General features: G+C 38.5%; 5 protein-coding genes, 1 non-coding gene and 2 pseudogenes across 10 annotated transcripts; 7 read left to right on the top strand and 1 right to left on the bottom strand.

The window, feature by feature from the left end:
* The first annotated feature begins 19,141 nt into the window (after positions 1-19,141).
* On the top strand, positions 19,142-26,228 carry LOC143638583 (protein N-terminal asparagine amidohydrolase-like; annotated as a pseudogene).
* A 38,062-nt stretch (positions 26,229-64,290) lies between these two features.
* Positions 64,291-80,376, top strand: LOC143638584 (nuclear RNA export factor 2-like). The gene is given in 22 exon segments (XM_077106462.1): positions 64,291-64,327; positions 69,403-69,583; positions 69,860-69,992; positions 71,083-71,166; positions 71,277-71,381; positions 71,488-71,568; positions 71,698-71,767; positions 71,969-72,057; positions 72,178-72,285; positions 72,456-72,565; positions 74,041-74,077; positions 74,458-74,526; positions 74,607-74,662; positions 74,802-74,909; positions 75,011-75,069; positions 75,184-75,299; positions 75,419-75,461; positions 76,301-76,373; positions 76,875-77,060; positions 80,134-80,156; positions 80,159-80,193; positions 80,326-80,376. Coding segments are annotated over 22 exon segments (1,854 nt in total).
* On the top strand, positions 77,453-77,526 carry Trnav-cac (transfer RNA valine (anticodon CAC)). The gene has a single exon. It is a non-coding gene; the product is annotated as a tRNA-Val (tRNA).
* A 13,313-nt stretch (positions 80,377-93,689) lies between the features above and the next one.
* Positions 93,690-95,646, top strand: Armcx5 (armadillo repeat containing X-linked 5). The gene has a single exon (XM_077107423.1). It carries the CDS (start codon positions 93,737-93,739, stop codon positions 95,438-95,440), a length of 1,704 nt encoding a protein of 567 aa, XP_076963538.1. The 5' UTR covers positions 93,690-93,736; the 3' UTR covers positions 95,441-95,646.
* A 1,562-nt stretch (positions 95,647-97,208) lies between these two features.
* Positions 97,209-237,740, top strand: Gprasp3 (G protein-coupled receptor associated sorting protein family member 3). Of its 5 annotated transcripts, XM_077107425.1 has the most exons (7): positions 205,754-205,777; positions 206,062-206,122; positions 210,285-210,384; positions 211,720-211,790; positions 232,481-232,575; positions 233,371-233,449; positions 233,994-237,740. In XM_077107425.1, exon 7 carries the CDS (start codon positions 234,290-234,292, stop codon positions 235,922-235,924), a length of 1,635 nt encoding a protein of 544 aa, XP_076963540.1. In that variant the 5' UTR covers positions 205,754-205,777; positions 206,062-206,122; positions 210,285-210,384; positions 211,720-211,790; positions 232,481-232,575; positions 233,371-233,449; positions 233,994-234,289; the 3' UTR covers positions 235,925-237,740. The 5 variants fall into 5 exon arrangements, with proteins under 5 accessions (XP_076963543.1, XP_076963542.1, XP_076963541.1 ...); XM_077107427.1 differs by lacking the exons at positions 205,754-205,777; positions 206,062-206,122 and adding an exon at positions 205,288-205,362; XM_077107426.1 differs by lacking the exon at positions 206,062-206,122 and having other exon boundaries at positions 205,706-205,777.
* On the top strand, positions 132,300-137,007 carry Gprasp1 (G protein-coupled receptor associated sorting protein 1). Its single transcript, XM_077107421.1, has one exon. It carries the CDS (start codon positions 132,568-132,570, stop codon positions 136,756-136,758), a length of 4,191 nt encoding a protein of 1,396 aa, XP_076963536.1. The 5' UTR covers positions 132,300-132,567; the 3' UTR covers positions 136,759-137,007.
* Gprasp2 (G protein-coupled receptor associated sorting protein 2) lies at positions 206,183-209,268 on the top strand. The gene has a single exon (XM_077107422.1). It carries the CDS (start codon positions 206,390-206,392, stop codon positions 208,916-208,918), a length of 2,529 nt encoding a protein of 842 aa, XP_076963537.1. The 5' UTR covers positions 206,183-206,389; the 3' UTR covers positions 208,919-209,268.
* LOC143638585 (glyceraldehyde-3-phosphate dehydrogenase pseudogene) lies at positions 227,908-231,123 on the bottom strand (annotated as a pseudogene).
* Positions 237,741-238,178: the final 438 nt, after the last annotated feature.

Below are 238,178 nucleotides of genomic sequence, written 5' to 3' on the forward strand. Positions count from 1 at the left end.
CTGTCCTCTGCCCTGCTCTTCTGCCTTGTTATTCTGCCTCATCTCAAGTCCAAAGCAATTTAGTCAGTCAACCATGTACTGAAACCTGAGAAACTGTGAGCCAAACAAAATCTTACCTCCTCTAAGTTGCTCTTCTCTTGTATTTGGATCATGGCAATGAAAAGTTGACTAACACACTGTAATATCTTAGAGCAAGGTGGAGGACTGAAAGATTGAGTGGAAGAAGGGAGACTTCCTCAAAGATCATGGTGGCAGAGAAATGTTGTGGGTATGTATAATGTACTCCTTGACAGACAGAAGTTGCTATTGGTAGAGGGATATATTGGAAAAGAATTCACTGTGGGAGATATAGGTCATGGACTTGAAACAGAAACCTAAAAGCCTAGAATTTTATTTGGCTCATAGTTCTGGAGGCTGGAATGTTCAATACCAAAGAGTTGCATCTGTTTAAGGTTTTCTTGCTTTGTCACACCATGGCTGGAGGACTAGCAAGCTTGAGCAAGACAGAGAGAGAAAAGATGGGCTGAACTCATCCTTTTTATCAGAATTCCTCTCCAAAGATAACTAAGTGATAACAACATGAATCCATTCATGAGGAGAGAGCCCTAGTAACCTAAAAACCTCTTAAATATATTACCTATTAAAACGGTTACACTGGCAATTAAATTTCAACTTGAGTTTTAGAAGGGACATTTCAACAATAGCAACTGCTATTGCTGAATCCCATAAGTTTTGGTGTGTTGTATTTGTTTTATTTATCACAAATTATTTTCCAATATTCTTTGTAGTTGTCTTTGACCCATTTATTTCTTTTTTAAATTTATTTTAGTTGTAGTTGGACACAATATCTTTATTTTACTTATTTGGTTTTATGTGGTGCTGAGGATCAAACCCAGGGCCTCACTCACCCATGCTAGGGGAGCGCTGTACCTCTGAGCCACAACTCCAACCCCTGACCCATTTATTTCTAAATGTGTGTTATTTCATTTTCAATTGTTTACATTTTTCCAGTTTTCCTTTCCTAATTTCTAATTTCATTCCTTTGGTCTAGAGAAGTTACTTTGTATACTTTCAATCTTTTACAATTTATTTAGTTTATTTTATTGTGTAACATATGATCTGACCTAAAACATTTGTCATGTATACTTAAGAATATGAATCTGACATTGTTGGGTAAAGTGTATGTCTATTAGGTTTAGTTGGTTCATACTTTTGTTCATGCCTTCTATTTGATGAATCTAGCTCTTAGCTTAAAACCTCTGTGATTTTTCAGGCAACTGTAAAAGTTTTGCCTCTCAGGCCTCATGGGAGAAAGCTGCCCCTCTGATAGCAGCCTTGGTTCACCCCAGTGAATTACAGTTTCTGAAGGTAGTTGCAGTCAAGGACTCAGACTCACCTATTAGGCCATACTCTTATGCATATCCACATTCCTAGGCCAGTCACTTTTATTCAGATGCTACTTTATTTGAGCTTCTGACATAGGCCTTCATCAGGCACTTCTGCCATGACCTCTTTATGGAGAAGGAAAGGATATTCTTAGACATCGTTCCCCACTCTGATTCAGTACTCAGTACTTTTCCACTCCTAGCCTTTTCACCTGTATTACTACTCCATAAAATTGCAAAAACCTTTTGTTCCAGGTTCCATTGGCTATAAGATGATCCTCATGTCTGTACTGACCCACAACTGATGGGTTTTTTTCCCTTATTTTTTGAACCAGGGATTGAAGCGAAGGGTGCTGAGCCATATCCCCAGTTCTTTTTATGTTTTATTTAGAGACAGAGTCTTACTAAGTTGCTTAAGCCCTCACTAAATTGCTGAGGATGGCTTTAAACTTGCAATCCTCCTGCCTCAGCCTTCAGAGCTACTGGGATTACAGGAGTATGCCACTCCACCTGGCACAGATAGTGTTTTGTGGGGAAAAATGAAACAGATGAAGCTTCTTGCTTAAATTATCACAATGAGTGATTAAAGGATTGATTGTTACTTTCATTTAGACTTGTCAAAACAGCTACTCTGATGGATGGTTGCTTAGTTCTTCTGAGCTAGCTGAGCTCCTGAAAATTTAATGCAGCAAGCAGAGTAGTTGGTTGAGCACAATTAAGAAGGTGCAAAAAGGTTGAAAATCCTATGGGTCTCTTTGCCAATGGGGGCTAGTGGAGTCCATGGAGCATTCCCAAAGAGTGCTAGCAGATCCTTTATTAGAGTTTCAAGGTCCCATGGAACAATTTGTTAATGGGTCTTGGTAAATGCTAGAAGATCCCACAGAACACTTTGCCAGCCACATTAGTATGTCTTGGAAAGTGCTAGCAGAAGCCACGAGACATTCTTTGGAGGTTGATGGCTGTTATGGTTTAGATATGAGGTCCCCCAAAAGCTCATGTGTTAGACAATGTAAGAAAGTTTGGAAGTAAAATAATTGAGTTATGAAAACTGTAACCTAATCAGTGCTTTAATCCCTATCAGATTAATGGTACCTGAAGGCAGGCAGGGTGTGCCTGAAGGAAATGGGTCATTGGGAGTGTGCCTTCAGGGTATATATTTTGTCTCTGGTGAGTGAAGTCTTTCTCTGCTTTCTGGTATCCTATCCTGAACTGCTTTTCTCCACCACACCTTTCTGCTCTGATGTTCTACCTCATATCAGGCAGAGAGCTATGGAGTAAACAGCCATCTGTGGACTGAGACCTCTGAAACCATGAGCCAAATAAACGTTTCCCCCTCTAAATTGTTCTTGTCGGGTCTTTGATTACATTGATGAAAAAAACTGAATAAAACACTGGTGGATTGTTTATACAAGATTTTGGCTTTGCAGAGAGAGACCATTGCTTTCACTTCCAATTTTTTTGCTGAATTCATTCAGTGGATCAAATTTTACATCCAACAGAGTGATTTTAAGAAAGGTCCTTGGCTACTGTTTACTGTGCCCCTTCATTGGGTTCATAAAATCATCAGAAACCCCCTTAGCTGTGTTGCACCCATTGACTAATATTAGCTCTTAGCAGGTCTTTGGCATCAATGGAAAGCTCACAAAGTATGAAGTTATTGAGATTTGTGTGTTTAAAGAAAAACAAGGTAGAGTCCCTTGGGATCAGTTTGCATACTTATCTAAAGAGACTTAGAAACTTGTTAAATTTGCCTTTGTGATAAAGGAGGTAATCTTGTTAAATTTAGTGAGGGCAATTGATACCTTGTATGGTGGGTGCATTACCTCAGAACCTCTGTTCCAGAGTGCCTTAACAGTAGCTACTTTGCCTAAGAGAGAGAAAAAGGGGGGGTGGAGATTAAAAATTACAAACACCCAATAGCCTTCCTTCCTCAGCTGGGTGCTCCAACAGATTTGGCTTGCCTATGTCGGGTACCCTGTCACAGAATAACATATCTGAACATAATCAAAGAGGCCTGAGTGGCCCCAAGAAGAACCATGGTCATCCCTTGGGTCGGTCTATAATGAAGGAGTATGAATAGTACATGATAGAATTTTTATCCACACTCAGATTTCCAGGTTCACTAGTGCCACTATTACTGGTTATCAAGCTCAATTAAAACTTTTGATAAGGTCAGATCAATCAGTTTGTGACACAACCCAAAACTTAATTGACAAATTCCTAAGTACAGAAAAAGCCAGTACTGTCCAAGACATAAAAATAAATAAATAAATAAACAGGTGCCGTCTCCTGGACAGTTTGTGCAAGTGCCTTTCTAAATATTTTTCTGTGTCTGGTTAAAAGGTCTTAAAAGAGATTGAGGGGACATCCACCAAGAAATTATTGGCAGGGGTTATAAAACATGGAGCTCAATAGGTGGCCATAAAATTATTTAGACAGTGGTGGCTCTTATAACTATTATATATGTTATTCCCTCAATCTTTGACAATGGCCTCCAAATCCACACATACCCTGGGATTCTAGCCAATGGGTAACTACAATAACTTTAGCAAATCAATCTTGTTTCTATACCCTTATGTATGAAATGAAGATTAACTTAGAAATTCATTAAACTCTGTTAATTTTTCCAGTTCTATATCTATTTATATGTATAATTATCAGGATTAAATTTACAAGAATACAAGAAAATAATCTAGGCACAAGAGCACATGCACACGCAAATGTTTATTACATAAGTTCCTATGTTTACATTAATATAAAAAAGGAAACTGATCTCTAATTGCAGTTTCTGATATTTAAAATAATTACATGGGATTCCACCTCTTGGGTCCCCTTCTTCCTCCGGGAGAAGTCTTTTCTGCTGTCCTTTAATAAACTTCTAATTTCTACTCTGACCTTGCCTCGGCGTGCTTCTTTGGTGTTATTCTTCAACATTGGGGAAGCGAGGACTCGTCACCGGCCAACAGCAGTAACATATTGGAGGTCCCAGACCGAGATTCTACACCTACACCGAGGTAAGCGCCTCTCCACGCACCCCATGTCTGTCTGGGGTGCATCTTTCTCTTTCTTTCTGGAGGGTAAGGTGGGCACCCGACGGCTACTTAAACGCAATTAGTGCAGCTGCCACTCTTCAAGACTCGGGTGAGAGGTTTCCTGGCCTAGGCAGCTCTCAATCACCTGTTCAATACAGAGCAGGCATGTTGGGTTCTGTCAAAGCCACTTCCAACTTTTCTGTCTGGGCCCAGAGAGCAATTGGCATGAGTACACAGTGTCCCAAATCCCGGTCTGCCTCGGATGTGTGGAGGTGGAGGAAGGAGTTTGGAACAACTGTGGAAATCCGGTCTGGGCTACACTCAGACATATTCCTAAGGTTCCTTTCTCTTGAGCTCCCTCCCGACAGCCCTCAGGGGTATCTAGGGTGATCGGTAGATGAATGACACTGAGGGAAAGCCCCAGTTACATTTGCCTCCGTATGGGCTATGCAACACTCCCAACCTCTCATCCATTCCTCCTGGATGCTCCCCTTCCTTCGCAGGTCCGAAATGTTAGCAATTCAGGTTGTAGGACTGAAAAAGGCATGGAATAACTAGTAAAATCTGCCCAGGTTCCCAAAGGTGCATAGGTAACTTTCACTAGTCTGTTTTACCGCCCCAATATTTAAAATGAGCTGTATTCTTTAAGCTGCTAGAGGGGCATTTTTAGAATCAACTCCTCCTGTAATTTGCTACCTTACAATCAGTAGATATCCCTTAACCCTTAGGCGATTCCTTTAGTCTACAGAGCAAAGACAACAAAAGAGTGCATGATTCTCTTTTGCAATGGGTTTTTAGTGGCCGGGAGGATAAGCAGTAATGCCCTTAAGTCTGAATCCTCCCAGGGTCTCTAGCACAGGGCAAACTGAGACCCTAGCACTTTGCTAAAGGGGACCAGAAACCCCTTGGCAAAGCAAGGTGAGAGACGGGTTTTCTGGACCGTTTAGGAAGCTCAAGCTTAGGGAGATGTCCCTAATGAGAACAGTTTTCTCCAGCGCGGCGCCTGAGTCCTATTTTCTTCTCACTCAGATGGGAGCTTCTCTCTCTCCAATATGCCAGGTGCACCACTAGCCTGCGTATTGAAAAATTGGGATAGATTTGAACCTCAGACGCTCAAGAAAAAGTGCCTCATTTTCTTGGCCTGGCCTCAATACAAACTCTCTGATGGAGAAACCTGGCCACCAGAGGGAAATATCAATTTTAATACAATTTTACAGTTTGATAAAATTTACAAAAAGGAAGGGAAATGGTGTGAGGTGCCATATGTTCAGATTTTCTTTGCTCTAAGGGAAAATCCTAAATTATGCCAACAGTGTAAAGTAGACTTACCTATGATATCTGCCATGAAAAAAAAACATTGGGGACTCACTGAGGAAATAATCAGGAGGACCCACAAAATCTCCATCTGCTGGCCTCCCTGCATCTGCCCCAACAGGCAAACCAAATATATTACCTCTACAGGAGAATTTGGGCCGATCAAAGTACATACCCCCTTCCCTCTTCAAGACCTAAGGCAGATAAAAACTGACTCTACTGAAAAGTTAGGAGATATGCCAGATTGCCTGGAATTGGATCTAACCAAAGGAGCTAATCCTGTAAGTAAAAGGGGAGACTGAGGGACTCCCAGCAGCTGCCAAAGCCATTTCGCTTTGGGAAAATTCCTCATTTCTTCCCTGCACTGTAAGGATTATTCCACCTCTGTCTACTTAAAAAAAAAAAAAAAGAAAAGAAAAAGAAGGGACACTGAATGCAGTAAAGTTGTCACACTGAGACCCTTGATTTTACACCTATAGTTGCCACTATGTGAGAACATCTGGACCACTCATGGGGAAATCTATGGTGTCACTGATGTAGAAGTCATAATTAAATGAGAGTTAAAAACCTGGAGAGATTTTTTTCTTATCTGGTCTATTTTAAAGGTTATTATAGATTGTTTTTTGGGGATAATCTAGGCTAAATGTGTATCTAAAAGATGATTTTTTTATTGTAACAATCTGGTATCTAAATGAGTTTGAAACATTGCATAATCTTGCAGTTAAAAGTTGGGTTTAGATAATTGTTTAGTTTGCAATTTCAGATAATTCATGCCAGAGAACTTAAATACTTAGGATAGAAAATTAAAAGAACTCTACTTCCAAGTTGGCAAGTAACTCCCAATCATTTAGTTTTATTTTTTTCATCAATTTTTGAACTGGGTAGCCTGAGAAGATTTCACTAGGTATACCAGTGCATTAACTTGGGCAAGGATAGTAAATTATGATTTGATATCTGTTCCCCTCAGTGTGTAGGATTTAGGAAAGGAAAGTGTTGGATTGGAACGCTGGTCTGGCTTATTGAAATGACATTGAATAGCAACAGTCTTGGGAATTTTTAAAGCTTAATTTTGGATATACATGGTAGTGTGTGGTTCTCTTTTAAAATTTTTTCAGGTGATTTAATGTAACTTAATACTACTTTAGGAACTTCAGAACAAAGAAAGTGGCTTAATGATCCTGAAGAAATTTCTTCTGTGGTAGCTTTTATATTATTAAGATCCTATTTTCAGTTTTGTGTGAGCAAGTTTTTCTAGTGTAGGAAGATATAAAGATATGAAATTTTGTGAATTATATCTTAAACTTGTATCATAATTTTCAACATCCAAACCTGAAATTTGTGACTTATGGTTAAAATGCCTTAGGCATGAGGTTTCTGCTCAGAATTCCAGTTTTCCCAGTTCCTTCCAGACCTCAGCCAGGACTTAAATTGAAATGCAAATAGAAGAAGCCTGCAGCTCAGTAGGAGACAGATCTGAGGCCCAAGGGAAAAAAAAAAGAGTAAAAGTGTCTTTTTACCGGAACTCAAGCTAGACCAAACCAAAGAGTAAATTGTATGGCATTTACTAATTACTGGCCAGTCAATTTTTTTCTAGAACTTTTGCTTTTTTCTTAGATTCTGTTTTTTTTTTTTTTTTTTTTTTTTTTGAGCTCATGATTTTGATCCTACAGAGAAGTTAATGTTTTTCTGATAAGTTCTATTTTTGATCAACTGGAGTTTTTTTTTTTAAATATTGCAATGAGATTTCACCTGAGAAAGCTACAAGGCCTTTACTATTGTGTTATGTGTTGTATGTCGGTATGTCTGTATGTGTGTATGTCCATACATCATGCAGTGATATGACAATTGATAGATATATAAGGGGCGCTCATGAAAAATAAAAAAAATGGATACAAATATCTTTGATTCACATGATTCAAATAGTTCAATTTAAATAAGGTAAACAGACAAAAGTAAAGACGTCTTTAAAATTAAGCTTATAAGTTTTTCTAGGTGTTCAAAAATAAACCTAATAAAATGTTGATGTCTATGAAATAATCTGCCTAAATTTAAAAATTTACAAGTATTGTTTCAAAACGTGAACAGAAGGAGGTTAACAGATGAAAAAGAGAAACTAAAAGGTTCTAGGTATGGATTTAATAGAGGGAAAATGTGTTTCTGGATAAGAGTCTATATGATTAAGTAATTAAGAGGGTTTAAGTAAGTGATATAAAGAAGGTTTGTGTAAGTTGGTTATAAGTGTAAGTTTTTGAGCAAGTAATCTTAAAGAAATTAAACAGCTGGTTAAACAAGTGCTGTTGTTTTAGAGAATTGTGCCATGTTATTTCTTTAAAAAGCTAAACTTGGTTAATATAAAAACATCGATGTAATTGTGGTGCTATTAATGTGTTCATATCTTCCAGGTATACAAGTCTGTAAGGTAGAAGCTTTAGAAAGAGCATTATATCAAGCTGGTGTTCTAAAGTTGTATGGTAATTTTAGGCTTAAAAGAAAAACATGTTGGAGATTTATTTATATCATTTGTGTGGACTTGTTATCAATAAGTTATGTAAAGTTCTATGTTACTTTTTACACTGAGATACAATTTAAATGTATTTTTAAGTTAATGAGAGCCTAATCTATGTAAAGGTTTTATTGCAAAACACAAACGTACTTTGCTACTTTTCTACAAAAGATTAAAAGCTTTCAGCTTTTCTTTAATTCATGTTTTAGGTGTGATATTATGTTGTGTTAGCTAATATTCATGTGAACTTGAGCAACAATTTATGTAGGCTTTGTAAAATGATGTCTAAAAAAGCAAAGATCAGCTTCAGAACTATAGTACTTAAGATTTATGAAGAGCCCCACCTTATAAGGCTCTATGTCCCATCTCACTACATTTGAAAGTGACTATGAAAAAAGTAGGCCAGATTTCAGTACATTTAAAGTTGTGTCCAAAAGTTGGGTTTTGTGAAGATTACTAGGATCTCAAACAGGGGATTATAATGTATAACTCCACCAAAATTCAAGGTAGCTATTATATGAACTAAATGTTTTTATTCTTGTTGTAGTTTTCTTATAAATGGTCTAAAGATTGCCTGTTAATGTTTTGCAGAGGCACTGATTTAAGAACACACAACCTGGGTTAATTTAAGATAAGGAGTTTTCACCTAAAGGATAGAGATAGACATTAAAGCCCAGTACTCTTAATATAAGGCTGTTGAAACTTATTTGCTGGATGTTTAAGATTAAGTTTTAAAATTAAAGTTAAATTAAAAGGGCCAAGAAAACCAATATTTGGCTCTTGCCCTCTTAGTCAGTGTGAATCCAGGGAACAGGGAACTTCTCCAAAGAGCTTTGCAACTCTGGGCCACATAACCTCCCTATCAGGGAGATTAATGAGACCGCTGGAGGACAGAAAGCCAATCAGTGTATTTGCTATGAAGAGGAGTGTCATCAAAGAAGGAAGATATCCCTGATGCTTCCAAGGGAAGCCACATGGTCAAGCAAGACCTGGACCCATTCTAGCACAAATGGCACTAGCAGCGCAAATGACACTAGCCGAACTGAGAAGCTGCTGTAAAGTTCCCCCAGGACTCCCAGGGAAACTCAGCTGACTGTTAACAATAGATAGAAACAATAATCAGTTTGACTCGCTTCATCTTAAACACTTAGCAAAGACAGTCACAACCAAAACACAGCTGTTCCTGGACATTTTAAATGATAATAATAGTTAAATGCAACTTCCAAAAATAAGTAAACTGGAGGGCTGCAAAAGAGATTCTCAGACAAAAATGCCTGATAACTATTAAAAGGAATTGCCAGAGCAGTTTTTACTTTGAGGCCTTCAGATATTCCTAACCTACACAGGTAGGCTTAGTGTTTACTAGTATGGTTATCCAGCCCTAAGTAACAAAATTAAAGATTTCTCTATTAGACACAGAGGTCATACTAATAAAAGGATTTTGCAAGATCAGATAACATTAAATTATTAAACTGTATCTTAAGGAAAAGGACATCTGTAACCCTACAAGTTAAATGTTGGGTTTACATTCCTGACGATTCTGGCAATGTGACAAATATCCTTAAATATTTATATGCTCAGATAGAAGCCATGTCCTCAGCAACTTTGTCATGGAAACAATATCTTAGCTCCTGGTTCTCTGTTACTTCCTGGTGGAAAACATTGTTAGTCTTTGCCTTTGTCATCATATTCATTGGCATATTCCTGTGCTGTGACATTTATTGCTGCATCAATCTGGTTCTGTAAGGGTCCAGCGAAGCGTCGGAGGAAGAGACCACCAAGAGACTGACTTTATGCAACTGGCAGAAGGGGATTTATTGAGGATCCAATTCAGCGTGCTGAGGCTCCAGGCAGGCTCGCTCAAGAAGGGAGAGCAGCCCAGAGCCCAGAGCAGAGGTCAAGCAGTGGTTAAGTACACTTTTTGGGGAGGGTGGGGGCTTTGCATACATCAGAACAAATCATCATGAGGCAAAATTGAACAACAACTCCGAGACATGATTAGTACATTCATTGGCGGGAACAGATTGGGCAGGGCTGATTGGTCACTCCTAAGTGGGGTACACATTCAAACTGATTGGTTTTAGGGCCTAAATGCCTATGTGACAAGCTACACAGGGTCCCAAGTTACTAGACAACCAGGGGAGTCAGTGAGAATATTTACTGGGCAATTCGGGTATTGTCCTAACAGCTACAGGTATTTCAAGTTTTGGGGATAGCAGGGGAACTTAACAATACTTGGTCTTTTACTTTTTAACCCAAGCCTCGAAGCTTTACAATGCCCGGTCTTTTACACTTTAACTCAGGCTTTGCGGCTTAGAAACAGTTTAGAAATTTTACCCTTACAATTCCAGTACTAATGAATTCTTGTTTCTCTTATAGACCACCCATCATTCACATGGCCTTCCAGCCTATTACTTCTCAATCGGACTTTTATCATGGACCACTCGATAGACCCGATTTTTAAAGAGGACTCCAAACTGCTTGCCCCACACCATCCCTTTTCAGCCTGAAGAAGCCAGAAGGATCTTCGCCCCCTTTCCTTATAGCAGTAAGGAGTTCCCCAAATTAGAGGGGGGAATGAAGCCAGATTTAAAATTAGGTAGTCAGTGTAGTTAAGTAAATCGGGTCTAACCGAGTGAAATCTAAAATGGAGGCCATGCTGAGAATGATTCTGGGAAATGCAGGACAACTCATGGAATGTTAATGAAGTCCCAGAAAGGCCCTAGGCCAAAGTCCACCCCAAAGAAATGTTAATGGAGCCCAGGAAACAGCCCCAACAGATTTGGAGATAGCCCATCCCAAGAAGTGATAATGAAGTCCTTCCTGCCCAGATTACCTGTGTCCCACCCCTCCGGCCTTTCAACCTACATTCCATCACCAAAACTATAAAAAGGGGAGACAATGGCACTTCCACGGATTCCACCTCTTGGGTCCCCTTCTTCCTCTGGGAGAAGTCTTTTCTGCTGTCCTTTAATAAACTTCTAATTTCTACTCTGAAAAAAAAAATAAAATAAAATAATTACATAGCTTCAGTTAATTTCATGTTGTAGGTCTTAAATCCCAATGGATCACTTTAAGCTAAGTGTTTTTCTTTAAATATGCATATATTATATCTTGATTTATCTGCTCTTAGGAAAAAAATGCTAATCTAATAAACAACATCCATTATTTTTTAAAATCTAAATTGGGTGTTGACACAATGTTTTTTTTACAAAGATATAATATCACCTTTTACTCCCTGAATTAGTAATTCTTATTCTTTAATTGCCTGATTATGAAATTTGTTTGTTTTGCAGTTCAGTAATACAGTCAAGCTCAACACTTGTTGATAACTGGAAGTTTCGTTTTCTTTGATCCTTTTTAAAATTTTTTTATTTGGCAATACTGAGCATTAAACCCAGGGCCTTCACAAACTAGGCAAGCACTCTACCACTGAATCCCCAGCCCTTTTCCATTTTAAACACAGGAACTCACTGAGTTGCCAGGCTGATCTCAAACTTGTTATCATCCCACCTCAGTCTCCTATCACTATGCCTGGCTTTCTTCAATGATGGTACATGAAAATATAACATCACTAACAGCTCATGGTCACTCTACCCTTTATCAAAACCAAGGATTTACTGCCCAATAAGTTTCAGGATCAAAGAGCAAAAGATTAAATGGCCAATTAAGTGCTCGATTAGTAAGACTAGTAATTCCTGGGTCCTGGAAGGAGAGCAGGATATTGCTGGGATACCTGATTTGTTTGCATTACAACATGTTAGTAGTGTTAAGAAGGCACAGAGTTTTGCTAAGAAAAGTGTCACATCTGTGCTGCCAATGGTTCTTGACTATTAAACCTAGGATAATGATAAGCCATTTCTATAGGGTATTTTGCCAACTAGGATTGATGGAAAAAACATCACTAAACATCAGAGTGTAATCTCCCTTGGAATAATATTCAACTTTGTATCTTGCTTACTTCTTAAGGTTTTGATTTAAAACTGATGAAAACTTCTAATTTTATATATGGTTTTGTTATTATGGACCAAAACAACCATCTTGAGATTCTGACACTTACTCCTGTGGTAGCTTACCACCTGCTGTTCTGAATGTAAGGCCTGAGGTTTGAGATTTCCAGTGTCTGGACATCAGGCTCATTTTCTTCCTTCATAGAAACTAATCTTCCTCACCACCAATTACTCCAACCTGTGGAAAAAGAAGCATTGAGGTCAACTGGAAGAGCTGCAAGGACTGAGGCTGTCATATACAATATGTGCACTCCCTAGTATGTGGTGGACTGGGAAGACCCACATTACATCCCCAGAACTTGGAGATGAATTGAATCGTGTACACAAACACACACTGCTCTTAGAGGTAGTCTCTTTCTATTCCCATTCATTAGGTCTGAGTGAAATTTAGTCAAAAGCTCATATTCAAGAACTGTGCACCAAAATGCTGAACCTGAAGGGTAAATAAGCCTAAGGGTTCAGGTGCTATGAGTTACTAAGAGGACCTTCATGTTAGTGTAGTCCATTTTATAACAGAACACCTGAGACTGGGAACTTGATAAAGAAAAAAGTTTTATTTTTGGTTCAAACTTCTGGAGGCTGGGAAGTCCAAAATTGGGTAGTCACATCTAATGAGGACCTCATGCTGCTTCAACTCATGGCAGAAAGCATAAGAGAAGTGGAAGTATGCAGAAAAGAGCAAATATGAGGTATAACTTTGATTTGTATCAGATAGCTCTCCCAATAACTAAACCAGTCCTGAGTGAGAAATTACTCAAATGAAAGGCATTAATCCAATTAATGAGGGCTGTGTCCACATTACCCAAACATCTCTGAGTTCACCTCCCAACATTGCTGCATTGAGGAATTAAGTATATTGTGCATAAAACTTTGGGGACCACATTGAAACCATAGCAAATACCACCTCATTCTTCCCTCTCCTCCTATCTTGACAGGTGAAGATGGAAGGGAGGCAGAGAAAAGACTGACATAGGATTCCACAATGAAAAATAAAGGAGTTCCTGGGAAGGCTTGGTGTCCTCACTTGGGGTTCAAAGCTGTCTCCACCACATACTGATCAGGGTGACTTAGTCTCTCCCCACTTCTAACCTGACCCTTTATTCCCCAATATACAGAAACAACACTGTTGATCCATGAAATAATGAAGGTCCATATACAGGGAAGGATAAGCTTCTGCCTTAGAAGCTAGACCTGGCAGGCCTAGTCCCTTTATGATTTAAATGAACCACCTTAGTTCAAAGGTGATTAGGGAAGAACTATTCCTTTCAGATAGGGACTTGCCTTTTCCAGTTACACCAAGATGATCTTGGGCTGCTCCCCAGCTCTCACCCCACCCCACTCCACCCTGCTTCCACCTTCTCCAAGCCTTTGCTCCTGCCCAATGATCTGTCACATGCTTCTTTTATTTCCAGCCTTGGCCCAGCATATAAAGCCAATTCCCCACAAAACAAAAACATTTTTTTTCATTTTTATAACTACTTATGTATGTGCTTGAGAATGTTTCTGTGCTTTATGTGTCCATCATTAGCTACCATGATATTCAAAATTAACTATTCAAGCACTTGAAAATAAATAATTTACAGGTCAGGCACAGTAGCGCACACCTGTAATCCCAGCAACTCAGGAGGCTAAGGCAGCCTCAGTAACTTAGTGAGGCCTTAAGCAACTCAGCAAGAACCTGTCTTTAAATATAAAAAAGAGCTGGGGATGTGGCTCACTGATTAAGTGCCCCTGGATTCAATCCCCAGTACCAAAAGAAAGAAAGTATGGTCTCTCCAGCTGCCTGCGCTGATGAGATGAACTGGGTTCAAAAGAGCTGGCTGCAACATTAAACTAAGAAAACAAGGAAGAAATCACGCATCACATGGACATGAGTTTCTCAGGTCAAGGGTGGAACTGCTATGTGAATTTAAGGGTCATCTGGGAAAGAGTGTGCACACGGCATCTCTTCATTTTATAGGGAGACACACAAAGGAGCTTCAATGGAATGTTCTTCACCAAATAAGTTAGGGGATATTATTTCAAAAGGTGGGTTGTCCAATCCCATTGGGTAATACCCAAGTCTGGGGCTAAAGCAAACTTCTTTGTCAAGTGAAGGTGGAGGCCTTGATTTGCACAGCATGTGGTGTGCAATGCCAGACCAAATACCTCCCTTACTCAAAGCTGAGAAAGGATGCTCAGCCCATGATCATGACAGCCTCCCACAGTATGGAACTTACATTTTTTCTACTGAATGGCATCTAGCAATATTTTAGAATACTTTATGATTGAAAAAAGCAAGTTAAAAGTGCTGGGGTTGTAGGTCAGTGGTAGAGTGCGTGCCTAGCACTTGTGAGGAACTGGGTTCGATCCTCAGCATCACATAAAAGTAAATTTTAAAGAAAGGTATTATGTCCATCTACAACCTAAAAAATATTTATGTAAGTTAAATAAATTTTAAGGGGTTTTCTGTTTGTTTGTTTTGCATTGTTGGGAATCCGGGGGCTTTGTGCAAACTAAGCAAGTGCTCTACCACTACACTACATCACCAACCTAGCTTGGAGAGAGAGAGAAGATAACGCTTGTGAATTCTGGCATCCCCTGAAATGTTCCTCCACACAAGGTGGAGGCAGAGTTGTAAGACATGCTCACTAAGAATTCAGATTTTCACTTTAAGATGGTCCTAAGTTCACTTGAAAAGAAGAAAAAGAAAACCTTTATGAAGTAGTTGGGTGTTCAGAATGTGAATATATTTTTTTCTGAGAGATACCTAAACTTAATTTTCATGTCATTTATTCAGACAACAGTGAAATTTTAAAGTTTCTGACACAAAATAAAAATAATCATACCTTAAAAAACTAATACCCCTGTGGAGATGACATTGGGGTAAAAATCAATTCTCCTCCTAGTAAGTTATATGTTACTCACATGGATGCTCACTAGAAAAGCCACTATGATGAAGAAGGCAATTATTAGCAAGGAAGAGACAATGTTTATTACCTAAACAGAGACTAAAATATCTGTTCCAGAGCAAGCAGATTGCCTCCTGAACATGAGACTCCAGACAACATACTAGATGTGGCCTATATGCATGGACTATCACTATTACCATGTGTCAAAACAGCATGATAAAGCTGTCCTGCCTACCAGATCCTGCCAAGGCTAAAACCACTATTCAAAACTACTTTCAGATTCCATGAACCAATGGGCCAGGATGTTCCCAGCAGGTAGATACCAGTATATCTCTTACCCTATCTAGAAGTTTTCACTAGATCCTGACTGCAATTTACATTTTTCCCCAAGTTTAGCTTAGTCATTCCTGACAGTGTTTTACTGATTCACTTCCTACAAGATCACATTTGGTTTATGCTCAGTTTTCCTGAGCATATCACATCTGATAACAATCCCAAATTTGTAGCCCAGGCCACACATCAGTGTGCTCAATCATGGAGCACACAATGGACTCTCTCTGCACTGTATTACTTTAAATCCACAGAGATGAGAATTTTGATGGACAATTAAGAACAGGTTTAAGTAGCTGATATGAGGAAACAATATAACCCCAGACCAGACTGCATATATTTGACAAGCATCCTAGTGTCTAAGCGCAGCATTTCTCCAAAATGGTACTCATTTGTGTTATCATATGTTTGATCATGGTGTCTGTTCCTTTCCTTTTATTATACATCCTTCTTTTACAGTTATTGACATTGTCTGTGGGAAACCCTTAAAGTCCTTCTACCTCTATCACCCCTCTCCCAAAGACTCAAAAAGATGAAAGATTAAAATAGCTATTAAGGCGCTGGGGATGTGGCTCAAGCGGTGGCGCGCTCGCCTGTCATGCGTGCGGCCCGGGTTCGATCCTCAGCACCACATACAAACAAAGATGTTGTGTCCGTCGATAACTAAAAAATAAATATTAAAATTCTCTCTCTCTCCCCCTCTCTCACTCTCTCTTTAAAAAAAAAATAGCTATTAAATAGTAAGAGATGGAAAGTTATGTGAACCCATTTATAATTTTTTAAAAGTTTAAGATGTATGAACATTTCTTAAACATGTTATGGTTTTCAGGTTACATTATATGAATACATTTTTTACAAAAGTGTTTTGTCCTTGTATGTACAACTTTCCAGAGAAAATATGTGGATGAAAATAGGATATTGAAAAACAATGCCTGAGGGTCTTAGTTTTAGGCTTATTTTGTAAACCTATGTGTTTTCAAAGATTTGAGGCATCTTATTTTTTTAAATATTTTATTAGTTAGACACAATACCTTCATTTTATTCCTTTATTTTTATGTGGTGCTGAGGATCAAACATAGGGCCCTGCATGTGCAAGGCGAGCGCTCCACCACTGACCACAACCCCAGCCTTCTGATGGCTTCTCATCTATGCTCTTCGTCTCAGAAGTTAGTGGTAGCTGATATTCCCTTAAGCTTGTTTTTAAACTTCCCATTGGTGTACAAAGTCCAGATGAAAAATAATGTCAATAATCTCAATGTAAAGGTTTATTTTTATTTTTTTAAATTTTGATTTATTATATATGGCAACAGAATGCATTACAATTCATTGTACACATATAGAGCAAAATTTTTCATATCTTTGGTTGTACACAAAGTAGAGTCACATCTTTCGTGTCTTCATACATGTACTTTCAATGCAAAGTTTTGATTACTAAATGAGAGTCAATCTACAGCATCAGAAAAATAATAGCATCTAGAGAGGCATGGGAGAAGGAGAAAATTAATGATCCCTTTTGATTTTGTTTTTTCAACACTGCTTATTTTTTTTATAAAGAATTGTGTTCCCCTCCTCCTGGAAAATGAAACTAAAACCTCTCAGTGCTGTCTGTGATTCTATGATCAGACTGTTAAGCCTAAGACCATGCTATGAAAGACAGATGTCCTCTATGCTCAAAAAGATGATCAATTGATGTTGTGGACAAACTTAACTTTTTAAAATATGATTGCCTCAGATGGTCCCCATAAAACCAAGGACTAAACTGAACTATTTGGACTGGATTGGGAACCCTAGAGCATCTGGAGCCTCACTGTATACTAACTACATTGTGGGCCCTGTTAATCTGACCAACTGATTAATCTACATCCTGCTTGAGATGTCCTACCATTATAAACTCTTTGGCTCCAAGAGGACTATGTATACCCCAAACACATAACACAAACAAAAATGAGAACAGTTATTAACATATAAAACATCCCTATATATTTAACAAGTTTAAAATTTATTCTTGACAGTACTTATTCCTAGAAAAATACCCAAACTGAGAATGGGTGAATAAATTGGCTTAAAATGAATTCTTAAACTTTAATTAAACACCTTAGGAAGAAAAACAAAATAGGAAATATTTTCACTGAAAAGAGTTTCCACTTCAAATATCTATGATAATAAAATTAGAAATATTGATAAAACATGGTAATTAAAATTACAGAACTAAATCTGCCCCCTCCCCTAAGAAAGGATATAAGGACTAAGAATGGAACTAACAGGCAATGGACGAGTTACCATCACAAGCGGTTTGCTTTCCAGGGCTTTTTCTTGTCAGGTCATCAATAATAGGTATTTCTACTGCTAATAAAGTTTCTATTCTATTTAAAAGTTGTTTTTGTAAAAAGAAAATACAATATTTTGATAAAGCCCACTGAAGAGAGAATGGACGTGTTCTGAGCAGTCATGCCAATAAATGAAGATACAAACACTCAACATGAAATAGTGTTAGGGTTTGGATCTTAAATGACCCCAAAAGCCTATATGCTACAGGATTGGTCATCATCCTTTGGAACTGTTGAAAGAATCTTTAGGAAGTGGGGCCTAGTGGAAGCATGTTTGGTCATTGATGGTGTGCCCTTGAGAGGCATATTGTGAATCTCCTGTTTCTCTGTTTGCCTCCTGGCTACCATGAAGTAAGAAGATTTGCTCCAAGGTAAGATCCCTGTCATAATGTTTGGCCTTGCCCCAAGCCCAAAAACATTAGAGCTAATCTACCATGGACTGAAACTATGGAAACCATGAGCCAAAATAAATCTTTATTCCTTATAATTTGATTATCTCAGATATTTTTGTCATAGTGATGCAAAGGTGACTAACACAATATCAGTCTAATCCAGTATTATATTGAAAGAATAACCTGAAAGGATGAATCAGGATTCACTTAGGAATACAAGACGGCTCATGTAGAGGAAAATAAAAATATGATCACTTTAATTGCATCAAAAGAAAAAGAAAATCTTGAGTTAATTTCAGTAGATGTTTCAGATCCCTTTGCTAACATATGATGAGTTGAATATTGTTCTTTCACTCAAACTATCATCATTAAAATCTGAATTCAGGATGAATTACCACCTTCATCAGAGCTATTTATAATTATTATCAAATTTTAGAAAAACTTTATAAAAATATTTGGAAAACTAGTTGTTACATAAGACAACCAAGAAAACCTACCACAAAATTAACTGTAAGAAAGCCTCCAGGGTGATGCCCATGATTGGTTTGTATATCTGCAACAAAACTTTTGGAAACCAAGTGGTCTTTTCAGAGCCATGAACATTTTTCAAGAAAGAGTTGTTGACATGTTTGGAAAACAAATAGTATTTCTCCAAGTCATTTAATTTCTATATTGCTAACAGTTGCTACTTATAATGCCATGTTTGTCAATATGCCATACAAGACTGTTACCAAATTTATTACAGCATAATTGTCTCCTACATTTTGTATTATGTTGAAGGCATTTTAACATACTGAATCCATTGGAATGGTTTTAGTCTTTTGACCATTTTATATTTGTAAATTAAGAAAGCAAATAGAGGCCAGGTGAGAGGCAATGGCCTAAGGGGCAGGGACAGCAGCAGCACCTGGGCTTGTGAGGCAGCCATCTCCTTTATGCCTGCTGCTGGTAGATGGGATGCGAGTGAGCCTGCTGCAGTCCACCAGGGAGCCAACCTGCCTCTGGAGGCTCCATCTCCATTCTGGATTCTAATGATGCCACCCACTGGTCCTGAGGCATACAGGTAGGTAATGGGGCTACTTGCCTGACACATTGTGATGGAACTGACACCAAAGCCGAGGTCCCCTTGATCAAGAACTCCAGAAAAACCTTTTCCAACCACACTCAAAGGCTCAAGTGGAAGGCTGGAAGTACACTTCATGGGAGGCTTCAGTGATGACAGGCAGTTGTCACAAAAACTTACCAACTTCTTAATAAATTTGATAAACAAGATGACCTAGTTATATTATATGTGACAAAATTAAATGACCAGGGACAGCAGCGGAGCATTGGCTCCACCATGGAATGCTGCCCGAGCACTCTTCATGATTAAAACACTCAGGGATCACTCCAGGGGGACTGGGCTAACTGGGCTGCACAAAATAACCACACAAGAGACAGAAATACCATTTTCTTTGGGGTTGCTGTGACGGCTCCTCTGACCTTAAGGGGAGGGAGACAGGGAGAGAGGGGGAGAGAGGGAGGAAGAGGGAGAGGGAGAGGGAGAGAGAGGGAGAGAGAGAGAGGGAGAGGGAGAGAGGGAGGGAGAGAGGGAGAGAGGGAAAGAGAGAGACCATGCTGACCACTTTTATTGAGGAGAAGCTATTCAAATGAGGCAAGGGGTCAGGTTTCAGGGGGCTGAGTCTAGCTTCATGAAGTCTGCTGTCAGCAGGTTGACTGACATCTAGGTGGGCCACAACCAAGGGCACAGTAAGATAAGGTGTTTCCATGGAACATTCTATCCCAAACAGGGCAAGGGGTAATATTACAAAGAAACAGGTGAGCATAGCTCCACCCATGGGGCTGTAGTGAGAAACTGATGTGACTCCGTTTTTGAGAATCCAGCCACTACCTCAGAGCAAAGCCTGAACAAGGAAGGGGGAGTGACCCTTGTCCTTGGAAAAATCCACAGAGCACTCCTAAGCACATACCCACCCTGCTGAGTTGTTTGTCTACAAATAACAGGAGAGATCTGTGGTGCCAGGTGTCCCTAACTCAGTTAGACTAGGTGAGGACCCATAGCAACCCCCTAGAAACCACTAATCAGCATGAGACAGGGAAAATACTTGGGATGCCAGATGACCCCCCAGTAGTTTATTGTGGTTGATAACATGTTGGGAAACCATGTAGTTTAGCATGTACCTCCCTCGTGGCCTAAACCAATCAGTTCAAAGGAATCCCCCTCTTGTACTAACCAATCACCTCTACCCAACTTGTTCCCGCTAGTGAATCTACTAATCAATGTTAAGAGTTGTTTGATTTTCCCGCGGTACAAAATGATTTGCTGTGTGATGTTGTGACGCATAGAGTATCCCCCAAAACCTATAAAATCTCACTGAACAAAGGACCGGGACTCACTCCCTGGGACCACTGCGTAGGAAAGTGTTGTGAGTCCAGGCTTGAGCTTGCAATAAAGACTCTTGTGTGATTGCATGGGATTAGGCTCCTGGAGGTCTATTGGGGTCCCATGAATCTGGCATTACAGTAGGAAGACACACCCATCCAGGAGACACTTACCCTAGAACCCAAGAAGGGCGGGGCATCTAGCAGCATCTGCTACCTGAAACCTCAATCACCCAGCTGGGGAGTGTGACTCAGTTACTTGCAAGGTTGGTCTCCCAAGTATTCCCCCTTTCTTAATATATAAAAAAGTAACTGGGAAATTATCTTTCAGTCACTGGATTCTTGGTCCGAGGTTATCATGATCTGCTATTGAAACACAAAAGGAATTACTAGAAAACATATCATTTTTATAACACAATTAAATTGGAAGATCCAGGTTATTATTATTACTTCACCAAACACTCATCAGAAGATTCTTAATCTTTTCCCAATTTTATTGGGAGGCATTGCGTTTGGCCATAGTAACAGACATTCTCATTGGCATGGCATTTAAACCTTTCCATAAACCATAGAGCAAAGGACTCATTCACATTATTTATTACATCATCTTTCAGAGCATTATAATCTAGTTCTCATCCTTCCATCAGCACTTATCTGACCATGAAGGATCTTGGAAGTAATTTAAGTCAAACATTAAGAAAATCCATACATTGTAAGTTTTAAGGCATAGCCACAAAGGCTGTAATTGAATAAAAAATGAATAATATTTAAAGTAGTCACTTCAGGGATTATGAGACCAGCAGTTTGCCTAGATAGGTCTGGTTAATTGACATACACCTGTTTTAAAGCCTGAATATTAACTTCAGCATATTATAGCTCTGAAATATTAGCTGGCAATAACTAATAATACAATAAGTTGTATTCTTACAGGCTACAGGATATTTATAATCTTTTTTCTTAATTCTCACATTTAAGGAGTTAATTAGGTCTATCAGTAATGTAAATACTCTTAGAAAAATCTATTTTAATAATCTTTCCAACAATTGTCCAGATATAGTCTTAATCACTAAAGACCAACATAATTGGCTGGTTTAGGTTTCTCATATGCTGTCTTTTTCTCAAAAGATACTTGCAGACAGCCAGTTTACCATAGACTTAACATATAGGTATAACTGACCATTATAATCAGTACAATTAATCTAGTTTTATATGTGGACTTTCCAGTCCACACTGAAAGACACATTAAAGGTGGATCTGGGAAATGGCTCCATACAAGTCTTTTCATAATCTTTACTTACCTGTCAAGCTCGTGAAGTTGCATGGTTGTAAACTCTGTAGCTGGAAATGTACCTTCCTGAGCCAGGTTTCTCCTTCATTATCATGATGACTGATTCAAACTCTCCTTTGAAATCTAATTTAATTTACTGAATCGTGTTCAGTAACATTAAGGCTCTCAATATTACAATTTAAGAAAAAAATTTAAAAATATTTTGTAAGATCTAGTGTGTGTCTCTGGGGTCCTGTATTCCCCCTTTTCTTTATTTAATAAAATTGAGTAAAGGTTTTGCATAAGCCATAATATAATCAGTTTAAGTTATATATAATAGTCCAAGTATTTAAATGATAAGAATAGATTTACCTTTTATTGATTATTATAATTTCCCAATATAGACCAGTTGATCCATCCTAACAATTTAGCAAGAATTCTCAATCTTTTTTGTTTTGTTTTGTTTTGATAGAAGGTCTCAAAATCTCTCTGTATTTTAGAATATTACCCTTTAAATAGGTATCTCTTAATTGTCTTTAAAAAATATGATCAAGGTTATTTCCCAGTGTAGGGAGCAGTATATAAATCTTACCATATTTTTTATAGATAATAGGTCCAGCCAGAGAACTTATATAATATCAATGAATTTTTAAAGTTTATAAACTTTATTGTTCAAAATTAACATACAATTTTAATTTAGAGAAGTTCAGTCTTAATGAAATGTTTTTCCAAATCTTATAATTATCCAACAAACAAAATATGTAAGAATCAACAGTGTCTTTAAATCAATCAAATTAGTCTCTAAGGAGAATTGTCAAAATTGGGATCTAAGTTAGCAGTTTAATATACTCAGTGTTTAATTAAGGAGGTAAATTTATTTACCAAAATTTTTGTCTTAAATAGTAAGAATCATTAGGCAATAAAGACCTTTTTAAGGAAATAAACTTAACATTTTAATATTGACAAAAATCTTAGCTCACATCAGCATAGTAAAATTGGGAAAATAGCCTGAAATATCCTTGAATTAATCAGTTAAAATTTTTATAGTTAGCCCAGTACATATAGATCTCTTTTTAAAACTGTTTTAACTTTTTATATAATCTGTTTAGATGATGATATAAAGATCTTTTTTAGGAAAATATTTTTATCATTAAAATCTAGAATATAAATACCTTGTTTTACCCAAAGATGATTTCTTTTTTCTCTTTAGGACCTCCAATGTGTGTTTCCTCTCTGTTGAAGCATCTTTTTCTTTTAGATTTTTTCCTGGTTATACTTTGGAACAATTTCTTAAAGGCTTAGAATCTAAACAAATTAGTGTACTTTGATAAGAAATATCAATGAAAATATAAAGTCCTTAGATATTTTTGTAGACAGAATTATATTTGTTCATCATCTTATAAAAGTTTGTACAATAACTTGAGAATTAGAAATTACTTGAAGATTGTATTTTTTTCTTAAAAGTAAATTTATAGAAAAATACATTTATCTCAAATAAGTGTAACTAAAAGGCAGAGTATCAGATAAATGTACGTATAAAACATATAAATTATGGGTTTTCTGTTGAAGAAAAACAATTAGACAAATATATATTAACTAAACAATTAGACATATATGCTAATTATTTTATGGATTAACAACTATAGGTTATCTAAACACCTAGAAAAATATATATTAAGAATAAAGGCATAACTTATAAATGTATTAACTTTATGTAAACACGTGGTTCTCAAAATATTTGGATCCATTTCAATTTATTTTTAACTAGGAGTGCACTCTTATATGTGATGTCACTTGATGTAACTGAAATAAGATCCTTATGTATACATATTTATTTTTTGTAATTATAATGTCAGGAATGAGAATAAGGAATTTTTTGTCCATCATAGGAACATTTTCGGCTTTTGTTCCTGTGGTGAGCAAATGCATCCCCATAACCTCCAAAATTAAAAGTTAAATACAAAGAAGCATGTCTAGTATCTCTCATCAATAGAACATTATTTAGTAACACAATTATAGAGAAAAGTCAGGTTATTTAACTCAAAATTAACTTAAATTTAGGGCTGCAACATAGAAACCTGTGGAATGAGATTTTGCCTGAAAAAGATATCTTTCGTTAGCATTTACAGGTGAGCTTTCTTAAAAATGCAAGCTCTGAGTAGCTCCGGCAGCTTCGGCAGGTCTGAAACAGGAAGTACAGGTTAGCAGCTGGAAAGAGGGACCAGAAGTCCTGTGTGCTGTGGAGGACTCAATGGGAAGCCCGGGAAAATGAGGGAGGCGGAACCAGGAAGCCGGCTCCTGAGGACAGGCATCATGGTTACCATGGTGACGCAAACAATATGGAGTCTGTGGCCCATTGTCCACAGCCGATTGCATTTTGTTTGGTTTTTGTTTGCATTCCCCCTGCCTGGCCAAGATCCTATGGCGGGTAGCAGCTTGCCTTGTTTCTGCGACCTGCAGTTGTAGGTTGTAGCTTGTGTTCTCCTGTATACTTTTCCTTGTAGCACGTGCGTGGGTGCTTTAAAAGTGAGTTTTAGCGACAGACGCCAGTGTTACCATTAGATCTTAAGGCAGTCTGCGTTCTACATTTAGGTCAGGTCAAAAAGTTAAAAGGGTTAAAAGCACTGCTGGCCTCGCATCTAGTTACGGACCCCAGAGGGAGCCCTCACCATGCATGTACTGTACTCCCAGTCTGAAATTTTTCTGATTCCTTCTAGCAAATTCCTATCAAAATAATTCAGAAATTCTATCTCATAGAATTTAGCATTTTATTCTTAGTTGTAAATCATAGATTATCATATTCATCCAATATTTTATTTTATTCTAAACTTAAAAATTTTTTTTGGTACTGGGGATTGAACCCAGGGGCATTTAACCACTGAGTTACATCCCCAGGCCTTTTTATTTTTTATTTTGAGATAGGGTCTCACTAAATTGCTGATGTTGGCCTTGAATTTATAATCCTCCTGCCTCAGCCTCCCAAGTGTCAGGATTTATAGGCGTGTGTGTCAGGTCAGAGGTGGTGACTTAGAACAAAGCAGCCTATGTGGGAAAGAAACATCAATCAGGCGCTGACAGGAACGCCTGTCAATCAGCGGGATCTCCTGACTAATGCCTGTCAATCAGCAGAACCCCTTGGCCAATCCTGGAGTTCAGGCAGCTCCCCTGACCAACTCCAGCTGGACAAGGGACCCTAAAAATCCCTTTTCCTGTCCCAAACACTTCCCTTCCTGCCATGAGCCCCATAAAATCCCAGTCCTGTCAAGCTCCCATGTGATTTCTCCTCAGACCCTTCTCCTGTCCATTCTGTTGGTCTGATCCAGTTCCGCCCAGAGTGATATCCCAAATAAAGCCTCCTTGGGCATTCTTTTTAAATCTGCCTCCTTTGGTCGCTGCCCACCTTGCCTGATCTCACAGGTACCTGTCATCAATCCAAGATTTTAAAGAGCTTTTTCAATATTTTTACAGGTGTTTTTATACCTTCTGTGTGGAGAAATAATAAAAATAATTCTTTAATGAAAAATTAAAATGAAGTTATTGTTTAAGCACACAGAGATTACATCATATTTTTTGTATTTTAACATTAAGTTCCTCAGTTGCACACCATTTGCAAACAGCTACAATTAAAACAAGAGAATCAAGGGATGTGGTTTTGCCTCTGGAGTAGAAATCAGCAGATAAAACCTTGTCCTTCTGTTACCAAATGCAATTTAAGAGCTTTCCAGAGAAATAGGAAACGCCACCCAAAGATCTGAGAAATGTGAGTGATGCAAATGAGAAGTGAGTGCAGATACTAATAATGATGTGTTGGTCAGCTAAATTCAAAGGCAGACCAAAGAGAAGCATTGAATTTTACTGTTTCATAAATTTTAGCTCTTTGGAAAAAATTCTTCTTGTTTGACATCAAGTCATATTTATGCAGACATTTGAATAAAGCTTATCTATTCATGAATATTAAAAAAGAATTAAATGACTGGGAAGAAAATGAAAACCACTTTCCTATAATTTGTGGCATTGCTGTCAATGCAGAGATAAACAGATCCACGTTTCAAGATAGAGGCCCCAGAAGGAGCTGCCCAAGCTTTAGCTGGGGGCCATATGATTAGCATTTATGATTCAAAGACAGTGCAAGGTCAGATAGGCCCAAATTCTTGGATTCCATTTCAACATGTGGATTTCTGGTTGCAGCAAGATGATAAGCACTTTCTACTTCCCCTTTGGCCAGCCCTCCCACTCCCCTACCCCACCACTTTGTTCAACATATCAGTTCTACCTTGATGTTTTTAAAGAAATACACCTCTCCAATGAATATGCTGTTTCCTAGAAATAAATCTCTCTTCTACAAGAAAAATAAAAATTGGCTTATGGGAAAAGCTCTCTCCTCCAGGATGCTAAATGTATATATAACTAAACAAAGTTACTTTTTGGCATGACAAAGATCATCAGTGGGGTTTGAAAAGAAGAAAAATTTGGAAGGTATATCCATTGAGTCTTAAGTCTTCTTCCTTCATTAGTGTTTCTCAAATTACTTTCAAAATAAAATCTTATTTTGACAAAGGCAAAAAAAAGGGAAGCAAACAAATAGAAGCATCAGTAAAACAAAACATTAAAATTCACCATACCTGGGTTGTAGATAAAGATTGCAAGTGCACGAATGGTTTAAACAGATGAAGTCTGAAGAAAGAAGAAAAATGGTCTGGATATAGTGTTGCATGCTCCCTCATTGTTGAGAGCCACAGCCGAAGGGGCCCCAGCAAACTTTCAGACTGCCAGCTGATGATTGGCTCACAGCGGCCCCAGCAACATCTAGCTGATTGGCTCCTCTGCGGTGATGCTCATTGGGCTGTTTCCCTGCCCTTTCAGGCCACGGAGCTGCTCATTGGGGGACTTTTTTGGCTCCACCCACACGACCCAGCCAATCCGCCACAAGAGAGGAGGATTGGGGGAGTTGGAGAGGCTGATGGTTTGGGGAGAGGCTTGTGGGAAGCCGGTGGTGGCAGTTGGGCTCTGAGGGTTTTTCCTGAAGAGCTGTTTTGTTTGGCATGTGTGGGTCTAAAAATAAAGTTCCTTTCTTTTGACAAGTGGCTCCTTTATTGTGCCCAGACTGCCGGCACCTCATGTCTATAATCCCAGTAGTTTGGAAGGCTGAGCAGGTGGATAGTGAAGTTCAAAAGCAACCTGAACAACTTAGCAAGGCCTTGTGCAACTCAGGAAGACCTGTTTCTAAATAAAATATAAAAAGAGGTTGGGGATGTGCTTCAATAGCTAAACCCCGACCCTTACTACCTGCATTAGGCCCACATTAGGACCTGATGGGCTCTAATCCCTTAGCCTGCCCCATAAAAGTCCCAGAACTCAAGCCTGTGTTGCCTCTCTCCAACTATGGAGAGATGTGCCTTTATTTGTCAGCTCTGAAAAATAAACCCTCACATGTATCTCTGCCTGGTCTCCCTCTTTCATTTCTCACTTGCCCATTTCCGGGTTCCTCACTTTCCTTCCAGATAGGAAAAGGAAAGATAGTGAAATGAATCTGAAAACTCTCGTGTGTGTGTGTGTGTGTGTGTGTGTGTGTGTTAATCTCACCATCTTGTACATCCACAAGAATGGGGTCCTAATTAGAATAAGATATATTCCATGCTTGTGTAATTATATCAAAATGGATTCTACTGTCATGTATAACTAAAAATAATAGAACAGTTACAAAAGAATTAAGAAAATTATTTTCAAACTCCTTGGACTCTGAAATTACTACTTTAATTCATTTATAATTACATGATTCTATTTTTTTCCAGGTTATCAATCTTTTTAATTCAAATCTTCATGACCTGCAACTACCCCTCATGGAAAGTGGGAATGTCCAATGAGAGCAATCCTACCCAACTCAGCACTGGCTCAAGTCAATGAAATTCTCATAGCCCCTGAGCCACAGACATGAGCCCAAATCATGGGAAGGTGATCTGGATGGAACAAATAGGAGTACACTGTTGGATATTACGGAAATTGGTATGTTTGCCTGTTGTTTATTTACCTGGTGGTTTCTTAATCAATCATTTAAGAATATGAATCCAGAGCTTTATGTATATGCTCATTTCCTGCCTTTTACATCATATTAAGAGAAAGATAGTGGCCAATTAAGAGAACTAAGGACAATTCCTCCATTCTTTCATCTTCAGGTTGGTTTTTGTTGCTTTAAGCATGTTTGTTTGACAAAAGAAAACCTACTTCATTAGTTTGGAATGATGGAAATACTTCCCCCAGCACACTAGCCAAGATAAAATTGAAATTGGTCTCAATTCTTAACCTATCATAACACTCTTCTTCTTTAGCCAGAATAATGAATGTGGACAGAGGGAGCAAAGCAAAGGAAGCTTGAAAAGTGGTTAACTGCTTTTAGCGACTTCCGGCCGTTCCCAGGGTGACTCTGTGGTGGATGGAACACTGGACACCACAACCAAAAGGCAAGATCTTTCTACTGCTCTAGTAAAACCTAAATTGAGTTCCATCTTTTTTCCCCGGGTGGCAGAGGGCCCCATGTGTCGACCTGCTTTTAGCCCAGCAGCTCTTTCCAGAAGTTACTCAGAGACGAGACGGGAAGTCCCACCCCCTCTCTAAAAGAAGGAAAACGGGAAGCCCAAAGAGTCAATATAAAGGAGATGCGGTTTGGGCTCACGATGAGTGTCTTGGGTGGAGGATTGCCCGGATTCCTAGCGGAGCAGGCTCTTCCCGGGCGGATCCTGCCTCCTTCTTGCCCCATCCCTCCGCCTTGAGGGCGGCCCCGGAAACTCCAGGAGGACTGGGAGCCCCTGAGCTGCCTCGCAGACTCCGGCCGAATTAAAGGCTCCCGACTTGGCGACATGACGCGTTCTGCGGCACCCGGGGGCAGCGGAACTGGGTACGCAGCCGTGGGCCTCAAGCCGAGTGCCAGTGCTGGCTGGGCGGCTGCGGTGGGGTGAGAACTACAGCTAGGAGGAGGCGTCCTATTCCGGGCTCCAGTAGCCATATCCCCGCCACGTTCAAGCCCGTGGACCTCAAGTCTATGCCAAGATCGCGTATCTAGTAAAAATGGAGCTCAACTCCAGCAGGATCACGAGTTTGAGGCCAGCCTGGGCAACACTGTTGCAAGATCATGTCTCAAAAAATGATGATAATAAATTGATAAATGCCATATACTGAGCAACTACTATGAGCTAGGGACCATGCTAAGTGGTTTACATATATTACCATTTTGCTACCAACAGCCCTACGACAAGGATGTTCTCATTCTTCCTGTATGGCCAAGAAAACTAAGGCTCAGACCTTTGCCCCAGAATATTTAACTGGTAAGATCTGGAATCTGGATTTTAATTGGAAGCCATTTAATAGGTTTGTAGCTTTTCACCATTGGTTCCCAAGTTTGCTGCACTTTAGAATCACCTTAGGAATAATCCGAATGACAAAGTCATATCTGAAGCCAGTAAATTAATAAGTTGTGTTAGCTTTGCATCCTGTTGGGTGGCGGAGCAGTCGCATACAGCATCTTCAGCTGTCAACGATACTTTTGGAAGTGATCCCAGAGCCTCATGTAGCCTAAGGTCTTAGCCTACTTAGCAAGTGAAGGAAAGAAGATCCTCCCTGATTTAGATGTGGAGGAGAGTTTGAGAAGTCCTATGTTGTGCTATGACTTCAGGCAGGAATGTAAACTAGAATCCCCTCTTCCCAGACCAACTGTAGGGAATTATACTGATAACAGGAGTAGGGAATGAAGATCTCAAGAGTTCTTTCTCCAGGTAACTCATTTTGAGATTATTTTTCACTGTTCTTACCTGTCTCCAGCTAAAAATCTCACAGGAGACCCATCTCAGCAGGAAAAATGAGCAACTGAACCATTTCAGAAGAACTTTTAAGTTTGTGATCAATGATGTGTTTTCCCTAATTAGAAAAAATGATGCAAGAAGAAGGTTAGATTTAATTGCCTTCTAAAAAAAATCATTCATACTCAGTTGGAATTCAGGGAACAGTTTCTGACCTCATTTCTTTTAGTGTTATAATTTTTCATTTAAAAATATTTTCAAGCTTAGAATAAAGTTGAAAGAAAGCTACAAACAATTCCCCAGTTTCCTGCATCCAGACTCTATAATTATCCACATTTTGCTCTCTTTGTTTTATGGTTTGATGCATTTTTTAGTGAATCAATCAAAAGTACATTGCAAATGTTATTCCATTTTACTCCTAAATGTGTCAGTGCACATGTTTAAAGAATATGGATAGTCTCTTAGCCACAAAACAATTATCAAAATCATGAAAATAATTATATACTATTTTTACACTTGATCTTAGCCAAAAGGCTGAGAAGTAACATGGAAAATAACAATATACTATTTTATGTAATAATCTGTTACATTTGTGTCATTGTGACCAAAATACCAAGGAGAACAACTTAGAGGAGAGAATGTTTGGGTGGCTCATGGTTTCAGAAGTCTTGAGTCCATAGGTGGCTGACTGCATTGCCTGGGCCCAAAGTGAGGCAGAACATCATGGCATAAGGGCAAGGTAGAGGAGCACTGCTTCTCTCATGGCAGCCAGGAAGTAGAGAAGGGGGGCAAAGGGGCATCAGAGAAGATTAACCCTTCCAGGGCACACCCCCAGTACTCACCTCCTTCAGCCCCATCTACCCACAGTTACCACCCAGTCAGTCCATTTGAATGAGAATTAACTGATTATGTTACAGCTCTCATAATCTCATCACTTGACCTCCAAACATCCAGGCAATTAAAAGCTTTTGGGGAACACCTCATATCCAAACCATAGTAAGATCGTATTCAGATTTTATACTCATTTTTACCTTGTTCTATATTTTTACATAAATTAAAGCAAATATTGGACATCTGATGTCTACAAGAGATGTTTGTTAAATAAAGATGTATTGATGTAAAAAAAAAAAAAGAAAAGAGGTTAATTACTCTAGTTCATATTCCCAGACACATGGTGATCATAATACTGATTTTCCCTATTGTCCCTGCAAAATTCTTCATAAAATCCCTCTCAAACTCATCCCAATTTACAATGCCATACTTTCCAGGATAATCACATCAAACAGCAAGTAGTAGGTATGTATGATAGCTCTCAGATTATGTTAAGTGGGCAGATAGATGAATAAATAAATGAATCAGATTTTTGAACTAGGTGGCAAGAGCCGTGGTTTAGGGCTCATCTTGGTTATGGATTCACTGTGGTGTGGCAGCTATCCCAGGAGCAGTGCAATCACCCTGCAAGGGAGCATGGAGATTATGGCAGAGTTCTTCTCATTTGTCATCAACAGTATTCTGTACCAATGTGGCATATATCCCTCTGAAACCTTCACTCCAGTGCAGAAGTATGGACTCACCTTGATTCTAACTATGGATCCTGAACTCATAAAGTACCTCAACAGTGTGATGGAACAGTTGAAAGTGTCTGCCAGGAACTTTAAAATGGCACAGAGGACTAATATTCTGCATCTATTGGACAGTGCTGGTCTGCAGTATGGGCCGAGAAAGCAACATATTTAACCAGTACCCCAAGTGATTCTGATGCAGGTACTTAAACAGCTGTTTGAAAAAAAAATAGGCTGTGATAGATATTTCAGTGTGCAGGGTAAGAATTTGAGAGAGGGGACTGAACGGGTGCCAAAGTGGTTGATAAGAAGGGATACATCTGAGCAGGATGCTTTGAAACAGAAACTGTGTGGGAATTCTGTGTTTGGTATTGGGGTCTGCAAACTTCATGATTGTGACATGCTTGGTGACTAGGAAGTTTCTGTGCAAAGACACAGAATACCTGGCTGCTAGGTAATACCTGGCAACTAGGAAACTCCTGTGCCAAAACACAGGATGCCTGGCTGCCATAGCATTGTCCTTCACAAGTGTCCCCTGCTTCCTAGACCTGGGATGCCCAGCCTCCTCCCTCTGAGGTAATAAGAGAACTATGCAGGCACTATCTGGTCTCCATGGTGATGCCCCTGGAGAATGGGGGCCCCATGTTCGTTCTAACCTGGACCTTATCTCAGTTAGCTAGCACTTAGGGTTAAAGAAATACTAATTAGAATATAGTCATGGTAACAGGAGGTACATGTTCTTTGAGTTAATAAACTCCCAGGCAGGGAGGAACGGATACTTCACTTCTGCACTTCACCACTTCACTTCTTTCTGCTCCTCCTGTCTGTCTGCTTGCACTTTCTGTGTCTGTTCATTTGTGCACCTTCTCACAGGTATTCCTCCAAAGGTGTTCCTTTATAAAACTGAGCTGAAGGCAGGTGAGGTGGCGGAGGAACAAAGAGGTCACTGGACAGAGTGGTGGCAGTCCACACTGTGGTAGAAAAGCTGCCCAAATTCAGTTTGTTCTTGTGCTTCACCATGATAACACTTAAGGTGAAGAAGCTTTGAGGGACTTGGGTTTGGCCTTGACCTCATCCTAGCTAAAGGGTGCACACTTTTCAGAATGTTTCTGAAAAGCTGCTTTTTGGTTTGGTGAGTTTACTTTCTTCTCCATGCAACACAGTCATCTTAAGGTATTTTATGAAGGCCATTTGGGTAGGGAAAAGTGTAGGTTATGCTTCTTTTCTGAGGAAAACCAGAGCAAATAGGTAAACACTCATAATAGATTACTGGAAAAATAGAAACAGCCCCATATTGCATATTGTGGTGTTAAAAGATCTTCAAAATTTTTTTACTGAAAAAAATTTTAAAGCTAGAAATGTTGGATTTTTATACTCAAAGTAACTTCATTAATGACTGAAATAGTCGTACTGATGAGGAAATGGAGGTCCATAGCAGTTATATAGTCAGTTTAAGATTAACAGTCTAGTTAGTGGAAGATTCAGTTGAGCATCTAGGTTTCTTGACCTAGATGTATCTATTTGAAAACATACTGAGAAATACTTTTATTTCTGTAAGGTTTTTTATGAAACAAAGAGCTTATTTTAGGCTAAGGATTTCTACCCTCAGTACCCTCTACATACAGTGTGGAGAAGAGAACATTTACAAACCAAGTTTATGCAGACACACAAGTCCCTGCAGCCGCCAGAAGGGGGCAATGTGCACACGACATCATGCTATCAGCCTTCAGAACTGGGAACCTGCTCCAGGGCAATTTACAATGGGAGGGTTCCTGTTTCCAAGGTGCTTCTGTTGAGTGGAAGGCTGAGGATGCAGGTTGAGTCTTGATGCATTGCATTGTCCTTTAAACACACATGCACACAGACTGAGAATTACAGAAATGGGTTATATATTCTTACTAACATTTAATTTGCATGTTAATTGTTTTTATGTGAAAACAAAACATTTTAGGTGATTAGATGGACTGGGGTGTGTTCCCATTAAATACTGGGAGATTTGTTTTAAGCCAACCTCTTGAAACAAAGGAGTTTATTCTAAATCTCATGAAACAGTGGGAGATATTTGTCTTTATGATAATTTAATAGGACTTTCATCTACCAGATTTTGAGAAAAGGTCTTTTTGCATATAAGGAATTTAATTATGTCAGTTTGGTGAATTGCTTTGTAAAAAAAATTGTCATAAAGAGAATAAATGAATGAATATATATTAAATAGGAGACTGATATCCTGTTAACCCATGAGACCATCATTGGCAGGGGGTCGACGGCCAGCATCTCAATTGGGGGTTCTTTTTCCCCACCTAAAACTTAAAATCTCAAATAATTAGTGAATCACAAAACACAAATACTTAGAAATATATTTACAAAAGGCAAAGCCCCTGATAGATCTAGTCCACATGGGTTCTGGAATAGACAATGAAAAAATGGCTCCCGTTTTATTTAAGTGGGTACATCAAAGGCAGGGATAAGGTTTCAAGGCTGGAGCCTTGCTTCATGATGTCTTGCAGTCAGCAGGTTGATTGACATATTGGCAGGTCACACCCATCTCAGAAGCTGTGTGGGCCACAGCAGAGTGGGATAGAGATTCACATTGTCCCTGGGCAATTAACAGGAGGAAATGTCTACTGATCATTCCCAGACATCAGATGTCTCTATCCATGGATGGTCCTGACACATTAACATGACTGATTTGTATAACTCTTCTCCCAATCTCTCTCATATATAGATCATCTCTCATACTGTACTTTTCCATGTCCACAAAACTGTAACACCCAGTGTTAAGTCCATAATAATGGAAGCCTATGTTTCCCCCCATTTCCTTCTTTTTTAATACATTTTATTTTTATTGGTGCTGAGGATCAAACCCAGTGCTTCACAAATGCTAGGCAAGTGCTCTACCACTGAGCTACAACCCCAACCCCCCCTTTCCTTTTTATCTCAGTGACTCCTCCTAATAATACTTTGTGAGATAGACTCTTTTGAGCCTCATTGTTTTAAATGAAGCAGCAAACAAGACACAGAGAAACTAAGTAACCTATCCAAAGATGATATAGCTAGCTAAATAGAAAATCAGGGATTCAAATCCAGTTTGATCTGAATCCAGAGCTCAAACACTGATCCTCTGCCATCCTCTTGCTCATATTGTGGTGATGGCACCTTTAAGGCATGGATAGTCAAGGCAGTCTGGTGTGGACACCAAATTATAATGAGTCCTTTCATAGCTTGATCTTCTCCCTGAAGATCAGATCATAGGTATAAAAACAAAAGCACCAAGTCAGACTTTTGGCAGATACACAATGGCCCTAATTCTTGTGCTACCACAGGAGAAGTTTATTCAAGCAATAGTTAGCAAGTTCAACACTTCCTATGTTCATATCTGTATTGCAACAGCTATCCCAATCTTATGTGAAGCCATTCCATGTTCTATAATTGTGTTCAATATCTGTTACGAATTGGAGGGGGAAAGGTAGGAAGCAGGGAGTGGGGAAAGACTTCTGATCAGGAGTAAAATTCCCTTACTTGATGATCCACATTTGGTTCTCTACACCTAAACATTGCTTTAGAGACTTGTTCTAACACATAAAATACCCAGTTTTACATCAGATATGTTGATGATACTATCAATCAATGATCTTGTGTCATGTGGAGGGCAAGGCTCAGGCCCAGGAAGCAAGATTCAGAAATCCAGCTGTGAAAGAAGATGCGAGGAACTGTGGGAATATTGGTCACCCTTTATTCAAAGGTGGCAATACCCCTTAGCCAGCCCCCTAAGCCATTTCCATATGACTTTTTATAAACAGGTCAAACAAAGAAGGCACACTACCAACAGGTTTACATAAGTAAGCACATGCTTTAAGAAAATGTTTATGACTTTGAGTACATATGCTGAATCAGAGTGTTTCTTACTTTGACTAAACAATGCCTATAACATAGCAGATTCATGGCCTTGGTCACACACTAAAAGTATAACAAAGGGGCTGGGGTTGTAGCTCAGTGATAGAGCGCTTGCCTAGCATGTGTGAGGCACCAGGTTCGATTCTCAGCACCACATATAAACAAATAAAAGTCCATCAATAACTAATAAAAATATTTTTTAAAAAGTATATAGCTCACTGGAGGCCTTTGCAAGAAAGCCTAACTATAGCCATTTTAGGCCTGCTCCAATATTTTGTCTCTAATATATTATATATGTGTATATATAATATATTGTCTCTGACTGCAGTTATCTTTAAAGGGAATATCAGAACTCTTAACCTGGCTCTTTAGAAATGTTTGCTTGTGATTTGACATGATTGAGGACACTTAAATATTCAGTATAAAAGTACTTAATTATCATTATTACTCAAACTAATAATTTCTTGAATATCAGAAATATACATGACACCTATTAACCAGAATTTACCCTATCTCTGACCTTGCTGAATTTTTTGCATTCTCTTTCCTTACCATTCTCAGTAAGTTGATATTCTTTAAAACATGTATTACTGCTGGGTGTGGTGACTCAACATGTGTTATCCCAGCAACTCAGGAGGCTGAAGCAGGAGGATCACAAATTCAAATCCAGAGAGGCCCTATCTCAAAATAAAATATAAAAAGGTTGGGGATGTGGCTCCATGGTCAAATACGACTGATTAAATCCCCAATACCAAAAAAAAAAAAAATATGTACTGCTATAATACTAAGAAGAAACACTCTTAATGGATCAGCAACTGTCCCAGGGACTGTATGAAGATCTTTAAAGGGAATATCTCAGTTGCCTTTCATAATGTCCCTGTGGAGAAAATGATCACTTTGTGGATTAAAAAACTGAACTACAAAAGATTGTCACTTTCCCAAGATCATTCAGGTAGGTAATTTTGGAAGCAATAGTCAAATATATTTAAGCCCATTTAAGAGACCAGGGCAAGATACTCCTATTAGGTATAAATGTTCATTAGTTAAATCTAAAGTATTTAAATTCTAGTGTGCATTTATTAAATGCACATGCCTTTGCCATTTTATAATGATTTTAATTCATGATAGTAAATGAGACATTTTTATCTTTTGCATGAGCTTTTACTCATGCAAAAAGTTTTTTATTAACTTCCAGTATATTATTTCTTTCTGACAATTTATCGTTTTCTAATCTTGGTAACTAAGGCCAGTTACTTCCATGTACATGGATGGGATAAATGTTTTGAACTATTGCACAAGTAATTCATCTACTTGCAAAAGAATGTAACAATTTAACCTATGGAAGTTGCTATGGATTACAATGGTAGACTACTGTTTTGGTTTAGATGTTAGGTGTCCCCCAAAAGCTCATGTGTGAAACAATGCAAGTAAGTTAGAGATGAAACAAAAGTTAGAGATGAGAGTTTTAACCTAATATATGCACTAATTCCCTGATAAGGATTAACTGGATGTTAACTGTAGGCAGGCAGGGTGTGGCTGGAGGAGGGAGGTCCTTGCGGGTGTGTCTTTGGTGTATGTATTTTGTTCTTGTTGAGCAGAGCCAGCCTTCCTCCCACCTCCCTCCCCTGCCCCTTTCCTTCTTGGTGCCATATTACCCGCTGCTTTCTTCTACCACAGGCTTCCACTATGATGGTCTGCCTCCCTTTCATCCCAGAGCACTGGAGTTAGCCATCTGTGGACTGAGACCTCTGAAACCATCAGCCCCCAAATCAAGTTTTCCTTTCATTGTTACTGGCAGGCCTTTTGGTTACAGCAGTGAAAAAACTGACTAAAACAACTACAAAAACAGAGGAAATTGTGCATGGGCACAATCTAAGCAGGGGCTGAAGGAAGGAGTCTCTGGATTCCAATAACTTGTCTAATGCCATCTCTAAGGTCATAGAAAACTGTATAATTGTATATAAACTGCCATTTGTGCAACATGATGGCTACTGAAGAAGGGTATATTAAGTTCAAGCCATTGAGATAGCTAAGTGCCAATAAAAAGCCTTTATATCCATGACCAGCTCTCTTTAGCAAAACTTACTTCAGGTGGGAAATTGGATGCTCTGAAGCAGGTAGAAAAGTTCAGGGCTTGATTCAGAAGACAAAAATTACATCATTTCTCTTCGTCCTCAACGTAAAGCAAAAATACCAAAATAATATTTGTATTATTTTTGCCCATGTGGTAATAATAATAGCAACAATAATAATATAGCCTCTTGTCTCCCCCACATCTATCTCTGCCTCCACTAATTTTCTAGCAATTATTTGTACCATTAAAATTCAGGTTCAGGCCAGGCATGGTGGTGCACACCTGTAATCCCAGCAGCTCAGGAGGCTAAGGCAGGAGGATCACAAGTTCAAAGCCAGCCTCAGCAACAGTGAGAAGCTAAGCAACTCAATGAGACTCTGTCTCTAAAATACAAAATAGGGCTGGGGATATGTGTGGATCAGTGGTCGAGTGCTCCTGAGTTCAATTCCCAGTATCAAAAACAAACAAAAAAAATTCAGGTCCAGACCCTATGAAAATAAATTGAAATTCTGAAACCCAGCTGAGTAAAAGCCTGTGATGTTGTTAAAATATGTGCAATATACATTTCCCTCCTGTGCCTTTCTTAATAGTGTGCCTTTACTTTTATTAAATTTTAATTTCTTTTACAAATTTCCTATCTGTAACAAGGGAACTCTGCCCATGGATCATCATAGGTCAGTGCACCTTGAAGAAGCAAGAGCATGTTATAGAATAAGGATCCACACAGATCCACACATTATCCCAATATGTGGTTCTCCTTTCCAATCCACTTTTCTAAGACACTTGACACACTTTCTTCACTTATATGCATTCTTTCCTTATCTCTTCTGCAGGGTTTCTGTTCTCGTGACTAAAAGGCTCAGGGGTCACTCCAGATAAACTGGACTAACTGGGCTGTGCAAAATAACCACACAAGAGATACAAGTACCTTTTTCTTTGGGGTCGCTGTGAAGGTTCCTCTGACTTTAAGGGTCCAAAGGAAGAGAGAGAGAGAGAGAGAGAGAGAGAGAGAGAGCGCACACGTGCTGACCCCTTTTACTGAGGAGAAGTTATTCAAATGAAGCAAGGGGTCAGGTTTCAGGGGGCTGAGTCTATTTTCATGATGTCCACTGTCAGCAGGTTGACTGACATCTGGGTAGGCCACACCCAAGGGCACAGTAAGAGAAGGGGACACACACAAGGCACTTTCATGGAAGATTCTATCCTAAACAGGGCAAGGGGTTATATTACAAAGGAACAGGTGAGCATAGCTTCACCCATGGGGCTGTAGGAAGACAAGCCTGGGCAGGAAGACACAAGTCACTCTAACCCTAGAAGATCGGGGCAGTCTAGCAGCATGGGTGCCTGACGCCACATTGTCCAGCAGTGGAGTTAACTTAGTCACCACGTGCAAGGTTGGTCTCCCACACCCTTCTATGCAATTGTAATTCCCTGGAGGACAAGAACTGTCTCCTGCTCATCTACCTAAATTCTCTACTCATACCCTTAGATATAATATACTCTTGAAAAACACCTATTGAATTGAATAAATGATTTTATCCTTTCCCAAGAGTCTATCCTAGATTGTTATTAAAACCCAGTCCTGAAGACAGTTTCAGTGATGAACCATTTATCGAAATTAGTTTTTCACTTGAATGTGCATCAGAATCACCTGAAAAACATGTTAAAACACGGATTCTTGGTCTCTTCCCTGGTTTCTCATTCATTAGGTCTGGAGTAGGGTCTGAGAATTTGTATTTCTAACAAATTCCCAAGTGATGTTTATGCTGCCATGTCAGAACTACACTTGTAAATAAAACAAGTTATCTAAGGTAAAAAGTCTTTTAGACTAATAAAGATATGAATACTAATTTTTAAGAAAGAAGCATTCTACATGAGACCCAGAATTCAGATGCTGGAAACAAAAGATTGTCACACATAATAAATGGAGAGAAATCATAATATATATGCATTTATTTTCCAAGACTGACCTGAGGATATCCCTCTAGCTTCACTGAACCTGAATCTCTGGAGGCAATCACAGGAATATAGACTAATCACTAAGGATGATCCGGATGTTTGTGGCTCAAGAACCACACTTTAGGAAGTCCTCCTGGATATATTCACACATAATCATCCCACACCTGAGTGATGTCCTGTATATCATTCTAAGTTACCTATTTTACATAGTGAGCAGTAACTTCTCTTGTGTGACTTCAAAAATATCTATCTTCTTCTCTGAGCCTGTTTCTTCACTTCCAAAATGCAGCTCCTCCATGTTCAAATTCTACTTTAGGTCCTGTCATCAACTTAACTGTTTTTTTTTTCTCCATAAGGGTAACTGTTCAAAGGTTTTAGTGCAGTCAGTTTTGCAATTAATAAATGGATTCATGGTGCTAAATCTCAATTTCTACTTATAGTGGGTTTATGGAAAAAATCTCTCCCTGGTTGGAAATGCAGACAAACCCAGTAAATAGGAGACCCATGTTGTATATTTAAGAAGTACAGGACAAATTATTCCATATGAACAATTATTTTTCCCATCTTATTTCTATATTAGCATTCAGTTAGCAACTACATGTCTTTCCCCTCCTTCCATACCTCTCATCTGCTCCCCACTCAGTTTAGCCCTTACATTTCCCAGGGTGGAGTCAATACTTGAATGAAAAGAATGGCTGCCAGATGCAATTAAATATTGGGAGTTATTGCCCATCCTCAGCTCACCTGACAACATTTATGCTTTCCTCTAGGCCCTTTGAAATTGGATTAATCTTGAGCTGTAGAAGTGTGTAAATATAGAGACTGCTAAATTTTTCATAGATGTATATCATCATTACAAAATTTGCAAATGACAACACTGAAAGGATAGTAAATGTGTTGGACAAGAGTGAGGATCCACAGATGTTGATAATGAACAAAGTTGAGCATATCTACAATGGGGATGGTTCTCTATCCAGGTGACTTGGGTCCAAAGGACCTGAGAAGTATCATCTGGAGAAGATTTGGAGGTATGAGTGCAACTACACAACAGCTGGCTTCAAATATTAGAGGGTAATTAACTATGCTGTGCAGGCCTCCAGCTCACAGTCCTAGGATAGAAGCTACAGAGGAACTGCCGCAGTCTGGCTGGGCACAATTCAGGAGCCACTTGGTCCTTGTTCGTTTTTTGATAATGGAGTACCCTCTATGGTGGTTTGAGAACGGCATTCATTAGCCCAATGTCTCCCTCTACGGCATCGTGGGCAAATACCCGGTATTCTACTCCTTTGATACCTAGTTTTGTTAAACCCTCCTCCTATGGGGCAATTCCTTCTAAAATGTCCTGTTTGTTCACAATTGTAGCATGTTCTTGGCCTGGAATCTAAAGCCTGTTTTACTGCAGCTGCCACAATTTGCCCTTGTTCATTAATGTCTCTGGCATCTAAAGCCTGTTTTACTGCAGCTGCCACAATTTGCCCTTGTTCATTAATGTCTCTGGCATCTAAAGCCTGTTTTACTACAGCTGCCATGACTTGCTCTTGTTCATTAATGTCTCTACATAATTTAATATATGTGTTTAAATCTTCATGTTTCCATGGTCTAATGATATCTCTGCACCAACGATTCGCTTGGTCATAAGCCAGTTGTTTTATTAATGGCATTGCTTGTTCTGTATTCCCAAAAACTCTGGTAGCTGTTTGAATAAGCCTATCTACAAATTCAGCATAAGATTCATTAGTTCCTTGTATTACCTTAGACCTTGTAAACCTCCATGTCCTTGTAAAGTCTTCCATGCCTTAACTGCATCTACAGCAATTTGTAAATATACACCAGGATCATATGCAACTTGTTGCTGCTGATCCTCATAAGGTCCCTTTCCTAACAACATATCTAGATTTCTCTGAGGATAACCAGCTGCTGCATTTCGCCTAGCCGTCTCCTTGCAAAATTCCTCATTGGCAACCTTCCATAACAGGTATTGTCCTCCATTTAGCACAGCTTTACACATATTAGCCCAATCTGCTGGCGTCATGTTCAAGTTGGTAATGGATTCGACCAAGCTTACAGTGAAGGGTGCTTGAGGACCATAGGTTGTTACAGCCTCTTTTAGCTGCTTCACTGTTTTGAAATTTAAAGTATGGTAAATTCGCTGCCCTCCTACCTCAAATACAGGGCATGTTAATACTTGAGATCCTGTCTCAGGATCTGAACTATCCACTGCGGGGGTTGGGGGCCTCTCAGCATATGGAGATGGCCTTGTCAGTTGGACACTTATGTCCTCTGGTGATAGAAAGGTGTTAGTAGCAGTCTCCTGTAGAGGTGGTGCTGTTGGTTGGACACTTAAGCCCTCTGGTGATAGAAAGGTTTTAGTAGCAGTCTCCTTTTGTAACTTTCCCCCTGATGGCTTTTTCTGCTCTAAACTTTCTTTCTCTGTCTGATTAGCTCGAAAGACCTTCTCTTTTACTTGAACCTTTTCCTCTTTCTGACTAACTTGAGAGACCTCCTCATTTACCTGAATCAATATGTCTTCTCCTTCCTCTACCTTTGTCTGAATTGAAGGTTTTGGACTAAGAAAACCAGATACCAACGCCCACAATGCCAATGTGCCAGCTGGCAGAGTTCCTGGGCTGTTCTTTTCTATTCTTTTTAAATCTTCACCATGATGGTTCCATTGTGATATATTTAATAACTCCTCCTTAAAAAGCCATGGGCTACATTTTTGCATTGTATCAACGTATGCCCTGACTGTTCTTGATTTTACTGAGATTCCTTCTTCCTCTAACAATTTACTTAACACTCTTTCAGTTTGTTTTTTACTAGTTTCTGATCCCGTATTTCTACTATAATACAACCCAACAAGATGACGCCAAACAAAACCGAGACAGAATGAAATAAAAATGGAACAACAAAAATTCATTATAGCCTTTCTATCCTCCTTACATGTGCATCCGTCCTTTCTCCCTATCTGTTCCTCAGACGTAAATAGTTTTTCCTCAGAAGTGAGCGGTTTTTCTTCCGTCTCACTCATCTCCAGGGACAGGCAACTTAAAACAAAAGTGAAGCAAAACAAAAGAGGAATCTTAAAATGGCTCCCCATCCTCTCACCCTGCCCTCAGGGTCGAGCAGTTTACTTACCCTCAGTGGCTCCCCATGCGAGCCACCAAATGCCACAGTCTGGCTGGGCACAATTCAGGAGCCACTTGTCAAAAGAAACTAATTTTATTTTTAGAACCACACAAGATAAACAAAACAGCTCCTCAGGAAAAAACCCTCAGAGCCCAACTGCCACCACCGGCTTCCCACAAGTCACACACCCCAACAACCTCTTCCTCCCCCAATCCTCCTGCTCTTGAGGCCGATTGGCTGGGTCACATGGGCGGAGCCAAAAAAGTCCCCCAATGAGCAGCTCCGTGGTCTGAAAGGGCAGGGAAACAGCCCAATGAGCATCACCACAGAGGAGCCAATCAGCTAGATGTTGCTAGATGTTGCTGGGGCCGCTGTGAGCCAATCATCAGCTGGCAGTCTGAAAGTTTGCTGGAGCCCCTTCGGCTGTGGCTCTCAACAAGGAACAGCTTTGGGCACAGTATAAGCAAACTATATCTGCAGAGAACTAAATGAATACTGAACAATTGTTTCAAGCAGGAGATAAGGTATTGGTGACCAGCATGGTTAGTTACAAGGTTCAGTAAGGTTGGCTCTGGCTACACTAAACCCTGATTTGTGTCACCTCATGGCACTTGATCAAAGTTGACCCACCTATTTTGCTTGTGGAAGTTTATGCTACATTAGAACAAATAGCTTCTGCTTTCCATAATCCCAGGGACAATGTAAGGATGTGACCTCTTAGAAAGGGAGGAATAAAATACTTGAGATTTCAAATGAGTACAAAGAGCATAATTCTTATTTTGTAGGAAAAAAGTCTAGGTTAATAGGTCTGTAGTCTGGGTGTTCATACACCCAAATCCTAACGCTTCAAATTGATGGGATTATAGATAATTCATTGCCTTTTATAAATTTAAAGTGAGAACAGTACTATTTAAGGGCAGAGATTGAGACATGCCCATTTATATGTATCCCTTATTGTATTAGTCAGCTTGGACTGCCATAGCAAAATACTACAGACTGAGTAGCTGAAATGAGAAACTTATTTTTCATGGTTCTGAATGCTAGAAATCCCAGATGAAGGTTCAGTAGGGGAAGGTTCTGGTAAGGGGACTCTGCACAGAGGAAAGTATTTCTCGTGTGAATAATCTACTAAAATAGTCTTCTCTCATCCATTTTGTTTGACTGAAAATGTACCTTTGTATACTTTTGAAGTGTACATAGAAGGCCACCAAGAATGAACCACAGAAATTTTGAGATGACTATATTCATTATCTTTTTGTTACATTAGAAATGAGAATAAACTGAGAAGCTGCAAAAGCACACAGCATCATGAAGATTATGAAGTTCAGAAGTTACAGAATCATTATAGCAGTTAAATGTAGTTTTCCCTGTAGAGGATCCTAGAACTACACACAGTAGTCATCAATGGTGAGATTATTGACATCAGCTGCCATCTAGACTTTGTACACAATGGGAAGTTTAAAAACAAGCTTTAGGCAACATTGGCTACCACTGACCTCTTAGCCAAAGAGTGTAGGTAAGAAGCCATCAGAAGGTGCCCCAGATCTCTGAAAACACATAGGTTTACAAAAATAAGCCTAAAATGAAGACCCTGAGGCAATGTTGAAGTTTGCTCTTGGTTGGCAATCTCCATTTTAGGGTGTTTGAACACATTCTCTCTCCTGCTAAGATTAAGTTCAGGTGCCTTAAAAAAAAAAAAAAACTCTCTGCTAATTCAATGAAGACTTCATATAAACTTCAAATTTAGAATACCGAATCATTAAATATCTATCCTCACAGTGGGAGGCTGCATATATAGTCACGTGTGCATATTCTTCGTCAGAAAAATTATTAAAACCTATATTAACTGTGCTTTTACTTCTATTTTATAAACAGGTTTACATTGCCATTTTCCAACAGATTATTTTAGGACTGAGAAGCAAGTTAAAAATTTTCTTTAGATTTATCTATTCTTATATAATTAGGAAGTTATACCTTTTCAGATAATTTTGGCTAACTTTGGTATACTGAAATAAAGATGACATGACAAAAAAATAAGTATTCCTCAGCTTTTAAAAATACACTTGAAGTTTCTCCAGAAGGATATAATTCAAGAGAGCAAAATTGATCCCTTGAATTTGGAAGCCTTGAATGCACCCAAGCTCCAAATTTGTTCTCCCACCTTGTTATCAGGTAGAGAAGACCAAAACCACAATTTGCATAGTTCTTAAGGTATAATGGTCAAATTGTTGGAGCAGAAAAGCATCTAATAAGCAAAAGTGGACAAAATTAAGATTGATTTTTAGTCTGAAGTTCATTATTCCAAGATTGGTTGTAATGTAGTTTTAGTAATTTTCTAATAAGAAACTAGTTTATTCTCCCATTACTACCAGGGCTAATCATGTGAGAACCACTTATACAAACCAAGTAAGACAACTATTTAATATTTTAAACTGTCACATTAAATATAATAATTCTCTAATTATTGTTCACGTTGTGGCAAAATTCACTAAAAGACAGGTATATTTACTGAACCTATCAACTTTCACCATCACTTGTCCCCATATGGGGGATTTCTACCCCCTGACTTACTTTCCTTCAAAGGGAGTATTTTAGATAGCTTTTCTCACTGCTGTGACATAACAACTATAGAGGAAAAATAGTTTATTTGAGGGCTCACGGTTTCAGAAGTCTATTCATAGACAGCAGACCCCATTCATCAGGGCTCAAGGTGAGACTGAACATCAAGGCAGAGAGAAGCAGCTCACATGATGATCAGAAAGCAGAGAAAGAAATACCAGCCACCAGATACAAATATATATCCCAAAGCCACACCCTAATGCCCCACCTCCTCCAGCCATACCCCACCTGCCTCCAGTTACCACTCAGTTAATCCAATGAGGGATTAATTCACTGATTAGTTTAAGGCTCTCACAATCTAATCATTTCCTCTCAGAACCCTCTGGCATTGTCTCACATGTGAGCTTTTGGGGAATCCCCTCACATTCAAACCATAACAGGTAGAGTAATTTTTTCATCAGTATTAGTTTTCTTCAGTTCTGATCTCACAAGTCTGTCTTATCACACATCTTGGCTAAAAAAAAAAAAAAAAAAACTGAAAAAATATATAACTGCCAGAGCTATTATTACAATAAGGGATCACAGCTACAAATTCTCACATTTAATAGTAATATTAATTTTACCTGCTGATTTTTAACAGAAAAATAGCAACCAAACCTTAGAAAGGTCATGTTTTTATTAAAATACTTTCAATTTTACATCATTTGCCCATTACTAGTAGACAGTAAATGACAGGGAATGAAGATGTAATAAAAAACAAGATTCTCTACAAATGCAGAGCCAATGTGTATGAACTCTTAAAATCACAGCAAAGGTAAAATGAAGGTGATAGAAGCACATGAGCAGATGAGGTTAAAACACTAAAAAACATTTAGATTTGAGTAATTAATGATTTTGAAACAGAAGATTGCATTTTTAGAGCATCTTCACTTTCTTCTGTTCAATTAATGTTTTCAGCATTTGGCAGGGACAAGGGGGATGGAAAGTATCACACAAAAGAGGATGGCATAGGACCATTGTACAAATTTGTTTCCATTTCATATGTCCAAATACAGTAGATTAAGATGTTACAGTAAGAAAGGGAAGGGTTTATCCTATTCATAACTAATTACATACCTCAGAATTGCTTCTGACACTGGTTTGTAAATGCTGTGAAAAGAAACAGCTATTATGGGTTAAACCAAATAGAGTTGAATCTTACTTCACCATGTTTTTTCAGTGCAAAGGGAGAGGTGAGGAGATGAGGCTTAGTGGTGCATGGCAGTAGACTTTATGAAATGCCTGATGCTCTCTGAACATCATGATTTATCCAGGATAGATAATAGGAGACTACACAAACCCAAAGAGAGCTTTCCTATGTGTGCCTAACCCCACCCTGGTATAGTAAGACTTGTCTAGTGCTCAGAGTAGAATGTGAGGTTCCCAAGCAGCCAGAAGTCTCTCTATCTCCCTTGAGGGTGCTTTCCTCCACTTCTTTCTCTTCTAATAAACTTTGCTATACTATTACCAAGTCTCATGCCTTGCTTTAAATCCTCTCATGGGAAGACACAAGAGCCAAGGACACAATGCAAACTCTGGTAAGAGTTTATCTCAGGTATGATCTTTTCTCTGTTTTAAGTAAATCGGTGCCTAGAAAAACTTGCTCCTGAAAGACTCCAAGGAATGTGATGATGAAAGAAATGTCTGCAGTCTTTAAGTTGGGATCAAAGTAAAGCAACCATGATTTTAAAGTAAAATAGTATACTCATAAAACATCTGAAGAAATCTATCTGCACAATTGGTTTGTGACCTATCCTGTATATTCCCACTGTAGCCCTATAATTCTTCTAGCCTGCTGACCCTCGGAAATGAGTGACTAATAAATGTCCAAACTCTTTTTTGTGAGTCTTCTTCCAAGTTTTACCTTTGATTGGTAAACAGTACGCTGGAGCATGTGCAGCCCTGGGATTAAACAAAAGAAAATATTTTTTTAATGAAAAAAGTAAACAAATTGTTTGAAAACATTAGAATGAAGAACAAAGAATAAAATTTTAAAAATATATAAATAAAAATAATAAAAGGGTAAAAAAAGAAAGTATAGAATAAAAATATCCAATTAAAAATAAAAAAGGAGGGCTGGGGATGTGGCTCAAGCGGTAATGCACTTGCCTGGCATGTGCGGGACGCTGGGTTCAATCCTCAGCAGCACATAAAAATAAAATAAAGATGTTGTGTCCACCGGAAACTGAAAAATAAATACTAAAAAAATTTCTCTCTCTCTCTCTCTCTCTCTCTCTCTCTCTCTCTCTCTCAAAATAAATAAATAAATAATTAAAAAGGAGAAAATGCATATCATTAAAAATAAAAATAAATAAAATGATTCCATCTGGCTGAGGTGCTCAGAATACAAGTGAAGGGAGATGGTCATGGGCTCTGCTAATCTAAGATTCTCTGGGTCGTCTCAGGCTGTGCACCTCTGAGGCAGGAAGTGGGCTAGGAGTTGTTGAGCCCCCAGTTTTCAAGTTGTGATAAACATCAGGTGTAAGTGGTGGCTACAGCTAATTGAAATTCCTCTCTACTGGAAGGAATGGCACAGAATGCAGGCCACTCCAGGCATATAGTCTCTATACCTTCTTTTCTCAAATTCTTTTTTTATTGATTTTTTAGATCTCTCTCTCTCTCTCTCTCTCTCTCTCTCTCTCTCTCTCTCTCTCTCTCCTTCCTTCCTTCCTTCCTTCCTTCCTTCCTTCTTCACCAGGGATTGAACGCAGAGGCACTTACCCACTGAGCCACATCCCCAGCCCTTTTTATATTTTCCTTAGAAACACGGTCTCACTGATTTGCTTAGGGTCTAAGTTTCTGAGGCTGGCTTTGAACTTGCTATCCTTCTGCCTCAGCCTCTGTAGCTGCTGGGATTAGTGGCATGTGCCAATGCACTCATCCCTCTAGAACTTCTTATCTGTGTATCCTGGCACACCCCTAAGCTGTATACCTGGTGCCCACTGTGGTCCTGAAGCCTCTGAGTTTGGGTCACTATTGAATCACAAAAATGTTTGCTGGGAGATGTATAGTGGAACCCCATGACCCCTCAACGAAACCATATGACTGATCTTGTCCTGTTGTAGGGACAAACAAGGCAAGGCACCGAAGATAGCAGGAAACAGTTTTATTTGGCTGCAGCCAGGTTCAGAGGGTAATCAATCAATCCTCTGAACCCCGAGTTCAGGGAGTTTCAGTGGTTTATACCCAGCATGTAAGGGGAGGGGCTCAGAAGTTCACAGTCTGCAGAAGTTCACTTAAAAGCAGCTTTTTCTTTCACTGTTCTGGGCAAGTTAACTCTTCAAGGACAACACCTGAGAAGGGGAGAGCTTCTTCTCCCCTTTCTTTCCTCCCCCTGCCAGCTGTTACCATGGGCCCATTTGTAACTTATCTTAAAAATATAGACATCTCTGTGAAGCTCAGCTCAAGGCCAGAGGCCTTGTTTGCACATTTCTTCAAAGTACTATACTGATACGTTTGTGAAAGACTAGTAAGGGGATGTCCAGCACCTGGAGTGCTCGTATCTTCTCGGCCAGTGGCCAACTAAACAGGGTGACACGAAAATAGGAAGTTTATCTACACTGGACTCTTTTGCTGACAGTCCTAAAATTAGCCATGGTGAAGAGGGCTTTTCTGTGGAGAAAGGGGGTGCCACTTCAATTCTCCCCTTTACTGATGCTCCCCATAATTTAATCCTTTAAATTTAAGAGCATCATTACCATTATCTTGGCTTAAAGTTTTATACAATGTCAAAACCTTAGTTGTTGCCATCCTTTTAGCAGCAGCTTCTATAGTGGACCCAATAGTTTTAATGCACAGTGGAGCCAAACATGGGAGCAATGAACAGGTTGACAGCGGAATACCCATTACACTAGTTAAGCTTTTAAATCTACCAAGAGTTGAAAACCATTTCCCAAAAGCATGTTTGGGACCCAAACTTTAATGCCCTTCTAGGTATGAATGAGCACATGTGCTAGTTCTCTTGTGTTGTTGGCTATATCCTTAACTGCTTGCCTATTGTCATCCATTTGGATGCAATAATCTGAGCTGTTGAACTCTCCATATATTTCTTTTTCCTTAGCCAGTAGGTAATCTCATGCCAAGCAGTTTTGATAGTTAGCCACTTGCATCTGATCTGTTGTGTGGCTAGGATGTCAAATGCTGTGGCAGTCTTATTAATAATAATTTCTAGTATAGTTTGTAAGTGAATAATTCTGTTTAACATGTAAATAGGAGTTCTATAATTTCAACTGCCATTTTGTCCCCAGATAGCGAGATCAAAGTGGCAATAATCCTCTGGGATGGCCAGTTAACTTCACCCCAAGATTGGTGACCTCCTAAATCAAGTTTCTTTCCAATGGACCTCTTTTTCCTTTCCAAACAGTTATCCATCTATAACATTCCTCTGGTGGGACAGGTTCTAAATATATGTTTTACCACCTCTTTTTTTTTTTTTTAGAGAGAGAGAATTTTTTAATATTTTTTTTTTAGTTTTCGGCAGACACAACATCTTTGTATGTGGTGCTGAGGACTGAACCCGGGCCGCACGCATGACAGGCGAGCGCGCTACCGCTTGAGCCACATCCCCAGCCCTTTTACAACCTCTTAGTTATAGTGGATTGTCTTGACACATGGTTCACATGATCTCCATGGTTGGAATAGGAGTAGGGCAGAACCTCTTAAGGTTATCAAAGGAAACCAAACTAAATAATAGGCTAACATTTTGGTTAGCATAGGTTAAACAGCATAAATTAACAAAGCCAAACTAATAACACCAAACAAATCATAGAAAACTTATATAAGCAAGATAAAAAAAATATATAAGTGAAATTTTGTTACCCAGAGTCCAGTCAGTTAGGAGTTACTGTTATCAAACCAGTAGCTAAAACCAGAGAACTGTGTATATACCTAGAAGCAAGGGGTGGTGATGCATTACTGTATAAGAACTATCTCAGAGGTTGAAAGAGTTTATTAATCCTGGTGGGAAGTTTATCTTTCACCATGTATTGATCAGTTAGTCCCTCCTGTGTGGCTGAAACAGGGCCGTAGTCTCCTCAAGCTTTGGCCGTGCGTAGACTAGTCAGCTTCCGGAGTGACTGGAGCAGGGTTGTTGTCCTTCTGATCCTCAAGCTTCTCCCGTGCTCCTTTTTCTTCGGGATGGTCAGCTTCAAGGGCGTAGCAGCATCTGGAGAGCACTCCCAGTCTGCAGCTGCAGGTGTGAGTCTGGTGTAGTGAATCCAGGGACCTATCTCTGCAAACTTTACTGCAGTTGGGGTGGATAAAATAACATTGAAAGGGCCCCTCCAAAACAGTTTAGAGGCTGAATATTTCATTCTTTGACCCAGACTCAATCTCCAGGCTTGAAGGAGTGTGCACCTGGGTCAAATTCACTGACAATCTTTCTCTAACCCATTGGTGGAGAACCTGTAAAGTTTTCCCTAAGACCTGAAGCTGTCGACTCAGGGTTAATTTTCCTATCTTTCTTAAGTCTCCCTGTAGTCCCCTAATAAGAGGGGTGGGGCTCCTATATATAATCTCAAAAGAAAAGAATCCAGTCCTCCTAGTGGGAATGGATCTAATCCACAACAATGTGATAGGGAGAAGTTTAACACAATGTAAGTCTCCTGACACAGCTTACCCAATTGAGCCTTAAATTCCTGTTCATCCTTTGACTTTACCAGAACTCTGCAGCCTATAGGCAGAACGTAACTTTCATCTGATATTTAAACTCTTGGTTAGTAATCATATCACTTCTGCCCCAAAGCTGGCCTATTGTCTGAGCCAATAATTATTGGGACAACTTAGCCTTTTCAGTGCTGGTGGGAAAGGCTTCCACCCAGTCAGAGTATGAACTCACAAAAAACAAAAGTTATTTATAGCCCCGTGAGCATGGTAGTTCAGTGAAGTTTACTTTCAGGTCTTCAAAAAGTGCTCCTCCTATAGTTTGGATTCCTGGTGAAAGCTTTGGCCCCTAACAAGAATTTTTGTGAGCACAAACCTCATATTGTTTGCAGATCATCCAGGTCATGTTTGTGATCTGGGGGTCATAGAAATGTTGACTCAGAATTGTCTCAAGTGCTGTATGTCCAACATATTTTCATGAAACTGTTTGATAAAGGCTGGGGCTAGAAACTCCAGGATGGCTATTCCAGCCATCAGAAAATGTCCACCATCCACCTGGCTGAAAATGTTCTTGTTCAGTCTTAAATCACTTACTTTCATGTTGGGAGTGTGTTGGCTCCCATTTTTTAGCTAGTCGGCCAGGCAGAAGGGCAGCATTTAAACCTGGGACTGGATTTTCTTCCCGTTTCTCGCAGACAGCTAACCTGGCCTTTCTGTCAGCTCTCCGGTTACCCTGAGAAACCACAGTGTTTCCCTTTCGATGACCTTGGCAATATATAATCACAACTTTCCTGGGAGCCCACAGTGCATTTAAAAGTTCAAGAATTCCTTGCCCATACATCATGCCTTTTTTTTTTCTCCTGAGTTAATGAGCCCCTTTTCCTTACATAAGGCCCTATGAACATGAAGGTAGCAAACACATATTTTGAGTCTGTAAATATCCACACAGACTCCTGCTATCAACTGAGGTGCTTGAATCAAAGCAATAAGTTTTACTTTTGTGCTGAAATTCCCTGAGGCAGACATTCTGCCTCGACAGTAGAGTCCAGAGTGACCATTTCATATCCAGCAAAACATACCTCATCTTTTACAAAACTGCTTCCATCTGTGAAGTACTCTGCATCAGCATCCTCCAGAGGCTGGTCTATTAGGTCTGGTCTGCTGGAGAACACTTCATCCATGACCTCAACACATTTGTGATAAGGTTTTCCAGGTCCAATGGGCAGCAAAGTTGCTGGATTTAGAGTTCTGACAACCCCAGTGTGGATATGTGGGTTTTCACATAACATGCCCTGATATTTGACCAATTTTTCATTAGTCAACCAATAGTGTCCTTTATATTTTAACAATGTCAAAATTGAATGAGGAACTCTGACTACCAGTTCTTGTCCCATGGCCAGTTTATCAGCTTCGGATACCAGAAGAGCTGTGACTGCAAGGGCTCAAAATAAAGGTGGCCAGCTCTGGGCTATAGAGTCCAGCTGTTTGGACAAATAGGCCACTGGATGGTGCCATGTCCTCAGTATCTGAGTCAAAAGTCCCACAGTTACTCCAGACAGATCATGGACATACTGAAAGAAAGGATTTGTGAGGTCAGGGAGCCATAATCCAGGTGCACAGGTGAGTGCTTATTTAATGTCCTCAAAGGCCTTTTGCTTAGTTGACCCCCATATAAGAGGATCCCATTTTCCCCCCTTTGTGGCTTCATAGAGGGCTTTTGTTATAACTGAAAGTTGGGGATCCATACATGTCTGAACCTAGTAGCCCCCAAGAATTCTCTAGTCTGATGGCAGGTTGAAGGGACTGGAATTGAGCAGAGCTCCTGTTTCTTTTGAGGCCCAGTTGCTATTGTCTGTTCTGTTGTCGAGTCAGATGGTAACCAAAGTATTGGACCTTTTTCTTGGTAGATATGGGCTTTTAAGTCAGAGTCCAGTGCTGTCCCAAGGATGGTGTACTCAAGCCCCTGGGAGGAACTCATTTAGGGAAGGGAGATGTACATAGAGCGTCTGGCGCTTTAAAATGCAGGAATTTTTTTTGTTATCTCCCAGTGCAGGATCTTGGTTGCTAGGATTCGCCAACTCTTAAATCTTAGCAGAGGCTGATGACCTGGGACATAATTTGTGTAAAAGGCATCTATGTGGGCCGCCTGCCAAGGTTGGAGGGCAGCGGTGTGGTTCCGTGCAAGTCCCAGTGTGGCAGCCACATTGTGTCCATCTAGGTGTTGCTCTTTGCATGGTTTTCTCCTCTTGTCAGGTGGGAGCCTGCTGTAATTGTCTATAGTAGCTGCCCCGCTTGTGTTTTGTTCAGTATGCCTGGGTGCATGGGGCTCTGTGGCCCTTCCTGCTGGTGGCTCACAGCATGTGGCTTGGAGCCAGGTTGGCATGTCCTTTTGGAGTGAGCACCCTATGGTTCACTATCAGCTGTTAACATGAACATATTCCTGGTTCATTTGGGGGCTTGCAGCAGCTGAGACCTCCTGAGGTGCTGGGTCCCGTGCATCAGATACAGTTTGTATGTCTATTGGACCCCTGCCATATTCATCAATCACAGACTTCTGAGCAAGTGGGAAGAAACTGAAAGGAGGGGCTGAGGCCAAAACATTCATTTCTTTTCTGTTCAAGTCTTAGCTTTTGAGCATAGCAGTGGGTACTTGTCTGCCAGGGCCATTGGTGGCTTCCCCTTTTGTCTGGCCATGCTTTTTTTTCCTTATAAACATTTGGACCATTGTCTTTGTACTAGTGAGACCCCCCTTTGAGTGAACTCCGGGTTTGTAAGGAGATCATCCTCCTCTTTATCTTCCTGGTCTGCCTGTCTTTGAGTCTCTGGCATACTTCTCAGTAAAGCCCTCTAGGATTGTAATTTTTGTCAAATGGCTCTCTGAGCCTGTCCCACAAAGGCTGCATTGATCACCTGTTGCTCGTGCCTATGCATTTCTTGACTGACAACTTGCACTGTGGCTGCAATGTTTGTATGGTGCCCCCCCCCCCCGCCCTGGCGCCTTTGGGCAGGGAGAGGGGCGGCAGCGACGATGGCCTGGACATTTAGCTCTGAGTCAGTTGGGCACATCTCTTTTGATTATTGCTGCCAGTTTCATAGGGCAGAGAGGCCTTAGGCAGATGTGGGGCTGAGAGAAATATTCAGAGGGAGACGCTGGAGCAACAGGGGGCTTGCTCTGTTTGTCTGCAGATGTGCTCAGCTTAGGCTGGGGCTCAGGGCTGGCTCCGATTCCCTCTAACTCTTGGGCACAGTGTTTTGTTCTCTCTTTTTTTATATTCTTTTAGACTTTCTCTGAGGGCTTCTTGACGTCTCTTTATCTTTAGCCCTTCTTCTTTGTTGGGGCCCCATCCCTAGGTCTGGATAATGGGCTGCATCAGATCAGTCATGGCCCAGGGTTTCTCCATGTAGGAGGGAGTACGGTTTTTCCAACTTATGAGCTCAATGGTGGTGAAAGGCTGGCACACAAAACTGCCTTGTCTCCCTCAGACATTTCCCTCTGGTCAACATGGGTATGTCCTTTAGTCCCTTGCAGGGGCATCTGGAGAGTTTTCATCTGGGTTGTGGCTCTGGTCTCGGGACAAATCTCCCACCTTCATCTTTGGAGGTGAAAGAGTCTTTGGTCCTAGGAAGCCTTTGGCTTTGAGGCCATCACAGAGGAAAGAATAGCCAGTATTGGGGGCCATCATTTGTTGCCTCTGAGGACAAGGGGGCTGAGGGGACAGTCTGCTGTCTCAGTGGTCTTGGCAAAATTGGTCTTGGGTCCTCTTCTGGCTCATGGGGAAAACTGTTTCCTTTTCTGACTTTCCTAGTCAGGTTTTCTGTTTAGCTGCTTTCCTCTGGGTCTTAGAGACCACTATGCTCCTGGCTAACCTCAGCTTGGACTGTCCATCTAGACAGGCTCTCAACCAAGGGGGCTGTTTTTGTATTATCTCTTGTCAGCCATCAATATATGAGAATTGGTTCAGGGTTCCAACAACAATCAAAAGGACCTCAGCAATGACTCTCTCATCTAAAGATCCTTCTGGTGGCCAGCCCACATCTTGGGTGAGCCACTCTAATTCACAGAGTATGCAACCTTTGTGGAGTGAGTCTCACCCACAGTTACCAGGAAAACCTTCCTAAAGGTTTCTCACACACATTTCAGAAGGCTCAGTTTCCTTAGTGTGCCTCCCATATTCCACCCTGCATGGGTGTCGCACACTTAGAACAAAACACATTTAGGACAAGACTCGCTTCGTCCTTCTCCAGCCACTCCCCTCGTGGGGACTTAGGGCCCTCTTAGCCTTGCGGGTCAGCATCAACCTCTGACCTGGAGCTTTCACCTAGACGTTGGTTGGTGAAATTCTGCCATAGACTGTATGAGGTGCCATGGAACCTCGGATCAGGACTCTGCACTCGCTTCGGCCCTCGGGTTGGGTTGGAACCCTTCCCTTTGCCCGTCTCATTCACACACTTTCACACAGACATGGCCAGGACAGAATTTCTATACCACCCAAATTCCAACAATTCCAAACCAAACAGAAAAGGGAGTCACGGTTTCCCCTCTGCTCGCTGACCCCGAACAGAGACTACTCGGGCGACTCCCGGGTCTGTTTCAGCTCCAACCACTTTGGAGGGTACTCGGGACCCAACAGAGGGCGATCAAGCCTCTCTTCCACCGCTTAGGCCTCCAAGGGGAAGTCAGGTGGGTTACAAAACCAAATGGACCCAGGTCCTACCTGTTCAGATGGGCGGTGCTCCAAAACCCTAATTCTGGTTCCTGCTGCCTGTGGGTTCTGTTGTGCTCCGGGGTGGCAGCTCCAGGGCGCTGGGTGAGTCGATCCTCCTTCAGGCCAAGAGTGGCCTGGGCGCCAAGGGGACCGCTGTCCCCCATCGCCCCAGAAGCCGGTCCCGGAGACAGGAGAGGCAGAATAGCATTCCTTATCTCTTCTGTCCCATCTGGGTCACCAAAAATGTTGTAGGGACAAAGGAGGAAAGGCACCAAAGATAGCAGGAAACAGTTTTATTTGGCTGCAGCCAGGTTCAGAGGGTACAGCTGAACCCTGAGTTCAGGGAGTTTCAGTGTTTTATACCCAGTATGTAAGGGGAGGGGCTCAGAAGTTCACAGTCTACAGAAGTTCACATAATAGCAGCTTTTTCTTTCACTGTTCTGGGCAAGTTAACTCTTCAAGGACAACACCTGAGAAGGGGAGAGATTCTTCTCCCCTTTCTTTCCTCCCCCTGCCAGCTGTTACCATGGGCCCATTTGTAACTTATCTTAAAAATATAGACATCTCTGTGAAGCTCAGCTCAAGGCCAGAGGCCTTGTTTGCACATTTCTTCAAAGTACTATACTGGATACGTTTGTGAAAAACTAGTAAGGGGGTGCCCAGCACCTGGAGTGCTGGTATCTTCTCGGCCAGTGGCCAAGTAAACAGGGTGACACGAAAATAGGAAGTTTACCTACACTGGACTCTTTTGCTGACAGTCCTAAAATTAGCCATGGTGAAGAGGGCTTTTCTGTGGAGAAAGGGGGTGCCACTTCAGTCCCACTCTTAGAGTAAGGGTTTAACAATCTGCCTATTTCAGAGTGGTGTCCTCTGCTCCTCTCCACCTCAATACACTCCACACAGGCAGAGCAGCAGAGTGTCCATGTTGTCCCAGAGATGGAAATATGCTGAGATTTCTGACCTCTAATGCAGTATAGACTCAGGACCTTTTTCAAGATACTTCCTGGCTATAGCACTCTGAGAGTTTGCTGGAGATGCAGTGAACTTCTTTAAAGCTAGCCTTCTGTGTGAACTCTGGGTCTCTTATTCATTTAGGCTGTATGTCTGTGAGGTGTAGGCTTCTGTGCCAAGAGAGCTTGCTGAGAATCTTTCTCCCTTACCCTTATCCCCTCAGAGGGGAGAAGCCCTCCCCTCCATCTGTGGTATGGAGTCATTCTATTTCTCTTACTATGTTTATATGCTTAATTTTACCAGATCTTTTCCCTGCTACTGAATTCCAGTGCTCACCCATGGCCACTCACCTCCACATGCAGCTATACACTTTTCTTTAGTTCTGTCCCATAGTGGATGAAATGAGTGTTGAATGCTTCTGTTCTGCCATTTTGCCTCCTTCATTTAGGCATTTTAAAAGCTTTAAATATTTGAGAGTTTTCTGAGACTCTTCTATTTTATCTAAACTGATGCATTGAGTAAGGAGACTACTTCCCTCTTTCCATAGCTCTGTTTTGGGGTTATTCTGAAGGAACAAATTCCTTTCTCAGGAAAATTATGTAGATATTCCTGATTTGGAATTGCAGAAGCAGCAGCAAATTAGTCAACACTAAAGTTTCAAATGATAAGAAGCAGAGACACACAGAGTAAAATGATTTATCTAAGTTAATAATAGATGTTATTTCTAATATGATCTCCTATCTCTAGTAATCCTGCTCGATTCATTGAGCACCTACTGTATGACAACACTGTGCTAGTGGATGACATTTTTATATGGTTATATATTTATCCTTAATCTTTATGATTTTGCCAATTACCAACTACAAATACTGTGAGAAACACATTTATGGTAGGACACCTAAAGAAATGTAATAAATTTTGTGATTCCATATGTAATGATTCCAGGCAAATGTCTTACCACACTCTTATGCATTTTCAGATTAAATGTGACAAAGTAAAACAACACAGTCGCCAAATTCCGTGTCAATCATGTACTGGTTATTAGCTTTGCCAATTAATTTTAACTCTCTGTACTTGAAGAAGACTAATATATTTTTAGAAATATTTAATACATAACATGTACTGTGATCAGGGCATGTGGAGGATGCTATAAGAACACAGAGGAAGGAAATCTAGCAAGGCTGGGAGATGTTAGAGAAATAATACTTGACCTTCTGCTCTTAAAAGTTTAATATTCAGGCTCAGTGGAATAATTTAAGTCATGGAAGAAGAACCCTCATTAAAAATAAAAGTTCCTTTCTTCATAATCAACCATTTTTATTCCAGTGTAAGACTACTGGAGTTACCTAAAAGTATCACCATTAGAATGATTTCTCTTGATGAAAGCCTCTACAAGACCTCAGTAAAATTTACAAATATTTCTAGGGAGTGGAGTACATGTTCAGAAACTATGTCTTCCGTCTGTCTTCTCTCCCTTAGTACCATCCACAAAGATCAGATATTTGGGAAAATAAATGATAACAAAAGAGCTGTAGGGAAGAGGATTAGGAGAGGATTAGTGAAAGGGCTTATCCCCAGCTAAGCAGGCAATGTCAAGAGATGTACTTCTTTAAATAAGGGAAGTTGCCCTGGAGACATGTAATGGGGGTTGATGGAGCAAAGCCCCCCCCCCCAAAAAAAAAACACTTTTAAAAATTTGTTTTTTCTACATTTACAGGAGAGTAGAGAGTATTTTGACATATTATGCATACAAAGAATAAGTATAACTTGTTCCAGTTAGGATCCCATTCTTGTGGTTGTAGATGGTGTCGAGTTACACTGGTAATGTATTCATATATGATCACAGGAAAGTTGTGTCTGATTCATTCCACTGTCCTTCCTATTCCCATCCCTTCATTCCCCCTTGTCTAATTTACTGAATTTCTAATCTACCCCTCCCTTGTTGTGGGTTAACATCCACATATCACAGAGAACATTCTGTCTTTGAAAAACCCACTATGCTTATCTAATTGTTTCCAAAGAGCCAGCTTAGTTCCTAAGTTATTCTTGAAATAATAAAGACAAACATTGGGGATAGTGTCCATATAAGACACTTGACAGCTAAAAACCCGAGACTATAAAGAAGAATGTTCCTCTATAGCATCAGAATGCGTAAGTCATATTTTAAAATGAAATGAGAGATGGTATGATTGTAAAGATGGAAAAGTCATCTGACAAACATTTTATATTCTTTTCAATGTCTAAACCCAGGGCTTGAATGAAAGTTAGAATATAAGTAAAATGAAGAGAAACTTTTGGAAGGAAGTATCTAACTAACTCCAAAGCTGTGATTTTTCAAAACCATGAGTCACAATAGCTTATTTGTCTTGAAATGCAATTGGGATTTATTAAAACAAATGAGGTATGGTAAGACATGCAAATGCAGAAACTACCATCATGAAATAAAGGTTTTCCTCATGGTTCCCTAGAAATAAGGGAATATGTCATGCACCAGGATTAGGAAGGAGTGAGAGGAAAGTATAGGCACAAGTCTTTATTGTGGCTTCCACAGGAAAAGGCAAGGAATGATAAGCAAGCTTAAATTTGGCTAGATTGTTATGTAGTAACAAATAGATTGAGTTGGAAGGGAAAACAAAACAAAAAAAAAAAAAACAGGCTCAGGTGCTGGGGTTGTGGCTCAGTGGTACAGTGCTCACTTAGGACGGGCAAGGCCCTGGGTTCGATCCTCAGCACCACATAAAAACAAATAAAATAATGGTATTGTGTCCAATTACAGCTAAAAAATAAATATTAAAAAAAGAGTTTTAAAAAAAAACACACCAGTAATCCCAATGGTTAGGGATGCTGAGGCAGGAGGATTGGGAGTTCAAAGCTAGCCTCAGCAACTTAGTAAGGCTCTAAGTAACTTAGCAAGACTCTATCTCTAAATAAAATATAAAAAGGACTGGTAATGTGGCTCAGTGGTTGAATACCCCTGTGTTCAATCCCTGATACCAAACAAACAAATTAAACAGAATTCTGAGCCTCTACATTTTTCCCTTCCAGGAACTTGTAGCACAGAATGTGGGGTTGGGTCCTTTGTCCCATAAATTTGAAGAATAAAATCACAAGGGTGTGAGCAAAGTAACGGTATTTATTAAAGTCATACAAAGAAAGCAGAGGTCCCAAAAAGGGAGGGATCCCAAGAGAGGGATACTGAAGAGTGGCTATTGTCTGGGAGTTTATATAGATCTATAGGTTTAAGGAAGTCAGCCGCCTGCTCAATCCTGGATAAGGCATTCAGTGTATTCATGCAGCCTTGAGTCCAATCAAATATCAATCAGGCACTTTTGCTTCTTTAGAGAGGCATTGGACCTCAGTCACATAGGTCTTGATTTTAAAACAGCCTTTTTGTAAATTTCTTAGCAAATATATGCAGGTGTTGTTTGTGCTCTACTGCCAGGAAGTTACCCATGGGCCATCTCCCTATCTTCTCAGCCTTATCTCTTCCTCATTTGTGAGAAATAGAAACTCTGGTGGTCCATTTTCAGAATATCCAATCTTAACTGGATCCAATTTATAGTCCTTCTTTTTTGCCTGCCTTAATTCAAAATTAGCCAGTCTCATGTGGATATTTCTCTTCTCACTCAAGGGTTGGATGTCCTCTCTCAGAGGACACAGATGCAGTATAGGACTGCGTCCAGAGGGTACAAAACACCAGAAGATGCACTAGAGTTAAGGCCCCCTCTCTCACTCCCTCTTAGCAAAACCTTCAAGTCTGACTTTCAGAGATACAATTCTGTCTTTGACCACAAGAGAGCATCCTCCTTTTTTTTAATATTTATTTTTTAGGTGTAGATGGACACAACAAAATACCTTTATTTTTATGTGGCACTGAGGATCGAACCCGGGCCCCGCCCGTGCTAGGTGAGCTCTCTACTGCTGAGCCACAATCCCATCCCCAAGAGAGCATCCTTCTATATACATTTTTTTCTCCCTCTTTTAGTCCAGTGCCCTACCAAACTCAATTTCCTTTATACATTGCAGATAAGTCCCAATCATGACCTTTTGGGGATAGGCTGGATTTATTTCCTGCCACATGACTATTTAAAACCTTTCTGTAATTTTACATTTAAGTAAACCCTATATATTGTAGGGAGAGTTTATTAAAGGTATGCATAGTGGGGACATGCCCATTCAATAGACACCTCAGTTCCAATGTTTGCGTCTCCATGTAACATTTTAATTGCTCGAAGATAAACTCCTAAACCTCCCTTGGCCTTGGCAATTTTAGGGAGGAGAAGAGCAGCTGGGGGTTCTGAGGACAGTTTCTTTGTGTTCCACAAAGGAACATAATGTAATTTAGCCAACACAGAGCCTGGCACACAGACTCCCAGGAGTTTGTAGCAAGAACTTGAGTTCAGATCTCACAATTGTAGCTAATCTCCTTTGTAGGGATGGCTCAGTTGCAGAAGGCTCCCTGTGTACTAGGCTGGTTGTAAACTCTGGGGGCAGTAAAAACAGGAAGTTAAGTCTCTTTTGACCCCCACTGCTCTCTTCTTTATGCCCTTGGAGAAGTAATTTCCTGTAAGGACTCCATCTTGTTTGCATGGACCAAATGAAGTAAGTTTGTGGCCTGTCACTTTCATCACCAGCCCTCCTTGATCACTAGACACCCAACCCTAGACCACAGAGATTTCCCTCACTGGAGTGCTGTGATATAGTGGTGACAGGTCACTCTCTTCTGGACACCATGGGTGAGTTGGTAGCATGAGGTTTTGGCTTTAGATCCCCACAAGGCAAGAGGAATTCTTTCTGTTCCCCAACCGAACCCACAGTATACCCAGCAAATTGGGAACCCAGTGACAAAGGTCCAGACTATTTTTCACCCCCTTGAAGATATATACATAGTGGGCCCTGACACATCTATGCTGGATCCACATGGAAAACCTCTCTTTCCAGTGGCTATGGCCATGGCAGATCTGAGATATCCTCCTCATTTAACAAGAAGGTTTGAGTCATTTAGACCTCTGAGGTCCATTATTTGGTAAAGAGGAGTATCACCTGGGGTGGGGGTATTGAAAATTAACATTTCTAGGATTTGTACTAGTAGTGGAGGAGGGGTAGTGATCATACCAAGTGTCCCTGAATTATCATAGCAACCATACAGAGTAAATTCTGTTTCCCCTCTAGGTTTCCAGAAGCTTGCTTGATGGCCCAAAAGATAGTGTATTCTGGAATGTTGCATGTATTTCCATGCAGTGCTTTGTCAAGTAAATTTTGTTACTGAGGTTATTTAAATCTTTACCTGACTAGGTTTTGTTGTTGTTGTTGTTGTTGTTGTTTATGTTACTCAAAGAGGTGTGTTAAATTTCCCACTGAGAGGATGAATTTGTCCATTTCTCCATTTCTGTTTTTAACATATATATTTTCTCCATATACTTCTATCAATTTTTTTGTATATTTTGGCTCTGTGGCAAAAGGCACATACACATTTGTTTTACTAGCACCTTCATGTTGAATCGAACTTTTTATCAATATGAAATATCCCTTCTTTTCTCTTGTACTGTTTTCACTTAAAATATATATTATTTCTCTTGTTAATGAATTAACAGTTATACCAGCTTCCACTTGGTCCGTGGTTTAATTGTATATCTTTTGCCATCTATTTTTTCTGAATTTTCTATATCATTATATTTTATATGTGTCCCTTTTAGGAAACATTTTGATTGAATTAACTTTTTAAAAAAATCTAGTCATGGGCTGGGGATGTGGCTCAAGCAGAAGCTTGCTCACCTGGCATGCGCGGGGGTGCTGGGTTCGATCCTGAGCACCACATTAAAAAAAATAAAAATAAAAATAAAGATGTGTGTCCATCGAAAACTAAAAAATAAATATTAAAAAAAATTCTCTCTCTCTCTCTCTTTAAAAAAAATCTAGTCATGATCTCTGCCTGCGTGTGTGTGTGTGTGTGTGTGTGTGTTGCTGGGTGTGAAACCCAGAGCCTTGTGTTACTGGGTGTGAAACCCAAGGACTTGTGCTACACCCCCAGCCCATGATCTTTACTTTTTAATTTTAAGTCTTCATTCCATTTACATGTGATTCCAGATATAATTTGGATTAAATATACCATCTTTCTATATACTTTACATTTGTTTTCTTATTCTAATTTCTCCTTTATTTTGTAATACTTACCATTATTTTAAAATTATTCCATTTTGCCTTAGTAGTGAAACTTTCTTGTTATTTTTATAGTATTTAGACTTCAGATTATAGTGTGCATTTCTGCCTTATCATATTCTAATGTAATTAGTTCTTTTACATTTCCTTGCATAACACATGCTTTCCAGATTTATAATGTCCCGATTTATTATTGTGCATTTTAATTATTTTTACCTATATATTTAAATTATTCCAAGAAATTTATCTAGATTATTCAGTTGGTGCTCATTTAGATTTTCCTATATATTTACTAGTGTCATTATTCTTCATTCTTTCTTACAGTTACCTGCTTCTATCTAGGATCATACTTCATTGATTTAAGGATGCTACAGAAAGCTTGGTCCTTGTCCCCAATGCCAATCCAGTAATTAGGACACAGTTTTGAAGAACAAGAAAAAAGAAGTTTTATTGTTTTTCTAGTGGAGAAGCCCAGGGGACCCTTGTCCCAAAAGTTGTGGTTCTCTGTATCAGGGAGAGCACGGGACTTTTAAAGACTTGATTCAAAGATTCATTCCACATGTTCTGTCCACAGTTGTAATGACTTGTTAATCTGGGAGACAGTCATTTCAGAGATCTTCTGATAACATTTTCAAAGTCTGAATAACTTTGTTCCTGTGGTGGATGTGTGCTCAAGGACAGATAACTCTGCCTAGGATGGAGAAGAAAGATAATCCTGTTTCTCCAGATTTTAGGAGGGGAAGAGATTAGGGAGGAGCAGGGAGAGAGGAAGAGAAAGAAACATGTCTGTTTTTAAAAATCAATTGCAGAGGCAGAGAAGCAAGGATTATATTCAAGCATAAAGTGTACCACTGTCACAAGGGTATCTTTTTAGTTTTGAATTGGCGACAAATTTGCCTAGGTTTGTTTGCATTAAAATGTCTAACTTATGTTTTTGAAAGACAAGTTTTTGTAGACATAAAATTCTAACTGTGCAGTTATTTTACTTGAGCACTATGGATCTATACTTTCATTTTCTTCAAGGTACCATTATTTCTATTTTAAAATTAGGTGTTAGTCTTTCTCTCTCTGTTTCTTCTTCAATTATTTCCTCTTTTTGGGTTTCAACAGCTTTACTATGATGATCCTAGTTTAGGTTTTCCTCATACCCAATATGCTTGACAATATGTATTGCTTTGTACATCTGTAACTTGACATCTTTTGATTCTTGTTAAATTTTTCTCAAATACTCTCTTTTTAAATATTTTTAATTATAGGTGAATACAATACCTTTATTTTGTTTTTTTGTGGTGTTGAGGATCCAACCCAGTGCCTCACATGTGCCAGACTAGTGCTCTACCACTGAACCACAACCCCAGCCCCTCAAATACTCCCTTTCTGCACTATTCTCTCTCCTTTCTTCCAGGAAACATAAAATGTTTGATTTATTTACCGAATCTCCTTTAATTTGATCCCATATTGCTCTGTTCTTCATCATTTCATCTCTTTATACTTCATTCTGGATATTTTCTTCAGTCCCTTTTGAAATTCCAATTCTCTCTTCAAACATGTCTGTTATGGCATATTGCTAGTCATATAATTGTTAATTTAAGTTATTGAATTTTTTAGTTCTAGTGATTCTGCAGATTGATCATATTTTGCAATTCTTCGCTGAATTTTAAAATCTTTTATATTGTTGAAAACTATGTCATTATTTGAATTATCTCAATTTTGTGGTTTTTATTGTCATTCTAATTTCATTCATGCCATCTTATCTCCTTTTTCACAATTTTCTCAGGAAACTACAATTAATTAATTGTAGATTTATTTATTTCAGTCCTAGAATGAATGTGTCTCCCTCCAGAGAAGAAATTTGTTTTTCTGGTAAATCTCCTAAAGTGCAACAAAAAGCCTGAACCCGGTGGACCCGCCCCGCCCTTGCCGCAACCTCCGCCTCTGCTGGCGCCACTGGGAGTTGGGAGGTGGGGTTGGAGGCTGGGGGCTGGGGGTTGGTGGGGGTGGGATACGGATCTTAGCCTCGCAACCAGCCAGCAAGAAATGCCGCGGTCCCTGGAAGCCTGCGTCCCAGGCCCACGTGAGTGGCGCTGCACTAGACCTAGTTTGCAGCGCCTTTGCTTCTGTGGCTACCGGAGCTCAGAGGGCGGGTGGATGGGGCAGTCGCTGAGACTGAAAATTTAAGAAAAACAAAACAACACATAACCCCCTCCAAAAAAAATCTTGACTGCTGAGGAGGTTGAACATTTTTCTTTTAACAGTCTGTGTTGTTTTCTTAAATCCCTTAATGTATTTGTAATTATAATGTACTAATTGTAATAAAAATTGAAGAGAGCGTAAAGTAGAACAAGCAGATGGGGGAGGGAAGAAGAGCAGGAAATGAAAGGTGTTGGGAAATGAGATTGATCAGTTATGTGCATGTACCAATACAGCATTCTGAATCCCAGTATTATGTCTAATTTTAATACACCCATAAGAATATTGAAAAAAATCACTTTAATCCCACTGGTGATTGAGATGATTAATCAGGATTTCTATCCCTTGAAGGGCTAGTTTGTTCTCAATTTACGTTTGAGACATAGCTCTTGAAGGTCCCTATTTTAGCCAGAGTGGCTTGCCAGGGTCTTTTCTCTGGGACAGGTCTACCTTCATATTTTATGCTCTTAGTCCCATGACTCTGTGGAAATCTGGCATGAATTCATAACATTTCAGCACCCTACATGCCTCCTTAGGAATCATTAACTGCTGCTAGCAAAAAACAGCCTCAATTCAATTGTTGAGATTAACTTTGAGATTAACTTGGATTAACTTTGCCTTATTTTTTTTCTATTTTTTATTGATGCATTATAATTATGCATTATAGTGGGATTCATTGTTGTATATTTGTACATGCACACAATACAACAGTATAATTTGGTCAGTTTTGTTCCCCAGAACCTCTCCTTTACCTGCGCCATTCCCTCCCCTTGTAAATAACTTTTTATTTTAAATGATTTTCCACACTTTTCTAGTTGTTTTTCCTTGGACATTTGATCCAACTTAGCTAGTCTTTTGTTGCTGGAAGCAAAACTACATTTATTTTTTTCAAATGCTTAGTTTGGTATAGTCCTTTATTATCTTATGTTTTATATTCTTCATTGTGTCTTCTATTGTTTAGGAGCCGGAGAACAGGTGTAATAAACCTTCTATGGAATTTTCCAGATGGACATATTGTCTAGCATAGATTTAGTACCACAGATATTTCTTTCTCATTTTATTATATTGCCATTTCTCATTCTCATTTATGCCCCTGTCCTTGACTCTTTGCCTGTTGTTTACGAGACACTCATCTCTTCCAGTCTTCAACCATTCTCTGAGATTTCAGCCACCTGGTTAACAATTGATCCTAGTTACCCAGCTAACAATAGATAATGAGTCCTCTTCACACTACTGTCCTCCAGACTTACAAAACCATAAAAACATTGCCTGTGTGTGTGTGTGTGTGTGTGTGTGTGTGTGCATATATATATATATATATATGCACACACACACACACATACATATGTATGTGTATTCAGTAGAGACAAAGTTTTTCAAAAAGATAAATTTGAAAAATGATGATTGTTTCAAGTTATATGAACTTTTAAAATGTTAGTACACAGATGAAGATATAGGCTCATTCACTCACTATTGATTATCACATAAAGAAGTATGATATATAGTTTTAAATGTCATAAAATAGTCTCAATGTAAAGCATGTTTTGATTTAAGTAATACAGTTACAGAAGTATTGCATGAATGTGAACATGTGCAGAGAATGTGTGTATAATCCTGTGCTTAGTAGCATTGCTTATAATAACAAAAACTTGGAAAGATTTGTTAAACTTTGAAATTTTATTAGTTAATTTGATAATAACTTGATATTATTATTATTATTATTATTATTATTATTATTAGGTTCTAGAAAGTGAGCCCTGGGGTGCTTAACCACTTAGTCATATCCCCAGCCCTTTTTTTGTTGTTGTTGAAACAGGGTATTGCTAAGTTGCTTAGGGACTCCCTAAATTGCTGAGGCTGGCTTTGAATTTGTGATCCTCCTGACTCAGCCTCCCAAGCTGCTGGGATTACAGGCATGTACAACTGCACCTGGCTAAAATTTTAACTAAAATAATAATCTAGGAGCTGAGTTTGTGGCTCAATGGTAGAGCACTTACCTAGCACGTGTGAAGCACTAGGTTTGATCCCCAGCACTACATAAAAAAATAATAAAAATAAACAAAATAAAGTTATTGTGTCCATCTACAACTAAAAATATATTTTTTTAAATAACCTAACATATATTAATGTCAGAAATTGTTATTTAGACATTTAAAAAAATATGAAAAAATATATTTTGGATTAATATTTATCCTTTTCTGAGATTCCCAGTTAGTGATAGTCAACCCTCAGTTCTTGCTCTGGTAAACAAGTGATCTTAGCTTTAGTTTCCACGGTATCTTTAAAGGAAAAGCATAATAATTGATAAAACTCAATTAAATATTATTTCTGAACATGCAATATATAAAAATATGAAATGAAACAAGTTATAGATATTTTACCATATGATTTCATTTTGAAAATGTCTGTATATATGCATAATGTATCCAATAGCATGCAAGAATACAACACTAAATATGTTCACATATCATCCTCTGTCTCAATTTATTTGTTAAAATGGAGTCATTTTCATGCATTTGATTCTGTGCATCACCATGATGATGATACCTAAATTGCTGCTGAAGCTTAGTATCATGAAGATTTAATGTTTTGGGAAAGAATACTTGATAGATTATGCCCTATATTACAAACCACATGATGTTTGGTTATTTCCTATTTTCTGATGTGGTTTACCTGCTATTGTTATCTATTATATAGATCTTTTAATTAATTAGCAGTTTTTAAATGATCATAGTAAAATTCTACCTTGTTTTTTTATGTATTAGCTGAAATGTTCTTATAAAGAGAAACCCTCATCAACATTTTGTGTATCTTTATATTAACTTTTATAGGAAAGAGAATAAATATTTGATTCTTCTCTGTTTTCAAATTTTCATAAGAATAAGTTGTTTTCTTTGTATTCTACAGATGTCTCCACTAAGGTTCTTTTTTGTTATTGTTTTGGGATATCCTTATATATTACTAGCTTTGCAATGTATTGATGGGTTTTTAACCCCTGTAACAGGATTCTGAGCCAAAGAATGATAAAATTTGCCTTGTGCTTTTAAAAAAAATCATTCTGCTGATTTGTAGAATATAGATGGTAAGAGAGCAGGTGTTAAATTAAGAGTACCATTTAGAAAGCTGTCTAATCTAGGAGATAGATGGTGGTGGTAGCAATGGAGGAGGTGAGAAGTGGCTAGACTCTGGGTATATTCTGAAGTTAGAACTAAGAGAATTTCCTAATCAGTTGGAGATAGAGTTTGAGAGAAAGAGTACTCCAGGCCACATCCACATTTTTAGAATTTATTTATTTTTATTTGTTCTACTTAACTGTACATGACCACATCCACATTTTTAGTCTGAGCAAGTGGAATGTATAGATCAAATGTTCTACCCACATTTAATTTCACTTCCAGTGCCTTCCCTACACAGGGAAATTCCAAAGGTTGTGAATAACAGGACTTTTTTTTTTTACTGCAGGTCAATGAACTATTACTCATAAGTGTGTCCTGAGACAACAACCAGTAATTAATGTATACTATATATAAAATACAAACCTAGAGAACGTTCAATTTAGAGATCAAAAGGAAGCTGGTTTCTGAAATTCCAATTGTGTTAAACCCTATCTCCAGAAAAACCACTATTATTACCACTACTGGTACATTGTTTCAGTTGAATGTGACAAAAATAAAATGCCCTTAGTGAATATACCCCTGGGAGACAGAATTGGTGCTATCTTTTTGTAGATAAAAATTGAACTTCTGGATCTTACCACATGGTGAAGTGCATATTTTGGCAAAGAGTGTGCATATTATAAAGGAACTTTCTAGGATGGATACAGTCAGGAATACAATCAAAACACTTTACAGGTATATCTGAAGCTGAAATATCAGATAAAGTAGTCTTTGTAATTAAATTTTAAAAATAGTAGAGACAAAGAAAATGTTTTATAATAGTAAGAGGTTTAGTCCCCCAGGAAGACATAAGAATCCTACGTGTGTATACACTTGGTATGATTTGGAGAAGGGTCCTCCAAAGGCCCGTGTGTTTTTAAAGGCTTAGTTCCTAGCCAGTGACACTATTGGGAAGTGATGGAACCTTTAAGAGGTGAAGCTTACTGGGAGAAAGTCAGGACTAGGTCATGCCCTTGAAAAGCAGGACCCTGGCTCCTTCCTATTTCTTTCTTTGCTTCCTGGCTGTCATGAGATGGGAAGCTCCTCCTTATGTGCTTGCTCATGATGTACTGTGTCACCATAGACCCAAAGAAACAGGGTCAAGTGATCATGGACTGATACCTCTGAAAGTATGAGCCAAAATAAAACTTTCTTCCTTAAAACTTGATTTCTCTCAGATATTTTGTTACAGTAATGCAAAGCTGACTAATAATACACAATTCCATACAACAGAGCCTCAAAGTAAATGAGACAAAAACTGACGGAGCTGAAAGGAGAAATAATAGTTGGGACATTTAACATCCCACTCTCAGAAATTGATAGAAATTGCTAGACATAAAATCTATAAGGATATAGACAATCTGAATAATATAATTAATCTGATAACCAGGTCTACATGAAACAAGAGATTATCTATGAGGTTTTAGTCATGTTGTTAGATTACAGAAACATCAGAGAAGGCAAGATTTGGATGCCTTCCTGGTGTAGATGTTCATTTCAACCTGTGAATTCTTATACTTCAGTTCTTTATAAGTACTGCTTCACATTTTATGAGGTTTAGCATTAATTTCTTCCTCTTCCAAGATATCTCCCCTGAATGTACTACCAGTGAGAAAAGGGTCTCATGTCTGGACAGACAGAGGAGTTTTTTTGGTTGTTGTTGTTGCGGGGAGGGTTGTATGATTTGGTCCTTGGAGCAGGCTGACATTTTGCTTGCCCTACCACACTGTTAACCATTAATGTAGTGTATCGTAAGTGGACCATTTATGTGTCTTTAGACTTGTGTTTTTGTTCCCAATTTCAGAAAAAAATGATGAAAGCTCTCTGCAAGAAAAAGATAAAGGTGATAATTCTTTCCAAGGGAATTCTGACAAGGAAAGCGTACATTATGAAGATGATAAAAATGAGCTTCCATCATCAAACCTCAAGAAGGATGATGGAAACAGCCAGATGGTGGATGTCCATGAGGACCCTGAAGTAAGACAGTAAGTTACCAGACAACCCGTTTTAAATTTAGCAATCCATAGGACTGTGCAACTCTTTCATTCTCTGTTATCTTGTTCTTCTCTCACTGAAAAAGTGAAGAGTGACAAAAGTAGAATATAGAGCAGTCATAATGATAGGTCATGTAATCAGTGAGTTGAGACTGTGAAGAAGACTTTGTAGCATTTCTATCCATTTAAAATTTCAATCTTGTTTTTCTTTTTTAAAATTGCATTTCTGTACATTTATGGATACCTTCTTCTGTCCATTTCCCCCAGTGACTCCTCTACCTTCCAAGTCAACAATGGGAATATAAAATGGGATAAGGAATGCCAAGATAAAATTCCTTCAGAAAAAGAAATGAAAAAGAGCACACAGGATGAAGCTGTGGGGAGAAGGTTCAAGATCACAGTGAGTGTCCTGATAATATGTAGGTAAGGTGCAGGAGAGGTAGGTCAGAGGGAATTGGGTTGATATCATCTAAGGACAGGTCCAGAAAATGAATTAAAAGGGAACGTTGTCTAAAGGGAAAGGTGGACTACTGCCAAGAATATGGAACAGATTCCCACTGGATGCCTTGCTTTGGCTCAAGCTGCATGTAGGATTATGAGTCTCTGAAATCTTTGTTAGATGGTCAGGAAGGATATTCAATATGTAAAATCTCCTGGAATCTTATAAATTAAGGCCATTTAGAACAGCTAAATTTTGTTATTTCGAAGATCAATTTGCAATACAGAGAAAGGACAATTAAGAAATCCATGTATTGACCCAAAACAAAAAGAAAGAAAACCAAAAAGTGTATCATGTCAGTTGTCCCCACATTAAAAGTCTTTTGCGGGGAGGTACTAGGGATTGAATCCAGAAGTGCTTTACTACTGAGCTATATCCCCAGTCCTTTTTTTACTTTTAAATTTAAGACAAGTTCTCACTAAGTTGCTTAGGACCTCACTAAGTTCCTGAGGCTGGTCTCAATTTTGTGATCCTCCTACCTCAGCCTCCTGAGCTGCTAGGATTATAAGAATGTGGTACCATGTCTAGTTAGAACTTTTTTTTTTTTGGGTACCAGGAACTGAACCCAGGGGCACTTAGCCACTGAGCCACATCCCCAGTCTTTTTTATTTTTTAAAATAATTTTTTAGTTGTTGATAAACCTTTATTTAATTTATTGATTTATATGTGGTGCTGACAATCAAACCCAGTGCCTCACACATGCTTGGCAAGCACTTTACCACTGAGCTACAACCCCAGACCCCTTTTTATTTTTTTTATTTTGAGACAGGGTCTCACTATGTTGCTTATAGCCTTGTTAAATTACTAAGGCTGGCTTCAAACCTGTGATCCTCCTGCCACAGCCTCCTGAGCCACTGGGATTACCGGTTTGTGCCACCATGCCTGACCTAGCTAGAACTCTGGAGAAGGACACAGTAAAATATTTGATTGTGTATGATAGCTGCCTTTAATTCCATGTTGTCTTTGTTTCATCCCTTCTTTTTACCTTTAGATTCCTTATGGGATGAAGTATAATAAGACTTGGCTAATGAATTCAATCCTGAGCCATTGCTGTGTCCCCTTTACACCAATTGATGTAAGAGAAGATGGTGAAGCCAGCTGATGGGCACAGGGGAGGGGAAGAGGTCTGCCTCAGCAAGGATCATTGGCATCTGACATTATTGCTTCTGCCTCCATTCCCTGTAGTTCCACTATATCAAAAATCGGGCCCAATTCTTTGTCCAGGATGCTAGTACTGCCTCTGCATTGAAAGACATCAACTGCAAAATTTGTGATGAGGAAAATCAAAAGGTATGGGTTGAGATCATTCCTTAGTTTTGTTGGGATTGGGGAGGGGAATGGACAGGAGCTGGTTATCTTTGGACCCTGGTGCTTACCCTGCCTCTTCTTCCCATAGATATCGATCTTTGTCAATCCCTGTACTGAACCGAATACCTTGCAGAATAAATTCACTCCTGAAAAAATGGAGAAGCTAATGGTAATATAGACCTAAGACACATTGTTTGAAAAGTTTCCTGGCCCACATTTCAACCTCCACCCAGTGATATCCCTGTCACAACCACCCCCCACAGCCTCAAAGCCCCTTTCTCCATCTCTGTCTCTGCAGCTGACGATGAACAAACGATATGATGTCTCACAGCAAGCCCTTGATCTCCAGAAGCTCCGCTTTGACCCAGGTATGACTGACAACAGTATTCCCAGGGCAGGTGAGAGCAGAGGGGTCTGCCTGGTAGGGAGACATAGAAATGGAAAATTGGGGAGGGGGTTCTTGCTACTGCTGCTCCACACAGACCCCTCTGAGCTTTCTGATCCCCTTCTCCTGGCTTCCTGAAGACTCATTTTTTGTTTGTTTGTTTGTTTGTTTTGTCTTCCTGAAGACTTGATGGAACATGACATTGACATGATCCTAAACCGAAGACAGTGTATGTTGGCTACCCTGCAGATCATTGAAAGGAATTTCCCTGAGGTGAGATCTTAGGCCCAGGGCTGGTATTTTGGTAGAAGGGTGGAAGGGATGTTGTGAAGGGTAGATTTATATTCCCCACTCTCAATAGTAATCATTACACTAACCATTCCTTCCCAAAAGCTGTTGTCCTTGAACTTGTGTAACAACAAACTATACTGGCTGGATGGCCTGTCTGACATTGTAGAGAAAGCCCCCCATGTCAGGATCCTGAACCTCTCCAAAAATGAGGTGAGAAGAGAGCAAGATGAAATTTGGGTTGAGGGTGGCTGGTAGTGCACAGCAAGATGTTGGCAAGAGGTAGACAAAAGCACCTGCGAGTGGAGGTATCTGGGTGCAGGTTCCCAGGTGTCCCTCTCTCCCTGGGTCTCCTTAACCGGTTCCCTCCCCATCTTTCTCAGCTGAGGACCTCCAAGGAGTTGGAGAAGCTGAAAGGGATGGAGCTGGAAGAGCTGTGGCTAGAAGGGAACCCTCTGTGCAGTGACTTCCCAGACCAGTCTGCTTATGTAAGGTAGATAATGCCTGGTAACACCTGTCACCCTTCCTGGGGACCTTTGCCTCCTGGGAGCCTGAGCTCCCCCTGAAGTCCACCTCTGCAGGAGGATGCAACCTTGGCCCTCTGGAAGGATCACAGGCCACGCCCTCTCCTCTGTCTGTGTCCCTCAGCTGTGCCCACAGGTCTGCTTTCCTTCTTGCGACCTGCTCCCCTTTTTCAGCTGGACTGGGGTGTGTTTCCCGCCCCTCTGCACTGGCCTCCTCCAGCAAGCCCTCCGAAGATGGGGCTGGGCTTCCCTCCCCGTCCTATGAGTGGCCCTTCTTCTCATGTTCCAAAAAGGCCCCCCTTCCTATCCCAGGCTGACAAGGAGAGATTTCACGCCCCGTGCTGAGGGCCCGGGCCCTGGGTGGCTACCATCTCAACATCTGTTCCTCTAGGCCATTGGTGGAAACTGTTTCCTCCTTGGGGAGAAACTTGGGTTCCCTGAGTCAAGGAGCCAGAGGTGGGCCACTGCCAGCGAGCAGAGGCCTTCCCAAGACAGGAGGGGAAGGCAGAGAGCAAAGGAGGGGCAGGAGGAGGAGGAGGCGGGAGCACAGGCCGCTCAGGGGCACTGCTGCTCCCTCCCCCACTCCACATCCCACATCCAACCTGGTCCCTCAGAGCAGCCCTGGGTAGACCAAGTCAAGATGCTTCCTTGGGCAAGACACTGGCTCAGACAGGCACAGGTACTCAGGGACCACCATGAGGGAACCTGGTGCTCATTAGAGGGGACCACAGACCCTCTGTCACATGCTGAGCTGGTGCCTGATTCCTCACTACTGGTGCTGGGAATGACACCTCCCCTGGGGGCAGCTCCTTTTCCCATACCTGGCCCCCTCTGGGCCCACAGAGGAGACAGAGGCTGAACCTGCATCCTGTGGGCCCCAGCCCAGCAGGTACATGTTTGCATTCCTGCCTGGGGCCGCAGGGCCAGCCAGGGGCAGGTGAAGGAATGGGCTGCAGTAGGGCAGCTGGTTTCTTCTCACTTCCACCTTGACCTCCAGCACCAGGGGGCAGCATCTTCCCCTTCCCTTTGCTTTGCTTCCTCTTTTCCCATCTCTCCATCCCCTACCTTCACTCCCTTTCTGTGGCCATACCCCTGCCTTCCCCTGCCTGCCTCGCTCACCAAACCCCCACCCCACCCAGCATCCTATCCTGGGAGGCGAGAGTATGATCTGGTCTTGGTGTGGCCAGGCCATGCCCCACGGAAGGCTGGACACCCGGCACAGTAGCAGAGCCCTGGTCTCCCACCCCATTCCCTGCTCCCTTCAGAGCCTTCCATGGGGGGACCTGGAAGAAGGTAAGGGAGGCAGGGTGGGCCCTGGAGGAGGGGGTCAGGCCAGTGTAGATGGGAGGTACCTAGGGGGAAGGAGAGGGAGGAGAGCAAGAGGGAGAGAGTGTGCACAACCCTCCACTGTCACCTCACTTCATTAGATTTTTCATTTGCACAGTGCTGTCCAGGATTGTTTCCCCAATTTGTTACGCCTGGTAAGTACGCACTTCCGGTCTTGTCTCCTTACTCACATACCTGACCTCCCCGCTGGCCCCAGGCCTTGTGGGCCTTGCCTAGATTACATGTGCACCAGACCCTCATCTTTCTTAAAGGGCATGGATTCTCCATGGCATGGACATTTTCCCTAGGGAGAACACACGTGCACACACCCATACACACCCACTCACAGGGTGCGTATACTGGTAGAGATTTCCAAGAGCTCATGATGCAGACACCAAGTGTGATCTCACCCATGGATTTTCCAGGGCCTATTTATTTTATACGTGGCCTCTGGCCCCTTGGGCCTGTTCAACTCCTTGCTCTTGCAGTGCCACCACCCTGAGCTGCACTGCTGACTTCCTCTTCCCTTCTCAAGGATGGCCAGGAGTTACCAGAATCAATTGGAATTGACAATGAAACACCTGAAATAATAAAACCTTGTAAGGTGAGGGGGGATCATCAGTATTTGAGGTATTGCAAGGGAGGTTTTGTCAATCATGTAGTTTCAAGGTGTCTTCATTTCAGGAAAGCTATAAAGGATGTGATAATCTGAAGAATCTAGTATTGCAATTCCTGCTTCAGTAAGTTCTCCTGGGATCTTGAGGACAGGGAGGGCTGGCACAGTTTGGGTTAACTTAGCACAGGTCTGCTCACAGGATTTAGAGGTATCATTTGGGGGCGGGGCCCCAGAGATATCCTGTCCCCTTTGCTTCTCCACAGGTATTACCTTATTTATGACTATGGAGATCGACAGGGTCTCCTTGATGCTTACCATGATGAAGCCTGCTTCTCCCTGACCATTCCCTTCAACCCTGAAGACCCAGACCCGTGAGTATCACAATTCAGACTCTGGCCTGGGACTATGTAGCTCTCTCCTGGAAATACCTGCACTGGCTAGACCACCACCTTCCGTTCCTCTTTTTCTTTAGGAATAGCTTGGAAGAGTATTTCAAGGATAATAGAAATATAAAGAAGCACAAAGACCCCTGTAAGTTTGTGATAAGAGAAGCTTGGCATGAGAAATATGATGTAAAGGACTCAATAATAAGCCACAGGGGCAACAATTTGTCAGTCCCCATCTTTGCTTTTCTTCCCCATACAGTTCTGCGGATGCAGCTGCTAAAGCACACAAAATGTGACATTGTGAACTGCCTCAGTGTATTGCCCAAAACTCAGCATGATTTTAACTCCTATGTGATAGACCTATGTGTCCAGACAGTGAGTACCCATTTCTTTCCTCAGGCAGCCATAGTTAGTAAGTTTCTGAAGTTTCTCAACATAGGTAGTAAATTTCTGAAGGATCATGAAAGACCTAGATTTTTATTCCTCCATTTCAGGAAATGATGCTCTGTTTTTCTGTCAATGGGTTGTTCAAGGAAGGTGAGTATCTGTAGATGCCCCTTACCAGAGTGCTCATGACTCCCTTCTTCTTGCTGAGTTCCCTCCCAGTATTCTCTGAGCCCACATCCTTTTCCTTCTTCTCCTTTTTCTTCCTTTCATATTTTCCCCACTGCTACTGGGGATCAGACCAAGAGCATCACACATGCTAAGCAAGTGCTTTACCACTGAGCTATATCCCTAGCCTCTTTCCTTCCTTTCTTTTCCCTACATGTATGACTCCCTTTTTGTTCTCCCGCACTATTTTTCTCTCGCAAGTGATTGATCTGATCTACATCCATGTCTGCACAACTCAGGCATTAGGAACACAGGCTGTGGAGTTTGATGGCTCTCATTCCAGGTCCTTAATGTGTTAAATCTGGCCTGATACTTAACACCTCAGTTTCCTCACTTGAATAATGGGGGGGGGGGCGCTAGGGCTGTAATTCAGTGGCAGATCACTTGCCTAGCACTTGTGAGGCACTGGGTTTGATTCTTAGCACCACATAAAAATAAACAAACAAAATCTACAACTTCAAAATTTAAAAAAAAGAAAAATGGGGTAATAATATTCATCTCTTGGGCAGCTGTGAAAAATGAATCAAGTGAGCTTATGTTTGTCAAGGAACCCACATTAGGGGGTCTTTTCACTGGGAGCTGATTCATTTCTACTGTGGCTGCCTCAAACCCTGAAATTCCCTCCTAATTCCCAGTAAAATTTGTTGGAGTTTGGTTTCCTTCAGGGTGCACATGAGTATCAGGCAAGACCCTTACTGGGGAACACTGTATGTAAACATGAATATGCAGGTCTAAGGGGGCATCATTGTTTATTGCCATTGAAGTAGAAGGAAAGTCTCGGGGTTCTGTTCGTGCCTTCACCCGGACCTTCATCTTAACTTCTGGCAGCAATTCCAGGTAAGCACAATGTTGTGGATGGCAGTGGTAACACCATCCAAGCTTCCATTCAGTAGTGTGATTAGTATTGTCTTGTGGTCTTCTCAACACTGGGGAAAGCCAACAGATAGATTCAAGGAGAAGTCTAGAATAGTGGTTAAGAGCATGGAATCTAAAGTCAGAATAGATTCTCATTTATCCTAACACTTATTAATTAGCTGTGTGACTTTTGTCAAATAATAAGACTTTTCTGTAACTAGTTGACTTCCTCTGTAAATGGGGAAGAGTGCCCTCTTTTAAATAAAGGGAGTTAAATCTGTAATGTAATGAAGGTAGTAGACAATCTCTCAAAAGGTAGGTTCTGTAGCATGGGTTAAGGGTACCAGTCAAGAGAGCTAAGAGGTAGGCAGTGTAGGGGTTTGAAAGGAATCTGGTTGCTGAGTAGCAATGGAAACAGCATCACCATTGGGAGTGTGGGGTTGTCCATTTGTCTGATTATTTGAGAATTCACCTTTCCTTTAGTCTGTGCATCGTGAATGATGAGATGATTGTGAGGAATGCCAGCCCCAAAGAGACCCAGAGCGCCTTCTCCATCCCCATGCTTACACCCTCCTCCAACTATGTGCCTGACCTCTACCAGGAGCAGCAGGGAATAGCACAGCCTTTCTCCATCAAGTCTGAGATGCAGAGCCTTGAGCGCTCTCAGAAGTGAGTGCTGAGAGTCTCTGGGGATAGACTTGAGTTGGAAGAAGTGGGAATTTAATAATGGAAATTTTCAACTAATTTGTAAAAATAACACTTGTATATTTTACTTCCAAAATGGGCTCATGAGAAAATATATATTAATGTTATTGTGATAATGTAAGTAATTTTAAAACAATGCAATGTTTAAATCAGATAGCATGATCTCATATGTATCAAATTCTAAGGAAACCACCAAAAACTTAAAATTAGTATGTTAGGTCAGCACTGTTTCAGGGCACTCAATCAATATACAGAAATCAACCATATCACCATATACTAGCAATGAACAATCAGAAAATAAAATAAATTTAAAAATTCCATTTCCAATAGCATCAAAATGTAACATATTTAGGGGCTGGGGATATAGCTCAGTTGGTAGAGTGCTTGCCTCACATGTACAAGGCCCTGGGTTCAATCCCCAGTATCACAAAAAAGTAACATATTTAGGCTGGGTTTGGGGGCACATGCCTATAATCCTAGCAGCTTGGGAGGCTGAGTCAGGAGGATAGTGAGTTTAAGACCAGCCTCAGCAAATTAGTGAGGCCTTGTCTCAAAATAAAAAGGGCTGAAGATGTGTCTCTCAGTGGTTAAGCTTCTCTGGGTTCAAAAAAAAGTAAGATATTTAGGAACATATTCATCAAAAAGTATAAATATAAAGCATACACTCCAAACTCAATAAAGCATTGTAGAAATGAATTACAGATTTAAATAAATGGATGTACATCCCATGGTCCTGGATTGGAAGACTAAATATTGTTTAGATGGCAGTCACTTTCCAAATTTATTTTGCAGATTCAGTGTAAATGCAATCTATATCAAAATTTTAGCTTCCTTCATTGTAGACATTTACAAATTGATCCTAAAATTCCCAAGAAAATACAGTTAACTTGGAAAAGAAAAATAATCTTGAAAGAGAAGAACAGAATTGGAGGACTCACTAAAATGTGGCTGTAAACTTATAGTAAACAATTTGTACTGGATAGTATAGGCCTTACAATAGACATGTATATGAATAGAATAAAATAAGAGTTCAAATTTTAAAAAAAACAACAACTTTTATGGTCAGTTGCATTTCAATCAGAGTGTGAAAATAGCCTTTTTAAAAACTGGTACAGGAACAACTGGATATCCACTTACAGATGAATTTATACTTTACTCTCATGCCATAAAAAAGCAAATTAAAAATGGGTCAAAACCCTAAAAGTTGGGCTGGGGATGTGGCTCAAGTGGTAGCGCCCTTGCCTAGCATGCATTAGGCACTGGGTTCGATTCTCAGCACCACATAAAAATAAATTAAAGATGTTGTGTCCACCTAAAACTGAAAAATAAATATTTAAAAAACCCTAAAAGTTAAATCCAAAACATTAACATTTTTAGATGAAAACATAGGAGTAAATTTTTGTGACATTGACTTAGACAATGGTATCTGACACATGACAGCAAAAGTGCAAGAAAAAAGGAAAAATTTAGTGGAGTTCATCAGAATTTCTAACTTTTTTTGCATTAAAGGACACTATAAAGTGAAAAGGCAATCAGAAATAAGAGAAAATATTTATATACTTTGTGTCTGATAAAGGACATATCCAGAATCCATAAAAAAACTCTTCAGCCAGTCGCAGTGGCACACACCTGTAATCCTAGTGGCTTGGGAGGCTGAGGCAGGAAGATCATAAGTTCAAAGCCAGCCTCAGCAACAGTGAGGCACTGAAGCAACTCAGTGAGACCCTGTCTCTAAATAAAATAGAAAATATGGCTGTGGGTGTGGCTCAGTGTTTGAAAGCCTCTGAGTTCAATCACTGGTACCACCGCCAAAAAAACTCTTCAACAATAAAAAGACATGTACCCCAATAATTTGGCCAAGTAACTAAATAGACATTTTTCAAAAAAAAAAAAAAAAGACACACAAATATACAAAAAGTACTTGGAAAGATACTAAGCATTATTAGTCACCTGGGAAAAGCAAATCAGAAAGTGAGATACCACTTATTTCACACCACAATGAATGTGATTTTTTAAAATGGAAATAACAAGTGTTGGCAAACATATGGATTAATCAGAACCGTCCTACATGGCTAGTGAGAATGGAAAATGGTGCAATCATTGTGGGTTGGCAGTTCCTCACAATGTTAAACATGAGGTTACCATGTAAATGAGCAATTCTACCAAGACAGATAAACACATAGGTTCACATGAAAACTTGTACACAAATGTTCATAGCAACATTATTGATAATAGCCCCAAAATGGAAACAACCAAAGTGTTCATCAGTTTATGAATGGATAAATTAATGTGAGATATACACATACACATCCATATATATGCACATATATGTACATTATTAAGCAATAAAATAGTATAAAATTGTGATACACTCTATAACATGGTGTAGAATAAAATTGTGATACACTCTATAATATGAACCTTGAAAATATTATGCTTAAGCAAAATAGTCAGTTATAAAAGACTACATATATCATTATCAGTCCATTCATGAAAAATCCCCAAATGAACAACAAATCCATAAGGACACAAAGCAGAATAAGGTTTCCCAGGCCTGGGGACAGGTAGAACTGGGGAGTTACTGCTAACAGATAAGGAGTTGTGTTTGGTTTTGCTAAGATGGTGAAACAGTTTTGGCATTGGATAATTGTGATGGTTGTACAATCTTGTGAATATACTAGAAAACCACTGAATCATACACCTTAAGATGGCAAATGCTATAATATGTGCCATACGGATTTGGAAGTGACTGGAACATTTTTATTTTTGAATTTCAGTGTCTTATTTTCTTGAGCATCTTTGATATCATTATATATTAATATAATTTATTCTTCTAAACACTCCTGATTTTCTGCTTTGAATTCTGGTGAGCATGAATGTTAGTCACAGATATTTTAGTTTTCATAAGGTCATTATTCATCATTACAATGGTACTCATTCTGGCTCATGTATCCTAGCATAAGAGTGGCATTAAGAGGTGGCATTTTGTAGCCAGTGTGCATGTCCTGTGATGTCATGGAGATCACCTGTTTTTCAGGTGCCTTGAAGACAAGGAGGAGAACTAACCAGAGTTGGTCAGGTCTTCACTGTGTTCCAGGTGAGGTATGGGAATCAAGGGATGAAAAATGGACTCTGAACCTTTGGAAAGGTGGTGGCCTGGGGATGGGGATGGGGATGCAACTCAGGGCACCTGATTCTTCTAAAAGCCTAACTCCTTCATTCCTTCTAGGTCAAGAATCCAGAGGAGGCCTCAAACAGATGCCCTGAAAGGAGCCCTTGAATGTCATTTTCCTTTTAATCCACATTATTGTGTCTCTCTTACTAACTTACGACCATGCCCATGGCTGAGGTTGACAGTCTTGCTGTTCAAGAAGCCAAAGTTAACTTGTAGGTCACGTAATACAACCATCCAAAAAGCCAGTTGTTATGATTATTTTTCACCACTGAAGATGTCTGTTTATTATCATAATAAAGAGTGAAATTGCATGTTGCATTTATGTGTCCTGGGTTGCTCTTCCCCCGCCCTAGCCATGAGCCAAGGGAGTCAGGACTGAAAGGCCATGTGTACCACCATACACCACCAAGTTCATCCCTGGGAAGCCAGGTATTTTGTGAATAAAGCCTCATGAGAAAGGACACATACTACTTTAGTAATTCACTTTTGGAGACATTAGGGGCTCTATGAGATGTTTTTTGAGGAGGCCTACAGAAGCAGGCATATGCACTGGTACAACGGGTGCTTCTCAAGGATGTCTCTTGGCTATTAGGGGCTGCAGAAAGAAAGGATTAAGGGAAAGAAGGAAGAAAGGTAGGTAGGTGAGGGCTTACATATTTTACTTCTCATTCCTAGTCATTTGAGCATTTTCATAGATCATACCATGCTCAACTGTGATTTGTGCACGGGTGAATGGGAAACGGGCCTTTCCACAGCTCTCCCTGCACTTCCATCTGTCTTCCTGCCCCTTCCCCTTCCTGATGGTACCCTAGAAGGAGCCTCCTGTCAGCACCTGCAGGGAGAGGGAGAGTCTCAAAGAGCTGACAGCAGATGTTCAGTGTCCATGATCTTGAGTGGCTTCAGCCACCTATGGTCACTTCCAAATTACAACATCATTGTGGTCAGTTCTGTGGGACTATCCTAATGACTGACTGACAGAAGTTCCAAATTCCATGCAAGTGTTGAACAGGCTTTCTGCATGCTACATTCTCCATGCTTCTGGAATGCTTGTACTTCAGAAAACAGTCATAATTTTGGGTGCTGTAACCTGTAACTGTAATCCCAGAGACTAGGAAAACTGAGTCAGGAGGATAGTGAGTTCAAAGCCAGCCTCAGCAACAGTGAGACACTAAGCAACTCAGTGAGACCCTGTCTAAATAAAATACAAAATAGGGCTGGGGATGTGGCTCAGTGGCCCACAAGTGCCCCTGAATTCGATCCTTGGAACCAAAAAAAAAAAAAAAAGGAAAACAGGCATAATTTTTGAAATTAAAATAATAGCAGTACAAAAATTTTTAAGTTACAATCCTATAAATGACACAGGTGAGGTACCACCAGGTGGCAATAATTGCCTGCATTTCTTGAGTGTTTGGCATAAATAATTTCCTACCACTTTCCACTTCAATTCTTAATGTCTGCTTACATTAGGGAGCCAGATATTGAAGTGTGGATTTCTGAAAAATAGGTACTGAGGCAACAGTTGGCATTACATAAAGAATAATGACAACTGTTCTTCCAAATAGGACCCCAGTGGTCAGAACCAAGCTCCTGTAACTCACTAAGCCTTGGCCTTCTCACATTGGGAGAGATTACACCACACATTTCTTGGCCTCATAGGGAGGAATAGAGATGGTCTCACATGGAATTGAACAATCACAGTTTCTGGCTCAACTCAGGCTCTCTCAATTGCCTGGGTTCCCTAGTAGGCAGGGACCATGGAAACCATGGCATGGCCCTTCAACTTCCTCTACACCATCAGGCTTTTACATCCTCAACCTCCTTCCCTAGCCAGATCAGAAAACATGGTTTCCTTCCACTCACTCACTTGCCTATTCCCATAGCTACCTTTGGGCCCATGCTACCAGGCAAGCAAATGCTAACCCTGAGATGCCCATCATTTGCATTTGTGTGTGTACAAACACACTTCTCTGTATGCAGATTTTCCTATTTCTCCATGTGTTCACAAACACTTGTTACCCCCCTCCCTTTTCTTTTTGTTGTTCTTTTTACTTTTTTGGAGTTGTGGACACCAGGAATTGAACTCAGGGGCACTCAACCACTGATCCATATCCCTAACCCTATTTTGTGTTTCATTTAGAGACAAGGTCTCACTGAGTTGCTTAGCTTCTCACTGTTGCTGATGCTGGCTTTGATCTCACTATCCTCCTGCCTCACCCTCTCCAGCTGCTGGGATAACAGACATTTGCCACTGCCCCAGAATGTTGGTCTTTTTCTTTTTGAGAGAGTTTTTATATACTCACAGAGACCCTTATCAGATACATGATTTTCAAACATTACTCCTACTCTGTAGGTAGTCTTTTCACTTAATTCATCCTCTCCTGAACAGTTTCCTGTTTTGATGAAGTCCAATTAATGCATTTTTCCTTTGCTTCCTCATGTTTTTGGTGATCTGTACATATTATATACATATATTAAAATATCACACTAGACCTCAGAAATATGTATAGTTATTATAGGTTAATCAAAATATTTAAAAGGTTTTTTGGGAAAGGGTACTAGGGATTGTACTCAGGGACACTCAGCCACTGATCCACATCCTCAGCCCTATTTTGTATTTTATTTAGAGACAGGGTCTCACTGACTTGTTAGTGCCTTGATGTTGCCGAGACTGGCTTTGAACCCATGATACTCCTGTCTCAGTCTCCCAAGCCACTGGGATTACAGGTGTGAAAAATATTTAAAAGTTTAAGGAGGTGGAAATACTACCTACTGTGATGTAACCATACCACGTTTTATATTGTATACATTTATCAAATTATCACCCTGTACTTCATAAAAATGCACAATTGAAATAATAATAAAGATGTTTATTGTCACATCCAAATTTCTCTGTTTTCTCCCAAGAGTTTTGTCGTTTTAGCTCTTATAGTTTGGTCTTTGATTCATGTTCAGTTAATTTGCTGTGTGGAACGGATCCAAATTCACTCTTTTGCATGTGGTTATCCAGTTTTCCCAGCCCCATTTATGGAAGACACTTTTGTTTGTTCTATTGTAAATTTTGGGGAGAGACTTATTTGCCTTTTTCCTCATGTTTTCAGAGGTCTTAGACTTGTGCATCTGTTGAGATGGATTCCTCTTGTTCTTTTATGAAGAGATTCTTTTGTGAGTGGTCCTGTGTTTTAGCTTCAATACATAGGATAAGTGTAATACAAGTGTTAATTTCAACCTCCAATGTCTCTTTGAAAGGAGAGAGTGCTACAAGTAACAGTAGTAGTTTAAAAGGGATTGGACTCAAGGGCACCATGTATTAACCATGTATTAATGAATATTGTAAATGTAATTACTAACAATCTCTACAACTCTAGAAATCCAAGTGTAACAGGAGTGAGGTCTAATATGATATAGGTTTAAAGGGTGACAAATTATTAACTGAATACAATATTGAATTTGAAGGTGGGATAAAAAATAAACAAAAGGAAAAGAGAAAAGGAGAGGAAAGAAAAGGAAAAAGGGAAAGAAGAAAGCAGGGGAGGGGGAGGAGACAGGTTCAAATGGGAAAAGTGAGTGCAGAAAATCAGGTGGTATGAAATAGTTGTACATTACAGAGACTAGTTATTGGTTAATATAAATCAATGTACTAATTATCATTTGGCAGTTCAGATAATTGTTGCAGAAGTTTTCTTGAAATAGTCTTTTGAATCTGCTGTTTCAATTTTTTGAAACTGCCTTCAAAATTTAAAATGCCTTTGATTTCATCTCTGATCCAAATAAGCCAAACTTGTTAAATGAGTCTATATGCAGAATTCAACCCCTTCTTTGCCTGGCCATCACTTTTTTTTCTTTTTTTTTTTTTTTTTTTGGTACCAGGAATTGAACCCAGGGGCACTTAGCCACTAGGCACTCCCAGCCCCATTTTGTATTTTGTTAAAGACAAGTCTCATTGAGTTGCTTAGGGCCTTGCTAAGTTGCTGAGGCTGGCTTTGAACTTGCAGTTCTCCTGCTTCAGCTTCCTGAGCCTCTTGGATTATAGGCATGTGCTACCACATCTGGCTCTGGTCACCACAGTGCATGGGTGTAAATAGGTTTTCACTTTCAAAATGGCATTATTGTGTCCTGAGGTGAGAGTATGAGTCTGTCAGGACAACTGAACAGCTCCTTCACCTGATTCCTCTGTAGACCTATCTGGCTTGAATTGCTCCTCTCACTCAGAATCCCTGTTCCTGTAATATGTTTGGGTGGGTTGGCTTGAGACTTTCCCTATGATCTTCCTTAGATCCAGATCCTCACCCCTGTCAGCCATACTCTATCTCGCAGATCAGTCTACAATTTCCAAGGCAAGTGACCTTTGTTTTTATCCACTTCAAAGCCTCAATAGGGTCAAAATATCTCTTTTATATTCAGAGTGGGGCTAGGTTTGGGCACCAAACATCAATTCAAAAGTATAACTTATGTGCCTTATTTGGTTTCAAATAAGCATACCCCAGTGAGACAGCTACATCAATGTTTATAGCAGCTCAATTCATAATAACTAAGTTATGGAGTCAACCTAGGTGCCCTTCAACAGATGAATGAATAAAAAAAGTGAGATATATATATATATATATATATATATATATATATATATATATATATATTAGAGTTTACTTAGCCATTAAGAAGAATGACTTTATTAAGTTTGCCAGTAAATGGATAGATCTGGAGACTATCATGCTAAGTGAAATAAGCCAGTCCCCAAAAGCCAAAGGTCAAATTTTTTTACTAATAAGTGGAAGCTAACACACAATAAGGGGAAGGGAAGGACAGAAAAGAGAAATTCAGTAGATTAGACAAAGAGGAATGAAGGGAAGGGAGGGGGCATAGTAAAAAGAAATACAATAGAATGAATCTAACATAATTTTCCTATGCACATATATGAATACACCACAGTGAATCCCACCATTATGTATATCCACAAGAATGGGGCTCAGAGGAATTCACAGTGCTGCAGCAGCTCTGCAAGAATAAGTTATATTCTATGTTTGTATAATTATATGAAAATGGATTCTACTGTTATATATAACTAAAAAGAACCAGTAAAAATAAATAAAAATTTAAAAAATTTAAAAGCTATCATACAAAGTACCAGACCAAAAGAAAAAGAGAAATAAAGAAACAAACATAAATCCAGCCAGTTAGCCAGGAGAAAAAAATGTGATTTCTGGAAAACAGTGGTAAGCTCTAGGAGTTCCAAGCTTGCTTAATACATCCCTTCAAGCTATTGTAGGTGCTTCCCCAGCTCTATCACCTCTGTTAGAGCTATTCTGGTATCTTAGTTGGGGCTTATCAGTTCCGTCTCCAGCCAGGGACTCACAGGCTTTCTCCCAGCTAAGTACAGCCCAGATTTTTTGAGTTTATGACCTGCTCCAGTTGCGGATATGATGGGCATCTGTTTTTCTTTCTTTCTTCTTCTTTTTTTAAGCTCAGTGAGGAAGTGACTTTCTTCTTGATGAAAAAATTCTTCCCCTCCCCCACTGAGCCACCACACACCCAACACTGCCTTGGTCTCTTCCCTCTATTAATTCTTTTTATGTTCCAAGAACTACCCTGCTTTTTCCTCTGTTTTCCTACTGCAGTTTGCTATTGCAGAAATGCTGATTTAATTTATTCTTTCAGAGTTGCTGCAGCACTGTGAATTCCTCTGAGCCACCATATTTCTTTTCATTTGACTAAATTTTTGAGTATAAAATTGTGTGGGTTTGTGGGCGTGTGCATGTTTTGTGTATGCACGTGTGCACAGGAACTTTATGCACTTCATGGCTGCCCTCTTGTGGCTTTTCCCTTGTTGTTTAAATCCTTGTACTCATAAGTCCAGGTCCATATAAATGAAGGTGGAATTTTTTTACAGGAAAGTTCATACTTGGACCCCATTCCCTGGTAGTTTTCATTTCCAGAATGTTGATATCAAAACCTCCAATGGAAGAAGAGTAGCCCTACTCAACTATGACAGATTTTTCTGGGACAACTGGCAATACCTGACAGAGGATATCTGTAGTATATAGATTAACTCAAAAATAAAGGGGAGGATTCTTCAGCTTCTTCCATTCATCTTGGATCCTATTGTAATAACAAGGCATAAACTTAAACAAAATATTTTCTTTTGCCTCTTCCAACACTCTACTTAATGACCCAAACATATTATGGGTAATTCCATATTTTCTGTCTAATCATAATGGTCCACAATTCCACAAGTTTTAGGATTATTAAAATCCTTAATGAATGATTTTATCAGAAACTTCTCAGGAGAAGGTGTGAAGGACATCTTAATGTTTTCTTCATATTCTCCCTATGTGTATGTTCTGCTTTCTGAAAGAAATACTATCAGAATCTTGGGTCTCTATTAATTAAACTGATCACATTGTCCACCCTATGCCAGAGAGAGATCACAGATATACTTTGATCACTTTGCTCTCATTTTCTGGAGATATGACTAATGAACTTCCTGTGGGTCTTTTGTAGATTCAAAGCATGATGGTGCTTTCTGGTCCTTGATTCTCTTGTCAAAGCAGGACTTTGCTGAAACCTTTCTTATCCCTTTTGTTCCTTAGTCTTGTGTGTATATTGACAGCTCTGTGGGCATTGGAATGATTTTTCCCAATAAGTGTCCTTTGGTAGAGACTTCAGCTCACAGTCTCTCTCTGGCTTTCTTTGATTACCTGGTAGGCTTTCTATTTTATACCCCTACTTATACTCCAGGATGGTCCATATAAACTGAAGCCTGGTGCCTTCTCACAGATTTTGTATCAGTCTGATGTCACTTTTTCTTATATGACTTTTATTACACAAGAAAGTATGACAATTTGCTGGGCATAGTAGTGTACGCCTGTAATCCCAGTGACTTGGGAGGCTGAGGTGGGAGAATCATGAGTTCAAATCCAGCCTCAGCAACTTAGCAAGGCTCTAGGCAACTTAGTGTGACCCTGTTTCAAAATAATAATAATAATAATAATAATAATAATAATAATAATAATAAAAGGCTGGGGATGTGGCTTAGTGGTTAAGTGCCTCAGGGTTCAATTCCTGGCTTAAAAAAAGAAAAGAGCTGAATCATTTTGACAACAGGATCATTCCTACAGTTACATATGAATAACTGTTTTACTGCTCTCTGCTTTCATTAATGGAAAGGTGAAAATCTGGGAACTCTCCCAAAATAATAATAAGAAATTTAAAGGGTATTTCCCATAATTTTTATTTTCACTGGCTACCATTTCTTATTAAATGTCTTATGAGTGTCAGAAGAAATAATTCACATCACACTTCTGTATTTATCAGTCTCCTGAACAAAAAGCAAAATTATCTTTAATAGAAATAGCACTAGCAAGTTTAATGGTGAACTTTCCTAGTAAACTAGATTGTGAATATTTTAAGAGAAATGAGATGTTAAGGGACTCTCAGAAACCTGTCCTTCACATCTGGAACCCTCCATTAATTAAAGCCATCTACTTTAATTAATGCAGTTTCAGAATTGGAAGTATCCCTAAACCAACAAAAGGATCTCTCTCATTATCTTCTACTAACATGATGGCCCAGCTTAGAGTTGAGAAATGTAGGGCTTATAAGTTGGAACATTTCTAAGAACAATGGTATAAATGTTTTATACCCTCTGATTCTAAGGCTTATTTTAATTAACATTTATTTTTGAATATTTAATATAAAAATGAGGTTCAAAATTCAAATATATAACATTTCATTCATTTAAAGAAACTCTTCAAGTCACCTTCTCATTTTTATCTGCTTTCCAATAGGTCACACTCAAAACAGATGTCATGTTACCAGTTATTTGTTGATATTAACAGATACTCTACATACTATAAATAAACATATACATATATGTAATAATATATTTTAAGCAAGTGGTAGCATACTATAACTTTATCATGCACTTTGCTCATCTTGCTTTCTTCATTTAAAAATGTATTTTGGAGTTCATTCTTTATCATTATATAATAGAGCTGCTCTGTGTTTGCATGTCTGTTACTGGGGATTGAACCAATGGGTTCAGTTATATCCCCAGATCTTTTTTTTTTCTTTTTATTTTGGGACATGGTCTTGCTAAGTTGTCCAGGCTGGCTTTGAACATGTATTCCTCTTGATTCAGTCTCCTGACTCCCTGGGACTACAGGCAAACGCTATGATGACTAGATGCTCTTTTTCATAGCAGTATAATATACCATTGAATGGAGTTACACCATCATTTATTTAATCAGGCCCCATTGATGAAAAGTTACCCATTTTTTTGCAATGATTTACCATTACAAACAAATCTGCAATAAATATTCTTGCAGACACAGTAGTTTTCAATGTGCAAATATTATTTTACAATAGATTCTTAAGATTCAATTACTGGTCAATGGCTATATGTATTTGTATCTTGATAAATAACCTTCATGGAGGGTATACCGTTTTTATGTTCCATCTAGCAATGTGTGAGAGTGCATTTTCCAACCCCTTATTCAATACAGTTTGTTATCAAACATTTTGTTCTTTGCCAATCTGGTAGATGAGAAATAATATATGATGGTAATTATGATTTGTATTTGTTATTATCAATACAATTAAATTTTTATCACATATTTTTAAAACATTGGTGTATCTTTTGTGAACAGTCTGTACATATACTTTTCTATCTTTTCCATTGGATTGTTGGTCATTGTTTTTATTTATGAAATTATTGGGATTTGCTATATATTAAGGAGCTTAGCAAGGCATCATGGCAAATGAAAAATTTTTTACCACTATTCTTGAATCTAAATTACACATATCTCCCCAAAGATTCATTACAACCTAAGATATTAAGATATCCCAAGCTTCTTTCCAAAACAGTTGAAAAATTTTTGCTCCCTTCCTCCACTGAAAAGCCACAAAGAGAGCATTTCCTGTGTGGCAGATTCTGGGCTAAGTCCTGGGGTTACAGAAATCAAAAACAAAGACATACCTATAGAATCGTATTGATCTGCAAGCAGCAGAAGGTACTGTGGAATTCTCATGACTCAGTGATGTTTCACATCTTTCAACCATTGACCACTTTGTCTACTATGTGCTGAGGATACAACAGTGAAACAGACTGACGAAGAGGCCCTTCATTCATTGAACTTAGTCTAGTTCAAACTCCACATCACTCGGGAGAGTCCAAATTTTATACATTCAGGGAAAGGAGCATATGCATTCATTAGGCAGGATGCAGGGCTGAGAGAAAAAGGAAGAGATAGGAACAGCTGAAATCTGCCTTGAGAAAGTACATGGGTAGTGGTCTTCTTCTGACAGAACAGTGGGCAAGAAGCCTCTCTCCAGTTCCCTCAAAAACAGAAGTACCTTCTTCCCTTTCACATCTCTAGGAAGCAGTGGAAGAAACACATGAGGGAGTCACTCTAGAGCCAGTGGGGCTGTCTGACTTGAAATTGCCTTTCCTCTCCCTGTCTCCTGCCCTGATACCCTCATCCCAATAGACTCTGGGGCAAGAAATATGGTGTGTCAGGCCTAGAAAGGTCCCACAAAGTCAGGAAGGAGTTGGTTCAAGGTTACAAAAATATTATGGTATTAATCCTCTTCCATAAGAATGTAGTTGTTTTTCCCATTCCCAAGTTCAGGCCCCCACATATTTTGGTGAGAATATCATAGGAATGGGACACACCTACACAGAAGTATACTTTGGTATTAATGTGTTTTTAAGATTAATTTTCTCTTTTCTGGCAAAGTTAAACCTGTAGTCTTAGTTTCCTAATGTGTAACAAAAATGTGTTTGCTGTAATCTAAACCATGTGGTTAAAATGTACCATTTTGAGCCCCCCCCAATATCTCTCTCTCTGTCCTCAGTTTTCCAATCATAATGTCTATAGTGTAGTAAGAGATCCAATCATAATCATAGCCCTTCCCCCTGCCCTCCCCAATTTTAAATTAGTCAATTGCATAGATTGTAACCCCCAACTACTCCTAGCAGAGCAAGGGGCAATGCTGCCTTAGGGATTAAAAACTTGGGTAGACTTCTGGTTCAGTGTGCTTGCTTGCCAGACTTTTTTGGTAGTACACCCTTCTGCAGAGGTAAAATTTGCCTTGAGGAGTAACTTAGGAGTATGTGTCTGATTTCTTGAGGCACTGTAATATATCTAACAATCTTCCATGCCTAAGTTCAGGCCCCTATATATTTAGGTGAGGAGACTATCAAGGGAATAGGACACACTCACATAGAAGTATATTTTGATATTTATGTTCTCTCTGATTGCCTCTGGTTTCCCTATATGTTTATCCCACGTTATCTAAGACTATTTCAATACAAGAAATATGTTGGACAATAAAGGCTAAAGACTCAGGCAAGAGGTATAGGAAAAAAACCAAGAGGAGGGATATTGATCTGTGATGTCAGGAGAGAGAAGCTTTTCCAGACACCCCACTACGATCCCACACGTTTCGTGTAGAAAATTAAGCGCTTGAAGGAGAGGCCAAGAGGGCTTTTCCTATAGAGGGAACCCAAAATGTGGAACAAATAAGAATTGATACTTTCATCTCAGTTTGGAGCCTTATACTCCGCCCCATCCCGCCCGCTTTTATGAAAATACCTATAGTCCCTCCTCTGACCCGCCCATTTGGACGGGGTTTTGGAGAGGTGAGTTTGTAAACACTAAAACCATTTGATATCCGTCCGCCTCAGCAGGCCACAGCTGATTTCCTGACACCACAACCCGGAACCCATATGCATTTCAGTTTGGACAATGTGTGTGTGTGTGTGTGTGTGTGTGTGTGTGCGCGCGCGCGCGCGCGCTATTTCCTCTAGGTCCCAATCCGGTTTTTGGGAATTCCAGTATGCGCTAGAAATAGTCACAGTGGGGTGGGCGGGGCGACAGTGGGTTGACACACGGAAAGCAGCGCTAGGAAATGCTTGGTATCACTCCGCTTCTCTAAGCCGGATCCCCTTAAACTACACCCTAGCTCCTCCCTTTGCCGATTTCAGTAATGGGGACGTGGCAGAACCTATTCTGCGGAGGGAAAGGTGAATGCTAATTAGTCGCTACCTCCGGGTTCCTGAGGAGCCCTGGGAACAGGAAAAAGAAGAGAATACCAGAAAGTTATAGTAGTTTGCCAGTCACCGCCCTTTATCTGGTAAAGCAAGTATCTCGTCATAAGTCCCAGATGCCAAGTCAACCCCCAAACACAGTCGCCGCCATTGTTTCGGGTATTTGCCTGTCTGACTGTCCGTCCCTCCTTCTGTGTGGCACGGCACCGCTTGAAACAACGAAATAAGAAAATTGCCTCTGATCCAAGGAGCAGGTCAGTGATAAGGCTAGCATCGCTTGGGGGAGTGAACATGGGTATCGGAGATGAGTGCGGAATACGTGACCTGGCCTTGGGAGGAGGGCAGTGAGAGGCTTAGAGGGACTAGAGTAAAATAAGATGGTCAGTTTTTTGCTAAGTTTCTAAACTCACCCTAATTTCGAATATATTTGGGAAGGGAAAGTGGTGTAGTCGCGGCTTCTAGCAGGGGAAACAAGTATGTAAGAGAAAGGGGCTGCTACTATTGGTGGGGAGAGTTTTCTAAGGACTCCTGAGAGGGAGAGAACTTATAAATGTGTGATAATAAAAGTCTTGTGTTGAAGAGCGGTTCATATCCTGTTTGCTTGACTGATCATTAATACACACTATTCATTAGTTTTTTGGGTGTGTATTATGCATTTATCTGTGTAGATCTGTTGTTAAGCTTGCAGTACTCCACATTTGTGTAAATATCTGCAGGGGGCAGCAGACCTCAGGATAGGGGAGAAGAAGAAGAAAATTGGCCTGGCTTCTTTAGAGTGGGCATTGCTTGAGGGTGCTAGACGACCAAGACTAGAGTAGGTAGGGATCTAGCATAACCTCCAGCTCTCCTATCTGCCAGCTTTCAAGATATGTCCTGCCCCACAACCATTATATTGCAGAAAATGATAGGCTTTGGGGGAGAGGAAGGAAATGTAAGAACTTACATAAGAAATGTGAAAATTATATTTTCCATTGTTTTCCAAGTTTCCATGGTTGTTTTGGTATTTCATTCCTACTAACACCACTAATACCTTGCAGGAATGTTTGAGTTGCCTCTGCATGGAAATTGTCAGATTTTGAGAATGGAGCAGAGGAACTTGGAGATGTGGGAGTGGGGGAAAAATGAGACAGAAAATGTTTGCCAAACAGGTACCTGTGTCCAAAAAGCATATATGCCCTAGGTGCTGAAGTACTGGTCTCTACCAAAGACTCAGTGTTCTTGGTCTCCTGTGCTCAATTTATTTGTCTCTGTGTTTGTGGATCTCTGTGGGTAAATATGTTCCTAGGTCTGTTTAACTAAAGTTTTTGTGAAGGTTTTAAAATTAACCCAACATGAAGCTAGGAAATATTGAAGAAAATCGACCTGTATCTTTTAAGGTTGGTATGAGGTTACAGGGATAGGAATGACTGAGGCTAGAGAATCCCATCTATTTTTTATCAGTTTATCAATGACTCCTGTCTGCTCTCCTTCTTTCAGCCTAGTTGAAATTATTTGTATACTTTGGATTTACAGAATGCAAAGGCTTGTCCTGTTCTCATGCTTCATATTGTAATCCAGTTCTAAGCTAGGCAACTTCCAGAGCTATCATGGGAAAGGGAAAATGTGGGCAATAGGGAGGAGGGGGAACAGCTCTGAAGCAGGAAATGGTGGAAGAAAACATGAGACAGAGTGTATCTAGAAAGACAAGACTAAGGGCCAGAGACCAAGGTCTGTCTACCAAGAGGTCAGTTTCCATCTCCTCCTGTTTGTCTATTTGTTTTTAGGTTGCCTGTAGGTATGCTGTAGGTTAATCACCATTGGAAGCAAGCAATTGAAGTGAAAAATTATTCCTGAAGAGTGAGATTGTATGAGTGTGGGGACTGCTTGGGTATTTGTAGTACAGGGTAGTGGAGCTCTTTCTCCAGCAGGGGTCAAGATCCAGCATAAGCATCCCTTAGCCTATCTCACTCCCATCCAGGTTCCCTGCCCTCCATACTCTTGTTTGTTACCTGGAAAGGATATTGGTAGCACTTGGAGGTACAGGGAGAGGGTGAAATGACATTTATCTACTTTTCCCACACATCACTGGATTTCCATACTTTCATATCTCTGTGTTCTAATCAGCGTGAGGAGAAAAACTGGAAGAGACTTAAAGCCCCATTTCCTTCCTCCACTCCTAGGTCCAACTTCAATGGCAGATCTGGTGTCCTTGGAGTGGCTGAAGACCACCACCCTCTACAGGGATGCTCCCAGGCCCAGCCATCCTTCCTTACCTTGAGTGAGCTTCCTCAGCATGTTTATATCATTGGCAGAACCTATAGTTGGAAAGGGGACTGAGTGACTACTGGACTTTGTATGAAAACACCAACTTGGGACAGACCTTCAGTCAAGGCTGAGACAGGGGTCCGGTGGGGTCTTTAAAGAGTTTTGCCTTTAACTTGGATGATGATTGGCTCACGGGCTAGAGCAAGAGATAGAGAAGAGGCTGAGGATAGCCTGAAAGCTCAAATCAGTGGCCCTGACAATGCTAGAATGAAGACTCAGCCTAAGGCAGTGGTTGAGGCAGAACCAAAATCAGAATTAGTAATCCAGGCCAAAGCTGGTGATGGAGCAATAGCCAGGACACAAGCAGTGACCTACACTGAGCCTGTGGCTGTGACAAGGGAAGAAAGCAAAACAAAAGATATGACTAATACTAGTCTCACAGCTGAGACTAAGGCAGAACTCCTGGCAGAGCCTGGTATAGTGCCTCAAACCAAGTCAAAGGCCACCCCTGTTTCTAGGGTTAGTTTGGTAACTAAATCTGAGGTAAAGGATTGTGCAGGCAGTGAGGCAAACATCAAGTCTTCTGCCAAGGCTGATGATAAGGCCAATATTGGGTCTAGGCCTGAGATAAAGGAAGAGACCAGCAATAAGTCCAGGACTGGGAACAAAGCTGATATTGGGATCAAGTTCACTGATGAGGATGAAGAAAATGTCTGCTCCTGGTTCTGGAATGGAGAAGAGCCTAGTGTAGGATCTTGGTTCTGGCCTAAAGAAGAGACCCCTCCTCAAGTTTATAAACCCCCACCTAAGATACAGGAAGAGCCCAAGCCCACATACAGCCCCAAACTTACTACAAAACAAAAAGCAAAAGCCTGGTTAAGGGCCAGGTATATTGTCCTAGTCCCAGTTGAGGGAGGGGAACCAACATTGCCTCCAGAAGGCAACTGGACCTTGGTTGCAACCTTGATTGAAACTCCTCTGGGGATTCGGCCTCTGACCAAGATTCCACCTTATAATGGGCCTTACTTCCAGACCTTAGCTGAGATCAAAAAACAGATAAGGCAGAGGGAAAAATATGGGCCTAATCCAAAGGCCTGCCGTTGCAAATCACGTACCTTTAGTTTAGAGCCTAAAGAATTTGATAAACTTGTTGACCTACTTAAGTTAACTAAGGATCCTTTCATTCATGAAATAGCTACTATGGTAATGGGTATCAGTCCTGCTTACCCATTTACTCAAGATATAATTCATGATGTTGGTATTACTGTTATGATTGAAAACTTGGTCAATAATCCTAATGTTAAAGAACACCCTAAAGCTTTAAATATGGTAAGTGAAAGCTCTGAGTCTTCTGAAGAACCAAAAATGGAAGAATCATATATACATCAAATTTGTAAGGACATAATCTGTTATCCTTTGAATTCCCCTGTGCAACTGGCTGGACTGAAATTATTGGTGCAATTGAGTGTGAAATTTGAGAATCACCACATGATTGCCAGTTATATTCTAGAGTTCCTCACATTATTGAACAAAGGAAGTGTCAAAACCAAGTTTTATGCTTTAAAAGTGTTTTTGTGCTTGTCTAAAAATCAAGCCAATACAAGAGAACTGATAAGTGCCGAAGTACTATCATCACTGGTTGCGCTCTTTAACAAGAATGAGTCAAAGGCCAATGTTCTTTGTATCATTGAAATATTTGAGAATATAAATTTCCAATTCAAAAAAAGGGCAAAGCTGTTTACTAAGGAAAAGTTCACTAAATCTGAACTTATTTCCATATTCCAGGAAGCAAAAGGGTTTGGTCAGAAACTCCAAGACTTAGCAGAGCACAGTGATCCTGAGGTGAGAGATAAAGTTATACGATTAATACTCAAACTCTGAATAGTCATATGTTTTCACAAAGCCTTGAACATATTTTTTTTTGCTTTTGGAATATGAAACCAATACATATTATAATTATAAATTCAATACTTATATTCTCCGTGTTGATTGTTGCAGTTTTAAGGATACCAGCTAATCTTGCAGGCTTGAATATTTGCTTATTTTTATTGTGCTATAAAATATAAATTGAGGTATTTTTAGTATTTCTGCAACATGACCTGATAATGATCATATTCATCCTGAATAAGCTATAATCTGTTCATTGACAAAAGTGTATCCTTTTGAAATTTCATTTACATGTTGTTAATAAAGTTGCATGCTAAACTGGTAAAAACATTGTCCTAGTTCTTCAGTTGAAATGTAGTCAGAGGGATAAAGCACAAACAACAAAAAGATGGTGAAGAGATGGTGTCTGTGTCAGTTTATCTGTAGAGGGTGCACAAAGAAAAAAAAGTTCACTGGCAGATCCTTTAGTGCCAACATGTTCAAGGAGTAGAATCACTCCAGAAGCAAGGGGACAGGACTGTACTACTACCTGTCTAGTTTCTGGCTGACAGTGCACCAAGAAATGAAGCTGAAGCCCTATCCAGGCAGCCCTAAGGAAGCAGAAGAGGACAGACTGAGGAGAAAGGGAACACAGATTATTTCATTCCATTGAATCCCAGATCTTGTGCTTGGACTTTGGTATAGGATATCTATCAAGACACCATGATGCTTTTTAACCCCCTTGAGTATTCATGGTTCTCACCCCCATTCAGAAAAACCATGGGTGACTATGTAGGACGTGTGGTTCTGAAGGGATCCAACCCTACTGTGTTCTCATCAGCATTCTCCCCATTCAGGGGTACTAGATTTATTGTTTCCTCTGAGGTTCCCTCCCCCTGATACCCTGGACCTAAGAGGAGGGTTTGGGGTCCACCTATAGAAACTGCTTCATAATCAGTCTCATCTGTCTTACCTTGGTGACTATTAACTCATCGTTGGTTTTGTTTTATGGACATGCTTTGGAATTGGTAATTTGTTCCTATTCTTGATGGCAGATCCTTGTTTGTGCTGATGCTTCTTGAAGGACAATTATATGTATGACACAACCATGGGATACCAAAATCCCTTAGGAGTGTATATTTTGTAAGAAATTAATTCCCTAATTTCACTGTTCTCTTTGCACAGTTTACAGAGTTGAAGCCATATTGTCTATATCACCTCAACCTCTCCTGTTTATTTTTAACAAAAGCTAGGTTCTGGGCAGGGGTTTGTGGTATAGAATGACAGTATAGTTTGGGATTGGGATCACTTCCTCCTCTCCTGTTCCTCCCAAATTCATATGCTGTTATGATTCTCTTTAAAATTACTGCCTAGCAGTGGGAATAGTAGACAGTAGGGTCTGAATAGAAATGCTGGTATTTCTGTTGACCTTCCTCTCTCTGATTTTGGGGGAATGCCTAAACTGAAAATGTCAACATGGAATATACCATTGGTTTAACATCTATCCCTAGTTTAATTTCTATTATGGTCAGGTGTGACTCTTATCTTTCATACATGTAAGAGTTATAAATGAAGAACAATTGGCCATACCTTTATATTGAGGGGCAAAAGCAGAGTAGGTTTTGTGCATTGTGCAGCTTCAATTTAGATGATTTTTGAAGTTCTTTATAACTTGTTCTTTAATCCGCAGAGCTCCCCTAGCCTATAATACCAGCTGTGGTGGGCACTGCTTTCAGTATTGGAGATCTTCACAATACAAATGGACCAGACTCTTTGGAAATATTCTGTGTCTCAAGTGCCCTGTGAAGCACACACTTAATCAGTTGATGGCTATGGAATTTTCCAATATCAGCTAAAGAGAAGGGTGAGTGTGAGATGTATATATATTTGTGTCAAAGCAAAAAGTTGATGGTCTCCCCTTGGGTGGGAATTATGAGAAGTAGAATCATCACGCAAATTGTTCCTGAGGTATCATCTGTTGATGTACACTTAGGTTATTTCCACCTTTTGCCTATTATGAATAATGCTGCAATGAACATAAAATACAAGTATCTGTTGAAGTCCCTAATTTCAATTATTTTGAGTATATACCTAGAAGTGGAATTGCTGGGATCTATAATTATGTGTTTGGCTTTTTGAAGAATTGCCACCTTTTTGAAGAATGGCGACTCTGTTTTACACCACCATCATTTTACATCATAAATTGTTATGATTTATCTACACCCTTTTTGATGTTTGTTATTTTCTATTAATTTTTTTAAATTTATTTTTTAACTTGATACTTAGAAATATAAAAAATTTTACATATTGGGACTGGGGTTATGGCTCAGTGGTAGCATGTGTGAGGCACAGGGTTCAGTTCTCAGTACCACATATACAATAAATGAATAAAATAAAGGTCCATCAACAACTTAAAAAATATTTAAAAATTCACATATTAATGAATAACATAGTCTTTTAATACATGTATAGATTTTATGGTGCTCAAGTCAGATTAAACATATCCATCTCCTCAAATACTTACCATTTCTAATATAGTTTGCAAAAATTTTCTCCCATTCTGAAGGCTGCCTCTTTACTCTGTTGACTCTTTCCTTTGCTGTGAAGAAGCTTTTTAGTTTGTTGTAATACCATTTGTCAGTTTTTGCTTTTATTTCTTGTGCTTTTGGGGCGCTTGCTCATTCCAGTGTTTTGCAGTGTTTCTTCTGTGTTTTCTTCTAGTCGTTTCATGGTTTAAGGTCTTATATTTATGTCTTTAATCTATTTTGAGTTGAGTTTTGTAACTGGTAAGAAATTATCCTGTATGTGAATATCCAATTTTCTCAGCACCATTTATTAGAAAACTGTCCTTTTCCCAGTACTTGTTATTAGCACCTTTGCTGAAATCAGTTGGTTATAGATACATGGATTTACTTCTAGGGTCTGTATTCTTTTCCATCGATGTATGCATCTAACTTTATGCCAACACCATGCTGTTGTGATTACTACAGCTTTGTAGTATGTTTTGAAGTCAGGTACTATAGTGCCTCCTGCTCTTTTTTTTTTTGTTCAAGATGGCTTTGGCTATTTGGTATTTTTGGAGAAGGATTTACATATAAATTTTAGGATTTTTCTAGTTTTGCAAAGGATGTTAATGCTATTTTGATAAAGCTTGCATTGGATCTGTAAATTGCTTTGGGTTGTGTGGACATTTTAATGATATAGAGTCTTCCAATTTATGAACATAGGAGGTCTTTCCACATCTTTTGTTCTCTTCAGTTTTTTTTATCAGTGTTTTATAATTCTCATTTTAGAGATCTTTCATCTCTTAATTTAAATTTCTTCCTAGGTATTTTATTTTGTGTGTGTGGCTGTAGGAAATAAGATTGTTTCCTTGATTTCTATTTCAAATGATTTACTATTGGCTTATAGCAATGCTATTGACTTTCATGTGTTGATTTTGTATCTTACAACTTTGCTGTAGGATTAGGGTTGGAGTTAGGGTTAGGGTTAGGGTTGGGGTCGGGGTCGGGGTCAGGGTTAGGGTTTAGGGTTAGTTCTAATAGATTTTGGTGGACTTTTGGATTTTCCATATATATGATTGTCATCTGCAAACACTGACAATTTGACAACTTCTTTTCCAATTTGAATATCCTTTCTTCCTTTCTGTGGCCTGATTACTGTGGCTAGGACTTATAGTATTGTGTTGAGTACAAGTGTTGAAAGTGGGCATCCTTGTCTTGCTCCAGAGAAAAGAGAAAGCTTTCAGTTTTTCCACAATTAGTATAATGTTGTTGCCTTATTATAAATGACCTTTATTATATGTTTCTATACCTAGTTTGTTCAGTGTTCCTATTGTGAAGGGATATTGAATTTTATCAGATGCCTTTTCTGAATCTATTGAGAGGATTGTATAGTTTATTTTCCTTAATTTTGTCAGTGCAGTATATCTGTTTACTAATTTGCATATATTGAAACAAATTTGCATCCTTGGGATGAATCCTCTAGATCATGGTGAATAATAATCCTTTTAATGTGCTGTTGAATTCAGTTTGCCAGTATTTGAGGATTTTTGCATCTATGTTAATCAAGGATATTGGTCTGTAATTTTCTTTTTTGTTGTTGTGTCCTTAGCTGTTTTTGATGTTAGGGTAATGCTGGTCTCATAGAACATGTTTGGAAGAATTTGTTCTACTTTTATTTTTTGAAATAACCTAAAGTAAATTGGCATTACATTTGAAAGGTTCTTGCTTAGCATCTGTATGGTCATCTTGAGAACTGCCATTTTAAGAAAAATTTTTGCTGTCCCTCCCAAGGGTCTTTCTGAGAAAGGCTCACCACTCCCTCATACCAACCCACTCTTAACCACTGCATTTGGACCTACCTGGCTCTAATCCCTGAGCCTACCTCATAAAAGTCCCGAACTCCAAGCCTGTTTTGCTTCTCTTGGTCTCTGGAGAGATGTGCCTTTATTTGTCAGCTCTGACAAATAAACTCTCATGTATCTCTATGGTGTCCATCTTTCATTTCTCGCTCGCCTGTCTCCTGATTGCTCACTTTCCTTTCAATATCTTCTTTACATATTTGATAAAATTCAAAAGTGAAGTCATCTGGTCCTGGACTTTTCTTTGATGGGAGGCTTTTTATTACTGATTTATTCTCAGTAATTGTTATTGGTGTGTTCATGTTTTCTCTTTCTTCATGATACATTCTTGGAAAATTGTATGTCTAAGAGTCTGTCCATTTCTTCTGTTAGCATATTGTTGTTCATAATAATCTCTAATAATAATTTATATTTCTGTGATATTAGATATAATGTCAGCCTTTTCATGTTTGGTTTATTTTTGAGTGTTTTCTCTCTTCTTCTTAGTCTAGTTAAAGGTTTTTCTATTTTATCTTTTCAAATAACCAGCTTTTATTTTGTTGATCTTCTGTATTATTCTTTGTGGGAGGTGTAGCACTGGGGATTGAACCCAGGGGTGCTCTGTCACTGAGCTACATCACCAGCGCTTTTTATTTTTATTTTGAGACAGGTTGACATTGAGCTTGCTATCCTGCTTCATACCTGGAAAATCTTTTTTGTTTTTTATGTTTTTGTTTCTTTTATTTGTGCTCTGACATTTATAATTTCTCTTCTTCTAATTTTAGGTTTGGTTTGTTCTTGTTTTTCTAGTTTCTTGAGATGCAGCAATAGATTATTTAAATCTTTTTGCTTCCTTATTGCACATCTTTCTGCTTTTATTTAGGCATTGATTGTATAAACTTCCTTCTTGCTACAGCTTTTGCTGTATTCCATAGGTTTTGATATGTTGTGCATCCATTTTAATGTTTCTAGAAATATTTTTAATTTCCTTCTTGATTTGTTGGTTGTTCAAAATTGAGTTGTTTGGGCTGGGGATGTGGCTCAAGCGGTAGTGCGCTCGCCTGGCATGCGTGTGGCCCGGGTTCGATCCTCAGCACCACATACAAAACAAAGATGTTGTGTCCGCCAAATACTAAAAAATAAATATTAAAATTATCTTTCCCTCTCTCTCACTCTCTCTTTAAAAAATTGAGTTGTTTAATTTCCATGTATTTGTATAGTTTCCCCAAATTTTCTTTTTATTGATTTCTAGTTTTATTGCATTGTCATCAGAAAAGGTAATATGATTTCAGTTTAAAAATTTTGTTTAGACTTGGTTTTCTTTTTCCTTTTGAGGTGGTAGGGACTGAAATGAGGGCTTTGCACATGCTAGATAAGCACTTTACCACTGTGCTGCACTCCCAGCCCTTTAAGACTTATATTGTGGCCTATCATATAGTCTATCATGAAGAGTGTTCCAAGTATTGATGAAAAAAATATATATTCAGAAACCATTCAATAAAACGTTTGGTAGATGTCTATTAGGTCTATTTGGTGTAGGGTAAAGTTTAATTCTGTGGTTTCTTTGTTGGCTTTCTGTATGGATTGCTGAAAGTGGGGTGTTAAAAATCTACAACTATTGCCGAACTGGTGTCTGTCTTTCTCTCCCTTTAGCTTTTTTTTTTTTTTTTTTTGGTGGGGAGGTATACTGGGGATTGAACTCAGGGGCACTTGACCTCTGAGCCACATCTCCAGACTTTTTATTTAGAGACAGGGTCTCATTGAGGTGCCTCACTTTTGCTGAGGCTGTCTTTGAACTTCCGATCCTCCTGCCTCAGCCTCCTGAGAAGCTTGGATTACAGGCATGCACCACAGTGCCTGGCTTCTCTTTAGCTTTATTAACACTTGGTTTATATATTTGGGTGTTCCAATATTGGGTATATGCATATTTAGAATTGTTATTTCCTCTTGCTGAATTGATCCCTTTATATAATGATCTTTCTTCTTTCTTTTTACTGCTTTTGATTTAAAAGTCCAGTAAAGTCTTTTTTGAACCTTATACCATTATGGCCATTCTTGCTTTCTTTTGTCTTTCATTTGCATAGAGTATTGTATTCCATTCCTTCACTTTTAGTCCATGCAATTACTCAGAGCTACGAGATTCTTGTAAGTGATATATATTGGTCTTGGCTTTTTTTAAATCCATCCAGTCACTCTGTGTCTTTTAAAATATATATTTAGTTGTAGTTGGACACAATACCTTTATTTTATTTATTTGTTTTTATCTGGTGCTCAGGATCGACCCCAGGCCTCGCATATACTAGGCAAGCGCTCTACTGCTGAACCACAACCCCAGTCCCCACTCTGTGCCTTTTAATTGGAGAATTTAATCAGCTTACATTCGAGGTAATTATTGAGAGGTAATGTGTTACTACAGCCATTTTGTAACTTGTTTTCTATTTTTATTGTGGTTCCTTTTTTGCTTCTTTCCGGTGTTCCTTTGTTGATAAGTAACTTTTTATGAAATAGGTTTTGATTCCTTATTCATAACTTTTGGTCTGTCTGTTTTAGATTTTTGCTTTATATGTACCAGGGAACTTACAAAAATCACCTTTTATTCATAAAAAGCTATTTTGAAATGATAACAACTTAACATGACCATAAGGATAAGAACAGAAACAAAAATACAGGAGAAAATGCACTCATAAAAAAACTACACTTGTATTCCTTTCAGCCACCCACATTTTGAACTTTTGCTGTCCCATTTTATACCTTTCTATGTTGCCTATCTCTAAAATATTAATGTATTTGTTACTAATTTTAGTTGTATTTTTAGTCTTGACTTTACTAAATCATTGTTATGATTTAGTATTCTGAATTGTATAATTACTCTTATCCAGTGAGTTTTATACCTTCCCTTCTTTTCTTCTTATTTATTAATGTCTCTTTCATTCAGTTTGAAGAACTTCCTTTGAATTTCTTGTAAAACTGGTCAGTGGAAATATATTCTCATTTTTTGTTTGGAAATATCTTTCTCTCTCTTTCATTTCAGAATTTTCTGAATGATATCTTTGCTGGGTACAATATTTTTGATTGACAGTTTCTTCTTTCTTTCAGTACTATAAAAATCTATTGCTACCCTCTCCTGGTGCATATGATTTCCAATGAGAAATTTGCTGGAAGTTGAATTGGGATAGCCCTATGTGTTATTTGTTTTTCTCTACAGCCTTAAGAATTCTTTATATTTAACTTTTGAGAGCTTGATTTCAAGATGTCTTGAGGTACACTTGACTGAGTTAAATCTGGATGATGACCTTTGACCTTCTTGTATCTGCATATTTGTAGTCTGCATAAGGTTTGGGAAGTTTTCTGTTACTATTTCCTTAAATAAGCTTTTTACTTCCACCTCTGTCATTCTCAAACTTTCTGGAACCCAAATAGCCCAAATATCTGCTCTTTTAATAGTGTCCCAAAGTTCCTGCAAGCTTTCTTAATTCATCTTCATTTTTTATCTCCAATTGTGTATTCAAATAGCCTGTTTGTGTTTATTCATTCTTTCTTCTGTTTGATCTGTCCTGCTATTGATTATTGATGCCTTCTATCACATTTTTAATATATTAAATGTATTTTTCAGCTCAAGAATTTCTATTTAATAGTGTTTAATTGCTTCCATCACTTTGTTGAATTTCTATATTAGAGTATTGAAATGTTTGTGTTTTTAAGCTCATCAAGTTGCCTTAAAATAGCTGTTTTAAATTCAAATACTATATTTGAGAGTTTTCCTAAACTGATTAGTTTCTGGCACCTTATTTTGAGTATTAGTTGAGTTCATAGTTTCCTGAAAGCCCCGATGATTGTTGATATGTGACGTCATCTTGGTATTAATGGAATAGTGATTTATTTCTGTCTTCCTAATCTGACTTCCTTTATGCCTACTTGTTTTAACAGATTTTTTTTTTTTCTTGTAGTACAGGAGGTTGAATCCAGGGGTGCTCTATCACTTAGTATACAAATCCCTTTTTATTTTTTATTTTGAGACAGGGTCTTACTAAGTTGCCCAGGCTGGCCTCAAACCTGCTATCCTTCTGCCTCAACCTCCCAAGTCACTGAAATTAACAGGTGTGTACCACCATGCCTGGCCTTTCCAGAGATTCCAATCAAGCTGCATATTTTCTCTGAACCTGCAGTCACTTCTGTTTCAGCACTAGATGGCGCCCAGTTCACAGGTTTGGCAGTAATCTGCAATTCTTGTGTTGTCTCTCTTTAAGTATTAGGGGGATGATCCAAACCCAGAGTTGTCCCACATACACTGTGGTATGTTTTTCAGAGTGAATTAGGAAAGTACCTAGAAAGACTAGTTTGTCTACACACTCCTTTCTCTGTGGCTGGGATAGGCCCAGATGCCTTGTCCACAGTTATTGTTCTGTGGTCAGGTACTGTGGAATTCTGCCCAGCTCTGGGCAAAGTTACTATTGATGGACCAGCCCTAGATTCCTAGGTAAGAATTGTGGCCACTGATGCTGCCAAGCTGTATCATATTCTGAACCCACAGCTTTCCAGGAGCAGCACAATACTGGAGTAGGACCAAGGTCTATATTGCTATGTAGTGCCTATTTGGTAATGTGGACTTGTGGCCCAAGACTGCTGCAGCCGGACCAGGTGATGCTAGAGCAGGGCCGCGTGTCTTTTCCTGGCACCAAAGCTCTTCCAGGGGCTTCATATACAGGTGTACCTAGGGCTATTACAATCTGCCTAGTGTTAAGTTTCACCAGCCCAGCACTAAGTTCCAGGATGAAGTCTTACACTCACTAGTTGTCCTTCTCCCACCAAAAGAGGTCTTGCACCATACTTGCTGCCTGAATTGAGGTAGTTGTGATGAAGGCAGTCCCTTCGCTACTTGGGTTGATGCTATTCTGGGTCATGTCTGTGTTTCACACCTGCAGGGAGACTGCATAGTCTGAGAGGTGTATCTAGACCTATAGCTGGTGGTAATGCAAGCTAAATCACAAGTCCATCCCACTGGATTACAGGTATCTTCCTGGTGCTGGAACAGTTCCATATCCCCATCTGAGAACAGTAGCCTGGTGATCATTGTGCTGCCCCAAACTGGGGATGAGTGGTGGAGACAGTCCTTTGGCTGTGAGGGCTGATGCTAAGGTGGGTTACACCTGAGTCTCATGGTCACAGGATCCTTGGCGTAGTCCTGAGAGAAGGACAGATTTGCCTCAGGCCCATTCGAAGGCTGGAAATGGTGCAGGCTGAAATTGAAGTCTCTCTTGCCAGTGTCTGGTCTCTGCCTGATTCTTGAACAAGTCTACATACAGCTCTATCTGTGAGCTCTGTTCTAATTATAGGACCTTCTGTTTCTACTGGGTGCTGGTCTTACTGTGGTGGATCTCTCACTGAGTTCCAAGACATAGCCCTGTGCTAGCTTTTGTTGCCTGTTTCCCTGTGGGTTAAGTTTAGCTTCCCTGTTTGTTTCCCAAGAGTAAAGGAAGGGTAGTAGAGGTAGTCAGTTGCTTGGAGCTTGTGGCTTGGTCTTGTGGCTCAGTCTGCAGGTATTGGATTGGGATTGGTAGTGGTTGTGGGGCATTACCCAGCACTGGGTTTCACCATGGTGGGGCTAGTACAGGGTTTCAAGCCTAAGGCTGGACTTAATTCTTTCTCTGTCCCTGAAGTAGGAGGCATCTCTCTTCAAGTTGGGCTGCCTAGAATTGGGGGAGGAATGAAGTGAACATCTTTTTCTTTATGCTTTCTTCATTGTGTCTTTTCAGTTTGTTGTGCTAAAAGCAGGCCCTTTGGTCTCTCATCTGATTTCCTTAGCTTTTATGAACGTAGTTTTGTGTGTGAATAGGTATTCAACTTGGTGTGCCTGTGGGTAGAAGATCACTGGAGAATTTTATTCAGTAACCATATTGCTCTGCCTCCATCCATTAATTTAATTTAATTTTTTAGTAAGGGGGATTGAACCCAGGGGCGCTTAACCACTGACCTATATTCCCAGATCTTTTTATTTTTTTATTTTGAGATAGCATCTTGCTAAATTGCTTAGGGCCTCACTAAATTGCTGAGGCTGGCTTTGAACTTGTGATCCTCCTGCCTCAGCCTCCCAAGATGCTGGTATTTTAAGTATGTGCCACCATGCCTGGCAATTCCCTCCATTAATAGCTATTTTTTGATAGCCATCCTATTAAATGTAGGATGGCATCACATTGTGATTTCAATTTGCATTTTCCTAATGATTAATGATGTTGAGCAACTTTTCCTGTGCTTTTATTCATTGTTTGCTTATCTTCTTTGTGGTAATGTTATTGAAGTTCTTTGTCCATTTTTAATTCTTTTTGTTATTGTTGTTACATTGTAGGAGTATATATTCTTTATATATTCTGGATACAAGCCCCTTAACAGCTATATGATTTCCAAATATTTTTCTTTTCTTATGTAGTTTTTCATTTAAAAAATGTTCTTTAATGCACAAAAGCTTTTAATTTTAATTTAATTTTAGTTCAATTTATCTGTTTTTTTTTCCTTTTGTTGCTGGTGGTTTGGTTTTCAGATCTAAGGAATGGTGAATTCAAGGTCATGACAATTTACTGTGGTTTCTTCTAAGAGTTTCATCGTTTTATGTTTAGGTTGTTGATCCATATTGAGATAATTTTTTTTAATGTGGTGTGATGAACAGGTCTGATTTCTGCCTTTGGCCTGTGGAAATCCAGTTTTCCCAACACTAATTATTGAAGAGTCTTCTCTTTCTCCTTTGAATGAGGTGGACCCTCTTGTCAAAATCAGTGGACCATGGACATTTACATTTGTTTCTGCATCTCAGTTCTATTCCATCTGCCTCAATGTCTGTCCTTATTCCAGTACTGCATGTTTTTGTTCACTGTAGCTTTGCAGTAACCTTTGAAATTATGAAGTGTAAGTGTTCTAACTTTTTTCCTCTGTTTTAAGATTGTTTTTATTATTAGGAATCCCTTCCCCAAAATTTTAGGATGAGCTTTTCCATTTAATTAAAAAGTAATTGAGATTTGGATAGAGATTGCATTGAATCTATAGATTTTTTTGGTGGTATTGCTATCTATAATTTTAAGATTCCAATCTATGAACACAGAATGCTTTTTCATTTATTAGGACTTAAATTCATTTTTGTTTTGTTTTTAATTGTGTTTTAAAAATTAGTGCATTAGGGCCTGGGATTGTGGCTCAGTGGTAGAGCGCTCGCCTAGCACAGGTGGTACCCGGGTTCAATCCTCAGCACCACATAAAAATAAAGGCATTGTGTTGTGTCCATCTGCACCAATGAATGAATGAATGAATAAGTAAATAAATAAATAAATAAAATTAGTGCATTGTACTTATACATAAAAGTAGAATTCATTGTGATATGTTCATAAATTCATATGACATAGTTTGGTTAATTTTGTTCTGCAGTTCCTCACCTTTCCCAGCCCTCCTCATTCCTTCTTCTTCTCATTCCCCTTCCTATTCTCCATCATTCTTCCATCTATTTTCATGAGATCCCCCTCCTTTTAAATTTTTTTTTTGTGTGTGTGGTGCTGAGGATTGAACCTAGATCCTTGTATGTGCAAGGCAAGCATTCTACCATCTGAGCTATTTCTCCAGACCTAATATTCTTTATTTCACTGGAGCTTCCGCATATAAGAGTAAACATTTTGATCCTTGACTTTCTGAGTCTGGTTTATTTCACTAAGCGTGATTTCCAGTTCCATTCATTTACCAGCAAATGATGTAATTTCACTTTTCATGGCTGAGATAAACTCCAAACACATTATGTGTGTGTTTGTGTGTGCACACATCTTATTTTCTTCATGCATTCATCTATTAAGGGACACCTGCGTGATTCCATAACTTGGCTATTGTGAATTCTGCTGCTATAAACATTGGTATGCATGTACCACTATATGCTTATTTTAGTTATTTTGGATAAATACCAAGGAGTGGGATATCTGAGTCATATGGTAGGTCCATTCCTGGGTTTTTAATTTCCTCTAATAGTACTTTACAGTTTTAGATGTATAATAATTTACCTACTTGGTTAAATTTATTCCTAGGTATTTAATTATTTTGTATACTATTATAAATGGGACTGCTTTCTCACTTTCCTTTTTCAGATTGTTCATTGCTGGCATATAGAAGCATAGTTGATATTTATGAATTGATCTTTTAATTTGCAACTTTACTGAATTAACTCTAGTAGTTTTTTGTGGATTCTTTGGGAATTTTTATATGTAGGATTATGTCATATACTAATAGAAATACTTTTCCTTCTTCCTTTCCTATTTGAATACCTCTTTTATTTCTTTTTCATGTCTAATCATTTTGGCTAGAACTGATAGTACAATAGTTTTAAAAAACAGTGGTAAAAATGAGCATGCTTAGCATGATAGTCCCCAGATCCATCCATTTACCAGCAAATGTCATAAAGTAATTTTTCTTTGTGTCTGAGTAATACTCCAGTGTGTGTGTGTGTGTGTGTATGTGTGTGTGTGTGTCACATTTTCTTTATACATTCATCTTGAAGGGCACCTGAGTTGGCTCCATAGCTTGGCTGTTCTGTAAACATTATGTGGCTGTGTCATTGTAGTATGCTGATTTTAAATCTTTTGGATATATACTGAGGAGTGGGATAGCTGGGTCAAATGGTGGTTCCATTTCAACATTTTCTGGGGAATCTCTGTACTGCCTTCCACAAGAAATTACTTTAAAAAATAACTGTAGGCTGGGTGTGGTAGTGAACATCTGTAATCCCAGCAGCTCTGGAGGCTGAGGCAGAAGGATTGCAAGTTCAAAGCCAGCCTCAGCAACTTAGTGAGGCCTTAAGCAACTCATCGAGACCCTGTCTCTAAGTAAAATACAAAAAGGGCTGGGGCTGGGGCTCAGTGGTTAAGTGCCCCTGAGTTCAGTCCCCATACCAAAAAAAACAAAAACAAAACAGCAAAAAAAAAAAAAAAAAAAACAACCCCAAAAAACTATAGGTAAATGGCAGAAAGATCAATAGAAGGAAGGGAACAGGGTTGGGGATGGAGGGAAGGTGAAGGAGAGGTACTGGGATCTAAATTAGAATAAGATATAATACCATACTTGTATAATTATATCAAAATGTATTCTACTGTCATGTATAACTAAAAAGAACTAATAAAAATACCAAGCATGCTTGTCTTATTCTGTATCTTCCAGTGAAATTTTAGTCTTTTATGAATATGATGTTAGTTGTGGGTTTTTAAAATAAATGTTCTATCAGATTAGGGAAGTTTCTTTCTGTGCCTAATTTTATGAATGGTTTTTATCATGAAAAGGTATCTTATCCAGTGCCATTTTTGCATCAATGGAGATGACCAAATGGAGTTTTTTCCTTTTTTAATGAAAGTGTGTCTTTCTTTTCTACTGTTAGAACAGAGTACCACAGGCTGGATAAATTTTAAGCAATAGAAGTTTATTTGGATCATGGTTCTACAGGCTGTAGCCAAGTCCAGTATGGGAGAGGGGTGAGAGCCTTTTTGCATTATAACATGGTGGAAGGGCAAGTGAGCCTGAGCCACACAAAGAGACAGCAATGAGGGGGTTGAACTTACAATAGACCCACTCTCTAGTAACTAATCCACTCTCATGATTACAACATTAATCTATTAACAAAGGCATATCTCTTATCACCTAATAACCTCTTAAAGGTCTTGCTTCTTAGTGTCATGAAGAGTTGGAGGGGACATTCAAACTATAGCAAAGTGGGGCTTTAGAATTCTGACGCTGACCACTGGTTATTTCTGGGATAAATTCAACATGGTCATAGTAAGCTCTCTTTACTCACAGAAAAGAATTAGATCAGAAATATGAATTAACCCTTAAAGAAGGAAAATCAGTGGTTAAGCAGCAAAATATTAATTAGCAAATTTTGCAGCCTGAAAATATGTGTAAAGAGAAAAGCATTTTGTCTTTGCCTGAACTTGATATTGAAAATTCCTGATATACAAAGAAAATTTAAGAATTCTTTTAGTACTACTAACAAATTTGATAGTTTACTATCATCAATTTTGAGTTGCAAGATAACTTAATCTTTTAATTGTTTTAAGTATATTGAGGCATTATTCAGATAATTATTTTATTAATGGTCAACATAATAAATGATGATTTAAAATTCTAGTAAATGATGTAATTCACCAGTAATGTAATTAAACAATATCATCATCATCATCATCATCATCATCATCATCATCATCATCATTTTTTTTTTCGTACTGATGATTGAACCCAAAATTGCTTTACCACTGATCTACATCTCCAGCCCTTTTTATTTTATTTTATTTTTAATTTTGAGACAGGATCTCACTAATTTGCTTAGGGCCTCACTAAGTAGCTCAGTCTGGCCTTGAACTTGCAATCCTCCTGCCTTAGCCTTCTGAATCACTAGGATTATAGGTATGCATGACTGCACCTAATCTAAACTTTTTTTAAAGAGAGAGAGAGAGAGAGAGAGAGAGAGAATATCTTTTTTGTAGACGGACACAATGCAATGTCATTATTTTTATCTGGTGCTGAGAATCGAACCCGGGTCGCATCCTTGCTAGGCGAGCGCTCTACCTCTGAGCCACAATCCCAGCCCTAAACTTTTCTTAAAGAAATTAAAAACCTATAAAATTTTAAGTAACCTATTATCTTGGTAATGTTAAGAACAATGTAGCTCTCTGGTAAAGCACTTGCCTAGCATGTATGAGACCCTGTGTTCAATTCCCCCATACCACAAAATTTTTAAAAAATGAAGGGAAAATATCATATTTATATTATGGGATAACTCTTTAGTAAAATGGAATCTGATATGTTGTTTTCTAAAATATACTTAACACATATTTAAAAAATGTTTTATGTGGAGATGTAGTTCAGTGGTAGAACACTTGCTGAGCACACGCAAAGCCCTATTCAATCCCCAGTACTGCAATATATATATAAAATATATATCTAGTATCTAGAATATTTAAGTAACTTACACTTAATAAAAAGATGAACAATACAGTTGAAAACTAGGCAAAGAACTGTAGCAGTTATTTCTCTTAAGAAGATACACATATAGTCAAAAAGAATATGAAGTTGTTAAACATCATTAGTCTTTAGGGAAATGAAATGAAAACCACAGTGAGACCACTTCACACTAGAGAAATTTGTACACTTCTAGTGAGGATGAGAAATGGTACAATGAATGTGCAAACAATTTGAATTTCTCCAATGTACAATTTTCATTTACTTCTCACTTCTTATTGTTTATCTTTTTTAGTTGTAGTTGGGCACAATACCTTTTATTTAATTTATTTATTTTTATGTGGTGCTGAGGATTGAACCCAGGGCCTCGCACGTGCTAGGCAAGTGCTTTACTGCTGAGCCACAACCCCAGCCCTAGTTTTATTCTTACTGATTACTCTACGGATTATAATAATACCTTAATTATATAGCACTCAAGTTTGAATTAATACCAGTTTAGTTGCAATGGTTATATAGGACTCTACTCTTTTATAGATAAATCCTTTTCTTCATGCTGTTATATAAATTCAATTTTTTTTCTTTTTCCTTTTTTATGGGGGGTTGGTACCACAGATTGAACTCAGAGGCACTCAAACCCTGAGCCACATCCCCTGCCCTATTTGGTATTTTATTTAGAGACAGGATCTCACTGAGTTGTTTAGCACCTCACTTTTGCTGAGGCTAGCTTTGACCTCATGATCCTCTTGTCTCAGCCTCCAGAGCTGCTGGGATTACAGGCGTGAGCCACCGTGCCTGGCTTATAAATTCAATCTTTATATACTGCACGTCATTAACAAGATTTAGAATTATACTTTTAGGCATTTGGCTTTTCAGACATACAGGGAAAACGTAGGAGTAACAAACCAAAGAAAGAATAATACTTACTTTTACACTTCAGTTATGTGCAGCATAATACTGTTTTAGTCAAAGACTGCCTATTTATACAACAGTGACCTGATTTTGTGACATCATAACCATCTTAGTTTGTGTATACTCTATGATATTTGCATAGTGATGATGAAGTCACCTAATGATGCCTTTTTCAGAACTTATCCCTGTCATTAAACAATCCATGACTATACTTCTTCCCCACTTCTATGCCCCTGCACAAAGTTTCATATGTTACTAAAATTTTGTATTATTGTGGTATATTTATTTTTTTATATTTATTTTTTAGTTGTAGTTGGACACAACACCTTTATTTCACTTGTTTATTTTTGTATGTGGTGCTGAGGATCGAACCCAGGGTCTCGCACATGTAAGGCGAGCACTTTACTGCTGAGCCACAACCCCATCCCTATTATGGTATATTTCTTAAAATTGGTAAGTGAGTATTGATACATTGATATTAATTAAAGTCCCTAGTGTAATTTGGGATTTGTCCTTTGTGTTGTACATTAAATGTGCCACTTTAAACTAATTTAACTATACATTTCAATGATGTTAAGTATATTCACATTACTGTACAAATATTATCACTATCTCCAGAACTTTTTGTTATCCCCAATTGAAACTCTGTTTATTTGAAAAAATAACCCCCCTTACCTTCTTCCCTCATTTACTGGAAGCACTATTCTACTTTCTATTTCTCTGAATTTGAATGCTCTAGGTACTTCATGTAAGTGGAAGCATACAATATTTTCCATTTTGTGTCTTGTTTGTTTCTGTATACCATAATGTTTTCATGGTTCATACTTCTAGTGTGTTAGTTTTAAGGCCAAATAATATGGCATTATGTGTACCACATTTTCTTTATCCATTCCTCTCTGGGATGGACATTTTGGTTTCCAACTTTTGGCAATTGTGAATAATGCTACTAATAACATTGATTGTATAAATATGTCTTTGAGTTTCTGCTTTCATAGTAGAAACTCAAAGAGATATTTATACAATTTTGGGTATACTTAGAATTTATATAATTTTAGATATTTATACAATTTTGGGTATACTTAGAAGTGGAATCACAACATCATATGGTATTTCCTTGTATAATTTAGAAAGCATCATACTATTTTCCATAACAGCTGCACTGTTTTACATTCTGATCAGTAATGCAGAAGTCTTCCAATTTCTTCACATCCTTACTAGTACTTTTCTTCTTATTTTCTGTGTTGTTGGTAATTGTTCTAGCCAGCTTTTTCACCCCTGTGACTAAAGGACACAAGCAGCACAACTGTAGAGGAGGAAAGGTTTATTTAGAGGCTCACAGTTTTAGAGGTCTCAGTCCATAAATGGCTGGCTCCATTCTTCAGGCTTAAGGAGAGGCAGGACATCGTGGGCAAAGAGAAGCAGTTTACATGATGATCAGAAATCAGAGAGAGAGAGAGAGAGAGAGAGAGAGAGAGAGAGATTGATTCTACTAGCCAGATTTAAATATATATTCCAAAGCATGCCTCCCAATGACCCACCTCCTCCAGCTACACTCCACCTACCTCCAATTACCAGTTAGTTAACCCCTCAGGGATTAATTCACTAATTAGGTCAAGGCTATAGCCCAATAATTTCTCCTCCATACCTTCTTGTATAGTCTCACACATGAGCTTTTGGGCAATACCTCACATCCAAACCATAACACTAATTGTCATCCTGAGGGATACAAAGTGGTATCTTATGGTGATTTTAATTTGTTTTTCCCTATTGGTTAGTGATGCCAAGCAACTTTCCCTGTGCTTATTGGCCATTTGCCTATCTTCTTTAGAAAAATATTCAAGTCTTTTATTACCCTTTTTAAAAATATTTTTTTAATTGTACATGGACACAATACCTTTATTTTTTATTTATTTATCTTTATGTGGTGCAAGCACTCGACCACTGAGCCACAAACACAGCTCCTCCTTTACCCCTTTTAAAACAGGGTCTTTGTTTTTGAGTTTTAGTTATTTATACATTGTTGATATTTGTCCCTTATTATATATTTTATTTATAGATAATTTCTCCCATTCTGTGCATTGCCTTTTCACTCTCTTGATAGTGTGATTTGATACAAGATGCACAAGAGTTTTAAACTTTGACAAAATCCAATTTATCTATTTTTTTTCTTATGATTCTGGTGTTTTTGGTGTCACTTCCCAGGAATCATTGCCAAATCTAAAATGTCATGAAGTTTTTCCTAATGTTTTCTTCACAGAACTTTAGAGCTTTAGTTCTTAAGTCTTCTATTTTGAGTTAATTTTTGTTTGTGGTATAAAGTAAGGGTACAAGTTTACTTGTTTTACAAAACATGTTGATATCCAGTTTTCCCAGCAACATTTTTTGAAAGGACTGTCCTTCCCCCATTAAATGATCTTGATATCCTTTTCAAAAATCATTTGAACATGTATTCATGTGTTTATTTCTGGGCTCTGCATTTTATTCCATTGTTTTATGTACCTGCCTTCATGCCAGTACTATTCTGTTTAGATGACTGTAGTTATGTAGTTAACTTTGAAATTAGAAAATGTTGATCAAAAAAAAAAAAAAAAAAAGAAAGAAAATGTCAATCCTTTTTTTGTTTTTCTTTTACAAGATTGTTTTGCTTGTTTCGGGTTCTTTGAGATTTCATATGAATTTTAGGATAGATTTTTTTCTATTTCCTCAAAAGGAAAACAACATTGAGATTTGTTTAATAATTTTTTAAAATTTATTTATTTTTATGTGATGCTAAGGATCAAACCTGGTGTCTCACACATGCTAGGCAAATGTTCCATCACTGAGCCACAGCCCCAGTTCCAACCTTGGGATTTTGATATGGATTATACTGAATTTTTTAGATTGCTTTGGATGGTATTGACATCTTAACATTATTAAGTCTTCCAGTGAAAAATCACAGTACATTTTTCCATTCAATTATGTCCTTAATTTTTTTCAGCAGTGCTTTCTAGTTTTCAGTGTATAAGTATTTTGCTTCCTTAATTAAATATATTCATAAGTGTTTGATGCTATTGTAATGGGTTTTGTACATATATAATCATGTCATTGGCAAACATAGATGATTTTATTTCTCTTATTCCAGTTTAGATTCCTTTTATATCTTTTCCTCTACTAATAGCTGTTCAAAGGACTTAAAATACCATGTTGAATAGAAATGGAGAAAGTCATCACCCTTGTCCTTCTTTTAGTCTTTCATCATTGAATATGATGTTCACTGTGGGCTTTTCACCTGTATTTTTGTTTGTTTGGTTGTTTGTTTTTGTACCCAGGATTTAACCAGGGCGCTTAACCATTGAGCAACATTCCCAGCCCTTTTTTATGTTTTATTTAGAGACAGGGTCTTGATGAGTTGCTTAGGGCCTCTCTAATTTGCTAAGGCTGGCTTTGAACTTGCGAGCCTCCTGCCTCTGCCCCAGCTTCATATGTGTTCTTTATCATGTTGAGAATGTTTTCTTCTATTCCAAGTTTGTTGAGATTATTTTTTTTTTCATGAAAGGCTGTTCAGTTTTAAAAGGCTGTTTCTATATAAATGTGAATTGAGATGATATATTTTTGTGCCTTCATTCTATTAATATTATGTTTGATTTTTGCATTTTGAATCACAGTTACATTCCAGGAATCAATCCCACTTGGCCATGGAGTATAATTTTTTTCAGTAGATAGAACCTAGGACCTTGTACACCAAGGAAAATGCTCTACAACTCAGCTCCATCCTCAGCCAGAGTATGATTTTTTATACCTCTGAATTTGATTTTCTAGTATTTTGTAAGGATTTTATATTAGTATTCATAAGGAATATTGGTCTATAGTTTTCTTGTAGTGTGTAATTCTGTTTCTTGTAGTGTGTAATTCTGTCTTTTGTACCAGTTAATATTGATCTTATGAAATGAGTTAGCAAGTGTTCCCACCTCTTCCAGTTTTTGAGGAATTTGAGAAGGAATACTGTACAAATTCTCTAAATGAAATCCTTAATTAACCAGTGAAAACATCTGGTCCACTGCTTTTCTTTTCTTTTTTCTTTTTCTTTTTTTTTAGTCATAGATGAACACAATACCTTTATTTTATTTTATGTGGTGCTGAGGATTGAACCCAGTGCCTCACATGTGCTAGGCAAGTGCTATACCACTGACCCACAAACCCAGCCCTGTTTTTCTTTCTTAAGAGATTGTTGGTTACTGATTTGATACCTTTTCTAGGTATAGGTTATTCAGATTTTCTATTACCTTATTTTTTAGGTTTGGTTGGATGTGTGTTTCTAGGAATGTGTCCATTTCATCTAGGTTTTCCAATTTGTTGGCATGCATTAGCTCACCAGACTCTCATATCTATGAAAGTGGTAATGCTTGTAATTTCATTTATGATTTCATTATTTTTTATCACTGTGGCTATTGATTAACCATTTTAAAAAAATCTTTCACAAATCTAAATGTTCACTGATTTTTTTTCCTATTATTTTTTTACTCTCTATTAATCTCCACCGTAATGTTTATCTTCTTACTTTTGCTAGCTCTGGGTAAGTTCTTTATTCTTTTTATGATTCTTCAAGGTGTATGGCTGATTGTTGACTGGAAATATTTTTTAAGTCTAATGTTTTATCTTTTCCAATTTCATTGAATCATTCTAATTTTTATTATTTTGTTCTGCTCAATTTGGATTTAATAGGCTCCTCTTTTTATAGTTTTCCAAGGTGGAATTTTAGGTTACTGATGTTAGATTTTTGTTTTCTAATATACACTTTGAACTCTTAAAAAAATCCTGTTACACACTGCTTTGTTTACATCCCACAAAATTTGGTAAGCTGTATGTTTTATTTTGGTGTATTTCAAAATATATATTTTAAATTTCTCTTAAAAGTTCTTCTTTGGACCATTTGTTATTTAGAGTATGCTGTTTAACTTCCTCATATTTTTGGATTTTCCAGCTTTATTTATTTATTTTTTAAATTTTTGTTAGTTATTGATGGACCTTTACTCATTTATTTGTTTATATGTGGTGCTGAGAATCGAACCCAGTACCTCACACATGCTAAGCAAGCACTGTACCACTGAGCCACAAACCCAGCCCCTAGCTTTATTTTATTGTTTGTTTGTTTGCTTAATTTCATTGTGTTCTGAAAGCAGACATTGCATCATTTCTGTTCTTTTATATGTGTTAAGATATGGTTCATGGACCAGAATATGATCCATCTTGGTATGTGTTCTGTGGGAGGCTGAGGATAATGTATATCCTGATGTTTTTAGATAAACTATTATATTGAAATCAATTATATAATGTTGATTATTGCTGGTGTTCAGTATAACTATTTTATTAGTGACTTTTGCCCACTGGATTTGTCAATTACTAATATTATGGTATTGGAATCTGTATCATAGAGTCCTATATTTTTTCTTGCAGTCCTATTATGTCATATCTTCTTTGAGATTTGACTTATTCATCATTATAAATTTTCCATCTTTGTCTACAATAATTTTTCTTGCTGTGAAGTCTGCTTTGCCTGAAAATAATATAGCCACTCCAATTTTCTTTTATTAGTAAAGTATTAGCATGATATAGCTCTACCACTGACCTACATCGCCTATTTTTCCTCACTTTTGAAGAATCATTTTCCTGGATACAAGTTTTCATGTTGGTATTGGTATGTTTTTCCCTTTAACACTTTAAATGCAATCTTCTCGATTGCATGGTTTCTGAAGAGAAGTCTAGTATAATTCTTAAATTTGTTCCACTATGAGTACGTATTCCTCTGTACGTTTCTCACTGTCCTAAAAATCCTCTGAACTAGGCCTACTTATTCTTCCCTTCCTCTTGTTCGAATGGTCATTTAAAAAAGGATAAAGCAAGTGTTTTATCTTTATGAAAGATAAACAAGTATTGGTGAGGATATGGAGAAAAGGCAACCCTTGTACACTCTTGGTGGGAATGTAAATTAGTATAGCCATTATAGAAATCAGTGTGGAGGTTCCTCAATAAATTAAAGTAGAACTATAGTATAAATCAGCAATCCAACTGCTTAATATAGATAGGCCAAAGAAATTGAACAGTATGACATCTGCACTCCCATATTCATTGTAGTGTCCATCAACTTATGAATGGATAGAGAAAATATGTGTATATGTATGTGTGTATGTATATATATATGTGTGTGTATATATATAATGAATGTGTATATATGTGTGTGTGTGTGTGTGTGTGTGTGTGTATATATATATATATATATATATATATATATATATCATTTATATATAATAGAATGCTATTCAGCATTTTTTTTTTTGGTACTAGGAATTGAACTCAGGGGCACTCAACCACTGAGCCACATCCCCAGCCCTCTTTTTGTATTTTATTTAGAGACGGTCTCCTGAGTTGCTTAGTACCTTGCTGTTACTGAGGCTGGCTTTGAACTCACGATCCTCCTACCTTAGTCTCCCAAGCCACTGGGATTATAGGCATTCACTGCTATGCCTGGTTGCTATTCACCTTTTTAAAATAAAGAAATCCTGTGATTTAAGATAACATGCACGAACCTAAAGGACATTATGTTAAGTGAAATAAGCCAAGCACAGAAAGACAAATACTGAATGATGTTACATATATATAGAATCTAATGAAGTTGTATTTGTAGAAGTAGAGAGTAGAATGATGGTTACCAGTGGCTCTGGAAGTGTAGAGGAATATGTTGGTCAAAGGTTATAGAATTTCAGTTAGGAGGAATAAGTTTAAGAGATCAATTGTAAATCATGGTGACAATAGTTAACAATTTATTATTATATTGTGTACTTGAAAAGTGCTAAGACAATGAATTTTAAGTGTTCTGACCACAAAAAAATGATAAGTATTTGAGATAATTCTTCAGTGTATGCATATTTCAGCACACAATGTTGTGCATGATAAATATGATACAATTTTTATCAATTAAAAAGAAGAAAATCAAAACATTTGCATCTAAAGTGAACCTAGAATGAACTGAACTTACAGTGAAAGAAAATCTCTCTCTTTTCATTTGTCCCCCATTTTAATTGAATTACATACAGAATCAATAAATTTAGGGAAGAGTGGGAAGGCAGCTATGAAAAAATTGAAATAAAAAAATTTTAAAAAGCTGGGCGAGGTGGTGCATGCCTGTAATCCCAGCAGCTTGGGAGGTTGAGGCAGGAGGATCACGAGTTCAAAACCAGCCTCAGTAAAAAGGCGAGGTGCTAAGCAACTTAGAAAGACCCTGTCTCTAAATAAAATAGAAAATAGGGCTGGAGATGTAGTAGCGGAGTGCCCCTGAGTGCAATCCATGGTACAAAAAAAAAAAAAAAATTAAAAAAGAAAACATTAATTAAGTGAGACACTTTTACCTTCATCAGGAGAAAATATTAGTTCCTACAAAATAATTAATATAAAGACTTTTTAAAGAAATGCTGCATAGTTTGTTTGGTCATATATAAAAGCTTTTAAAATCAGAATACATTTTCCAGACTTTAAAATATTGTGTAAACTTATATGACTTACATAATCAGCAAAGAAAGATATGCCTGGATTCCAGAGATCTTTATATAGTCAACAAATTGAACAATTTGTTATGTGCCAAGCATTGTTGTTTCTAGGTTCTAGGAATATAGCATAGAGTAAAGGGAAGTATTATATACTCATGGAGCTTATATTTTAGGGTAAAAGACAATAATTAAATATATAGATATGTAATATTAATTAGATAAAAATAAAACAGGGTGTAAAAAGAGAGTATTGGGAGGGGGATACTATTTTATTCTTCCATGCCCATTATTTATTAATTTTTATTGGTGCATTATAAGTATACATAAGTTTGGGATTCATTGTGACATATTATTACATGCAAATGACATATTTGGTCATTTTCATTCTCTGATACCACCTCTTTCCTTCCCATCCTCTCTCCCCCAATCCTGTTCCCCTGCTCTACTGGTATCCCTTCTATTTTCATGAGATCCCTTTTCTTTCTTTTTTATTTTCTCTCAACCTTCCACATATGAGAGAAAGCACAACTTTTGACTTTCTGAGTCTGGTTTATTTCACTTAATATAATGCTCTCCAGTTCCATACATTTTCCTACAAATGACATAATTTTGTTCTTTTAGGGCTGAATAAAACTCCATTTGTATACATGCCACATTTTATTTATCCATTCATTTGTTGATAGACAGCAAGCCTCATTCTATAGCTTTGCTATTGTGAATTGTGCTGCTATAAACACGGGTATGCATTTATTGCTATAGTATATAGATTTAATTCATTTGGATAAATAACTAGGAGTTGTATCGCTGGGTCATATGGTGGTTCCATGCCTAGTCTTTTGAGCAACCACCATACTGATTTCTGTAGTAATTTACAATATCACCAACAGTGCATAAGTGTTCCTTTTCCCCTGCATCCTTGCCAGCATTTATTGTTATTTGTATTCATAATGTTTGCCATTCTGACTGGAGTGAGATAAAATCTCAGTGTAGTTTTGGTTTGCATTCCCTGAATACTAAAGATGTTGAATATTTTTTTTCGCATATTTTCTGGCCATTTGTATTTCTTCTTTATTTCATTAGCTCATTTATAGATTGGGTTAGTTGTTTTTTTTTTTGGTGTTAAGATTTTTGGGTTCTTTATATATTCTGGATATTAGCACTACATAAGACAAATGGTTGGCAAAGATTTTCTCGGTTTTTAGAATCTCTTTGTGCTTTTATTTCATTTGCGGTACAGAAACTTTTTAATTTGATTCCATCCCACTTACTGATTCTTGGTTTTATTTCCTGAATTTTAGGTATCCCATTGAGGAAGTTATTGCCTATGCATATATGTTGGAGTGTTTCCTTTATGTTTTCTTCTAGCTGTTCTAATTCCTAGGTCTTTAATTCATTTTGAGGTGAGGATTTAGTTTTATTCTTCTACATATGGATGTCCAGTTTTCCCAGCACCTTTTGTTAAACAGGCTGTCTTTTGGGCTAGGTTTTTAGTTCAGTGGTAGAGTGCTTAAGTAGCACATGTGAGATACTGGGTTTGATCCTTGGCAATGCATAAAACCAAACAAATAAAATAAAGCTTAAATTCTTTTTTTAAAAGGCTGTCTTTCCTCTAACATATACTTTTTGTGCCTTTATGAAGGATCATCAGACTATATCTGTTTGGGTTTGTCTCTCTGTCTTCTGTCCTATTCCATTGGTCTATGTGTCTGTTTTTGTTCCAATACCAAGGTGTTTTTGTTAAAATAGCTGTTTGTAACTTAAAATTGTGTATTGTGATGCCTCTCCTATTGCTCTTTTTGCTTAGAATTATTTTGGCTATGTGGGATTTGTATTCTTCCATGTGAATTTTAGGACTGTTTTTCTAGTTCTTTGAAGAATGTCATTGATATCTTGATTGGGATTGCATTGATCTGTAGATCACTTTTGGTAATAGGGCCATTTTAACTATTAATTATGTTTTTCTATAAACATGGGACGTTTTCCCATCTTCTAGTGTCTTTAATTTCTTTCTCCAGTGATTTCCCAATTTCTTTTTTAGTGAATTCATTAATGGCATATAGAAAAGAGATTGTTTTTATATTGCTTTTGTATCTTGCTACTTTGCTGGCTTTGTTTATTAATTCTAGAAGTCTTATAGTAGAGATTTTTGGATTTTGGGGGGGATGGGTACTGGAGATGGAAGCCAGGGGCACTTTACTACCCAGTACATCCCCACTTCTTTTTATTTTTGAGACAGCATCTCAGTAAATCTATGAGGTTCTCACTAAGTTGCTGAGTCCAACCTCAAACTTGTGATCCTCCTGCCTCATCCTTCGAAGTTGCTGGGATTACAGGTATGCACCACTACCCTTGGTGTTTTTTTTTTTTTAATTTTTTAAAGTATTGTGTTCAACTACAATTTTTTTTAATATTTATTTTTTTAGTTGTAGATGGACACAACACAATGCCTTTATTTTAATGTGGTGCTGACGATGGAACCCGGGTCCCGCCCGTGCTAGGCGAGCGCTCTACCGCTGAGCCACAATCCTAGCCCCCTCCCCCTTGGTGGTTATTGAATCTTCTAAATAGCATCATATCATCTGCAAACAGTGAAACTTTGACTTCTTCCTTTCCTATTCACATTTCTTTTATTTTTTTCTCTTGCCTAATTCTTTTGAATAACATTTCACTCCTACATTGATTAGGAGTGGTGAGTGGACATCTTTGTGTTGTTCCTTGTTTCGGAGGGTATGTTTTCAGTTTTTCCCCAATCAGTAGGATATTGCCTTTGTGTTAAGAGCGACAGCCAATTAATATGATGCATGGCATTTTTGATTGAAAGGTGATGCCAGCTAGCCATTGAGATGATATGATTATGTTAAAAATTACATTCATATGGATATCGGACTCCTGCTGTTCACCTTGGCCTGCTGCGGGACTCCTGAAGAGTTCCCATTGGTTGGGAAAGTGCAGTAGGAGGGAATTCCGGGGGAGGAACTTGCTCTGGGGTTCCAGGAGGAGACCAGGAGAACGCTTTGTGTGTGGACCTGCAATCTTCCCAGGCGCTTATGGGGTATTGGCGGCTATTTCAAAAATAAAGTTTGTTCCTGCTTGAGTGGCTCGTGATCTTGTGCCCAGCCAGACTGTGGCACCTTTGGGTGTGTTGTATATAGGCTTTATGATAGTGAGGGTATGTTCCTTCTATCCATAGTTTCTTCAGTGATTTTATCATGAATGGTTGATGAATTTTGTTGAAGGCTTTTTATGCCTCTGATGACATGACCATTTGATTTTTGTCCTTAATTCCATTTAAGTTGTGAATTATATTTTTTGATTTGTGCATATTGGAACATCCTTGGATCCCTGGAATGAAACCAGTTTGATCATGATGTACAAAATTCTTAATGTGTTGAGTATGATTTACTAATATTTTATTAAGGATTTTTGCATCTAAGTTCATCAAGGATATTGGTCTGTAGTTTTTTTTTTTCTTTTATGTTTCTTTATCTGGTTTTGGTGTAAAGGTGACACTGGCTTCACAGAATGAATTTGGAAGTGTTTAAAAGTGGTAAATACTGTTTCAGATGGGATAGCCAGAGAACTTCTCTCTAAGCACATAACAGAATAATATGAGGGAGCAAACTATGAACCTTTGTGATGGAGAAATATTCTAGCTTTGGAAACGGCAAGTGAAGAGGTCCTAGGGTAGGACTTGCTGTTCAAGAAAAAGCAAGGAGGTCTGTGTGGCTGAAATGGAGAAAGCAAAGTGGAGATGAGCATAGCTGATTGTAGAGCAATAGCCAGAGGCCACATCATGTAAGATACTGTAGGGCATGGAAGAGATTTAATTTATTCTCTTTCTTATAGAAAGTCAGTAGAGGGGTTTGACAAAGGGAGCAGGTTATGTGATATATATTTTTAAAGGGTGATCCTGGCTACCATTTAGAAAATGGACTCTAGAGAAATAGCAATGGAATTGGGATGATTAAGCTTTGGAAATCATGGTATTATGCAGCTTTGGAGTATATTTTGGATGCAGAGCAAATGGATGTTGTGGATGGATTGCATATAAAGTAAGAAATAGAGGAGTCAATGATAATTCTAAAGCTGGGCATTTCCCTTTGTATAATCCAGTGAATGAAGAAGTTACTTACTGAGATAGGTGAGGACTGAGAGAGACAGGTTTTAGAAGTACAGGAACTCAGTTCAGGATATGTTGAGTTTGGGGTGCTTTTAGACATTTGTATATAGATGGAAAGTAGATAGTTGGATATATGTCTGGAATTTTTGAGAGAGGTCTAAATTAGATAGAAATTTGGGGATCATCAAGATATAGATGGTGTTTAAAGCCATAAGAATAGATGAGATAACTAAGGAATATAAATATTGTGAGTAGTAAAGGAACAAGTCCAAAGACTGATATTTGGAGCATTTCAGTGTTGAAATACAAGAGATAAGAATAAATTAGCAAAAAGCAAAAACAGAGAAAGCTAAGAGAGTATAATCAAGTATAACCAGTAAGGCAGGAGAAAACCCAGGAGAGTATAGTGTCTTGTAAGCTAGGTCAAGAAGATATTTCAAAGAAGGATTGATCAACTCTGTCTAAAAATTCTGATAGGTAAGGTAATCCGATATCCTTAGATAGGATATTATACATACATGGAGTATAGTTTATTTAGTTAGGATCCTGTTCTTCTGATTGTACATGATGTGGAATGTCACAGGTTTTGTGTTTAGATATGAACATAGGAAAGTTATATCTGATTCATTCTGTCTTTACTATTCCCATTCCCCTACCCCCTTCATTTCCCTTTGTATAATCCAGTGAACTTCTCTTTTTCCCTCTCCTTCCCTTATTATGTGTTAGCATCCACATACCAGAGAAAACATTCAGCCTTTGGATTTTTTGAGATTGGCTTATTTCACTTAGCATGATAGTCTCCAGCTCCATTCATTTACCAGCAAATGCCATAATTTCATTTTTTAAATTTTATTTTTAATTGATTTTTAAAAAATAAATGACAGTGGAATGCATTATAATTCTTATTACACATATACAGCACAATTTTTCGTATCTCTGGTTGTATATAAAGTATGTTGACACCAATTCATTTCTTCATACATGTACTTTGGATAATGATGTCCATTACATTCTACCATCCTTGTTAATCCCCTGCCCCCTCTCTTTCCCTCCCACCCCTCTTCCCTATATAGAATACATCTATTCCTCCCATGCTCCCCCTCCCTACCCCACTATGAGTTAGCCTCCTTGTATCAGAGAAAACATTCGGCATTTGTTTTTTGGGGATTGGCTAACTTCACTTAGCATTATCTTCTCCAATGCTATCCATTTACCTGCAAATGCCATCATTTTATTTTCTTTTATTGCTGAGTAAAATTCCATTGTGTATATTTATGCCACATTTTTTTATCCATTCATCCACTGAAGGGCATCTAGGCTGGCTCCACAGTTTAGCCATTGTGAATTGTGCTGCTATAAACATTGATGTGGCTGTGTCCTTGTAGTATGCTGATTTTAAGTCCTTTGGGTATAGACCGAGGAGAGGGACATCTGGGTCAAATGGTGGTTCCATTCCCAGATTTCCAAGGAATCTCCATACTGCTTTCCATATTGGCTGTACCAATTTGCAGTACCACCAGCAATGCATGAGTGTACCTTTTCTCCCACATCCTTGCCAACACTTATTGTTGTTTGTCTTCATAATAGCTGCCATTCTGACTGGAGTGAGATGATATCTTCGAGTAGTTTTGATTTGCATTTCTCTCATTGCTAGAGATGATGAACATTTTTTCATATATTTGTCGATTGATTGTATATCCTCTTCTGAGAAGTGTCTGTTCGGGTCTTTGGCCCATTTGTTGATTGGGTTATTATTTTTTTTTTGGTGTTTAGCTTTTTGAGTTCTTTATATACCCTAGAGATTAGTGCTCTATCTGATGTGTGAGGGGTAAAAATTTGCTCCCAGGATTAGGTTCTCTGTTCACCTCACAGATTGTTTCTTTTGCTGAGAAGAAACTTTTTTAGTTTCATTACATCTCATTTATTGATTATTGGTTTTAATTATGTGCTATAGGAGTCTTATTAAGGAAGTTGGGGCCTAATCCCACATGAAGATTAGGGCCTACTTTTTCTTCTGTTATACGCAGGGTCTCTGGTTAATTCCTAGGTCCTTGATCCACTTTGAGTTGAGTTTTGTGCATGGTGAGAGAGAGGGGTTTAATTTCATATTGTGACATATGGATTTCCAGTTTTCTTCTTTAAGGCTGAGTAATATTCCATTGTGTGTATATATACCATATTTTCTTTGTCAGTTCATCTGTTCCACCGTTTAGCTATTGTGAATTGAGCTGCTATAAACATTGATGTGGCTGTATCACTGTAGTATGCTGATTTTAAAGGCTTTATGTATAAACCAAGGAGTGGGATAACTGGATCAAATGGTGGTTCCATTCCAGGATTTCTGAGGTATCTCCATACTGCTTTCCATAGTGGTTGTCCCAGTTCATAGTTCCATCTGCAGTGTATGAGTGAACTTTTTTCCTCACATCCTTATCAACATTTATTGTTATTTGTATTCTTGGTAATTACCGTTCTGACTGAAGTAAGATAGAATCTCAGTATAGTTTTAATTTGCATTTCTGAAATGCAAATTAGAAAAGACCAATCATAAAATTTATTTGGAAAAGTAGATATTGAACTTTTTTCATATATTTTTGGCCTCCTTAAAATTCTTGGTCAGATAATGCTAATATCATTTCCATTCACATCCCATTGAGTGCATACAATCACCATTTATTGAAAATCCTGTCCTTTTACTACATGTGATGCAGAAACAACAGTACATCCACATACAAAAGGATAAAGTTGTCACAAAAAAAAAAAAATAGTACCGGGAAACATCATCAACTTGCTTAAGGACATTAAAAAATCCTACAACTAAAATCTTTCCCATTAAGTGTTGCTGGCTGGATGCAGGCTATGATGAGGTTCTGTTATGAAAAGTTAGGAAGTGATGGATTTGGTAATAAATAACACCAACAAACCAGGCATGGTGGCACATGTCTGTAATCCCAGTTGCTTGGGAGCCTAAGGCAGGAGAATTGCAAGTTCAAGGCCAGACTCAGCAACTTAGTGAGGCCCTACACAACTTAAGGGACCCTGCCTCAAAATAAAAAGTAAAAAGGGGTGGGGATGTATCTCAGTGTTAAAAGTGCCCCTGGGTTAAAAACCCAGTCCCAAGGCAAAAAAAAGTAATGTTGATTTCTTATTATTATTTTCAAAATTTGAAAGTAATTTGACATTCCACTAATTTCAAATCTTTTCTAGCATTGTGGAAATCCAGAGTTCTTCTCCCTGCAAAGCTCCTCTGCCCAGCTCCTATAGTTCTAAAAATCCTCAACAAATATTTCTGATGTATGGAATTTTACTGGTTTTCCCATGATTTTTCCAATTGCTGATGCCATTGTAAGCATTATTGCCAGAGATTTAAGCCCCTCCAAGTGTTTCATCTTGTGTTCCCCACCAACACTTATACACAGACTGATATTATCAGAGCTGAGCGGTAGTCATAACTTTAAAGTCATTTTGCGGGAGGACAATGTCCTCTCTTTAAGTTACTCTTTATTATTGGGATGTGCACACTGGAGTGTTACAGAGTTTATTTGGAAACAGTTCTTTCTGGGATTACTTATAAATCAGCCTTTACTATGACAGATTTGCACAACAGGCTTGTGTTGGAAATGGCAAAAATAGGATTCCTAATTCCAGTGCTGTCATTACAATAGCTATACTTCCATAATGAATATGCACTGTTCATGGGCTAAGGTCATTATGCCAAACTCTTTTCCTCAGGATGAATTCTCTTGACATACATCTCTTGATAGAATATGAACATATTTTACATTAAGGCCTCTCCACCAGTTATGAAAGTGTAACCTGTCTCAAGTAGTAGATACAGGCTAAGATATTTCCCAGAGCATTTCCAGCCTGCACTAAAAGTAGATATGGATGAGGACCCTTTTCACCAGTTAGTTCGCAAGACCCACTCCAGCTCAGGTGGTCCTGACTACAGAGGATGTTAATTCTTATGTACAGTGTGTTAGCTTTCCATTACTATAATAAAATAAATGAGAAATTCAACTTACAAAGAGAATAGATTTATTTTGTTTTGCAATTTTGGAGGTTTCAGGCCATGATCAATTGGCCCCATTACTTTTGGGCCTGTAATAAGGCAGCACATCTTGATGAGGAATGTATGGCAAAGTAAAACTGCTCACCTCATAGCCACATAGCAAAAATAAGGAAGGGGAAGAAAGACATGGATCTTTGGGACACATTCAAGGTATAAACTAAAACATACAGCTCCTGAAATTCAGGTGGATGAGAAGAGATACATTCCAAAAATATACAGGGTTTGGCTCAAACTAGGCTAGAAGAGAGATCCCAGAAGGAAAATTTGTCAGAGGCACAATGACAGTCAGTAGAGAGGCCAGTTAAGCCAAATGAACCAAAACAGGTCTATGAGCATGGTGATTGAAAGAGACAAAATGTCATTCATATGAACTGTACAGACAAGGGATATGCTAGCAAGCAAATTCATGAGTAGACATGGGAGGAGGAGTGACAGTAGGGGGAGAATATTGGATAAAGTATGGTAAGTGACCACAGCTGCCTCTGAATCCCAGGATTAATGCTTGTGGGTTGTTTGTGGAATTTAGAGTTCAGGGGCAAGTCAGTGTTACACAGATGCTAGGGGAGGCACTAGGGAGTAGAATGATAGCAATTGCAATCTGTTGGATGATAGTCCACTTTTGGAAGAAGTAAATAGTGCTTAGTTATCAGGATATAGGTAAGCATATTTAATCTTTTATTTGCCCTCTCAGATCTAATAATCTGATCAATGCAAATAAAGTACTAAAACACATAAAATGTTTAAATGGGGGCTTTTCTCAGTTCAATAAATATTAACCAAAGACCAAGTTTTCTAAAGGAAGTGACAGCAAATTATCCAACAGATATTTCAGAGTTTCATACAGGTAAACCTGTCAGCTTTTGTAGAACTGCTCCTCTCTCAGTAAACACTTTGGTATACAGATACTAGTACCTCCAAAATTATGACAGAAGTATAATGTGGGTATAATTGTAGACAAACTTATGAAACAGAATGAAGGGAATTGGATGTCATAGTGGTGAGAGCTGAGACAAAAAATAAATACTCCCAGCACTGAAGGAAAGTAAAGACAGATAAAGGGAGTGGACTGCTTTAAGATTGTAAGTATTTTTGTTTCCTACCACTGCTATAACAAATTACTACAAACTGGGTACCTTAAAATGACACAAATTTATTATCATTTGGTCATAGATGTCGTAAATCCAAATAAGATCTCATTACACTAAAACCAAGCTGTAGTAAGAGCTGATTTCCATGTGCAGTTTCTAGGGGAGAATCTATTTGTCTTTTCCAGCTTCAGGAGAGAGCCTGCATTCCTAGGCTCCTGGCTGCCTTCCATCTTGCAAGCCAACAGTGTCCTCTCTAGTCTTTCTCATGCTGCTTGCCTTGGACACTGACTCTTCTGCCTCCCCCTGCCCCATGTAAAAATCATTGGACTACTTTTGCCAGGATAATCCAGCATATTTTATAAATTCAACCTATTAGCCATCTTAATTCCATCTGGTAACATAATATGTTTACATGTTCTGTAGAATAAGGTGTAGGCATCTTTCCAGAGCCATTATTCTGTCAAACACAAAGAGGAGGCATTTCAATCAGTTTTAACTTGGACAGCCATAACAGCACCACATATATGCTTAACCCCCTTGCTCTGTCCAATAGTGCAAGAAGGGAAAAGAGAGGCTCAGGAATAGAGGAAGCATGTGGGAGTAAAAGGAGAGGATTCAGAAACAGCCGGGTTTATCATGAGGAAGTGATAGTGCAGTGGGTCCTTCCCCTGAGAATGACTGCTCAATCTAGGTAGGTGGTTATGGGTAAGATCCAAGCTAGTTGGAATCACCACATTTCTACAGTGCCAAATATCATAAAGGTTTGGACATGTCTGGCAAGCGAAGACATCAAACAGAACAGTGTGCAGGGATCCAGGTCAGGTTCTACCTGGTGCCTGACACTTTGCAGTGGGACACCAGGGGGAGGAGTGTATGGCCCCCTGGGGGTCCTGGCAGAGCAAGGACCTGCCTTGGACAGCTGTGGGGATAACCCAAGCGAGGTCCAAATGAATTCCCATTTGGAGTGAAATACTACTAGTGTGGCATAAAGAATGTTGACATAGAGCAGCAATAGGTGTCTTAGGGCAAAGGGTGTAGGTCAACATTCCTTTGAAAGGGACGCAGTGGTAAGGTCTTTAAAGGGAGCCCCCACCTCAGTTCCATAAGCAACAGGAATGCCTTCCTCCCTTTCATGGCTCCAAGAAGCTGTGAAGGAAAAACATGGAGGAAGAGCCATCCTAGAGGCCCCTAGTCATTCTGTAGTGAAGTCACCTGTCCGTCCCCCCCCCCCAAACCCGCAGTCTGCAGTTGTGACACCCCCTCCCATTAGTGTCTAGGAAGGAGGGGGAGTGGAAGGAGGGGGGCAGGCACTGCGCAGTCTGGGGTGCAGGCACACCAAAGAGAGTTTTGGTATCCATCCGCTGCTCCCGCCCGCGCAGCGCTTCCCGACCTCCAGATACCGCTTCCCGCAGCCCCCAGCCGCCCGCCCTCTCGCCAGTCCCACCAGGAGTAGGTGCGCGGGAGACTGGGTGGTGGTCTGCACGCTAGGGTGCGCGGGGTCTTACAGAGGCTGCTGGTGCTAAGCCGCCCCTCAGACCCGGGCTCGCGCTGGCCCCGCCCACCTCTGGGTCGGAACTACGGTGGGCCTGGGAGGGGGCGTCGAGCCCTTTCGCGCCATATCCCTCCGCCCCCCTTCCCGACACCCTCGAGGCGAGCGGTTCTTGCCGCATCCTGCGCAGCCCCTGCCCAGTTTGGTGCAGAGGCGTGGGGGCGGGACGCCACTTAGCAATTCTGCTAGCACAGAATGCGGTGGGAGTCCCAGTGAGGAGCTGCCAGAGGACAGGACAGAGGAGGAGAGGACGGGAGAGGAGGGGGATCCCGATGTCCTGGGCTCTGAACCTGTGAAGGCAAGTAGGGCGCGCAGGGGGCGTGGGGTGGTCTTCCACTGTGGCCGGCTGACAGCTTGCCCCCCGCCTCCAGACGTTGGCATCCAGGTGAGGAGACAGCGAGCTGGCGGCAGCTGCTCCCTGAGAGGGGTGTGTGGAGCTTGGGGATCCCTGGTGAGGAAGTGGCGGTGACAGGTTGGGTCAGGGGGCAGGGTGACCAGAGAGCCTCTGGCAGAGCTTCCAGAGGCCAACTGCGCCATCTGCTTTTCTGCCTACGTTCCTGGCGCCCGCGCTGCCTTCCACAGTGTTTTTGCCCGGTGAGAGCCCTGGGGGAGGCTGTGAGGGAGAAGTGGTGGCGCTGGAGGTGAGGATGCCTCAGCGGCGGCGGCAGCGGCGGGGGTGGGGGGTGGGCAGGGGGAATGGGGCTTCCTGGAGGCCACAGTGGGTTTGCCACTCCAGCCGATTCCGGAAAGGGGCCTGTTGGACCCCGCGTCCCGGGTGCTGTCCCTTCCCACAGGCTCCTGCTTGATGTCAAAATCTCCCGTGTGTGCGGTAGGTCTGGTGTGTTCTGACAGGCCAGAGTGCGCATCTGTAGAGGCGAGGCTTGAGGAAAAAGAGGAGCAGGAAAATGGCCTGGATTTCTGGAGGTGTGTGCGGATGGGGGGTGGGCACTGGGCACTGAGTGGACACCTGAATGGGAGTGGGGCGACTGTGACCAGACCTGGCCAGGCATTTAGTAGCATCTCCTCATCTCCTAACAAGTGTCCAGGCTCTTCCCCTACTTTCTCCCTCCCTCTCCCAAATCGGGGTCCTGAAAAGATGGACTTTGCCTGGGTGGGAGTACTGGGGGGGGCGTGAGGGAGTCATAAGTAGCACTTACTCCATCACCTGCTTTCTAGAATGTGCGGTGCCCTTCCCCCATTTTATGCTGCGCAGGGCAAGGGGAAATGGCGCACCTAGTGGTGAGTCCTCAGAATTGGAGAAGGGAGTATTGGGAAGAGGATGACGTCAAGAGAAGGTGGTGTTACCTCTGGAGCCCTGCAACAGGGCCTAAATAAAACAAGAGTATTCTACCAGCAGGACCCTAAATGTGGAAAGATAGTTAATTTGGAGACTCCTATCCTAGGTGTCGGTCTGATCACCAAGCTCAGCTGCTGCCGTTTTTTTTTTCCTGACTCTCCTAACTTTTCATCTGTTTGTTCATAGGCCTGCTTTAAGGCTGTTCAATTCTGCAAGAAAGGAAAAGAGGAGGAGGAGGAGACTGGCTCAAATCTCTGGAGGTTGGTGAGAGGGTGGGGTGGGAGGCAGCTACTGAGGAAGAGCATGGTAGGTGGCTTTGGGCTTTGCTCCAAGTGGGTGCAAGACCGTGTTTACTTCTCTCTGCTAGACTTGCACACTGCCATAGCATCCTTTGTTTCTTCTGGCCAGAGATATTAGGAATGTTGAGGTAGGTGTAGATTGGGCCCTGATGGATGATCCAAGAGCTGGGACCAGGAGTCAGGGAACTTTAGACAGATAGGACCCTTAAACTGAAAGAGAGCTGTTTGTTTTGGGCCAGGGTGTATCATATCTGTTGAGCACTCAGACTCCATTCTCTCCTGTATGTTTGTCTGTAGGACCCCCTGCAGTTGGCTGTGGGGCATAACACCACTTGAGCAAAGAAAGGAGAGGGAAATTGCACCACATCAGTGAAGGTTGGTATGGGCGTGGGTTCACTTTTGGGTGGGGTAGTGGAGACCAACCACTACTGGTGGGGTCCAGGAGTGATTAGGATCTGGTGAGAGGCTTTTCTGCCTCTCTATGGATAACACACTTTCCATCTCACCCATACTTATTTTGCAGCAGGCAAGAGAAACATATTTTCTTATACCTGAGCTGTCCCATTTATCATTCAATACTAGTCTCTCTGTGTAAGTCTCTGCATGAGGTGACACAGTTGGATGAGACTCAATCCCCCATTTCGTTCTCTCTCCCTAGATCCACCTCCAGTGGCAGCTCTGGTGGTGCTGGAGTTGCTGCTGACCACCACCCTCAACAGGTCCGCACCCACCCAGGAATCATCCATCCTCCCCCAGCTTGGTTGTGCCTCTTCTCCACTGTATCTATATTATTGACTAAGACTTTGCTTGGGTCAGAACCTGTTTGACTGCTAGATTGGCAGTTTACTTTAATTTTTGTTCCAGTGTTATAGCCTAAATTGCTGAAAGATCTTAGTGTGAAGATACCATTCTTTGACAGATCTGTGCCTAAGGCTGAGACTTGGATAGTATATAACTGTACTTTGTCTAACTTTTACCATGACTGGGGCAGAGATTGAGCCTGGTACCCAGGCTATGCCTGAAAAGAAGTCTGGGGAAGATGTTTTAGGCATGGCTGAGATAGAGAATGAAGTTCCTTTGGTGGTCCGACCCAAGGTTAGGATACCTGCCCAGATGATGACTGGAGCAAGGCCAAAAACAAAGACCAAGCTCATGCCTGGAGCAAGGTCCAAAATGGAATCCAGTATAGCAGTTGGGCTACATACTAAGGGTAAAACTAAGGTAAACCTTGGGTCAAGATTCAAAGATGATGTTAAAGCCTGGATCCAGAAACCATTTGGGGCTGAGCCCATGTCAAAGACAGATGGAATGTCCCAAAACAATGCCAAAGACTCCCCATTTGTCAGTACTGATTCTGGGTTGGTTACTAAAACTAAGTGCCTGTCTGTGGGTAGAGAACTGGATTATATGGACATTGACAACTTTCCTAGAAAGAAGACTCATTCTCAAGTGGGATTCCAGTCTTCATTTGGGTTAGAAGAGGTAACCAATATTGGGTCCTGGTGCTCTCCAGGTCCTATATCCAAACAAGAGGCCTCTCAGAATTCCAATTTTAAATGGGTAGACAGATCTATGAATTCCTGGTTCTGCAGTGGAGATGAAGTCAATACCAAATTTCATCCTAGGAACAGGATGAAAGCCAGTACCAGGTCCAGGCACATGGCCAAACAAGAGGTAGATATCATGTCTAGGCGCAAAAACAAGCAGGAGTTTTATATTGTGTCTAGTTCTGGTTCTGAGGATGAGTCTGTTAAGACCTCCTGGTTCTGGGACAAAGAAAAGACTAATTCTTGGTACAGGTACAGGTCCAGGGAGGAGACCAATGCCAGGTCCTGGTTCAGGTCTAAGAAAGAATTCTATGTTGAATCCAGTTCTGGGTCTGATTGTGAAAATAATATGAAGACCTTGTTCTGGGCTGGAGAAGAGGCCAAATCCAGGTCCAAACACAGAGCTAGGAATGAGGCCAGTAAGAGGGTCAGGCACAATGCTAGGCGAGAACCTAGCATCAACATCATGTCTGCATCTTTAGATGTAATAAAAAAAGAGTCTTGGTTCTGGAATGAAGAAAAGGATAATTCATTTTTAAGGTCCAAAACCAAGAAAGAGTCCAGGGCCAGAGCACTGGCAAAGGGAGAAGCCAAAACCAAGGCCAGAGCCAGGGCCAAGCGAGAAGCCATGTCAGAGGAGGAGGTCTTCATTGGAACCTGGTTTTGGGATACAGATGAGCCCAGTATGATGGATGGGGCCAGTGTCAAATCCAGTCCACAAGTGGAGGATGAGTCTATTTTTGGGACTTGGTTCTGGACTAATGAAGACACTAATGTGGAGACTGAGGCCAGCTGTAAATCCAGACCTAGGGTTGAGGAGGAGCTTGCTGGTAATTCCTATTTTGAGGCTGGGGAAAAAAAGACCAGTATGGAAATTGAGGCAGAGGCCATCTCTGAATCTGTACTAGCAGCTAATGATGAAGAGGCCATTGTTGGTTCCTGGTTTTGGGCTAGTGAAGAAGCTAAACTGGAACCTGAGGAAGAGACAATTTTTGGGCCTTGGTTCTGGGGTATTGATGAGCCCAGGGTGGAATCTGGTGTTGGCATGAGCTCTGAGTCCAGGCCAACATCTGGGGAAGAAGTCATTGATCCCTGGTTCTGGGCTGGAGAAGTCAACATAGAAGCTGGGGTTGGAGAAGAGACCAGGTCAGAATCAGAAGAAGAGGCAGTATTTGTGTCCTGGTTTTGGTCTGAAAACCAGACCCATATGGATTCTGGGGCTGAAGCTAGTTGTGATATTATGCCAGCGACTAAAGAGGAGGAAGACGAGGATGAGCCTATATTTGGTTCCTGGTTCTGGGCTGGAATAGATGCTTGTGTGGAGGCTGAAGTCAACAGCAAGTCTATGCTGGAGGATGAGGATGAAGCCGTTATATCATCTTGGTTTGGGGCCAGAGAAGAGGCCAGTGTGAAGTATGGGGCTGGTGGCAGATACAAATTTATGGCAGAAGCAGAGGATACTGATAATAAGTCTTGCTTCTGGGCAGAAGAAGAACCCTGTGTGTATCCTTCCAACAGAGGAAGTTGGAAGTCTAGACCTGAGGAGGAGCAGGACACTGTTGATTCATGGTTCTGGTCTAGAAAATATTCAAGACCAGAAGCCGGTATAGGGTCCTGGTTGTGGGCTGCAGGAGAGGGCAGTATAGATCATGAGACTGGAGAAGAGTCCAAGTTACTTACTGAAGAGGAGACCACGATCAAGTCCTGGTTCTGGAAAGAAGAAGAAGCCATTATAGATGCTACCGACAGAAAGGAGTTCAGTTCAGTAGCTGAGGAGGAAGATATTATTGGTTCTTGGTTCTGGGCTGGGGAAGAGGATAGGCTTGAGGCACCAGCTGAGGCACGAGAAGAGAACAGGCTAGCACTTGAGGATGAACCTATGGTTGGGTCCTGGTTTTGGGCCAAGGAAGAGGCCATTAGAGAAGCTGAACTTTGTGGCAAATACAGTTCCAACACTAATGAAGAGGAAGTCATTGTTGGGTCCTGGTTCTGGGAAGAGACGGCAGTGGAGACAGGGGACATCCTGTTACAGGAGTCCAAGCCTGAGGAGGAAATCAGTGTTAGGTCCTGTTTCTGGACTGAAGAAGCCATTGTAGAGACTGGGTCTCAGGCAGTAGAAGAAATGAGTTCGAAGACTGAAGAGGAGACCATTTTTGGGTCCTGGTTCTGGGCTGGAAAAGAATTCAATAGAGAATCAGGAATATGCTATGTGCCTAAGCCAGAGGATGATGAAGAGATGATTGTTGAGTCTTGGTTCTGGGCTGGAGACAAGGCTATTAAGGAAACTGGAACTGTGACCTCCTGTGAGTTCATGCCAGAAAATGAGGAAGGGGCACTTTTTGGGTCTTGTCCTGAATCTAAAGAGGAGGTGAATAATAGTACTGGCGATGAAACCAACTACGAGTCTGGGACATTAGCTGATGAAGATGAGGACATAGTGGGGTCCTGGTTCTGGGCAGGAGATGAGGCCCAATTTGAATCAAATCCAACCCCTGTGTTCAGGGCCATTTGCAAGCCTAGGTATTCCATTGAGCAGGAACCTGATCCTTCACGCAGACCCCAGACCTGGGAAGAGGTCACTGTTCAGTTTAAGCCTGGTCCATGGTCTAGGATTGGCTTTTCATCCTTAAGCCCCTCTAGATTTCCAAAAGAAGCAGCATCTCTATTCTTTGAAATGTTTGGGGGAAAGCCAAAGCATGTGGAACTTAGCCCAGAAGGGGAAGAGCAGGAATCTTTACATCAGCCTGAACCTGAATTCCCATTTCAGTATGATCCCTCCTACCGGTCTGTGCGGGAAATTCGAGAGCATCTTAGGGCCAGGGAGAGTGCAGAGCCTGAGAATTGGTCCTGCAGCTGTATACAGTGTGAGCTTAGAATTGGTTCTGAAGAGTTTGAAGAACTTCTTTTATTAATGGACAAAATTCGAGATCCTTTTATTCATGAAATATCTAAAATTGCAATGGGTATGAGAAGTGCTTCTCAATTTACCCGTGATTTCATTCGGGATTCAGGCATTGTCTCACTTATTGAAACCTTACTCAATTATCCATCCTCCCGAGTTAGGACAAGGTTTTTGGAAAACATGATTCACATGGCTCCGCCTTATCCAAATCTAAACATGATTCAGACATATGTATGTCAAGTGTGTGAGGAAACTCTTTCTTATGGTATAGATTCCCTTGAGCAGCTGTCTGGATTAAGGATGATTGAACATCTCACTATTACTACTGACTATCATGAACTGGTTGCCAATTATATGCCTGGGTTTCTTTGCTTACTAGCTACAGGCAATACTGCAACAAGGTTTCATATTTTGAAAATACTACTGAATTTGTCTGAAAATCTTGTCATGACAAAAGACCTACTTAGTGCTGGAACAATGTCAGAATTTATGGGTATCTTTAACAGGGAAGAGACAAATGACAATATTCAAATTGTTCTTGAAATGTTTGAGAATATCAGTAACAATATCAAGAAAGATGCAGTGTTTGCTGATGATGATATCAATCTTGATCCACTTATTTCTGCATTCCACGAAGCTGAGAAATTTGCTAAAGAATTAGAAAGGAAAATAAACCATCAAAATGACGCTGAAGCTGATCAAGAAAAATCATATGAATAATCACTTGCCTCTGATTGTCCTTATGTTCCTGAATTATGATCCTTGGGTAATGTTTTCCTTTTCACAGTTGGTTCTGTGTTGTAGTGTACATCTTTAACTTTACCCAACCCTGTGTGTAATCTGGAACATTTTTCTCATGCCAAATGAATATTAAAACTGAAAACACATTTGTTGATATTTGTCTTGTTGAGATTGTGATATTTAGTATTTGAGCTTATAATGAACTGAGCCATCATAAATAAGCTACTCTTCTGATCATTGTTCTAATATATAGATATCTATTAGAGTCTTGTTTGTGTTTCAATAAAGTTCTGTGTAAAAGTTAGCAGAAATCATCCTTTCACTTGAACTTAAAATAGAGATGAAAAGATGACACATTACTATCCATGTACAGGTAATTAATGTATGAATGATATGCTCATTGTAAAAGCTTTTTCTCAGCTTGAATCCCAAAGGCTTGCTTCAGAGAAAAGAAGCCACTTAAGTTGGACCCTAAAGTGTAGCAAAGAGGTTGGTGACATGAGGAAAAACATGGAGTTAGAAAAATTTCCTGTGGAAGTGAGGTATCTATCTGCCTGGATTGGGTCGGAGGAGTATATTGAGGAATTATAGAGGATGAGATAAATTTTAAAGAGCTGAGAAGTTGGATTTTTCTCCTCAAAGAACATCTTTTTCTTCAGTGCTATCTAAGGGTAAAATATAGCCAGGAAAGCACACAGATCTAATTCAGTCAGGAAGATGATTCAGTCATGATGGCGCCAATGGCGAATGTTAAGGCAATATCATATAGCTATTAAAAGTGATGATGTAGCCTGATGTGGTGGTGCACAACCTATAATCCCAGTGACTGAGGAGGCTGAGGCAGGGGGTTGCAAGTTTGAGGCCAGCCTCAGCAATTTAGCAAGACTGTCTCAAAATATAGAAGGACTGGTGATGTAGCTCAGTGGTAAAGCATCCCTGGGTTCACTTCTCAGTACCAAAACAAAAAAAAGTTTTGATGTATATAGACTTTTAAATGAACTAAGAGAAAACCTGATACTTTCCATAATTTGTAGAAGAGGTGTGTTATACTTGGAAAGAGTGATCTCATTTAAAAAAATAGATATAAATGGACTAAATTTAGGCAAGATTTTATTACTTGATAACGGAAAATTCTACAATGATTCCAGACATATCAAAGGAATAGAAAAGAATGAGAGACTATAATTTCAGAACTGGCTTGCCAAATAAAAATTCAAAATTATCATAAGGGAATAAATTATAAAGTTATCAGTTTCTTAGCTTATTCCACAATGATTTTTACATTCAAAATCAAGAAGTTTGTAACATGTTCAGACAGCAACAAGAATCAGTGATAAATTTGATTGGAGAGAAGGTCCAAGGATGAGGAGAGTTATACAAAATGTTTTCTTTCATGAAAAGAACTAGACAGTAAGCCTGTTAGTTTTTCTTAGGGCACAAGATGCTTTTTCCACCTGACTATAGTATATGAAGGTTAATAGAAGTAGCACAAAGTGCCAGTTTAGCATCCCTTTGCAAATCACAAATATTAACAGAAGTCATCCTGGTAGTGGAAATCGGAGTCTGAATGCTTCACCAATCACAATTTTTCAAAACAGGTTGGTCATGGTTGCACACACCTGTGATCCCAGCAACTTGGGAGACAGGAGGACTGCAAGTTCCAGGCCAGCCTCAGTAACTTAGTGAGGCCCTAAGCAATTTAGTGAGTCTTCCTCTCTCACCTACTTCCCGTACATGTGTGTGCATGTGTGTGTGTGTGTATGTGTGTATGATTTTTCAAAAGAGATTGTGTGTATGTGTGAGAGAGACAGGGGAAGAGAAGGAGAGTGCTTTCATTTGTTGCCCAAACAACACAAAACACTAAAATTCAGTCCATCTCCCAAATCCTCCTGCAATACTTCTCACTGGCTGAATGCTGCTACAGAAGAAAGGCCCAAGCCTAGAGCCAGAAGCTGGTTCCTAATCCACCCTTCCTTCTAGTTCTCTATCTTTTCCAGGGTTAGGAGCTTTCTATCAAGTAGAGCAACCCCAGAGTCAGAAGATTCTGATGTTCAAGCTGCAGGGTTGCTGCAGCTGAGCTCACTGAGTGGTCATGTGTGGCAGACAGTAGGTCATGTGACCAGGCTGCTGCTTGAGCAGGCAGACAGGCATGTTTACTTGCATGAAGAAGGGACTGGAAGGACATACCATTTTCAATTGAGACAGGTGGGACAACTGGTGGAATGTTTGGGTGGATAGGCAGATGTCTGCATGTTGCATTAGTTTGAAAATTTAGTTTCTCATGCAACCAGAAACAATCCCTTAACCAACTACAAGCATCTTAGTCAGGTCTGTCTTTTGTCCAGGAGCTCAAGAAGTGGGGAGTCATCCTGCAGGAAGCATCCGTGAGAGAAGCCGCAGTTGCTATTGGAGGTGGGTGCAAGGCCAGGGAATGGCATTCTTGGGAGGTGGTGACTGAGACTAGATTCCAGTCTTTGAAATGCCTCCAGCCCTCCCACTTCTTTCTACCTCTGAAAACCGTCTTCCTCTACCTGTAGCTCCCCACTCAACATTGCATGACTGTGTTTCTGTGTATGAATGGGGGAGTTATGAATGGAACCCAGAGAGAAGAAACAGTGACGTGACAATTCATGAAGAGCCAGCTCAAAACTGGGAGAGGGAGTACAATAAGAGGGAACACATCTGCCTTTTGCTGTAGAGTTCCAGCTTGCTGGAGGTGCAAGAGAAGAATCAACTTTAATCTGCACCAGGGTGGGAGGGGCAGACACAGCCTCAAGGGAAGGCAACTTATATACTTTGGGTTCTCCACATAGATTTCTTTCTTTCTTTTAATGTGGTGTTGGGGATCGAACCCAGGGCTTTGTGCATGTGAGGCAAGCACTCTACCAACTGGGCTATATCCCCAGCCCTCTCCACATAGATTTCTCATTGAGGTACTGCAAGCTCTCACTTCCCAAGATGATTTCTGGACAGCAGCATCCCAGGAGTCTTCCTTAGATGTCAGGTTTTAAAAAGGCCCAGTCCCACCATACCATCAACAGCTCTCTCAACTGATGACACAGGGTTACTGCTTCATTAGATGCTCCCTGTCCCTAAAGCCCTGGGTCTCAGAAGAGAGTCTTTCTGGAAACCACCTATAGAAACTACTTTGTGGCCAGGAATGATGGTGCATGGCTATAATCCTGGCAGCTCAGGAGGTTGAAAAAAGAGGATGACAAGTTCAAGGTCAGCTTCAGCAGCTTAGCCAGACCCTGTCTCAAAATTTAAAAAAAAATTCAAAGGGGGCCTCAGTAGTTAAGAACTCCTGAGTTAAATTCCTAGTACAAAAAAGAAAGAAAAGGGAAAAAAAACTACTTTGTGAATTGTCTCACAGATTTACCTCTGTAGACCTTTTGCTGTCTTCCTTGCTTTTGTTTTATTGCCAATGCTTTAGACTTACTGATTTGCACTTATTTTGGTGGCATCCTCTTGGTGCTAATCCTTTTTTGTCATACCTCAGCTCTACAAGACAGCCACAGGTGCAAGAGAAGAATCAACTTAGCCAGACCCTGTCTCAAAATAAAAATTCCAAAGTCCTTTAGAAAAATAGACTTACAAAAAATAAATTCTTCCAGGGCTGGGGTTGTGGCTCAGTGGTAGAGCGCTTGCCTACCATGCATGAGGCACTGGGTTCAAACCTTACCACCACATAAAAATAAAATATAGTGTCCAACTAAAAAAAATAAATATTTACAAATAAATAAAAAATAAATTCTTCCAATATCATGAAACTCTCTATATTTTTGTGCATTTTATGGTTTTGAAGTTTTAAGTTTATTGATATTTTTCTGTTTTCTATTTCATTGATTTCTGCTCTTCTATGTATTTATTTTCTTCTGTTTACCTGGTTACTGAATTATTCTGTGAGACCTTTCTTCTTTTCTAAGATAGGCATTTTAGTACTGTAAATTTCCCTCTACTATTGTTTTAGATACATCCTCAAATTTTGCTGTGTTGTGTTTTCATTTATCTTTAATTGAAATCACTCCCACATTTCTCTTTTGGTTTCTCCTTTGATCCAAGAGTTATTTAGAAGTAAGCTGTGTAGTTCCTATGTATTGGGATTTTTTCTGATTATTGATTTCCTATTTAGTTCCATTGTGATCAGATAACATGCTTTATATGACTTGAATTCTTTAAATTAATTGAGACTTCACTTATAGCCCAGAATATGGTTTATCTTAGTAAATATTTCATGTATACTTGAAGAGAACATGCATTCTTCTGTTGTAGATTGTTCTACAATTATCAATTATGTTCAGTTGGTTCATAATGTTTTTATGTCTTCTATTATATATCTCTATGTATTTTGGCTCAACTTGTTTTAGAAAGAAGAGTGCAGAAATCTCTGACTATAATTGTGGATATGTCTATCTACAGTTGTGAATATACCTTTCTCATTGGAGTTGTATCAGAATATTTTGTTACTGCTTTTTAATATACCTCATTCAAATTACCATATTTTTCATTCTTCATCATGAATGAAATTGGTATACAATTTTGTGGTTTTATACTGTAGTTTCTCATCTCTTTTTGTTATGTTAGCTTCATTAATTGATTTTGGGTAGCTTTTGTTATGTTTCTAGTGTAAAGAACAGTTTTGATAAGAGAAGTTGACTATATCTTTTTTGTGTGTGTGTGGTGCTGGAGATTGAACCCAGGGCTTTGTGCATGTGAGGCAAACACTCTACCAACTGAGCTATATCCCCAGCCCAGGAAGTTGTCTATATCTTAAAGATACCCTTGAGTTTATCTCTAAAAAATTTTGTACATGATGGCTTTTAGAATAACTCCTACATTACATAACCCTTTACAAATAAAAATTGACTTTTCACAGACATTATCTGTCACAGCTTATTTATATAGTTCCTTGTTCTTTCTCATTTTTCCTTGCACTCCACTGGTCAACCCTAGTTTCACATAATCTCTGCCTGTCCAAGCCTGTCCATCTGTTAGTCAGGTTTCTACCACTGTGATAAAATATCTGAGGTAAACACCTATAAAATGGTATATATTTGTTTTGGCTCATAGTTTCAGGGATTTCAATCCATGGTGACCTGGTCCCATTGCTTTTGGGCCTGTGCCATGATAGTGTGCATCATGGTGGGGAATTCATGGTAGAGCAAAACTTCTCACCTCATGGTATCCAGGAAGCAAAAAGAAGAGGCCATAATCCCAATATTCCCTTCAAGGTGATACCCCTAATCACTTAACTTCCTTCCACTAGGCCCACCTTCTAAAGGTTCTACCACCTTCCAATAGTGCTACAGGCTGGCATCAAGATTATAATGCATAAACCTTTGTGGTACTTCACATCCAAACTATCACACTATCCTTCCATATTTTCTGGAAGTCCATCTACCCTCTTCATGGTGATACTCCTGATCCTTCTTATCAACTTTGTGAACTCTAACTTCTTTTGAGCCCACCTCTTAATCTGTGATTGTATATTTTTACTCCAGTGATGACTTGTTCTATTTGATTAGACAGGCATTCAGATGTCTTTGTGTTCTACCCTAACATTCCTGATCCTTTCTTCTCTTTGATCTTCATGTATCCTTGGTTTAGGTGTTCAGTGCTGATCCAGGTCAGTGGTCATGCCTACTCAAGAATCAAGGAAGAAATTCTTCCTTTGGGATAATGCTATAAGATGTATAGTTTGTCTTAGAAAGTGACAATGATCTTGTGTAAGTGTATGTTCTTTGTATATATTATTAATTTTAAATTATTTACTCATGGAATTAGATAATGTGATATTGCATTTTTATTTTTATATTGTTGATGGGATTAATGTATTTTTAAGTGTTTATCATAAGTCAAATTTTCTTTGTAAGTTTGTTTCTATTTGCCTTTTAGATATTCTTGGTTTAGAGGTTGTTCAAAGTTCAAGAAAACCTCTTGGATTTCTGTGCATGCAGAAGCCTATAAATAATCTAAAAGTTTTTTGAAAGATGAATAATTTGGAAGTTGGGCAGAAATTCAAAATTTTTATCAATCCATGGCTATTAAAACAGTAGAACTTATTCAGGATTCAGAAAAAGATAAACAAAATACAAATAGAAACAGCATATGTGGAGATTTATATTAGGGTGAGAATTCATGGAGAAAAGTGAAATATTCAGTGTACCAACCATCTTCAATACTACCCATAGGCTTACTGATTGACTAGCAGGAGTTATGGGACTTGATATATAGTTCTAGTCACAGATGTGATTTATTAAGAGTGAAGGAATACAAAGCCAAATTAGTAAAGGGAAAAATGCATCAAGACCAGAAGAAACTAGGCTTAAGTTTCCAAAATTCCTTTTCCAGTGTGGAGTCCCACAAGATAGATTTAATTCTTCCAACAGGGAGTTGTAACATGTCTGAAATGTTGTCTGTGAAGGAACCTCATTAGATAATTAATGACCTTTGTTGTGGTACTGGGGATGGAACCCAGGGCCTTTGCATATGCTAGGCAAGTACTCTACCACTTAGGTACATACTCATTCAATGCCCAAGATTTTTACTGGGAACTTTTTACATAGGTGTCTTCTGCCTAGCACGTACCCAAATTCCAGAATCCCAAAAAGAAAGAAGTCATTTAGCATACAGTTTGCACAGAAAGTTTAGGCTAAGTGATCCATTCTAATCAGTTCTAAGAATGGTGAGAATTCTCCCTTAATCTGAGTTCCTAGATTTCAGCTAAGGGCTAGTCTGGCAAGCAGGACTTTCAGAGGAGAGCAGTCTCAGGCCTACTATGTTAACTCTTTTTTGCACATTCAGTTAATTGTGTTGGAATATTTAGCTAATCATTTAAGAAAACAAGTTAGATCCCATTACACACTAACAAATTCCAGGAAGAGTAGATGTCTTAATAAATGTTTTAATATGTGGGAGAAGAGAAACAAATACTAATTTCTAGGGCTTGTGGCATGTAGAGGAAGCAAATGGATACATTCCACATGATAGAAATATCATATTAAATATTTCCTCCTCCAAAATTTCTCATATCATCTTTGTAATATATAGCATCATCTTCACATGTGTTTCTGAGACAACTGCTCTGTGGTGTTATAAAAACACCATTTGTTTATTACATTTTTTAATAAGCATCTGGTTTCTCTGAGATTTTACATCAATAACTTGTATGCATGGTTGAATACTTCAGTTTATCATTTCATCTTATCTTTAATATCCTATCCATCAGATTTATTGATGGTGGGGGACATCGATATTCTCATATCAGCCTGTATATGAGAAGTATGTGTTTGTGTTGCCAGGTGTGCTGGGTGTTCTTGAAGTCTTCCCTGATACTAACCAATACTTTGATGGCTTTAAAAAAGTACACCACATCTGGCTTTCAACCATATTAGTTCAGAATCACTGTTTCTTTATAACAGTAAAACAAGATCCACCTATATGGTGAAAGTTCAAGTATAACAAGATCTCAAGAATTAGAAAATCCAGAAAATTAGTTTATTAATTTATTAGAAGAAATAATAACATCAAAAGAATTAAAATTAAAATAGTGTCCAGTTGATCTTTTATTGTATACAGACCCAGAAGAAATTAAAATTAGAAAGCCAAGTAATTAATTTGGATTGACATATAAATACTTTGTATATTAATTTATACATTATTTTTGAAGTTATTTTTAAATGAAAGTAGCAGTCATCCCATGTACATTATGATACAAGCTTCTTGTGTCATAGTGGACTGATAATGAACAGTTTGCCACTTACAGGAAAAGAGTCCATGTATTCACTTTGAGAGGGAGCATTGCTTTATGGGATATTTGGAAAAAAATATGAACCCTTCACAGGAAAGCAAATAATTCCATTTAGAAATCTACCAGCTCCAAAAGAGAAAGAAAAAAGAAAGGAAATACACCAGGTGTGATGATAGTCCCAATTCATTAGAGAGGAGTCATAAAAGTATACAGACTCATTTCAGAAACAGTAAAAAAGTAACATTTTGAAATAGAAGAGAGTGGGACAAAATAGTCCAGAAATTTTGTGGCAACAAGATAATTCTTTATAGGAAATAAACTCAGAATTCTGCCCAAATCATACACCTAGTAAAATCAAATGGGATGAACTTTTAAAAAATTCTTTTTCCCTTTGTTACAAAAGAAATTCACATTTTTATAAAAAAGTTATTAGCATGCTCAAGTTCTTCCTACATATGACAACAAAAGGGAAAATATAAGAGACTAAGTGATTTGGTGGCATAAAAATGTCTGTGTATAACAATAAGTATGATAAATTGTTAATATACATCTTATAAAATAGCTTTCTAAATCAATCAAAACCTATATGTCGAAAAATTTTAAAGTGGTTTCCAAGGCCATGTTACGGTTTGGATGTAAGATGTCCCCCATAAACTCACGTGTAAGATAATGCAAGAAGGTTCAGAGAAGAAATGATTGGGTTATTAAGAGTCTTAACCCAATCAGTGAATTAATCCCCTGATAGGGATTAACTGAATGGTAATGTTGAACATTTTTTCATATATTTGTTGATTAATTGTATATCTTCTGAGAAGTGTCTGTATAGTTCCTTAGCCCATTTGTTGATTAGTTTTTTTTTTTTTTTTGGTGTTAAGTTTTTGAGTTCTCTATATATCCTGGAAATTAGTGCTCTATCTGATGTTTGTGTAAGAAAGATGTTCTCCTGCTCTGTGGGTTCTCTCTTCATTATTGATTGTTTCCTTTGCTGAGGAGAAGCTTTTTAGTTTGAATCCATCCCATTAGTTGATTCTTGATTTTATTTCTTACACTATGTGTGTCTGGTTAATCCAACTTGATGAAGATTTGGGCCTACTTTTTCTTGTATTAGGTGCAGGGTCTCTGGTTTCCTAAGTCCTTGATCTACTTTGAGCTGAGTTTTGTGCATGGTGAGAGATAGTGGTTTAATTGCATTTTGCTACATATGGATTTCCAGTTTCCCCAGCACCATTTGTTGAAGAGGTTATCTTTTCTCCAATGTATGTTTTTGGTGCCTTTGTCTAGTATGAGCTAACTGTATTTATGTGGGTTTGTCTCTGTGTCTTATATTCTGTACCATTGATCTACATGTCTATTTTGGTGCCAATACCATGCCATTTTTGTTATTATAGCACTTTAGTATGGTTTAAGGTCTGGTATTGTGGTGCCTCCTGCTTCACTCTTCTTGCTAAGGATTGCTTTGGCTATTCTGGGTGTCTTATTTTTCCAAATGAACTTCATGATTGATTTTTCTATTTCTAAGAGGAATGTTGTTGGGATTTTAATTGGAGTTGCATTTAATCTGTAAAACATTTTTGATAGGATGGCCAGCTTGACAATATTAATTCTTTGTTTGCTTTAGTTGCCTGTATTTTGGGGGTCAAGAAATTGAATTGCCAAAGCCAATGACAGAGATTTTTTTCTTATGCTTCTAGGAGTTTCATTCAGCTTTTAAGTTTTTAACCCATTTTGAGTTGATTTTTGTGTATGGTATATGACATGAGTCCAAACTAATTCTTTTTCATGTGAATTTCTAGTTTTCCCAGCAGTACTTACTGAAGAGAAATCTTTTTCCCTTTATATATTATTGGTATCTTTTCCAACATTGGTTAACCAAATATGCTTGGGCTGATTTATCGACTCTCTATTCTGTCCCATTGGTCTTTGTACCTATTTTTGTGTCAGTACAATATTTATAGTTTATTTTAGCTTTCTTGTGTATCTTGAAGTTAGATAGTGTGATGCCTCTGGCTTTTTTTCCACCTTGATTGCTTTGGCTATTTGGAGTCTTCTGTGGTTCCACAGGAAATTTAGGATTGTTTTTTTTCCATTCATATGAAAAATGCCAATGGGATTTTTATGGGGATTGTTTTGAATCTAAATTATCACTTTGTTAATAAGGGCATTTTAACAGTATTCATTCTCCCCACTCATGAACATGAGATATTTTATAATTTATTGTGCCATCTTCAGTTCTGTAATACATCATAGTTTTCAGTGTACAGATCTTTCATTTCCTTGGTTAAATTTATTCCTAAATATATATTTTCTTTTGATACTATTGCAAATGTTATTATATCAGTTTCTTTTTAGGCTAGGTAATTGTTAGTATATAGATATGCAAATGATTTTTATATTGACTTTTGTATCATGCAACAGTACTGAATTCATTTACTGGTTCTGAGAGTACTTTGGTGGAATTTTTTTTACTTTTTATATAAGATAATGTCATCAGCAATCAGAGATAAACTCACTATTTTTTTTTCAAATGTAGAGCCCTGTATATTTTGTTTAATTTCTGTTGCTAGGATTTCTAGTACTATGCTGAGTAGAGGTGGTAAACATGGATATCCTTGACTTGTTACAGATGTTAGAATGTTGAAACATCTTTGTGTCTTTGAGATAAATCCCATCATGGTTAGATGTTTCAACATATGCAAATCAATAACTATTTATAAAATCAACACAATGGTAAAAATCATATGATTATATAAAAAGCATTTTAGTAAAATTCAACATCCCTTCCTCATTAAAGCTCTGACTAATTAGGCATAGAAGAAATGTACTTTAACATAGTAAATGGTATATATGACAAACCCATAGCCAACATTTATATTTAATGGGGAAAATCTGAAATCTTTTCCCCTCAAATGTGAGACAACACAAGGACATTCTCACTTACTGCTTTCATTCAATAGAGCACTAAAAGTTTTAGCCAGAGCAATTGGTCACGAGAAAGAAATCAAAGTCATACTAGGAAGTTGAATTATCCTGTTTGCAGATGATATGATTCTATATGTAGAAAAAACTGAAGAGTCCACCCAAAAGGCTATTTGAACTGATAAATGAATTCAGTGAAGTTGCTGAATAGAAAATCAACAAATAATAATCAATGATAGTATTATTATAAACCAATGATGAACCTGCTAAGAAAGAAATATCCGGTTTTCCCAGCATCATTTGTTAAAAAAGCTGTCTTCTCCGATATATGTTTTTGGCAACTTTGTTGAGTATCAGGTGACTGTATCTATATGAGTTTGTCTCTGTGGTTTCTATGGCTTCTGTTTTATTCCATTGATCTTCATGTCCGTTTTGATGTCCATACCATGCTGGTTTTGTTACTATAACTCTGTACTATAAGATCAGTTTTGTAGTGCCTCCAGCCTTGCTTTTCTTACTCAGTATTGCTTTGGCTATCCTTATTCTGTGAAGAATGTCATTGGTTTTTTGATGGGGATCACATTGAATCTGTATATCACTTTTGATGATATGGTCATTTTGATAATATTAGTTCTGCCTATCCAAGAACATGGGCAGTCTTTCCATCCTCTGTGATCTTCAATTTTTCTTCAATGTTCTTTAGTTTGCATTGTAGCAATCTTTCACTTCCATGCTTAGAATTACTTTCAAATATTTTATTTTTGAAGTTATTGTGATGAATTTTTAAATTATTTCTTATTGCCCGATTCCCTGTTGGATTATGGTAAAGCTATTGATGTTAATGTAGATTGTATATCTTGCTACTTTGCTGAATTTGTTTATCAGCTCTAGAAGTTTTTTGGTGGGTTTTTTGGGGGGTCTTCTACATATAGGATTATGTCATCAGCAAACAGATAATTTGAGTTCTTTTTTTTCCTGTTTATATTCCTTTAATTTCCTTCTTTTGCTTAATTGCTCTGGCTAGGGTTTAAAGAACTATATTGACTGGGAGTGGTGAGAGTGAACATCCTCATCTTATCCTCATTTTAGAGGAAATTCTTTCCTCTAAATGGAAATTCTTCACTCAACATGACGTTAATTTTATGTTTGTTAGATATAGCCTTTATAATGTTAATGCACATTCCTTCTATCCCTAGATTGTTCAGCATTTTTAGCATGTATAGTTGCTGGATTTTGTTAAAGGCTTTTTTGTAACTATTAAGATGATAATGTGAGTTTTGTACTTGATGCTATTTACATGCAGGATTACATTTATTGATTTGTATATGTTGAACCAACCTTATCTCTCTGGGGTAAAACCAAATTGATAGTGGTATAAAATTGGTTTTTTTGCTGCTGTAACTAAAAGACCTAACCAACACAACTATAGAGGAGGAAAGGTTTATTGAGGGCTCATGGTTTCAGAGATCTTGGTCCATAGAAGGCTAGCTGCATTCCTTGGGGCTCCAGGTGAGGCTGAACATCATGGAGGGAGAGTGTGGTGGAAGGAAGCAGCTCACATCATGGTGATGAGGAAGCAGACAGAGAGAGACTCTACTTGCCAGATACAAATATATACCCCCAAACCATGCTCACAACTAACCACTTCCTTCAGCCACACCCCACCTCTCTCCAATCACCACTCAGTTAATCCTATCAGGGACTAATTAACTGATTAGGTTAAGGCTGTAACCCCATGATTTCTCCTCTAAACCTCTTCCATTGTCTCACATGTGAGCTTTTGGGGGACACCACATCTAAACCATAACAGCAATCTTCTAATGTGGTTTTGAATGCAGATTGCTAATATTTTTTAATGATTTTTGCATTATCAGGGATATTGGTCTGTAATTTTCTTTCTTTGTTATATCTTTCTAGTTTTGGTATCAGGGTGACTGGCTTGATAGAATAAATTTGGAATTGTTTTTTTCCTTTCTATTTCATGGAATAATTTGAGGAAGTTTGGCATTAGTTCTTTTTTACAGGTCTAGTTGAACTCAGGTGAGAATCCATATGGTCCTGGGTTTCTCTTTGTTGGCAGGCTTTTAATTACTGTTTCAATGTCATTACTTGATATTGGTCTGTTTAGGCTTTCTGTATATTCATGGTTCAATCTGGGCAGAATATTTGTGTCTAGAAATTTGTCAATGTCTTCTAGATTTTCCAGTTTGTTGTAATATAAATTTTCAAAATAATTTTTTTTTTTGGTGCTGGAGATTGAACTCAGGGGTCATTGAGCCACATCCCTAGCCATATTTTGTATTTTATTTAGAGACAGGGTCTCACTGAGTTGCTTAGTGCCTCAGAGTTGCTGAGGCTGGCTTTGACCTCATGATTCTCCTATCTCAGTCTCCCAAGCCTCTGGAATTACAGGTGTGCATCACTGTACCTGGCTTAAAATAATTTCTAATGATCCTCTGGATTTCAGAAATGTCAGTAGTGGTATCTATTTTTTCATTCTAATTTTGTTGATTTGGATCTTCTGTATCTTACATTCTGTTAATCTAGTTAAGGATTTAAAAATCCTGTTTTACGGGGTAAAAATGGGAGTTCATAACCCACTTGAATCAAAATGTGAAATATGATATATCAAGAACTATGTAATGTTTTGAACAACCAACAATAAAAATAAAAAATAAATAAAAATCCTGTTTTATCTTTTCAAAAAACCAAATCTCTTTTTTTTGTTAAGTTAATCCTTTGTATTGATTTTTTTTCTTGACTTCATTAATTTTGTGTCTGATCTTAATTCTTTCCTGCCTTATACTGATTTTGGAATTAGATTGTTCTTGCTTTTCTAGGGCCTTTAGGTGTCACTTTGCATTATTTATTTGGAATCATTTTTTTTTAAATATAGACAATCAATGCTATAAACTTTCCTCTTAGTACAGTGGTAGAGCGCTTGCCTAGCATGTGTGAGGCACTGGGTTTGATCGTCAGCACCACATAAAAATAAATAAAAATAAATGTCCATCAACAACTAAAAAAAAATTTTAAAAAAAAAGCCTTCGTACTATCCTAGAGATTGTGATATATTGTATCTCTCTTCTCATTTGTTTCTAAGATTTTTTTATTTCTTTCCTGATTTCTTCTGTGACTCATTCCTCATTCAAAAGCATTCAATCTCCATATGTTACTCTTTTCTGTTTTTATTTTGTTATTAACTTCTAATTTGATTTATTTATGACCTGATAGGATGCAAGAAATCATCTCTTTTTTAAAAATTTGCTGAGACTTGCTCTTTGTCCTAAAGTATGACCTATTTTAGGGAAGGTTCCACATGCAACTTAGAAGACGGTGAATTCAGTTATCAGTGGATGGACTATTCTATAATGTCCATTAGGTATATTTGATTAATAATATATATATATTTTGGTACTGGGATTGAACCCAGGGGTACTTAACCACTGAGCTATATCTCCAGCCATTTTTATATTTTATTTATAGACAGGGTCTCACTAACTTTCTCAGGGCCTTACTACATTGCTGAGGCTGGCTCTGAATTCCTGATCCTCCTGAGCTATTGGGATTACAGGTGTGTGTCACCATGTCCAGCCGATTGACAGTATTTTTTAGTTCTGAAGGGTCATTACTTAGTTTTTGTCTGGTTGGGATCTATCTATTGGTGAAAGAGGTGTGATGATATCACCCAGTATTATTTTATTGAGGTCTAATTGAGTTTTATATTGAGAAGGTTTTGTTTTATGTACATAGGTTCACTGATGTTTAGGGTATAAATATTTACAATCATTATTTCTTGTTGTCAAATGATTTCCTTAACCAAAATGAAGTGACTTTTTTTTTTGCCTGTTCTGATTAATTTTGGCTTTACATCTACTTTGTTTGATAACAAAGTCATTACTCCTGCTTGCTTTCTGTCTCAGTTTGCTTGGTATATTTTTTCCTATTCTTTCATCCTCAGCCTGTGGATGTCTTTGTCTGTAAGGTGAGTCTTTTGTAAACAATATATGCTTGTTCCACTCTGCCAAGCTATATCTTTTCACTGGATAGTTTAAACCATTTACATTCAGTGTTATTATACAGCTGATTTTGTATTTTCTTCCATTTTGATTTATTTCTAATGTTTAATTGAGACTTGATTCACCTTTAATTATTTTTTCATGAAATTCATTTATAAGCTGGCTCTGATGTTTATTTTTCATTTCTTTTCCGTGTATCATTTGAGTGTATTTTGTAGTAGTGGCTTAATAGTTATGAATTCTTTGACATTTTGCTTATCATGAAAGGTTTTTATTCCATTTTTAATTCTGAAGGGTAGCTTTGCTGGAAATAACAATCTTGGTTGGCATGTGTTACTTTCAGGTCTTGGCATATGCTATTCTAAACTCTTCTAGATTTTAGAGTCTGGGTTGAGAAATCAGTAGAAAGTACAATTTGTTTAACTCTAAATGTGACCTGTAATTTTTCTCTTGGGACTTTTAAAATTTTATCCCCATTCTGTATATCAGACATTTTAATTGTAATGGTCTTGGAGAGGCTTTTTTTAAAAAATCTTGTCTATTTGGGGTTCTAAATGCCTCTTGTATTTGGATTTCTATCTCATTCCTAAAGTTTGGACATTTTTCTGATATTATTTCATTGAAAAGATTGTGCACACCATTAGTTTGTAACTCAGTACCTTCTTCTACACCAATGACTCTTATATTTGGTCTCTTAATATTATCCCAGATTTATTGAATATTCTAATCTTGGTCTCTTCACATCTTTTCTTTATTGTCAGCTTTATTTTCAAGATTATATACTTTGTCTTCAAGGTGTGAAAATCTGCCTTCTACGTGGAACTAATCTATTGGTGATTCTTTCAACTGAATTTTAACTTTGATTTTTTTGAGTCTTTCATTTCCAGGATTTCTGTTTGGTTCTTTTTCAGAATTTGTCTTTATTGAAATCTCCTTTTACTTCCTGTATTTTCTGTCTTAGTCCATTCCTTACATCTTCTTTTAGATAATTGAACATTTTTACTATAATGTTCTATAATGTACTATAAGAACTTCCTAAGTTCTTTATCTGATATTTCCTCCACTTTAGTTTCTGTGGGAGCTCTTGTTGAAGTCTTTCAGGCTATTTGAAATGGCTTATTCCCTTGTTTTTTATATTGTTTGTATTTCTACCCATCTGATTACCTCTTTTACCTTTATGCAAGGGATTCTTTAGTGAGTATCTTTCTCCAAAGTGGCTCAGGCTGGGCAATTATTTAAGTATTGCTACTCCCACTCAATGAGTATCCACTGCTATGCCTAGTGTCCAGCCTCACTTTGAGAGAAGATAGTAAACATTATTAACTGCAATCACTTCAGAGCAAAGCTATGTACTAATAAACCATAGAGGAAAATGTTCTCCACAATTCTTCTAATCCAAGCATGAATAATATTCTTGAATAGGTTGAAAAATAGTTGTTAAAGATAATAAAATTGCTATTAGATTATTTATAGGTTGAATGGAGAAAAAGAAAAATGAGCAGACAAAGAAATAAAGAGAAAATAAAAACAATACGAACTATAATTTAAAAAAGGAAAAGTGTGTGTGTGGGGGGGACAGTTGAGACAGGAGCAGGTAATGCAAGAGGGAAAAGAGAGGCAAGTGTAAACCTAAGCTTAAAAAAGCAAAGATAAGGAAGAAAAGGTGAGAATGATCCCTGGTCCAACCAAAGCTGTGTGCCACCATATCCCCATGTTCAGTGCCTGCATCCCGCTGCCATTTCCCATGCCCAAGAGAAAGGCTGAAGCATATGCTAAAGGAGATAAAGCCAAGGTGAAGGACAAACCACAGAGAAGATCCCAAGGTTGTCTGATGAACCCACCCCTGCAAAGGAGGGAGAGAAGGTACCCAAACTGATCAGGCATAGAAAGCTGAAGTGCTGGAGATACTAAGTAAAGTATGTGCATTTTTTATATCTGTGGACTTCTTGTGACTGTACAGTTTGAATACTATTTTTATCACGTTTTATAAAAATGCAGAAATTTTTTACTTTGTTTTACTTTTTTTAAAGCTATGTTGTTAGCACACAGAACACTTCATTTTTTTGGGGGGCGGGCCATAGGTCACTGGTAGAATGTCTCCAAAGCTGGATTGCTGTGGGAGAAATCACCTTTCACTGCTAGTTTTGAAAGACTTCCTCTTGGCTCCCAGGAGGAGGGATTCCCTAATGATGGCACACGTAGCCACCTTGGCACAAATGCCTTGTGGTATGAGAAAATTCAAATTTATCTTTATTTCCTCCTCTCCCTCTCTACCATTGGCATAGGCTTAACTCCCCTAAACTCAGACCTGTTAGGACCTGACTTCCAACAATTGGTTTTATCAGTATGTCAGGCAATCTAGACTTTCCCATGACATCATTGAGAAAAGCAAAAGTTCCTTTTCTAGAATGTGGATCTTCAGATTAATAATACTGACATTTTCATTTCATTTCCTGAAGTCAGGACCCACCCAAGAAAGTTGTTAAACAGCATGCTAAATGTGAAATGTCAATCCTCACCCTAAATTTCCCCTATTCAGAGCATCAAATGAAGATTTTATTGGATTTTATAGTGGCTTTATGATTTTGGTAGTCCATCCAAGAAGGGAGCTTGAAAGTTGTTGTATACTATTAATGATTGTCTGCCCATGTCCTGTCTGAAATTCCATGATTGTTTATGAAAATTATCTTTAATAAATCTGGGTAGAGTTTGGCTTAGAAAAAAAAGCAAAGATAAAAAGAATGATTCTAGTTAATGCTTTAAAACATGAGAAGAAATGCAATCAATTGGGTTGAGGACTACAATACTGAATAATAAAGGAACATCTATCAATTCAATACAGAAAGAGTAATATTTAAAATTCAAGTTGAAATTAGAGCTATTTATGATATTCCCTGACAAGCTATTTGAGTTGGGGAGAGTTCTTGTTGAGTCTTCCTGATTTGGATTTCATCAGGATTTGGGACTTAGAAGATGCCTACTATTTCTTGGCTTTACCTCTAATTTTCCCTGGGGGTGGAGGTAGTGATCATAACAGCTTGACTGTGATACAATTCTAGGAGGCTCCCTTCTGTTCTTTGTTTTCCAGGTACCTGATAGTTTTCTGATTGGTCAGAGGAGAAGTCCTTAGTTGTCATCTGTTATTTAGTAGCTCTGTCATTACTTATAAGGGGGTGCAGTCTTATATGACTTCCTGAAGAAAACCTCTGTGTATACAGTGCTGTTGGATCCTATGTGGGCTCACCAGTGTGTATTTTAGAATGTACATAGTATGTTGATCTAAGTTTGAAGTATTGTGGTTCAACACTTCCAGTAATGTGGTGCTGGGTGGCTGGTAGGAGGTATAGAACTGCTGCCCCCTGGAGTGTGAAGATCACACGTTAATGGGCTTGTGCCTTGGCACACTGGGCTGGGCTGGTGTCTGTGGGATGTCCCTCTGTAAGCCTCTTTGTGTGGTGTGTCATATTGAGTATGAGTGAAATTCTCTGCTGGCTGCTTGGGTGGTATTCTCAAGAAATGTCTTCTGTGGGTCTGTGTGTCAGAGAGAAGTGAATTAACTGGCAACTCTGTGTCTCAGCTGTGGACCCTCTGAGAGGTGCTGGGAAACAAGAACTACTTCCCTGATTGATAATGTTTTCTCACCATCCAATGCTTGTTAGATAGCCCAGAGGCTCATGTCTGTATATTTAGAGGGTGCTATATCTGCTGACTGGCTATGTTCCGTGTGAGGGCAGAGAGTGCAGGGTTCAAAGCTTTTCTGGCTTCCATGGAATGTAGAGCATCTACAGCCTCTGCTGCAACTTGTAGTGGCCCTATCTAACCACTTGGTGGCTCTTGGAGACTGTGGAGCCTGTGAATGCAGGCTCTCTGTGGGAAGTCTGGCACTAAAATTCTACCCTGGCTGCAACAGCTCACCAGGGTTTTACCCCATTCCCATGACAGGGTATGGCATCCACTTCCTCACCTTCACCTGAGTTCCTGTGGCCTGCAGCTGTGAATCATTGAGCACCTCTCCCCCTCTGCTCTGGTGCTTGTTTGTAACAGCCATGTCTAACCTCTTGGTGGCTGGCTGCAGGTTATCTGTGGCACAGAAGCCTCCATCTGGCTAATACAGCTCACCGGGGTTTTACTTTTAAACACAATAGAGGTAGGGAATCAGGGGTAGGTGTCATTTGGTTTGTCTTCACCTGAACTCCTGTGGTGGCTGTGGGGAATGATGGACTGAAGCTAGCACTCCCCAGGAGTGACTCTTGGGTCAGCTTCACCCCACTTACCTTGTATGAGGTAAAGGGGAAGAGGTTCTGATAATTTATAGCTAATAGCCATCCTTCTATAAGTTCCTTCTAGATCAATTATAAAGTCAACCCTATTTAGAAGTATTCCCTCTGCTTTTTTTAATCTCTTAGTCATAGATGGACACAATATCTTTACTTTGCTTATTTTTATGTGGTTCTGAGGTTCAAACCCAGTGCCCTACATGTGCAAAGTAGGTCCTCTGCCACTGAGCCACAACCCCAGCCCCTCTCTCTGGTTTTATTTGTCACTATCAGTAGGGAGTAGTGATATTGATTTAATTTCTTCTAGGGAGGCTGGTTAGCTATTCACTCTATAAAATGGCTGCCCTGCCTGGCATACTTTTCTGTCAATAATTTGAGCTTGGACTGGGGTTGTGGCTCAGTGGTAGAGCGCTTGCCTTGCACACATGAGGCACTGGGTTCAATGCTCACCACCACATAAAATACATAAGTAAAACAAAAATATTGTGTTCATGTTCAACTAAAAAGACAATTTAAAAAAAACAATTTTAATTGTACAATCTCCTTTACTGTCTTTGCTGCTCCTGTCTCATTTTAACTTGATCTGCTTTCCTATCCAGCTTTTAAAGAAGTAGACCTTATGGGCTTTTCCTCTCTTTGTAGGCCTTCCCCCAGATCACACCCTGATTAGGGTTTGGGATCATAGAATTCTTTCCTTACTTTCTGCTCTCTTAACCAAATTCCAAGTGCTGCCTATCCTAGCTGTCCATTATTGAGTGTTAGAGTGTTTACTCTGTATCCACTTATTGGGTCAGCTGTTCTTTCCCTGCTTTGTTTCTGGGTTGTGGAAGAGTTGAGGGTTGCTGCCCAGATCCCCTCTGCCATCTTCCTATCTTCAGATGTTACTCAGTTATTTTTTTTTCCATTTGATTTACTGAGTTGTTCAGTTCTAAGATTTTTTTGTTTGGTTCTTTTTCATATCTATATCCCTTTGCTAAATCCCTTATTCATATCTTGAATTGTTTTCCAAATCTTATCATACTTATTTTCTTGAATCTTATTGTGTTTCCTTAGAAGTAATCTTTTGAGTTCTTCACACTTCATTGGTATTCTTTTCTTTGGGGTCTATTGCTGGAGAGTTATTGCTTTCCTTTGCAATTGTCATGTTACTTTGTTTTTTCATACTTCTTTTGTCCCTACATTGATATTTGCACATCTTGTGGATCAGTTGTCTCTACTTGTATATGGTGGCTTTCATAGTAAGTGGTTTTCTGCTGAAGATAAGTCTTAGGGTATTGTTTTGATAGGTTACCTTAGTTTTCATTAAAATTTGGATCTGGGCCACCAGGGTTGACCTCCTTCTGTAGTCTGCTGTTCTGGTACTTGTATTCTTGATAATTGTCATTCTTATAAGAGTGAGATGGAATCCCAGTGTAGTTTTAATTTGCATTTCTCTAATTGCTAGAGAAGTTGAACATTTTTTCATATATTTTTTGACCACTCATGTTTCTTCTTCTAAGTGCCTGTTCAGTTCCTTTGCCCATTTATTGATTGGGTCATTTGTGTTTTTGGTGTTAGGTTTTGTGAGTTCTTTGTATGTCTTGGAGATTAATGCTCTATCTAAGGTGCAGGTGGCAAAGATTTTTTCCCGATTCTGTAGGCTCTCTCTTCATGTTTTTGATTGTTTCCTTTGCTGTAAAAAAGCTTTTTAGTTTTATACTGTCCCATTTATTGATTCTTGATTTTACTTCTTGTAATTTAGATCCTTGTTGTGGATGTGGTTCCTAAGCCAACTGATGGAGAGTAGGTCCAGGGTCTCTGGTCTAATGCCTAAGCCCTTGGTCCACTTAGAGTTGAATTTTGTGCAGGGTGAGAGATGGGACTTTAATTTCATTCTGCTGCATATGGATTTCCAGTTTTTCCAGCACCATTTGTTGAAGAGGCTATCTTTTCTCCAATGAATGTTTATGGCACTTTTGTCTAATATTAGGTAACTGTATTTATGTGGGTTTGTCTCTGTGTCTTCTATTCTGTTTCCTTCATCTTCATGTCTGTTTTAGTGCCAAAACCTTACCGTATTTGTTACTGTATCTCTGTAGTATAATTTATGGTCTGATATTGTGATGCCTCCTTCATCAATTTTTTCACAAAGGATTGCTTTGTCTATTTGGGGCCTCTTATTTTTCCAAATGAATTTCATGATTGTTTTTTCTCTTTCTATTAAGAATGTCATCAGAAGTTTGATAGGAATTGCATTAAATCTGTATAGCACATTTGGTAGTATGGCCATTTTCACAATATTAATTTTGCATATCGAAGAACATGGGAGGCATTTCCATTTTCTAAGGTCTTTTTGATTTCTTTCTTTAGTGCTCTGTGGTTTTCATTGTAGAATACTTTCACCTCTTTTGTTAGATTGATTCCCCAGTACTACACCTTCAGTTGCAGTAGCATACATCCAAGGACACCAGCAGGGTCTGGAAGTCCAATACCAAGGTGAGGTACAGACAGTCTATACAAGTACTATAGGAATATAGGGTAGAAACTGTAATATCTCAGATCTGCACTGCAAGAAAGGAAGACACATAGACAACATGAAAAAACAAGGGAAGAAAGTGCCCCAAATAAACCAGGATACTATAATAACAGAACGCATGGACAGTGAAGTTGATGAAATGTCAGAGAAAGAGTTCAGAGGTTCATAATTAAAATGATCTGTGAATTAAAGAATGACATAAATGAGCAACTACAGGAAAAAATTGAACAATCCAACAAATAGCTAAGAGAGCAAATACAGGTAGCAAAAGATTACTTCAAAAAAGAGATAGAGACTGAAAAAAAAACAGTAAAAAATCCTTGAAATGAAGGATACAATAAACCAAATAAAAACTCAATAGAAAGCATAACCAACAGACTAGATCTCTTGGAAGAAAGAACATCAGATAATGAAGACAAAGTATACAATCTGGAAAATAAAGTTGATCACACAGTGAAGAAAGTAAGAAACCATGAACAGAATATCCAAGAATTTGGTCAAAAGACCAAATCTAAGAGTTATTGGGATAGAGGAAGGCACAGAGTTTTAAACCAAAGGAATACACAACCTCTTCAATTAGACAATATCAGAAAATTTCCGAAGCATGAAGAACAAATTGGAAAACCAAATACAAGAGGCTTACAGAACACCAAATGTACAAAATTACAACAGATCTACACCAAGGCACATTATAATGAAAATGCCTAGCATACAGAATAAGAATAGAATCTTAAAAGCTGCAAAAGAGAGGAATCAGATCACATATAGGGGGAGACCAATTCGTATCTCAGCAGATTTTTCAACCCAGACCCTCAAAACCAAGAAATTGTGGAACAACATATACCAAGCTCTGAAAGACAATGGATGCCAACCAAGAATCTTATATCCAGCAAATCTAAGCTTCAGATTTGATGAAAAAATAAAAATCTTCCATGATAAACAAAAGTTAAAAGAATTTGCAACTGGAAAGCCAGTAGTAGAGAACATCCTCAGCAAAATATTCCAAGAAGTGGAAACGAAAAACAATGATGAACATCAGCAGAGGGAGGTATTACACTAAAGGAAAATCTAATCAGAGGAGAAACCAAGTCATGTCAAATACAAAAATAAAATGGCTGGGAATACAAATCATGTCTCAATAATAACCCTGAATGTTAATGGCCTAAAATCACCAATCAAAAGACATAGACTAGCAGATTGGATAAAAAAGACCCAATAATATGCTGCCTCTAAGAGACTCATCTCATAGGAAAAGACAACCACAGACTGAAGGTGAAGTGTTGGGAAAAATCATACCACTCACATGAACAGTGGAAGCAAGCAGTGGTTTCCATCCTCATATCATATAAAGTAGACTTCAAGCTGAAGTCAATCAAAAAGGATAAAGTAGGACACTACATACTGCTCAAGAGAAGGCAAAATTAATATTGTCAAAATGGCCATACTGCCAAATGTTCTATATAGATTTAATGCAATTCCTATCAAAATTGATAAAAATAGAATAGAATAAAAAAGCAGACCAAAATAGACTGAATAAATGATAATGATGGGATGATAACTCTGTGACAGAAGATGTGATGTTCAAAACTGGCATTTGGCAAGTGATATCAGGGGAATATGGTACAATAGGAAGTGTCAGGAATACATCTGTCCACTTAGACTGCTATAAACTACAGTGACTGTTTTGGATCTGTGGATTTATTTAAACTCTCAGCTTCTAAAGGAAATCCTGGCTTATAAATTGTGGTTGTTATCAGTCAATTTCAGCCCTCGGTGTAGTAGGAGCTACTCATCCCCCACCCATAAACCCATGGTAGTGTGGGAAAAGCAACCTGTGTTTCCAACATGACTTGATTGAGTCAGGGTGGAAGTCAAGGACATTGTCCTCCAAATACCAGGGGTGGTAATAGTTGCTTCTGATCACAGAGGTGTAGGCTCTGAAGCTGATGACCCTTGTTCAATCCCCAGCAACTTTAGAAACTTTTAAGGAATTTAATGCTGTCACATATTTTTTGACATTAAAAACAAATACATACATAAGGTAATTTATTTATTTAATTTTTTTGTTTCATGTTCTATTTTATTTTCTTTTTTAATTTTTTTTCATTTTTTATTGGTTGTTCAAAACATTACATAGCTCTTGACATATCGTATTTCATACTTTAGATTCAAGTGGGTTATGAACTCCCATTTTTACCCCGTATACAGATTGCAGAATCACATCGGTTACACATCCACATTTTTACATAATGCCATATTAGTAACTGTTGTATTCTGCTACCTTTCCTATCCTCTACTATCCCCCTCCTCTCCCCTCCCATCTTCTCTCTCTATCCCATCTGCTGTAATTTAATTCTCTCCCTTGGTTTTTTTTTTTTTTTTACCTTTCCCCTCACAACCTCTTATATGTAATTTTGTATAACAATGAGGGTCACCTTCCATTTCCATGCAATTTCACTTTTCTCTCCCTTTCCCTCCCACCTCATGTCTCTGTTTAATGTTAATCTTTTTCTCTTCCTCTTCCTCCCTGCTCTGTTCTTAGTTGCTCTCATTATATCAAAGAAGACATTTGGCATTTGTTTTTTAGGGATTGGCTAGGTTCACTTAGCATAATCTGCTCTAATGCCATCCATTTCCCTGCAAATTCCATGATTTTGTCATTTTTTAGTGCTGTGTAATACTCCATTGTGTGTAAATGCCACATTTTTTTTTTTATCCATTCATCTATTGAAGGGCATCTCGGTTGGTTCCACAGTCTAGCTATTGTGAATTGTGCTGCTATGAACATCGATGTGGTAGTATCCCTGTAGTACGCTCTTTTAAGGTCTTCAGGGAATAGTCCAAGAAGGGCAATAGCTGGGTCAAATGGTGGTTCCATTCCCAGCTTTCCCAGGAATCTCCATACTGCTTTCCAAATTGGCCGCACCAATTTGCAGTCCCACCAGTAATGTACAAGAGTACCCCTTTCCCCACATCCTCGCCAGCACTTGTTGTTTGACTTCATAATGGCTGCCAATCTTACTGGAGTGAGATGGTATCTTAGGGTGGTTTTGATTTGCATTTCTCTGGCTGCTAGAGATGGTGAGCATTTTTTCATGTACTTGTTGATTGATTGTATGTCCTCCTCTGAGAAGTGTCTGTTCAGGTCTTTGGCCCATTTGTTGATTGGGTTATTTGTTATCTTATTGTTTAATTTTTTGAGTTCTTTGTATACTCTGGATATTAGGGCTCTATCTGAAGTGTGAGGAGTAAAGATTTGTTCCCAGGATGTAGGCTCCCTATTTACCTCTCTTATTGTTTCTCTTGCTGAGAAAAAATTTTTTAGTTTGAGTAAGTCCCATTTGTTGATTCTAGTTATTAACTCTTGTGCTATGGGCGTCCTATTAAGGAATTTGGAGCCCGACCCCACAGTATGTAGATCGGAGCCAATTTTTTCTTCTATCAGGCGCAGAGTCTCTGATTTGATATCAAGCTCTTTGATCCATTTTTAGTTAACTTTTGTGCATGGCGAGAGAAAGGGATTCAGTTTCATTTTGTTGCATATGGATTTCCAGTTTTCCCAACACCATTTGTTGAAGATGCTATCCTTCCTCCATTTCATGCTTTTAGCCCCTTTATCAAATATAAGAAAGTTGTAGTTTTACACAAGGTAATTTAGAAAAGCATTGTGCATGTGTAGAATGAGAATGAGGCTCAAAAAAGACCCTAGAAGACTTTAAAAGACCTTTCATCTAATGCCAGTTTCTGGTACAGAGACATGCTCTAATAACAAGAAAAATGGCAAAGTTTTAGAGAAAGAGAAATATAATGTGATTTCCAGAGTTTTCACACTATAAGATTCAGATGTTCACTTTCAACAATCAAAAGACATACAAAGAAACAGAAAAGTATATCCCATTAAAAGAAACAAATTGACAGAAAACATTCCTGAGGAAGCACAAATGTCAAAGTTAATAGACAAAGATGTTAAAACAATGTTCTTAAATATGTTCATAAAGCTAAAGGAATACACATATTAAGACAGAAAAATGTTGTACTTACAAAATGGTCACAACAATAAAAACAGAGATGAAAGATATGATAAGTGAAAAATACAGTAGAGAGGTCCAAAAGCATTTTTGATCAAGCAGAAGATTCAGAGAAATGAAGACCTACTGAAAATATTGACTCTGAAGAACAGAAAGGGGAAAAATGAAGAATAGTGAACAGAGCCTAAAAAACCTGTGTAACACCATCAAATAGATCAACAGAACAACTTTTGGAAACCTTAGAAGGTATATTAATCAGGGTTATTTAGAATAAGAGAACCAACAGGAGATATATATATATATATATATATATATATATATATATATATATATATATATATATATATACACACACATACATATGATTATAAAAAGGGGAATTTTTTAGATTGACTTACAGGATTAAAAGATATATAATGCCACAATGGTCATTGGCATGCTGGAAAGCTGGAGGAACCTGTAGTTGCTCAGCCCAAGAGACTGGAGATTCAGAAGATGGAGGACCAGTGATGCAGTCCCAATTCAAGACTGAAGGCCTGGAAACTCCATGGAGAATTGCAAGTCAGAGTCCATTTTGGAAGAGTGAAGGAATTTGAGTCCAGTGTCCTAAGGCAATCAAAGCAGCAATCCAAACACCTGCTCAAGAAGAATAAAGCTTGCATCTGCATTGAATTCCTACCTCTTCTACCTTTTTGTTCCATTCAGGCCCCCAACCTATTGGACTGTGCAGATCACCCTTCAGTGGGTCTCCCCCTCAGTTTGCTTTCCCACATGCCAATAATTCCTGGAAATATCTTCATCTGTACACTCAGAATCCTCTTACTTTTAGGAATCTCTTAATACAATCAAGCTGACAACTCAGATTAACCATCACAGAAGAAGAAAAAGAAAAAGATCCAAAAGATTATTTAAATAAAAATGGCTAAAACTTCCCACATTTGATAAAACATGAATGTAAAAATGTAGGAATCTCAATGAAATCCAAACTCAAATATTAAGATCTGTGTTAGTCAAATTATTGAAAGACAAATAGAAAATCTTATAAGCAGAGAGAAGTGACTCATACAGTGGATCTTCAAGATTATCAGCCAATTTCTTATCAGAAATGTGGAGGCCAGAATGCATTGGGCTTAAAAAATCAAAATGGTGAAAGAAAAAACTGGCAACTGAGAATTCTATGCCCAGCAAAACCATTTTTTCAAAATCTGGGGAGGAATTAAGACAATCCCAAATGAGCAAAAACTGAAGGTGTTTATTTTCACTTTAAATGCCATACAAGAGGTCTGGGGTTGTGGTTCAGTGATAGAGCACTCACCTAGCAAGTGCGAGGCCCTGGGTTTGATCCTCAGCACCACATAACAATAGATAAAAGTATTGTGTCAAACTACAACTAAAAAATAAATATTAAAAAATGCATATTAGGGCTGGGGATGTGGCTCAAGCGGTAGCGCGCTCGCCTGGCATGCGTGGGGCCCGGGTTTGATCCTCAGCACCACATACAAACAAAGATGTTGTGTCCGCCAATAACTAAAAAATAAATGTTGAACTTTCTCTCTCTCTCTCTCTCTCTCTCTCTCTCTCTCTCTCTCTCTCTCTCTCTCCCTCTCTCTCTCTCTCAAAAAAAAGTTTGTTAAAAAAATGCATATTAAATGCCATGCAAGAAATGATAAAAGAAATCATGTAGATTAAATTGAAAATAAAATACAGAGTAATTTCAAGCTGTGTGAGGAAATGAAGATCTCTAATAAAAGTAAATACATGGGTAATAACTATTGGAATTTTATATTGTAATTCCATTTTTAATTTTTTACAAGATTAAATAACATGCATAAAAGGCAACTATTAATGTATGTTTTAGAGCATAGAATGTATAGATAAAATAAGTTGCAATAATAACAGAAAATACAACTAACTAAAGATAAAAAGTTTTAGAAATGGAGTAATGTCAGCAAGATAGCAGACAAGGAAGCTCAAGGACCTCCTCCTATCACAGACTGACTTATCAATAATAGTTCTGCTAAACTCTAGAGAATAATTAATAAGAAAGAGTAACCAGACCAATTCAAAAAAACAAGAAAGAATTTCAGCAAAAAGAATGAAAAACCATGCTCTTTTGTATGCCTTTCTGTGAACCTCTCCCTACACAGCATACCATAACACAATTAAGAAGAACCCTACCATGAGACACTCTGCTTTTGAAAACAAGAGTGTACAGTGTGTCCACAATTCTGTCTTGTTCAGGAGATGTCTGAGAGACTGTTTTTTCTCTCACCTGACTTGAAGAACTGATAAGACAGAAAGCAAAATTAAGAAGCTGCTGAAAAAAGGCATGCTATAGTTGTAGTTTTGCAGGGAGACACAAGGGGGAGCAAAAGATCAGAAAAGGTTTGGGAGGACTTAGAGCATCTAATCAGATATTGGTGAAGGTCTTCCCTTCACAAAGCCAGAACTAAAACTGGGAGTGGTGATTGCTTTTCAAATAAATGCCGAACTCCAAGAAAAATATTACAAGGCATGTGGTGAATGGAAACATAGCCTAATCAAATGTACAAAATAAAACTTAAGTAACCAACCATTAAAAAAGTAGATATATGCACTGTCGTAAAGATATTTAATGAGCTACAAGAGAACACAGACAAGTAAACTAAATAAGAAAAATAAGGCATGAACAAAATGACAATATCAGCAAGGAAATAGATTATATATAAAAAATAACCAAACAAATTCTGGAGCTGATAATAGAATACTTAAACTGAAGAATTCACTACAGTAATTCAATAGGTGGTTTGAGCAGGCAGAAGGAGGAATCTGCAAACTTTTAGACAGTCATTTGATATGTCAGAGAGGCAAACAAATAGAAAATGAAAGATGAAGAGAGAATCATTAGGGACTTATGGGACACTATCAAGTAAACTGATATATGCATTATGGATATCTTAGAGGAGAGAGAAAGAAAGGGACAGAGTGCTTATTTGATGACATAATAGCTGAAAGTTTCCCAAATCTGAGGAAAGAAATTTATGTACAAATTCAATAAGTTTAAAATCATCAACTGGTATAAATTTAAAGAGAACCACAGTGAGACATAATAAAATTATAAAATCAAAGAAAAGAAGAGAATCTTAAAGCCAAAAGAGAAAAGTGGCTTGCCACATACAAGGGAGCTGTCATAAGATTATTGGTGGATTTCTCAGCATAAACTTTGTATGTCAGAAAGGGGTGGAATGATATATTCAAAGTGCTGGAAACAAAACATTCTCAACCAAGAATACTGTATCTATCAAAATTGTCCTTTGAAAATGAAAAGAAATTAGCTTTGCCCAGATAAATCTGAGTTCATTACCACTGGATCCTCTATTATAAGTAATGCTAATGAGAATTTTTCAAGTTGAAATGAAAGAATGATAGATTGCAATAAAGCCATAAAAATAAAATGTTACCCAGTAAAGGTAAATACATGGACAAATATACTAATCTGTATTATTGCAATTTTGGTACTAGAGTTTAAATAACAAAAAAATTCAAAACTATAGATCTTTGTTAATGAATATACAGTATGTCAATGTGTAGTTTGTGACATAGATAAAGTAGGGAAGATGGAGCTATAAGGAAGTAGAATTTTTGTATATAATACAATAATACAGTGGTTGAAAAGAAGTTAACAGTTTAAATTAAAATGTTACAAGTTTAAGGTATGTATGTAATTACAATGTAACCACAAAGAACACATCTGTACATAAAAGGAAATGAGAAGGAACCCACACCACATTCCAGGAAAACACAAAGAATAGCAATAAGAGAAAAGGAGGGAAAATCTAAAAGCATTCATAAAACAGATAATTAGCAATAGTAAGTCCTTCCTTATCAATATTTACTTTAAATGTCATTGTATTAAACTTCCAATCAAAAGACATAGAATTGGCTGGATGGATAAAATTGTAGAATTCAGTAAGACACTTTCTACAAGATAATCACTTTAGACCAAAGTTACAAATAGGCTAAAAGTGAAAGAATGGTAAAAATATCTCATGCACATATTAACTAAAAGATAACAGGGCTGTTCCTACTAACATCAGATAAAATATATTGTAAGTTAAGAACTGTTATAAGAAACAAAAAGGTAATTATATAATGAAAAAAGGGTCAATTCACCAAGTATATAAAAAATTTAAATACACACCAAAGAGCTCCTAACTATGTTTTACAAAAATTTAAAGACATGAAAGGAGAAACAGTTATACAATTATAGTAAAAGTCTTCAGTATCCCACTTTCAATCACTTGTGAGCAACCAAACAGAAGATCAATAAGGGAATAGAAGAAGTGTGCAACTCTATAAATAGACATATATGGAACATTCACTCAGCAGTAGAATGATACACATACTTCTCATATGCACATGGAATATTCTCTGGGATTCACCTAATGCTATGGATAAAATAAATTAACAAATTTAAGAAGATTGAAGTTATATAAAATACATTTTTGACCACACTGTATTGAAACTAGAAAATGCCTAGAAGGAAATTGAAAAACTAAAAGCGTTCATGACAGAAGAAGGAAAGTGAAAAATTTTCAGACATATTGAAATTTAATAACACATTATTAAATAACTGAAGGATTAAAGAGAAGTACCAGGAGTAGTCAGAAAATACTTGATAAAAATGAAAACAGATTATATCAAGTCTTTTTTTCCCCTTTCTCCTCACTTCCTCTTGTATGTAATTTTGTATAACCATGAGGGTCTCCTTCCATTTCCATGCAATTTCCCTTCTCTTTCCTTTTCCCTCCCACCTCTCACCCCTATTTAATGTTAATCTTCTTCTCATGGTCTTCCTCCAAACTCTGTTCTTAGTTACTCTCCTTATATCAAAGCAAACATTTGACATTTGTTTTTTAGGGATTGGCTAGCTTCACTTAGCATAATCTGTTCTAATGCCATCCATTTCCCTGCGAATTCTATGATTTTGTCATTTTTTAATGCAGAGTAATACTCCATTGTGTATAAATGCCACATTTTTTTTATCCATTCTCCTATTGAAGGGCATCTAGGTTGGTTCCACAGTCTTGCTATTGTGAATTGTGCTGCTATGAACATCGATGTAGCAGTGTCCCTGTAGCATGCTCTTTTTAGGTCTTTAGGGAATAGACCGAGAAGGGGAATAGCTGGGTCAAATGGTGGTTCCATTCCCAGCTTTCCAAGAAATCTCCATAGTGCTTTCCAAATTGGCCGCACCAATTTGCAGTCCCACCAGCAATGTACAAGTGTACCCTTTTCCCCACATCCTCGCCAGCACTTGTTGTTGTTTGACTTCATAATGGCTGCCAATCTTACTGGAGTGAGATGGTATCTTAGGGTGGTTTTGATTTGCATTTCTCTGACTGCTAGAGATGGTGAGCATTTTTTCATGTACTTGTTGATTGATTGTATGTCCTCCTCTGAGAAGTGTCTGTTCAGGTCCTTGGCCCATTTGTTGATTGGGTTATTCATTTTCTTATTGTTTAATTTTTTGAGTTCTTTGTATACTCTGGATATTAGGGCTCTATCTGAAGTGTGAGGAGTAAAGATTTGTTCCCAGGATGTAGGCTCCCTATTTACCTCTCTTATTGTTTCTCTTGCTGAGAAAAAACTTTTTAGTTTGAGTAAGTCCCATTTGTTGATTCTAGTTATTAACTCTTGTGCTATGGGCGTCCTATTAAGGAATTTGGAGCCCGACCCCACAGTATGTAGATCAGAGCCAATTTTTTCTTCTATCAGGCGCAGAGTCTCTGATTTGATATCAAGCTTTTTGATCCATTTTTAGTTAACTTTTGTGCATGGCGAGAGAAAGGGATTCAGTTTCATTTTGTTGCATATGGATTTCCAGTTTTCCCAGCACCATTTGTTGAAGATGCTATCCTTCCTCCATTTCATGCTTTTAGCCCCTTTATCAAATATAAGATAGTTGTAGTTTTGTGGATTGGTTTCTGTGTCCTCTATTCTGTACCATTGGTCCACCCGCCTGTTTTGGTACCAGTACCATGCTGTTTTTGTTACTATTGCTCTGTAGTACAGTTTGAGGTCTGGTATCGCTATACCGCCTGATTCACACTTCCTGTTTAGAGTTGTTTTTGCTATTCTGGGTCTTTTATTTTTCCATATGAATTTCATAATTGCTTTAACTATTTCTACAAGAAATGCCGTTGGGATTTTGATTGGCATTGCATTAAACCTATAGAGAACTTTTGGTAATATCGCCATTTTGATGATGTTAGTTCTGCCTATCCATGAACAGGGTATACTTTTCCATCTTCTAAGATCTTCTTCTATTTCTCTCTTTAGGGTTCTGTAGTTTTCATTGTATAAGTCTTTCACCTCTTTTGTTAGGTTGATTCCCAAGTATTTTATTTTTTTTTGAGGATATTGTGAATGGAGTGGTTGTCCTCATTTCCATTTCAGAGGATTTGTTGCTGATATACAGGAATGCCTTTGATTTATGCATGTTGATTTTATATCCTGCCACTTTGCTGAATTCATTTATTAGCTCTAATAGTTTCTTTGTAGACCCTTTTGGGTCTGCTAGGTATAGAATCATGTCATCTGCAAATAGTGATAATTTAAGTTCTTCTTTTCCTATTTTTATGCCTTTAATTTCTTTCGTCTAATTGATCTGGCCAGTGTTTCGAGAACTATGTTGAACAGAAGTGGTGAGAAAGGTCATCCCTGTCTTGTTCCAGATTTTAGAGGGAATGCCTTCAATTTTTCTCCATTCAGAATGATGCTAGCCTGAGGCTTGGCATAGATTGCTTTTACAATATTGAGGTATGTTCCTGTTATCCCTAGTTTTTCTAGAGTTTTGAACATAAAGGGATGCTGTACTTTGTCGAATGCTTTTTCTGCATCTATCGAGATGATCATATGGTTCTTATTTTTAAGTCTATTGATGTGGTGAATAACATTTATTGATTTCCGTATATTGAACCAGCCTTGCATCCCAGGGATAAATCCTACCTGATCATGGTGCACAATTTTTTGATATGTTTTTGTATCCGATTCACCAGAATTTTATTGAGGATTTTTGCATCTAGGTTCATTAGAGATATTGGTCTGTAGTTATCTTTCTTTGAAGTGTCTTTGTCTGGTTTAGGAATCAGGGTGATGTTGGCCTCGTAGAATGAATTTGGAAGTTCTCCCTCTTTTTCTATTTCCTGAAATAGCTTGAAAAGTATTGGTATTAGTTCCTCTTTAAAGGTTTTGAAAAACTCTGCTGTATACCCATCCGGTCCTGGGCTTTTCTTAGTTGGTAGTCTTTTGATGGTTTCTTCTATTTTCTCAATTGATATTGGTCTGTTTAGGTTGTCTATATCCTCCTGACTCAATCTGGGCAGATCATATGACTTAAGAAATTTATCGATGCCTTCACTATCTTCTATTTTATTGGAGTATAAGGATTCAAAATAATTTCTGATTATCTTCTGTATTTCTGAAGTGTCTGTTGTGATATTGCCTTTTTCATCCCATATGCTAGTAATTTGAGTTCTCTCTCCTCTTCGTTAGCATGGCTAAGGGTCTGTCGATTTTATTTATTTTTTCAAAGAACCAACTTTTAGTTTTGTCAATTTTTTCATTTGTTTCGATTTCATTAATTTCAGCTCTGATTTTAATTATTTCTTGCCTTCTACTTCTTTTGCTGTTGTTTTGCTCTTCTTTTTCTAGGATTTTGAGATGAAGTATGAGATCATTTATTTGTTGTTTTTTTCTTTTTTTAAGGAATGAACTCCAAGCAATGAATTTTCCTCTTAGAACTGCTTTCAATATGTCCCATAGATTATGATATGTTGTGTCTGTGTTTTCATTTATCTCTAAGAATTTTTTAATTTCCTCCTTGATGTCTTCTATAATCCATTGATCATTCAGTAACCTATTGTTCATTCTCCAAGTGATGCACGATTTTTCCTTCCTTCTTTTATCGTTGATTTTCAGTTTCATTCCATTATGATCAGATAAGATGCATGGTATTATCTCTACTCCTTTATATTGTCTAAGAATTGCCCTGTGACATAATATATGATCTATTTTTGAGAAGGATCCATGTGCTGCTGAGAAAAAAGTGTAACTGCTTGATCTTGGGTGGTATATTCTATATATGTCAATTAAGTCTAGGTTATTAATTGTGCTATTGAGTTCTATAGTTTCCTTATTCAGCTTTTGTTTGGAAGATCTGTCCAGTGGTGAGAGAGGTGTGTTGAAGTCTCCCATGATTATTGTATGGTGGTCTATTAGACTCTTGAACTTGAGAAGAGTTTGTTTGATGAACATAGCTGCACCATTGTTTGGAGCATATATATTTATGATTGTTATGTCTTGTTGGTGTATGGTTCCCTTGAGCAGTATTTAGTGTCCCTCTTTATCCCTTTTGATTAACTTTGGCTTGAAATCTATTTTATTTGATATGAGTATGGACACTCCTGCTTGTTTCCGAAGTCCATATGAGTGATATGATTTTTCCCAACCTTTCACCTTCAGTCTATGTATGTCTTTTCCTATCAAATGCGTCTCCTGTAGGCAGCATATTGTTGGGTCTTGTTTTGTGATCCATTCTACTAGCCTGTGTCTCTTAATTGGTGAGTTTAAGCCATTAACATTTAGGGTTATTATTGAGATATGGGTTGTTCTTCCAGCCATATTTGTTTATTTATGTTACTAAACATGGTTTGTTTTCCTCTTTGATTATTTTCCCCCATTTACTGTACTACCTCCCGCTGTTGGTTTTCATTGTTATTTTCCATTTCCTCTTCCTGTAATGTTTCGCCGAGGATTTTTTGGAGAGTTGGTTTTCTAGCTGCAAATTCTTTTAACTTTTGTTTATCGTGGAAGGTTTTAATTTCATCTTCCATCTTGAAGCTTAATTTCGATGGATACACAATTCTTGGTTGGAACCCATTTTCTTTCAGTGTTTGAAATATTATTCCAGGATCTTCTAGCTTTCAGAGTCTGTGTTGAAAGATCAGCTGTTATCCTGATTGGTTTACTCCTAAATGTAATCTGCTTCCTTTCTCTTGTAGCTTTTAAAATTCTCTTCTTATTCTGTATGCTGGGCATCTTCATTATAATGTGTCTAGGTGTGGATCTCTTATGATTTTGCACATTCGGCATCCTGTAGGCTTCTAGGATTTGGGATTCTGTCTCATTCTTCAAGTCTGGGAAGTTTTCTCATATTATTTCATTGAATAGATTGCTCATTCCTTTGGTTTGGACCTCTCTACCTTTTTGTATCCCAATGACTCTTAAGTTTGGTCTCTTTATGTTATCCCATATTTCTTGGGTGTTCTGCTCATGGTTTCTTAACAGTCTTGCTGAACTGCCTATGTTCTTTTCAAGTTGAAATACTTTGTCTTCATTGTCTGATGTTCTATCTTCTAAGTGTTCTACTCTGCTGGTAGTATTCTCAATTGAGTTTTTAAGTTGGTTTATTGCCTCCTGCATTTGTAGGATTTCTGTTTGTTTGTTTTTTATAACCTCTATCTCCCTGTATAATTGATCTTTTGCTTCTTGGATTTGTTTATGTAATTCATTGTCGAAGTGATCTTTCATTGTCTGATTTTGCTGTCTAATGTCTTCCTTGAGACTCCAGATCATCTGAAGCATGTATATCCTGAATTCTTTATCTGACATTCCATCTGCTGCAGATATTACCTCTTCTAACATTGAGTTGACCTGCATTGCTTGTGGTCCTTTCTTTCCTTGTCTTTTCATACTGCTCGTGTTTCTTTCTGCTTGGTGAAACTGTTGTGTTATTCAATTTCCCCCTATATATTTATATTGCTCTTGTATAGTTGCAAAGTCTCCCTCGCAGGCGTGGGCGGAGGCTCTGCCCCTCCTCCAATTGGGGCAATGTGCCTACCACGCCGGCAGGCCGCTGGGCCTGTTCTGCCGGTCTGTAGGAGGTCCGCCTACCTTGCAGGCGCGCAGCGGCTCTGCCCCTCCCCCAACCAGGGTGATGTGTCTACCACGCTGGTGGGTCGCTGGGCCTGTTCTGCCCGTGGGTCGCAGATCCACCTACCTTGCAGGCATGCGGGGGGGGGCGGCTCTGCCCCTCTGCAGGCCGCTGGGCCTGTTCTGCTGGTGGGTTCTCAAATCTTATAAAATGTACCAAAAGTGCTAATCAGAGGGAAGTTTAGAACTGTAAATATGCAAATCAAAAAAGAAAGATGTCAAATTGACAACTTAAAACTTTTTCTCTGGAGAAACTGGGAAAAGATGAATGAATTAAACCCCAAAATAGCAAAATGAAGGACATTATAAAGGTTATACTAGAGATTAACTCGAGAAAACAATAGAAGGAAAAAATGAAACTCAACAGTTGATTCTTAGAAAACATCAACAAATTTGATAAGTCTTTCCCTAGATTAATATATAAAGAACAAAGATTAAAATAGCTAAAATAGAAAATGGAAGAGCCGTGTTACAGTTAGTTGATGCTACAAAGAGCAGAAAAGCGTTATAACAAGGAATTGGATATGCACTCGAAAATGGATGGCTTTGGAGAAATGGATAAATTCCTAGAAACACACAAACTGCCCAGACTGAATCAAAATGAAATAGAACATCTGAACAGACCAATAACTAGTAAGAAGGTGGAACCATTAGCCAAAACCCTGACAAAAAACAAAAGCCCAGGCCCAGATAGTTTCAATTGAGAATCTACCAAATATTTCAAAATAACTGACACTGATTCTCCTGAAACTATCCCAAAAATAGTGAAGGAGAAAACATCCCCAAGTTCATTCCACGAGGCCAGTATTACCCCAATTCCAAAGCCAAGTGAATATATGACATGAAAATAAAATTACAGATTAATATCCCTCATGAATATTAATATAAAAATCCTCAGCAATAGCAAACAGTATTGGAGAAGAACAAACTGATACTACCAGATTCAAGGCTTATCATAGAGCTAGAGTAATTAATACATTGGGGTATTGCTGAAAGAATATGCCCATAACTACTACAACATAGAGAGCCTGGACACATACCCACATAAATATAGTCAACCAGTCTTTGACAGAGGAGCAAAAACAAAACAATACAGCAAAGATAATCTTTTGTAAAAAAATGGTGCTGGAATAACTGGACACCAACGTACACCTACCCTTAACGAAAATAAACTAAAAATAGATTACAGATATAATCACAGAATTACAAAACTCCTAGAAGATAATACAGAAGAAAACCTAGATGGCCTTGGATATGGCTATGGCTTACAGATCTGTCACCAATCATGATCCATGAAAGAAATAATTGATAAGCAGAATTTCCTTAAAATTAAAAGCTACTGTTTTACAAAATATAGTACGAACAGAATGAGAAAACAAGACAAATACTGGTGAAAATATTTTTTAAAAAATCACGTGATCAAGTACTTTTATGCCCAAGCAACTCTTAAAACTCAACAATAAGAAAATAACACAATTAAGATAGGGCAAAGGGTTGAAACTGTAGCTCAGTGGTAGAGTGCTTGCCTTGCATGTGTGAGGCACTGGGTTTGATCTTCAGCACCACATAAAAATGAATAAATGAATAAATAAATATATTGTGTCCATCTAAAATTGAAAAAATTTTTTAAAAGATGTGGGCAAAAACTCTGCAGGGGTTGTGACTTGGCAGAGTGGTAGAGCGTGGTAGAGCGTGAGGCACTGGATTTTATCCTCAGTACCACATAAAAATAAATAAATAAAATAAAGTTATTGTGTCCATCTATAATGAAAAATATTTTTTAAAAAGCTCTGCAGCTGCAAAGATCAATCCCCTGAGGCCCAAGAGGGAGAAACAGGATTACCTTTCCTGGAAAATTAAGAGAGAGATTACTTTGGCTGCAGTCTGTACTTTTGTGGAGTCAGATTTACAAAGAATGCATAAAACAAATTAGGAATCTCTAAAAGGTTTTAAACAATTTATCCCTCAAGTGATAGAAATTATGGGAAAAAAGACAGAGCATAAAGAATAGCATAGCATAGAGCATTCTTTTTTAAATACATTTTAGTTGTAGATGGACACAGTACCTTTATTTAATTTTTAAAACATTTTTAGTTGTAGACGGACACAAAATCTTTATTTTATTTATTTATTTTTATTTGGTGCTAAGGATCGAACCCAGTGCCTCACAGTACTTAGGTAAATGCTCTACCACTGCACTACAATCCCAGCCAAGTATATAGAATTCTAAAATATAATGCTGACAATTTTAAACAGTGAGAGTAACTTAAAATGATAAGAATCTGAAAATTAAGCATATGATAAAAAAGTAGGAATAAATTATGGACACTTGCAAGTAATCCATAAGAACTGGCCAAATTTCACAATCATTATATAGATGCTTTTTAAAAAACATTAGAGCTTGATTCTCCTCAGAGAATATATTCACATTTGTTTTCTATGTGATGTTATTTGTTTTGAAATTCTTCTATGATTTGACATATAACAACATGAATATTCTCTATTAAAATTTCCTGTCTTCTGTGCCATGCTTCTATGTAGTTTGGAGTACATGGAAATGGATTCCATGTGCATTCACATACAGACAACAAATATGGCAGAAACAATAATGATGCTAGAACATTAACACCATTGCATGTCTTTCTGTCCTACCATACACAAAATTATTTTCAAACTGTTAGTAATGTCACTGGCTTCCTCAGGAAAATGCAGTTTTAATTCATTAAAAGCTCCTGAAATTTCATCAGATGAAAGAAATTCCAATGCAGATTAATGATGCAATTTTATACTGCAGTTTTAATCATTGCTATATTACATAGCCAATCCACTTATCTGGATTTCCTGCCAAGTATATTATGCTGAATGGAACAAACAAACTTTATTGGTATCACCTTGATATTTATGTTTAGAAACATTGATCGCTGTGGTTCCAAATCTGTCATCATTTTGGGGGGATTCAATTGAAATAATTTTATTCTGGAAAATTCACCAGATCTTCAGATAAGCATTTTTTTTCAAGTCAAATAATTCATAAATGAATTGTTAAGTTGATGAGTCTTTTTTAAATTTTTGGATCCAACAAAGACATGAATGATATGTATTTGATTTTAAAAAAAGCAATGGGGACAGTTCAAAGTTTCATCCATTAACCAAAGTGAAGCATTTGTTAGTTTTTTATGTTATATTTAGCAATAAATATATGAAGTCTGTCCTTTTTGATGTCAAATCTCTAGCCAAAAACAACTAAGTCTTTTATATGTTTTACAACACTGAAGAAACTTCTATATTAGCAAGTGTCTTTGGTTCAGAGAGCTTGTAGAATTATTTTTATTCTCTGAAGAAGGGTATTTTTCAAAAGCAAGCATGATGTTATGTGTAAAGGAGCAGAAACCACATAATTGAATAGCTTAACAAGGGAGTCCTCCCTTTCTTTCTTTCTTTTTTTGCTGATTTTATTTATTTATTTATTTATTTTGGTACTGGGGATTGAACCCAGGGGCGTTTAACCACTGATCCACATCCCCAGCCCTCTTTGTTTTTATTTTGAGACAGGATCTTGCTAAGGTGCTTATGGTCTCACTAAATTATACAGGCTGGCCTCAAACTGGGAATGTTCCTGCCTCAGCTTTCTGAGTCACTGGGATTACAAACGTGTCACTGTGCCTGGATATTTTTACTTCTATGATCCTCAAAACTCCTGCTGCACTTGTAGTTAGAGAATGGTTATAGTCTACAAATTTTTTAAGTATATGACATCCAGTTAAAAGTCTGGTTATTGCTCATCCACTGAAATTGTGATTTTGTTTTGTCAGCACCAAAAATAGCTTTTCAACTTTGATCTTTGAACATTAAGTAGCCTTGTGCACTTAATTTTTCAGTATTTTTATTTTTTGAGGGGAAAATTTCACAGATGTCATTCGTTGTGTTGTAAAAACTGTGGTAGGGCAAGGTGCATGCCTATAATCCCAGCGGTTCAGTAGGCTGAGGCAGAAGGATCACAAATTCAAAGCCAGCCTCAGCAACTCTGTGAGGCCCTGTCTCAAAAATAAAGAAGGAGGGCCTGGGGATATTGCTCAACGGTTAAGCTCCTCCGAGTTCAATCCCCAGGATCCCCCAAAATAGGAGTACTGAAGGAATAGTAAGGTTCCTCAATACCAAATCTGTCCCAGGGTTCTCCAGAGAAACAGAACCAATGGAATATGTATAGAACTATATGAGAAAGAACTTATTAGGGAGATTGGCTGATGTAATTATGGTAGCTGAGAACTCTCACAACAGGTTATATACAAGGTAAAGACCCTGGGACACTAGTAGTGTGCCTTATGTAGTCCAAATCCAAAGGTCTTATAACCAGGAAAACTGATGGTATAACTCTCAGTACTAAGCCAAAAGCCTGAGGATCCAAGAAACCATTGGTGTAAGTCCTGAACTCCAAAGGCCAGAAAGCCTGGAGTGATTTTTTTGTGTGTAGGGATGTTGGGGTATTGATTATTGAACCAAGAGGTACTCCACCTCCAAGCCATATCCCTAACCCTTTATTTTATTTTATTTTAACACAGGGTCTCTTCATATTGCCATTGCTGGGCTTGAACTTGTGTTCTTCTTGCCTGAGCCTCCTGATTTGCTAAAATGATAGACCTGTGCCACCATGTCTAGTGTGAACCTAGACTTCTCATGTCCAAATCAGCTAAGGGAAATTGTCTCAGCTCTGAGAGAGACTAGTTTGCATTTGTTCTCTCTTGACTCCCAGCCTGATTGAAAGATGCCTACCAACACTGAAGATGGATCTTCCCCATCAGATCCACTCAGATCCACACACTATTCTTCTCTAACACCCTCACAGGCACACCCAAAATCATGCTTAATAGGTTTCTAGGTATTCATTATGCCTAATATGATGTAAATATCTGCAAACAACCCAAAACACACTAATCCCTTTTACAAAATTCAGGGGTTTTTTAAATATTTTTTTAGTTGTTAATGGACCTTTATTTTATTTATTTATTTATATGTGGTGCTGAGAATCGAACCCAGAGCCTCACACATGCAATGCAAGTGCTCTATACCACTGAGCTACAATACCAGCCCCTCAAAATTCAGTTTTCTGTGTCTTAAAGAGTCTTTTTTGTGGTTTGGGGAATTTGGGCTTTCAGGATTTCAAAAGTCAGGATTTTAATCTTTTAGGACTGTGATTTGTGGAATTTTAGACGTTAGGAATTTTGCTCCTTAGAAATTTAAACGCTCAGGATTATGGTACTTAGGATTGTATCTATTCAGATTATGATCAGCACCAAAGAATAAAGTCTTTTAAAATAAACAAATATCTGGGCACAGTGGTGCATGTCTGTAATCCCAGTGGCTTGGGAGGCTGAGGCAGGAGGATCACAAGTTCAAAGTCAGCCTCAGCGACTTAGGCCCTAAGCAGCTTAGCAAGGCCCTGTATCAATAAAGGTGGGGGGCTGTTCATGTGGTTCAGTGGTTAAGCACCCACTGGGTTCAATCCCTGGTACCCAAAAATATACCAACAAAAATAATAATAAACAAATTCTAAGCAAAATACTAGCATATTAAAAGCATTATAGACCACTTATAATTGGAGTTTATTCCTAGAAATCAGGTATATTTTAATAGATGAAATTCAATGAATTATGCCATATTAGTATAAACAAGGAGGAAAAAAGGAATTGCATGCACCACTGTGCCCAGATATTTATTTTAAAAGATTTAAAAGATCGAATTTTATAAAATGCATTTCCATCCAAGAAAAGCCCAGGACATGATGCCTTTACTAGTGAATACTACCAAGCATGTAAGAAAAAAATTACACCGATTCTACTCAAACACTTCTAAAAAGGTAAAAGGAGGGAACAATTTCAAACTCTTATAAAGCCAGCCTTACCCTGATACTAAAGTCATGCAAGGACACAAAAATAAGAGACCAACAGCCCTTATGATCACAAATGCAGTAATCCTCAACAAAACAATAAAACACCAAATTCAACAGCACATTAAGAGGATTATTCACCAAGATCAATGCGTTTTATCTCACTTTGATCAATAAATGACATACCACATTCACACAATGAAGGATAAAATTATGTATTCATCTCATTAGATACTGAAAAAACTCATGACAAAATTCAACATTCTTTTAAGATTAAAATTTTTAACAAACTAGCTAAAGGAAGTATATCCCTCTGCACACTAAAGGTCATATATGACAAGTTTTCAACATACTCAATGGAGAAAAATTGAAAGCTTTTTCTTCTAAAATCAGGAAAAAGACTAGGATGTCCACTCTTATTAATTGTATGCAATAACAGTACTAGAAGTCCTAGCTAGAACATTTAGGCAAGAAAACTAATAAAGGACATCCAAGTAGGAAAGAAAAGAATGAAATTTTGTCTGGTCCTTAATCATATATGTAATATAGTAAAACCTAAATATTCACCAAAAGAATATTAGAACTAGTAGATGAATTCTGCATGATTGCAGAATATAAAACCAACATACAGCATACAAAAAAATGGTAGCATTTCTATACAATAACAATCTATACAATTTGAAAAAAGGCAAGCAAAGATTCTCATTTGAGATAGCTACAAATATAATAATAAGATACTGAGGAATAAATGTAACCAAAGACGTGAAAGGTATATACAGTGAAAACTATGAAACAGTGACAAAAAATGAATAATGAACAAATAGATATTCCATGTTTGTGGATTAGAATAATTAATATTGTAAATGTCCATATTATGTGAAGAGATCCACAGATTCAATATTCCAATATAATTTTGTTATTGCTTTTTAGTTGTAGATGGAAACAGTAACTTTATTTTATTTATTTTTTATGTGGTGCTGAGGATCAAACCCAATGCCTCACATGTGCTATGTAAGCACTCTACTACTGAACTATAGCCCCAGTGCCCTGTAACTTTTGGGGGGGGGGGTTACTGGGAATTGAACTCAGGAGCACTCAACCACTGAGCCACATCCCTAGCCTTTTTTTGTGTTTGTATTTTATTTATTTAGAGACAGGGTCTCACTGAGTTGCTTAGCCTCTCACCCTTACTGAGGCTGGCTTTGAACTCACAATCCTTTTGCCTCAGCCTCCTGAGCCACTGGGATTACAGTGTGTGCTGCCACACCTGGCCCCTGAGTAATTTTTTTTCTTATATATATATTTTTTTATTTTAATTATAAAATTTGTTCTAATTAGTTATACATGACAGTAGAATGCATTTTGACACATTGTACAGAAGTGAAGCACAATTTCTCATTCGTCTGTCTGTGCATGGTTCATAATCACACTAGTAATGTAATCATACATGCATATAGGGTAATAACGTCTGTATCATTCGACCATCCTTCCCATCCACACAGCTCCACCCCTTCCTTCACTCCTCCCATCACAAAATTCCTTCATTCTTCCCAACCCCCACCCATCTGCTTATCAGAGAAAACATTTGGCCTTTGGTTTTTGGGGATTGGCTTATTTCACTTAGTATGATATTCTCCAACTCCATCCATTTACCTATAATGCCATAATTTCATTCTTCTTTAAGATTGAGTAATATTCCACTGTGTATATATACACCACATTTTCTTTATCCATTTATCTGTTGAAGGGCAGCTAGGTTGGTTCCCTAGCTTAGCTATTATGAATTGAGATGCTGTAAACATTGATGTGGCTGTGTCACTGTAGTATGCTGATTTTAAGTTCTTTGGGTATTAACCTAGGAGTGGGATAGCTGGGTTATATGGTAGTTCCATTCCAAGTTTTCTGAGGAAGCTCTGTAATGTTTCCAGAGTGGTTGTATCAATTTGCAGTTCCACCAGGAATATATGAGTGCACCCTTTTTGCCACATCCTCACCAACACTTATTATTGCTTGTATTGTTGATAATTGCTATTTGACTGTAGCAAGATAAAATCTCAGAGTAGTTTTGATTTACTTTCTCTAATTTCTAGAGATGATGAACATTTATTCATGTTTTTTGATTGATTGTATTTCTTTTTTCTGTGAAGTATCTGGTCGGTTCCTTAGCCCATTTATTGATTGGGTTGTTTGTTCCTTTGGTGTTAAGTTTTTTGAGTACTTTATATATCCTGGAGATTAGTGCTCTGTCTGAGCTGGGTGTGGTAAAGATTTTCTCCCATTCTGAGGCTTTCTCTTCACATAATTATTTGTTTCCTTTGTTGAGAAGAAGTTTTTTAGTTTGATTCCATCCCATTTATTGATTCTTAATTTTAGTTTTTGTTCTTTAGGAGTTTTGTTAAGGAAGTCAGGTCCTAAGCTGATAAGATGAAGATTTAGAACTACTTTTTCTTCTGTAAGGTGCAGAGTCTTGGTTCCAGTGCCCGTGTCTTTGATCCATTTTGAGTTGATTTTTTTAAGTATTTTAATTTTAAGTATTTATTTATTTTATTTGTATGTGAACACAATACCTTTATTTTATTTTTATGTGGTGCTGAGGATCAAACCCAGTGACTCATGCATGGTAGACAAGCACTGTACCACTGAGCCATAGCCACAGCCCGCTTTGAGTTGATTTTTGTGCAGGGTGAGAGGAGTTTAATTTCATTTTGCTACATATGAATTTCCAGTTTTCCCAGCACCATTTGTTGAATAGGCTGTCTTTTCTCCAATGTATGTTTTTGGTGCCTTTATCTAGTATGAGATAAATGTATTTGTCTGGGTTTGTCTCTGTGTCTTCTATTTTGTACCATTGGTCTACATGTCTATTTTGGTGCCAATACCATGCTGTTTTTGTTACTATTGCTCTGTAATATAGTTTAAAGTCTGGTATTGTGATACCTCCTGCTTCAGTCTTCTTGCTAAGGATTGCTTTGGCTATTCTGGGTGTCTCATTTTTCCAAATAAATTTCATGATTACTTTTTCTAGTTCTATGAAGTATGTCATTGGGATTTTAATAGGAATTGCATAAATCTGTATAACAGTTTTGGTAGTATGGCCATTTTGACAATAATAATTCTGCCTATCCAAGAGCATGGAAGGAAGATCTTTCCATCTTCTAAGTTCTTTTTCAACTTCTTTCTTTAGTGTTCTGTAGTTTTCACTCTATATGTCTTTTTTCTCTTATTAGATTGATTTCTAAGTATTTTATTCTTTCTGAGGCTATTTTGAATGGGGTAGTTTTCCTAATTGTCTTTGCAATGGATTCATCACTGATGTATAGAAATGCATTTGATTTTATGGGTATTGATTTTGTATCCTGCTCCTTTGCTGAATTCATTTATTAGTTCTAGAAGTTTTCTGATGGAATTCTTTGGATTTTTCTAAATATATAATCATTTTGTCAGCAAATATTGATAGTTTGAGATCTTCTTTTCCTATTTGTATCCCTTTAATTTCTTTCATCTATCTAATTGCTCTGGCTAGAGTTTCAAGGATGATGTTGAATAGGAGTGGTGAGAGGGCATCCCTGTATTGTTCCAGTTTTAAGAGGGAATGCTTTCAATTTTTCTCCATTTAGAATTATGTTGGCTTTGGGCTTAGCATAGATAGCTTTTAAAATGTTGTGGTATGTTCCTACTATCCCTAGTTTTTCTGGTGTTTTTGAACATGGAAAGGTGCTGTATTTTGTTAAATGCTTTTTCTGCATCTATTAAGATAATCATATGATTCTGTATTTAAGACTATTGAAGTGATGCATTACATTTATTGATTTCTGTATGTTGAACCAACCTTGTAGCCCTGGAATGAACCCCTCCTGATTGTGGTGCACTATCTTTTAAAATATGTTTTTTATGTAATTTTTCAGAATTTTATTGAGAATTTTTGCATCTATGTTCATCAGGGATATTGGTCTGAAGTTTTCCTTCCTTGAAGTGTCTTTGCCTGGTTTTATTATCAGGGTGATACTAGCCTCATAGAATGAATTTGGAAGGGTTCCCTCCTTTTCTATTTCATTGAATAATTTGAGGTGTATTGGTGTTAGTTTTTCTATGATGATCTTGCAGAACTCAGCTAAGAATCCATCTGGTCCTGGTCTGTTCTTGGTTGGTAGGCTTTTAATGGTATCTTGTATTTCATTGCTTGAAATTGATTTGTTTAAATTGTGTATGTCCTCCTGATTTAGTTTGGGTAGATGGTATATCTCTAGAAATTTGTTGATGTCTTCGAGATTTCTATTTTATTTGAGTATAAATTTTCAAAATGTTTCTAATTATCTTCTGTATTATATTAGTGTCCATTGTGATATTTCCTTTTTCATCACAAATTTTAGTAATTTGAGTTTTCTCTTTCTCTTTATTAGGGTAGCTAAGGGTTTATCAATTTTATTTATTTATTCTAAAGAACCCATTTTTTATTTTGTCAAATTTTTCAATTGTTTCAATTTCATCTCTGATTTTAAATATTTCCTGCCTTCTACTGCTTTTGGTGTTGATTTGTTCTCTTCTTTTACTAGGGCTTTGAGATGTAATGTTAGGTCATTTATTTGTTGACTTTTCAGTCTTTTAATGTATGAGTTCAATACAATGAACTTTCCTCTTAGCAGGTACCCCAAAAATATATCTTCAGGCCCTTCATAGTGTCCCAGAGATTTTGATATGTTGTATTGGTGTTCTCATTTACTTCTAAGTATTTTATTATTTCCTCCCTGATTTCTTCTGCTATCTATTCATCATTTAATAGCATGCTAATTAGTCTCCAGGTTTTGGAGTAGCTTCTATTTTTTATTTTATCATTGATTTACTACATTATGATCTGATAGAATGCAGGATAGTATTTCTATTTTTTTTTTATTTGCTGAGAGTTGCTTTGTGGCATAACATATGGTCTGTTTTGGAGAAGAATCCATGTGCTACTGAGAAGAAAGTGTATTTGCTTTATGATGGATAAAATACTCTATATATGTCTATTAAGTCTAAATAATTTATTGTATTATTTAGTTCTGTAGTTTCTTTGTCCAGTTTTTGTTTGGAAGATCTGTCCAGTGATGAGAGAGATGTATTAAAGTCACCCAGTATTGTTGTGTTGTGGTCTGTTTGATACTTAAAATTGAGAAAGGTTTATTTGATATATATAGATGCTCCATTGTTTGGGACATATATATTTATGATTGTTAGGTCTTGTTGATTCCCTTAAGCAGTACGAAATGTCCTTCTTTATCTCTTCTGACTAAGGTAGCTTGAAGTCCAGTTTATGTGATATGAGGATGGAAACCCCTGCTTGTTTACACAGTCCATGTAAGTGATGTTTTTTTCCCAACCTTCACCTTCAGTCTGTGGATGTCTTTTCCTAGAATGTGAGTCTCTTGAAGACAACATTTTGTTGGGTCTTTTTAAATCCAATCTTCCAGTGTATGTTTTTTGATAGATAATCCTACGCCATTAACATTCAGGGTTATTATTGTGGTATGATTTTTATTCCTGGTCATTTTGGTTTATTTTCGGTTTTTAACTTGATTTACTTTCTCCTTGACTGATCTTCTCTTTTGTGTAGTACCTCCCCTTGCTGGTTTTCATTATTTTTTTTTTCATTTCTTCCTCGTGGAATAGTTTGCCAAGAATGTTATGTAGTGTAGGTTTTGAATTCTTTTAACTTTTGTTTATCATAGATGGTTTTATTTCATCTTATAATCTGAAGCTTATTTTTGCTGAATATTAAAATTCTCAGTTGGCATCCATTTTCTTTCAGAGTTTGATATATGTCATTCCAGGACCTGGCGTTGAGGGTCTTGGTTGAGAAATCAGCCGAAATACAAATTGGTTTTCTTTGCAGCCTTTAAAATTCTATCCTTGTTCTCTATATTAGTCATTCTCATTATAACATGTTTTGGTGTGTGACTGCTCTAATTTTTTACAGCAAGTAAGTCTTTTGTATTTGTTTCCCATTTCATTCTTTAGATTTGGGAAATTTTCTGATATTATTTCATTGAAAACATTGTGCATTCTTTTGGTTTGTATCTCCATGCCTTCATGTAGTCTGATAAATCTTGAATTTGGTGTTTACATGTTATCCCATATTTCTTAGAAGTTCTGTTCATAGGTTCTTACCATCTTCCCTGTTTGGTCAACTTTATTTTCTTTTTTAAAAAAATAATTTAACCTTTATTTTATTTATTTATTTATTTATTTTTTGTATGTGGTGCTGAAGATCGAACCCAGGGTCTCACCCATCCTAGGCAAGGGCTCTACCACTGAGCCACAACCTCAGCCCCTCGTCAACTTTATTTTCAAGAGTATATATTTGGTTTTCATTGTCTGAAGTTCTTTCTTCTAAGTGGGCTAGTCTGTTGGTGATACTTTTCATTGAATTTTTAATTTGATTCATTGTTTCCTTCATTTTGAGGATTTCTGCTTGATTCCTTTTTATAATCTCTGCCTCTTTATTGAAGTGCTCTTTCACTCCTGTATTTTCTCTCCAATACATCCTTTATTTTGAAGATCAGTAGAACTGTGTACCTTCTAAACTCCTACTCTGACATTTCTTCTGCTGTGGTTTCTATGGATTCTATTGTTGGAACATCAAAGTTTGTTTTAGGGACTTTGTTCCCTTGTTTTTTTCATGTTGTTTGTGTGTCTTCCCATCTAATGGTATAGGTCTGAGGCAGTACAGTTTCTATCCTGTAGTCTTATAGTGTTGCTAAAGGCTTTCAGTACCGTACTTTCAAGGGGGAGACCAATATTCACAGCACCCAGTGCAAACAGTACACAACTGTAAACCAAATAGCTCCTATTAATGTGTCTATGGTTCTGTCGCAATAAACAGAAATGATGTGTTCAATTATTGTCTGCAATGTAAGCAGTAAATTTGCTAAAAGGATTTACAATTTCAAATGACAGACAATGATGAAAAAGAAGCAGGGTAAGATGTGATATTTATGAGTGAGAAGTAGAGCAGATAGATGTAAAAATTTATAGTAAGACAAGGGAGGGATTAATAGAGGCTGTTAGTATGAGAGAAGTGAGAAAGAGAATTCAGGGAGACAGACAGGTGAGAGAAAAATATATACAGATTTTTTTAGAAAAAGTAAAAATATAGGAATACACAACAAAACTGCAATATAGTATTCAGACATCCTATTCCTCAATAAATGGATGCGTGAAAAATATTTGGATTCAAAAATGGTAGAGATATGAGAGAGAGAGGACAAAAATTTAAAAAAGGAAAGTCTCAATGGAAAATTGAATGATTGCTTCAGTTGGCTTTCAAAAATGTTCTCAGCTTCCCTTCTCCACCTATAGGTGAGGTTGTTTTAAGTTTGATGGTCTGGTGGATGCAGGACCAGTTGGGTGAGTGAGCCAAGAGCAAGAAGCTCTCACACCCTTTTTCAGTCTTCCCACCTGCTGTAGCTAGCTCCTTCCATCCCCGTGCACTTCAGAACACACTGAGCTGAAAAGAGCCCGGTTTTCTCCAGTTTCTCCAACCTGTGATCCACCCCTTACCCTGGAACTGCCCCTAGTCTCTTTCCACAGGCTTCCTAGGCCCAGATTAGCCTACACAAACCCGGCTACAATCTGATGGACCTGGGCTTCAGCTTCCCCAGGCTCTGCCTTGCTACAGTCCCAAGATCTCAATGCTGTTTCAACTTTCAGAGAGACTAACAGGAATTTGCTCACACAAAGGAGCGACCCTACAAAGAGGCAGCCATATGGCAGCTACTAGCACAACTAGTAGAAAAACCTTAAGTGCAACCAGACCTGCAGGTACCCCAAAAATATATCTTCAGGCCCTGGACAGTGTCTTCAGACTGAGGCAGCCATGCCCCCGAGATGGCAGCAGTGGCAGTGGCGAACTTTCAGGCCCTGGCCAGTGTTCCAAGATGGCAGTGGCCGCATGTAACCAAACCTGTGGGTACAATGGATTTCCAGGCAGCAGCGAACAGCAGGCAGTCTGTGGGAGGTGTGCAGGTTAATGGTTGGTGATCAGCAGGTGGATGTCAGGCAGCGGGCAATGGTCAGGCAACAAGTGGGCAACTGGGCAAATGGTGGACAATAGGCACTGGTCAGCAATAATCTGCTCTTGAAAGTTAGGCAATATGCTGGCAGAGGAAGCAGCTGGGGATCACACTGGAGGAAATGGGGGGTAAACACCAGGGGATCGATGGGCAGTGATGGCTGCCTCACAGAGAAACAGTATCTCCTCTGCTTGAATCCCCCAGTCAAGGAGCGACAAGGAATGCAGCCTCCCTCTAGTTCACCATCTTGGATCTCCTCCTGTATCATTTTTAATAAATATAAAAAAGTCCAAAAATTTTAAGGAACAACAGAAGACTCCAAATAGCCAAAACAGTCTTTAAGAAAATGATAAAATAATTTTAACATAAAACCTGAAACTGTAAAACTACTAGAAGAAAACATGGAAAAATAATCCATTACATTAATGTTAGCAATTATTTTGTATTGTCTACAAAAGCACAGGGAACAAAAGCAAAAATAGGCAAATGGGATTTCATCAATTTAAAAGCTTCCTCACTGCAAAGAAAACAACAAAATGAAGAGACAAGCTACAGAGTGGGAGAAAATATTTGCAAACCATATGTATGATAGAAGTTAATATCCAAAATATGTAAGTAATTCAAACAACTCAAAAGCAAGAAAACAGCTGGGTGCAGTGGTACACACTGGCAATCTCTCATGTTTGGGGAGGCAGAGGCAAGGAGGATCACAAGTGTTACTGCTGTTTACCGGTGACGAGTCCTTGCTTCCCCAATGCTGAAGTATAACACCAGAGAAGCACATCGAGGCAAGTTTAGAGTGGAAAGTAGAAGCTTTATTAAAGGACAGGACAGTGGAATATTATTTAGCCATAAGTTGAATGAAAATTTGATATATGCTATAACATGAATCGATCTTGAGGACATTATGCTTAGTGAAATTAGGCAGACACAGAAGAACAATATAATTCCACTTATATGAGGTACCTAGAGTAAGTGAATTTATAGAGACATAAAGTAGAACAGTGGTTACCCAGGGGCTAGGAGATGAGGTATAAAGAAATTTTTTTAATGGTTATGGATTTTTTGTTCAGAATGATTAAAAAGTTTTGAATGTAAATAGCGGTGATGGTTCTACAGCACTGTGATGTTTTCAAATTTATTGAATTTTACATTTACAAATAGTTAAAATAATACACATTATGTTGATGTATAATATCACCACAATTTTTTTAATATTTATTTTTTAGTTTTCAGTGGAGACAACATCTTTATTTTTTTTTTATGTGATGCTGAGTATCGAACCCAGCACCCTGTGCATGCCAGGCAAGCGCGCTACCGCTTGAGCCACGTCCCTAGCCCTCACCACAATTTTTAAAATGGCATTGGTCAAGTGGTGACCTGTTTGAACAAAAAATACTCTAACATATATTTCACCACAATACATTTCATTTGGTTCATGTAAATACACATTTGAATCAAAAGTACTAAGAGAATATATTAGATATTCATTTTTATTTATATTCTTGAAGAGAGAAAATGTTATTTTTGGTTACATAGAAATATAATGCCAGAAACATTTGCAGGTGAATTAATCTTATTTATAAAAATCCTAAGATAGCCACTAAAAGCTATTAAAATTAATAAAAAGCTAGTAAAGTTTTACAAAATATTAATATACAAAAGTCAGTTTTATTTCTCTAGTGGTAATGGTCAAATCAATAATGAAATATTTAAAGCAACTACACTAGCAACTAAAAGAGTTCTAAAAACTGAGGAATAAGTTTTACCTAGGAAGTGTAATATTTGTACACCAAAAACTACAAAACTTTGTTGAAAGATATTTAAGAACATTTAAATTAATGGAAAGATACCCTGTGTTAATGGATTGGAAGAGTTCTTATTAAGATATCAATACCAGCAAAATTATTTTCATCTATAGATCTAAAACACAATTCTTATCAAATTCCTGCTGCCTTTTTGTAGAAATTTGCAAGGTACTCTTAAAATTTACATGGAAGGGGCTGGGGTTGTGGCTCAGAGATAGAGCCTCACCTAGCACATGCAAGGTGCTGGGTTCAATCCTCAGCACCACATAAAAATAAATAAATAAAATAAAGATAAAAAAATTTACATGGAAATGCAAGAGATCCACAATATCCAAAATAAAAAGTCCAATTGGAATAATCATATTATCCAGTTTCACTGTAATTCATACTCTATGGTACTGATTTAGGGGAGACATTATATGAATGTAATATAGTTGAGGGTCCAGAAGTAAATACTTACATATATTGAATATTGGTAAGGTGATGAGAGCCATGCAGTGGGGTAAGAATTGTCTTTTCAAAAAATAGTGTTGGCACAATTGGTTAGGCACATGCAAAAAATTAATTTGCCAGGTGCAGTGGCACATGCTTGTAATCCCAGCGGCTCTGGAGGCTAAGGCAGGAAGATTGCAAATTCAAGCCAGCCTCAGCAAAAAAAGTAAGACACTAAGCAACTCAGACCCCGTCTCTAAATAAAATACAAAATAGGGCTGGGGATGTGGCTTAGTAGTTGAGTGCATCTGAATTCAATCCCCAGTACCCTTGCCCCGGAAAAAGAATTAATTTGACTTCCTATCTCATACCATATAAAAAAATTAACTCCAGGTCAGGCATGGTGGCACATATCTGTAATCGTAGCTACTCAGGAGGCCAAGGCAGGATGATTACAAGTTTGAGGCCAGTCTGGGCAACTTAGATCCTGTCTCAAAATAAAATTTTAAAAAGGGCTGGGATGTAGCTCAGTGATAGAGTGCTTACCTAGCATGAGCAAAGCCCTGGGTTTGATTTGCAAGGAATAAGCAGCAAAAATTTCTCTGTCATATGAAAGCATATGTCTCCCATTATACTTTTTTGGTAAAACTTATTCCTCAGTTTTTTATAAAAAATGGAATTGATCAGGACCTAAATGTAGGAGCTAATATATAAAACTATAAGGATACACAGGTATAAATCTTCTAATCTCAGACACCAAAGCACAAGAAACAAAGGGAAAAATAGGCAAATTGAATATCTTCAAAATTAAAAACTTCCATGCTTCAAAGGATACGAGTAGGTGAAAAGTCAACTTAAAGAATGGAAAAAAATTGCAAATCATATATCTAGGAATTAAAATGTATATAAAAACTGTTTCAACTTAAAGGGATAACTCAGTAATAAAAAGACAACCCAATAGTAAATTGATTAAAGATATGAATAGATACTCCTCCAAAGAAAATTTTTAAAATGTGCATAAGGACATGAAAAAATGCTTGTCATAATAAGCTAGCTAGGAAATGCAAATCAAAACCACAATTAGACACCTCTTCACACCTACTGGGCTATCTATAATATGAAGGCACGTTATAAAAAAATGTTGGCAAGGATATGGAAATATTGGAATCCTTATATACTGCTGATGGGAATGTAAAATGGTGCTGCTGTTTTGGAAAACAGTGTCAGTTCTTCAAAGGGTGACCATATGTCCCAGCAATTACACTCCTAGGCATTTCAAGAGAAATTAAGTCATATGATGTCTACACAAAATGTTGTACACACATATTCACAGAGGGCATTATTCATAATAGATAATAGGGAAAAGCAATCCAAATGTCCATCAATTGATAAATGGATGAATAAAATGTGTAATATTAATACAGTAGACAAATTTTCCAGAATTAAAAGCAATGAAGTACTGATAAATGCTACAACATGGATTAACATTGAAAATATTGTGTTAAGTGAAAGAAGAAAGTCATAAAGGACCACTGTAGTAATTTTCTATAATTTTATCTTGCCCTAGCTCCAATTTTAGATATAGGGTCAGCCTGGTGCTGTGACACACACCTGTAATCCCAGCCACTCAGGAGGCATAGGCAGGAGAATGGCGAGTTCAAAGCCAGCCTCAGCAATGGTGAGGTGCTGAGCAACTCAGTGAGACCCTGTCTCTAAATGAAATACAAAATAGGGCCAGAGATGTGGCTCAGTGGTCAAGTTCCCCCGGTACCAAAAAAAAAAATATATATATATATATATATATATATATATATTTTTTTTTTTTTCAACTTTCTCATACCAGAAGCAGGGTTTTCGTCACCAAGTACTCTTAGTTCATTTCTTCAATATATTTGACCCAGATATCATTCTTACATAACTGCATTCTGGTAATCACCACCCTCTGAGACAAACAGACCTAACCTTCTTGACTTGCCCACTGACTTTCATAACCACAAGGACTTTGAAGATATGCCACAGTGATTACCTTTAATCAAGGCATGACTTCCTTAAATTCATGCTTACTTAATTTAAACTCACCAGTTTGAATTCTCCAAGGGAAACCTATTTGGGTTGTACCCTTGATCTCAATAATGACAGCCCATAAGTTCATCTGTTTCACACTTCCCACTCTTTGGTTGAGCATCCTGTTGTCTCTGTACTTCCCAGTGACCCTCTTAGGCACCTCTCTTTTATGGATCTAATTAAAAAATGCTTATTTTGTTTCATGTTTTTTGTTTTGCCACCTTCTTTGTATCTCACCTGACCAATGTACCCAAATGTAACTCCTACTGGTCAAGACTGACCTTAAAAGTGGTTATCTTGATAAGAATAAACTATATACACGTCAGACAGAAGCCATGGGGCATCTGCTAGTGTAAATAGTTTCTTGTGAGAGAGATATCTGATCACATTATGTGTTATGCTAGAATGAAGAATTATCACATAAAAGGCACAGTATAAACATCCATAACTACCTGAGCCTTGTCAGGGCAGAGAAAGAATTTATAACCAGCCTCCAGAAAGAGACCTAAGACCAAATAAGAAAAAAAATCACAACAACTTTAAGTGTATGTTTCCATATATATGAAATATCAATAAAAGGTCAATTCATACAGACAAAAAATACATTAGTTTTTGCCTCTGGTTTGGAAGTGGGGGCAGTGTAGTTGACAGCTAAGGAATGTGGAGCATTTTAGGGTAATGAAAAAATTCCAAAATTGATTTAAGTGTTGAATGCACAACTCTGTGAATATAAAACAAGCCACTTAATTGTACAGTTCAAAATGGTGAGTCATATTTTAAGAAAGGTGTTTTAAAATGTGATAAACAAGTAAAAAATGGCAAATACTGGAAACACTCTTATAACAAGGTAGTTGATGGGCTATTTTTCTGAATTTACAAATAGTTTAAATCAAAGGTATAAATAACTCACTGGAAAGCTGAGTTAGTAAATAGTTCACAGGAAATGACACAGGTTTGCAGAACTCAGTGGAAAAATGTGGGACTTTTGTTAGTTATTAGTGTTGTTTACCAAGATTTTCTGCTGCCCAATTTCCAGACATGTAGACTTGCACTTCCACACGCCTTTTGAACACAGCCACATTTATGTAACTTGTTTCAGTCAATGAAATGTAGCAGAAAAATTTTGTCTGTTCTTGGAGGAAATATTTAACAGACACTAAGATTTCTCATGATCTGTCTTTTCTTATACATGTTAACCAGCAGTGTTCCAGATGGTAAGTGAGCAAAGCCCTCAATGGACATGTGTTGGTCTTGTAGTACAGGCAAGAAATATATTTTTGTTATTTTAAGTTACTGAGATTTGGGGGACCTTTTTTCAAACTGCATTGTGTAGCATATATTGACTTGTAAGTTCATTCAAAATTGTATAGCATATTAAAATAATAATATTGCATTTTTACACATCACATTGACAATAGTCTTAGTTGGCTAATTCCCACTGCTGAAAATATTTTTCTGAAAATAACACTTTAAATTTTAAATGTTACATTCCTTTTTTAAAAAAATTGTTTTAGATGTTATGGACCTTTATTTTATTCATTTATTTATATGTGGTGCTGAGAATCGAACACGGGGCCTCACACATGCTAGGCAAGTACTCTCTCACTACTAAACCACAACCCCAGCCCCACATTTCTTTTTTAATTTACTAAAAATGTATATATTTACAGTGTACAACATTATGTTTTGATATATGTATACATTGTGGAATATCTAAATTCAGCTAATTAACATATTTATTCCATCTCATTAGCTTGTCATGAATTAACAAAGTCCCTATACTCATATATTTAGGTCATATCTATTTTTTCCTATCATAAACTACCCTGCAAAGAACATCCATGTAGGAAATTTCTAGTTTTAATTGCTACATTTCACTTATGCATTTTTATTTGTGACAACCTAAGTAGAGTTTTTGTCCTCTTTTGCCTGGGGTGCATTCCAGGATATTGAAAACAGACCTTGAAAATCTGTGGGTTGTGTGGGTGTTTTAGTGTCTGTTAAATATTTCCTCCATGCTGCTGCTGGATCATGTCTCTCAGTTTATTCATTTCTATTTACTCTGAATACATAATCTCTGTGGTGTTTTCTTCTCTAAAATCAACCCCTAAATGAAACTATAGCAGAGGGTTACTATCCTTATAGTTAAATTGATTTTCACATCCTTAGCTAATTCCTTAGGGAAAACTAAAAGTGGAATGGGTGTTTATATTGTCAAATAATTTGTATTAAGTAACTCTCATTTGTAAAAATAAAAAATTACCCCTTCTGTCACTTTCATTACAGTGACACAGCAACTAACACTTATCAATTCAAGTACCTGAACATTGAAATAGAATACTTAGTGGAGTCTTCAGAGACTTGAGAAAAAATAGTTGTCAAGACATATCAAGCAGTATAGCTTTAAAAAGTCAGAAAGTGTAGTTTCAGCTGTAATATAGAAAGAGCATGGAAGTGAACATTCTCAAACTAACAATAAGTAAAAGCTAAACAAACCAAAAATGAATAACTTTTCTTGGACCCAACAGAGAACTAAGATCATAGGACAAACCACTAGCATAAAATCTGGAGAAATGGTAAAATTCAGAGTCAAAGTTCACATCTGCTTGTCTGGAACAGAGTCTACTGAAGCCTTATATTTTGATGAATCACTTAAGGCTGAGTATGGAACAGCAGGAGAGAAATTTTGAAGGTCATAATCTTACAAGTACTTTTGACTTTTAGAAAACCAACTCAGTTCTCATAGCGAAGATGTCACCAGCTGTCCATGGACTGTGTGTGTGAGCTATCGCATATCATAGCCATATGAGGAGATAGGCCTGGCATTGAGGGCCCCCTGTCAGGGAGAGATCACATGATGTAGGTGCACCTCCCCCTCAAGCTCTGCCTAAGATCCCACAAAGCAACTGAGATGGATGTGACTTGCCAAGATGTCAATCAATCTGCTGACCACAAGATATCAAGGAATCAAGACTCCACCCTTAAAACCTTATCCTCTACCTTATTTGGTGAAGAACATTCTATGGAAACTCCTTTGTTAGTCCCCCTATAAAAATAAAGAGATTCTGGGTGCATGTGCTGTTTCCAGCATGGAAGCTGACACTTAAGGTTGTAGAGCCATCCTTAACCTCAGTTTAAAAACTACTCTCTATACTATGTGATTTTTTGCCACTTTCTTAACTTAATGTTGCAGCCAGCTCTTTTAAACCCAGTTCATCTCGTCTGTACGGGTGCTGGCGAGATGAAGAGCCAAGAAATCCTTGTGGATCTGACAAAGCGAGAACTGTAAATATTTTCAAGTACACCCAGAGCGTCGTTCATAACGCCTGCTCTTTAGAGAAAGACTACCAAAATCTTATTCCACTTGGGAATGACATTTCTTCAATTCCAATCCCATCTAGCATTCCTGATTAGCTGGGGGGTGGTGCAGGGGAGGTAAAAAATACTTGTGAGGTCACAGACCTGAGGAAAATATCCAGTTCTAGCAACCTCTAAACTTCAGGAACTACATTATCAAACTTTATTTTAGAGAAGTCTGGGGAAACCCAAAGACAGAAGCATAGACAAAGACATCAGAAGAAAAAATAGTATCAAGAGGTAGAGCAAGGGTCAGAAGTAGATTCATATGTGATAGAAATTTTGGAATTATCTGACTGGAATTTAAAACAACTATGATTAACATACTAAGGGTCCTAATGGAAATGGTGGAAAATATACAAAAGCAGAGTAGTGATATAAGCAGAGATGGGAAACTCAATAAAAGAATCAAAAGGAAATGCTAAGAAGTTTTTTTTTAAAAAAAAAAAAAAACAACAACTACTGCAACAGAAATGAAGAATGCCTTTGGTGGGTTCCTCAATGGATTGGATGTGCTGCATATAAAATCAGGAAGTTTTATCAAAAAATCAATAGAAAGTTCCAAAACAGATTACAAATCAGTAAAACAAGGTGGAAAATGCAACTAGGGGGAAATTCCAAAAATTGTAACATACACATAATAGGAATATCAGAAAGAACATAACAGAGGAAATATTTAAAGTAATAATTGGCTGAGTATTTTCCAAAATTAATTACACAACTGCACTACAGATCTAGGAAATGCAGAGAACATGAAGCAGGAATAAAATCAGAAAATCTACACCTAGATATATTGTATTCCGATTGCAAAATTCAAAGACAGAAAAATTGAAAGACAGAAAATAACTGCATTACCTACATAGGAGGAGGGATAAGAATTACTTTCAAATCATCTTTGGAAACTATGAAACAAGAATAAAGTAGAGTGAAATATTTAAAGCAATGAAGAAAATTAGCACCACCACAGAATTCTTTACCCAATTAAATTATTCTCCTAAAGTGAAGAAGAAGTATATATATATATTCTCAGATAAGTGAAATTTGAGAGAATTTGTCCCCAGAAGACCTGCCCTTCAGGAGATGTTAATAACATTCTTCAGAGAGAAAAAATAAATTGTATAGATTGGAAACTTATATCTACATAAAGAAAGGAAGAATGTTAGTGAAGGAATAAATGAAGGTAAAATAGAATCTTGTATTTTTATTCTTAATTGATTTAACACATAAAAATTTATCCAAAATAATATTATCAAAATATATGTGATGATTATAAATAAGTGAAAAAAATGTTAGCAGTTTTTTTAGGGATGGGAAGGAGAAATTAGAAATACTCTATCATAAAGTACTTTTCTCAGGACAAATTTTTAAATATTCTGAAAATGTTAAAATACAATTTATTAAATTTGTCAGATGCAGCAAAACAGTGCTTAAAAAGAAATACGTAGCATTTAATGAATATATTAGATAAAAAAGGTTATCGAAAATCAGTAATCCAACATTCTACTTCAAAAACTAGACAAAGTAATTTAAATCAAAAGTCAACAGAAGAAAAGAAATTAAAAAAAATTAAGGCAGAGGGTTGGGACTGTGGCTCAGCAGTAGCACACTTGCCTTGTATGTGTAAGGCACTGGGTTCGATTCTCAGCACCATGTATAAATAAATAAAAGATCTATCAACAACTAAGGGAAAAATATTTTAAAAAATAGTAAGGCAGAAGTTAATGATATTAAAAACAAGAGATCAATAGAGAAACTCAATGAAAAGAAAAGCTGGTTATATATAAAGATAAAAAAATTTTAAGCCTCTAACCAGATAGTCTAAGGAAAAAGAAAAGACATAAATTACTAATATCAGAAATGAAACATGGGCCATTGTTACTTTCCTATGAACAATTAAGATAATGAAAGAATATTATTAACAATCTTGTCCTCAACTATGATAAATTAAGTCAAATGGAAATATCCCTTGAAAGACCCAACCTACCAAAAGTCACACAAAGAAAAACAAAATCTACATAATTCTTTCACTAAAACTATTAATGAAATTGAATTAAAAGAAATTGAATCCATGTTTACCACCACCCCCAAAAGGGAAAGCAGTAGGCACAGATGTGTTCACTGGTAAATTTTTCCAGATATTTAAGGAAAAAGCTATACAAATTCCATACAATCTCTCACAGAAAATGGAAACCAAGTCAATACTTAACAAGAAATCCTATGATACCAGCATTATCCTAATACTAAAACCAGGCAAGTAGGAATACTGCAGACCAACATTCCTTACACAGATAGATGTAAAATTTAACAGCTTGTTTTTAGCCAATCAAATCAATTTATAAAAATCATCATACACACAACCTAGTAGAATTCATTCCAGATATGCAAGACTGGTTTAACACTTAACAATCAATCAATATAATCCATCACATCAAAATATTAAAGAAGAAAATGATATAATACAATCAATAAAGCAGAAAAAAAGTTTGGCAAAATTCACCACCCATTCATAATTTAGAAAAAAATAAATAAATAAAACCTCTCAGAAAATATTACTGTTTAAATGTTACTGTCTAAATGTGAATAGCCCACCAAAAATTCACATATTGAAACCCTAAGCCCCAATGTGATGATATTTAGAAGTGGGGCTTTTCAAAAGAAAACAGTTTCAAATTATGTGATGTGGGTGGAACCCTCCATGATGAAACCAATGCCTTTATAAGAAGAAATACTAGTGAGATTGATCTCTCTCCCTCTTCCTACATGCACATACTGAAGAAAGGCTTCCTAAGAGCACAGTGAGTAGAGGGGCTTGTATATAAACCATGAAGCAGGACCCACCAGCAACGAAATCTGCTAGCATCTTGATCCTGGACTTTTCAGCCTCCAGAACTGTGGCAAATAAATGTCTGTTCTTTAAACCACTGTTTTAATCAGTTTTGCATCACCTGGACCAAAAGTCCTGATAAGAACAATATAAGAGCAGGAAAAGTTTATTTTGGCTTACAGTTTCAGAAGTTCAGTCCATGGTTTCCCAACTCCATATCTCTGGGCCCAAGATGAGACAGAATATCATGACAGAAGGATGTGAGAGAGGAAGGCAGTTCAGGACATGGCAACCAGGAAACAGAGAGCTCCACTCACCAGGGTCAAAATATAAACCCCAAAGGCATGGCCCCTTGATCTACTTCCTCTAGTCACACCCTACCTGACTATAGTTACTACCCAGTGAATTCATATCAGGAGATTAATCCACTAATTAGGTTACACCTTTCACAATCTAATCATTTTCCCTCCTTACATTTTTGCGTTGTCACACAGGAGCTTTTGGAGGACACTTCATACTCAAGACGTAACAGCCACTTAGCTGTACTATTTTGTTATAGCAGCCCAAACTGAGACAGAGGTTAACTCTTTTTTAAAAAAATATTTATTCTTCAGTTGTAGTTGAATACAAAACCTTTATTTTTATATATTTATTTTTATGTGGTGCTGAGGATCGAACCCAGCGCCTTGCATGTGCTACGCAAGTGCTCTACCACTGAGCCCCAACCCCAGCCCTGACAGAGGTAACTCTTTAAACTAAATTTTAAAAATCTCCAAAAATCTTACAGCCAACAGCATAAGGGTGAGAAACTAGATGCTTCCCTGCTTAGATTAGGAATAATGCAAGGATGTTCCTTCACCACTTCTATTCAGTGTCAAACTGGATATCCTAGTTGACTGAGTGAGAAAAGTAAATTAAGTAAAAGGTACGCAAACTGAGAAGGAATAAAGAAAACCATCTGTTCCCAATCACATTATCATCTATATAGAAAACTCTCCCCCAAATTTCCTTCATTTGCTCCCAGTGAGCTGCTGTGTCCTATAAGAAAAAGATAAAAGACCTCCACAGATTGTTGAACCTCTCACTGTGAAACTGAAGCCCACTGGTTATAAATGCAGAAGATGACAGGTGTCTCTCAACAGTATAATCTCCAAACAGCTGAGCACAACTCTACTGAGGAGATACAAATTCTAGGGCTTGGCATTGTTCTTGAATCACCTTTCCTAGATCCAGAAGTGTAGTTCACTGAAGACTTTTATGTGTTTGTGCCTAAAACTCAGGAACACTATTGTCAAACTACACTTGCTAAATAAGCTCTGTTTAGAAAATAGTGTGGGCATTTTTTGATGACAAGATTTTTGCTAAAAGTCCTCATGGAAGACTTTTTCCCAATGGAAAGGGAAAAGAAGACTGAATGAAAACCAGAAAGTACTAGAACAAAATACTGCAAGTGAGTTGTGGAGAGAAGTGGTATAGCATTTCTAGAAAGGAGTAACATGAAAAACCACAGTAAAACCATGAGTATTCAAAACACTGCAGGGCTGGAAATGTAGCTCAGTGATAGCATGAATAATGTGCACAAAGCCCTAAGTTCACATGATAAAATAAGAGGATAAGGAAACATACTAAGAAAATGAGATTATGAAGCATACTGAAGCAAGACAAGAATGCATGTATTCTTATAGCTATAGATGACTCATGAAGGGTTTTACATGTGTGGTAGTAATATGGTCAATTTGTGTTTTAAAAATGGATTGCTAGAGGGATGTGCTATTCAATAGAGCTTTCTATGATAATAAACATGTTCTGTATTTATGTTGTGCAGAATGGCACCCATGGCCACTATAGCCATCAAATAACTATTAAACATGTGAATCTAAAATATATAAAGAAAAATAAAAAAGATCATGAACAATAGTCTTTATCTCTGGATTACAAAGTTTGCTTATACTTGAAAGGCAATTCATTATATTAGCAGAATGAAGAAAACTTATATGATCATTTTAACAGTTTCAAATTTTTGACATATTTTGACAATCATTCATGATAAGGGGAAAAAGCTATGGAAAGGCTTGGGGTATAGCTTAGTGGTAGCATGCTTGCCTAGGATGCTTCAGGATTTGGGTTTGTTCCCCAGCACAAGAAAGAAAGAAGGGGGAGTAGCAGGGAAAGAAAGAAAACTAGGAAAAGAGAGATTACTAAGTCAATATTGAAAAAGAAGACCACTGTCAGAGGATATATTTACGTGAATCCAATAGTTACCAAGAAGCTACAGTAATCAAGAATGTTTGATACAGGCATGAGTGTCAACAAATAGATCAATAAACCAGCCCACACGTAAAAAAAAAAATAGTTAGATTTTTCTGCAGAGGAGCCAATGAGCAAAGTCTTTTCAACACATGATGCTTAGAATTTGGATTACAGGACATATACATATGGAATAAAATGAACTTTGACTCCTGCCTTATACTACAAATTAAAAAATGTGAGAAATCTGATAAACCATTAAACTGTAAAGCCTTTGAAGAAAACAACTTTTTTTTCTTGATTGTGAGTGTAGGATACAAGCAATATATGGGGAATGAGTAAATCAGCCAAGAAAGGCGGATAAATTTTTACAAATTAAAGAGAAACAAACACTAAATCCAACATGTATACCTGGCTTTGACCCTGAACCATGAAAAAAATTACTATAAAGGATTGGGGGGGGCAGTTAACAGTAATGTAATTTATAAATTAGATAATAGTGACATATCAATAACACATTGTATCATTTGTATAAATAATAAATTTCCTGATTTTGATCATTAAAATAAAAAATCTCAGAGAATCAATACCAAAAAATTTATAATGAATAAATATAGCAATATCACAGTATAGGTTAAGATGCAAAATTGGTCTTTTTCTTATATATCAGCAATGAGAAAAATAGAATTTGAAATTTAAAATATACTACTTAATTATATTAGCACCAAAAGTTGAAATACTTAGGTATAAATCTAATAAAATGTCTACAAGTTTTATTTGAGGAAAACTAAAAAAATGATGTAAGGAATAGACTAAATAAAGGAATAGATATTTCATGTTCTTGGATAGTAACACTATATTGTAAAGAAATCAGTTCTTTCAAACTTTTGGGTAGGTGAGAGGCTGGGTGGATACTGGGGAATGAACCCAGAGCACTTAAGAACTAAATTACATCCTCAGTCCATTTTTTATTATTTTTAAATTTTGAAAGTCTCTCGTTAAATTGCCAAGGCTAGCGTCAAACATGCAATCTTCCTCCCTCAGTCTCCCAAGTCTGTGGGATTATAGGTGTTCAACACCATGCCCAGCTTCCAGTCAAAGTTCCTGCATGTTATTTTGTGTATACTGACAAATTGATTATAAAATTTTCATGGAGAAGCAAAAGATCCATAATGGCCAACATAATATTAAAGAAAAACAATCAGAGAACTGACAATATACAACTTCAAAACTTACCATAAAGCCATAAGGATTAAGAGAGTTTGGTATTGGTGAAGTATAGATATTCAGTGCAACAGAGAAAGAACCCAGAAATAGACCCACAAAAATATTGCCAACTGATCTTTGACCAAAAGTGAACAAATTTGATGGAGAAAGGATATTTGTTTTTAATTTTTTTAGTTGTATACACACAATAATTTTATTTTATTTATTTATTTTTATGTGGTGCTGAGGATTGAACCCAGTGTTTCACAGGTGCTAGCTAATGCTCTTAACCACTCAGCTACAACCTTAGCCCCAAGGATATTGTTTTTAACGAATGGTGCTGATCCAATGCAAAAACAGAAAAGAATTTAGACATGGACCTTTATCCTTTTACATATATTAACTCAAAATGTGTAATAGACCTAAATGTTAAAGGCAAAACTATGAAACTCAAGAATAAAACACAGAATAATATCTAGTTAACTTTAGAAGAATGTTTTAGATATAACACCAAAAGTAAGACAGATGAAAGAAAAAATCAGTAAGTTGGGCTTCATTAAAGATGAATCTCTTCTGCAAAACACTCTGTTAACAAAGAGTGAAACACCAGAGACCAAGAAAATAGCTAGGAAACAGACATCTGATAAAAGACTGGTATCTAAACATACAAAAAACTCTTAAAATACAACAATAAAAAAACAAACCAAAAAAAAATAGGTAAATAGTGGGATTGTGAATTTTAATAAATGTCCATGCATGTATGAGTTTGTCGGGTTGAACCAATTACCATGTATATTTATAAAGCTCTAATTTAAAAAAAATAAAAATGGGCAAATGATCTGAACAGATACCTGGCCAAGAAAAGATATACAAATGACAAATGAGCATATTTAATAGATGTTCAACATCATATGTCATTAATGAAAAATTAAAACAATACTAGAAATTCAAGTTAAGCTAAATAGTAAAAGCAGGCCCACATCCATGGTGGTTGAAAGGGACCAGATCATGCAAGCCACATGGGCAATGGATATGCTAGTGTTGAAGTTCACAAACAAACATGTGGGAGGCAGAGTAAGGTTGGGGCCAGAGTGTTAGGTATGATGAGTCAGCACAGCTGTCTTTGTGCCACAGCTTAATGCTTGTGGGCTATTTGTTTCTGAAAAATTAGATTTCAGGGGCAAGTCAGGGTTATGCAGGTGCTAGTACAGGCACTGGGGAGTGAAACTGGCTGGTGCAATCTGTTAGTCTGGAATCTGTTTCAGGGGGAAGAAATAGTGCTTAGCAATTGGACAGACAAAAGTCAGCATCCTGTTTCAATATTTGATTTGTTCTCTGACTTTATAAAGCTGACATTTAATTATCTAAGCTACTTTATGTGTAACACATAGGTAGAGACTATAATGTGGAAGAAAGGAAAAAATTCAATTAAGAACATGTAAACAGCACATTTAAAGTTGCCTTCCTTTGGTAGGCACATTCATTCATCTCCAGATATGGTATACAGTACTTCTCAGATATTTTCTTCATATTATCTATTGAAGAGCTAAACATCTGAAAACAAAAGCTGATATGGAAGTATATAGATTCATGTTGAAAATAGGATTCCCTTTTCATCTATGGAAATATGAGTAGTTTTCAACAAAAATGGGCATTCCACAAGATAAACTTCAAGGGTCATTATACAACTCTTTCAAGAAAAGGAGAGAAGGGGATTGGTGGAATGGATGGTGATAGTGATGAAACATGATCCGAAAATACATTGACCCAGAGACAGAAATACATTAAAAAAAAAAGGTGACATATCCTTTCCTGATGATGAAAGTACTTAGTTCCAACTGCTACTATAACAAACGACAGTCCTACTTTGGTGTCCTCAGGAGTTTGGTTCTAGAACCACTACAGATAGAAAATTCTACAGATGCTAAAATCCCTTATTTTAAAAAATGACATAATATTTCCTTATAATTTATGCACAACTCCTGTATAATTTAAAGTTCATCTAGATTATTTATAATACCTAATACAATGCAAATGCTATGTAAATGTGTTATACTGTCTTCTTCGGGGTATGATGACAAGAAGAAAAATGTCACTATGGGTTCAGTACAGGTGCACTTTTTTCAAACATTTTCCATTTGGGTTAGGTTGAATCCACAGATGAAGAAATCATACATATAGAGGGGCACCTCTATTACAATTGTGGTGACTTCAGATAACACAGATTTATTATCCTACAGTCTTGATGTTTGAAAATACAAATAAAGTCTCATTACAATAAAACCAAGCTGTAGGCAGAGCTGATTTCCTTCTGCAATTTCCAGAGAAGAATCTGCTTCTTCGTCTTTTCCAGCTTCTGGAGAGAGCCTGCATTCCTAGGCTCCTGGCTGCCTTCCATGTTGCAAGCCAACAGTGTCCTGTCTAGTCTTTCTCATGCTACTTGCCTTGGACACTGACTCTTCTGCCTCCCCCTGCCCCATGTAAAAAGCCACTGGACTATTTTTGCCAGGATAATCCAGCATATTTTATAAATTCAACCAGTTACCAAACTTAATTCTCCTTCCTCAGGTAACATAATATGTTTACATATTGTGGAGAATAAGGTGCAGGCATCCTTCCAGGGCCATTATTCTGTCAAACACGAAAAAGAGACATTTCAATAGATTTTAACGTGGACAGCAGAAACAGCACCACGTGTATGCTTAACCCCATTGCTGTGTTTGTCCCATGCAGCAAGCAGGGAAAAGACAGGGTCCGGAATACAGGAAGGATGTGGGGGTAAAATGAGAGCATTCAGAAACAGCCTAGTATATGTCTTAAGGAAGTGGGAGCACATTGGCTCCTTCCCCTAAGAAAGTGATGGTTATGGCCAAGCTGGTTCAAATCACCACCAAATTTCCACAGTGCCAAATATCACAAAGGTTTGGACGTGACTGGCAAGAGAAGAAAACAGAATAGTGTGCAAGGATCCAAGACAGGTTCTACCTGGTGCCTGAAACTTTGTGCTGGGGCACCAGGGATAGGAGTGTGTGGTTCCCTGGGAGACCTGCCTTGGACAGCTGTGGGAACGACCCAATGGCCAAGTGAATTCCCATATGGAGTGAGCTATTACTAGTGTGACAGAAAGAGTAATTGTTGGTGCAGAGCAGCGGTACGTCTCTTAGGGCTAAGGGTCTAGGTCAATCTTCCTTTGGAAGGGGAGTGGTAAGGGCTTTAAAGGAAGCCCCCACCTCAGTTCCATAAGCAACAAGAGTGCTTTTCTCCCCGTCATGGCTCCTAAAGCTGTAAAAGAAAAACATGGAAGAGCCATCCCTGAGGCCCCTGGTCGGTCTGTAGTGAAGTCACATGTCCATCCCCCCCAAACCGCAGTCTGCAGTCGTGACACCCCCTCCCATTAGCGTCTCGGAAGGAGGGGGAGTGGAAGGAGGGGGGCAGGCACTGCGCAGTCTGGGGTGCAGGCACACCAAAGAGAGTTTTGGTATCCATCCGCTGCTCCCGCCCGCGCAGCGCTTCCCGACCTCCAGATACCGCTTCCCGCAGCCCCCAGCCGCCCGCCCTCTCGCCAGTCCCACCAGGAGTAGGTGCGCGGGAGACTGGGTGGTGGTCTGCACGCTAGGGTGCGCGGGGTCTTACAGAGGCTGCTGGTGCTAAGCCGCCCCTCAGACCCGGGCTCGCGCTGGCCCCGCCCACCTCTGAGTCGGAACTACGGTGGGCCTGGGAGGGGGCGTCGAGCCCATTCGCACCATATCCCTCCGCCCCCCTTCCCGACACCCTCGAGGCGAGCGGTTCTGCCGCATCCTGCGCAGCCCCTGCCCGGTTTGGTGCAGAGGCGTGGGGGCGGGACGCCTCTTGCCAATTCTGCTAGCACGGAAAGCTGAGGGAGTCCCAGTGTGGAGCGGCCAGAGGACAGAACGGGAGAGGAGAGGAGGGGAATCCCAACGTCCTGGGCTCTGAGCCTGTGAAGGCAAGTGGGGAACGCAGGGGGCGTGGGGTGGTCTTCCACTGTGGCCGGCTGACAGCTTGCCCCTCCCCCCAGACGTTGGCAGCCCGGCGAGGAGACAGTGAGCTGGCCGGAGCTGGTCCCTGAGAGGAGTGTGTGGAGCCAGGGGACCACCGGTGAGGAAGCGGCGGTGACCCGCCCGTGTCGGGGCAGGGGGCGGGGTGCCCAGAGAGCCTCCAGCAGAGCTTCCAGAGGCCATCTGCAGCAGCTGCTTCCCAGTTACGTTCCCTGCGCCCGAGCTGCCCTCCTTGGTGTTTGTGCCCTGGGGGGAGGCTGTGAGGGAGAAATGGCGGCGCGCAAGTGAGGGGCTCCCGGGAGGCCGCAGTGGGTGGGAATAGGAGCAGGGACTGGTGTCCAAGCTCTGTCCAGCCCAGCTGGCATAGCGGGAGGTGGGTCGCCTTTGCCACTCCAGCCGATTCCGGAAAGGGGCCTGTTGGACCCCGCGTCCCGGGTGCTGTCCCTTCCCACAGGCTCCTGCTTGATGTCAAAATCTCCCGTGTGTGCGGTAGGTCTGGTGTGTTCTGACAGGCCAGAGTGCGCATCTGTAGAGGCGAGGCTTGAGGAAAAAGAGGAGCAGGAAAATGGCCTGGATTTCTGGAGGTGTGTGCGGATGGGGGGTGGGCACTGGGCACTGAGTGGACACCTGAATGGGAGTGGGGCGACTGTGACCAGACCTGGCCAGGCATTTAGTAGCATCTCCTCATCTCCTAACAGGTGTCCAGGCTCTTCCCCTACTTTCTCCCTCCCTCTCCCAAATCGGGGTCCTGAAAAGATGGACTTTGCCTGGGTGGGAGTACTGGGGGGGGCGTGAGGGAGTCATAAGTAGCACTTACTCCATCACCTGCTTTCTAGAATGTGCGGTGCCCTTCCCCCATTTTATGCTGCGCAGGGCAAGGGGAAATGGCGCACCTAGTGGTGAGTCCTCAGAATTGGAGAAGGGAGTATTGGGAAGAGGATGACGTCAAGAGAAGGTGGTGTTACCTCTGGAGCCCTGCAACAGGGCCTAAATAAAACAAGAGTATTCTACCAGCAGGACCCTAAATGTGGAAAGATAGTTAATTTGGAGACTCCTATCCTAGGTGTCGGTCTGATCACCAAGCTCAGCTGCTGCCGTTTTTTTTTTCCTGACTCTCCTAACTTTTCATCTGTTTGTTCATAGGCCTGCTTTAAGGCTGTTCAATTCTGCAAGAAAGGAAAAGAGGAGGAGGAGGAGACTGGCTCAAATCTCTGGAGGTTGGTGAGAGGGTGGGGTGGGAGGCAGCTACTGAGGAAGAGCATGGTAGGTGGCTTTGGGCTTTGCTTCAAGTGGGTGCAAGACCGTGTTTACTTCTCTCTGCTAGACTTGCACACTGCCACAGCATCCTTTGTTTCTTCTGGCCAGAGATATTAGGAATGTTGAGGTAGGTGTAGGTTGGGCCCTGATGGATGATCTGAGAGCTGAGACCAGGAGTCAGGGAACTTTAGACAGATAGGACCCTTAAACTGAAAGAGAGCTATTTGTTTTGGGCCAGGGTGTGTGTCTATCTGTTGAGCACTCAGACTCCATTCTCTCCTGTATGTTTGTCTGTAGGACCCCCTGCAGTCAGCTGTGGGGCATAACACCACTTGAGCAAAGAAAGGAGAGGGAAATTGCACCACATCAGTGAAGGTTGGTATGGGCGTGGGTTCACTTTTGGGTGGGGTAGTGGAGACCAGCCACTACTGGTGGGGTCCAGGAGTGATTAGGAGCTGGTGAGAGGCTCTTCTGCCTCTCTATGGATAACACACTTTCCCACCTTACCCATACTTATTTTGCAGCAGGCAAGAGAAACATATTTTCTTATACCTGAGCTGTCCCATTTAGCATTCAGTACTAGTCTCTCTGTGTAAGTCTCTGCATGAGGTGACACAGTTGGATGAGACTCAATCCCCCATTTCGTTCTCTCTCCCTAGATCCACCTCCAGTGGCAGCTCTGGTGGTGCTGGAGTTGCTGCTGACCACCACCCTCAACAGGTCCGCACCCACCCAGGAACCATCCATCCTCCCCCAGCTTGGTTGTGCCTCTTCTCCACTGTATCTATATTATTGACTGAGACTGTGCTTGGGTAGGAGCCTGATTGACTGCTGGATTGGCAATTGACTCTATAATTCTTATTTCCAACTTTATTTCCTGGATCATCAAAAGATCAGTGTGTGAAGATAAAAATCTGTGATAGATCTGTTGTCAAATTTGGGACAGTGGTAAAGGTCATTAATTGAGCCTTCTCTGTAAGTGTTACCATGACTGGGGCAGAGATTGAGACTGGTGCCCAGGCCAAGTCTGAAAAGAAGGCTGGGGAAGAAGTTGTTAGTGGGGCTGAGCGAGAGAATGAAGTCCCTCTGGTGGTCAGACCCAAGGTTAGGGCCCAGGCCCAGGTAACAACTGGAGCAAGGCCTAAAACTGAAACCAAGTCTGCATCTGGGGCAAGGCCCAAAACTGAGGCCCAGAAAGTGGCTGGGGCAAGACCCAAAACTGAGGCACAGACAATGGCTGGGGCTAGGCCCAAGACTGAGACCCAGGCAATGGCCGGGGCAAGGCCCAAAACTGATGCCAGGGCAGTAGGTGGTGCACGACCTAAAAGTGAGGCCAAAACAGTCTCTGGGGCAAGGCCTAAGGATGATGCCCAGGCATGGGCCCAGCCTGAGTTTGGTACTGAGGCAATGTCACAGGCAGAGGGAGCATCCCAGACTAATGCTGTCACCTGGCCATTGGTCAATACTGATTCTGGATCAGTTACTAAATCTAAGGGCCTGCCTGTAGATAGAGAACTGGTCAGTTTGGATGCTGAAACCTTTCCTGGCAACCAGGGCCAGGCAGGAATCCAGCCCTGGTTTGGACCAGGGGAGGAGACTAGTATGGGGTCTTGGTGCTACCCCAGGCCCAGAGCTAGAGAAGAAGCCTCTAATGAGTCTGGATTTTGGTCAGCAGATGAGACCTCTACCGTGTCTTCTTTCTGGGCTGGAGAAGAAGCCAGTATCAGATCATGGCCTAGAGAAGAGGCCAATACCAGGTCCAGGCACAGAGCTAAACATCAGACTAACCCCAGGTCCAAGTCTACATCCAAGCAAGAACCCTATATTGATTCCTGGTCTGGGTCTGAGGATGAGTCTGGTAACCCATTCTGCTTTTGGGCTGGAGAAAATACCAATAACTTGTTCCGGCCTAGAGTTAGGGAAGAGGCAAATGTCAGGTCCAAGCTCAGGACAAAGAGAGAGGATTATTTTGAATCTGAGTCTGAAGATGAATTCTATAAAGAGTCCTGGTTTTTGCCTGGAGAAGAGGCCAATAATAGATTCAGGCGCAGAGACAAGGAAGAACCTAATAACATCTTGAAATCCAGGGCCCAGAAAGATGCTAAAAACATTGATAGGGCCAAACAAGAGCCCAGGTTTGAGGAAGATGTCATTATTGGGTCCTGGTTCTGGGCAGAAAAAGAGGCCAGTTTGGAGGCTGGAGCTTCAGCAATCTGTGAATCTGAACCAGGGTCTGAGGAGGGGGCCATTGGTGGATCATTGTTCTGGGCTGAGGAAAAGTCCAGTTTGGGGGCTGTGGCCAGAGAAGAGACCAGGCCTGAGTCTGAAGAAGAGGCCATATTTGGGTCGTGGTTCTGGGATAGAGATGAGGCCTGCTTTGACCTAAATCCCAGTCCTGTATACAAGGCCAATTGCAGGTACAGAGATCCTGCTGAGGATGAGCTTAATGCATCATCCAGGCCTCAAACTTGGGAAGAAGTCACTGTTGAATTCAAACCTGGTCCTTGTCATGGGGTTGGCTTCCCATCCACAAGTCCCTTTAGAATTCCTGAAGGGTCTTCTGAAATGAATGAGGCAAAGTCCAAGAATGTGGAACTTGGCCCAGAAGGGGAAGAGCAGGAATCTTTGCTTCAATCTGATCGGGCTGAACCTGAGTTCCCATTTCAGTATGATCCCTCCTACCGGTCTGTGAGGGAAATTCGAGAGCATCTTAGGGCCAGGGAGAGTGCAGAGCCTGAGAATTGGTCCTGTAGCTGCATACAGTGTGAGCTTAAAATTGGTTCTGGAGAGTTTGAAGAACTCCTTTTATTAATGGATAAAATTCGAGATCCTTTTATTCATGAAATATCTAAAATTGCAATGGGTATGAGAAGTGCTTCTCAATTCACCCGTGATTTCATTCGGGATTCAGGTGTTGTCTCACTTATTGAAACCTTGCTGAATTATCCCTCCTCTCGAGTTAGGACAAGTTTCCTAGAAAACATGATTCACATGGCTCCACCTTATCCAAATCTAAACATGATTGAGACATTCATATGTCAGGTGTGTGAAGAAACGCTTGCTCATGGTGTGGATTCCCTTGAACAGATGACTGGGATAAGGATGCTTAGACATCTCACTATGACTACTGACTATCACACACTGATTGCCAATTATATGTCCGGGTTTCTCTCCTTGTTAACCACGGGCAATGCAAGAACAAAGTTTCATGTTCTGAAAATGCTACTGAATTTGTCTGAAAATCCTATGGTGGCAAAAAAGCTATTCAGTGCCAAAGCTCTGTCAATATTTGTGGGTCTCTTTAATATAGAAGAGACAAATGATAACATTCAGATTGTTATTAAAATGTTTCAAAACATCAGTAATATTATAAAAAGTGGAGCATTGTCCTTGATTGATGATGATTTCAGTCTTGATCCGCTTATGTCTGCATTCCATGAATTTGAGGAGTTAGCTAAGGATCTACAAGTCCAAATAGACAATCAAAATGATCCTGAGGTGGGACAACACAATTAGTATGGTTAACCACCTGCCGCTGATCAGCCTTATGTTCCCAAAGAACCCTGAATAGTGCTTTGGTGTTCACAGTCTGGCTTTATGTTGTAACAATTTTAATGCCTATGTTAACTTGTCAAACTCTTGTTTTGAGCTGGATTAATTTTTGGATGCCAAAATGAATATTAGAACTGAAAACACATTTGTTGATATATTTGTCTTGCTGTCCAGATTGTGATATTTTTTCGTGTTGAGCTTCTGATGAGCTAAGTCATCTGAGTATAAAGCTACCCTGCTATTCGTTGTTCAAACATGTGGTTCTCTACTTGAGTCTGTGTTTTCAATAAAGTTCTATGTTAAAATTGCCATAAGTGACCCTTCTTCACTCTGAAAACCAGGTTTAGCTACATTGTTCACACTTACAAGCATTGGTAATTAATAGTATAATAAATGTGCTCATTAGAAATTCCCATTCTTGGATCTTAAGAAAGGAGAGATTGTTGTGGGCCGTGTTACTGCAAGAATGCTTCAGAGACGAGGGACCCAGTAAAATTAGTCAATGAAGGATAGGATGAGACAAATCATTCTTAGAAAGTGGGCCATGATGGTGTGAAGGAAAGTGTGATTGGAAAACATTCAAATAGCATGAGTGTACCCAATAAGCCTGAATTAAGTGAAGGAGTTCAGTGAGTAATACAGTTGAAAAGATGGGATAAAGTCAGTTTTGGGGACTTGAGTAAACCAAATCTGCATTTTATAATTCAAAGGACAGGTGTTAGTTCAATGCCACATAAAGAGTGAAAGAAAGATGCAACTAAATGGGCTCAGGTATAGGATTATCATTTATGATCCTAGTCCAAGGAAAGTGTTCAGAAAATACCATGCAGCCATTAAAATAGTTATGTGTGGATTGATTTATTGATATTAAATGACATTGGTAATTTTATATTCAGTAAACTAGGTAACAATGTGGTGTTATCTATGGAAAATTAGATCCAGTTTTTAAATGTATATAAATACAATTTCTATGCAACTTCAATATGACTTATTAAGCAATTTCATATGTTCCACAGTCTGGAATAAAATATATCATGGAAAAATTCTCAGAGACAGGCATTGAGGAAATTTAAAAAATCAATATGCTTATATCTAGTGCCTCAACTTACAGGTGGACATGCAAGAATTGAGTTATATAAATGAATAAGTCATTTTTAGAGGTAAAATAACAGAAAAGTAAATGGATGTGGTTTCAGAAAAACTAGCTTTTTATATGAAATGTTTTAAAGAAAAATCACAGCTGATAAGTTTACATTAGTCTCTTGATGGTACAAAGATAACTTTTGCACATGATTATTACATTCAAACAATCATAACATTTCCTTTTTAGGTGACAACAAAGTTCTGGAACTAGACAGTGATGATGATTGAACAACATTGAGAATATACTTAATTTCACTGACTTGTACACTTTAAAATGGTTAAAATGGGTAAGTTTTATGTTATGTGTATTATGCCACAATAAAAAAGATCATACATTCAGACAGAATAATTACAAACATCAGAAATAAAAGTGGTTTAGAGAGGAAATCAAAACTTGTGGAAAATATCAAATGTTTTATTATTTTTAGATATGGAAAAATATTACTTCTTATTTGTCTGATGCTGTCAATTTTCAAAAAGAAAATTATGACTCATTTAAATTAAAATTTTTTTCAACACAACGAACAACTGAGATCAAGAAAATGGTTAAAGGAGATGTGTGTGTATACAATGTACACAATATAAAGATATAAGCAAAATATATTTCTTTCATAGGAAATTAATAAATATTAGAATAAGATAAGATTGCTGAGTTAAGTATAAAACTGGTTAATATCTTACAGGGCAATAAATTGTAACATTTAATGTTATCGTACCACTGGACACATAATTTATATATCTATTGAACAAAATATCTACAATTTAACATTAACCTCTATAAAGTTGAAAAATAGTTTAATCAATAGAAAGTGAAACCCAGCACTGCACTGAAACAATATCCAGTAATCTATGTTGACTTTATTCAAATCTTGTATAATTTTCCTGACAGTCCAACAAAATTTTCTATACCTGACTATCATAAAAAGGTGAATAGAAGTAGGGCAAAGTAGCAATTTAGCTTCTATTTGCAAACTGCAAATATTAACATGATTATTTTGTGGTGGAAATTAGAGGCTGAATGTTTTGCTTATGAATTTTTTTCAACAGATCATCTGTCAGTTCATGTACGTCTCTGTTTTAATACTTCTAATTATATAAAATACCGAAAATCAGTTCACCTCCCAAATCCTTATGGAACATTTCTCCCTAGCTGAGTGCTCCTAGAGAGCAAGGTCCAGGCCTAGGACTCAAAATTTGGTTTTCTAATCCAGCCTTTCTTCCAGTTCTCTGTCTTCCCCAAGGTCAGGAGCTTCAGGTTCTTCTAGCAAATAGCTCAACCCCAGAAGCATAAAGATTCTGCCATCAAAGCTGCAGAGCTGCCATCAACCTGGCTGCTTTGGCATGTGAGGCAGACAGTGGGTTGTGTGGCCAGAATGTTGCATGGGCAGACAGAGTTGTGTTTATTTGCATGGAGAAAGAACAGGAATGACACACACCTGGCAAATGAGACAGATTGGATGAGTGTCGGTGTAATTAGGTGGGTAGAAAATGGGTGAGGAGGTGTCTCTGCATGTATCAGTAGCTTAAATTTCTCAGGTGATCAGAATTACATCATTTGTCGGTAGAGGAAACAATCCCTCAGCCAATCGCAAACATCTCAGTCGGATCTGTCTTTTGTCCAGGAGCTCAAGAAAAGGGGAGTCATCCTGCAGAAAGCATCCGTGCAGAGAAGCAGCAGTTGCTATTGGAGGAGGTGGGTGCAAGACCAGGGAATGGCATCCTTGGGAGGTAGTCGCTGAGACTAGGGTTGGTACTTGAAATACCTTGGACTCTCCCACTCCCTCCTTCCTTCTGAACTCCCCCATTCCCAGGCTCTCTACTGTGTTTCCTGTGTGTGGATGGAACAGGTGAGTATATGGACAGAGTTGGATTCAGGAGCCCAGATAGGGAAAACAGTGAAGTGACAATTTGTGAACCCCTGTAGCTCTGGATCAGGAAAGGCAGTGCTAGGAATGAGAACTGTGAGCTATGCTACCACTCTTACTTCTTTCATCATGTCAGTACTCCTGCTGTCTGTCAATTTCCTTAGTGACAGTATTCAGGCCATGGAGATAGCTGAGATCAACTTAACACTGGGAGAGGGGTGGTGGGAAGAGAGGGGAACACATCTTCCTTTTGCTTCAGGGTTCCAGCTGACTGGGGTTGCAAGGAAGGAATGAACCTCAAGCTGTGTGGACCTATGGAAAGGGAGAGGAAACAAGGCTTAAGAGGAAGGAACCTAGCTGCTATGGGCTCTTCACATCTGATATCTCATTGGAGTATTCCAAACTTCTCAACCCCCAAGAGGATTCCTGGGTCTCTGTCTCATGCAGCAGCTCTCTCCCATTTAGGAACACAAAGTTGCTGATCTATGCAAGGCTCCCTGTTCCTATTGTCCTGGGCCTGAGAGGATGATCTTCCTGGGACTACCTACAGAAACAGTTTCATTGATAACATTATAAGTTCCTTCCTCACTGTTTTGCTCTCTGCCTATTTCTTAGAGGACTTGTTTCTTTGGATCCATCCTAGGTAGCTGTCACTTAATACTTCCTTGTCCTCTTTCTATCTCCCCCACCTCAATGCATCCACTGGATACCAAATGAAATAAAACTATTCCTCTGCTCATAACACTTCTGATATAAAATGTGTGGGTTCTTCACACTATGTAGTTTTCCAGTTCTCTGAGGATACTAATTAAGTACCCTACAACTTAATAACTAACTACCCAGGGTTATGGGAGACCCCACTGGTTAAGGGCTCAGTCCCACAAGATTACCCTCAACTTTAGAAAACACAGATAGTGAATCTTCTCAGGTTATTCACAATTCTGCCTGACTTGGGTACTAATTAGGAGTTCCCACAGTCATCCTTAGGACTGATAATTTGCTACAAAGTCTACAGAAATCAGAGAAACACTTTACCTACTATTACCAGTTCATTATAAAAATATAAATGAAAAGCCAGATGAGGTGGTACAAGGTATGGAAGGGTCCCAAGCGTAAGGGCTGCTGTCCCTATGAAGCTGAGGTGCACCACTTTTCTAGCACATGAATGAAGTCACCAACCTGGAAGCTTGAAAATCCATCACTTAAGGTTCTTATATAAGTCACATTATATTGACATGATTGATTAAATCATTGACTGCTGGTGATTAACTCTTGTTTCCAGTCCCTCTCCTGTCCCTGGAGGTGAGAGTATGAAACTGAACAATCCAACCCTCTAATCATGTTTTGGGCTTTCTGGTGGCAAGCCCTATCCTGTAGTTACCTAGGGGGTCCAGTCACAGTTATCTCATCAGTATACTAATCTTACCTCACCAGAGATTCCAGGAGTCCTGAGGCCTTAGAAGTTCTAGTGTCAGAAACTAGGGAACCAAGACAAATTATGATAATAAAAGATGGTTCTATTGCATATATCTACCAATAAGGAAATTACAAGGGTTTTGGGAATTATGCCCATAACTGGGTACAAATATTCCTGCCTCCTTTGTTACTTTTATTTTTTAATTTAGTTGTAATAATTCTGCATATTTGTTATTGTTTGGATCTGAATTGTCCCCCTAAAAGTTCATGTGTTGAAAGCATGATGCCTAATATAGCAAGGTTCAGAGGTGGGACTTTTGGGCAGTGATTAGAACTGTGACCTCATCAGTGCATTAATCTATCTTATGGATTAATAATTTGAATGGACTATTAGGTGTAGTTCTGCCTTTCTTCTCCATCTTCCAAAATAGTTTTCCAACTCAAGGCAGAATTAGAATGTGATAAAACACTTAAAACGTTTAAAGAGCCATTCACTCTCAAAACCCTCACCTTAATATCTAGGTCCTGCTTCACTTTGCCCACATTCAAGCCATAGTCTGTTTCCCAACCCACCCATCACTGTAGATGGGTGAGTGTGGCTGGAGAAAGTAGGTCACTGGAACATGCCTTAGGGTGCTATATTTTGTCCTGGCTCCTTGCTTTTTCTTCTTTCTGCTTTTTGGCTGCCATGAGTTGAGCATCTTGCCTCTACCATATCCTTCCCTAATATGTTCTGTCTCACCTCAGACTCAGAACAGTGAAGTTAACTGACCATAAACTGAGAACTGTTACACCATTAGCCCCCCGGATAAACTTTTCTTCCTCTGAAGTATTATTGTCAGATATTTTGGTGATAATAATGAAAAGCAATGTGTAATGATAAAATCAGGGTAATTAATGTTTCCATAGTCTCAAACATTTCTGAGTGATAGGAGTGTCATTGCTATGCTAATGAAATGAATTATGGCAGGCTTATAGATAGTTTCAGATTGTGAGCTGGTCACCCTTGTAATTGAAGGGTTGGAAATTTGGACCAGCCAAACCTCCATGGAGAATAGTTGGGAAGAGTATTAGTTCAATCAAATGGAAAATGATTTAGTCAATTGTGCTTGTGTAATGAATCCCAATAAAACTGAATTTCAAGGCTAAGTGGAGCTTCCTGTTTGGTAAACATAACATTACCCAGGGAAGGTGATGTTTCTTGACTCCACATAGAGCATGGGAGCTATAGTGAGGGCCTTTGCACACTTTGCCCTACATGTATCCTTTATAATAAAACTATAAACACAAGTATAACATTTTTAGTGAGTTCTGTGAATTGTTCTAGTGAATTATGAAATTTGAAGATGTGGTCATCCCTAATTGTACCTTGTCTGTCAGAAGTATGGGAATTGATAATTGTTGTTGGAGTCTGATTTAAATGTGGGAAATATTTCTGTTGACTATGCCCTTAAAGCTGTATGGAATGATGATATCTGGGTAGTTGTGTCAAATCAATGGTGTCATTGACCATAGTTTTAGCAGCCACTCCTGAATTAATAAATGTAAAGCCTGCCTCTGATCTTATATATCCTATATCAATGAAGGAGGCAGAGCCTACCAATGTCCTACATGTGAATAAGCAGTGTATGTTTTTGTGTCATATACTTAAAACTTAGATTTTGAAAGTCTATCTACCTACCAACCTACCTATCTAGTTATACCTATATATCTATATACCTATCTAGTTTTACCAGCAATTCCTTACTGTGGAAATCCTGTTGTGGGTACTATATTTATATTCAGGTAAGTTCAAATTGTGGCCTGGCCTTTGTATACCTAGGAACAGGTATGTAACCAGTTCATACCTATTGAATTTTTCTTTCTCAATTAAAAGACCAGGTGAGTTTGTGTGTGCACTCATACAGATAGTTGTCTCTGTCCTGATAACTCCTTGGGTAAGACTTGTAGGGGGCAAGGATCATCCATCACATTTTTCCTGGAGTATGGTTGGAATAAAAATTTCAACATTTGCATAGCCTTCTGTTTTTCCCCCTTTTTGGATAAATACTGTGTTATTTCATGTAACAAATATATCAGGGTCAGTTCAGATGTTGCCTGACCTAAAATGTTGCTGCCTGAGGATACAATTAGAGAGGATTTGTCATCTTTCTAGTCATGAATAAAAGAAAGGTGTCTTCTTATATACATGGAATGTTATTACCCACCAATTCTTGACCCTGCCATCAACTTCAAAAGAGCAATCTTCAATGGGATCTCATCTATAAAATACCTCCAGATTCCCTATCAAGGTTTTCAAGATCCTTCGTCCTTCTATACAGTTCTGCCTTTCTTCTCTATCTTCCAAAACAGTTTTCCAACTCAAGGCAGAACTATAATGTGATAAAACATTTAAAGAGCCATTCACTCTTAAATCCCTCACCTTAATATCTAGGTCCTGCTTCACTTTGCCCACATTCAAGCCATAGTCTGTTTCCCAACTATACTGTGTATTTCACTATTTTTGTGCCTTTCCCCATGCTGTCCCCAACAATCCATAATATTCTTAGAATTCTTTTATGCCCATTGATAACAGATTTATCCTTTTAGGTTCAGCTCAAATGCCATGGCCTGTTTTGAGTTCTTACTGATATCCTCATCCTTGTCCCTTGTCCCTTGCCCCTTGGTAGGAATTAATTCCTCCATCCTATGTACTTCCTCATTATTTTATTTGCCCTTATATTAGCACTTCTTCCTTCCTTTCTTCCTTTTTATTTATTTACTTAATTATTTTTTGATGCTGAGGATTGCACCCAAGGCCTCACACATGACAGGCAAGCATTCGATCGTGGAGCTGCATCCTAGTCCCTTAATTTAGCACTTGTTTTTTTATACCATGTATTGAAATCTTTTTATAAATAATACAGAACTAGTGTTGGAAGACAGGAAGCATAGGAAAAGAGCTCAGACTCTGGAATTGTGATTCAAAATAGTCTGTTTGACTACAAAACCTAAACTTTTCACTACTTCATATAACAATATTAAGATTTACTGGGTCCTTTCTTTTTTATTAAATAGTGTGATGCCGGGGGGGGGGGAGGGGGCTTGCAAATTGAACCCAGAGGCATTTAACCACTGAGCCATGTCCCCAGCCCTTTTTATGTTTTATTAGGGACAGGGTCTTACCAAGTTTCTAAGGGTCTCACCAAATTGCTGACACTGGCCTTGAACTTGTAATCCTCCTGCCTCAGCCTCCTGAGCTGCTGGGATTACAGGTGTGCACCACCATGCCTAGCTCAACAGTGTGATATATTTAAAGATTTTTAAAATCTATCTCGGTTATCATTTTCTTTTTAAAATAATATATAAATTATATGTATTTATAATGTACAACATATATAAGTATATATACATTACATAATGGTTGAATCTAGCTAGTGAACAAATGAATTACTTCACTTAGTTATAATTTTTTGGTGAGAACTTAACGTTTACTCCATTTTGTATTTTACAAGAATACAATATACCAACATTTACCCAGCTATACACAAGATCTCTTGAATTTATTTCTCCTAATTATAATTATGTGTCCTTTGACCAATATCTCTCTAACTCTCTCCCTGCTAGTCACTCTAACTTCTGGTAACCACCATTCTACTCTTACAACTTCTATGAGATCAACTTTTTTTAGATTTCACATAAGGATGAAAGCATTAATAGCTCTTTTTCTATGCCTGGTTTTTTAAAATTAATTAATTAATTAATTAATTTTTGTACCATGGATTGGACTCAGGGGCACTTAACCACTGAGCCACATCCCCAGCCTTTTTTTGTATTTTATTTAGAAGCAGGGTCTACCTGAGTTGGTTAGGGCCTCACTAAGTTACTGAGGCTGGCTTTCAGGATCTCCTTGAGTTGCTTAGGGCCTCACTAAGTTGCTGAGGCTGGCTTTGAACTCACGATCTTCCTACCTCAGCCTCCTGAGCCACTGGGATAGTAGGCATGCACCACTGCGCCACGCCTGTGTCTGGCTTTTTTAAAATTTTTTTTTAGTTGTATATGGACACAATACCTTTATTTATTTATTTTTATGTGGTGCTGAGGATCGAACCCAGTGCTTCACATGCACTAGGAAAGTGCTCCATCACTGAGCTACAAGCCCAGCCTCTGTGCCTGGCTTTTATCACTACTACCATAATGCCCATCAGGATCATTCAGGTTGTTACAAATTATAGGATATCCTTCTTTTTATAAGTGAATGGTATTCTACTGTATACATATGAGACAATTTCTTTATATGTTATTCTATTGATGGATTCTTACATTGATTCCTTATCTCGGTAATAATGCTACAATAAATATAGTAGTGCATTTATCTCTTCAACATACTGATTTCATTTCCTTTGGATGTATGCTCAATAGTGGGTTTGCTGTATCATATGGTACTGATGTTTTTAACTTTTTGAGGAAACACCATATGGTTTTCCATAATGCTTGTACTAATTTACATTCCCACCAACAGTTTGCGAGGGTTCCTTTCTTCTGCATATTTTTGTCAGCATTATTTTTTTTTTGTCATTTGTTAATAGCCATTCTGACTCGAATGAGGTGATATTTTACTGTTTTTTATTTCAGTTTCCTGAAGATTAGCGATACTGGGCATTTTTCATATACCTTCTGGCCATTTTTAGTCTTCTTTTTAGAAATGTTTATTCAGGTCTTTTGACCATTTTAAAATCAGGTCATTTATTTTCTTGCTAGTGAGTTTTTGTATTCCTTTTATATTTTGCATATTAACTCATTCTCAGATGTATAGTTTGCAAATATTTTCTCCCATTCTGTAGGGTATATCTTCACTCTGTTTCCTTTGTCACATAGAAGCTTTTTATTTTGATATATTCCTATTGGTCTATTTTTGCTTTCTTCCTTTGCTTTTGGTGTCTTAAAAATCATTTTGTTCTAGTATTTTCATATATTACATTTAGATTCTTACTCTATTTTGAGTTGACTTTTGTATATGGTGAGAGATAGGGGTGTAGTTTCATTTTTCTATATGCAAATGTCCAATTTTCCCTGAAACATTTATTGAAAACACTGTCCTTTCACCAATGTATGTTCTTGGCACTTTTGTCGAAAATCAGTTGACTATAGATGCGTGGGCTTCTTTCTAGGTTCTGTACTCTGTTCCATTGGCCTGTGTGTCTGGTTTTATGGCAGTGTCATGCTGTTTTGGTTACTATAGCTGTGTAGTATATTTTAAAGCTCAAGGTGGCTTTGGCTATTTGGAGTTGTTTAGGGTTCCATATCAATTTTAGGATTTTTTTTGTTTTGGGAAGTATGAAGATTTTACCTATATTAATTCTTCCATTACATGAACAGAGGCTATCTTTCCATTTATTTAGGTCCTCTTAAATTCCTTCATCAGTGTTTTTATAGGTTTCAGTGATATATTATGTTTATTGATTTACAGGTTGAACCATTCTTGTGTGCCTTGGATGAATCCCACTTGATCATAGTTAATTATCTTTATAATATGTTGTTGAATTCAGTTTGATATGTTGTTCAGGAGTTTTGCATCAGTGTCCATCAGGTATATAAGTCTATACATTTCTTTTTCATTCTTATTGGGTACTTTCAATGTATCAGGCACTCTTCTAAGGGTTATAAATGTGTTAATTTATTTAATCCTCAAAACTAACTTATGGGGGTTGATGCTGTTGTTCCCATTCTATATATGAAGAAACTGAGGTGAAGACTGGTTAACTTGGCCACGCTTACTGAGTTGGGTAGCAATCATTTGAGGTTTGAATCTGGAGCTGTTGTACATTATCACTGTACTATGTCTATACTCCTGTAATGCTAGTTATCATGAAAACCTTTAATTATCATTGTCACTATTATATTAATCAGATTTTCTTTTCCTTACAAGTTGTAGCAAAGTACTTTGTTCATCATTTTGAAAAAAAAAAAAAACTTAACCCTGAAAATTGTTAGACGTCCTATTCCTTTTTCCCATTTCACTATGTATTAGCCACTCCATATTTTCCTTCCTTCCCAACCTAATGTCCCATTATAGAATGCTGGGGGTTTTTTTTGTATGTGTGTGTTTTGTTTGTTTGTTTGTTTGTTTTGGTACTGGCAATTGAACCCAGGGGTGCTTAACCATTGAGCAATATCCCAAGATCATTTTATTTTTTATTTTGAAACAGGGTTTAACCAAGTTCCTGAGGCTGCCTTTGAACTTGGTAATCCTCCTGCCTCAGCCTCCCAGGCCACTGGGATTATAAGTGTGCATCACCATGCTCAGCTCAGTACATTTTGTTTTACTATGTTCCTACCTCATTCTCTGGCATCTGGCTCCGCTGTCCTGACAAAACACCAACTTTCAAAAAATATCAAGTATCTACCTCTTTCTATTATCAGTGTTGCTTAGTGAACCTGGAGAAAATTAATCAAACATGCTCACTATTGACACTAAGAATTTATCTTTTTCAACCTTAGTACAGTCCCCTGAGCCGAAAGCATATAGTTTCTGATACCTTTATATTTTTTATGTTTCTATAAGGGTATACTTTCACACAGTGATTCTCAGAATTAAGTCTATGCATATCTATGAGCTCAAGCATTTAATGTACTTCTGGACCCTCCAGATCATAAGAGTTTGGGCTCTACCTGAAGCTTTCGTTTTCAATCTGGAGCAGAAAACACAGTTGACAGACTTCTAAAAATCATTAGGTATGATGTTCAGAATCTACAGTTTTCCTTTTATGTCTAAATGCAAGTTTTGCCACTATAGAGGTATATACTCACTGACATGCAGAAATCCACAGCTATTACTCATTTAAGAGCTATTTTGCACCCGAACATATGTGTCACTCAGGATTGTTCCATTTTCACATAACTAGAAAGTCAAGTAAAACTAACTTAATAAGGAAATATCAATTGGAAATACTGAAATAGGGTAGCCTTAATGGTTATTTAATTCATCTAAGAAATTGGATTTTTTTCCATCTCTTTCTTCTGCCATTTACAATGTTAAATTCCATCCTAAAGCTGGTAGGATGACTGGATGACTGCAACAATTCCAAGACTCAAGCAACTTCCTAAGGAAGAAGAGGAAACAGTCTTTTCTAATGTTCTTTTCTTATGAATTAGAAGACTTTCCTCAGAAATACTTCTGTAATCCTCCCCAAATGTCTCATTTATTTATATCAGAGTTAGATCACTTCCCCACCATGAATCAGACAGTAACCCAGGGATAGAATGCTCCTAGAACAAAGAGGCTTACCCTTGGAACTGAGATTAGCCTCTTTGGCACATGGCTACAAGAAGTTGGGAGGTATATTTAAGCAAAAACGATGTTTATTTAGTAAGGGGTTATGGTAAGCAAAACAGTACACAAAACACTGAGGTTATAACAACAAAGACCACAGTGACAATGTCTTAGCTGTTATGACCCCTATAAATCACCATGGAGTTTTCATTCCTTTTTTCCTGCTTTCCCAAGCTATCTTATGATATGAATAGATCAGAATTTTTAAAGGATCTAGAAATAGCTGGGCATGGTGATACACAACTGTAATCCCAGTGGCTTGGGAGGTTGAGGCAGGAGGATCTTGAGTTCAAAGCCAGCCTCAGCAACAGTAAAAAGCTAAGCAACTCAGTGAGATCCTGTCTCTAAATAAAATACAAAATAGAGAAGGGGATGTGGCTCAGTGGTTGAGTGCCCCTGAGTTCAGTCCCTGTGCCCTGTCCCCCAAAAAAGGATCTAGAAATACTAGTTCTTTTAAGGTGGTACAGTATATCAGATACTTTTTTTCTCAGTGTGCATAAGAATCCTGTGAAGTAGTATTTAGTATTACCAGTCTCTTTTAAGGATGAAAGAACTGAGTTATAAAGACATTAGTATTCTTTACTAAAGTTACAAAAATTACTAAGCAAAAGCCTGTGGCAAAGTCTATATTCAAACTTTGTACTTCCTGACTCTGAAGTCTGGGTACTCCCTAATATATTATGCTACTTCCCTTTACAAAGTACTTCCAGAGCTCAGAAACTGTTCTTTTAAGTCTAAGCAAGCACCTAACAATCATAGGCAACTAATATAAAGTGTAAATTGTAGTAGTATTATGCACTGCTTTCTGGTGGTGGTGGTGACAGAGATTACTTTTTTTCTCCCTGAATTAAGTCAAGGTTTCTTAGACCTCACCACCAGGAATTTTGATTTAGGTCTAAATTCCAACTTGCATTCTGAGGTAAGAATTTTGGGACTATGATGACAGGTTCAGGGAGCTACACAAATTTCCTGCACCTAGGAGAGAAAAGAGCTAATATTTGGGGAGCAGCTGGGGTTTCAAGGGCAACTTTATTCCTACATCCAACAACCAACTGAAAAGAAGACAACAGCTATATTCACTGGTCTTTAGCTACCCTTGTGAAGTCCACAGCCAAATTCCTGTGTTCTCTCTGACATGTGACAATCTTGGAAGTCATTGTTCCTGTGCATAACAACCAGAGGAAAAAATTTTATTAATCTGAGAATGAACTGTTTTTCTTAGACCCACCAAAGAGCTAAAGTCATGCAGTTAATTGGCTACACCAATTCAGAGAACACAAACTCTCTTTACATAGGACAAAAACTGCTGGAGATTTCATTTCTTACTATTCAGGTAAAAACACTTGAATGGTAATTTTGACAAATTGCTTCAGACTGAATGTGGAATACTATGAGAATGATAAATTTCTAGAGACCTGTAGTCTTGGAGGGATCCCCACAGTTTTATGGGATTTACCTCCAGAAAATTTACCATATTCTTACAGTGAAGATCCCACAAAGATCCCCTAATGGCACTGGCCATGAGAAGGAAATTGTATGCTTGTGAAATATACCCAGTACATTTATCAAAACAAAAGCCTATTCTGCAATGGAGAGAGCCTTATCCCAGTGGAAGAAAGGCATTCCTCCTACACCAGCCCCTTAAAGGCTTCCAGTCTTATGAAAGGGAGAGAAAGAAACTAAAAAAATATCTTGTGAAAGTCATAGTGTCAGGACACAGGCCCCACAAAAGCCTTGAATTTAATCAAATTATTATAAAATACTTCCTCTCCTTCACACTTTACCATCATGCTAACAAGTCTTTAGTTAATCATAGTGGCTAACAGCTAAAAGAACTGCAAGATGCAAGCTCTCAAAGGAAATTTTAGGGAGGTCCAAATTTAAGAGGGGAGACAGAAACAAGGACACTAGAGGAATTTGATGTCTCTGCCACCTGTAGCTACCATAAACACTAAGCACAGCCAAACTCCTAACCAGCTTAACATAAAACTTTCCACCACAGATCTATATACCTCTGTTCTCATTATCCAATACATAATACTCAGCTTTCAACACAAAACTACAAGTTATGTTAAGAGATAAGAAACAAAATAGTCTGAATATACAAAACATGCATCAGAACCAGACTCGGATATAATGCAGATATTTGATTATCAGAGAGGGATTTTAAAATAACTGTTTAATTCATTAACAGCTATAATAGATAAAACAGACAACATGCAAGGAAAAAGATGAGCAATGTAAAGTAAGCAGAAATACAGAAGCAAAATTAAATGCTAAAACTCAAAAACACTAACAGAAATGAATGATAACCTTATGGTGTCAACAATAGACTGGACAAAGTGAGGAAAGAATGGTGAGCTTGAAGATAGAGCAACAGCAACTCCCACATTGAAATTCAAAAAGAAAAAAATAAGAAAAAAAACAGAACAAAACTTTGAAGAAATGGAGGACAATTTAAAAAGGTATAACATATCCATAGTTGGAATACACAGAAAGAAAATAATGAATTTCGAACAGAAGAAATATTTAAAGTAATAACAGCTGAGAAATTTCCAAAATAATGAGACACCACAGATCCAGGAATTACATAAAATACCAATCAGGATATTTAAAAAGTCGAGACCTAGGCATATAATATGCAAACTGCAGAAAAACAAAAAGAAAATATTGCAACAAACAAAAACTTACCTGTAGCCAGGCATGGTGTTGCACACCTATAATCCCAGCACAACTCTGGTGGCTAAGGCAGGAAGATCACAAGTTCAATGCCAGCCTCAGCAACTTAGTGAGACACTCTTTCAAAACAAATTTTTTAATATTTATTTTTTAGTTGTAGTTGGACACACAACCTTTATATTATTTATTTTTATGTGGTACTGAGGATCGAACCCAGGGCCTCACATGTGCTAGGCGAGTGCTCTACCACTGAGCCACAACCCTGGCCTCAAAACAAAATTTTTAAAAAGGGCTGGGGATATGGCTCAGTGGTTAAGTACCACTGAGTTCAATCCCTGATACCAAAACAAAACAAGAAAAACCCTTATATATGGAGGAATAAGGACAAAATCTACAGGGGACTTGTCAGAAACCATGTAAGCAAGGAGAAAGTGGAGCCCCAATACCAAAACCAGACAAAGATACGTCAAGGAAAGAAAACTACAGACCAATATTTCTGATGAACATAGAAGAAAAAATTCTTAATAAGATATTAGCAAACCACATTGAAAAACACACTGAAAAGATAATAAACCATGGTCAAGTGGATTCTATTCCAGGGAAGCAAGGTTGATTCAACATACATGAATCAATAAATGTAATTCACCACTTAAACAGAATTAAGCACAATAACCATACACTCATCTCACTAGATGCAGAAAAGACCTCTGATAACATCCAACACCCATTCATGTTAAAAATGCTGGAGAAGCTAGGGATGGAAGGAACTTACCTCAACATCATAAACACTATGACAAACCCAAAGCCAAAATCATAATAAATGGAGAAAAACTAAAAAACATTTCCTCTAAAATTAGTAACAAGACAAAGCTATCCACTCTCACCACTCCTATTTAATATAGTTCTTAAAATATTAGCCAGAGTAATCAGGCAAGAGAAGGAAATGAATGTGATACAGGTAGGAAAAGAAAAAATCTAACTATCTCTGTTTGCCAATGACATGATCCTATATCTAGAAGACCCAAAAAACTGCACCAGAACACTTCGAGAGCTTATAAATGAGTTCAGTAAAGTAGCAGAATATAAGGTCAACACCCAGAAATCAATAGCTTTCCTACATTTCAAGACTGATTCAGCCAAGGAAGAAATCAGGAAAACCATTCCATTCACAATAACCTCAAAAAATTAAATATTTGGGAATCAATCTAACCAAGGCGGTACAAGAGTTCTACAATGAAAACTATGGAACACTGAAGAAGGAAATTGAAGAAAACCTTAAAAAATGGAAAGACCTCCTATGTTCTTGGATAGGCAGAATTAATTATCAAAATGGCCATAGTACCAAGAGCAATGTACAGATTCAATACAATCCCCATCAAAATACCAATGACATTCCTCACAAAATTAGAAAAAAATTCTGAAATTAATTTGGAACAATAAGAGACCCAAAGCAATACTGAGCATGAAAAGTGAAGCATGAGGCATTACAATATCTGATCTGAAATTATACTACAGAGCTATAGTAACAAAAACAGTATGTTATTAGCGTGAAAATGGACATGAAAACCAATGGAATATAATAGAAGACATAGAGAAAAATCCATATACCTTCAGCCCTTTGGTACTTGATAAAGGTGCCAAAATATATTTTGGAGAAAAGACAGCCTCTTAAACAAATTGTGCTGGGAATATTGGATAGCTTTATGTAGAAAAATGAAACTAGGTCCTTATCTCTCACCCTGCATGAGACTCAAATCAAAATGGATCAAAGACTTAGGGATTAGACCAGAAACCTTGCAACTGCTAAAAGAAAATATAAGGTCAACACTATCATATTTGTGCTGACACTGACTTCTTTAACAAGACCCCCAAAGCACAAGAAATAAAACCAAGAATCAATAAGTGAGATGCCAACAAACTAAAATCATTTTGCACAATTAAGGAAATGATTAAGGACATCAAGAGATAGCCTAAAGAATGGGAGAATATCTTGGACAGCTACTACTCCAATAGGGGATTGATATCCAGAATATATAAAGAACTCAAAAAACAACACTAACACAACAGATAACCCGATTAATAAATGGGCAAAAGAACTAACTAACTTACCAAAGGAAGAAACACAAATGGCCAAATATATAAAAAAATGTTCAACATCTCTAGCAATCATTAAAATGCAAATGAAAACTACATTAAGATTTCCTTTTGCTCCAGTCAGAATGTCAATGATCAAGAATACAAACAGGGCTGGGGTTGTGGCTCAGTGGTAGAGTGCTCACCTAGTATGCATGAGACAGTGGGATTGATCCTCAGCACCATATAAAATAAAGATACTGTGTCCATCTAAAGTTAAAAAATAAATATTTAAAGAAAGAATACAAACAATAATAAATGCTGGTGAGGTTGTGGGAAAAAGGTACACTTGTACATTTTTGGTGGGATTGCAGACAAGTACAACCACTCTAGAAAGCAGTATGGAGATTCCTCAAAAAAAAAAAACTAGGGATGGAACCACCACACAACCCAGGTATCTCACTCCTTGGTATTTTCCCAAAAGATTGAAAATCAGCATACTATAGTGATATAGCCACCTCAATGTTTATAGCAGCACAATTTGCAATAGCTAAATTATGGAATCAATTCAGGTGCCCATCAATAGATGAATGGATTGAAAATTGTGGTATGTATACGCAGTAGAGTTCTACTCAGCCATAAAGAAAAATGAAATTTTGGCATTTGCCAGTAAACAAATGGAAATGGAGAATATCATGCTAAGTGAAATAAGACAAACTCACAAACTCAAAGGTCAAATGTTTTCTCTCATGTGTGGAAGTTAAGGGTAAAATAAAGGAAAGGAGGAGGGAAAGATAGGATATCATAAAGATACAGGGAAATCAGTAGTATAGAAGAAAGAGATTGAGAGGCAGAGTGTATGTCAAAATATACCCTACTGTAATGTATATATCTAAAAACAACAAATAAAAAATTAAATTAAAAAAATCATGTAAATATATAAATATACATTAGGGAATTTTACCTTTATGTATAAGTAAAAAAGAACCAATTAAATATAAATAAATAGATGAGTGAAAAGAATTAGTACAGTAGAGGAAGGAGTACAGGGGAGGGGAGAGAGTATGAGAGGAAATAGGGTGGGAGAAGGGAGGATTTGAACGAACATACCAAATTCCATGTATGTTTGTTTTTGTGAGGATGAACCCAACTACTATGTATAACTACAAAGCTCTAATAAAGTAAGAAAATGCAGTGAAATATTTAAAATGAAAAGCATCAACCTTTGGGTTGGGGTTGTGGCTCAGTGGTAGAGCACTTGCCGAGCACAGGTGAGGCAATGGGTTCAATCCTCAGCACCACATAAAAATAAATGAATAAAATAAAGGTATTGTGTCCATCTACAACTAGATTTTTTTAAACCCTACATTTCTATGACCACTGGAATTGTCCTTCAAACACAAAGAAAAAATAATTTCTCAGACAAATAAGAATGGAGGATATTCATTGCCAGAAGACCTGCTCAACAAATAAGGTTAAGAAATTTATCAGACAGCAGCTCAGAGGCTGAGCCAGGAGCATTACAAGTTCAAAGCCAGCCTCCGCAACTTATTGAGGACCTACGCAACTTAGTGAGACCCTGTCTCAGTATAAAAAATAAAGGGCTGAGGATGTGCTCAGTCTTTAAGCACCCCTGGGTTCAGTCCCCAGTAAATTCTCCCCACACATACCCAAAAAGAAATTCTTCAGGGAGAAGAAACAATAATATGATTAGAAACATACATCTAAATAAAGAAAAGTAGAGCACTGGAGTAGAAATAAATGAAGACATGCTTGCTAGTGCCCTCATCATTGTTCATCTCAGTGTGTTAACAACCATCCTCACATGTAATACTCAGGTACAGTTTAACCAAACCAGGAAGAGGGAATTTTCACTCTCTTGTTCTAAAACCACTATGCTACTAATGCATTCATCAAAAGCACATGAGATGGCTGGGGATGTGGCTCAAGCAGTAGCGCGCTCACCTGGCATGTGTGCGGCCTGGGTTTGATCCTCAGCACCACATACAAACAAAGATGTTGTGTCCACCTAAAACTAAAAAATAGATATTAAAAAAATTCTCTCTCTCACTCTCTAAAAAAAAAGCACATGAGAATCTCATTTACAAATGTGTTTTAAGTATATAATTTTTCTGTTCTTATAAGTGAATTACACCTCTTAGCCCTATAGAATTTGAATAATACAACAGAATTCTCTCTCTCTCTCTCTCTCTCTCTCTCTCTCTCTCTCTCTTTTTCTCTCTCTCTCCCCTCCCACTCTCCCCCCTCTTGGGGTGCTGTGGATTTTATTGCTGAGAAAGTGACAGTAGGGTTCCCTAAGGCGATCTGCTTCTTCAGGAGTCTGGGATGGATACTGGGAGAGGGGTGAGATTCTCAGTGTGATGAGGGATTGAGTTGTGTGGCAGGGTCTCCCCAGCAGCTGAGGGTCTCTCTTTTTCTCTCGTGTTCTTCCTGGGGTGGGTGGATCAGGGGCCTAACTCTTTGGATGCCACATAAACCATAAAGTCTACCACCCTGTTGCTGTATCCAAATTCACCATAATACCAGAAAATGAACTTGACAAAGTGACTGTTGAGGCAATACCAGCCCCAGGATTGAAGGTGGAAGAGTGGATATCACTGTTTAAGTCATATGAGACAACCTGATCCTTAGTGTAACTCAGGATGCCCTTGAGGGGGCCCTCTGATGCCAGCTTCACCAACTCGTATTATTTATTTATTTTTGGTACCAGGGATTGAAACCAGGGACGCTTAACCACTGAACCACATCCCCATCCCTTTTTATATTTTATTTAGAGGCAGGGTCTCGCTAAGTTGATTAGGGCCTCACTAAGTTGTTGAGGCTGGCTTTGAACATGTGGTCCTACTGCCTAGCCACCTAAGCTTCTGGGATTACAAGCATGTGCCACCATGCCTGGCATTCACTACCTTCTTGATGTCTTATTTGGCAGCTTTCTCCAGGTGGTAAGTCAGATTCATGAATGACATATTGGGGGTGGGCACAATGAAGGCTATGCCAGTGAGCTTCCTATTCAGTTCAGAAATGATGTTCCTCACGGAATTGGCAGTGTCAGTGGATGCAGGGATGATGTCCTGGGCAGCCCCACAGCCATCATGCCACAGTTTCCTGGTGAGACAGTCCACTGTCTGAGTGGGAGTGATAGCATGGACTCTGGGTATTAGTCCTTCCAGAATGCTAAAGTTGTCATGGGTGTCTTTGGCCAGGGGAGCTAAGCAGTTGGTGATGCGGGAGGCATTGCTGATGATCTTGAGGGAGTTCACACACATCACAAACATGGGGGCATAAGAAGAGGCAGAGATGAATGCCATTTTAGCACCACCCTTCAAATGAGCCCTGACCTTTTCCATAGTAGTGAAGACACCATAGTGCACTCCATGGCATATTCAGCACCAGCACCACCCCTTTGATGTTGGCAGGAGCTTGCTCTTGGAAGATGGAGATGGATCTCCCATTGATTACAAGCTTCACATTCCTAGGCTTGATTGTGCCATTGAACTTTCCATGGATGGAATAATGCCAGAACACATAGACAATGTAGTTGAAGTCAATGAATGTGTCATTGATGACAACAATATCCAGTTTGATAGAATTAAATATATATCTGGTGACCAGATACCCAATATGGTCAAATTCATTCAATCCTCACCACTATGTCTGAGGAACACAACTGGCACTGCATGAGATGTGGCAGATTGTGAAACAGGGCCTCCCCAGAACTAATCACTTAGCAATTTGGTATAGACACATTCCACACATACATATGCACACATATGTAATGTATGTGTATATCTTTTTTTTAAACAAAACATGATTACTATAAAAGGAATCATATGTATTACTCTACAACTTCCATTTTCACTTAATATCAGATCTGGAATTATTTCCATTTTAGCATATAGAGAGCTGCTTCACTCTTTCTGATATCTCAATAAAGTAGAATAGAACTTGTGTACCAAACAAGTTTACTTTCCCTATTGATGGACATATAGATTGTTTACAATTATTGTTATAAGAAATACTTTTAGTGAATGTCCTTGTACATACAGATTGAATATCCTTTATGCCTTATCCCTTATCCAAAATGCTTGGGACCAGAAGTATTTCAGACAGACTTTGAGATTCAGCATATTCAATCTGAATTCTCACATACTCCAAATACTAAGCTTGAGATACTTCAAACTTAAGTTTCTGATTTTGGAGCACTTCAGATTTTTGGATTAAAGATGCACAACCTTTAAACATTTCTGCTCCCAAGCATTTTGGTTAAGGAATGAATGCTCAGCTTACAAGATCAGTACCTTGAAAATCACATATACAGGTGTGTCAGATTGAGGGACTCCCAAAGGGAATACAAATTAACAAATAAAAGAATCATTAATTTTTGCTGCCATTTTGTGTCTTATAATTTAAAATGGAGGTATTCTTAGTATTTCTAAAATGTGTGTGCTTCAGGAATTGACTCACAATCTCTGTATTTGCCTCTTGCTCCCTTTCTCCACTGAAAAGCTATGTAGGAAGAATCTCCTGGGTGACTGACTCTGGGCCAAGTGCTGGGTTTACAGGCATCACAGATAAAGACATAGCTATAGAATATTAACATAGAGCTGAAAACAATAAAGAGTACTATGGAATTTTCATGACTCAGAGGCACCTTAACTCCTTACCACTGTCTACTTAGAAGCTGAGGATACAGTGGTGAAAAATAGTGAAAAGGGTGCCCATCTTTCATGGAATATATACTCTTAATTCAAACACTCCACCTTTGGAGAGTGTCAAAAATTGTATATAATTAGGAGGAAAAATGCACATGGATTTATTAAACAGGAAGCAGGGCTGAGAGAAAGGGAAAGTTGAGGAAAGGAGCTGAAATCTGTCTTGTGAATGTACATGGGTACTGGTCTCTTAACAGAGCAATGTACAGGGATCCAGGAGTGGGGCACCAGGGTGAGGAGTGTATGGCTCCCTGGGAGTCCTGGTGGAGCAGGCCTTGATTTGGACAGCTCTGGGATGACCCAATGGCCAAGTGAATTCCCATTTGAAGTAAGATGTGGCAGAAGAGTAACTGTTGGTGCAGAGCAGTAATAGGTCACTTAGGGCAAAGGGTCTAGGTCAATCTTCCTTTGAAAAGGGCGCAAAGGTAAGGCCTTTAAAGGCAGCCCCCACCTCAGTTTCCTAAACAACAGGAGTTGCTTTCCTCCCTTTCATGGCTCCAGGAAGCTGTAAAGGAAAAACATGGAGAAACAGCCATCCCAGAGGCCCCTAGTCAGTCTGTAGTGAAGTCACCTGTCCGTCCCTCCTAGCCCCGCAGTCTGCAGTCCTGACACCCACTTCCCTGACCCTCTCGGAAGGAAGGGGAGTGGAAGGAGGGGGCAGGCACACCGGTAAGGTTTTGGTATTCATCCGCAGCTCCTGCCGGCGCGGCGCTTACAGACCTCCTGATACCATTCCCCGCAGCCCCCAGCCGCCTGCCCTCTCGCCAGTCCCACCAGGAGTAGGTGCGCGGGAGACTGGGTGGTGGTCTGCACGCTAGGGTGCGCGGGGTCTTACAGAGGCTGCTGGTGCTAAGCCGCCCCTCAGACCCGGGCTCGCGCTGGCCCCGCCCACCTCTGAGTCGGAACTACGGTGGGCCTGGGAGGGGGCGTCGAGCCCATTCGCACCATATCCCTCCGCCCCCCTTCCCGACACCCTCGAGGCGAGCGGTTCTTGCTGCACCCAGCGCAGCCCCTGCCCGGTTTGGTGCAGAGGCGTGGGGGCGGGGCGCCTCTTGCCAATTCTGCTAGCACGGAAAGCTGAGGGAGTCCCAGTGAGGAGCTGCCAGAGGACAGAACGGGAGAGGAGAGGAGGGGAATCCCCATGTCCTGGGCCCTGAGCCTGTGAAGGCAAGTGCGGCACGCAGGGGTGGTCTTCAACTGTGGCCCGCTGATAGCTTGCCCACTCCAGACTCTGGCAGCCCGGCGAGGAGACAGTGAATTGGCGGGAGCCGGTCCCTGAGACGGGTGTGTGGAGCCTGGGGACCCCTGGTGAGGGAGCGGCGGTGACCTGCCTGGGTCGGGGCAGTGGGCGGGGTGTCCAGAGAGCCTCCAGCAAAGCTTCCAGAGGCCAACTGCAGCAGCTGCTTCTCAGACTTCCTTCCCGTCTTGACTGTGTCTGTGTCCGGTGAGAGCCCTGGGGGAAGCCTGTGAGGGAGAAATGGCGGCTTGGGAGCTGGGGCGGGGGCCTGGGGGGCGCCCTGGAGGCCGCAGTGGGCGGGAACAGGAGTAGGGGCTGTTGTCCAAGCTCTGTCCAGCCCAGTTGGCTTAGCGGGAGGTTGGTCGCCTTTGTCACAACAGCGGGTTCCAGAAAGGGGCCTGTTGGACCCTGAGTCCTGGGTGCTGTCGCTTCCCACAGGCACCTGGTTGATGTGAAAGTCTCTCATGTGTGAGGTAGGTCTGGTGTGTTCTAGGAAATGGGAGCAGTGAGAGTTAAGAGGAAATTGAAATGAAATGTTCATCAGCCTTTAGTACAACACTGTCTTATTTCTTTCTATATTTAGATTCCCATGCCCAATTTAGTACAACCAAATGGTCAAGATGGTAGAATTTCGTAGCAACAGGCCATGTAAATTAATGGTGTGGTGTTTATTTTGGCATTCAAAATCTATTTTTCTTAAAATCCCGGTGCACTATAAATAATATTTTGATGTGTGAGAATAGCAGGTCAGAGTAAATGGGAAGTTTCTCTGAATGTTATATTTAGAACATTTGAAGTCAGTCTGCTTCTTTGGTTTCTTTTTCTGGAAACCCAAACATCACCCATCACAGCCTCACATTCCCTCTCATTTTTTTTAATACAGAAATAGTCCCACAGAAGGTTTTGTGATGTTTCTGAGAAATGGTGAGAGTGCTAGACTTCATTTACTTTGTTCCTCGTGGTCAAAAAGGAGGTGTTCAAACTTGGATTCTGGAAATCTAACATGTTTTTCTACAATTGTTAACATATTGTCTTGATTGTTTACTGAATGTCTGCTTCTTTTTATAGGTATTGACTCTTCTGTAACCAGGGGACTCTTCTTTGGTGCCAAGGATAGCATTTCATGAGGACCCCTCCTTTATGACCAGGCTGGCATAAATGAGGTAGGATCTATGTATGGGGATTGGCAGCATGCAAAGATGGCATTGAAATAATAATAATGCACATTAGTTTCCCTGCCTGCTTTCTGAACAGTTGTCTAAGTTCCACTACCTATTCCTGTACTTCATATTTTTGTTCAGGGAAAGAGGTGTATCCTTTGCTGGGAAAATGACTGACTCCAGAGTTGGAAGGAAATATAATCAGATATACTACAGGTCTCGAGGGGTTTGGCTTGGGAATCTCTGGGGGGAGCAGACTAGTGGGAGACATTTGACATAGTCTTGAATATGCAAAAGCATGTTATAACCCCGTCAAGTGTATTATACTATCTCAGTCTCTTCTGTATTTTGGGTTTTTTTCTTCTATCTGTAGGTCTTGTCTTTCTAGGTTCCTATAGGGATCTGTAGGTAGCTGTTCACTTGGAAGGTAATTAAGAAAAAAGGAAAACTATTCATTTGGATCCAGGTTGGGTGTGAGTGCATGAATACCCCTGTTGATTGGGGTTAGGGGTGGCTTTTGGCAAGTGGTTGAGACCAGATCATGTCTTGGAGACATTGTCTTCCAACTTTCCCGACAACTTGGCCCTCACATTTGTGTTCAGATAATGTGGGCAGGATAAGCCAAGGTTATACCTATAGGTAGGTAATTGGTTGATATTGGAACAGGAAATGGGGAGGGAAGCCATAAGGAAAACCAGGGTGGGGCAGAAGTGATATGTAAAAATCTCTAAGATACCAAAGTGCAGTCAGTCTAGCAAATACTCACAATTACAATACCATGTGTATTTTTGTCCATAGGTCTGTTTGAGGGTCAATTGTTGCTCCTATCAATACTGAAAGCAAGGAAGAAGGACAACATTGCGTCAGAACAGTGCAGGTTGGTGTGAAACCTGTCTGTATGGACCTATAGTGTTTATTAGTATGTATTACTATGGCACCAAAGGAATTGGACACTCCTTATCCAATTCTACATTCAGCAAGCTTATCTACCACTACTGTTGTGTTTAATACAGTGGGAAAAAAAAGAATGTTAGTACTTGGGCAGGATGTTTTGGGTATTAGTGGGATGTACAAGGAATAAAATGAGGTAACAGAGTTTTCTTTGTGTTTTTTTTTTTTTTTAGTACTTTAACACTGAGCTATAGTCTTAGCACTTTTCATTTTTTATTTTGTCACATGGTCTCACTAAGTTGCTTGGGGTCATGCTTGACTGCTGAGGCTGGCCTCAAACTTGCAATCCTCCTGCCTCAGCTTCTGAGTCACTGGGATTACAGGTGTATGCCATCATGCCCAGGTAGCAGAGTTTTTTACTAAACCACTTCTGCCATACAATCATCTCTACTATCGTGTTTTTCTATGTAACTATGTATAGAGAGGCAAAGTTGCAGGAGACTCAAAGCCCATTTTTTTCTTCACCTCAGATTTCTCTCCAGTTGTGGCTGTGGTGGTCTCAAATTGGTAGAAGATCTTCACATTCAACAGGTCTGCATTCAGCAACCATCATCCTCCCCCCAGCCCATGTATTCCTCTACTCTATCTGTATCATCGACAGAGGTTGTATGCTTAGAAAGGGGACTGTGTGACTGCTAAACTGACAATTGACTCTTGCTACCAAGTTCATCTCTGACCCAATAAAAAAGAGTGTAGAGACACTGACCTGGGACACACTGAGAACGAAGGCTAGGACTGAACAAGACTGTATAACTGGTATTCAAGCATGCCTGGGACAAAGAATAAGGCTAAAGCCCAGTCCAAAACTGAAAAAAGAACAAATGTACAGGCTAAAGGTGGAGCAGAGAGGGAAGCTACTGGCACAGCCAAACCTGTAACCAAGACCCGGTCCAAAGCAAAAGCCAAGGCACGGCCTAAAACAGATGCAGTTGCAGAGACAAAAGCAATATCTAAAAACAGGGTTGCTGAGAATAAGGAAGGAGCCCTGTCAGAGCCTAAGGCTCCAGTGAAAGCCATGGCAAATATCAGTCCCAAGGCTGAGAATGAGGCTACCAGCTCCACATGTAAAGATAATGCTAGTGTTGATACCTGGTTCTGGGCTGGGGAAGAAGCCAGTATCAATTCTTGGTTTTGGAAGGGAGATGAAGCGAGTAATCGTACCAGTGCTAAAGATGAAAATAAAGCTCATGTTGGTGGCCAAGTTCGTCCTGAATTGGAGCCTACACCTGGGGTCAGCAGTAAGAATAGGTCAGGGGATGAGGAGGAAGAAGAAGAGAATGTTATTGGGAGCTGGTTTTGGGAAGGAGATGATGCTAGTTTTGACCCAAATCCTAAGCCTGTAAGCCGGATAGTTAGGCCTCAGCCTGTAGATGAAATTAATGAAAAAAATAGGCCAAAGGACTGGTCTGAGGTAACTATCTGGCCCAAAGCCCCTGCTGTAACTCCAGCAGTGTTAGGTTTTAGATCCCAGGTCCCATCTGAGCCAAAGCCTTCTTCATATATTGTCTTGGCCTCATCTGAGGAAGCTGCTCATTCTTCAGCTGCAGCAGCCTGCCCTTCTAGGAGTGCTCGCTCAAACTTACAGCCTATCCCTGAGTACCCATTTGGTTCTGACCCTTGCATTCAGACGATAGATGAAATTAGACGCCAAATCAAGATCAGAGAGGTAAATGGGATTAAGCCATTTGCTTGCCCTTGCAAAATGGAATGTTACATGGATTCTGAGGAATTTGAAAAGCTTATTGGCATACTTAAGTCAACTACTGATCCTCTCATTCATAAAATAGCACAGATTGCAATGGGTATCCATAATGTTCATCCATTTGCCCAAGAATTCATTAATGAAGTGGGCGTAGTGACACTTATTGAAAGCTTGCTCAGTTTTCCTTCCACAGAAATGAGAAAAAAGACTGTGATTACTCTGAATCCTCCTTCTGGGGATGAAAGACAACGCAAGTTGGAATTACATGTGAAACATATGTGTAAGGAAACCATGTCTTTCCCCTTGGACTCACCTGGACAGCAATCTGGATTAAAGATACTAGGGCAACTGACTACTGATACTATTCATCACTACATTGTTGCCAATCACTTTTCAGAGCTTTTCCATTTGCTATCCCAGGGAAATCGTAAAACTAGAAATCTTGTCTTGAAAGTACTTTTAAATATGTCTGAAAATCCAACTGCAGCCAGAGACATGATCAATATGAAGGCATTGGCAGCATTAAAACTCATTTTTAACCAGAATGAGGCAAAAGCCAACCTCGTTAGTGCTGTGGCCATATTTATTAACATAAAGGAGCATATCAGAAAGGGCTCAATTGTAGTTGTTGATCATATGAGTTATAATACACTTACGGCCATTTTCCGTGACGTTAAAGGGATCATTCAAGCAATGTAAAATGAGCCAAAAAGAAGAGAACACTGAACAATCTTCAAATTCTGACAGGCTGTACATTCCCAAAGAACCTTGCATAATGTTTTGATTGTTAGAGTGTGCACAAAATATACATTGCATCTTTAACATAATGATACCTGTGATAGGCTCTAGCTCAGAGCTAGTGTTTTGGTGTATCAAATGAATATTAAATCTAGAGGTAAAATGTTTGTTGATGTTATCTTGTCTAGACTGGCAGATTTTTAACGTTTTACTTAATAAGATAGTGAATCAGTTCATTATACATAAGCTAGCTTGATCATTGGTATTTTCTTAGATCCATTTGTAGCTTGAAATGGCAAAAAGGAATATTATTATCTAGTTACAGTAATATGGCATATATACACAAAAAGATAACCAGTAATACTTATAGCATATATGTGTGTGTGTGGGTGTGTGCATACACACACACACAAACACACACACACACACACATGCTCATTGCCAAATGTGACTTCTCAATATATAAAGGAGGCAGGTGTTCTTACAACTGTTTAAGAGAAATGTCTATTTTTCCCCCATTCCAGCTATATCAGACACTCATTCTATAATATAGAAATGGCCCTGCATTCCAGATAAAATGTAATGTTTATTCATTTTGTTTTATTTTGCTACTACATTTATAACTCTTAAATCATTAGGCTATTTCATTTATGTCAGATACATCTCAAAGAAGAAAAGGGAGATATGAGTGGGGAGAAAATACTTATTGAGTGCCTACTGTGTCAGACACTGTGTTGACACTATATTTTACAAAAATTTTCCCTCCTTTTGCAGTGATCCCATGAACTAGATACTTATGTTATAATTAAAGCTCATTATTCTGGATACCCTCCAATGAATGAGAACATTTCCTAGATTCCCACAGCAGGCAGGTGGCATTGCTCTTCCTACACCAGACCCCATCTTTCCACACAATCTTACAGTCCTTCACTTTTTTAGGTGGTAGCTTTCAAAGCTCAGAGACTGGTTGTAATTATTTAATTTTGCAGTGGATTATGTCACTTCTATGGGTAGACAAATGCACTTGTCACTAGGCATTGGCTATACCTGGCTGGAGGTTAAGAGGAAGGTCTGAGATGAATGTATGTTTTTTACCCAGCAGCATCTGGGAAATAGTAGGTGTTCAGACTGTTGAATGAATAAAATATGGGTGTGGAGTTGTCAGAAATTGAAAGTTCTTATACATCCTGTCTTTTTCTATTAATGTGTCCTCTTTTCAAAAAGAGGAATCATTCTGAATATTTCGCACTCTGCATTTGAAAAAGTAGTTGCTTTCTTTCTCTTTGCAAAATCATACCTTAACTTTTTAGCATTTATGGTTTATTCTCCTATGTGTCATATGAAAGGCTAAATGCTGTATCTTTCACTAGTTGGCAAGTGCATTTTCTGCATTTGTACTAGCTGAAACTGAGAATAAAGTTAATTGGAGAAATTTACATCCAGAGCTGCAGCTTCAATAATACAAAATAGGAAAGCAAAGAGTGGCACTACTGTCTCAACATACAAGACAGTGATTCCTGGAAGTCCACATGGTCTTGAAAGCATCTCAAGATTTCAGGCTATGGTTGAATTCTTTAAGACTCAGGGTAATGATTACAGACCCTGGTCTAAGTTGTAGAGAAAGTTATTATGCAATGAAACCATCCAATGATTTGAGATTTGGGGGCAGTTAAGAAACTCAAGACCATACTTTAAATATTATTTGTAACTTGTATCCTCACAACTAACTGTGTATCGTGAATGTATTTTTTGTGTCAATAAATATGATTCTACAGAATATTTTTGAATCATGTAATATTTTTCCTGTTAACAGTTGATGTAGTTTTATGATATTTTATTGTATATTCTCTTAACATACAATATGCACAAATTTATTATTTTACAAAAATAGTATTCAGCAACTCACCCTTTTATCTTAACAGTTATTTTTCCAGTTCAGTATTATACAGATCTATGCAGATCTACCACATGCTTTTTGTTTAATGGCTTTATTGAGATATAGTTGACATACATTACACTGCATATTTCAAATGTACAATTTCAGATATATGTATTCATATATATGTTCATATATATGTGTATGTGTGTGTGTGTGTATATATATATATATATATATATATATATGTATGTATGTTTGTGTGTGTGTGTGCATATATATACCATAATAACAATCAAAATAGTGAAAATATCCAAAAGCTTCTTTGTGCCTTTTTGT

The sequence above is a fragment of the Callospermophilus lateralis genome, chromosome X, assembly GCF_048772815.1.
Source record: "Callospermophilus lateralis isolate mCalLat2 chromosome X, mCalLat2.hap1, whole genome shotgun sequence".
Classification (NCBI taxonomy): Eukaryota; Metazoa; Chordata; class Mammalia; order Rodentia; family Sciuridae; genus Callospermophilus; species Callospermophilus lateralis.

Coding starts and splice junctions, on each gene's coding strand:
- Gprasp3 (XM_077107428.1), top strand. CDS start 234,290: ATGCCTGGGACAAAGAATAAGGCTAAAGCCCAGTCCAAAACTGAAAAA.
- Gprasp1 (XM_077107421.1), top strand. CDS start 132,568: ATGACTGGGGCAGAGATTGAGCCTGGTACCCAGGCTATGCCTGAAAAG.
- Gprasp2 (XM_077107422.1), top strand. CDS start 206,390: ATGACTGGGGCAGAGATTGAGACTGGTGCCCAGGCCAAGTCTGAAAAG.
- Armcx5 (XM_077107423.1), top strand. CDS start 93,737: ATGATGATTGGCTCACGGGCTAGAGCAAGAGATAGAGAAGAGGCTGAG.